Raw genomic sequence first — 287,438 nt, forward strand, 5'->3', positions numbered from 1 at the left:
CGAGGTCCATAAGTCCTGAGTGTGGGCTGTGGAGCCGGACCCCGCGTTAGAACCCCGACTCGACCGACCACTTCCTGGCTGTGTGGCCTTGGGCAACGCATCGCCCTCTGCACTTCAGTTTCATCTCTCACAGGAGGACTAGAATGGCGGTGGCCTCGCCGGCTTGGATGGAATGACACAATATGCAGAAAGTGCTTGCAACAGTGTCTGACTCAAAGTGCCCGGTGAACTTGGGCTATCGCTGCTACAGTGTCTGTGAGCAGCGCCCCTTCCCTCCCTGCGCCCGTTCCCCCATCTGTGCAGTGGAAATGATCAGCACTGACGAGCTGATCAGATGAGATGACCCAAGAGAACCACTTCACACAGTACCTGGCAATGAGTGCGTGCTCAGCACATCCTCAGCCATTATCCCAAAGCCCTTCTAAAATGCTCATGCTCTGGAAAAACTGCCTGGTAAGTTAGCGAGAAGAGAGGCAAAGCCAAGCCGTTAACAGTTTAGAGCAAGGGCAGCCAGCAGCGCCCAGAGCCTGTAAGCGCCTGGGTGGGTGGCACATGATGGGCACAGGGACGCAGAACCGTGGATGGGCTGGAAAGCAGCTTGTTCTGATGCAGAGGCTGGGAGCTGGCAGCAGGGGATTCTGGGAGTGAAAGCAGCTGGAGGATGTCAGTGGAGGGGCTGGGGGACTGGCTCGGGGAGGGACACTGCCAAGGCCGGGGGCAGGCTGCAGTGTGGCAGTCCGGAAGCTGGACTGTGGGTGGGCAGGGCAGGGTTCCAATCTGGCCATGAGCCGGCAGAGTCCCTGCCCCTCTGATCCACATTTTCCTCATCTGTGAAGTGGGCCAATGATGCATTCAATGACTCAAAGAACACATATGCGCTGCATGCCCGGTACCCAGTAGGTGCTCGGTAGCAGGGCTGCTATGACAACTTGGAAGCCTGGTCAGGTGAGGGAAGAAGCTGGTAAAAGACCCACTGACTGCACCTGAGACAGCCCAGGCCGGCAGCAAGGGCAGGACCCCTGAGCATCCCTCCGGGGCTCCTCCTGCTGGCTGAGTAGACCCTAGCAGTTTCCCTGGGGTCCTAAGCTGGGAAACAGATTTCCAGCCGAGTGCTGGGCCTGGCCTCGGTGCCAGTGGGCACTGGAGAGGGTGAGGTTGTCCTAGGCGCCTTCTGTATCCCATGCCCTACAAACTACTTCTTCCTGACATGCCTTGAGCCTGTCCTCAGCCAGCTGGCATCAGGATCCACCCCAGGCCAGACACTGTGGCCTCCGCCACAGGAGCCCTGTTGGGGCACACAGTCTGATTCTGTCCTCTAGCGGGATTCACTCTGCACACTTTCACTAGTAACAACAATGGTTCTGCATTAACTGTGTGCCAGGCACCGAACTAAGCTCTTACTTGCAGCGAAAATGAACGACCCTGTGAGGTGGGTTAATCATAATAAATCGTTTGGGCCGTAACTGGTTTGGCTCAAGTGGATAGAGTGTCGGCCTGTGGACTGAAAGGTCCCAGGTTCGATTCCAGTCAAGGGCATGTACCTTGGTTGTGGGCACATCCCCAGTGGAGGGGTGTGCAGGAGGCAGCTGATCGATGTTCCTCTCTCATCGATGTTTCTAGCTCTCTATCCCTCTCCCTTCCTCTCTGTAAAAATTCAATAAAATATATATTTTTTAAAATCGTTTGGGAGGAGCTGTAGAAATTTAAAATAACCTGAGAAGGGAATAGGTGTTGATATAAATGGGTCCTACATTCATTACTAACCTAGGTGGTGTGTACTTGGGAAAAGACTTCATCCCCATTCTACAGAGGAGAAAACTGAGGCTTGGATAGGTCGAGCGACTCACCCCAAATCACCCAACTATAAGGCAGCCCAGGGCTGTGGAGTCCATGTTTTTAATTACCTATGAAGCTGGTACAATTAATATTCCCATTTTTCAGATGAGGAACCTGAGGATTACGGCACAAGGCCGATAAGTGGTAGGATTTGAACTGGGGATGTGACCGGTCTAGAAAGGTGTTTAAGCCATTACAGAGTGGGAAACTGAGGCTGAGGGCCGCTGGGACCCTCCTGGGCACACACAGCTGGGAGTGGCGCCAGGCTGAGGTTCGAGCCTGAGCTTCTGGAAAGGGAAACAAGTCTGAGAGGAAATGAATGACCACGAACGCCTCCCGCCCCCACCCAGACAGGAAGGAAAGGACAATGCCCCAGCCTGAAGGAGGGGCTTCTCACCCCGCAACCCCCAGACACAGGGCCCTGGGCTGGCAGGAGTCCTTTATCCTTTATCGTGAGGTCTCAGGGGTGGGGGCAGCTGAGCAAACAGCAGTCCCCTGGCAACGGACACAGAATGGCCATTGAGGAAAGTCCAGGCCTGGGGGGAGGGATGGGGCCGCTGTGACCAGCCCCCAAGCAGAGGAGGGAAGGGCTGCCTGCAGGGCATCCCAGCCCCAACCCTTCCAACGTGATGAGGAAGCTGTGACACTGGCCTGGGGTCACACAGCCTGTGGGCATTGCGGGCGAGGCGGCACCTGTGGGAGCCGGGTGCTGTTCCAGGCCTGAGCAGATGAGCCACAAGTTGCCTATACTTAACCCTGGAGCCCGAGCTCCTGGTGGCTCAGAGCAGCCTGAGCCCAGAGAGGCCTAGCAAGGAGCTCAAGGTCACACAGCAGGCAGAGCCTGCTGCTCTCTCCCTGCCCTGCCAGAGCTGCTCCCACTTTCCGGCTGGAGCTCCGTTTCCCACCCCACCCCTGTCTCCCAACCCCTATCTTCCAGTTGTATCGCTGGAGGCAGCACAGGGCGGATCAGATTTCCACAAGGCGTGTGGGTGCCAGGTGTGGCTGAGACAGTTGGAAGGGCAGATGGGCAGAGGGGGCAGCGGCTGCGGGAGGCTCCAGGGGATCGGACACCACAGCAGCTGTTCTGCACCTGCTCGGAGTGTATATCCTGGCTCGGTGCCGCGCCAGCACGGCCCAGGGTGAACCGGAGTGGGGGCGGTGAAGGAGTTAGAAAAGACAGACAAGAGAAGAAAGCTGGGCCTGGGTGGGACGGAGAGAGGCAGTGAGTGCCACAGGCGGTGAGCTGTCTCTTTATTTTACAGCCAGATTCCACGAGGCAAAGTAAGGGCGTGGTTACAACGTTCTCGTGAGTTTCGAATCTACTCAATTACATGCACCTCAACTCTATCAAGCCCACATCACTCAGACACGTGGGACCACGTGTTCGGACCATAGGTTCAAGCTTACAACTACAGCCTCTGGCTATAATTGTGCTGGGAGGGCTCTGCCCTCCAAGCTGGGACTTGCACGGGGCCATGAGAGGACTGTGGCCTCTCATTAATCCGAGGCTTGAACCTGTCCGAACGCTGTAGCCGCTCTCCACATGGCTCTGCCGCTGCGGCTGGCCGGTCACCCTGCTTTTGAGCCTCTTCCTCTTCCGGGCCCTCCCTTTCCCCATCTGCACACTACCCACCCGATGTGATAATGTGATGAGGTTTGCATAGCGTGGTGCCTGCTGCCACTGTGATGGTTGGGTTATTATTATTATTATTACCTCCTGGTGGCCTAAGAAGAAAAGGTCAGGAGGCCAGAGAACCTCTGCACGGAGGCCTGGGGGGCCACTTGACCCCTGGAGTTCACTTCTTCCTCTCAGCGCTGGCTCCCTAAAGCCCAGTTTGGGCCATCCCCTTGTCCTTGCTGAATGCCCCTCACTGCTCTCCACTGCTCCCCGCTGCATGTGGCAGCACAGTCCATCAGTCATGTGACATTAGAGTCATTCTGGCTGGAGCTGGGTCAGGGGCCCGGATTCCCCACTGGTGCTCCTCCTCTTAACCTTTCACCCCGCAAGGAGCGCTGAGGTTCCTTCTTGCACCCCCCTGGGTTCCATGGGATCTACTTTGAGAACCACTGCTCAAAGAATGTGATCAAGCCCTTAGCCCAGCATTCAAGGCCTCCATTTCAGGCACCTCCCTCAGCTTCTCATTTTGGTTTCCCATAGATGTCGCCCCAGGTGGCCTAGCACCCCCACATCCCATTCCTGACTCCCAGGCCTTCTCCGGGGTTTGGCACTGGCAAATACCTTTCAACTCCAGAGGCCTAGAAGCCCACAGTCTCCTCCCAGAAGACCTCCAAACTGTTCACAGCAGTCCCCTTTAAGGAGCGAGGCTGAAGGCACGGTGGGGTGTCTTTTATGTTTTAGTCTTCTACACATACATATACATGTGTGTGTGTGTTTGCAGTCAGCATGTAATTTAAGACATTTTTTAAATGAAAACATTTGGTTTGTGTGCTAGGAATAAAGCAGGGCCCAGAAGAGGCACAGAGAAGCCAGACAGCCCCAGGTTCGGTCCCCACGCCTGCAGCAAGACCCATCCCTCCATCTCCACAGCCACCGCCTGAGATTGTAAGCACAGGCCTCACCGGAAGAATAACAATGGCAACAGCACGGGAGCCTGGGACAGCGGCGGAGCTGTCCTCACGCTGCTCTTTAACATTGTTGGGTCCAGGACGTTCTAAGAATTTTAAAAATTAAATACCAATAAAGTCCTCTTTGCCTGGTCGTGGCCCTGCCTCCACAGCCAGATGGGCCTGTCACAGGGACCCTGCCCAGCCGCCACCCTGCCCCCTTCCCTCCGTCCTAATCTGGACTTGGCATCAGGAGGGTGGTGAGTTCAAGACACCACGTGCTCGTCCCAGGCCTCCGAGACTTCCCTTCTCTGTAAGAGTCACTGGATTTCGGGAGGGGCCCAAGAGACTTGTGGGGAAGCGTCCCTGAGCCCGAGGGCTTGGAACGCAGGCGCAGGGCCCGGGCCCGGGCCCAGGCTGAAGAGAGTGGGTGAGGGTCAGGCCCCCTGAGCTGCTCGGGTTTCTTCTGGCGTCGGGTCACTTTGCTACCCAAACAAAAGAACAGTCTTAGAAAGGAAAAAAAAAAAAACATGCTAAAAATATAATAAGATAAATAAACAAGACCAAGTTTCTTTTAAAAAAATATTGTTTTTTTTATTGATTTCAGAGAAGAAGGGAGAGGGAGAGAAAGATAGAAACATCAATGATGAGAGAGAATCATTGATTGGAACTGGCAACTTGGGCATGTGCCCTGACCAGGAATCAAACCATGACCTCCTGGTTCATAGGTCGATGCTCAACCACTGAGCCACACCAGCCAGGCCAAGACCAAGTTTCTCGGTCTAGCAAACTGTACCTCAGGAGAGCCAGAGCGAAAGGTGTGACCGACTCCACAAGAGCGGCCCGGAAGCCAGGGGAGAAGAAAGCACCACAGTCCCTCTTTTCCAGAAAGTGTGGACCCAGCAATCTCAGCCTCCTTGGCCCGATACTGATTGCCCGGCAGGTTCGGCACAGGTTGTTCAGTAGTTATCCGAGTGCTCAGAAAGGAAGTGGTGGCCAGAGATGCCAACGAGGTCACTGGGAATTAACCCTAAGCACTCTTACCTCTCTCCTGTAATCAGGGCAACTGTGCCCAACCCAGACACACCTACATATCTTTGGGGCTAACTGAGAAAATGTGGACTCACCGTGTAATAATCCTATATAATGAAGAGCTAATATGCTAAATAGACCAAACAGCAGAACAACAGTCTGGACGACATTCCAGACGAAGCCGGGGCTGCGAGGGCCAAGCCCCTTGCACGAATTTCGTGCATCGGGCCTCTAGTACTTTAATAACACAGCTGACCAACACAGAGCACTGACTATGCACCAGATGCTGTTCCAAGAACTTTGCATGCATTACCTCCGTGGTCGGCAAACTGCGGCTCGCGAGCCACATGCGGCTCTTTGGCCCCTTGAGTGTGGCTCTTCCATAAAATACTACGGCCTGGGCGAGTCTATTTTGAAGAAGTGGCGTTAGAAGAAGTTTACGTTTAAAAAATTTGGCTCTCAAAAGAAATTTCAATCGTTGTCCTGTTGATATTTGGCTCTGTTGACTAATGAGTTTGCCGACCACTGCATTAACTCCATCCTCAAGGCAAACCCTATGAGGTGGGAAGTAATCATCACCCTCATTGTAGACAGCAGGAAAAGGAAGTACAGAGCAGTTAGCTGGTGGGTGACGGAGCCAGATTTGAGCACAGCTGTGGCTCCAGAACCCACAGGTGCACAGCTGGTTTTAGAGATCCCTGCTTGATCAACAGAGGAGGATGCAGGACTGCCAATCCAGATGCCCTGCCCTCTACTCACTGGGCCAATGGGAAGCTGACCAAGGACCCTGAACCGCCTGGACTTCGCTCTAGATTCTCAGCCCCTGCTCCCTGCCCTTTGCTGGCATGGCAGTGATGGAGTCCTTCCCATCTTTGATTCCTCCCTGCACCCCCCCTCCACCCCACCCAGCTCTTTCCCATATGATCCCTTTGGGCCATTAAAGGTTTCTGTTGTTTGCAACCCAAGAGCCCTGTTTGAGGCAGAAGCTCATCACTCTCCTGCCCCCACCCATGGTTAGCCCACCATCCTGATGGGTGTGGATGGACGCAAAAAAATAAATAAATAAATCAGAATTATTGGCAGTCTCTGTTGATCAGGGCTCTGTCCTTAGTCTCGTCCCATTGATCATCGTTTTTACAGTTTGGATTTAGAACACAGAAGTCCCGCTCATGAAATTTGCAGCTGCCACAGTGCAGAATTCATGCTTTGTGCAACAGAAGCCTGACTTACAACGCTCTCAAGACTCGGCGCCTGGATGGGGGCCAACAAGATGACATTTACCCAGCATAATGTAAGGTCTTGCCTGTTTCCGAAGAACTCATTGTGCACGTACCAGATAGGGGGAGAGCTTGCCAGATAGGAGCCCATGGGAAAACACTCCCACTGCAAAGTCAGTGAGTCACCCGAATAATGTCGCTGCTGAAACACAAGTGCCTCTGGTGATGCGGGTGGCACGACTAGAGACTGAGTGTCTGGAAAACTGGAGATGACAGCACCTTTCAGCCTGGCCCTGTCGGTCCACAGAGAGAGCCTGTGTCCAGCGGTGGCCTCAACACGTCAGGAGGGACAATGGCAATTACAGTGCATTCCCATACAGAGAGCCCAGGCTGTGAGGGAACCACTGAGACTTGAGGGCGTTGCTCAGTCACCCTTGCGGAGCTAGGATCCCTGTGTGCAAAGCTGCAGGGGACTCCCAGAAAAGAATCCCTAAGGCATACTGTTAGGGGACCAGCTCTGGAAATTACGGATGTTTTCGTCAAAGCTGTTCGGGTGGCAAGTAACCAAAATCATACTGGAGATTGCTCAGCAAAAAAAAAAAAAAGAAGAAAAAAAAAGAAATTTAAGGAAACGTGTGTTTTAGGACGGCAGCGCCAGGGACTGCAGCTGGGAGCTGGAACGCTGGCAGGAACCTGGCAGGCTGGCTCTCGGCCTCTCCTCTCTGCTGGCTCTCTTGCTAACACACAGCTTTCTCTGCTTCCTGGGAACTGCACTCGCGCCCTGGCAATGCATATTCCACTGAACTACTGAGATGGGGATGGTGGGGACAAGGAGTGGGTCACCTCAGCGGATGCAGTGAGACTGGGAAAGGCCAGCACGGAGCCACCTCCTCAGACAGTCTGGGCTGAGGGAGGAGAGAATATGGCGGGCCCTAAGAAGGAAAGACAGTCCAGGGGTAGAAAATGTTCCCCAAAGACCCTCTTGGAGAGGCTAGAATCTGGGTCCCCCAATACCATGGACAAAACCTGAGTCGGTGTAGTACTGCTGCCACCATCACGGTGACACACTGGAGCCCCACCCCCTGCCAGGGACCACCCCCTGCAGGTGCAGCCCCTGCTGAGCAGGAGGCCGGACAGCCCCTGACCCAGGCCTCTCTCTCCATCATGAGCTGTACCTGGGCCTGGGCCCTTGGGGGCGCCTGGCAAAGGGCATTTGTGTCTGGGCTCTAAGCCTAAGGGACGAGGGGATGTCACAGCTCCTGCCTCTGAGCTCTTACTGCACACCAGGAGACCCCTCACAAGGCAGCCACGGTGCGCACCCCTACGTTACAGATGAGGAAACTGAGACACCAAGTAACCTGGTGCCTTGCCCCAGGTTGCAGAGCTGGTTATTGGTACAACCCAGTTTAACCCAGACCTGTGATTCTAATGCCTCGTCTCTGAGGCAGGAGCTCTGACTTAGTCTGGGGGTGAGCAGGGGGAGGCTGTAGGGGATGGGGAGGATTATTTGAGCTATATCCGAAGGTAAGCATGGGACAAGAGGGGTGGGGAACCCCATGTGCACAGGCAAAGGATGGAGGAAGGAAAAAGGGCCCTTGTGGCTGAGTTCAGGGAGCAAGGTGGGAGCAGGGGACAGTGGCAGGATGAGGCAGGAAAGGCAGGCATGATGCTTGAGCCCCTGAGGCCCCTGGAATTCATGGTGGTTGGTTGCAACCACAGACTCCTGGGTTAAGCAGAAAGGTTTTAACCCCTCCTGGCCGAGGGGTCCCTGGGCCTGGTGGACGAGGTCTGCCTAGAGGCTCTGGGAATGATGAGCTGGCCATCCAAGTAGAGTAGGAACAACCAGGTGGCTGGAGAAAGCCACATGGGGAATGGGCTGGGGGGTGCCTGAGCAGAGGGAGGGCGGGCCTGGGGAGCCAGCTACGGGGGCACCATGTCTGGGACCCGTGTCTGGGGGTGAGGGGCTGCCTCTATTAGAGGCCCAACTCAGACGGGTCCGTGAGGAGTCAATTCAGTGACCTGGGCCCTCTGGGAGTTAGAATGGGGGTGGGGCTGCCTCAAAGCCACCATTGTCACCCCCTCTCCCGCCTGACTGTCTGGGACCTAAAATAGAGCAGGAGCAGGGGATCTCGTGAGAAGGGTTTCTGGCAAAGAGATCTGGGAGGAAGGGTGTGAGTCACCACTGGGAACCCTCAAGTTTGAAGCTCCCAAAGCCCAGCTGCCCCACCCCCATCCCCAGGGAGTCTGGAATCCACTGGACGTGGAGCCCGTGGAGCCGAGGGTGTCTCAGCCCCAGCCTGTCCTGCGGGAAGGGAGCTGGCCCCAGCTCTGCCATGGAGGTGCTGGAAGCCTGGGCCAAATCTGCCCCCTCAGGACCTCAGCTTCCCAGATGTACCAGGAGGCAGGGACCTGGGCTGTGAGGGCCTGGAATTCATGGCAGGCGGTCCCAATAGAGGCCCCGAGTCAGGCAGACATGGGCAAGTCTCAGTTCCTTTCTTGTTGGCTGAGTGACCTTTGGCTGTCCCCTCATCTTGGGGCCTCAGTTTCCTGATCTGTAAAATGGACATTGAAACCAAGTCCTGCCGAAACCGGTTTGGCTCAGTGGATAGAGCGTCGGCCTGAGGACTCAAGGGTCCCAGGTTCGATTCCGGTCAAGGGCATGTACCTTGGTTGCGGGCACATCCCCGGTGGGGGGTATGCAGGAGGCAGCTGGTCGATGTTTCTCTCTCATCGATGTTTCTAGCTCTCTGTCCCTCTCCCTTCCTCTCTGTAAAAAATCAATAAAATATATTTAAAAAAAAAAAAAAAAAAGAAAGTCCTGTCCTTTCCCAGTTTCAGCCTGAACTATTCAACAAGCATCCTGACAGCTCCCGCGGCCCCTCTCCACCACCTCCACGTCCTCCCATGGCACACTTCGTGCTGCTGGGAACGTTAACCAGTGTCCCCATCTTTCAGTGCCCCGTGCTTGACACACACCGCCTCTGGCTCCCCACATCCGGGAGGGCAAAGATGGGCATCATCTCCAGCCTTCTCCATGGAAGCTCTTCACCTCAGTACTGGCCACTCCTAGAGGAAAGGGTCTTGGTTCCAGGGCACCTACTAGGATCATCCCTACCTGAGGGGCAGGGAGGTAGGGATGATCCTCCCCTTTGTGCAGGTGGGAAACAGGCTCCTCTCCAGGGGTCTGTGGGTCCTTTGCAAACTGATCCGCACTGTGCACGGGTTCTGAGCGGCGCGAGAGGCAGGCGCGGTGCGTGGGGCTGGCCTGCCCTCTGGCGGCCACGGTGCCAGCTGCAGGCCCACCTCCAGGGAGCTGAGAACGGTCTCTCCAGTCCATCTCCTCACGACTTCCCGGAGACCCCACAGCAGCTGCGCGCTCCCCGCCCCCCCGGTTGCCATGGAGACCACTTGTACACAGTTTCTTCTTTCCCTTTCCCTTTCCTCTCCCTCTACCCCTTCCCCCTGTCCCAAGTCCGGCCCGCAGCCCATCAGCGGGCCGTGGGGAGCCCGAGGGAGCTGGCCTCGGGCCCATGAACAGTAAGGCCCCAGGGAAGCTGGTCATAGGGAGAGTGAAATTCTTCCGCCGGCACCGCGGAGAGGTGAGGCCAGTGGGCCCTGCCCAGACTCTAGGCTCCTGGTTTCCCACAGCGGAACTCCAACTCCAGAATGGGCTTGAGGGTCTAAGCTCTGGTGCCAGAGAAGCCTCAAACCCCCGTTCTTTGGGCTCTGGCTTCAAAGTGAACTCCTGGTTCTGGACTCCAGCTCTAGAATGGACTCCTGGCCCCGAATCTGGTTCTAGAGAAGGCGCCAGCAGCCTGCGTCCTTGAGATTCAGCCTCAGGCTCGGGTTTTCTTTACCGGGCTCCGGAGAGAGCTTCAGGCTCTTGGCTCTGACTGCAGAGTGGTTCCTGGGTCTGGGCTCTGGCTGCAGAGTGAGGCCTGAAGCCCTGGCTCCAACCCTAGGCTCCTGGGGGAGTGTTTAGGGATGGTCCAGGGGTCTGGCGTCAAGAATGAACAGCAGGTGTTTCTTGCCCTGTGATGGGACTACTTTTGTGCTCTGTTCCAGGTCAACTTCTCCGCCTTCTCCCCGGATGGCCAGACGCTGCTCACAGCCTCTGAAGACGGCTGTGTGTATGGCTGGGAAACCCAGAGTGGGAATCTGCTGTGGAGGTTGGGTGGCCACACAGGTGGGCTCCTCAACCTGGATCGGGAGGCTAAGGCCCGCAGTGGCCTCCAATGTCTGAGCTGGGCACCCGTGCAAGACAGCCTAGGCGGGGCTGAGGCACGAGGGCAAGGAGACGGCCATGCTCCCTGGGCCCTCTGACTCTGGCAGACCTGAACTCCGACCCTACTTTTTTTTTTTTAAGTATGCTTTTATTTGATTTTAGAGAGAGGGGAGAAGGGGGAGATAGAAACATCAATGATGAGAGACTCATTGGCTGCCTCCTGCACTCCCCCTACTGGGGATCATGCTGGCATCCCAGGCATGTGCCCCAAGGGGGAATCTAACCGTGACCTCCAGCCGGATTCAGATCCTACTTTTTAAAAAGTTTACAAATATACATATTTACTGTCTTAACCATTTGTAAGTGTAGTGCTACCTACATTCATATGGTTGCGCAACTGGTCTCCAGAACTCATCTTGCAAAAGTGAAACTCTATACCCATTAAACATCCCATTCCTCCCTCCCCCAGGCCCTGTCAACCATCATTCTGCTTTCTGTCTCCAAGAATTGGACTACTCTACTTGTATAAGGGGAACCATACAGTATTCCTCTTTGTGACTGACTGGCTTACCTCTCTTAGCATAATGTCATTAAGGTTCTTTTATGTTTTACCTCCTATTTTGACTATGATTATGTAATGTCACCTCCCTGAGCCTCCATTTCCTCCTCTGTAGCATGGGATAATGGTTGCTACCCTATAGGATGAAATAATGCAAGGAAAGTACCTAGTACCCAGTAAGTACTCAGTAGATACAATTTACAATTAAGGAGACAAAGAAAAAGCTCTGGCTCATTATAGGGCACACTGATTAATGCTGTAATAGGAAAATCTGGGGGCTGGGGAGCTCAAAGGAGGCAATGAACCTATGCTGGGCTGTCAAGGAGTTTCTGGGAGGTGCCTGCATTTGATTGGTACTGACTGTGTGGGGTTGGGTGTTCCAGGAATTCCAGGTGTATGGTGTAGGCTAGAAGGAAGTGAGGTAGGCGATGAGACTGGAGAAATTGGTGGGTGTCCGAGTGGAGGGCCAGAGGTGGGAGTAGTGCCGCTCTCTGACCACGGCCACCCGCCCAGGCCCTGTGAAGTTCTGCCGCTTCTCCCCCGACGGCCGCCTCTTTGCCAGCACCTCCTATGACTGCACCATCCGCCTGTGGGACGCAGCAGAAGCCAAGTGTCTGCAGGTCTTGAAGGGTGAGTGGGCTGGTGGGGCTGCGGGCCAAGCAGCCAGGCCTGGGTTCCCTTCCGGACCTTGCTGTGTCCTGTGCCACCTTGTAGGTCACCAGCGGAGTGTGGAAACAGTCAGCTTCAGTCCAGACTCCAAGCAGCTGGCATCGGGTGGCTGGGACAAGCGGGTGATGCTCTGGGAGGTGCAGGTATATGGAGGGGTGGATGACACACACACACACCCTCCACTGCCCACACCCACACCAAGACCCCCTAGCATCTGGCTACGGCTACCTCACCCCACCCCCCGTGCCCATGAGGTTCCCCCTGCCTGGACTGCCCTCTCCTCAGGCTGGGGAAGTCTCCCGGACTCTGTGATATGCCACACATTACCCAGGCAGCCCCGAAAGAAGGGCCTGGGTCTGCCCCATCTGAGGCCCAGAACCTGGCACTGAGGCTTCTGGGCTGCCCTCCGAAGCTCAAGGCTCTCACCTTCAGTCTGGCCAGGTGCTGCGCCACTTAGCAGGGCACCGAGACTCCATCCAGAGCAGTGACTTCGCACCCAGCTCAGACTATCTGGTGAGCCACACACCGCTGCCCATGCCCCACACTGAGAGAACCACACCCACGTTCCCACTTGGGACTGAGCAGTGGTTAGAATCCTAGACCTTGACTAGATGACTTGGCTCTTCTGAGCCTGACCAGCCTAGAAACTGGGAGGGTGGACGTGGGCTAGCTGGTCCATTCTTATGGCCGCTGTCTGCAGGCCACTGGTTCCTGGGACTCTACCATTCGCATCTGGGACCTTCGGGCAGGGACCCCAGCGATCTTCCACCAGGAGCTGGAGGGTCACAGTGGCAATGTCAGCTGCCTGTGCTACTCAACATCTGGCCTGCTGGTGAGCTGGGCTGCCCTGGGTTCTGGGCTGGTCCCTTGCTGGCAGCTAGACCCTTGGAGGGTCATGGGCCATGTGGGGGCAGTGAACATGCAGACCTCAAACAGCCATCTGCTGTCTAGGCATCTGGCTCCTGGGACAAGACCATCCACATCTGGAAGCCCTCGACTAGAAGCCTGCTTGTCCAGCTCAAGGGCCATGCCACCTGGGTGAAGAGCATAGCTTTCTCCCCAGATGGGTTGCAGCTGGCCAGCGCGGGCTACTCCCCAATGGTAACCTTACCCCACCAGGCCCCTCCTCCTGGCAAACTCCTACCCCCACACTGGGCCTACTCAGCACTATCCAGGAAGGACCACAGCCCTATCTGCCCTGAACAGGAAGGTGTCAGCCATTAAGGTCTGTGTTAGCCCAAACGTAACATTTGTAGGATTCAAATAGCTTCAGGGGGGAGGAAATTGCATTGCACTGCATTTTTGCATCAGATGTTACGGCAGGGATCTTAAATATACCTCAAAAACAAAACCCAGTCCAAAGAGTAAGATGTTGGCTAGGACTCACCCCCAAGGTGATTTAAAAATTGCTTGTCGTGAGGCCTCCCTGCCTGTTTGTTTTTATTTCCAGATCAAAGTCTGGGACTGCAACACAGGAAAGTGCATTGACACCCTGAAGGTAAGGCCTGTGGCTGTGGCATCCCAAGGAGCAGGGGAAGGTGTACCAGAAGCTGGGCTCAGACAGGACTTGCATCCTCAGAGCCCGACAATGTGTTTTTGGCAGGGAGCCCTGGATGTGGCCCACGCTTGCACCTTCACCCCAGATGGGAAACTCTTACTGGTGTCTGGAGCTGTGGATTAGGCAAGTCGCCAAGTCCCCGCATGATCAACCACCCAGAGCCTCTAATGTAACATCGCCACACAAGGTCTCAAACCTCATGCCCCTGCCCCTCCCTGCCCAGGGCGCTTGGGGCCTGGCGACAGCAGTCAGGGGCGTTCCACACCACAGGCCCAAAGTAACCATAACCGAGCACCCAGCAGATCCTTGTCATGGCCCCACAACAGCCCCTCTCTCCAGCATGGTTAAGAAAACTGCAAACACAAGGCAACAGTCAGCCAGTTTGTGCTTTATTGACGCTGCGATGCTCAGGCCTTGACCGCGTACTTCCGCAGGGGGTATAGCCGCTCCTTCCGCTGCTGCTTCTTGGTCTTCAGGTTCTCTTCATGCTTGTTGAGGCGGCGGCGCATGGCGCGTGTTTTCTTGGGCCGCAGATCCAGGGGCTTGTACTTCTTGCCCTGGGTGATGGGAGAGCAGGGGGAATCTGAGGACCAGGACTTAGGGGACTGTCGCCATGGGACTGGGACAGACCACACTTCTTGCTTACTAGTTCATACAATCCCCCCAAATTCAAGGTGTGTGTGTGTGTGTGTGTGTGTGTGAATCATCCCCATTAAAAAAAAAAAAAGCCTTTTGAGTTAAGAGTCAAAAAGCAAGTGAACTTGTCAGGATCTCACGAATACTGTGGCGGAACTGGGATTTGCACCTAAATCAACCAGCTCCCTAAACAGTGTTCTTCCCACCAGCCTAATTCCTGCCATGGAGTCAACATCACATCAACCAAGTAAGGGGGGGCATGTGGCACCCAGCAAGTACTGGGTGGTCACTGTTTTCTTGGTTTAAGTTATGCAAGCTGGTGCGTATGGTGATAGGGGTGGGGGAGGGGTTGCGGCTTAAGCTGGTACTGGATAAATCTAGAATGCCTGCCAGGTACCTATGGGTGTCCCCTGTAATTATGTTCCCATTTTACAAGTCCCAGAGGGAAGCTCTGGCTTGGCCAAGGGAATTCCAGAGAGGCAAAGCCCCCTTTCCTGCCTCCCACCAAACCTGCTCCCAGACCTTTAACAGGGCCATCGTGTCTCCATCCCTGTCTCTCTGCTTCCAATGAGCAGGTCTAGGCTAAGGCAGCTCTCAGGGTCTCTTCTTTGTTATGCAAAGGTTCCTTGGGCCCTCTTTGGCTTGAGGCCCTGTGCTGGGTGCTGGCTTGGCCAGGAATCAGACCTGGTCCCTGCTCAAGGAGCTCCCAGCTCAGTGGGGGAGGAGGTTTCACCTAGCAACTGGCAATAGCCCTGAAAGCAATGAGGAAGCCAACTGAAACGGGAGAAAACTGCACAAACCCCCTTAAGAATGACAGCTCAGGCCCTTTCTGGGAACCACCAACAGCCCGGAGGAGTAGGCACAGGGCAGAGAACTGCGGAAAAGGCCAAACAGGAGATGAGGACAAGCGCTGGGGGAACTTGGAAGTATTCAAGTCTTTGTCCACCCCCATCCCTCACATCAGGGCACAAGTCAGAACGGTGTCCATTGCAAATGGACTCAGCCCTGTAGAGCTCCGCTACCCAACCGAACAGCCACTAGCCCATACTGTTTATATTACGCCAGTCCTTAGACACCATAGTCACATTAAGTGACCAACAGGCACATGTGGTCGGAGGTGACTGATGACAGAGCAGACACAGAACACGCCTGTCACCACAGAAGGTCCACTGACACAGACGGAGGCTTCACCCCCACCTCCCTGACTGAGTGGTGCCTGGCATGGGTGCATTCACTGGATTGCTCCAAGCCACCACCTCTGCCTGGTCCCCTCAGAGCCTGATGAAAGCTTCAGACCCAATCCTCAGAAAAACGTTCCCACACAGATGTGCATACACCAGGGGTGGCAGCACCCCACCCCCATCCCCACAGTTGTGTCCCTGGGAGGCTAGCTCAGACACACAGTGATGGCCTTTTTGGTAGCAAACCCTCGTTATCCAAACACTAAATTGGGAGTTGATGTGAAGCCATTTTGTAGATGTAATTAAAGCCACTAATCAACCCGTTGATTTAAATTAAGAGAGAATATCCTGGGTAATCTAGGTGGGCCTGATAAAACCAGCTGGAAGTCCTTCAAGGCAGGGCCGAGGCTCTCCCCAAGAAATGCCACCTGCGGGACAGCAGCTTCAACCTGTGTCATGAGTCCTAGCCTGCCCACAATCTTCGCCCAGCAGCCGGAGTTTGGACTCTATTTAGGCAGCCCTCACAACCACATAAGCCAATTCCTTGTAACAAAGCAAATATACATATACACGCATATACAAAGTATCCCACTGGTTTGCCTTCACTGCTTGAACCCTGGTAAGACTAATTTGAGGACAGGACTAGGAAACGGTTGTCGATATCCTAGGCTGAGGGATCAGACACCCAGGAGCACCCCACTCACCCCTCCCCAGGGCATGGTTTTGAACCTCAGCCCAATCACTCCATTATTTGTAGGTGACTCTGAGCAACTTAACCTCTTTAAGCCTTGAGGTCCTCATCCGAAAAACAAGAATGCCAGGGGCTTGGCAGTGTCTGACACACAGAACTAGTAAGACAAAACATTTAGCAGTCAGTCCTCAGACTGCACAAACTCATTCAGCTGGTGAGGCTGCACCCAAACCCAAGTGTCCAGCCGCAGTCCTCCACACTGTTCATTTCTTGACAACTGCAGCCCCGAGGAAATGCAGTCTGCATACCATATGCTGAGCAAGATGCCGGAAAGGCAAACCCATTTACAAGCTGGACGGGTCTGGAAAGCCCAACTATGCCTGGGCAAAGCTGTCCCACACACCAGCAGAAGAACCTCTTCATACTGACCGCCCTCAGCGAGGGCTGGAACTTTGCTCCCTAGAGCCAGGCAGCCCCACACATACCCCCACTCACCTTGTAGAATTTCCTGAGGTTCTCTTTCTGAGTCTGGTTAATGACGGTAAGAACACGGGCGATAGACTTGCGAACAACTCGGCTACAAAAGCAGATACAACAGTGAACACATAGTGCTCCGCAAAGCATCTCATTCAGGGCCTGACCCAGATCTCATCCATCTCCACCCAAGATGCACTTAACTCAGCCCAGGAGGAAGGTATTCTGAGGGTAAGGTCGGAGCGACTCCAGTATATGGGAATCTCAGGAGTGACTAGGGAAGGCCTGGAGTGTCCAGTGCTTTCGAGGATCTGTGAAGTGTCCACTGAGGAGGCTTAATAAGGAGCGATGGAGGGCTGATCAGGAAAGATCTTCCATCCCAGGCCATACATCCTGAGGGTTATGAAGCCGACCTAACCAATGCCCATCTTAATGAGCTGACCAGAAAGAATCATGTCACAAGCTGGGCAACCAGGGAAGCTTAAAGAGTCACAGCAGGGGCCACTTGAGAGGAAGAAATGCTACTGAGTAGAGGAGAGCCTGAAGGGAGGAACCAGCTGGGGGCAGGTGAATCTGGAGTCATGTTGGAGGATGAGGGGAGGCTCACTCAGTAGATAGCTTGGTAAACCTGGTCTTGAGGATTCGGCATGACACTTGCTTACATGTTCCCAAACTCACCCAATATCCTCCCACCACCATATGAAGATTGTTGAGGGGATTTCATAAAAGATGAAAAAAAACCCGGTGGTTAGCCAACCTGCCCATCAGATAGGATGTGGCAGAAGTGGAATTTGTGCCCAGGTTGACTGACTCTAAACCCACATTCCTTACACAAATCTTGATCCATGTAAATCACTAATTCACACTACAACTCAAGTAATGTGCAAGGCACCCACGTACCAACTGGGGGGGGGAGGGGGAGGGAATCAAGTGCTGGTGGGAGATGAAAGAAAACGTCCAGTTGGGTTTTCTTAAGTCCAGTTGGGTTTTCTGAAGGAAGCAGTAAAATGTCCCCGAAGAGGGACACCCTGTTCTTTCACCAGCCAGAGAAGCTGAACCAGGCAAAAGGACCACACGGTCAAAGGCAGGTAAAGGGGAGCGGCTCTCCCACGCGGAGGGCCGAGAGCAGGTGAGCCCGGTTAGGAGGGCGTGACATTCCAACCCACAGCTCCACTGAACGGGCACTTAAGCGGACACCTCCCTAAGCCAACTGCAAAGATCCACAAATGCTCCCCCGGCCGCCCGTCACTTACATCTTAGAAAGCTTGGAAGCTGCGCCGCCTGTCACTTTGGCCACGCGCAGCTGGGACAGCTCCACCTTCAAGTCGTCCAGCTGTTTGAGCAGCTCCTCCTTCTTCTTGCCGCGAAGGTCCCGAGCCTTAATTTTGGCCTGCGTGCAGGAAAGGGTCTGGGTCAAATGCCGGGCGCCTCCGTCTCCCCCTCCGCCGCTCACCGAGGCTTCCACCGGCCCTGCCCACCCCTCCACCTGGGTCCAGGCCAGTCCCAGGAGGGCGCGCGCCTGGCGCAAGGTATCCGAGGCCCAGGTCGGCTACGAGGCTGGGCCGCTACTCCCACTCCGCAGACAGGAAGACAGAGGCCGCCGGCAGCGCGCGCGCACCTCTCCTAGCCCAGGCCGGCAGGGGTTGGAAGGAGGCCGGCGGTGGCGGAGCTAGGCCATCCCGCACTATACCCCACAGGCCCGGCTGGCAGATGGGACCCCAGGGTTCACCCTGCACCCCCAACCCCAGTCTCCGAGCCCAACACCGCGCGGATGGCTCCCGATTCCTCAGCTCTCACCATGGCTAAACACCCCTCCGCCGCCGCCGCCTGCTCGGAGAGAAAGAGGAAGGGGCGGGGCTGACCTTTACAACTACTGCCGGGTGACGGCGGGCGCGGCCAATGGCGGCGCAGCATGTGAGTCCAGGCTCCGCCCCTTCCAGCCCCGCCCCAACGCCGCGAGTAGCCAGGTGGTACTGCCTGCCCAGCCCTGTAGTTCTCGCAGCTGTCTTCCGCCGGTCCTCGAGGTTACTTTGGTCGGCCTCATCCCGAGCCGAGTAGTTGGGGAAACTGAGGCACGGGAGAGTCAGTTTACCAGAGATGGCATAGTGAGGACTCAGATTCGTCTATTTAGTCATTTGTTCGTTCATTCAATCTTTGCAGGTCGCCCAGTTCGTACTACTCTGTTCTGGGGATGGAGGAGATGAGTTGAGGATTTTCAAAGATGAATTAAGACGGCCCCTGGCGTGGAGGAATTTAAAGGTCGAGGTGGGCGGGGAGAGGCGGGTCAACTATAAATCCTACTCCATAAACGTTCCAATGGAGGCAGCATGTGGCAGGGGAAGGAGCATTCATGGCCTTTTTTAGCGAACCTGACCCAGTTTCAGATTCTTGCTCTGTTGCCTGGTGCTAGCTGAGACTCGGCAACTACGTTCCTTTTTTTGAGTCTCAGTTTTCTCACCTGTGAAATGGGGTATTTATGAGGATTAGGAAGATAACACTTAAAACTCTTCTCTTCTCACAAGACCTGATGTGTAACAATCGATCAAAATACCATCGGTATTAATGCTCCCTCCCAGTGGAATGAACACTTGAGTTGGGCCCTAAAAGTTAAAGGGGAATTCACAAAGCAGGAAGGGACTCAGGCTTTCCAAATGGGCAGTTTCATTGTTTCCCTAACCAGCAAGCAGGAATCAATGCTCCACTGTCACTCCACTGCCATTAACAAAGACACAGGACACTTCTTAGAGTGTTAGTTAATGCCAGGTTGCCCCCTTGTTGCTGTCAGGTGTCACTTCCCGGGAGCCTTCTCCCATCCCCTTTATACCTTAGCCTTGGAATGAACTGGCACAACCTCCCCTGTGTCACAAGTTTTCTGTGCAATCCTCTCTTTAGCTCCAAACATCCTGAGTTAAAATGTTGTCTCTATAGCCTGCCTGGAAGTTCTCTGGGGGCAGAACCATGGCTGATACATGATTTCGTTTTTCTAGTCTCCAGACACAGTATGTGAGTGCTTGTTGGATGAATGAATGAGCCTTGTCCCAGACTACAATAAGAAATAATTTTACGCCCTAGCCTTTTTGGCTCAGTGGATAAAGCATCGGCCTGTGGACTGAAGGGTCTTGGGTTCGGTTCCTGTCAAGGGCACATGCCCAGGTTGTGTGCTCCATCCCCAACAGGGGGCGTGTAGGAGGCAGCCGAGCAATGATTCTCTCATCACTGATGTTTCTATCTCTCTCTCCCTCCCTCTCTGAAATCAATAAAATAAATAAAAAGTACTTTAAAAAAAAGAAAAAAGAATTTTAGGAAGTGGAAGGATATGGGGAGGAGATGGCAGACAAAGAGCAATCATGGCCTGGATTCGTCTTAAATGGAAGTCGAATAGTGCACAGGGACTTTGCTGTCTTATTTCCCAAATGGTTATAGTTCTATTAGAGCTAATGATTGCGTACATCTTTTCTGGACTTGAAGTCATCTGTGACTTCCATTCTTACATGCTGCCACATCCAATCCATCAGCAAATTCTACCTTCAAAATATATCTGACCTCTTCTCACTACTTAAAAAAAAAATCTTCACCTGAGGATGTGTTTATTGATTTTAGAGAGAGGATGGAGAAGGTGGAGAACAACATCGATGTGAGAAACATCAATCGGTTGCCTCCTATATGCGCCCAACCTGGGGTTGAACCCACAACCTAGCTATGAGCCCTGACCAGAAATTGAACCCATAACCTTTCTGTTAACGGAAGACACTCCAAGCGAGCCACACTGGCCAGAGCCCCACCACTCATTGGCACCTGTCTGGTCTGAGCCACCATGGACTGTCACCTGGATTATTGGTTGCCTCTTAAATCACCTCTCTACGTTGGCTCTTGCTCCCAGGTGTTCTCAATATAGCTGCTAAAGGGATCCTGTTCACACCTGCCACTGCTCTGCCCAGAATTTCCAGGGCTGTCCCACCTGGATTAAGACCACACCTTTCCCTCCAAGCCGTACAGCATCTCCTCCACTTCCATCTCATCTCTTCTCACTCTTGCTCCAGTATGGCCTAGCTGTTTCTGGAATACACCAAGCCTGCCCTGCCTCTGGGCCTTTGCTTGGTTCCCTCCTCCGCTTCCTTCAGGTCCCTAATCAGTGTCGCCTTCTAAGGGACATCTCTGTTGACCACTTCACCTAAGGTACTCCCTCTTGGGCACTGCATGGTTGTTGTTCTCCCTCAGCACAGTCATCTCTGACATAGGACAGTACAGATTTTTAAATTCTGCCTTCCTGGCTGGAATGGAGGCCCACAGTTATAGGAGAAACATGATTTCATTCACCAGTTTATTTGGAGGTTACTTCCTTTCTTATAAAATGGGCATTTCTGATTTAAAGTTCCTCCTGACCAGGATATTCTGGGGATGTGAATTTCCGCTGTCTTGTGGTCTGCTTGATTTCTTCCAAGGTATGGAGCTGAAAGACAAGCGTGCTTTGCCCGTTTCCAGGACACCCAGACTTTTATTCAGCACCTATTTTCCCACTGTAAGAGTCTGTATCTTTTTTTTTTTTTAATATATTTTATTGATTTTTTACAGAGAGGAAGGGAGAGGGATAGAGAGCCAGAAACATCCACGAGAGGGAAACATAAATCAGCTGCCTCCTGCACACACCCCACCGGGGATGTGCCCGCAACCAAGGTATATGCCCTTGACCGGAATCGAACCTAGGACCCCAGAGTCCGCAGGCTGACGCTCTATCCACTGAGCCAAACCAGCTAGGGCCTGTATCTTTATTTATTTATTTATTTATTTAAAATCCTCATCCGAGGATATTTTTCCATTGATTTTTAGGGAAAGTGGAAGGGAGAGGGAAAGACAGAAACACATGATTGGTTGCCTCCTGCACGTGCTCGGACCAGGGCGGGGGGTTGGGGAGGAGTCTGCAACCAAGGTACATACCCTTGACCAGAATGGAACCCAGGCACCTTTGGTCCGGAGGTGACGCTCTATCCACTGAGCCAAACCGGCTAGGGCTAAGAGTCTGTGTCTTTATCACCCAAGATTAGGTAGCATCATAGTCTGGTATATGTTTCTTCTTCAATTAGCAATAATAGCCCCTCAGATAAACCTCGTTGCCTACCATACTGCACTGCGCAAAGCTTGGCATATTTTTTGATCTGAAGACATAGTTCAATGAGAAATACTCAAAGCAATAAAACAAGTCCCATTTCATTAATTACTGGCCTTTATGAAAGAGTACTATTATATGAAAACAAAGACCCAATTTGGTTTAAGGCTAAGGCCCATTAATGGAAGCCCTCAAGCAACAGCCTAGGCACCTAATCCTGGCACTAGAGTCGTCCTTGATTGTGCCCACCCTGCACCCCAATCTTCCCCCAACTCAGACTTTGGGCTTCCTACCAGGAAATGCCTCTCCAGTCAGGTCCAACTTCTCAGCCCCTAGCGCCTCGCCCTTCTTGCTAGGATGGTGGCCACAGAGTCATCTCCCTCTCCTCACCACCACCACCACCACCCGCCCGGCCAAGGCGACTGCTACACATGCGGGGGCCGCCACACCCTCAAGTCCAAAGGTCTTCACTGTCTTATCAACAAGATACACTTTAAACGTCTTTATATTCTCCTAGTCACTTTGTACAAGGGTCACCGTGTACAAGGCCGAGGACACCGCCTCTCAGCCCAGCGTGGTGGCGTTCAAGGCTCTCCCAACCCCCATCACTCCCAGGGCATAAGAACCACTACTCATCCCTCAGCGTGAAGGTTTCTTCTCCAAGAAGCCTGCCCGCCCTTCGACAGGCACAGCCGGGTGCCTTCTCCTGCGGCTGCCGTGCTCCCTCAGTCTGGGCAGTGATGACCCCCGGAGTCCCGGGCTGTGCCCGCGCCAGCCCCTTCCAGGGCAGGAGCTCACGGAGTGCGGGAGGGAGGCCGAGGAACAAGAGCAGTCGCGGCGTCGGAGATGCTGGGTGCCCGGGGACGGGCGCCCGCTCCTCAGAGAGGAGGGCTGAGGCGCAATGAAGCTGGGAGTCTGACGGGGCGGGGGGCAGAGATCCGGTCGGCAAGGAGACGACCGCAGAGCGCTTTCAGCGGCTCCCCCAACGGCTCTGTCCCGCCTTCCACCTGCACTTCCTGTTCCGGCGTGGGCCGGAAGTGGGCGGGCGGCGGCGGCGGCTGCGCGCGGAGGAGGTGGAGGTAGTGCCCGGCGGCCGCTTCCCGCCCCCGAGCCGGTTCGGAGCGGAGTGAATCTGAGGTCGGGCCCGGAGCGGAGCCGGCCGAGCGGGCGCCGAGCCCCCCGCCATGGCCCGGAATACGCTGTCCTCGCGCTTCCGTCGGGTGGACATCGACGAGTTTGACGAGAACAAATTCGTGGACGAGCAGGAGGAGGCGGCGGCGGCGGCAGGCGAGCCAGGCCCGGACCCTAGCGAGGTGGATGGGCTCCTGCGGCAATATCCTTCCCCGGCGTGGCGTCTCGGGCTCCCCTTTGGCCCAGGCTTCCCGCTTCCCTCCTCCCGGCCCCTCAGGCTGACCCCCACTCCTCTTATCCCCGGCCCCCTCTGGTCAGTCTCCCAACTCGCTTCCCACCTGGCTCCCCCTCGGGCAAGGTTCCCTGAGTCCGAATACCCCCCACTTCCCTCTGACCCGCCCCCCCACCCCTCTCGTTCCCGGCCCCCGCCCCCGGAGTCTCCCTCGGCATCTCAGCCCCACGCGGCCCCTGGACCCTGGTGGGCCGGCTTGCTCGGCGGCTCCGGGGGTGTGCGGTACTCGCCCCCAGCCCTCAGGCTGCTCACTGCTCTGCGAGGCCTCTCCTTTATTCCCCTGGCCTACTCATCCTCTCTGGCTGTCGCTTCCTTGGACGCCCCATCACTCCATCCTTCCCTTGCAGGCAATGGGGTCATACTCGGGCTCCTCCGGCGGGAGGGGCCGAGGTGAAGCACCGCTGAGTAATTGAGCTGCCAGGGCGGCTCCTGGGCACGGTCCTCTCGGGCCTGATCGCTGCACCACGCGAAAATAGGTGGGTGGATGGCTGCGGGGAAGAAAGGTCACAGCCCTGAGGACTGAGGTTGTACACCTCTCACCCGCAAATCAATCCGACCCTGCAGCTTAACGCCACTGTTTCTGACCTGTTCTCAGCTTCCTACGAACTGAGAATTGGGTTTTGGACCTTGATGGTCTCAGCCATGTTCAACAAGTGAGTTTGGCTCTCCCCCACCCCGAATACCCCCCCCCCCCCAATAGCCTTCTTGTGCAGGAAGCAGTGGAAAAAAACTAGTAGTTTAGAGCTAAGAAAAACCGGAGAGCAGAGAGTGAAATGTAAAAGTAGAGCCCCACGACTGGGAACGACTATTTTTGTGGCCGTAGAAAACTAGCATTTAGAAAGCAAGATTAAAAATAGAGGTGGTTGTCACAGCCTGCTTGGCCCCTTAGCAGCTTGAACACAGGAAACTGACTTATTCTCAGAGGAAGGATTTTTCTTTATTCAAATGGTGTTACAGGAAGTGCTGCCCCTCCCCCGCACTTGCCAGTGCAGGGTTGGAGGCTCCTGCTGTATATAAATCAGGTTCTGGGTGTTTAATCAGTTGACTCAGCTTGGGAAGTCAGGCCCGTAGGCTGCCTTTGGGAGGAGTCCAGTGTGCCTTTAAAAGAGAAACCTTCAGACTTTCTTTGTTTGGACAGGAATGTGTTTTCGAATACAAACTTGTATTTCCTGCCCCATCAGGATCGCCTTGCTTACTCCTTTGGTGAAGTGGTGGCATGAGAAGACCCCATGAAGGAAGGTTTGATTTTGCAGTCTGGTGCAGGACCTCATTCATGGGCAGGTGGTGCCAAAAGGGCTGCAGGGTCAGGCCTGTGGCGCAGAAACGTCCACAGATGCGGAGGACAAGGTCTGCTTATCTGCTGCCTTGGTCCTGGCAGATTTAAAGGTCTTTTCTTATATGCCCTTGATCAGTAAAAGGTTTCTAGAGGCTGTTTGGAGACAGCTCAGCACATCCGGGGGATGGTAGCTTCTTCACTGCTGGTAATGTTGGGAACCTTGTTACCATGGAGAGTGTACCTCTGGGGACTGGGGAAAGGGAAGTTAGCAGGTGAGAACTGACATCCAAGAGGAACTAGTATTTACTGAGTCCTTACCATGTGCCAGGTATTGGGCTTATATCACATCATTGAATTTAAACTATGGAACAGGCTTCTAGGAGTCAGAACAGGAGAGGAGAGATAGTGGTCGGTTGATTGGAATGGGAAAGTGCTGGGAGGAGGCATGTCGTGGTGCTGTATACGGAAGCGAGTCATGGTAGGAGTTAACAGATGAAATAAAAAGAACACTAGCTGTGCATCCATACGGACCCAGCTCTATCATGCCATAGCTATGTGACCTTGAGTGGTCACATACACTCTCTGAAGCTCAGCATCCTTCTCTGTTAAAAGGAGAACCACACTGCCTTGTATGTCCCATGGGAGCATCACTGGACAACATCCCAGAAGGCCTCAGTGCAGTGCTAGGCACACAGCATGTGTCTTGAACATGAAACTTGGGTCTGTGGGTGGAATGCAGCAGGAGATTGTAAAAAGACCTTGGCTTTGGAGTCGGGCGTACTTGGGCTTGAAGGCCAGCAGGACAGCTTAGCTCTGTGACCTTGGACAGGTCACTTTCCTTCTGAGCCTCAAATTCGTTGCCTTTAAAATAAGAATGATGACTCTGGCCACAGAGTTGTTTGTGGTAATAACATGTGAAAGAAAGCACTTGGCACAGGATCGGAGACCTTGCAGGGATTTTAAAGTAGTAGTAATTCCTTTTCCTTGCTGAGCACCTTCTGGTCCTTAGGAGCAGGGATCTGTTCAGAGAAGTGGTTTTGAGGGATTTTGCACTCTCTCCTTTCCCTGAGGAAAGTTGGCCATGTTTGGAGACATTTTGATTGTCAGGAGTTGAGGGATCTAGTGGGTAGAGGCCAGGGATGGTGCTAAATATTTCCGATGCATAGGCAGACCCCACATTGATCATCTGGTCTAAAATGTCAGTAGTGCCTGGTTGCGAAACCCTGAGATAGAGGAGACGAGGGTTGGACAGGGTTCCTCAGCCTCCACAGCCTGTTCTCTGAAAGGGCCGGAGGCCAGCTTGATAAATGGTATGCCCTCACAGCACCCTATATCTCCTTACCTGCTGAAGGCCCACTGCCCATCAACGCCTAGAGTGAATGCTTGGGAGACTGGCACAACAGTGAGGTAACTCTTGAGGGTTAGTTACCCTACTCTTCCAAATGATTTTGTCTGCCAACCATGCTGAATAGTGAAGAGCACCAGCCAACGTGTCCTGTTAAGCCGTTGGGTCTCTGCTTATTGTTCTGGGACACCAAATTAGAAAAGAATTCTGAGGTGGAAGTTATCAGTGGCTGATACCAGGCTGGCCCTTGCCTGGCTGGGGAAGAGGAATTCCAAGGCTGACAGATACTGGGTCTGTGGGTGGAATGCAGCAGGCTCTGATCCATCTTCCACATTTGGGGGGTGGCCGCCTCTCAAATGTGGAAGGTGGATCACAGCCCAGCAGGGGGCTGGGAGCTTGGCAGGAGTGGCTTTGGAGTGGTGTGGGCACTGCTCAGACAAGATGGAGCCCACACTAGGGAACACAGGACAGCTTTGCTCCAGAGGCCTGTCTGTTTATACGTGAGTATCGCTGCATGGTATCCGATTGGGCAGAAGCCATTCCTTGTTCTATTTTTGAGGCTTTTTGGCTGAAGCCAATGTTTCAGATGAGGAAATGAAAGTCGGCTAATGTAATTCAGTTTAAAATAGGTGTCACCTTTGGGGACCTAACCCAGATTATAAATTTCTTTTAAGTGCTGGATATTCAGAACTCAGCAAAGAATCTGTCAGGATTGCAGCTGAGATTTGGGGAATAGGGGGCAAGGAGATCGGCTCATTTGTTGGCAAGGTTCTTATAGATTAATAAATCTCCCTCTTGGTAGCAGTTGGGACCTTACTGGCCTGGGGAAGGTCTTAGAAGATAGAAGTTTTAGCACATCTTAATAGTTTAACTGATACAAAACATTGGATTAAGAGTGAGAAGACCTTGGTTTGTGCCTTTGTTCTTCCCTTTTGAGAATGAGGTGAGATTGATGACCTCACATGGTTGTTGTTAGTATCAAGTAGGGCAGATACAGGGATGGAGCCGTGCAAGCACCTCAAGATTTTGCTGTAAGATACCACTTGAGGGCAATTGCTTTGCTGCTACCTTCCAGGGATGGGGGGAAGGTGTGTCCAAACTTGCTTTGAGCCCTAGCTGGTTTGGCTCAGGGGATAGAGCATCAGACTGTGGATTGAAGGGTCCTGGGTTTGATTCTGGTCAAGGGCACATGCCCGAGTTTCAGGCTCGATCCCCGGGAGGGGGCGTACAGGAGGCAGCCGATCAATGCTTCTCTCCCATCATTGATGTTTCTCTCTCTCCCTATCCCTTCCTCTCTGAAATCAATCAATCAATACATAAAATAAGAATCCTATTTCCTTTAAAAAACTTGCTTTGAGGGGGAAGGTTTAGGGGATGGCAGGAGTATGCAGCGTTGGCAGAGGTGTCCTCCACCCTGTGTGGCTCAGGAAGGCTACAGGCTACCCTCTGAACAGCCTGTGTGTGCCCACCTGCAAGCCGCAGTGGGAGGTGGTTGGATGGGATAAGATGCCATTTGACTTCACCCTCTTGAGCTGTTTCTGAGATGAGTTCATTAATAAAGTCATGGACATGCTGGAGCCTAGCCGTCCTTAACTGGTGGTGATGCACAGGGGACATGCTTCGGGCGTTTCATGCAGCCCTGCGGAATTCTCCCGTCAACACCAAGAATCAAGCTGTGAAGGTAAATGGGGTTGCGCTGCAGCTCTGCTGGGTGGTGGTGGGACCTGGGCTGTGGTTGTCCGTTGTCTCCAGCTGAGTGTGAGCTGCCTGGGGCTCTGGACAGTGTCTGTTCCATCTCTGCATCAGTGAGTATCTGCCAAGGGAGTGAGTTGGCACTGGCAGTGCTTCCACGGAAGCCTCCTGGTGTTCCTGACATCAAAGCTATCAGTGTTTGTAGTAAAAGCTCCCCAAAGAAACTGTTCACTCCTCCCCAGAGCCTCGTGGGGTGAGAAGTCAGCCCAGCCCTTGCTGATTAGCAGAACTATAAATTAGCTTGCCGTGTGAGACTTATCGGTGGTTAAGCTTTTATAGGCTATTGAATAGGCTTTATTTGCCTAAGGATTTTCAGTGCTTTTAAGATTTCCTGCCTTTTACAAACTAGGTGAGAAGATACAGTTGTGTTTACTGCATCTCTGAGTAACATTTCATCACTGAAGCTAAAATTTGGTCTAGGGAAAAGGGGTTTCCAAAGCTGGGATTTTGCTCTTTTGTGACTCAGGGGATAGAGCATCAGCCTGTGGACTGAAGGTGTGTACAATGGCTGCACCTCTCAAACATGGAAGGGAATGGCCCCTCTATTACTGGGGTGAGCGCAGAGGGAAACTGCAGACAGATAAACCTGTTTAAAAAAAAAAATAGATCTCCACCGCTGTGATCCTGTGGATTCTAAGGCCTTGCTGGTGTCATCAAAAGTAATGACATTTTGCCCTGACCGGTGTCCCTCAGTGGTTAGAGCATTGGCCTGTGCACTGGAGGGTCACGGGTTTGATTCTGGTCGAGGGCACATACCTGGGTTGCAGGTTTGATCCTTCACCCGGGTCAGGGTGTGTGCGAGAGATGACCAATTGATGTCTGTCTCTCCCTCGATCCCTTTCCTTCCATTCTCTAGAAATCAGTGGAAAAAAATATTCTCACTCCTCGGGTGAGGATTTAAAAACAAAAATAGTAGTGATGTAGTGATGTTTCTCCCTAGTAAAGTAGTTATTCCCCTCCCTCCCAAATAATGGAATAACTTACTGACATAAATAAGGGATACTTTGAAATTTAAGTCAGTAAAAGAATTTCTCCCCACTTATTTTTTTAACCATCCCAGACGGATTAGAAATTATGCAGTTTCAGGTGAGTTCATACTGCTTGGTTTGGTGTTTCTGTGCCAGCAGTGGGGGGCCCGGATGTGTTGGGCTGTGGCTTGGCCTCACTCTTTTCTCTTTCTTCTGTAGGAACGAGCCCAGGGTGTGGTGCTGAAAGTACTTACAAATTTTAAGAGCAGCGAGATTGAGCAGGCTGTGCAATCACTGGACAAAAATGGCATTGACTTGCTAATGAAGTACATTTATAAAGGGTTTGAGAAGCCCACAGAAAATAGCAGCGCAGTGTTACTCCAGTGGCATGAAAAGGTATGTGAACACGTTGCCCGTGCAGGCAGCCCATGGACTCGGCCCCACTCCAGGGTTCAAATCAGCAGGCTAGATGGTCCAAAACAAGCCTGGTAAGCTCTGATAGGCATTTGAGAACAAGGGGCCAAACCTGGGACATTTGATCACTTACCTCTGCCAGAAAAGCATCGGTAGGGATCCACTGTCTCTGGTAATCACAGTTGCTTTAGCTGCTGATGTATGCCAGGCAGGTCATGGGGCAGGTGACTTGGCATGGTAAGGTAGATGAGTCCCAGGTGGGACGCAGGCAGGCTTGCTGGTGGCTGGGGCTTCATAATACTTTCTGCTTTGGTGGAAGTGGAGGCGGTGGTGGTGATGGTAGGGGTGCTTGGGAATGCAGCTGTGCCCTCTGGCTAGCTCTGAGGGCTTCCTGCTCTGGCCTCAGCCTCACCAGGCCAGAGTGAGCAGAGGCAGAAACCTTCACCGTCACTTTAAGGGGCCTTCACCCACCTGCAGCAGAAAAAGCTGTGCCTGTCCTCTGCTAGGGTTGGTGTAAGAGCAGGCTTTTCGTCAAGTCTGTGTCTTGCCTATATGTCAGTGTCCCCGCACCCTGTAGAGCCACAGGAAGCACGCCCACCATCACGAGACCAGGCCTTCACTAACATCCGTCCTGAATGCCCCATTGTTTTAAGGGAGCGATCTCTTACTGAGGGGTCAGTCATTTGGCAGCCTTGGTGCTGGGCTAGGGTTGTGGCCTTCAGTCCTGCTGGTGGGTATGCTGCCTGCTCAGCACGAATGTGAGGCCCTTGGTTTAGTATGTGGGGGCAGCTGTGGTGCTTGGGGGAAGTGCGCAAGCCCTCCGCCTGGTAATAAGGCCAGGCCTTTTGGGCCCTTTAAGGCAACTTGGTGCTCAGCCTTACTGGCATTTCTAATGATGGCTCCTTGAGGTAGCTCTGATGGGCATGTGTTGGTTCAAGAGCCTAGAGCAGTGCCAGCGGGCTGGAAACAATGAGCTTGTCAAAGGGGAAATTTGGGGGGCTCTGTTGTGTGTGCTTGGTAACAATGTTCTCAAGCCCAGTTCTGCCTAAAGAGCAACTCCTGGCCCTTGGCTCCAGTACAGGGCTCTGTTACCTTCTCCTAACTGCCTGTGCTCTTTTTAGAATCCTTTTTTGGGGTCTGTGACATAGTGAACTGGGTTAGGGAGCGTATCATCCCATCTCCCCTGGCAAGCCAGGCTTCCCCTTGCCCACCTGGGTTCATGTGACACGTTTCCTTTTCCTGCCCCCACAGGCATTAGCTGTAGGAGGACTAGGCTCCATTATAAGAGTTCTTACAGCAAGAAAGACTGTTTAAAAAAAAAAGACTCATGTTACCTTGAGAAGAATTTTGGATGCACAGGCTGGTGAAGAAGGGATTGACAATGGACCATCTTCCTAGGAACTCCCAACTATTTCAGGACATGCATCCGCTGAAGTGTATTTTATTTTCAAGGTGGAGGGAGAAATTGTCTTACTGTTTCCTAAATCCTTTTGCAGGATCTGATAGTCTATGCCTTTGTCCACGAATAATGCAGAACTGACATTGTGACTGTCTGCCAGAGTGGCTGGCCAGTGTTGGTCAGGTGTCCCTGTGTGCACTGCCTGTTTAAAACGGGGGAGGGATGCTTTGGGCAGGTGCAGATCCAAGGGCTGCGGTGGAAGGGAGAGCTTGAGTTTCTGAACTGGAAACCCCCCAAGGGTTTGTACAGACATCCCATCCTCCCAGAAGGCGGGCTCTCTTGGGTTCATTGTAAAGTGCCTGCTGCATCAATAAAGCTCTTGGCTTATTAGTATATACTTTGCAGTGTGTTTCATATATGTTTAAAAAAAAAAAAAAAAGGGTAGTGAATGGGTTGGTAATGAATGAGGGGTTGATTATTCTGGAAACTCCCCAGGAAGCGAGCATGGCAATCCAGCCTCTTACACAGCAGTACCGCAAGCCTGGGCTACAGTGCTACTGGCTGCTATGGAGAGATGTTTTGCTGAATAAGTATTTATTGTTTACTCTTTTGATTTGTATGTAATTTGGAGCTTATTTAATAAAGTGCCAAACATTCAATAATTAACCTAGGCTTTAAAAAGTCTTTAGTTCGTGTGACTGCACTTGAGTCTTTTGAGAGTAGGCCTCAGACAGGCCTGGTCACCATCTCCTGTCACTGGATTTGGCTGTGTGATAGCAACATTCTTATCGTGAAGTTGACAAGTTCTCTTTAAAGGATTAAAAGCCAGAAACAGGTAGCAATCAGCCTATAAATATAAAAACCCATTTTGTTCCCTATAGCTAATAACAATGAGCCTTTTTGAAGAGCAAAGATACTTTTCTTACCTTTTTAGCACATGTGACTAGTCTACATTCTATTGAAGGTAAGGACCCCATTCATGTTCTGAAGCTCTCCCCAGTCGTGTGGGCCTTGGAGATAGATGTTGACCAAAGCACACAATCCTCCCAACTCCTGCAGAACCCCACCATGCTTGGGAGGTAGGCCTAGGCTGCTGGCTTGTTAAATTACATATATTTATTCACCCAGACCCAGTCTGGGCAGGTTCTTCCTGAAAGACAAATGCTCTGTAGCCCTTGAAGTATGAGACACAATGTACTAGATTTAGTAAGTCAAAGACATATTGGCACACCATATCAAGTAAAACCCACTGTAGCTTCTGCATTGAAGAGCTTTAATCAAAAAGTATATTGCACCACAAATGACTTTTCTACAGCAGTCTTAGAGATAATATAATCCCTATTTACAACATGGAGGGAGAGAGCCAATCCAATGCTCATATAAAGGGCCATATATATTTATATATATATTGTCTCTATCACAGAATGTTTATACAAGTAAAAGTGCATTAAATCACTTAGAATAGTTACTCCACTCTTCCTCTTAAAGCTGAAGGAAATTCAATGTGCAGGAGGCAAACCTAATCAGACTGAATCTTCTAAACAAGTCCAGACTTCATGATGGCCCCACATCTATACCTAAACCTGCTGGGAGCGTGGGTGGGGGTGGGACCAGCTCAAGGGCTGGGGAGGCCACAGAGGAGTTAGATGGACTCCCACAGCTGTGCTGTAGCTGCCTCTGGAGAGCCCTGAACTACTCGGATTTCAGGATTCTCTCCTGGAACAGCTGGTAAAGCTACCTCTTCCTCATCAAAATTACAGAAGGGACTCCTGTTTTGTGTCCCCAACACGTAAATGGAAAATAACATTCTAAACAGGATAGACATCTTCAGGTAGGGGAATGGGTCACTTGGATGGCAGAGAGCCCGAGCTGGGACAAAGGGGATGCTGCCCTTGCTTGGTATGTCTAGGTCTGTGGAAATGTAGCAGGTTAACTCTGCACATCTTGTTTTTCTGTGAGATCCATTTCATGTATTTTAACCCTAAGCGTAATTGAGAAACAGAACTTAACAGGATAACTGGTAATAAATTTTAAAGGAGCTCCAGTTACTAATTCAGTTTTTTATTTAACCAGTGAAACTTTTATCAAACTAAATCAATAAACAGTTTCCCTTTAGATTTGATATTGTGGCTTATCCAAGGCAAGCATGGTCTCTTTCTTTAGTAATACAAGTTTTTGTCAGTCACTACCAGAGCCATCTGCATGTATCAAGTCCTGTAGCCAGCTGGGGGCTGTCTGGACACCATATATGAAAGTAGTGTCATCTTAAATATTTGGGGGTAGGGTGAGGAAGAAAGACGGCAGGCCACCTCCAATGTTTTGGTCAAGGCTGGGGGGAGGGACAGCTGCTGCCTCCTTTGAATACAGCAGACTGTCCTTAACAGTAGAAAACATGTAATTAGCACTTGCTCAGTGTTAAATCCCAGAATCAAGAGCAAAGTAAATGAAACGCCACCACTGCTTCAGAGGGAAGCAGATGCCAGAGAACACTAGTGAAGTTTGAAAGGGACAGGAATCCCAACCTCCGGAATAATCTCCTCTCGATGCTCCAATTGTCCTTTGAGCACACTAACTGGGTTTCATAATACAGAAGACATTTTAGCTATAAAAAATAGTTTTAAATGGTTTGCCGGCAACCTATCCAAGACAAGTACATTTATTAAGAAGGCAATTGAGTGTATTTGGATCTTTTTATACATTTGCTTGTATTCTTCAATAAAATGAGATACTGTCAGTTGCATAGTCATTGCTCCACACTGGCTTTAGAGTATCTTAAAGATGTACACATCTGAATTTCTAGGTAGTTTGAGAAACAAGGTAAAATATTTTTGTGAAAGGGTAAAAAGCCTCTTCTAACTCATCTGAACCCAATCATGCTACCAAGGAAGGGGAATTTTTAAAAGCCACCCCCACTGAGTTCGCTGGTGGCAGAAGCAGGTGAGTCTGGCCTGCGGGCACCATTTCAAAGGGCTTTTTGTCCAGCATTGTCACTACAGAATGGATTAGTTGCCTCCTCTCTGCCAGGTGCTGATAGCTTCAGCTTTAAGTGCTAACAAAAGTTAGAAATTTAGGTGCAGGCGTGCTAGCCAGAGCTGGGATTTTAGCAGCACTAGAAATGTGGGTGGTGCCAGGACCCTCCCATTTGTGACTAGAATGACAGGATCCGCTGCCTCCTGAGGTTCTTATCAGTCTGCAGGGAAGTGGACCTTAGGTCTTGTAAACAATGTTTAGACGCTTGTACAAAATACTGCAGTTACAGTGATTAAAAACCCACCCAGACTGGTGTGTCAGTGTTCTTTTCACAGAAAGAGTGTCAGCCCACGGAGCTCCATCCTTGGGTAGTTCCATCTAGGACCATGGTATCCGAGGGTTGGAGATGGAGGGCCGGATGCTGCCTTTGGGAGCTGGCTTGGACCCAAACCATGACATCTGTTTGAAACAGAAAAGACTCCTGAGATGAGAATCAGGAATAGGTGCAGAGGGAGCGGGAAGAGCCCTTTCCCACCCCTGGGTGACCCTCCTGCCCTCCATGCATCCTAACTCCGGCTGAGACCAGAGCAGTGAAAATGGTTGTAGTGACCAGTCTGTAGGGTGGAGCCCATTCTAAGTATGGGAGGGAAACAGGAGTAAAAACTGAGTTGACAAAACAGGTGAAATTGTAGGTATCTTTTCCTTAAATTTTTTTCTATTACATAATGTATGCAGGTTCTTTTAAAATATATATTTTCTTTTTTTTTTAAGTCTGGGTGCTGGGCCAGACCTAGAGCTACTGATAAAGTGATATCAATTGCTTTGAAAAACAAGGTCTGTTGGTCAAGTACAGCAGAGACCTGTGTGCACCAAGCATGTGCTCAGTAAATACTGCCTGAGTCAAGTTCATCCAAAAGCACCTCTGAAGCTGATACTGCAGCTGTGGGCTGCTCTCACCTGCCAGTGCTGGGAACAGTAACTACATGTTCTGAAGTTGGACAGCAGGCCAGGGAACCCTACCTTATACTCCAGAGTTTCTTTGAGCATGTTCTCTTCCTCTTGTGAAAAGTTCAGCAACACTGACACAGCTTTTATGAGATGAAAGGCCTGAAACAAAGTAAGTTTTGCTGCCTTGGGTCCAAGTGATGGTGGTGGTGGTGCTGGTGGTGGGAGTTGGGGCTAAATGGCAGCATTTCTGGTTCTGTTCCTGGTGTGTGCTCCCAACAGTGAGCAAAGACCATGCAGAGGTCTGACAGCAATGACAGGTTCTCTTTCTCCCTCCATCTTTTACTTCGGGGACTGGCAAGATGACCAGGACATCCACAGCAGCTCTGCTCTGCAGAGGATGCAGGAATGCTGGGCAGATTCAGCTGCCTTGACTCTGGCCTCAGCATCCAAACCACATCCCCTCCCAGGAGCTAGTTCCCTGCTAGGTGCCCCCTTCTTGCTGCTCAATTAGCAAGTCAGTGCCGGCTGGAGAAATGACCAAGGGTCCACACTTATAGTCAAATTGGAATGTGAAAGAGAAAGGAAGACATGGACGTGGTGGGAAGCCATGCAGGACTCTGACAAATAAGCCAGGCCCCCAGGTAGAACTCAGTACCCAAATGCAATTCAGAAGCCCTGTACCTCGGATTCCCGACAGGACATGAATTTTAAAACCACGTGTTTAAGGTACTCGAAGTTGATCTCGCGGGCATCAGGCAGGTCAGCGTTATTTGTGACAGAAGGGGCCATGTTTGGCATCTCAGGGCCAGGCTTCTCCCGGACTTCGAAAAGCTCATTATCGGGTCTGATTTTCTGAAAAACCAAAGAAAAGATGCTACATTGAACTGTTCAAGACAGGTCAGAAAGTCACATGGGAGATTCACCTGACCCATGCTGGGATCACCTGCTGGTCCTCTGCCGCCCCCTCCCTCCCCACCCACCGCATACCCTCCAAGGAGGAATTGCCAGCAGCTGAAGAAAGCTCAGCTCCTCCAGGTGGGGTGGACAGTTGAGAGGAGGGAGAAAGGTCCTGGGGAAGTTCAGACATTTCCTCTGTGTTAGGACACATGCCCTGCGGTGGTGAGCACCTCAGCCAGGGCAGAGGTCCTGCTCTCCTGTTTGGGCCTGGCACTCTGCCATTCACTTGTGGTGCACCCATCACCTCACTCACTTCTCAGACAACACACAGGCTGGAGAAGGAGGGCATATGCCTGAGGTCACAGCCACTTCATAGAAGCATGTTCAAGCTGGCAGGGCCGCTGTCCCACCAGCCAAGATAGCAGAGACCCCTTGCAATCAATGGGAGGGCGGGGGAAGGGAAGCATCAAGCAGCAAGGGACCCCAGGGGACCAGAGACCAGAGAGGGAACAGGCAGCAGGGAGGGGAGGGCACTCACCAGTTCCTTCTGCAGCGTCTTTTTGAGTTCCAGCATCCTCTGCTGCATCTGCTTTATGGCCTGAGACAAATCCCCCACCCCAGCCAAAAGCCACTCAGTAAATGCACATTTCATTATCTTTAAGGGGAAGGACAACAGATCAGACAGATACTCTCGGGTCCCCATACACCTGTTATAAGTCCCTGCTTTGTCTCCTGAGAGGCTTGTGCTGTCACACCTGTACACCTGTGTATGCTGCCATGGTCTCTTTTCCTTACATGGAGCTGCCTGCACATATCTGCTGTTCTTTAAAAAATGTTTTTATTGCCGAAACCGGTTTGGCTCAGTGGATAGAGCATCGGCCTGCAGACTCAAGGGTCCCAGGTTCGATTCCGGTCAAGGGCATGTATCTTGGTTGCGGGCACATCCCCAGTAGGGGGTGTGCAAGAGGCAGCTGATCGATGTTTCTAACTCTCTATCCCTCTCTCTTCCTCTCTGTAAAAAAATCAATAAAAAAAAAATGTTTTTATTGATTTTTAGAGAGAGAGAGAGGAAGAGAGAGGGATAGAGAGATAAAATAATCAATGAGAGAGAAACATCATCCATCAGCTGCCTCCTGCACACCCTGTATTAGGGATCAAGCTCACAACCCAGCATGTGCCCCTACTGGGAACCGGTGACCTCTTAGTTCATGGGGTGATGCTCAACCACTGAGCCACACCAGCCGGGCCACATATTTGCTTCTGAAGCCTGTCAGTGGCCACCAAAGTCACCATCTACCCCTCTGCAGAGCACCCAATACCCCAGTGGGGACAGGTCAGAGGTCAGGAAAGTCCCAGGCGCTTTGCCTCAGGGCTGCTCCCAGTGCCTGCCTCCCTAAGTAGCACAGCTAGAAACCTCTGTATCTCGTCCTTCAGAATCATATGCATGTGCTATGATTTCCCAATCAGGCCACAATTCAGGGTTCTCGTCGTCATCATTGCTCTCCTGAAATACCATAATTTGAAATGCTTATTTTGAACAGTGTAAAAGGTCATGTTTTTTTCTGCATAATCCACCAACATTGGGTTTTTTATTTTTTAAAAATTTACCTTTATTATTGAAAGTATTACAGATGACCCTTTCGGTCCACATTGCCCCCCTCCACCTGCACCCTCCCCTTCAGGCCTTCACCACACTACTGTCTGTGTCCTTGAATTATGCATATAAGTTCTTTGGTTAATCTCCCCCCCACCCCCACCTTCCCTCTGAGATTCTTCAGTCTGTTCCAACCTTCTGTCTGTGGATCCATTTTGTTCATCAGTTTATTTTGTTCATTAGATTCCACATATGAGTGAGATCATGTGATACTTGGCTTATTTCACTTAGCATAATCCTCTCCAGGTCCCTCCATGCTGTCTCAAAGAGTAAGAGATCCTTCTTTTTTTTACAGCTGCACAGTATTCCATGGTGTAAATTTACTTATTTTTTTTTAGTGAGTTTAATTAGCATTATAACCTTACATGTATTTGGGGTAGGAGGAGGGCGTTAATCCTCACCTGAGGATATTTTTCCTTCTTCCTTTTTTTTTTTTAAGGAGAGAGTGGAAGGGAGGGGGAAAGACAGAGAGAGAGAGAGAAACATCGATGTAAGAGAGATTCATCGACTGGTTGCCTCCTCTACATGCCCTGACCTGGGCCAGGGATTGAGCCTGCAACCAAGGTACATGCCCTTGACTGGAATCAAATCTGAGACCCTTCAATCCTCGGGCAGGTGCTCTATCCACTGAGCCAAATTGGCCAGGGCCTTAAGTGTAATTTATTACTCATTCCATTAATCACTAGAAAGGCTGAACTGTGTTCCCAATGAAAAAACTTACTATATAAGCAGCTGTACAGGAAAAAATTTTAAATAAAAATTTCTCCAAAGTCTCACAAACTGTAACACATCACAATGAGATTTTCTTGTGGATTTCTAGTCCATGTCACTCTTGCATTGAGTAGCTACAATTTTGAATAGTACTTTTCATTTATCAGAGTTTTCACAGCTTCCTACAGTTTTCCTAATTAAACTTTCAATGTGACAGTAACTCTAGGGCAGTGGTCAGCAAACTCATTAGTCAACAGAGCCAAATATCAACAGTACAACGATTGAAATTTCTTTTGAGAGCCAAATTTTTTAAACTTAAACTTCTTCTAACGCCACTTCTTCAAAATAGACTCGCCCAGGCCGTGGTATTTTGTGGAAGAGCCACACTCAAAGGGCCAAAGAACCGCATGTGGCTCACGAGCCGCAGTTTGCCGACCACGGCTCTAGGGGATTCCCATGTCTTACTGTGGAGCTGAGTTTTCATTTTTTAATACATTTTTATCAATTTTTTTTTTAAGAGAGAAAGAGAAAGAAACATTGATTTGTAGTTCCACTTATTTGTGCATTCATTGGTTGCTTCTTGTATATGCCCTGACCAGAGACCAAACCCACAACCTTGGCATATCGGATGAAACTCTAACCAACTGAACTACCCGGCCAAAGCTGTACTATGCTTTGTTTTCTCAAGAGAGGATCCTCGAAGTCTCTCTAGAGGAAGGAAAGGATTGGGTGAGAGGATCCTGAGAGTCTTGTCAAGTACATTAAACTGCCCCCACCACACTCCACTTAATAAAATGGTAATGGGCTGTTTCAATTTGTATTCTCTTGGTTGACCATGAGACTGGACATTACTCCAAAAGTACATTTGCTATTTTATGTTACTTGATTTTCTAGGATTTTGGCTCATTCATTAATTTATCCAACAAATATTGAGTCCCTACTATGGGCTGTCCTAGAGGCTGGGGAAATAGCAATCAACAAACAAAAACATGTCTGCCCTCGGGAGGGGAAAGTGTCGAAACCAAACATAAAGGCTATCAGAAAGCATGGAGAAAAAGAGCACAGTGAGGGGCTGGCAATTCTGGTGGTGAGGGCTCACAGGGACAGCTGGGAGGCCTCACTGACAAAATGCTACCATAAAGGACGTGAAGGTAAATGGAAGAAGAATCTTCCAGAAAGAAGGTTCAGCGAGTGCAAAGGCCCTGATGGTGCTTGAGAGTCCCAGCGGGCAAAGCCAATGTGCCTGAGGGGGTGTGGGGCTAGCAGAGGGGGCCCGTGAAAAGGGTAATAGGGGCAGGGTTTTGTGGGCCACTGCAAGGACTTACTTTTATAGAGAGAAGGAAAGTCATGTCATCAGAGGGCTGGGTCAGAGGGGAGTCAGGCTAGAAGCCCAACACCATCCAGGGAAGGATGGCAGCAGTGGTGGAGTTGAGGAGCAGCTGGTAAAATATCAAGGGAGATCCAAAAGGATTTGCTAACGTTTGGATGTCGAGGGCGACACCAAGATTTTTGCCATTTACTGAGGTAGGAAAGATGGCCGTAGATGTAAGGGAGCATGGACATCTGAAGTTTGGTTTTGGATGTTTTAAGCTTCAGATGCCTTTTAGATACAAAGCAAATCAGTACAGGCATCTAGAGTTCATGGGAGCTGTCCGGGTTGAGATATGGACGTGGGAGCCGGCAGCGTGTAGTTTGGGTGAGATCACAAGGGGGTGAGTACAATTTAGAGAAAAGGTCTGATGGCTGGACCCTGGGGCACACAGTGTTTGTGCACTTTTGTGTGTCTATTTTATATTTCACAGGAAAAGATTAAATGTGAATGTGGGGGGAAGAGAGGGAGAGGAAAGAAGGGGAAAGGGAGGGACGGGGGGGGGGGAGAAGGGGGTGAAGGAGAAGGAAAATGAACACTTTTTCCCTTTGTTAAAGATCTAAAAAAAAAAAAAAAAGATACACACACAATCACACAATTTGGGGGCAGAATTTCAGGCCAGAGCATAGTCCACACATTGAACTGCGCAGGGCACTTTAAAAAACAGCCTCAAAGGAGACCTGCATTTACAGTTGCAGAGGCCTGCTGGGGAGGGTGGAGTCATGACATTGAATTAGCCTCTACCAAATACCAGGAATTTTACAGGACAGCTCACACTTCCATGTCACCCTCAAAGGCAGATCTCACTGCTATCACCTCACAGCTGTGGAAAGGAAGGCCACAGGAGAGGTGAGAACAGGGGTCCAACAGGACAAAACTGGTGACAGCAGCGGAGGCTGGGAACACCTAGATCTGCTGCTGCTCAAGCGCTGATCCTCTGGACACTGTCTCACGTGGGAGGCAGGGGAGGAGACTGGGGGTGTGAAAGGAAGACAAAAATGCAGAGGGAAACAGAAGAGGAAAACCAGGAAAGAGTATCTCCCCGGGAGGTGCCCAAGGAGCATCAGCAAATCTCTCAGAAGGGACTGAGTAGTTTCAGGCACAGGACAGGGAAGGGCAGAGATATAAAGAGCCGAGGTAAAGAGCACCCTTACCTTATTTCTCTCTAGAAGTTGCTGCTCCAAGTCCTGTTTTTCCTTCTGTAGCTGCTCTAGGTCCATGGCCCCCACCTCACCATTTGGTATCCCCTCTGCAGGCGGAAGCTGATATGCAGGCTCCCGTATAGCCCTGGACCTTGAGGTTACCTACAGGGTGGGGCAGCAAATGGAGAGCCAGGACAGGGGTCAAGCTAAGCCACAGGTCCATGGGGGAGGGAGGGAGGAGAACGGGACAGGGACCAGACTCGTTCCAAAGGTGTGGACTGCTGTGCTCTAACTGCCAAGAACCAAACAGACTACAAAGAGTCCGGCCAACGCCCTCCAGAGGGACAATCCACTTTCCACGCAGCCAGTCTGCCTGGAAGAAAAGGGCTGTAACACCTGGCCGCTGACAGGCTCCTCAAGACTCACAACCTCCAAGTCAGTTAAGCGGCCCCACCTTAAAGAAAGCTAAGGCATCCCTAAGCTAGTGAACCCAGCAAGCTTCCTTGTCTGCCCATTGCCGCCTCCTACTGGCAGACTGCAGCTTTGCTCTGTGGCTTGCTGCCACTGCACCACGGCCTGACGGGCTGGCGTGGGACTTACCTGGAGCTCGCTGACTGAGAGTGCCAACCCCTGCTCCTGGCCTGGCAGCCTCAGCAGGTCCTCCCGCCCAGCGGCGGCCTCGGGTTCCTCTGCCCTTAGGTTTCTCAGGGCCTGCAGCTCACTGCGCAGCTGGTGTGCCTGCAGCAGGGCAGCGTCATGACCTAGGCCGGGCAGAGGGGAGGCGAGCCCAGTGACTCCATGCTGCTTCATGCCTGGGCCACCTCAGGGTGGGGGTGCTGGGCAGGAACAGGGCAGGCCCCTCACCTTTCTTCAGCTGGAGAATCTCCTGCTCTTTCTGGAGAATCGCAGCCGTGCTTTCCTGCAGACTCTGCTCCTTTTCTTCTACTATGGATGTCAGGTTAGCAGCCTTGGAGAAAAAACCATGCTGAGAGAAGGCTGGCTGCAATGACCCCATCTCCTCCAAGGATTCTCTCCTTTCCACTCCCCAGGCCTCCAGAGAATCCCTTCCTGAAGTCCACAGCCTAGAACATGCCCCAAGCTCACCTCTGCTCCTAGAATCATGCACACACCAATTCTCCTTGGCAGGGCCCTGCAGATGGGCACTCGCCCTCACTGCCTCTCTGGCCTGCACTGGGCCACCCAGAGATGTGGCCATTCTGCTCAGCCTTCCAACAAGCTGGCTGTAAGCATAACTTCTAGGTCCCCTGTGCCTGTGACATGCGTGGCATTTGCTATACAGACCTCATTATGATATCCTGGAAGGTGCAATTATCCTAGAGTCGTTTCAAAGGCAACTCTGAGACTGCAAACTTACCCACGGCCTAGAGCCAACTCACTAGGAGGTCTGGGCTGATGCTGACTTTGTCTTCAAAGGAAGGTTCTTTCCACCCTCCCTTCTGAGAGCTCACTGGGATGTGGCCCAGCTCACAGAATTAGAGCCCTGTAGGTGCCTGGGCATGGCCCTTCCAGGTGATGTGTATGACAATAACTGACCATCACAAATCCAAACGGCCATCCCTGTGGGGTGGAGGTTTCTTTCTAACATTTTCCTCCCACTTTTCTAGAGACTTCCAGGGAATCACACAGCTGCCAGCATTCCTGAGACCTGGGCCACACCCTGCTCTGGACAGAGGGGGAGGTAGGCTGTGCTGCCTGGCCTGAGGTGAAGGCATGACCCTTGAGCCTACCTGTTGCTGAAACTCTTCCCTCTGCTTCCGCACCTCCTCCAGGGCTTGAGCCATTGCCACACTCACGATTTCTCTTTGGCTCCATTCTTCCTATAATTCAGAAAATGGGTCGAGGTTGAGGCCAATAACTCAGGGCCTATTTTTTTTAGCTTTTACTTCACATGAAGCCCACAGAGGGAGTATTGTCTTGCAGGGCTAGACTAACATTGTTCCTGCTTCCCAAGGTTCCCAGGCTGCCTCTCACTGCAGTGCCTTCTGTATCCCTCTGAGAACTGCCCTGGGGACAACCCAGCAGCCTCTCTGGAAACTAGCACCACATGAGCACAGCAGCCAGACCCAAGCCAAGGCTGGGGGACCTAGGATTAGAAGAGCTGGTCTTAGTGAAATTAACACAGAACACAAAGAGAGACTTGGGCTCGTGTGAATGGTGCAGTGCACCGGAACAATTCGGTTACAGAAAAAATAATAGACCATTACTGAATTTTAATAGGGCAAAATGTCACAGGTTCACCAAACCTACCCATTTTACTGGAGAGAAAACCGAGGCTCTAAGAGGTTAAGAAATCTGCTCAAGCCAGCACCTGTCTGAGCTCAGAGCCAAGCCTTTTGATGCTAGATTCCAGCACCCAGAATAACTTCTACCCCGAGCAAGGCTACCTCACTGGCCTTTCCTCAGAGTGCAGGGATTATCTCCTGACAAACACATCAGTCCTCTTCCCTGAGACATGCCATGCGCACCCATCAACCCCCAGGTGAATACTATGACTGCTCAGTTGCCCACATTACTGGTCTGAGATGTCTGCTGTTTCTACCTAGAATCAGCCCCCTTTGTTTGGATAAGAGCCTCACTGTTGCTATTCCCCACTCCCACCCAGCAATTCGGTATGGTTCTGGTAGGACTGCTAATAATGATGCCCCCACTTTGTGGCTACAAGGTAAGCATGTGATTCAGGCCAGGCCAATAGTACCTCATTCCTTTGGCCAAATCAATCTGTCCACAGATGAATCAATCAGAATCCCTTTTTATATCAGAATCCTTTTTATATTAAGGTGAAGCTGGGGAGAGGCCCTCTTGCCCCTGCGGTTGCTAAGCTGGAATGTTACCAGCTTGGAGTGGCTGTGGTGACATTTCCTGATCTGTAGGATGCAGTCTACATCATGGAGAAAAGCAAGGACAAGAGTTGGCTGACCCCCAAGGCAAGAGACAGCATGGAATAGGAGAGAAGAACCTGAGCCCCCAGATTCCAGTGAGACAAGTCTTTCTGGTTCTGTGAGCTACTCAAGTCCTCCTACAAAATTCCCTTCCCGCCGAGACCGGTTTGGCTCAGTGGATAGAGCGTCGGCCTGCGGACTCAGGGGTCCCGGGTTCGATTCCGGTCAGGGGCATGTACCTTGGTTGCGGGCACATCCCCAGTGGGGGGGTGTGCAAGAGGCAGCTGATCGGTGTTTCTCTCTCATCGATGTTTCTGACTCTCTATCCCTCTCTCTTCCTCTCTGTACAAAATCAATAAAATATATTTAAAAAAAAAATTCCCTTCCCACTCCAGCCAATACAAGTGGGTTAATGGAGGAAGAGGACAGTCTTGTGGCCAGTGGCATTCTGGATCCGACTGTGGAGTTGTCGGAATTGACCTTCTGTGAGTCCACTTCTGGTAGTCAAGGAAAATTGGTGCCTGAGCTCAAAAGGCTGATGGTAGGACCCTGAACTACCCCTCACTGGGGATGCTCCGTTGATACAGGAGGAGCAAAAGGTCTCAGGCTGGTGGAGCTGAAACCCTGGCCTGTGGGCCCAGGAGGGGAGGGGATACAAATGTCAGGCCTCCGCAGCAGCCTTTCTGGGGAAGTTCAGGAGACGCTGGGATCGCTCTGGCTAAGAGGACAGGATGCAGACTGTGCAGATTGAGCGAGAAGACAGGGAAGCAGGGCAGGGAGCAGGGACTCAGCACCATCGTGCCAGGAACTGCACTGAGCACTTTCCAGCCATGGTCATGCTTGATCCTCAGGGTGATCCTCTGGAGGTCACAGGTTTAAACAAAAAAAACCCCAAAAACTGAATTCCCCCAAGAATCAGCTAATGGAGGGCTAGGCTGGCACACAGAACTGAGTCAACATGGCTCTCAATCTGTGCTGTTGCCAACAGACACTTGTGCCTCAGGACCATGGGATTCGCGGCTGATTGGCACAGCTGGGGTTTGCTGAGGAGCCACCAGGCCACCACATGTGCAGCTCTCTGCACCTGGGAATGGCTTCCCTGAGAGGCTCAGGGAACAGTTGTTTTTAAAAATTATATATTTTATTGATTTTTTACAGAGAGGAAGGGAGAGAGATAGAGAACCAGAAACATCGATGAGAGAAAACATCGATCAGCTGCCTCCTGCACACCTCCTAATGGGGATGTGCCCGCAACCAAGGTACATGCCCCTGACCAGAATCGAACCTGGGACCTTTCAGTCGGCAGGCCAACGCTCTATCCACTGAGCCAAACTGGTTAGGGCGGGAACAGTTGTTTTGAAAAATACAAACAATTCCACATACCAGTATGTGTGCACCTAAAAAGAGTGCTTCAAAAAACTTGAAGCAAAGATTGACAGAAGTAAAAGGAGAAGAGACAAATGCATGATCACAATGGAAGATTTAGCATACCCCTCTCAGTACTAATGGAACAGGCAGACAAAATAAAAAAGTAAGAAAACAGATTTGAACAATACTAACAACTTGATCTAATTAGCACTTACAGAATATTCTCCCTAACAGTAGTAGAAATATATTCTTTTAAAATGCACTGAAATATTTACCAAGATAGACTATAGGCTGCATCTTAAAACAAGTCTAAAAAAATATCAGGATGAAATCATTTAGGGTATTACCTGACTATAATGGCATTAAACTAGAAATCCAAGACGTTGAGAAAATTCCCCAAACATCTGGAAATTAACCACACTTCTAAACAGCCCATGTGCTGGCTTTTAAGTTATTGCTCTCAGCCCACACCCACCCTTCTCTATTCTGCTTTGTGATGCTGCACCTGGGACTCTGCAAACCACTTTTTGCGCATCCAGCTGGCTCCATATTAATCTCTGCCAAGAGGGGGAAGCTGGAGGGAGACTGGAAGGCAGGAGGAGGGAGAAAAAGGCTTGCTCCTTCCTGTCAACTTCGCTTCCAACATTTGGGGCTGAAGTCATTCACTGACCTACCCCCCAACACACACACGTGCCACTGTACTGCATCCCCCAACCAGAGTCCTGAGTCAGACCTGTGGGTTCCTTGTCTTAATTCCTAAATTTAATAATTCCAACTTCTTCCCTTAATTCCCTAGTCCTGGGTTGGAAGCTGCTTCCTTCAGTTGCTACCTTTGAGATATCTTTTAACTGTTTCAGTGCTGGATTAAAAACTTTACATTAGAAAGTGAACTCTCATTCCTCTCTGCTGACTGGACCATAAGACACACTGTCGGTCAGATTTTCTGTTTCTTCTCATATACATATTTGCAATAATCATAGTTCTTCATTCTTTCTTACCTCCTCACATCCTCCGTAAGTCCATCTAGAATTTTCTTTCACCTGAAAGGTGCTCTTTAGTACTTCCTTAGGTGCAAGTCTGTTGGTGACTAATTCTTTGTTTTTGTTTTATTGGTTTTTAGTTCTACTACCAGGCTGTGTCAGTGTATAGATTTTAAAATTTATCCTGTTTGGATTGAATCGTTCTTACACCTGTACCTGTGACTTACAGCTTTCATCAGTTTGGAAAATTCTCAGCCATTAGCTCTTCAATAATGGCTCCTGACTCCTTTGTTTCATTGCCTTCCAGGCCCCAATAACACATGCTAGAACACCTCGTGTGTGTCTTTTACCACTTCTTTTCTGTATTTCATTCTGTCCTTTCTTTTCACTAATTCTCTTGTTAGTTCTAATCTATTAAACTCATTGTTTTTTTTAAAACAGCTTTATTGAAGTATAACTGACGAATAGAATATATTTAAAGTGTGCAATATGAAGAATTATGGTGAAAGCATCACCACAATAAAAATACTGAAACTATCCATCACCTCAAACGTTTCCTCATGCCCTTTTATAATTGACGGCATTCTTAGTTTCAGCTATTGCATTGTTCAGTTCTAAAATTCTAATGTGATTTATTTTCAAAATTTCTCTTTCAATAATAAAAGTTTCCAAATCTCTGCTGAAATTTTGTCTTTTATGACAAAATTTACGAGCACAGTAATGTCTGAGCCTCCTTGCAGGTCTTCCTGCTTCTGCACTTGCTTCCTTACAAACCACTCTCCACAGAGTCAGAGTTATCCTTTTAAAACAAAACTCACATCTCTGCTCTGCTCAGAGCCTCACGGCTTCCCTGCCCACTTCTCCCCTGCTGTCCCCCGCCCACCAAGCAGCACCCACACCTACCTTTATGCTGTTCTCTGAACAAAATGAGCTTTTTTCTGCCTCAGTGCCTTTCTATTTGCTATTTCTTCTGTCTGGAATATTCCTTCCCCAAACATTCACATTGCTGGCCCCTTCTCATTATTCAGAGCTTTTGTTCAAATATCACTGAAGCTGCCCAGGCCTCCATAGCTAAAACCCTCTCCTCCCTGCTCTGTCCTTCACCCTGCTTTCTTATCTTCAGAGCATTTATGACTATTTATCACTTGTTTACTGTTTCTAGTTACAAGCTCCACCAGGGGACGGGAGGGAGGGTGTGTGTTTGTCTTGCTCACTGCCACATCCCAACACCTACAATGGTGCTTACAGGTACTCAAATGTTTGCTGAAGGAATGCATAAAAAAAACTGACTCCAAAGTGCAGGCCCTCACATACAGCTCTACTGCAATAGCACCTACAGAACTTAGCAGATACTGTTCCTGAGAGCTGACCCAGTGCAGGCCCTCAGCTATGGGTGTTCTCAGAGAAGACCTTGGCCGAGGGATCCACAACATCTTTGGGTCATGACCAAGCCGGGCAAGTACTGCAGTGACCCACCATCCGCTACAGAAAGGGACGGGAGCCGGGAGGCGTATAAGAAAGTGGCAGCGTCTCTCTTTCCTCCTCATCCCGTTATGTCCAGGAAACGAAGGGGCAGCATCTGATAAAGCACCACGTTCTCAGGAGGGAAGGGTAGCAATCCAGCAGCCTGTTTCCTCATTTATGTACACGGCGCCCAATGCAAACAACCAGGCCCTGTGACCTGCTGAGGCCATGCTCTGCTCGTCTCTCTGGAAGTCACTAGCCGTGGCGCTCTGACAGTGGTTTTCCAGGCAGCTCCTGATGACACAGAGGAAGGGCTGGGCCTTGTGGTGGAGTGAAAAGTCAGACCAGCACCACCTCTCAGTAACTATGGAACTTGGGCAAATGACTTACACGTGGAGCCTCAAAGACAGCTGAAAAGTGAGGGTAATTCTTCCTCCCCCGGGGTCACTGAGAGGACTTAGTGAGGTGACAATTGCTAGCAAATGCCTAACAGAACTACCGAACAAATGCTAGCTCCACTGCTTCTCCAAGTGAAAGGCATGCCGCTCTGAGCTAAATACCTTTAGCTTCTTTAGTTCAAGTTGGTGATGTTGTAAAGAAAGTTCACACTCATTCTTGCTTTCTTTAAGGAGTGCATTTTCTTGTTCCAGATCCCTCTGCAAAGGGAGAAAAGCACAGATAAAAAGAAAAGGTCTTTACCACATTGCCCCTGGGCACAGTCCTGTCTCTTTGACAGGGACCCTTTAAAAATGCCCCCTCCCTTTTTTTGGGAGATGAGTATGGGGTGGGGCAGAACCACCAGACAAACTCCTCACAAGAAAGAGGCACTTGATTCTGAAGATCAGGAACAGGGGGAGGGGCCAGAGAAAGAAGAAGCCACGAGGGAAGAATATGAATTTCAGAAAGACTGGGAAGAAGCTGAGGGGACTGGTCAGGGAGCCCCTGTGCAGCCCAAGGAAAAGGAGAAGCCATCTGTTTGGTGATTTTGTAAAAAGCAGCCTTTTTACATGTAGTCTCCTGAGAAGGTGTCTAGTTGGAAAGATAAAAACTGCTCCCAAATGTGGTTCCCTAGTTCAGAGCGGGGCTGGCCTTCCTGTGAGCCTGGTGCTGAGCAGCACAGCCTCACTCCTTCCTTCACTCACCATCTGACGCTCGGCAGCCGTCTGGTCAGCGGCCCGAGCCGTCTCGAGGGCAGCAAGCTGGGCCTCCAGAGCGTGGACGTGCTCCGTGCACTGCTGCTGCAGAGCCAGCACCTGCCGCTGTGCACGGCTGCTCTCCTGGTTTGCGGTGGCCTGTGGGGGTACCAGAGGATAGATATTCACAGGGACAATGGGGGCCTTATTCTGTTTCTCAGTGACCCAAAGATGGGTGTCCTATACAAGCAACTCTCCTTTCTGACCTTCTCCAGCCTGGGTGCTGCCAGGGTCCCCACCTGCAGGCTCAGTGTATGGCCCCAGGCCCTGGTCTGCTCCGCTGGCATCGGGGATGGGTCTTGATGCTGGGGGGACAGCCCTGTCCTCCCTCACTGTACTCAGTGCTGCCCTCTATGGGCGACAGCTCTCCCCGGGGAGGCAGTATAACCCAGTGATGAACTGGGCTTTGATCTGAGAAGGATGCAGCCTGGTCTTTCTGAGCCTGCTTCCTCTAGAGCAAGCATGTCAAACTCGCGGCCCACAACGAATATTTTTGTGGCCCAGCCAATATAGCGGTATGTAAGAAACGTTTTAATAAAAATTCCGTAACTTAATTTTTACAACATCCTGTTATATTTAATTATTAATAACGAACTATAACATTCCCTAATGACTAATTACTATAATTGTGTTGCATTCATTTCCCTTATGCGCCTTATGTGCAGGCGCACCGTTTCTCTCCACTAATACTAGCAGCGAGTATTTTAGCAGCCGATTGCCACATCATTAGTCTTGTACTGACTTGTTGGGTGTGAGCAACAGAAAATATTTCGCTTTCGGAGAACAAGAAAAATAGGTTTATTTGTGTTACGCTAATTAATTTGTGCAGTTATTCAGTGTGTGGTAAGTTAATGTTCAAGAAAAAAATACTAATTTTTATGAAAATGTTCTATTATTTTATGTTAATGATTACTCATTTCAGCCCTTTGTATTCAGCATGTCTCTATTGAAATAAACCTATGTTTCTATGAAAATTGAAGCTTTTGTTTTTTTTGCAGCCCACATAAACTTAAACCTTGTTTATCTGGCCCATGTTAGGCTTTGAGTTTGACATGCTTGCTCTAGAGCCATGGTCAGCAAACTGCGGCTCGCAAGCCACATGCAGCTCTTTGGCTCCTTGAGTGTGGCTCTTCCACAAAACACCACAGCCTGGGCGAGTCTATTTTGAAGAAGTGGCGTTAGAAGTTTAAGTTTAAAAAATTTGGCTCTCAAAAGAAATTTCAATCATTGTACTGTTGATATTTGGCTCTGCTGACTAATGAGTTTGCCGACCACTGCTCTAGAGAATGAGGATAACTGCATACCTCTTAGGTCTGGTGCAAGGACTAAATGAAAACACGTGCAGAGTACTTAGCACAGAGCCTGGGACAGGGTAACCATGCAATGAATGCCGTTTTTATTTCTCTAGTTGCTAATTCAACACCTCTTCTGAGGCTGCGACAACTGGCCAAGCCCTCGCCATCCTCTCCCCAAAGCTTGGACCTGTTCTCCACAGCCCTGGCTGCAAGCTGAGGTTTGACTGCCAGTGGAGTTACCACCTGTAACAGTCCCACAATTGGGCTGTCAGGTGGGAATTAGCCAGTCCCTGCCTCTCTGGGTAACTCAGAGCCTCCAGCAGGCCTGACTCCTTCTACCTGCAGCTGCCCAGCTGCCCACACCCAGCACAAGTGTATATGAAGTCAGGCCCAGATACCATTCCAGAAGTTGGGGTATCTGCAAAGGCATAAGGGAAGGCATTGAGGGCCTAGACCGCAGCAGCACAATAGCTACTTACAAGCTCCTGAATCTGCGATTCCTGAGCGGCCACGGCGTCTCTGCTCTGTTTCAGCTTCTCCTCAGAGGCCTGCAGGCTCTGCTCTAGTTCTTTCACCTTAGTGGAAACACAAGCATTCTTTTTTATTGTTGTTAGTCCTCCCCTGAGGATATTTTTCCATTGATTTTTAGAGAGAGTACAAGGGAGAGGAAGAGACACAGAGAAACATCAATGCAAGAGAAACACATCGATTGGTTACCTCCCACAGGTGCCCCAACTGGGGCCAGTGAACAAGCCTGAAAGCGAGGTATATGTCCGTGACTGGAATCAAAACCAGGACCTTTCAGTCCGCAGTTGACGCTCTATCCACTGCACCAAACTGGCTAAGGCCAGAAGCATTCTTTTGCTGGTATGGCTCAGTTGGTTGGAGCATCGTCCCATGAACCGGAAGGTTGTGGTTTCGCTTCCCAGTCAGGGCCCGTACGAGAGGCAACCAATTGGTGGGTATAGCTCTCTCACATTGATGTTTCTCTCTCTTCTTCCCTCTCCAAAATAAATTTAAAAAGACAATCTAAAAAAAAAAGTTTCCTCATCTAAAAAAAAAGCTGAGAGTAACAATAAATGGCTTTAAAAACTAAATTAAATCAGAAATCAGGTACATAATTGAAAATTTTATAGGAAAAAAATACCCATACTATAAAACACTATCATCCTAATGTCTTTTCTTCCAGTCTATTTCTATGACTTTTTAAAATAACTTTGTATACAAGTCTAGAAAAACTGTATTTTTTCTCCTCACTCAAGTTTTCTTCAGTGTTTCTACATGGTCTGCAGACCTTAGATTATTTCCTCAAAGGGTGTTTTGGAATTTCCTGCACTGCTGCCTCCCGTGTTGGCACTAGGGTTGTTTCCCATTTTCCTATCCAAAATTGTACAGCAGTTACAATATTTATGCAAATGTTTAGACCTGGTTTGAATCACTTTCTTAGGACAGATTCCCAGAAGTAGGATTACTGTTATGACACAATTTTGGTTCCATTCATTCACTGAACTTCGACCAAGTCTGACTAGGATGTACCTGGCTCTGCACTAGGCTGGCGCAATGGACAGGATGATGATGTACCGCCCAGTACTTAGCTAGGCCTAACTCTCCAATGGGCCATTTTTATCTGACTCAAGCTGTCTGCCAATTTCTCTTGTTTGTGGAATAACCTCTGCCCTTGGGGAACTTTACTATTAAAACAAGCACAAGAAGGTGGCAGCTTTGTCAAGGACAAGTGCCCAATGAGAAGAGAATGTTTTTAGGTCTCATGGTTCCTCAGATACATTCACATTACATGATTTCACTAAAACTACCCTATATGAACAGTGTGAGTACTTCCACAGAGGAGACCAGTAATGTTACTTGTCCATAATCATAAATGTTATTAGTGACAGAGCCAGGACTGAAACCTAGCTTTTTAAACTCCTGGGTTCAGAAAATATCTACTCAAGTCCCAATGAGAGACACAACTCAAGAAAGATTTCAGATCCTCAAAGGTTAAACACAGAGTTACCATATGTCCGGGCAAGTCCACTCCTAGGTATATACCTCAGAGAAGTGAAAGTGTGAACCCACACACAAAAACCTCGTTGGTGAAGCTACACTAATGTTCAAGCACCATTTTCCACAACAGCCAAAAGATGGAAACAACCCAAATGTCCATTGACAAATGAATCAACAAAATGTGGTACATCCATACAATGGACTAAAAGCCTTAAAATGGCTTATTCGGCCTTAAAAAGGAATAAAATTCTGACATATGGATAAACCTTGAGGACATTATGCTAAGTGAAATAAATCAGACACTACAGGACAAATAGTGTATTATTTCACTAATGTGAGGTACCTGGATTCGAAAAATTCAGAGACAGAAAGTGGAATCATGGTTGCCAGGGGGCTGGGGAGAGGAGAGAATGGGGAATTATTGTTTCAGTGGGTACCGAGTTTCAGTCTGAGAAGATGAAAAAGATCTGGAGATAGATGGTGGTGATGGCTGCACAACAATGGGAATGTGCTTAATGCCACTGAGTGTATACCTAGAAACAGTTAAAATGATAAATTTTACCTTATGTATATTTTAACACCACAACAAAAAATGGATATATATATACAGAAATAAAACTGCCCTGGCTGGGTAGCTCAGTTGGCTAGAGCATCATCCCAATATGCCAAGGTTGCAGGTTTGATCCTCTGTCAGGGCACATACAAGAATCAACCAATGAATGCATAAATAAGTGGAAAACAAATCGATGTCTCTCTCTCTCTCTCTCTCTCTCTCTCTCTCTCTCTCTCTCTAAAAAACAAACAAAAAAACAATTAAAAATTAAGTAAATAAATAAATGGAATTATAATAAAACAAACAAAACTGTATTTAGAGAAAAATATACCTTAAAATATGTTTATGAAGAAATAAGATTTTACAAAATGAGCTAAATTGCTATGGTTTGAAAGTCTGTGTCCCCTCTCCCAAATTCATATGCTGAGATCATGAGATGGGGCCTTTGGAGGTGCTTAGGTCATAAAGATAGAGCCCTCGAGAATGGGATTAGGGCTCTCATTAAGGAGGCCCCACAGAGATCCTTTGCTCCTCCCACCACTTCACACTCCTTAAACTGGCAAAAGAAAATGCTGGGAAATGCCAATGTTGGAAAAGCCCTCAGATACAGGAATCCCCCAGCATGCTGGGGGACTAGAGCCAGGAGCAGCCCTGCTGGGAACATCCTTATCCTATTTAGTCACATTAGGTCACATGCATTCTCTCTCCTCCTTAAAGTGACAGGGATAAGGATGTTCACTGCAGTGTAATCTGTGGTGACAGGAAGAAGGCAATCTGTATGTCTATCATTCTAGTAGATAACTACAAAGTAGAGTAGGTAAGTACAGTGATGTGGACACAGAAGATGGAGCAGTTGAAGCTAACAGAAGACTATGCATAGCTATATCATTTACATAAATTAGCACACAAAACAATGCCACATGTTTTAGGAAAACCCAACAATAGAAGGATTTCTATTAACCATGTCAAAATGGTTTCCTATGGGAGGAAGAGAAATGGAGATAAAAGGGAACAAACAAGAAGACAATTTTGTGTGGAACAATGACGATAATGTGGCAAATGAGTAAAATGACTAACTCAACTCAATATAAGTAAGAGCCAAAAAACAGTCCCCTCAAAAGAAAACCTTTGACCCAAGGGGATTCTCAGCCACAACCAAGTCATCCAACCAGGTTACCACCCAGACAATGCGATCATTGGCAGTGAGGTCAATACCCGCGTCTCCAGGATGTCAATGGCCTTGGCCTGGCTGCTTCTGGCTGCCAAGAGCTGCTGCCTGGTATCCTCCAAATTCTGCTCAGCAACTGTTTTCTGTAAGTGGAAGAAGAGTAAAAGAAAATAGTCATTTCTTCATTGAATAAATATTTACTGATATCCACAACATAACTATGATTTGTGTAAGTCTCAAGGGACACAAATACCGTATTTTCCGGCGTATAAGACGACTGGGTGTATAGAAGATTTTCCTGGGTTAAAAAGTCGTCTTATACGCTGGAAAATACGGTACATTAAGATAAAATTCACATATCATCAAGTATACACAGATAAATTTGACACAGTCCTTTGACCTTGTGGCTAGGGCAAAACAATCCTAATAGATGGAATATGCTAATTGACCCTCACACCATCGCAAATATGGTGGTGCCCACAGCCAATAAGGAGGGAATATGCTAATTGACTGTCCTGCCCTCAAAGATGGTGGCGCCCACAGCCAATAAGGAGGAAATATGCTAATTGACTGCCATGCCCTCAAAGATGGAGGCGCCCACAGCCTCAAGATGGCGGAGCCCAGTCCCCTCAGCCCCGCCACCCAGGGCTGGCCCGAGGCACAGGCAAGCCTTAGATGTCGGCTGCCCAGCCACCCAGGGCCACCCAAGGCTCAGGTAACCAGGGCTGATTGAGGTTTGCGCTGCCGGCAGTGGCAGCAGCAGAGATGTGATGGGGGTGTCACCTTCTCCTGATTGCTGTGTCGCTTCCCGCCCCTGAGGGCTCCCAGACTGTGAAAGGGGCAGGCCGGGCTGAGGGACCCCCCTCCAGTGCATGAATTTTCATGCATCGGGCCTCTAGTTATATAATAGAATGCAATAGTGCCCACAAGAAGGAGTACAGAGCAGGATATGCTCATGGCCTCAGGGAAATGGGAGGCTTCAAAATTCACGGTGGCCAGGGATGGGAGGTGGGGTGTGGGTGGGGAGCAGCATCCAGACAGAGGGATGACCAATGAAGGTGGAAACAGCCTGGGACATTTGGGGAGCTACAACTTGCTGAAAGAAAAAGTGATGGTGGGCTCAAGTCAAGAAACAAGACTAGAAAGTGAGGCAAAGGGCAAGATCATGAGAGGATTTTATGCTGCAGAAAGAAGTTTGAATTTAATTCTGAAGGCAATATTTTTCAAAGTGGAGTTGTCTAAACACTGGCATTAAAACTTACTTGGGAGGTGTTAAACTTGAGGCTTTACTCCAGGCCTATTACTCCAGAAATCAGAATTTCCGATGGTAGGGCCAGAGATACATACTTTAAACAAATTCCCTAAGTAGCTATTATGCACACTAAACATTATAATAATGATGATGGCACAATAATGATTATTATACTAACTAGAGGCCCGGTGCACGATTCATGCACCGGTGGGGTCCCTCGGCTTGGCCTGCACCCTCTCGCAATCCAGGACCCCTCGGGGGATGTCGGATTGCCCGATCCCCACAGGCCAGGCCAAGGGACCCCACCGGTGCATGAATCAGTGCACGGGGCCTCTAGTATGCATATAAGATCTTTGGTTAATCTCTTCCTGCCATCTCCACTCCCCCACTTCCCTCTGAGATTCATCAGTCTGTTCCATGTTTCCATGCCTGTGCATTGAGCGTCTGCCCCCTGGTGGTCAGTGCATGTCATAGCTACGGTCAAATGGTCGAAAGGTCGCTTAGGATTTTCTCTACATAGCCTAGAGGCCCATTACACAAAATTTGTGCATGGGGAGGGTCCCTAGTGGCTGCCGGCTGCCAGCTGGGGCCTCCCTTCCTCGGCTGCCAGCGGGGGCCTTCCTTCATTCCACGCCACCCCCTGGTTGTCAGCGCACATCATAGCGAGTGATCAAACTACCGGTTGGTCGAACTCCCGAGGGGACACTTTGTATATTAGGCTTTTATATATATAGAAGATAGCTGAATTATATCAAGACCCTACTATGTTCTAAGCCTCATTCTAACCACTTCACATATTGTAACTCATTTAATCCTAATAACAACTCTATGCATTTGGTACAATGAATAACCCTATTTTACAGAGGAAAAATAAACACAAAGAGATTACATGGTTAGCTTTAAGTCACAAACCAATAAATAGAATACAGTAGGTCCTCGTGTTACATCGGAGATCCGTTACTATAGCGCGATGTAACACGATTTTCGCCGTAAGTCGGAACCCACCTACATAAGCACTCACATGGAGCACATACACAGCAGTAATGAAGTGAAACAGTAAAAAAAATTTAAAGAAAGATAAAAATTCCTGACGTTTACTTGTGGTACATAAATAATAAAAACATAAAGCACATATGTACATATGTTGAAATGACCGAACTTTTTTTTTTATAAATACTGTAAACGGGAGATGGCGATGTAACCACGAAACGACGTATGTGGAGTCCAATGTAACCCGAGGACTGCCTGTAGGTGAGATACAAACCTAGTCTGGTTCTAGAAATCAATTTACACTCTAGAACTCACATTATACTCACTGTGGATTGTAGGGGAACTGTGTAAGGTCTTTAAGTTTAGGAAGATCACTTTGGCAATAACTTTGACAGAGGGTGAAGGAGGAGAGACTGATGCTGGGTAGGCCAGTCTGGAGACTTCTAATATGGACCAGGCTATAGTGGCAGTGGAGATAGAGGTATTTAGTGGGAACTACAGAGAGAAAGTGAGGGTGTAATCTAGGCCCAAGGCCTTGGCTTTGTTACCTTTGTCATGTGAGGACAATCACTGGTAAACAAGAGGAAAAGGAGTGGAATATAGGCAATGAGCTCAGACCTGATGAGAAAGCAAGTTCATCTACATCACTGACCTGGGCAAAAGGTAAGTCTTCTCAATAGCCTCCTCTCAGCTAAGGAGAGTCCACTTGCTGCCCAAGGCAACTGTGCTGAAGCCAAAGGCAGATGGTAACAGATGGTTCCTTGGCCAATGGAAAGTGCAAAAGGGAGGAGGAGAGCAAAGCAATAAGACAAGACAGTCCAGGTGGAGTAAATCCCTAGGTGGGCTGATTGGTTGATCAGGATGCTATTTGTTCACAGGCATCTCTGAGTAAAGCTTTCCCTGAGGAAAACATGTCCCACACAGGTGACATGAGACTCTCTCTGCTGTAAGCAGGACAATCAAAAGTTGGAGAGAGTGCTCTTCTCACCAAGCTGTTTGCAAACTCTCAGGACCTGAAACTCTAGGATTTTATGAAATCGCCTTCCCCACATTGGCTGGCCCAGAGAGAGCTAATTACCTCTTTCAGGAGTTCCTGCACATGTTCTTCTCCTGATAAGTTCTGCTCCAGTCTCTTCTCTAAGGATGTGACTTTCTCCTGCAAATGTGTGATGAGTTTTTCTTTCTCCTGAGTTTCAGCAGTGACCTGCATGTGAAAGCAGAGATTACATTACACCGTAAATCCCCTCTCCCTCCCTTCTGGTCCCTTCGAGGACCATTGCGTTTCTCAGAAATTCTGTTCTCAACTGCATGCCAGAAGAATATATGGCCAGGAAATCTTCCCTGAAAATGGGACATAGAAGATACAAAATCAGAACCCAGCACCACTTTGGCATCCAGTTCAGACCTCATGCAGCAGCAAGAGGCAAATGCCTGCCCCAAGCAACCCACAACTTGGGAAGGAGCAATGTTCTTACCTCCGTGGAATCTAGCCAGGACCCTGGGAAGATGTTTCTCCTCTTTAAAATAATTCAGTTGTATTGTGATCTACTAGCTAAATGAATGCTTTTCCTCACACTTTCAACAAGTGTTTAATCCTATTAATCCACAGTCCAATAGGACCTGCATCTTTATCCCATTAGTCAAATCCAGCAGAGATAATCCCATGCAAGAAGCTTCCAGCCAGCCTACAATAACCTACAGCACTCCATGAGACTGGATGAAGCAGTGATGATGCCAATCAGCTGCCTTAAGGCCAAAGAGAGAACTTGTAAAACAAATGATAATATATACCCTGGCTCACAGCACAAGGACCACAGAGAGCTGCTGTGCATCTCATACCTTAGCCCCAACTTGGGTCCCCTCCTAGAACTTTACTTACCTTTTTGTTTTTGTTCTATTTACCTTTTGCAAATCAATGGAAAGCTGCTGAATGAATGCTTGGAGCTCTTGTTCCTTTTGCTCCAGGTCTGTGATCTTACTTTCTGCACCTGTTGTTGAAGCTGTCACAAGATCTCTTCATTGAAAGAAAGCAGACAATGAATAAATTTGGATATCTCATCTAAGAAACTCTCTTCCACAGGAAAAACACAGCTGTTTCTTTATATGTCAGGGCTACAAACATTTGCCATGTGAAGATTAGAAAAAATGGAGAAAACTCCTTAGCTCTCTCTCTGAAGCAGAAGCCCAAAGAGAAAAATTCCACCCAGATTTAAGCAAGATATTCTGTCTGTGGTTTCTCAAAAGCTTACAAACTAAAACACACTAAATTTCTCAGCAGAGTTGGAGAGGCTCTGAGCATAGGCAGGGGAAGGGAATGAGGATGTGTGTTTTTCGTTTTTTGTTGTTTTTTTAGGGGGGGCGGTCCTAAGCCCTAGGCAGATACGGACAAGCCCGTAAGCCTTTGCCAGAACTGAGATCAGAAAGTATTGCAATGAGTAATGGGGAATGGTGGGCAGGTTCTAGCCAGAGCTACACCACTTCCCATGAGCCCCACAGACCAAGCAAGAACCTCTGCTCTTCCAGCGTTGAGCAGTGTCTCTGCAATTCTTCTAGCTTCTGTCTCAAGTCTGACGACAGCTGATTGGAGGTCATCAACTCCTCCTGGGTTCGACTAAGTTCTCTGGTTCGTGCCTCCAACTCTTGCTCCATTTTCCCCAGACTTTCTTCTTTTTTTAAAAGCTGACACGGAGATAAAAGTTTCATTGAGCCACTACTGAGAAATATAACTTTAAAAAAAAATCTGAATCAATAAGCTCAAACTTGTGAGCTTCTGAGTGGCCTTATATGCCCAGTAGTGAAAAAGAAAGAAAATGAATCAGAACTTTTCCACTTTAATAAATTGAAAAATATCCTATATAATAAAAACCTAATATGCAAATTGTCCCCTCAACTGGGAATTCGATCAGGAGTTCAACCAGGGGGCGGGGCTGGGGGTGGCAGGAGGCTGGAGGAAGGGAGGCACCCTGGCTGGCAGCCAGCAGCCACTAGGGACCCTACCCATGCATGAATTTCGTGCACTGGGCCTTTAGTATAAATATAATTAATATCAAAGACTACTGGGGTATGTTTGTCAGCACTTAGAGGGTGATGACTAGCAAAATCAGAATAATGAATAATCTATTCAGCATTTAGCTACTAAAACAAAAATGCGCACCATGTGTTTTACTTTACTTAGTTCCTGCTGCTGGAACCCCTCTAATTCATCCATTTCATCTCTCCTTTGGAAAAGATTCAAACTCTGGTTCTTCATTTCCTGTAACTGAGCTGTCAGAAACCTTTTCTCCTATTTGGAAGAAGATACCAACTCAGGCAACTAAGACATTAAAATAATGTTATGTAAGCAGAATTCTTAATAAAAATCTCCTGTCAGTAGACAAGAAAACATTGATAATAGGAGTAATATGATCAATATGGCATTAATTTTTAAGTTAAAAAATAAATGTTTCAAATGACAGTTGCGAATAAGAGCAATAAGAACAACAATTACTTAACGCTTTAAAATCTTAAGTTTGATTAACAATTCCAGATATCCATTTTACATGTTTATTCCCAGTGAGAGGCTCAACTGGCTGAATAGTATTAATAACTGGAGTAAGAGATTGAATGCCCTGACAAAACTAGATGCAATTTAAGTAGAACGGATTTCAATGAGCAAGTCAACAAAAATTAGACATGACTGATTTCAACAGATTACAATTTACTAAATGACAACTTCTCAAGATGGATTCTCTTTTTTTTTGTTCCTCCCCCCTCCATTCCCCCAACCAAGATAGATTATCTTAAAGACAAACCCTGCTGTTGCAGTTTCCAATTCTTGATTGAAAAGAAATTAAAACAGTCTATAAAAATAACATTTCCAAAAATCACAGTGGCTTCAAAGACCTAGGTGTCTCTAGTTTTTCCCTGTCTAAAAAACTTTCCAATCCCTCCTTTGAATGGGGAGGGGTGAAGAGAGACAATCTCCTTAGTGAACTGAAGTAGGTTTTATTTAGTTCAGTCCTATATGGATCCCCCTTTCCCATAATTTTAAAAGACAAAAAAATAGTCCAATGAGAGTTTCAATGGCTACAATCTTAAGTTTCTTATGATGAGAAAACTTTGACCTAATCTATACCACCATGTTTAAGAAGACCATCAACACCATGCTTAGAACTTTTTTTTCTTTAAAAACTTTTTTTTCTTTTTTCTTTTTTAGAGAGCGAGAGAGAGAGGAAGGGAAAAGGAGAGAAAAAGAGAAACTCTGATGTGAAAATGAAGCATCCATTCACTGCCTCCTGCACAACCCCTACGAGGGATCAAGCCTGCAACCGGACATGTGCTCTGACCTGGAATCAAACCAGCAACCTATCAATCTAAGAAATAATTTTTCTACCATGAGGAGTAACTTAGGAGTACTCAATGAAAACAAGGAATGAATAAAGTAGCAACATATAATTCAGGCTCAGGGTGTTGACTATTGATTATTTTAAATTAAAATGTTTTTCTAATTGTAGGCTTGAAATTTCATCTTAGTATTCATGTTTGGGAGCCAGGAATGCATTACTTAAGCATCTACACAGTGTTAGAAAAGCTGTGGTGCTGGAATAATAAATTTTCTTCATCCGTGTCTAGCCAAGAGGTTCTCTTATCTGCTCAATGCTGAGCTTGGAGAAATGCACTCCTTTCACTGTCTCCTCCAAAAGTGTTCCTAATGCTACCACAGTGTCAGTTAGGATCCCAGCAGGAGACAGATGGCAGACTCAGGTTAGGTATTTTGAGAAGAGTTTAAAAGCTGTGGGCAGAGTTACAAAATCCAAAAGAGAAAATGTGCTAGTAACAGATGGACATGAAGGGACAAAGGGATGAAGAGTTTACAAGAAACCTAGAGAAAGAAACTATGTCAAGAGGGTAAACCAAAGATCCAACTAAAGCTGTGACCTTTGGCCATGGGCTACAACTAACCCGAAGGGATCCCACATGGAGAAGGTTGGGGAAATGAACACTCTGACCCCACTCTTCCTCCACACATAGTTCTCTTAGTGTTTCCCACTGGCGGAACCCAATCAGGAGCAGAAGGGCAATGGAGCCCAGCTGATGCAGGTCCCATCAGCCTTCACGTACACAGAGAAAGTTAAGAGAGGGGTGGAGAGTATACTGGGCGGGGCATGCCCACCAACAAAAGGGTAAGACATGAGTTTTTCAAGTCAATGTGTAATCATCTAGTACCCTGCTTCCAAGAGGTGTAGATATCAGTACACTGGGTACTGCAGAGTCCATTTTCTAAGCTCCGCAGAAGAGGCCCACAGTCGGAATGAAACAAAATTAAAGATGAACTAACCTTTTCAAGCTGCTCCACTTTTTGTGACCATTCCTAAGGCAAAAGAACAAAAAAAGTACAGTTTCCAGGGAAGAGTATCAATAATATCAAGATTTTCAGAAAATAAAACAACCTACCCCACCCCCAAAGCAACCCACCAAACAAACAAAATAGTGAATTAAAAAACAAACAAACACACACATGAAGTTATCTTAATATGAAGAAAGCCATACCCTAGCCAGTTTGGCTCAGTGCATAGAGCGTCGACCTGCAGAACAAAGGGTCCCGGCTTCGATTCCAGTCAAGGGCACATACCTCCATTGCAGGTTCCTCCCTGGCCAGGGCCTGGTCAGGGTGTGTGTAAGAGGCAACCAATTGATGTGTCTCTCTCACATCAATGTTTCTCTCTGTCTTTCCCTCTCTCTTCCATTCTATCTAAAAATCAATGGAAAAATATCCTCGGGTGAGGATTAAAAAAAAAAAAAAGAAAGAAAGCAAGCTAAGAGCCCTAAAAAGAAGAAAATGAACTTTTTATAAAACTCTAGAATACAAATACAAGCCTGCAGATTTTTACTAAGTAGAGCACCCAAACAAAACTATCTGTGCTGTTTGGATGCAGCTTTTCAGCTTATTCCTGAGTGGTTTTCCATGATTACTATCATAACTTCTTGGGATGAGTAGCTGGGACCAGCTGAGTTGGTAACTTTGTAATTGATGTTTAGAAATTAATTTACTAAAGGGGAAGCTCTTCAGTAGCTCCTAATAATTATTTTCCTTCTCATCTTGATTTTACCAATATGCTTTATGCATCTGGTATAAGTTCATGGAAAAGGGATTATGCCTGTTATTCACAAATCACTGAACGTGGGAAAAATATCCACTGGTATGAAAGGCCATATCCCAATGCCTACAATCAGAATCTACCAATTTTAGACTTATTTATTTTTTAAATATATTTTATTTATTTTTTTACAGAGAGGAAGGGAGAGGGACAGAAAGCCAGAAACATCGATGAGAGAGAAACATCGACCAGCTGCCTCCTGCACACCTCCTACTGGGGATGTGCCCGCAACCAAGGTACATGCCCTTGACCGGAATCGAACCTGGGACCTTTCAGTCTGCAGGCCGACGCTCTATCCACTGAGCCAAACCGGTTTTGGCTAGATTTCTTAATTTATATAAACTCATACCATTATAGTTAGCCACTAAGTACAGTATTGGTGAATGATTTTTTTTCTGGTTAGTAATGTCCTAGAAGACAAATGCAAACTTTAAAACCAACCAATCAACCAACCCACCTACTGTAGGTAAAGTATACATTTTCTGTTTTGCTTTGTTTTTTGTTAATCCTCGCCCAACAATGTGTGTGTGTGTGTGTGTGTGTATGTGTGTATATGTATATGTGTATGTTTACATATATACATATATATTTTTAAAATCTTCATCTGATAATATTTTTGCATTGATTTTTTTTAGAGGTGGGAGGGAGAAGGGGGAGAGAGAGACACACATCAATTGGTTGTCTCCCTCATGCCCCTAACTGAGGGGTATGCGGGAGGACCTAGTCTGCAACCAAGGTACGTTGCCCTTGACCAAGAAGTGAACCCGAGACTTTTCGGTGTATGGGCCAATGTTCTAGCCACTGAGCAAAACCAGCTAGGGCTATACATTATTTAAATGCAACATAATAAATTGACCCCCATCTTTAAAAAATCAGGATTATCATTATAATATCTTGATGCTTATCTTAAATTTAAAATGCCATTGCACAAAATAAACAGCATTATTTTCCTTTCTTATTGTTATTCATTCAGCATCTTTCATGGATAATTCTAATGAGATTATAGGAATTCCCTTCTGTCTAGCTAGCTGAAGCTGAAGAAATTTGGGAACAAAGATTGTAAGAACTATGTATATCATGGATGATGGCTAGCTTGATATCATCTTCTCCATTGTCAAAAGCAAGTGTTTGCATCTAGGCTTTGAGACAGGTTTTGAGAGGACAGAGATCTTTTTCCTTGTCTTGGGCTCGTTATCCGACTATGGACACACAATTTCCCTTCTCCATTTTACAAAGCTACACAGTTGCAGAATGATAACCTCACATTCTGGACATACTTCATGATTATAACTGTAAAGTTTCTTGATAATATCCAACTCTGAGGCCAAATGAAATCTCAAAAAACATACAGGTTGGGGCAAAAGTAGACCTACAGTTGTTTGTAAGGAAAATAAAACAATAATAATTAATACAAGAAACTGTTTCACGAACTCACAACTGTAAACCTACTTTTGCCTCACCCTGTATATAGCATTTCTTTTCTCCTAGGTTGTAAATATTTCTACCAGGTTTAGGTCATGATTTAAAAAAAAATCATGTCCCAAATGAAATCTTGTCGCCAGTCTTGGGCAATGACAAATATAAAATACCTGGTCCTTTCTGGCTAATGCCAAAGCCTGTTCTTCTGCCATTTTGGCTCTGTTGGCTTGGAATGTCTCATTCTGCTCTTGAAATTTCCGCATGGAAGCTGTTAACAAAGAGGCTTTATTTGAGATATGGAAACATTTCAGAAACAGCATCACAAATAACCCATGTGATTACAATTGTCACCTAACAAACAGGCCAAGGCCACATAAATGAATTATGAGACTGGGAAAAACCTGATCCATCTCCTTTCCCAGAATCGTTTGGCCTTAGTAATAGACCACCATTTTTGTTTATTTGTTTCCTGTTGTTTTTGTTTTTTGTAATAATCAAGTATATACATTTAGGAAGATGCCAAAAGGTAACTTTTAAATGGTACAATAAAAGAACACTGACTGAGTTAGGTAAGGTGCAAGAAAACACCAATGCTGTTGCTAAGTGATGGCTATTATCAATTTATAGAATTAAAAAGAAAAACAAAAATCAAAACAAAGCAACACACAAAAATATTTCACTTTAAAAAATTTTTTTTAGTATATATCAACTGAAAATAACTTTCTACTTCTGTCAGCATTTTCTTTGATTGGACCAAAGAATACCATATGATTTAGGGTAGAATAAATAAAATGTATGTTCTATTGTTGGAGGAGGAGTGATGACAGCTAGAGATTTCCCCCAGTTTCTGAACACAGCAGGAATGCAACTATGGCTAGAACCAAGTCTCCTGATTTAGATCCCAGGGCCAGGCACTAGATTTTACCAATAAACTCGTCAACTGGATGGACACAGCTTCCTTCTCCTAAGAAACATGCCCATTAGGCAACATGCCCATAAATACGAGTTGTATGTTACTAAATATCAAACAAATGTTATATCAACCTAATTAAGAAATACTAGATACTACTCATAAAACAAAGATTTGAGCTGTGACAAAGTTAAAAACTTAACCATACACAATTGTTTCATTTAAAAAAACTAAACCCTAAAAATATTGGGGGGGAAAAACAGGAAAAAAATACGTACAATCCTGGTGTTTTTCTAATGCAATTTCAAGCTTCTCTTTTATCTTCTGCAAGTTTCGGACCTGTTCAGCATAGTCTTGGGTGAGGAGGGTGACGCACATACCAGGAATGGACAAACATCAGGAAAGGAAGTTAATTAAACAAAAAAAATGAATGAAAATGATGATGACTTTTTCAGCCTGAAAACTATTCCTGGTAAGGATAGCTAGGCAGACAGCCTCCCAATAACAATGAACAAGACAGGCAAACAGGTAGTACAAACTATCCAAGGTGTAAATGGTGAATACGAATAGGCAGCTTTGTTTAGCCTTGATAAAGAACAAGCATTGGTCCTGGATCGGTCATCAGAAATGCCCTGCTATGAAAACCAGTATCATCTCATTACTTAATTTCAAATCTCAGTTTTCACTTCCCCTTCCAGTCTTAGCAGGATAGATCAAAGGGAACTCCCTCAATAGCGTACAGTCCACACAACTGAGTAACAGTGGTTAGGGTACTAGCAGACACCTTACCACAGTACTGCCTTTATAGTGAAAATGCTTCATGTTCTAGAAGTCAGCTTTCTTTCCACACAGGAACTGAGCTGCCTATGCCATTTTAAAGGTGGAAGTCAGAATTAACTACCTGAGTGACCAAAGAAGATAGTATGGTATAGTGGAAAAGTAGACAGGCTTTAGTTCAAATCCCAACTCTGTCAGTCCTTAAGCAAATGATTGATCCTAAGTATTAGTTTCTTCATTTATTAAATGATGATATTAAGAGTACCTACTTCAAAGGATGCATTAGATAATAAATCATTTTCTATGCCTTATGCACCTAGCACACAGTGCTCAATACATGGGAGCTGCTATTGTTATTCATACTGAGCTTGTTGGAAAATACCCAGGACATATGTGAGCTCAGTAAATGTCAGTTCTCTCCCCTGTCCCTTCCTTTCTAACCTAAGTCAAGCTCAGACTATTCTTCCTTCTTTTTTTTTTTTTTAAATATATTTTATTGATTTTTTACAGAGAGGAAAGGAGAGGGACAGAGAGCTAGAAACATCGATGAGAGAGAAACATCGACCAGCTGCCTCCTGCATACCCCCCACCGGGGATGTGCCCGCAACCAATGTACATGCCCTTGACCGGAATCGAACCCGGGACCCCTCAGTCTGCAGACCGACGCTCTATCCATTGAGCCAAACCGGTTTCGGCCAGACTATTCTTCCTTCTATATTAGGGAGGGTACATGTCATTTTATAGTTTCCCCACAACATTAAACAAATGTGCAGTTATTTCACCTGTGTTACTGATACTATTTACACCAGAGGGTAAGAGGACAGTAAAAACTGAGTTTAAAGCAGACTGTAATTAAGAATATGGACTCTAGCCCAGCTGGCATGGCTCAGTGGTTGAGCATCGACTTATGAACCAGATCACGATTCGGTTCACAGTCAGGGCATACGCCTGGGTTGCGGGCTCAATCCCGTTTGGGGCATGCAACAGGCAGTCAATCAATGATTCTCTCTCATCATTGATGTTTCTATCTCTCTCTCTCCTTTCCCTTCCTCTCTGAAATCAATAAAAATATATTTTTAAAAAGAGTATAGACTCTAGTATCAGGCAAATCTGGATTTGGATCCCAGCTCTACCACCCACTACTTGTATGACCTTAACCTTGCTATGTCTAATAAGGCTACAGTGAGGACAAAATGATAATAAACTAACTAGAAATTGGGAGCTACATTACGGACCTTTGATAACTGAACAAACACAGAGATGTCACATAAAATTTGGGAAATTTTGCAGTCTACTGCTTTCACTCCAATAAAATGGGCATAAGGCAAATGGACAAAAAGAAACACAGAAACCACTAACCACTTCACAGGATGAAGCTTTCAAATGTGTCCACTGGTAGAAATAAGAACTCACACTCTATCACAAACATGACCTGCTCAGGCAAAGGATATAATGGAAGTTGTGTAAATTGTAAAGTGCACACAAAAAAAACACAGCGAGAGTTACTGCTTCTATAAAGATGCTGAAGTTAGAAATACTATTGAAATGTGGCCCAGACCGGAATAACACTTACATAGGTGATATGTAGCTATAGCAAGTGGCAACAGAGCACCAAATCCCTCTGGTGTTGAAGAATCCAACATGTGTTGGTCATTCCCTGTAAATGATATCCTCTACCCCTCTCCACCAGAAAGCAAGCTATGCTAATGGCTAAAAAAGACAGTCAAATCTATTCTACATACACTTTTTTTAAAAATATATATTTTATTGATTTTTTACAGAGAGGAAGAGAGAGGGATAGAGAGTTAGAAACATCGATCAGCTGCCTCTTGCACACCCCCCACTGGGGATATGCCCGCAACTAAGGTACATGCCCTTGACCAGAATCGAACCTGGGACCCTTGAGTCCGCAAGCCGACGCTCTATCCACTGAGCCAAACCGGTTTCGGCATACATACACTTCTAATACCTTTTATATCCATGGCTAGAAACCTCAGGAGCAGAAAACCTAAGTTTTGTGTGCTTTTTAAAGTTTAAAACTCAGTTTTGAACTTACACTATTTGGTATATTAACAAAAGAAGAAACAAAGGGGGTACAAATTTCTCCTTTCTTTACTAAGAAAATCAAAATACACCAAAATAACGAAAAGATTATACTATATAGCTATTTTATAGGGAGAGAGGGACAGGGAAGGAAAATTTCCTTTGTTTGTTTTTTATGAGTTCTTAGACATACCAGAAAGTCTGGCCTCTAATTTCCGTATCTGTTCATTCCTTCTCAAAAGCTGAGACGAAAGATCTTCTCTGGAACTGCTTCCATCAGAAGCCTGTTGAGATAGACACAAGAAGTAGTATTCACACATGGGTTTCTGGAGGTGTGAGACCACAGTACTGAACCAGAGAGTGACGACTCTTATTTTAGGTTTGGTTACACTTTGTGATCACTGAAAAGCTTCTTAACTTACCGGATCCTAGCTCATCAACCTATAAAGCAGAAGCAATACTATATCCATCTACAGTACGAAGGAGATGTGAGATGCTAAACAAATAAATTATGTGTGTGTATACATGGTATTGAAATAAATGATGGTGAACAAACCCATTATGATCTTATTACACCAAGTACATAATATGAAATATATGTTTTCAGTGATTAAAAAAAAAGGAAGTCACTTTATTTTTCCAAAGCTAAAGTCCTGGGATAAAGAGGGAAAAGCTCTGTGATGATAAAGAGGGGAAGGCTGGTCTGTGAGGAAGAAACTATTACTGATATCGATAAAGTTTCAGTATCTTCATCTATAAAATGAAGAGATGTCATTCTAAAGCTCTAGAGTGAATCAAATTTTCCTCAACAGTCCACATTATCTTAAAACATTATCTTTATTATTTTGGTCATTGCTTACTGTTGTTAATAAGTAACTTGCTTTATATTTTTACCTTTGATTATAAAATTTTTAAAAACACAGACGAGTAGGGAGAATGGTTTAATGAACATTAATTTTAACAATTGCTGATGTTTTCCCATATTTGCTTCATCAATTTTTATTTTACTAAAGTACTTTAAATAACTTCATGGCCCTGGCTGGTGCTGCTCAGTGGGCTGGGCATCTCCCATGCACCAAAAGGTTGCCCGTTCATTCCCAGTCAGAGTTCAATCCTCGGTAGGGGGAGTGCGGGATGCAGCCAATCAATGTTACAATCTCACATCGATGTTTCTCTCTCTCTCTCCCCTTCCTCTCTAAAATCAATAAAAATATTTTAAGATAAATAAATAACAGGCATCATGGCATTTCATCCTAAATACTTTGATAAATATTTCTAAAATATAAGGACATGTTCCTTTATAATCACAATACCATTACCATACCTAACAAAATTAAAAATAATAATATCTAATATCTAGTAATGTTTCTCAATTTATTCCCAAAATGTATTTAAAGGTGGTTGAACAATTCACTTTAAATCATTGACCCATCTAGCCACTTGCCCATCCACCATGTATGGAGACGCAGTACAGTGTACAGTTAAGAGACAGTCTCTGCAGGCAGAAGGTCCAGGTTAAAGTCCCATCTTCACCACTTATAAAAGTATTGAACTTGGGCCAATTATTAACTTCTCTGTGCAATGGTTGCATATGTAAACTATGATAACAAACATGATGTACTTCATAGAACTGTTATGAGTAAAAAATCAATAATTGTCAAGTCCCTAAAATAGAGCCTTGCATAGTTTTAATATATATCATCTATTATTAGTAGAAGTTATGATTATTACTGTTAGTGACACATCCTATTCTCAGCATTGTGCTAATAAGCACTGGAATAGAGAGAGGTAAAACAAAGAGTCCTTACCTAAAACAGCAGCAGCTGCAGTAACTGCTATCATGAAATACTTGTTAAGAGCCAGGCACTATATTACAAAGTGTTTTATATACTGTACAGCAAAGAGTTAACATCACAGGCCTGAGACTGCCATTTTTAGCAAGGTCTGCTTGGATTTTGCATGGGTTCCCACTATTCCTGATAAGAAAGGCTCATTGTACCCTAAACTGATTATGCAAAAAAAAAAAAAAAAATGGTTTATGCTAACACCTGTTCTTCTTCCAGGAGTCTGAAATTTTGGTAAATGACTAGCCTCCCAATAAAATCCCTGGGCACTGAAATGCTAATGGGCTTCTCTGGTACACAACATTTTACCCTGTGTTACCACATTTGACTGAGAAACAAAGACAGCCTGAAATAAAATGGAAGTAAATGTATTACTAGCAAATAGAGTAGAGAGGGTAAGTTTGGGATATTTAGGAGATGGAAGCCAAATATAGGATATCCCAGAAAAATATATACACACACTTTGAATAATTATAAAGGCAATATTTATTAAAATACATTTCATTTTTAAAATTGAGCTATTAGCTGTTCAAGTGTGTATGTATTTTTTGGGGGTACACCCTGTACTTGTTAACTGCTTGGACACCAAGAAGTGAAGGAGGAAAGAGTTTAAAATGCCTCCAAGGTTTCTTGCTAGTGACTTGGGTGATGAGGAGCACATGTGGAAATGAAGTTACTGAATTCAGTTTTGTTCATTTTAGAATTTAAGATGCCAGAGGAAAAACATCTGGTTGGAGAACTATATGCAGCAGGTATAAGTGTCTGAAAATACGGCAGGATCAGAATGTATATATAGTAAGTTCAAATCAATTACTTTAGAAGTCTCAAAGCAAAGTATTTTCTGAATTCAGGCCAATTTGTATGTCTGATGCATTCGAGATGAGAGCCTTCATTTAGCATGTCAGCATGCAGGTATTTCTGCCTGCATGAAAGGCAATTCAGGTATTTCTGTCACAGAATTCAAGAGTTAAAACTACATCCTTCAGCCTGGTGATCAAATGTGCACTTATATTTCCTGTTAAATATAGGAGGCCAATGATAATTTAGATCTGGTAGTCTTATTGTTTCATCCCAATAACCTAATAGCTTCTGCCATGTAATCTGACCCAGACAGGTAGTGTAAGGAAGGAGGAAGATGAGTCATCTGACCATGGAAACAACTCAAGTGTCTATCACCAGGAGTAGACAGAGATAAACTGTCTTCAAGTGCTAGAATCTTATACAGCAGTACAAATAAGTGGACCACAGCTTCACATAACACAGATGCATTTTAGAAACATGTTGAGCGGGGGGGAGGGGGGGCAGGGAAGTCCAAGAAGACTATAGTATACAATTTTTTATAAAGCTCAAAAATAAGCAACATTAAACAACAAACTGCTTATGAATATATTCATATCTGGTAGGATATTTTAAAAAGCAGAAGAATGATAACACAACATTTAGGATAGTGGTTATCTGGAGGGGAGGGAGGGGAAGGGAACTGGGAAGGAGCATATGAATAGCTTCAACAGTATCAATAATGTTCTAGTTCTATGAATAAGTGACAGATGAACAAGCCGTCATTTTATTTTTATGCTTTATATTTTACATTTACTATATATATATATATATATATATACATATATATTTATATATTTTTTTTTTTTACATATATCAAGTACTACAAACCATTTTGGGAAAGTTATCTGACTTTAAGAGGATCCTGCCATATGCTAAAGACATACTTTTAATCCTAAGGTTTAACATTTACCTTACACAGCAGCATCCTCATTTTTTGAAAACTTTCCAACCACAAAGGTACTTTACAAATAAGGGACATACTGCAGTCATCAGTGCCATCTTTTCATCAACTTTCCCAATAAAAGAGTGTACTTTGGCTCACTCCACATGACACCTCAGAGACCTTGTTAAGCAACAATGGCTTAAAGTATATGTGTCTACAGAGACAACAGACCAAAGTATTGAGAAACGAAATGTAAAAGAAGATGCACAAGATACATAGATGGAAAAAGAGGACAAGGTAAAGAATATGGAAAGGAACTCACAGAAACCTAAGAAAAAATAAACAGAAAAACACCTCAGAATGAGAAAAATCATATAACTACAAATAATCTTTCAATTAAAAAATATACTTATTGGGCCCTGACTGGTTTGGCTCAGTGGATAGAGTGTCGGCCTGAGGACTGAAGGGTCCCAGGTTCCATTCCGGTCAAGGGCATATACCTTGGTTGTGGGCACATCCTCAATAGGGGGTGTACAAGAGGCAGCTGATTGATGTTTCTCTCCCGTCAATGTTTCTAACTCTCTATCCCTCTCCCTTCCTCTCTATAAAAAAATCAATAAAATATATTAAAAAAATATATATATATATACACACACATACACATACATACTTATTGGAACGATCCCTGAAATCTTATTTTAAATATATATTGAGATGGTAACAAATATTAAAAACTATGAAGATACTTACAAAGTCATCTCCTGAGTCAGCTCCCATAGAGGCAACAGATTCCTTGCTCACCGACCGTGGGATCCTAGTAGCACCTCCTGGCCTCTGGGAAACAGCAGACTCTTCTGCAACTTTCTTCTTTAGTTTTGCAAACATTTTGCCTTGTGGCTATGCTGTCCTGATGACCAGCTCTTAAGCCACCACAGTAGTCTTTAGGCCAGCAACCAAGAAGTCCAAGACAAGTGTCTAAAAAGTTCCAGACATCCAGGCTAGCTGCATTCCGTCTTAAATGTGAGTCACCTATGGCAACACAGAATCTATAAATCAGATCAAAGAGAACTCTAAGTTAAACAATGGAGAGATTTCACATCTGAGTTGCTATGTTAAGCTTCAGGTTTCAAAATTAAGTTTCACAATTTACCATGTATACTTAATAGAACACAATTACTAAACATTTAAAAAGCTCTCAGGCACTTCATATGCATATACAGATCAAGAAATTCAGTCTTGAGTTGGTTAAGTAATCTGCCAAAGATTGTGTGGCTAAGTGGCAGGGCTGGTATTTGAACTCAGGATTCTGACTCACAAGTCCCCACTCCCCTCCCCGCCCCCCACCCCCCCACCCCCCCACCCCCCGCCCCCCGGCCCCGTTGCCTCTAGCATACACCGCATACACCCCAACGGGAGATCAAACCCACGACCTGGAATGTGCTCTGACAGGGAATCAAACCCACATCCTATCAGTATACAGAACGAGGGTCCAACCAACCGAGCCATACCAGCCAGGGCCCTACTCTTTTCCTTCAGTACACCATGTTGGCGATGGCACATTAAAGTAAAAATTTCCAGGGTAAACATTAACATCACATAATGATTTTGAAACCTTCTCCCAATAATACTAACTACAGTTCAGTATTGTTGTTTTTAAGATGAAAACAAAAACATGTAACTCAATGTGAGGAATAGGTGTAATGGTATAATGTTCCCGGATGGTTTGCAATCAGCTATTCACCAGAACCTGGCAAAGACCAGGCAAGGCAGATAACTATATTATATAGGTATCAGATATCCTTAAACGTTTCCTGGGAATGCTTTGTGGTTCTCTTTAAGGATGATTAAAATGACCTCAAATCAGTTTCTTTTCATAATATTCAACGAGACTCAAATGCCTTTTCCTCCCAATGGTGTATAAAACACGAATACTCTGGCTCGAACCTTGACTTTTCATGTTTTGTGGAGGATATCCAAGCTCTGCTACCTACCATCTACAAATGACTTTTTACCTCTTCAGGTCATCCATTTAAGTCTGTACAATTCTTCAAAAATGTTACCTTCAGTGTCTGTAAACCACCTACTCACCTGGCTTATCTGCTAGATTTAAAACAGCTTGGAGGTCAAAGTTTTCTGTCCTGCATGAAGACAAAGATAAAATGCATTGGATATTTCTCTCCAAGTGTCAGGCCAAAACGCTAAGGGGGCTGGGCAGGTGGGAAGAGTAGGGAGGATGATTAAAGGAGAGAGAGAAAAACCTGTCACTGACACGATCCTCAGTGAGCCAGCCTCCCTCACCCAGGTCTTCTTTGTATTTGTGATTTGCCTAAGAGTTTCACTCACAGGCACAACAAAGAGCAAAACCCCTCATTGCAGTCGGTGCCTAAACAGACTTCGCACTGGGATCCCTGGGCGAAACAACTTGAATGAGATTACGATTTCCCAGGGCCAGTGTTTCTCAGTTGATTCTGAGTCACACTGTTTACTTGGAGCCCTGAGTCGCACTAAGAAAGTCGCGGGGGGGAGAAGATGGCTAAGTTGGGGAAAAGACAGCTGCTTAACGCCCAGGGAGGCAGGCGGGTACCTGCCGCAACAGTCTGGATCCCAGTCACTCAAGGCTTCTTCCAAACCTGCCTAAGCGTGGACTGTCAAGGAAGGGCGGGACCCACGTCCCTCCCATCTGACAGGAGGGAAACTGAGGCCAGAGGAGTGACTAGTAACAGGTTGCGCAGGGGGATTCCGGAACCGGCTCCGCACTCCCGGGACCGGCAGCCCGCCGGACCCCACCCTCGCCCTTCAGCACCCGGCACCGCCCCCCGCCTGGGGTCTGGGGGCAGCCCCGTCCCAGCCGCTGTGGGGGCAGACCGAGTCCACTGGGAGAGTGAGGGGCCTGCCCGGGTCTCCGGCCCCCGCCCGCGCACCTGCCGCTCTCGGGGCAGCCGGCAGAGCCCCGCCTCCGGGCCTCTCGCGAACGCCAGGCCGCGTCACCAGCGCGAACGGCCGGCCGGCAAGCGGGGCTGCGACCCGGAACCGCACTCGCGCCAGAGCCGGAAGTGACTCCGCGGGGCCCGCCCACCGCGCGCATGCGCCGGGGAGCGGTCTCCGCGGACACCGGGGCGAGCTCGGGCGGCGGTTGCGCCGGACCCGCTGGAAGGCGCGGGGCTGGGCGCTCGCTCCCTTGGGCCGGCCTGCCACGTCAGCGAGCGGCCGAGTCGCGGATGGTGACTGGGTGGCCGAAGCCTTTCTTGTTTTTTCTTTAAGGAAGCGGTGCGGGACGGGGGAAGTGGGAGGAGCCTCGTGGCAAAAGGGGAAGAACCCTATTGGTTTGGTGCGGCCGGCGTGTGGTCTGCGGGAGGGAAGGCTCGGGTCGCGGTTGCGCAGGGCCTACCGGAGCGTCTAAGCGTCCCCCCGCATCCCAGCCCCACGCACCCTCCACAGCCGCTGGTCACTGAGTAGCAGGCAACCACTCCACGTCCGTGCCTCCCTCGTTCCTCACACGGAAGCCCGTACCTGGTACCTCGCGCCCTGTGATTCGTGTTTTAACTTTTGTGCCCGTCACCTACTGCAGCTTACACGTTTTATATCGCAACCCAGGACACATATAATGCACCATTTAAAGAAAAGCTTCCAGAATCATACCCTTATTATATAGTGCAGTCTGATATGTTGCATTTCGTAAAATGCAATATACTATCCATTGTCCACTAACGGGTTTCCAACTTTGACAGATGGCGAGTCCAGAGAGGTAACACTGCCTTGTACAAAGTTACAGTGCAAATGAGGGGCCTCCGTCTGGTCTCCGGACTCCTCGAAGCCAACCAAGCCAACCATTCCACATGGAAGCTGCTCCTGCTCCTGACCCAGACCCAACACCAGCGGGAGGACCAACAGCTTCCTCTCATCCCCTGAACAATCCCTCCCTCCGCGGGTCCCAGTTCTGACCGCCAGGAGCTGGGGAGGGGAGAAAAACAAGACTAGGACGTAGAAGAAATATACAAACTAGGAGAATAAGCATTGAATCCACAACCCCAAATGAGTTTAAAATGTCTGAGGTATTATCTGAGAGAAGCAAAAAAAAAAAAAAACAAAAAAAAAAAAAACAACCCTAAGAGTTTAGAACTTATGTTGTCAACAATTCTTAAGAAAACTTTAACCAAATAATGTTTATTTTCATATTGATACACTTAATATATACGTGGATTCAAGATACAAAATTCATTTACAAGAGTTCACACAGATGAATGTTAGTCACATTCCTAGAGAACATTTATCAATGCAAAAAAAATGCTTTCAGTACACTGACAACAAAAATCAAATATTCTGTAATCTTGTTATTCAATAAACATAAAAATGACAACGTTTAACTTTCCATCCACTAGTATTTAAACGCCCTCAAGGTGGTAGGCACCATATAAAAGAAGAAAACATTGGAAAGACAGGCCTACAGAATCCACTCTGCAGAATCACAGTGTTTACTCTGGAATTCATTTAGTGAAGTAGTGAAAGGCTTGCTATTCTTTATGACAAATCACACATACAAGAGTCAAAAGTTATGAACTCAAGAAAATAAAATGTTTCAATAACCTGTCAATTTCTAAAATCAATGAAGTATTAACAACAACAGACAAAGCAGGAAAAGGCTGCTGAAAAAGAACATTACAAAAAAAATCCTTAAAAAGTATGTATGGCTTAAGCAATCTGGAAACACAACAGACAAGACTTTTACAAGACCACAAAAGTTCAAGTCAAATGATATTGACAATATAATTTTACCCCTTAGTCATTGGAAGTAAATAGCCCCTTCAAAATTTATTCTACTGATAATACATATAAAACTAATAAATTCAAATGGTTTGCTGTCTCACAGAGCTGAGTTAATGGATTTTGTTCTAAAGTATTAACCCACAATACCCAAAATTTAATACAATGAGCAACAAGACTACGTTTCAAGGATTACAGTAATTTGTGAATAGCTAGCTAGGCAACCAAATAGCTTCATTATTTGCACGACAGATTAGCAGCACTTGTATAAGAACTGTTACATGATAATTATTGTGCTTCAATCTCTTGAGGAGAGCTAATAAATATAACTCTATAATCCCTATAGTGTTACAATTCTGTAACATTTCAGCTACAGACAAGCACAATTTTTAAAAAGTATTTCACACCACTAGAAAATCCAGTAATTATGGTCTCCAAATGTAATTTCTGCTATGATTGAAACAAGTGCATTTCTGCCTAATATCCATAATACAGACAATAGGTTCACCATTATTTTCAGGAAAAACAATCAAACACAACTTATTTTTAACTCTTATTTGACTATTTTAACCTTTAGTGATGATTTGCATAAAGAAAAGATATTCAACCTTACAACAGAAACTGCTCAGAGAAAATAACGTGGCCTGAAATGACAACAATTTTTAGAGCAAAGTAAGAGATGACCTATAACTGCTTCATCAGATTCAAGGACTAATGAAACCCCTATTTGTACTGGTGCTACACACTAAAGATAACCTATTTAGATAAATTCATTTGTAAGCTCTACTATGAAAATGTTAGGACATCGTACCTGCCTTTCCTAATATCTAAGACCTTTCGACCTCAACTAGAAGAAATCTACAAAATGTAAGACTCTCTGATTGCTGAATAGCTGGTTTATTAAAAACAAACAAAAAACAATTGGAGAACTAGCCATATGGTCTAAGTGACTAAAGGAACGTATCCAGATAACTGTAAAAAGCCATGAAAACCAAGTCCTAAAATATTTTATTGAATCATTAAAAGTTATTTTTAATAAAAGATAAAGTTTTTTTAAAACCCCATTCTTTAAGAAATAGTAATAAATTTTTACTGCCCTAAAATGTTTAAAGCAATTTTCCTTGCAGATTTTAATATATTACAACACATTTTTATAACTTAGAAAAAATCAGTAACATGCAAAAGGGGGTAGGAATACAATTTTGAAAAATACTGTGGTTATTTATGGTTTGGAAATATTTACTTTAGGGTAATCATATATGATAATTTCACATTTTACAATGGTTGATCATACTATACTGATTTGATGTTTGAGAAAACTTGTGGGTCAAATTGTAATGGTTACTAATCTTAATTTTCAATCATGGACAAATGGACATTTGCAACAGCTTCAAAAGAGAAAGTATTAGTAATATAACATAAAATTTTAAATATTGTTTACTGCAGACTTATATAGGAAGGCTAGCAATAATTCCTTATCTCATTTTGAAAGTGATATAATCACTCAGTCTATTAACTTCCATTCCATAAGCCAACTGAAGAGTAACAATCTGAACCCTAAAATTACCAATGTTTCAATAAACAATACCACACCTAAAAAGATGATTGTCTTAGGATACACTGGAATTGTCCAAAATAGGAAAATATTCCCAATCTATAGTCTGTTCTGTGATCAAATTCAGGCTTTATGATTAAGTGAATGTGGAGTGCAGAATTAATATACTTCAAACTATTTAAAAATTGACCTACTGTTCAAATATGTTTTTAAAAATCACACAAAGTTAGCTTGATAATTAATTTTAGAAATAACTTTTAAAAACACACTAACGAATTTAACAAATATACTTTAAAATTAAGATATGGTGCTTCAATCAATGATTAAGAAACAGTGTTAATACAGAAATGAAATTCTTCTCAAAAGTCAATATTACACCAAATAAATGAAAAATACCAATTTTGGCTTAAGAGAACATTTCATATCTACAGATGGAAATATTTCTATGGCACCAACAAAGTTATATTAATACATTTATCTTTCCCCAATTAAAGGCATGCTCCCTACATCATCTTTTTGACAACCCTTCTCTTCAACAGGTGATTGATTCCATTCACACATCAATTATTTTTCCTTCAACAGAAGGCATGCTTAAGAAGTCTGTGTTCAAAAACTCAGTGAAGCTGGGACATCGTGTAATATTGTTTTGAAATTCTAGAGTGAGGAAGACGAATTGCCTTTAAAAAAAAAGTTGTTTTATGGGTGTGTGTTTTTTTAAGTAAAGTGGTCATAGTATCCACTATGAAGGTCTAGCAAAGAAGAGGAGGTCTAGCAAAAATACATATGAAGGATCAATGTCTAAGAGTACAGGAGAACGGGGGGAAAGGCGTGGTTTTCTATGCAATTCTTACCTTACATAACTGAAAAGTAACTGGCTTTACAACTGTAAGAGTCAGAGGTCATATTCACAATGTCATTCTCATCTACTGCATCTATTGCTGCCACTCTCCTCAAATCAATGTCCGCACCAAGCCCAAATCAGTTCTATGAATTTTAAACAGCATAGCACTTGCTCTGCATTTCTCCAACTGCAATGAATGATCTGGTGATATCAAACACTATAAATGTTTCCACCGATTTTTCAGAAATGGTACATTACCCATTTTTTATATTTATAACTTTATTTTAAATTTAAGACTGTAATTGAGCAGGGTTATGAATAGTTGACTATTTTATTAAAAATACAATGGAGAGGCAAATGTAATATTTTGAGGGTGGTAAAATTGACTCCTGACTCTAACTTCTCTCTTTAAGATAATTTAATGTTGGATCAGATAGATTTAATCTTCTGAAGAATAATCGGGTGAACAGTTGCTTTGCAGTTTATTTAATCATGCAAAAAAAAAACACCCCAAAACTCTATTTCTGTGGTGACTGTATTCAAGTGTATATTAAACGTCTTTTACCCGCTTCCATGCAAATAAACTTGCCCAGTGAAGACAGAAGTAAGTGAACATTGATATTCTGTGATATTTCATAGGTTCACAAAGTGGCAATGTACATAATCACTATCCTCTTATCTCCCCCACCTGTCATCTTTGGTAGAGGTTTGAAGGCCCAGATCTTAGAGCACACCACGCGCCTCATATTAAGAATCCTACCCTCATGTGTGAACATGTCATCAATCTACAGAACACAAGTGGTCTCACAGAGACAAATAGATACAGCTGGAGGCATTGTATTCCCTGGAAGCATTTTCTCAGATGAACGTACTCATCTTTGATATGCAGCCCCAATAAGAAATATCCATAGTCAGTAATGCCAAGACAGGACTAAAGTGATCACAGCTGCTGTAAATACACAGATTAACAACCTCCTTTTTGCAATAAATTCCACCCCACCTAAGTAAAGCCTTCCCCTAGCCTACCTAATCCCTCTTTTCTGCCTCACAGAGACATATGAGACATATGGGTGAAAAAAATTGTTGCAAAATTAAAGTCAGTATCAGGTATTAAAATGGTAACTAGGAACATATTCCTTATTTAAAGGGCATTTTCCTCTCTACTTTGAAACATGCTCAATCTTTTCCACAGCCCCTTGATTCTTAGTATAAATACTTTACGACTCAGTAATACTCAGCTATGGATTAAGAAAATAAAGGACTAATATAGCTTAAGAACCTGTAGGTGTCTCAGTTTCACATACTTAGGTTTTTCAGGTTTATGTCGCAAATTTATCATCAGTTTAAATGAAAATTGGCAGATGATTTTAAAGCTAAGAATATCCAGCTTTCTGTTAAAGATCTTCGTATCCTAATTTCAACTCCAAATTAACCCATTTTATCCAAACACAAGCCCCTCAAAATAGAGGCTCATGAATGAGATACAGCCACAACCTAATTATAGCAGCATGAACAATGCCACTATGATGTCCTCACAGAACTTAAATAAATTCAGCCCACAATGGATATGGGTATATAATATACACATACTATATCACTGCATACCAATATATTTACAAATATGTACATATATACAAAAAGTATACACAGAGATTGCATTTAGCGTCGTAAAAATATACACATGCCATTACAAATAAGAATTTCAAATAAATAAAGTCAACAAAAGAGCTCTCAATGTAAATACACTTTACACTCTCCAAACACACACACAGGAACATATTCTAGTATAAACCAAAATATCACCAGGAGACTCATACCATTGATATTAACATCAAATCTTTTACTCACTTAGGGTGGGGAGGTGGTTCTGAATCACTGGCAGTAGCCAAGTTTGCAGACCTTCATACCTTACTATATTATTTCCAGTCAGGAATGTCCTCTGTATATCAGGCTGATTACAAGTCTCCGTGGATAACTAAGTACAAGGTTTTTCAACTGAGTCCAAAGCCCTTCTAAGAGACAGAAAGTTGCTAAGTCACAAAGATCAGAGATTAAACTTAAAGAAGAATGCTACAGAAAGATCCATAACTGACATACAAAAAAGCGTATTTGTTGATTTTCCCTTTACCTCAACGAAATTCAGTTCAATCACCATCTAATACACCTAATCACTTTCAGGAAATTCTATTACAAGAACAAAACACAGGGCAGAAGCCACAAGTGAAGAAAAATAAAACCCAGCTCTTAGGTTAAAAAAAAATTTCAGTCATAACTAGATTGCACTTTGCTTTTATAATCTCAAAACATTTCAACTTGGTAAAAATATAAAGAGTACAATAAATTCTATGTGCTTTGAGAGGTTTTGAGAGCACCACTTCCTAAGAAGAAAACACAGACACACAGACACATACAATATATATATATATATACACTGGCTAAAATCAAAGACAAAATGTCTAACTTATGGACTATAAGTTATAATAATAAATAAAAATTTGCTAGGGCTGACTCATTTACTGGTTTTAATATTTGATATTAAAAATACCATAATCTTTGTGCCAAAATATAAATCTCTTATTTCTTTCTTGTTCATTATAGAAAACCTGAGCTACTAGGAATGACTGGGCTGAGAGTAGGAGATTTGAGTTCTAACACTAGCACTGTGAATAAACTAACAATTTTTTTTTTGGGGGGGGGGAAGTACCTTAGATTTCTCTTCTGTAAAACAGGGAAGAAAAGTGCTCTACCGACTTCAGAAATATATGGGAAGAGAAAGAGAAAATAATTCCATTGTGCTTACTTTTGTTTTGTGTATAACTGACTTTTTGCAGTCTTACACTTTCTGTTTTGTTTACGGTGATTCTTACGAGAGGTGAGAGACTATCAGAATCTCCAGGGGGAGTTTGTGCAATTGGAAAACAAAGAAGTGCCCTTTTCTATTGCTTTGCTTTGTTCTTAGTTCCAATATTTAAGTTTCTGTGAATTCTAAAAATAAATAAATAATAAGCTTGCTCTTTTTATATTTATAAGGGGGGGGGGGCAGTTTGCACTAAAAAAAAAAAAAAAGAGATTCTTTGCCATTGCCATCTAGAGCCCACTGGGGTGATTGTCCTTTTACGTTTCTTCTTCCTTAATTAAAGTAACACCTTAAAATGTAGAAGCTGACCCTGCCGGCATGGCTCAGTGGTTGAGCATCGACCTATGAACCAGGTCTTGGTTCGATTCCTGGTCGGGGCACAAGGCAGCCGATCAATGATTTTCTCTCATCATTGATTTTTCTCTCTCTCTCTCTCCCTTCCTCTGTAAAATCAATAGAAATACATTTTTTAAAATGTAGAAGCTAGGTAGTGGGTACAAGAGGGTTCATTAAACTCTGTTTATGTGTAAAACTTTCACAATAAAAAGTAAAACCATACACACAGAGAAGATAAATATGAATTGTTTGCACAAATGTAATCTCAGGAAGGCCTCGCCTGATCACTCATTTCTACATTGCTCTTTGCCACAAAACAAACGGAAAAATGTCTTTACCAGGCCCCGAATTTTCTTCACACTACTTATAACTTTCTAATATAAATTTACTTAGTTAGTGTATGTATTGCCTGACTCCTCTTACTAGAATGAAGCTTCATGAAGACCAGAATTTTTACGTCTACTTTGTTTGCTTCTCCAGTGCCTGCAACAAAATCCGGAGCACAGCTGTTCAATACACATGTTTTCTGAAGGCCTGAATGAAACAAGAGCTCAGCCTTTCTCAGCAGTTTTCCTCTCAAGATCACTTTGGTTCGCTTTAAAATTTTAACTACCAGTGAGGAATGACACTACTATTAGCTTAAGAAGCCAATGCCATCATCTAAACCCTAGTTGTGATTTCTAATCACAGAAGCTCTAATATTTCAGATTCTCTCTCTGAACTAGTTTCTACAACTAAGTGAGACCCAGATATTTTCTTGAATAAAAAACTAGTTAAATATGATCTTGAAAAGAAAATGTTGTGTACACTGAAATCAGGAAAATTAGTTTTCCAGGTGATGGGGGGTGGAGAAATCAGTATCTTTTGGAACCAAGAATTCAAATTATAGAACCACTGAGTTGGACAGGATCTAAGGCTAATGCTTTCATTTTATAGGTTAGAATGCTAAAAAGTAGAGACATGTAGACACCTGCTAAGGACATACAGCTAGTTATCAGGGAAGCAGGATTAGAACTCAGGACTCCTAGTTTTCAGACCAGTGTTCTTTATGCTAAACAGGTGAGGATAAAGCTCAGGATGTACAATATCATTTTAAGCATTCCTGTGTTAGGAACGTTACTGGCACAGAACTTTGGGAGAATTGAAGCAAGAGGTCAGACAACTAGGCCAGTCTATTGCTGGAGTCTAGGTGAAAACCTCGGTGACAGGAAAGCGGTGAATTTATTAAGGGGCTGAGAAAAAGGGAAAGTGGTCTTTATCTGATAATGGAAAACAACCCACTAGCAAAGGTAATCTCTATCCAGAATATCTTTTCCAAAGCTTTCTGAAATATGTTTAAAAGAACAAACAAAAATAATTAAAAAATTAATGAAACAGGAGTGGCTCGGTGGTTGAGCGTCAACCTATGAACCAGGAGGTTGCAGTTTGATTCCCAGTCAGGGCATGTGCCTGGGTTGTGGGCTGGATCCCCCGTGAGGGGCATCCAGGAGGCAGCCAATCAATGATTCTTTCTCATCATTCATGTTTCTCTCTCTCTCTCCCTTCCTCTCTGAAATCAATAAAAAAAATTTTTTTAATTAATAAAACACCACAAAGTCCCCCAAAACCAAGAACAATAACTTCAAGATATCAGATATAGTATCAGCAAATTAGAACAAGTATATGAATAGCTCAGACTCAAGTAATTCTCTATGAAAACCAAGTTAAAATATAACAATAAAATTTCCCGAGGGACATAGGAAAGAGGCACCAAAGCAATCATCTCATTTCCCCTGGGACCGCCTGCCAGAGGTAGAATGTGAGCCTGTGCACAGAAAATGAAGTAGAAGGACTTCTGATGCATGACTTTCTGAGTGGAGTCAAAAGGAAAGGGGGAGGGAGGCCAATATCATAGCTAGTACCTGTGAAATTATGAAGGGGATGATAGGGAAGAAGAACACAAAAATCTTCATATTATATACTGAGTCCTATTTAAAATAATAAAAAACTTGTGTGTGAATATAAAATATTAAGTATAAGAAGTTTTAAAAAACATCTTATTGCCAAATTGTCAATGCAAAACAACTTCCATCTTAGGTTACATAACAATTCGGTTGCCCCCAACTAAAATTAATACCATCTCTGACTCTGAAGTCTCACAAACTTTAACTCTGCAAAAAAATTACAAACTCTGTACTGTACGCCACAGACTTCAATCTAGACAGTCTTTAAACCTGATCTTATGAATGAGGAATTTACATAGAATTCCTACTGGAAATACTGTATTAAAAAGCTGACAATTTGATTTTTAAGTGAAATATTTAAAAGTTGTTCTTTTTCATTTCTAGCACTCAAAGTCTAACAAAGAAACCAAAATATGCAAACATATCTCATAAGACAGGATTCACACATTCCAAATGATATTTATCATTCTCAAGATCCCAATTAAAGCTTTAGCTTTCAGGCGCAAATCAATCTTACATAGTTTTTGAAATTCTGACAGTATTTAAGCAATTTAAATGATTTCAAGAACTGTCTCGATTATACTCTTCACCCATTTTCTACCTACTAACTTGGAATGAAAAGAAATATCATGGCAGGACTCTGTTCTAGATTTTTAGTAGTCCATGCTGGTAATTTCATCTCTGTGAACAATTACACTGTAAGGTCCAAGTTTAAGAGTTGGATTTTCCTCATTATACAAAAATAAATAATTTACTCTTCGAAGAGTGAGAACAGTGAAGATTTGAGTGTAGGATGAGATGCTGGAGGCAAGTATCCGTACCTCAAAACCAAAAAAATAAAAATCCCCAAATTAAGTGAGTTTTTTAAAAGATCTGAAAGATTGTATTTTAAAACAGTCACCCTAAATGTTTGCACAATGTTTTAGGTTTGTTTTTAAAATGGTGGTCCTAAATTAAAAAATAAAAACGAAGTAACACCACTATGTGTCTGTCATCACATTAGAAAACGGCACCATTTAAAATCTGTGGCAAATGAAAGTGTTTCGACAAGAGGGTTTTTGTTTTAATAGTCATCCAAGGTATTTTCAAAGAACACGTTTCGAACATCCAGAATGGATGCCAATTCCAAAATGTGCTTCTGGAGATGAGGGTTCTCCACCGTTTCATCCCTTGGCAGTTGTGGATATGATTCTGGGTAATTCCGTGTTTCCTAACAGGCAGAGAAAAGTCAAGTTTTATAGTTTAATGAAAGAAAATTATAAACATTAACATTATTGTTAGCATTAACAATATTAAGGAGTAACAATATGTATTTTTCTTCCATATTGGTATGATTCTTATTGGTAACATGTTTTGAACATAGAAAATTGCTGGCATGTGACCACTTTGATCTTAAAAAAATGATAACTTCATATGGTTCAACCTCATCTATTAATTTTGTGAGTTAGTTCCCAAATATTTACTGGGGCTGATCATTTCTGGGCACTGTGGAGACCATACAATTACCACTTGTTAGGGGAGAAAGCCTAGCATATTTCAACAAGTATTTCTTAAGTAAATGAATAAGAAGATTTGTAGCAGAAATTAAAATGAGAGAAAAACCACGAGAAGCACTGAGAAGGTCAAATTAATGGGCCTTTGAAATTAACAACAGGAGAGGGAGGTGTCAAAATGACTAAGATTTCAGGACTTGAGAGAAGGGTTGGGAACAACTGAAAGAGAAGTAAAAGAGAAGATGATCTGGGGATAGTAGAAAGCTTCAGGTTTTAGGTAGATTTTATTTTTTAAAATATATTTTATTGATTTTTTACAGAGGGGAAGGGAGAGGGATAGAGAGTTAGAAACATCGATGAGAGAGGAACATTGACCAGCTGCCTCCTGCACACCTCCTACTGGGGATGTGTCCACAACCAAGGTACATGCCCTTGACCGGAATCGAACCTGGAACCTTTCAGTCCACAGGCCGACGCTCTATCCACTGAGCCAAACCGGTTAGGGCAAGGTATATTTTATTTGTGGTAACAGGGTAGTAAAAATAGAGCTGCTTCCCAACCAGAATTTGAAAATTTAGGGCTGTATCTTAGAAGACAAGTTTGAACGGTATATGTATCTTAGAAGACAAGTTTGAACAGTATAATCTGCATGGAGAGAAATATTGCAGCCATAAAAATATATGAGATTTCTAAGAATATTAACAAAGAGTAAAAAAGAAAGAGTTCCTAAAAAGGGAGATGAAAGTTAAGAAAAAAAAAAAAGAACAGAAAATAATAAAAAAAGAGAAAATAATAATTCTGTAATTACATGAAAGCAAAAGAAGAGGACAATTTCAAGAATCAGGTAATTCTCACTTGGAATTTTGTCTTCATTTGGTAATTTCTATAGACCATAATTTTACCACACATTTAAAATTTTCTGAAGAAGTTGCTACTTTTCTGAAGAAGTTGCTACACAGACATGTCCTATATTCAAATGTCATTTCTATTTCTCTTATTCCTACAAGCCTCACGCATTACACATTACAAAGACCAAATTTTGTTTTACTATACTAATTATTATGAGTGCTAACGATAAAATGTTCAAAAACCCTAAAAACAACAACAAAACCTCAGGAACTACTTGGGGGACTACTGTAAGCTGAACAATTCTCTCAGCTCACACAGGGTTGGGAGATGTTTGAGTTCTGAGCAAGCATTCCCCGGAGTGGAGAGGATTTGTTGAAACGGAACATATGAAAGAGACCCCAAAAGAATCACACTTCTTAGTTTTAGGCTGAAATAAGTTGCTAACTATATGCTAACACTACTCTAAATCCACCCTAATAAGTTTTTTAAAAAAGCTATGAAGAGGTCAAACAAATTTGCAAGTAAGTTCATTCCTGCCAGAACAAAGTCTAACACTTTTTTTTTCCCCTAACACTTTATAGAAAGACAACAAAATCCAGAATTCAACATCATAAAATTCACAGTGCCTACAGTTTAGGGAAATTACTAGGCATACAAATTAGAGTATGAGACCCATAACCAGTAGGAAAAACAATAAAAATAAAACTATAAATGATAGAGAATATAGTATTAGCAGATAAGGACTTTACCTATTACATATACATTCAAGAGCACAATGAAAACATAAGTATAATGAGAGAAATGAAAAGTATAATAGCTAAAAATTTAAAAACCTCAATTAATAATGCATTTTAGTTACCTGAATACACAGAAAAAAACAAACTACTTAGAACCAAGCAGACAAAATACTTGAACACTCTTCATCACAAAGAACACAGAATAACACATGAAAAGTTGCTGAGCCTCAATAGTAATTCCAGAAATGCGAATTAAAACCACAATGAGCTACTACTTTACACCCACCTGATTCACATAAAGAATGACTGCAACAAATGTTGGCAAGGACTAGAGCAATTGCAACTCTTACACACTGCCAGTACCGTGTAAATTACTGATACAACCACTTTACAACATGCTTGGCACTATCTAGTAAAGTTGAATATAACTAAATTACCTGTTCTCACCTTCCACTATTAGGTATTCCTCAGAAAAAGTCTTATATATGTATACCAGGAAAATTATAGAAGATTTCACAATGGCATTGTTTATAGTATTTATAAACTGGAAATAACCCAAATGTCCATTATCAGTAGAATACTAGTAAGATGAGTAATTTGCGCTACATTTGTCAAACCATGAAATCCTATATAGCAGTGAAAACAAATGAATAAAAGCTATAGCCAGTCACCACCATGTCTGAATCTCAGGACTATAATAAAGAGTGCAAAAAGCAAATTGTAGAATACCTAAAACATGGATCTATCAATATTTTGTGTAGGAATACAAATACATGTGGCAAAACTTTAAAGGGAAATGAATGATAATTATAAAAATCAGGATTTTAGGTTCATTGGAGAGGAAGATAGGATTAGAGAGAACCTACAAGGGATCTCAAAAGTAAAGAAAATGTTTTACTTCTTAAATTGGGTGGTAGGTACTAAAATGTTGCTTATTTTGTCCATCTTTAATACTTTACATATTAATTTGTAAATATGATTTTGGATCTATCCAAACTCTAATACAGGTAAAATATAATACAAGATGGTTAAATACCTAAAATGGTAGGATTGGTCATTAAAATATTCTTTGCTTACCCGAAAAATCTTGTGCATCCTCATGGTGGCTGAACAAAAGACAAATCTCGTGAGAAGCAAGCGAAGAAATTCATCTCCAAAAAACTGGAGGAATGCCTGATCTGCAAAGAGGAGAAAGAGGTAGTAAAAAGGTGCTTAAAGGGAAAATAGATTTCTAAGGGGAAGGAAAGTTCAGGAAAACCTTCTCAACTTTCCTGCCTTCAACCAATACTTCTGAAAATTCAAACAATTCAAACCATTTTAAACCATTACAGTACGTTCCGTTATGTGTGCAGTTAGGTTAGTAGGGTACCTATTGAACGTGAATGGGTCAGTAGCTGGGCAATATCGCGGTTGATTTTTCGAAGATATTCTTGACACTTTTCCCACAGGCCTCTGCGCATGCTTGACAATCCAGAGACAAATAGGAAGGCCATTAGAGGATTGTTCAAAAAGAGCGTGAAGAGGCTACCTCGCTGAGATTGATCTGTAATAACAAACATGTTTTATATATTTATATAGAAAACAGTTTTGCAAAGGTAAGAGATGCATTTGAGGAACATTTTAATATACTGACAATGTATACAATTAAAGCTATATCATTAAGTCTTAATTCAACAAAGTAGATTCCTCAAGGAACTACAAAACATGTACCAGGCATATTGCTTTCTGCAGAACTAACTTTAAAGCCTAGTAAACTAAAGAGAAATAGGACATGAACATATTTCTTTGCCTTCCCCCACCCCCAACTAATAAATTTTACCCAAATATGGCAAGGACTGGATCACAGGCAGTTCCTGACAGAATTCTCCGATGAGTTCTAGGATTGCCAGTCTTTTTCACTCTGGTGAGTTGTTCTTTCTCCACGGATCCCTTAAATATCAATCTTTTTTTTTTTTTTTTTTTTTTTGGCCTGATACATTGCTGATCTCACCTACTCTTATAATCTCGGTTATCATTTATATGCCTACTGATTCCCAGTTCTCCATTTGCAGCCTAGATTGAGCTCCTTAGTTCTAGAACTGTGCTGCCTTGCAGTAGCTGCTGGACACTTAAAAAAGAATTTAAAATGTGACTGATCCAATCAGACACACTACAGTGTAAAATATACGTAGGATTTCAAAGCATCTGTACAAAAAGACATTATTAACATTCATTTCACCAGTTTCTTTCTACTTTTTTTTTTTAAATGTGGCTACTAGAAATCTTAAAATTACATAGGTGACTCCCATAATATTTCTATTGGACAGAATTGCTCTAGACCTCTATAATCAACCTAACTCTCAAAGGTAACTTTAAACTCAACATGTCAAAAATGGACAATTTTTTCCCCTTTTGGTTCTCTTATAAATCTACTTGTTATTTAGTATCATTATTTCTGCCAGCATCTCAGCTAGGAACCTGGAAGTCCATTCTGCCTCCTTCCTCTCCATCACCAAGCACCTTTTGAAGCCAGGTAACCAGTCATTGTCCTAGCTCAGCCACCACAATCTCTTTATTTCCATCAATGCTCCTGTCCAATTCACCTTACATAAGGTAAACTGAATGCTTTTTAATGTTACTGCTGTTTAAAATCTTTCAATGGCACTCCACTATCCTCCATTTGAATCATAAGAGGTTTTTCATAATTCAGACCCATGATCACAAACTCTGCCCTTTAACTAGCAGGAACTACTTCTAATTTATCTACATGTCCCATAAACTCTCTCATCGCAGAGCTCTTATCTCAGGGCTCACATGCTATTTCTCTGCTAGAATACCAATTTTCAACCATTTCCCATGCTCATTTAATTCTAAGCATCCTTCATCTCCACTTCAGACATCATTCCTGCACTTTCTTCCATCTCAAAGGCAGGTTAGGAGTTCCTCAAGTGTTGCACAGGCTTCCTCCTATGAGACACTAATAGCATCAACACTGACTGTCTGTTAGGTTGTCTATATCTTCTACCAGGCAACTGGCTCTGTGAGAAACATGACTGTGTTTGTCTGGTCCGAATGTCACCTCCAATGCCTAGCACTGTACCTGATAAATAAACGTTGAATAAATGTTTAATGAATGAAATAACTCTTGGATAAAGAAAACACTGTATGCATATAAGCCTAACCAATGGACACAGACACCAGGGGGGTGAGGGCATGAGGGGGGGGTGGGGGGGGAGCAATGGGGAGATAAGGACACATATGTAATACATTAATCAATAAAGAAAATAAATAAAAATAAAACACTGTAGACTTTAGATACCAGAGGTGCAGGAACCTAATTTGAGATTCCAAATACTTAGGTATCTGCTAGTTTTGTGTCCAGAGGGGGCATATTTAGGGATTAGAGGCCTAAGCTTTATAGCACAAAAGAGGATACTGGACTAAAAAATATTAAGGACATATATTACAACCAAGCATATCGGTAATAATGATAGTTGGCACATACTGAATACTATTTATATACTCTGAATTATTTTATGAGGCTGATGCTATTATTATCTCCATTTCATAGGAAATAAACTGAGGCACAGAATGGATAAGGAACCTCCCAAGGTCACACCTAGTAAGCGGCTGAGTTGAAATTCAAATTCAATCAGTTTGCCTCCAGAGCCTGTGTTTTTACCCTATACATAATAAAGCCCTTCAGACAAAATAATCTTGCTATTAACCCATTAGACCATGCAATTTAAACTAAAGCTGCCTCTTTTTAAAAAAATAACACATGTTATTACTGAATTTTAGAGAGAGGGATTAGGAGAGGGATAGAGAGACAGAAACAACATGGATCAGCTGCCTCCTACTGGGGATCGAGTCTGCAACCTGGGCATGTGCCCTGACCTGGTGACCTCTTGGTTCCTGGGTCAAATGCTCAACTGCTGAACTACACCCACCAGCCAGGCTAAAGCTGCCTTTTGATAGGACAAAATGATAGCAAAAAGTACTCTCAAATAACTGGAAGGGGTTACACTTCTCCAGAAATGATAAGCAACAGGCTAACAGAGTCCTCAAAGCAGGAGAATTTTACCGTTGTTTGAAGGTAAGTTCTATCCTTAGTAACTGAACTTTTGGATACAGGAACTTAGTATTTCTACATGTTTTTCCCTGTAAAATAGCAGAACTTACCTTGAAACAACGGTGAAAAGTCTCCAGCTTCTCTCAGGCATTCAAATGCTGACCATCACTTCCTGTGTCAAACTATGTCAGCAGACAAGACTTCTGGCTGGGAAGCAGCAGTGAATGCGCTCTGCCACAGAGGGACAGCAGCACTATTCACAGTCAGGGCGACAGTGAAATGGTGACCAGCACTGCTGAAACAGCAGCAAGGTTTGTTTAGTATCTCACCAGCTTAACGCCTGGGCGCCGGAACCAGACTGCATGGACTGCCAACTAAGGACACATTCGCAAAAGCCTTTCATTTCTTCTTCATCTGAGAAACGGCCACAACCCTCAACTACCTCTCTGTCACACTGAGAAGAGGTTCTTTTATTTTAAAAATACAACAAGGTAAAATGTGAATAAAAGAAGCCCTTGAAGTTGTGCTGGTTAGGGTACCCTAACTCTTAGGCAGAGGCTGAGAAGTCTTCTCGACCAGAAACCTTACAGTCCTAAACGGTGCCTAGATGTGGAGCTGGTGATACAGGACATCATGCCAGATGGAAGAGGACAAGCTCACCCAAACAAGCAGCTGCAGAACACATTTTAAAATTCATAAATCATGAGTTCCCCACGAGTAAGGGACCAAAACCACCCTTTCCTCAGGAACGTTTTGCCATTTCTTTGAGAACTGTCTCAAGGCCTAATGGTAGCACATTAAAGACGTCTGGTAGTTGGCAAGACTTCTGGGCTGATTTCAGATTGACATCTGCCACATTAAACACCATAAATCCCCATTATAGGTGGGAAAACAAAGATAAGTATTATTATAAATGTAGACACTGTTTACTTGTAACCTATGGATGTAAGAGGTAACAACGGAACATACCTTGTAAAGCTTTTGGATATGCTGTAGGAGAAAGCAAGCAGACTAGTGGCTGTCCAAATAAGTTTGTGAAATTCTGTAATATATAAGAATTAAGATGTTCATTAAAGGTTTGACCAAAGACAGTAATTTTCCGAAGCACATCATTAGTGTTCAGATTGGGCTCTTTGACTCATAAGCAGCTGCAGAAACATCAGTAACAGCTGAAGAGGCTGCCATTCATGTATAAACTATTATGCATGATAGGCTTTCTTAAAATAGTGACATTTACTAAGTGAACTATCGATTTTTAAAATAAAGGCATAAATACGGTTGCAGTGTTACAGGGAGAGGTCATCTGGCCATCCATCAAGAGGCCACCCACTGGGCAATACACATGATGAAGATGTATTCACAAGGGTGAATTTTCCAAGGTCTAACATCTGGCTCTCAGCCTCACAGGCTTGAGAACCTGACTTACTGGTCTGTGAAGCGTAGATCCATCTCTCACTGTGAATCACATTAACTGCTCACTCAGAATGATGTTAATTTACAGTGAGAATTAAACTGACACTCAAAAAATACTCTTTGCATGATTTCAGCATATCCTTTCCCTAAAGGCAGATTTACATGGGAAATCCTATATAATAAAAGGCAAATATGCAAATCGACCGGTCGCTATGATGCGCACTGACCACCAGGGGGCAGACACTCAATGCAGGAGCTGCCCCCTGCTGGTCAGTGCGCTCCTACAGGGGGAGCGCTGCTCAGCCACAAGCCAGGCTCACGGCTGGCGGAGCACAGCAGTGGGAGCCTCTCCCACCTCCGCAGCAGCGCTAAGGATGTCTGACTGATGGCCCTCTCCCCCCTAAGCTGTCAGTCGGACATCCCCTGAGGGCTCCCGGACTGTGAGAGGGCACAGGCCAAACTGAGGGCGCCCCCCCCCCCCCCACTGCCGAGTGCATGAATATCGTGCACCAGGCCTCTAGTAACATTATAAACTGGTTGGTAAAACAAGACAGAACTTAATAAACATGAACAAAACAAAAATTAAAGCACTCCTGAATCATAAAAATAAAGACTAGGACAAATGAAAAGACATGCTATGTTCTTAGACAGGAACCCATTCTAAAGCTGTCATTACACTAATTTATTAAAATGTAAACCAAACTAAAAAAAAAAAAAAAAAAAAAAAAAAAAGGTTCAGTTCCCTGCAACTGAAAAAATAAAATTCTAAAGTTCGTAAGGAAAAAGTAGACTAGTCAGGAAAACGCTGCATTCAAAAGAAGAGCTGAGAGGGAACAAGACTCATCAGATATTAAAACATACTTTAAAGCTTCAGTAATTAAAAATATGTGGCCCTGGCATAAGAGTGGGCAGAAGACCAATGGAAGAGAATGGAGAGTACAAAATTAGATCCCAAAACAACAGGGCTGAATATATACGATAAAGATGACAATTCAAATTGGTAGGAAAAACTGGATAGCCATGTAGAAAAAAAAGTTGGCTCTATACTTCAAACCACACACTTGGATAAAATATGCCAAAGATTTAAATGTAATATTAAACAATAAAAGTATTGAAAGAAAATATAAGAAAGGGTTATTTTTGTAACCTAAAAGATCTTCCTTATTATGATTATGATTAATAAACCTAGTCACAAGAAATCAAAGGCTTATATATAGTAAAATACAGCATAAACTAAATCAAAGCCAAATGATGTTCTGGGATATATATATTTGCAACTCACATTACAAAGGATTAATCTCTTTAATATAGAAATAACTTCTCCAAATCCGTAAGAAAAAGTCTGACTCAATAGAAAAATGGGTAAAAGATAACAAGAGAACAGAAAAGGGAATACAATTGGCTCAAATGTATGAAAGGTACTCAATCTATATATATAAAAGCCTAAGTGACCGTCGCAACCGAACAGATGACCGAACAGGCTGCGTGGGGTGACCAGGCCGGCAGGGGGGTTAGTGAGGGGAGACCAAACGACTGAGCAGCAGGCTATGTGGGGCGACCAGGCCGGCAGGGGCGTTAGTGAAGGACGACCACACAAATGAGCAGCAGGCTGTGTGGGACAACCAGGCCAGGCAGTGAGGAGTGATCAGGCCAGCAGGCAGAGGCGGTTAGGGGTGATCAGGCTGGCAGGGGGGGCAGTTAGGGGCGATCATGCAGGCAGGCAGGCAGGCAGGTGAGTGGTTAGAAGCCAGCATTGTGAGAGGCAATTGGACATCCCCCGAGGGGTACCAGATTGGAGAGGGTACAGGCTGGGCTAAGGGGATCCTCCCCCTCTCATGCACGAATTTCGTGCACCAGGCCTCTAGTCTTACTGATAAAAGAAAATCAAAGCTACACTAAATTACCATTTTTAATATATCAGTTTAGCAAAATTTCTAAAAGTTTGAAAATATAGTGCTCTCTTCGGCGCACATATACTAAAAGGTGAAAATATATGCTATTGAAAAAATATGGGAAAACAAATACCCATAAATAAGAGTATACATTAGTACAAATTTTTTAGGAGACAATTTGGCAGGATCTATTAAATTCAAATGCATATTCCATTAACACAGCAATCCCATAACTAGGAACTTACCCTGTCAATATACTCTCAAACCTGTAAAATAACCTGCAAGTCCTAAATTATTCCATGTAGCATTGTTACTAATAGTAAAGGACTGGAAACAACCAAATGACCAGCAATAAGAGACTGGTAGAATAAATTATGGCACAACCATACCACGGGATACTATGCAGCTACAAGAAAGAATAAGTTCAGCCCTAACCGGTTTGGCTCAGTAGATGGAGCTTCGGCCTGCGGACTGGGGGGTCCCAGGTTCGATTCCAGTCAGGGGCATGTGCCTTGGTTGCGGGCACATCCCCAGTGGGGAGTGTGCAAGAGGCAGCTGATTGATGTTTCACTCTCATCGATGTTTCTGACTCTCTGTCCCTCTCCCTTCCTCTCTGTAGAGAATCAATAGAATGTATTTAAAAAAAAAAAAAGAATAAGTTCTTTATGAATGGACATGGATAGATCTCCAACATTTCTTAGTAGTGAAAAAAAGTAAGATAGAGCAGTTGTGTATGGCACGTTACTACCATTTACTAGTATATAGCAAAGAAGACTAAAGGCTATGTATGTGTTTTGGCTTATATATGCATTTAAAATTTTTTTCTAGAAGGATAAACAAGAAACAGACAACAGTGATCACTTAAAGGGAGAGCTAGTAACTGAGTGAACTGGGTCCGGGAGGGATGAAGAGATTTCACTAATGCCTTTTTTATTTTATGACTTTGTAAATATAATATCAATACAAAAAAACTTAAACAAATAGTTAAAATAAATGAGAAATTTCTTGTAACCAAAACAAAGGGAGTAAGTTGAATGATATTAAGGCGCACCCCTCAGATAAGGCAGCGTGGGCACTCCCACCCTGCAGATGGCCTCTGCGTCCTTGGCCATGAGGCTCTTGCTCTTGGATAGTGCCAAAAGGAACACTGCCGCTACTTACGTCCCAAGGCTTCCTTTTTCTTTGCTTCCCTTGCTGATCAACTTCTCACCTGATTTTTTAAATACTGTGTAAAAGGAGTTAGGGTTAGCATAACAAACCTGACTGCTATCCTTTGAAAGGGCCTGCTTACAAGGTTTGGCCCTTGGCTGGCTTCTGGGAACTTAGATTTGGGTGAGTTCCCACCATTAGCAGAACCGACAAGAATGGCTCACTTTACCCGGACTGTGCAAACAAGACGGTCTATGCTGAACACCTGCTTTTTTTCTGGGAGATTGGCATTTGGTGTGTGGCAGGCACAGGGTGCCTACATGATCAGTCCGCAGTAAACATCCTGGGCAACAAGTCCCTCATGAGCTGCCCTGGTAGACACTTTAGCCGTGTTGCCTCAACTTGTTGCTGGGGAAGTAGGGACATCCTGTGTGACTGCACTGGGAGAAAACTCTTGGAAGTCGGAGCCTATTTTGTCTGGACTTCATCCTACGTACCTTTTTCTTTTGCTAATTTTGCTCTGTATCCCTTTACTGTACTACATACACTGTTTTGAGTATGACTATATGCTTAGACCCATGAGCCAAGAACCAGAGAACTTTAGCAATGAAAATAACCACAACCAACATATAACTCAAATGGGTTTAATAGCAAGTTAGTCAAAGCTCAAGAATTTGTAAATTGAAAGTTAGCTCAGAAGAAATTATCCAAATCTCAAATAGAGAAAAAAAAATTGGAAAATATAGAAGAGAAGTCAAGAGATGTGGAAGACAGCGAGAAATATATATATTCAAAGTTCCAGAAGGAGATGAGAGAGAAGCTGGGGTACAGCCAGTATTTGAGGAGACAATGACTGAGAATTTTCCAGCATTTATGAAAACCCCAATCTTCCCATTCAGGAAGTCTAACAAGTCACAATAGATTACGTCTAAAGAAACAAAACCTAGACCTCACAGTGTAACTACAGAATGCCAAAAACTTTCAAAGGAGCAAGAAAGAAACAGAATGTGTGGGGCTGACTGGCAGACGAGCTTTCATCATCTTGCTAGGAGAGTGATTGCCTTAATAGACTTCAGCAACCTGCAGCCATCAGTCAACGAGGATAAGGCTGTTTAGATAAATATGACTGTCTGACAAATGAGTAATTCATGTTCAGTGGCAGGGATCCAGCCTTGTCATAATTACTAAAACACTCAAAGATTGTTCTTTCAAAAAAAAAGAAGGCAGTACTAAAAGAAGTGTTCAGAATGACCACGGGATTTTTTTCACTCCCATAATACTACCTTAGTACAGACAAGGCCACTTCTACTTGCCAATTCTCTAGTGGAAATCTGAGAACCACAACGTGGGCCAGATGTTACACAGATCTTGGCATTTCAATCATTCTCCTATTCAACGAGGCTCAGACTAGCACGCAAAGCTCCTCTTTTCCAAAGTGGGAAGAGCTGGGGTTTTGGAATGACAAAAACTGCTGGATTCAGTTAGGCAGGTTAATCTCCATAGGCAAAGTTTCCTCAACTATAAGGATAATAGTACCTATCTTCACTTAAGCATTCAACATATATTTACTAAGAACCTTTTAGGTGTGAGGCCTGGGGACATAGAGATACATGTGTATACAAAGATAAACACATACACAGAGACTTGAGGGAAATCATAGCCTAATGCTGATAATCAAACCTTTACATTCCAGGCAGAATAGTTGAGTCTGCTCTGGGTAATAAAACAAGACCATGAGGACAGACCTAAAGACACATCAGAGACGAGCCAACTGACTGGTTGGTCCAACTAGACTGTCACAGGAGCAGCTCAGCATGACAAGCCCTATCCACCACCTGAGATTCTATTTTCCTAGCTCCCACTCTTAAATCTGAGCAGATAGGCAAAAATTACAGTACTCTGAGAAAAGTCTCTAATATGACATATGCAGGCAAAACAAACAGAAACACATCAGCCTGGAGGAAACAGACAGCAGGGAGAACTTTTCAAATGGTCACTGAGAGCCCTGGCTGGTGTGGCTCAGCTGGTTGGAGCATCATCCTGTGCACTCTCGAAATAGCTGGCATATAACATGAAAGATATTTTGACATTATAAAAGGTGCTATCAAATAATGTCCAGTTAAAAGTTGAGAGAAATTACTAACTTGCTAAAACACTCTCAATGCATGCTGGAGCACATACACAATACATTTGACCTGGTGCATCAACATATCCTGTCACATCTTTGAACTGTAGCGAACAATTCCTTTGACAAAGACACAGATGCTTCTTGGGAATTCTGTGAAGACACCAATGCCTGGACTCCCCTCGTTTTATAAGTTTAAATGGGATAGCTAATAAACCTTTCCTTCAGCAACCTATCACCCCTTCAAAAAGATTAAAAACAACATACACCAGATTTAAGAAAAGTGTCAGCTAGTTTTCCCCAAAATCAAAGTTGTAAACTTGACTTTTCAGGCAATATGCTGAAAAGTGTGGGGTAGGTTGGATGCTCTTGGAATTCAGACTTTAAAAAATGAAACTAAACGTAAGAATTAGATGAAAAACATATGCTTGCGGTCAGCTCCCTTGTCTACCAGACACTTCCGCTGCTCTCCTGAAATAAACCTCCCAATGCTTGCTTCTCCATCTAATTATATGAACATCCACAACAGAAATAGTTTTAATTGGCAATTTTAATATGCAGATCCAAGCATATTTCAGAACATATTGTTCACTAATGAAATATTCCAACCACATACAAAGGACTCCAAAAATTGTTTTCATTTTCCTGTAAATCACTATAGTTTGAAATCTACTATCCTACTTTAAAGTGTTTTGCTGCTGACATTCTTTATATAATCACTGCAAAACACTGCTTCAATAGCAAAATATAAAACAAAGGATTTTCAAGTTATATCCTTGTCACTTACTTCAGCATTTTACTTATTTTCACAATTTTTTAAAATAAGTGCATATAAGACAATTTATTTTGATATTCAATGGCTGTAACTGTAAAACTTGGCACTTGAACCATAGCAGCTCAAGTGTGTAGATGGGGAAAAGGTCTCAAAACTAGAAAATAAAATGTGCCCACGTACTTCTACTTCTATAAAAGAAAATCATTCTGGGTTATACAACAAAAGTAAACCTTCCACCAGAGATCTTGGGAATCTTGAATTTTTTTTCCTGCAGGAGGATTTATTATTTTCCACTGAGTGTCCATTCATGCGTTTTCTTCTTGTTTCTATTCATAGCACCAGATCCTGACTAGCATGCACAACCTCAAAAGAAAAGAAAGACTAAATACAAACTGTGTAAAATGAAATAAAATAAAGCAAAATGAGAAGGCACATGTTAAGACTGGTTACCTCGGGGTGGTGCCATAATGTCTAACATGTGCCCTGGCGCTCACAGAACTCACCTTGTATGCGACACTATTGGATGAATCCACGATGATAAACAGGGGCTTCCTCGTGAAGGGGTAGAGATCTCCAGGATGGAGGCTGGGAAACAATAATAATGACAAATAACTGAGTAACCATATCGCCAAGTCTTAGAATTTTTATTCTTCAGTTTGGTCTGCTCATGTCTCCTTTTCATAGTAGCACGAGAGAAAAACAAAGATTAAGCAAAAGACAAAAAAATCTCTGTATTAAGTTTCATTTGGAAAAAAATTCAGAGATAATTATTTCACAAGAATAGCTAAGCTAAAAAGAAGTCTATATATTTAAAGATGGACTAAACATATAATGTGAAAATCTCAGAAGTCAGCATTTAGGTACTTTAGTATTTAAAAGCCCCTTTAAAAACATATTTTGAAAACTAACATATAAAACACAACCAGATTTGTATTTCAATGAGTCTTTTAAAATCTATACCTATTTTAAAGAGTTTTAGTATTTCAAGCTATATCTTAATATATCAGAAAATAATAGGGGCTTCCCTTTATTATTCTTTATGTTTTCTCTGGATATTGTATCAGAATCAGCTGGGTGCTTCTTAAACACCTAGATTCACTGGCCCATAGAAGATCTACTGGACCCAAAGGCTAAAAGTCCAGTAACTAGTATTTGAGAGCCACTGACTAAGAAGGTCACAATTTTAGTGTGCATGCTCTTTCTAGCTTAGTGGGCAATGTGTGTGTGTGTGAACAGTACCTGAAATATAACTGATACTCAATGAATAATTTAAAATATCTACACTAATAAAAGAGAAACATGCAAATTGACCGTCACTTCGCTACGTCCACCAGCCAATCAGGAGTGAGTATGCAAACTGACCCAACAAAGATGGCAGTGGCCCCGCCCCCCAGCTGCTCCGGGCCTCTGGGCAGCACGTATGTGGAGTGGCTGGGCGGAGTTGGATGCCTGCTATGAGGGGGAGGGCCGGGGGCAGAGGGAGCTACAGGAGTGGCGTTCCGCCCAGAGCGAAGACTGAAGGCAGCGGCCAAAAGGAAGGCCTGGGTCCTGGGTGCCAGAGGAAAACTGGTGCGGACAGCCAGGGAAAGGAAGGCCTATTACACAAATCACTTCGTGCAGGGGAGGGGGCAGTGCCTCAGCCCAGCCTGCACCCTCTCCCAATCCGGGATCACTGGCTCCTAACCGCTCGCCTGCCTGTCTGCCTGATTGCCCCTAACCACTCTGCCTGCCTGGCTCATCACAGCTAATCACTCACCTGCCTGCCTGATCGCCCCTAACCACTCTGCCTGGCTCCCTGATCACCCCTAACCCTTCTGCCTGCCTGCCTGTTCGCCCCTAACCACTCTGCCTGCCTGCCTGATCACCCCTAATTACTCGCCTGCCTGTCTGATCGCCCCTAACCATTCTGCCTGCCTTCCTGATCACCCCTAACTGCCTCTGCCTCACCCCCCGCTGCCACAGCTTTGTCCAGAAGGATGTCTGGAATGATGTCTGGAAGGTCGTTCAGCTGTCCAGTCTAATTAGCATATCATGCTTTTATTATTATAGATATCAGCCCAAAATTCTAATTTCCTAGGATAGTCAAGATGGAAGTATTGCTAGAATTCAAATAAGTGTTATTAATAGTAGCCTAGGAGAACATTTCTAGTACTAGAAAAGTCCCCATTTCACTTAATATTTCATAAGAAAGAACTACAATATTTATGATAGGGAGACACTAGAATACATACCAGTGCATTTCTTTGTGGGATTGATTGCGTTTGTGGATGGCATCTCCATTTATAATATCCCGGTTACTATTAGTAAGTACCCCTCCAAAATCATAAGGACCTTTGAAAACAAAGGGAAGAATCCTAGACTTCAATCGGAGAGTAATATGATTCTGACGTTCAAAGGTATTATGTGACTCTCTCCCTGATAAAAGTGGAAGATAATTACAAAACATTTTAATTATTTTAAAATTTAACATTTTCATTTAATACAGTATTTAAATGATTTCAGCATGTGGCCTAGTTCAACATTTAAAAAAATCATTTAATTACTCATCAGTTCTTCAAACAGAATATAATGGAAACAAAACAAGAATCCACAGCACTCCATTATTCTGGGTAATAAAAGTGATGCAGATCTGGGATGCTCAAAATGATCTTTACATTTCAAGCAAAATTAAAACCTCAGGTTTAACAAAACTGTTTATGTGAGAAATTTCAGACTGAAGTCCTAATAATTTCTTAAATATAAGTGTAAGTAAGCCATTTATTGTAAAATTTAGAAAAATTGGAATAAAACTTAAAAATTCTCATTGAAAAAAATCTTTATTTTTAAGAAAATAATTAATAAATTTCAGTGTGTGAAAAAATCCATTATCACTATTATACCAATCACTGTAGTTCCAGTTTTGAAGTTAGCCTTTGCTCACTTGTTATATCAGTTAGTTAAACTCCTGTCTAAATGGCACAGCAACCGAGGGGTGTTAGGAATAATTTCTCTCAGAGGATTATTCAGTTAGTGCCTACTGCAGTCCTAATGTACCTTGAAAAAAGTAAAATGAGGTCAATATATTAAGCAGGGGCCCAGAAAATCTGACTCAACAGTAGAGAAATGGAAATAATTATTTATAAATAAAATAAACTTTATTACAAAAAATTAGTTTATGACTTCACACCACATTTAATGCTGTTATATTTTATCCCTTAAAAAAGCATTGCAATGAAAAGGCTTTGAGGTTTATTTTGTTTTGTTTTCATTTTACCACAGTAAGAGGATCTGTAGGTCATGCAAGGAAGATGGCAGGGACATGCATTGTATAAAGGAATGCAAATTTCAACAAACATGAGGAGGAAAATGTTAAGGATGTTAAGGAAAAAAAAAATTTTTTTTTGTCCAGACAGAGATTTAAATGCCTCATTTACAACCCAGTTACTCACCTATTCTGACCAATTTCATATATTCTGGACTCATTTATTCTGGACAGTTTTAAGTTTTTATTCTGAAACAGCATCCCAATATTCTATAGGTTGAATCCATAAAAACCAAATAAAGAAAGGACAGAAAACAAAATCATGACAAGGACTTGAACTTTCGCAGTTACAAAAGTGTACTGATTTCTACAAAGACTTTCAGCCACATGAAGCCGCTGACCAGATTCCCTAAAGCACTGAAGGCTCAGAAAATTTTAATGATGTGAAGTAGATCATTAGGCTTAGTTATTTCATATGTATGTGTGCTTCTGGCATATCTGATAGTGAGGCACACATATTTAGTATGTGAATTTGCTGATGATTTGCGGACTTTAATGTATAATATTTCAGCAAATAAAATAGACTGAGGTATCTATAAGATTGCCAATTCAACAAATAGACCAGGTTTCCAATTTAGAAGCCTCTCTAGAAAGCTGGAGATGGTCTGTGGGCTACGGGCCATCGTCTTGTAGAAAATAAAGAGAATTCAAGCCCGGCTCACACAGGAGCATTCCTTTATTGTACCTTCACTATCAGAACGACCTGTTGGGAAAACGCCAGTGGCTGACAGGTAAATCAGAAGCACGCTATTGGCAGGCAGCTCCTGAAATTTAAAAAATCACATATACAAAACAACAAACAGGGAAAACAACAGTTTCATTTAAAGCTCATGACACTTCAAAGGTGTGGGGAAAACAAGCACCTAATCTGACATATTACTGTCTTCTCCAAGAGAAGAGCCACTCTTGCTGGTTCCAACTTCTGTCTACATGGCCAAGATTCATTATAATCTACAATCTACAGTGACTGCCAAACGTTTTTAAGACAATCTCTGCTTTAAAATGCCCATCATTTAGAAAATGTCCTCTGGAAAACTTGAAATGGAGAAGTAAATATCCTGACTATAGGTTAAAAGACAAACTCCCATCTATGGCTTTCACTATTAAACTTTGGGAGGAATTCCCTACTCCTCATAGCTCTTTCAATGACCAAAATATTTCTCTGAGCAGGTCTGTGCAACCTGCTCCAGATTTTTAAATTCTGCACTGACTGTTATGCCTACAGTAGTTTAGTAATAAAAACCTGGAGAAAGGAAAGTAATTAAGCAATAGTCTCATTAATTAATGGCAATAAGCATTCAGAGCCTATAAGCAATTTCCATCCTAGAAATAACTATGATTAGGATACTGTAAAGGCAGTTTCAATTTCATACTTTACTTAAATTCTTGACTCAGATATTCAAAGAGCACAGTGACTCTCAGATTCCATTTAGGGCACACTTTTCCCTTAGAGTAAAAATACTGGGTCAAATATACCTTAAAAGATGCTGCTAAGAATGTGTACAGTTGGCTGAAGGTGGGTTTGTAGAGCAGGTACTTGTGGGGATTTTCTCGCCTGGTAGGCTTGTCAGCTGATTCCTGTATTTACACACAGAAAATAATATCCATACAAGCTGTATTTGACAGATGAATTATCAATGCCTATTTTTACTATCCTCTTCATCAAATATATTTTTGTTACTATTATTATGCTTATCTATATTTCCTATTCTTCATCAAGAGAGGTTTTTTCCCCCTAATGTACTTCCCCCCCATAATCTGGAAAACACAAAGCGACATCTACCACCATAGACCTACACATAGTCATATATGAGACCCAGGGACCTTTACTCATGGGACTTCGAAGTAAAGCCTGCCCTTCATGCAAGTTGCAAGTTGCTTCTGGTTCCATAATATTTCACATTAGCTAGTACATCTTTTCCTATGTCTTCTGTGCATATTATCTTTCTACCAAAGGCGGCAATAGAACTTAGAAAGTATTTCGTGAATCCATCAGGCACCTCCTAGATGAGGTCAAGGTTCTCTGAGCTCCAGGAGTGGGAGTTGGGGGGTAGTCAAAGGCTAAAAAGAGGAGATAGAGAAAGAACTTGGTGGTGCCAGAAGAGCCAACTTGGAAAGTCATCTCAGACAGGAGCAGAGCCAGCACTTGAGGGCTGCCTGGTCTCTGCTCCTGCCAGTATTGCCCTTTCACCAGCTTGGCATGTGCTGACAAGAGAGCTCTTTTTAAAAATTTATTGACTGATTGCTTTGAGAGAGAGAGAAGCATCGACCCATTGCTTCACCTATCCATTGGTTGACTCTTGCATTTGCTCTGACCAGGATCAAGCCTGTAACCCTGGTACATCAGGACAACATTCCAACCAACTGAGCCACCCTGCCAGGGCAAGGGAGCTCTTTATTCACAATCAACGCATTGTTGGATAATAGCATTCCATGCGGGGCAGAAGCAGTAAGAGTGTTACCAAAATGGCATAAGTAGGGAGAAGGTACCTGCATTCCTGGCTTATTCATCTGGGAAGCTAAATTCATTGGCTCCCTTTCCAGGGCTTGTAACATCCGGAACATGTCAACAGTTAGTTCACTGAACTTAACCTGCAAGGACAACAAACCTGACCATTGATGCAGAATGCAGACCTTGAAGTCTTTAATCATATTATAAATCTTGACATTCATGTACACTTAATGACACTGGGTATTTTCTTTTCCAGGATTTTATTATCAAAAATTTCAAAATATAGAATACTAAAAGAATTTTACAGTGACACCAATATGCTTATCAACTAGATCCTACAACATTAACATTTTTCTATATTTGCTTTATCACATATCTCTCCATCTATCTATATGCCTATCAATCCATCCATTTCCTCAAGTACTTTTAGAAACAAATAAAAGTAGTCATGTAAACAGAGACCTATTTTAGATCCTATAAAACATGCTAATTTTTGGCAAAACAGTGAGGCTGAAATATGGCCGTGGCCCATATTTTATAACCTCTTCATTACATTTTGGTACTTTACAATGTTTAAGACTGCATACTTTTTTCTACTTTGAAAAGACAACATTGTATTTAAATTAAAACGTTCTAATTTAGAAATCTGTGAATTAATGGCTATAAAAACCAGAGTTGGAAAAGTACTAGAAAAAGTTTACAATAACAAAAATGATAGGTGTAAAGAAGTATCCAAAATTAAAATGTATAACTAATGCACACACAAAAATATCCTCACTGGTGACTTTTCCAATATTCCATATTTCCAGTAAATTACATTTCCAGTACATTAAATTAATTATGCAACTATTCTGTCATGAAAAAATATTTGAAATTTGCTTTTGACAAATGTACTTAAAAATAACCCCTCCTCTGCCCAGCTGGTGTGGCTCAGTGGATTGAGCATCGTCCCATGGACCACAAGGTCCCAGGTTCGATTCCCGGTCAGGGCACATGCCCAGGCTGTGGGCTCAATCCCCAGTATGGGGTGTGCAGGAGGCAACTGATTGATGTGTTTTTCTCATTGATGTTTCTATCTCTCTCCCCTTCTCTCTTTCTCTCCATCTAAAAATCAATAAAAACATATTTAAAGCCCTAACCGGTTTGGCTCAGTGGATAGAGCATCGGCCAGCAGACTGAAGGGTCCCAGGTTCGATTCCGGTCAAGGGCATGTACCTTGGTTGTGGGCACATCCCCAGTAGGGGGTGTACAGGAGGCAGCTGATCGATGTTTCTCTCTCATCGATGTTTCTAATTCTCTATCCCTCTCCCTTCCTCTCTGTAAATAAATCAATAAAATATACTTGGGGGGGGGGGGCGGAAAGACTTTAAAAAAAACAACAACCCTCTCTCTTTTTGCCTGATTACAATATATACAGATTTGGAAAGTTGTGAAGAAGAAAATAAAAATCACCTATAATTCTGCTATTCAGAGGTAAACCTTTTATGATATTGGTGAATTTCTTCTTGGTATTTTCCCTATGCATATATGTATATTGACGTTTTAACACACGGGGTAATTCTGTTTACATACTAGCTCCATAACAAATTTCTTTTCCCTTACCATATCATGAGTATCTTCCTTTGTGATTAAAAATTCTTTCTAAAGCATTTAAATGTCTGTAACATAGTCCATAAATGGACACAGCATAATTTATTTAACCATTTCCTCACAAATGGGTGTTAGGATATTTACAAGGAAATAATAATCCTGAATAATAAAAAGCACTATTTTTCCAAGTGGATTTTCGGCATACTTCCTTCACAATTCTTTACCTGGTTATTACAATTACCAATAATGAGCGCGTCAGCCAGGGACAGCTGTCCCACAATCATGCCCTGTTCCAGCAGCGGGGCTCCTGTTTCAGTAAGGCGGTTAGATGTGATCACAATGGTATTATCATCATTCAGTACCATTACGGGGTCTGCCTGGAGAGAAGAGCCACGACAAAATGTCAGCCTAGTAAGTTATTCCTTCTTGATATACACACACAGTGAAAATGTACACCACACAGGAATTTACTTCTCCAAAACTATGACAACCTTTCTTGTCAAAAACTGACCTCAATAAAAGCTGCGACTTCTTGAAGCACCAGGTTCCATTCCACTTGATCTTCAGTATTAAAGCGGTGAGTGTAATCTTCAATTTCATCGGACAATTCCTGATTTTAATACATCAAAAAAGAAAATGGGTGTAGAAAAAAAAAAGACAGCTATGAGATACCATATTCCTGAGAGAAACTGACATAGTTAAGAAGTTTATTATCAATATACAGTCTCAATTATAACCAAAAACAAAGAATAAAAACGACATGGATTTATCTCAAAATCAAAAACTCCAGAATGACACACATCAGTAAGATCTTCAGAGATCCAGAGAGACCCATACTGAGTAGGTATGACTTTATTTTTAAATTTATTTTATTTTTAATGTTTTTATTTTAAAGAGGAAGGGAGAGGGAGAGAAAGAAACATCAATGATGAGAATCATTGATCGGCTGCCTCCTGTACGCCCCTCACTGGGGATTGAGCCCACAACCCAGGCATGTGCCCTAACTTGTGAACTGCTGGTTCATGGGTCAATGCTCAACCACTGAGCCACACCAGCCAGGCAAACAATGATTTTATTAATAGAAAACTCTTAAAGGTAAACCCCCCAATTTTTTTTTCTTTCTCTCTTTTTTCTTTTTCTTTTTTTTTTTTAAACCCCCCAATTTTTAACATTAAAAAATTAATACTGTCTAGCAGATTTTCTTTGGAGTTACTAGTATAGCGTACTGGTTTTATCTGGAAACAGTTAATAAAATCTAGGAGTGGAGGAAGACAGAGGAAGACTTGTCAAAACTAGCATGTTATACTTGAGTATCAAAAATTAAGAAGCATGCCACTGACACCTCTCCCTGAATGAATACAGAGTGCAGCCAGAATGTATGCAATCATTACAGATAGTAAATGAATCCCGAAAGCCGTTAACGCTTATCTGCCTGAGTTAATGGAGGACAGTGATGCAGATATACTAAAGGAATGGAAAAAAACCAAACTCTTTCCTAATACCTTTGTCAAACATTGTGTGCTTTTTCTTGACCTAACTTTTCAACTATCTTCTTTTAAACAAAATATTTTAACTTTTGTTTGCATTTCCCAACCATTCATGGGAAGCGTGCTGAAGGGGAAAAAGCAAGGGATTAAGATAATGGTCTCTGGTCAGTCTGTGTTGGAAATATGACAAGAATTGAAAAAAAATTTTTTTATCATTGCCCTTGGCAGAAATTACCACACTTTTAATGCTGTAATGATTTAGACATACCAAAAACTATTTAACCTCAAATCTATTTTTAAAAAACAAAATTATCCATACACTATTAGATATTCAAATATTTTAAAGTACATTTACCTTCACCAGATCCTTTACCACATCCATTTTGTTGAGAAGAAGACAAACTACTATAAATCTTGCATAGTATCGTAGCTTCTTAACTACCAACTCAGGTCTATGGTAGATAAATGGAAAATTAGTCATTAGGTTAAAAAAGAAAATATGCTGTTTCGACCCTATTCTGCAGTTATAAATATTTCTGCATATAACCTACAGTCTTAACACATTTCTTACTGATTCATTCCACAATTCATTTATTCAACAAATAACTATTGAGAACTTAGATGCATTTGGCACTATGCTAAGTGCTGGAAGCAGAGTGAAAACTCACACACAGAACTACACAGTCCCTTCTTCTCAGCTCTTACAGACAGAAAATTATTTAAAATATAGAGGAGACAGATAAATACTTAAAACACAGTGGAATAAATATAATGACAGGAGAAATAAAGGGTGCTATTTGAGCCCACAGGACTGGATCCTGGGCGGGAGTAAACTTCCCAGAGAGAGTAATGTTTGAGTTAAGGCTATATATATGGAAGAGGAGAAGATAAGAGGCAGAAAAACATGAGGTGAAAAGCATTCCAGGAAGAACAGTCTTTGTTTTGAAATCTTATCTTTTATATATTAATATCACTGAGCCATTTTTCTTGTGCTTAGTGCTTACAGGCCATATCTGTTCCTTTTCCTCTGCTTTCAAGTGCCTTTGTCCTTTGATTTTACCACATCTTTTGTAGACAGTATATGGTTAGGTCTTGCTTTTTCATCCACTGTGATAGTCTCTGCCTCGTCACGCAGGTCCTCTGGGTTTGCGTCTCCACCTTGCTTTATTTGTTTTCGGTTTGTCCCTTCCGTGTTTGTGTCCTTTATTGCTCCTCTCTTGCTTTCTTTCCAGGTAATCTGATATATTTTAGTGTACTATCCTCTATTGGCTTCTTACTCATACTCATACCTCTGCATTACTGTTCTTTTAGTGCTGCTAGGAGTAGCAATATGCATCCTCAACTTACCAAAGGCTTTTACAGTCAATACTGCACCTCTTTACACTTATCCCGTATCAAGTGAAACCTGACATTCCCAATGTCCACTTCCGGCTTTCTACATGCTACATTACAAATATAATAACCTCACAACAGTATATTTTTCGTATATGTTTGACATTTTCCATAACAAAACTTAAAAATTTTCTTAGACCCATGACTTATTTAGAAATGTGTTTACTAATTGATACGACTGCGCACTTGCCAGAGAAACTGTTTTTCCTGGTGGCTAAATGCAATAAAGTACACAGAGGTTAGGACCTCTGAGTGCTTTATCTTCTCCATGTCGAACTCTGACCAGCTGGGGTTTGCAGTTCCTAGGACAAGTGATTACGGGGTAACATCTCTCTTTACTAAACAGGATGGACCCATGGAATGAGACATTGTTGAGAGTTGTCTATAGTGACAGCAGTCACCTGGGTGGATGGCTAGAACGTCCGTTCCTCCTGGCTTTGACAGAATGCTGAGGCATTGAGAGAGTGCAGAGAGAACTTGCCCCTTTGAGAAGAGATTTCTGCCTTATAAAGCAACTGTGATATTGTGGCACACTTTCTTGTTTTAATCTACTGGCTGTTGATTTTAGGAGTTGTCACCAATCGCTACCCTGACTGGCACTCCTGCCCTATGTGAACTAAGAAACAAACAGCGTACCATCTAAACAGTCCTTCCAGAAAACAAGGTCAAGATTTGGGGTTGTCCGTTGATACTAATTTAGTGTCTTTAAGGCGAGAGATTTAGTCATCCTGGTTCCAAATAATCCTACCTCCGTTCATCTGCCCTGCTCTAGGAGGCAGCACAGGAAAACAATTGATGTGTGGTGTCTGCTCTTAGGATAGAACATGATTTCCACAAATCAAACTGTTGGGTTTTAAGCCAACGGGCCTAAGGCCAATTTTCCTCTTGGCAAATTAGAAAAGTGAATTATACAAGGTATTTTACTATTGCTTAAAATAGTTCTTTGCTGATAAAATATTACGTAGCCCTTTTGCATGTTCTTAGAGATACAATTTATCTCACCAAGAATTCAGACAAATTGTACAACATAAATGCAAAAAGGGGGTGAGGGATGTAGGAAATATATCTATAGTGAATATATGTAAAGCAAATCATAAGAAAATCTGAAGGAAAAATAACTGATGGAACTTCTGATAGAAGAATGAAGTAAGGCAGTAACACAGAGACCTCAGCATCTGCATACCTCACTTGTATCCAATCACCTCCTCTGGACGAGTCTGAACAAGACTTGCAAGGGCATGAAGGGGATTTACAAGAGTGGGGCTTTCCAAAAAATGTCACCGTAGAGCTGGAAAGCTCATGACAGCCAAGCACAAAGTGTTCTCTAGAAAGCCATGTCAAAACTGTTTTCTTTTAAAATATATTTTTATTGCTTTCAGAGTGGAAGGGAGAGGGGAGAGAGAGAGATAGAAACACCAATGATGAGAGAGAATCATTGACTGGCTGCCTTCTGCATGCCCCACACTGGGGATCGAGTCCGCAACTTGGGCATATGCCCTTGGCCAGAATCGAACCTGGGACCCTTCAGTCCGCAGGCCAATGCTCTATCCACTGAGCCAAACCAGCTAGGGCAAAACTATGTTTTCTTCTAGCACTAAGAGAATATCATCGTTTCACTTATAACAGCTGTGAGTTCTGTTGCCAGAGGTAGAGAGAACATTCCCATCTTCTAGACCTGAACTTTCTCTTCTAACAATTCTTTTTTTTTTTTTTTTTTAATATATTTTATTGATTTTTTACAGAGAGGAAGAGAGAGGGATAGACAGCTAGAAACATCGATGAGAGAGAGAAACATCGATCAGCTGCCTCCTGCACACCCCCCACTGGGGATGTGCCCGCAACCAAGGCACACGCCCTTGACCGGAATCGAACCTGGGACCTTTCAGTCCGCAGGCCGACGCTCTATCCACTGAGCCAAACCGGTTTTGGCTCTTCTAACAATTCTCGAAGCACTAACAATGAAGATCCTGCGCCAGGTCCCTGGTTTCTCCCACATTCCACACTCCTCTGGAATTAATAGCATCACCATCTACTTGGGACCCAAAGATGTCTGTAACGCCCACGAGAAGGTAATTGCCTGAAAGGGAAAGAGCTCACCTGTACACCTTCTTCTTTTCTTTTCCCACCCAAGCCCCGGCCACACTGCCAGAGGTGTAAGTGCTCAATAGATTACTGTCGGGAACTTAATGAATTGCACCAGGTTTTTTCCTTCTAACAACTGCATGGCAGTAGTGGGTTTATAAAATAAAATTCAAACAGCTTAGCGCCTTTTCGTGAGTCCTACATGACAACTATCAACAGGCTTCTGAATGTATATGAACTAAGAGACCTGACATTATCAGTTAAGCCTCACTCTGGAGTTGTTTCTTTTCAATGAAACTTGGTGTGACCCCAAGCTCTCATAAAGAAGTAATCCACCCCTCCTTTGTGCTCTGACTCCACTGGTACTGTGACATCTGTTACAACATCTACTCTAATAAAAGAGTAACATGCAAATTGACCATACCTTCACAACGCCCACCAACCAATCAGGGGTGAGTAAGCAAATTAACCCAACAAAGATGACAGGTTAATTTGCATATGCAGGCGCCAGTGGCCGGGGGTGGGATGCTTGCGTCGTCGCCATGGTGATGACACAGGTGTTCTGCACCGCCCCAGGCCTCTGGGCAGCATGGGAAAGTGGAAAGGCGGCTCTGGCCGGAGCAAAGGCCGTGCCGGCAGCCAGGGGAAGGAAGGCCCATTCTTGCACAAATCTTTGTGCATCGGGCCTCTAGTCTGTAATATTTATTGCTCTTTGGTAACCTATCTTTGCATGCTTAAGAAGGCCCGCTACATAGTAGGCATCCCATAAAACCCATGAAATGAATAAAAGTTATAAACAAATGTGTGCGCTTCTGCATAATTTGCCCACAAACTAAAAATTAAGTGTTTTACACCTCCTGTCTCTAAAAATATAGTACGTGCATACCTGTCTTCTTTATTGACTTGAGAATAGTATGATCTCTGTCTGATTGCAGAATAGAAGGAGAAAGCCTCATTCAGATAGCTGGTCTCAGATGTGCGTAAGCTATGAGAGAAAAAAATCTTTAAATTTGACAATGTCTCAAATTCTTCGTTATGATCAATACTTGTTCCATTATTCTTTCATTCCTGTACATGAGGGATGGGAATGACTGTCCTAAATTTGAATCAGCAAAGCAATATTCATATCACCCTTAAAATGTGTAAAAATAATAATAATAATGATAATTTTAAAAAAAATACCTCCCCACTGCTCCCAATCCTTTTGGATGGCAACCCAAAGCACACATTATTCTCATTCTTCTCAGGGACTCTCCAAACAGCATTTCCACCCAGAACCAGGCCTTTCATGACCTTCCTCAAATCCATACATAGTCACTTGTCCTTTGACTAATTTCTTTCATTTTTTTCTCACAGATTTCAGAAATGGATTAATCCATATTAATCTTCAAAGGATGCTGATGAATTAGGCTCTTTGTTTAGAGAACTGGGTGAAAGAGATGAAGGGACTAGTAGTTACAGAATAGTCACGGGGATGTAAAGTACAGCATAGGGAATATAGTCAATAATATTGTAGTAACTAAGTATGGTGCCAAGTGGGTACTGGAAATATCAGGGGGACACTTTGTAAAGTATACGACTGTCTAATCACTATGCTGTATACCTAAAACCAATACAATACTGAAGGAAAACTGTAATTGAAAAATTAATTAAAATATACAAAACACACCACATGTCTAGTTTTATAAATGACTTCTTAAGAAAATACTCTACCGAAGAGAGTGATTTTAATGGTGGGAATTATGGGTGCCATGCCAAAAGACAGGAAGAGGAAGGAATTTTTCTGGCCTAGTAAGTTACAAATGGTCCAAGTCTTTTTATGGCATACCTGGTATTGCTTCATGATAATAAGATTTAGTCCTAAAAGGAGTTCTCTTCTGTCCCTGACTCATGGGTGGGACTACATATAGGTAGTAGGTTTAGAGTTGTGAGTACACGGAACACAGATTTTATTCTGGCATTATTATTAATTATTGCATTATTTTCAATAAGTACAACTGTAGACCTACTTTTGCCAGCCCCTATAGATGCTGCTCTAAGGATATAATCAGAAGTATCATTATCTAATTCATGTAACTTTTTAGACATATCCTATAGGTATGAATCTTAAAATATCCTCCTGAAAACCACGTATTCAAACATAAAAGTTATGATATATCTCTGCACAGTATCAAAACTTAAGTGAAGCCATTACAAACTAGAAATTCATATACCAAAAACCAAGATCTTACTCCTTTAAGTTATAGATGAGTCTGACCAAATGAACTGTTTGGAAGGTGAGCCATTGAAGCAAATAACGTTACTTTGATTATGGAAGGTCAATTCATAATGCAGTCTTAATCAATATGATCTGAATTACTAAGGTTTTCATTTGTAACTCCTTAGTTTTCCCTCCAACCAAGTAATATACCATGCATACTTCCGCATGCTGTGTTTAAATCAGGTCAATGCTTGATTTTCCCATATACAATTCACTTACTAATAATGGTAGTATAGCTGCCCAATCTTAGAAGCAATTTCCCCTATTTGCCACCGCTTCAAGCCATACCGATTATCCAAGACTTGTCTGTTTTATATAGGAAATAAGAAAATAGAAATAAGAGACTATAAATTTCAAAAATAACCAAATCTGTAAACTTAATAGGATAAATGATACCCAATCCAGCATGAAATTTTAAATTCATGAATTCAGATTTATGAATTTTTCATGAGATTGAAACATAATCATTCAATTACATTCAAAAAGCATTTACTAAATGTCCATTTAAGTTGAAACATAAATAGAAACTTCTTTGAGCTTTGTTCATGAAAATTAGAAGCAACACCCTCAAATAGTTTTGGCCAATAAACAACACCTATTTAAAGAATGAAACCATGAATCAGCCAAGCTATACTAGGGTAGAATTCATCTGAACCATTTAACATGTAACATTTTCTTTAAAAATCCTAAGAACTTACATTTTAAAACCTTAAATAAACATTAAAAAATCAATTTGTTTTCATTTGGCTCATGAAGATAAAATATATTAAGATGTATCCAGGTAAAAAGCACAAAGGTAGTAAAAAGGTCAAAACTGTGATTAATACAAAATGGAGTTTCACTCTCCTTTAACTATAAAATTCCTTTACCGGTGCTGCTGCTGGAACTTCCAGAGTTTGGTGTAAACATCAAAAGTTCTTCCAAAATAGGATTGCCACTGCTTCTGCCCATATTGTGGCAAATCTCTGTAAGAACAAATACACGCATTTTAATTTTAAATACCTGCTATTTGGAAACGAAGTCTTGTGATGACAAACTGGATAGATCTAAAAGCGTTTGCATTCAGGCTTTTTTTTTAATGTTATAATTTTTGGAGAACAGCTCTACGAGAAGGTCCAGAGCGTGTTCTTTCCTATCTCTCCCCTACTTCTGACAGCTAATTCTTAGTGCCCCATGAGGAATCCAGTGCTCTCTTCCCTCTCAGGGGTGATCGTATTGCACTCACTTATACAATGACAGCTTCCAAATGTTAATCTCCACCTAAGAACTCCGCACTTTGAAAACACTGCTTTAGGGGCTCTAGAAGTGAAAGCGCAGGTAGTATTGTTCTCAACTATTCTACCCCTTCCCTATAGGTGAAACGACTGCTCCCTGTCTTTGGGCCTGATAGCTACTGTTCCTCCCTTAGAGACAAATACGCTACGATGCAGACACTGGGCCTGCCATGAAACGTGGGATGGTCAATGAAATATAATTGTAAGTTATCTACACCATATCCGAGAAGAAGATCTAAGAGCTATTCCATGGGTCAGCATTTTCACCTTTCCCTCTGACCTAAGACCAAAAACGGGCTGCTCCTCTGCCTGGAACACAGAGCAAGACACATTTCATATAACTTGTGGCTAACACGGGAGCTGGAAATAAGTCTCCATCGCAGTAAGGCACTATAATTTTGGAGTAGTTACCGCAGGCTTACTTAGGAAAAGCCAAGAGAGAAAATGGAACCAGGAGCGGGCTACTGCCATATCAAACACACCATATATGTGAGGCTGTCATCGGGAATGAGCAACAAGTAACTGTGACTGAAGACTGGAAAAATGATGACATATATATAACACAGCGGCAGAACTGTATTTCTGGCAATAACTTGGAAAGCAGATAACGTGACAAATGAACTTGTGGATTTATAGGAGAAAGCCAAGAGATGGTATGCTATTAGCCCTGGATGCTCTTAGTTGTACTTTACAAAATACGAGAGATGAACTCAGAAAAGAACCAGCTGCAAACACGGATGGAAAGGAAAAGAGAAAAGCCACACATTCCAGAACCGGAAATACACAACAGTTTCTAAAGCAGGAGTATAAAAAAGACAATTTGAGAAATGCTAGTTTAAGACTGTGTCGCATCCTCAGGGCAAAACCAAAAGCCTGTGAATAAACATAGGAGAGTGGCCTCAAATATATTCCTTCAGAGGGACAAAACAGATCAAGAAAAAGAATCTAAGGATTTTGCTGACTTGTGGAATTCTGACAAGCTCACGGTATTCATAATAAAGGAAACTAAATCTCGTGAGAGCTATACTGCCAAAGTAATTTGTTTTATAAGGAACAACAATCATTCATTGATTACAGTGTGATACACTTCTTATCCCAGTCTGTGACTTGTCTTCTCATTTTTACTGATATGAGTAGTTATCAAACATATCAATCTTAGTCTTTATGTTTAGTGCTTTTAATATCTTTTTAAAGCAATTCATCCATACAATAACACAGTCTTTGTAAAGATATAAAGTGTTGGCTTTCAAATTTAACTCTTCAACATAACCAAAAATAAATTATATCTGAATGATTTTTAAAAAAATATTATTTTGGCTAATATCATCAGTGTTCCCTTATGCTTGTGTCTCAGCTGTTTAATTTTTTATTCCACTGGTCTGTTTTTCTACTTCCTCATTAACATTCTGTTAATTACTACAGCTTTATAATAAGTCTGGCATGCTTCTTCTTTTTCAAGTGGCTATACTTGGTTCCTGGTACTTGCATATGAATTTTAAAATGAGCTTATCAAAGTTCTAAAACAAAAATCCTAATGGTAGAGTTTTAATGACTGACTTAATCTAAAGATCCATTTTGGAAATTAACAGTATAAAAATAACTTTTCATGTAAATAGTATCCCTTTCCATTTATGTTAAAAATATTGTCACTAAATAAATTTTATAACTTTTTCCATAAAGGTCTAATATTTCTTGGAGCCTTTAATGCAAAGTCTCATATTTTTATCACTTTGGTGAAAGATATCTCTATTTTTAAAAAAACATGTATGTTTTTATTGATTTTAGAGAAAGAAGGAAGGGAGAGGACCAATCCCTTCCACTGATGTTGCCAGATAAACTAGTATTTTTATTTTGGAATCTCTACTCCTTTCAATCAGTTCAATTGTTTATCTCTGTGTTAATATCACTTTGTCTAAGTCAATATCCCTATGATCACAACGGGCACTATTTTCAATTAAGAAAAGAAGCAGGCTATATTTCAGAATGAATCCCTATAACCCAAATGTCTACCAAAATACTTAAAATAGAGAAAACCAATGTTTAGTAGTAAAAGACTTTTAAAATATAAATTCTCTCATTTAAACCTCTTTTAACTTTCAAGTATGAAATAAATCTTTATTTATCTCACATAACTAGATAAGCTGAATGTTCTTGGTACACTATACAATTTCACAGGAATTTGAGGTAGTAGTTTAGATTGGCTGTTTTAGAGGGGAGGGCTGTATATCTTTCCAGATTTTATGCATATACAGTATTAATGTAAACGGTGTTAACTTACTATATCATTACGATTCTTTTCATGTTAACAAATATACACACATGTGCAGCACTGTGTATAATACACATACATGTCTTGGATTGGCAAAAAGAGACCACATACATACACACAGACCTGCTTTTTAAAATTTACTTGGTGAAGGAAACATAATTTCGTGGAAATGAGGTAGTTGCAGAGCAGAAGCAAATACAGCTTGTGTTTGTGTAGCTTTTCCCTTGCACCAGTGGTGTGTCATGCTGCTATTGGTGGCACATGCCCTGTAATTAGGTGAGGTGTATGTTGAAGACACTGGATGGAAGGAGGAAACCTGGCACTACATATGATTCTATCAAGTGCTAAATATTATGAAAGCCTGAGAAAATAATGTGAAATATGATCTGTACAATCAAGGAGCTTATTATTAGGTAGAGAGAAAAGACCAATATATATACAGAAAAAGAGAAAAAAAGCACATTAAACACTAAATTATACAGTACTCGGTAAAAGTAATAGAAGAGTATAGAAAAGAGATTTATTGAGGGTTTGAGTAGTGAGGAAGATAGATTTGGATATGCAAAAGAGAAAGAAGAGATCATCAGAGAGAGAGGGCTACATAAGATATTTAAGAGAAACAAAGGCAATTATAAGCTAATAAAATGTAGCACAAGTCTCGGCCAGACCTCACTCATGCAACTGTGGACAGCGAGTGGAGGATGGCCTCCCTCAAATATCCAGCAGTTGCCTGGGTGGTGGCCATGGTGGGAGGCGACATGTTTCCCATCATCCAACAGGCTAGCTTGAGTCTGTTCATCTGAGACTGGTTGTAAGGATCCGAAGAGCAGTAAAAGAAAGGGCAGTTCGAATATGCATTTTTCTTTTCAAGTCTTTGCATCAAGTCTCTATTGTACCATTGGCCAAAGCAAATCTCATGGCCAAGCCCAGAGTCAGTGTGAGAGGGGATGACTTGTGGGCATGGATATAAGGACAGGAATGAGTTTTCACAATCTATCACAGAGACCTTATGCTTCTTTCTTCCTTCTTTAATTTTGAAAATAATGTATCTCTTGGAAAACAAAGGTACTATAGCCCTAGCTGGTTTGACTCTGTGGATAGAGTGTCGGCTTGCAGACTGAAGGGTCCCGGATTCGATTACAGTCAAGGGCACATGCCCAGGTTGTGGGCTTGATCCCCAATAGGGGGCGTTCAGTTCAGGAGGCAGCCGATCAATGATTCTCTTCCATCATTGATGTTTCTCTCTCTCTCTCTCTCTCTCTCTCTCTCTCTCTCTCTCTCTCTCTCTCTCCTCCCTTCCTCTCCGAAATCAATAAAAATATATGTTTAGCCCTAGCTGGTTTGGGTTTAGCCCTAGCTTGTTTGGCTCAATGGATAGAGCCAAACCAGCTAGGGCTGAAGGGTCCCGGGTTCAATTCTGGTCAAGGGCACATGCCAGGGTTGCGGGCTCGATCCCCAGTAGGGGGACATGCAGGAGGCAGCCAATCAATGATTCTCTCTCATCAATGATATTTCCATCTCTCCTCTCCCTCTCCCTTCCTCTCTGAAATCAATAAAAATATATTTTAAAAATATATATAAAACAAGAAGTAAAAAAATACCCTATTGCTTCTCCCCTCAATTCTAGCCCCCACTGCGAATGTATTTTATATGTACATTTAATATATATGTGAGTTTTTCTATTATTTTAAATAAATGGGATCCAACTATATATAAAGTTTTATAACATGCCTTTTTTTATAATATAACATGCCTTTTTTATTTACTAATATGTCATGTTTCTTTAATGAATACAGAATTATATCAATATTTACTATGTACAATCAATATATATAAAAAGCCCATGGCCCTAATGCCGTAACAACCAAAGACTGGCACGGGTGGGCAGAGCTGTGAGTGTGGTGAGGCGGCAGGCGGGTGGGAGGGGCTGCAAGCACGGCGAGGCCACGTGGGTGGGCAGGGCCACGCGATTTTGCGTGCTGGGCTTCTAGTGTAGTATATAATGAACCACTTTAACTAATCCCTCCTGATGGACATTTATATTGCTTCCAGCTTTTCCCTGTTATAAGATGCAATAAACATCTTCATATTTAACAAACTTGAATAGTTATGTGATACTAGAGGCCCAGTGCACGAAATTTGTGCATGGGTAAGGTCCCTAGGCCTGGCAAACAATCAGGCCAATCTGCAGGGCAACTGGCAGGGCACTCAGGGGACCCCCACTGGCACCTGCCTTGGCCGGCCTGGTGCTGCCCACTCGCTGGCCCTGCCTCCTGCCACCGCCGCCTGTCGCCTCCCTCTGCAGGGCGACTGGCAGGGCGATCAGGGGGCCCCTGCTGGCACCCGTCTTGGCTGGCCTGGGGCCTATGGACAGCTCCTGCGTTGAGCGTCTGTCCCCTGGTAGTCAGTGCGACCGGTCATTCCGCCATTCAGTCGATTTGCATATTAGGCTTTTATTATATAGGCTGAGTGAGAGGTAAATTTCTGTAAGTGGAACTGATGAGTTAACAGAAGATTCACATTTCTGTACCAGATGTTAAAAAAAATGAGTAAAAAAACAAAAGGTTTTCCCAAAATTTCAGGCACACACAAGGAGAATAAGCTAGTAATTGCATTTTTTAATCCATTTCCATTATCCTTATGATAAGTAAAAACTCATTTCAGATTACAGAAATTGGTTAACTATAGATACTAGTTTCCACATTTATTGCAAGTTTTCCTCTTTTTCCTGTCTCCAGGGATCTCTAGTAAGAAGCTGCATTAGGAAGAGCTAATCAGATATTTAAAAATGGAAGTTGCTGCTAGAATCTTTAAGACTCCTATCAACTAGCTGCTGCCAAGAAGACTGCACTATTACATAAAAGCATTAGGCAGCCACATCACCTTCATGAGACCTGACAACTCCTGGGTGCATCTTTAAAGATACCGTGTAAAGTCTTTAGGCAAATTTTCAAGTTAAGCATTTGCCTGCAAGTTCCTTTAAGTTTCTAAAACTGACAAATTTAATAAACCTCAGTTATATCTTATTAAGAGAGAAAACAGAATCAGAACTCTGTGGGTTTTTTTTCAGACTACAAAACTTCAGATAGTTAATGACTGAGTTTTATGGGAAGGGAATTTTGTATAAGAGCTAAAAGCACATAAAAAGTGATCTAAAGGCTAGAACAAAGTTCCTGACAGTAAGTCATAATATACAAATATTTTATGATTTATTGGCTAAATTCTATACTATTTTCCTTAATAGAACTTAGAACATCTACCACTCCAGTCTCAAGACTTGCTATAAAGATAGCAATTTCTTTTTGGAAATAGGGTTTAAATTTTTTTAAAATTCCTAAAAGGATAAGTCCTATGATCACCCTTTTTCTAATGAGACCTCTATCATGAAAATTAATATAGAAAACCATTGTAATATGATTAGGGTCTAAATTAAGGTATTTTATGAAGAGTTTTAGACAAATTCCTCTACTATTCAGAGATTGACTCTGGTTTTAAACTCAGAATATATCATTTGGTCTTTATTACTGTCAGCAGAGATGGGAAATTAATGGTCCATAGAATTAAACGAAATGCGGCTCTGTGAATTATCCTGTAAGCTAAATGGCCTTATATTTCACTTCTTGCCAAGGCACCTGTGTCATAAATTGGCTGCTCTTATTCTTTTCCCATGGCTTTAGAGGAAATGAAAGTATGACAATGATCTCCCTTTTTTAAAATTCTCCACTCTCAACAAAAGTTAGGAAATTATGGCAGGAAAGAAGTGTAGTACAGATGATTAAACCTGACTCTCAGAGATGCTTTAAATGTAATGTTGAGATGTCAAAACTTAGGAACTTTCTCCCAAGTTTTTACAATTCAACCCTCTTTACTAAATTGAACCAGCCAAAATCATGGATGCCTACCCCGTACCTCAGAATATGAGTGTGCCTGGAGACGGGCTGTAAAGAGATAAGCAAGCATGAGGCCTATAGGGTGGGCCCTAAAACAATTGACTCGTGTTCTTATAAGAAGGAGATTAGGATGCACAGAGGGACACCAGGGGTGCCCATGCAAAGAGGGACTGCCCCATGAGAACACAGCAAGAAAAGGGCCACCTACAAGCCAAGGAGAGAGGCCTCAGCAAGAACCAAGCCTGCTGACACCTTGATCGTGAACTTCTAGCCTCCAGAACTGAGACAATACATTTCTGTTGCTTAAGCCACTCAGTTTGTGGTATTTTGTTATGACAGCCAAGTGATAAGGTGCCCCTCAAATCCTAACGTACAGGTGGGTGGGGACAAATCAACAACAGCCAAGACCTGCAGGCTATCGGCATCTGTACAGGAAGAGCCAGGAGAAACAAATGGGACATCTGATGGGCTGTGAAGAAGAGAACCCCAAAGTAGCTGACTTGAATCCACTGCACAGCACACTGGACCATTGTGAGAACAGAATCTAAAAGTGGGAGCGACTTTGCCTGAGCCAATAGCCACATGTGGCTACGGAGTGCTTGAAATGTGGCTAATCTGAACGGAAATGTATGTAAGTATAAAACACTCGGTGTACTTCCAAGACTAAGTATGGAAAAAAAAGAATGTAAAAGATCTCAATTTTCCTATATTGATTACATACTGAAATAAAATATTTTTGATACAATGGATCAAATAAAAGATATTAAAATTAACTTTTCACTTTTCTTTTTACATTTAAAAAATCTGGCTGCTAGAAAATTTTAAGTCCCATTTGTGGCACACATTAAAATTTTATTAGTCAATGCTTCTTCTCTAGATCACTCTGGTGGCAGTCTGCCTCAAAGTCAAGGGCGATTTTTTTTTTTTAAATAAGGACAATTCTTTTGAGTGGGAAGCCATATAAAATGAAAGCACACAGTACAAACCTGTACAATAGTGTAGGGTATTATTTCTGAATAACATATACCTTACTTTACCAGCTTGTGAAACTTGCCTCTGGGAAAGTATTAATGTTTTGAAAGAGAAGGAAGAGGAAGGGGAAAGAGAGGAAGGAGAGGGAGACAATGTGGCAAACTGGTAATTTCTCAGTTATCCTTTCCTCTTTAGGAGCCAGGGCTTCCGAAAAATAAGCTTTTAAAGGAAGCATTGTAGATGATTTCTTCTTTAACGTAAAATATTGGGAGCACATTTAATTCAAATAATTTCTGCCATGATTTTTATTTAAGACCATTACACTTCACGTTGGTGTACGTCTCTGTACATATATACACTCATGGGCTCCAACGCTTATTTTGGCTTGCTGTATTTGCTCCTTTGGAATCAAATAATTAGTGACTTGGAGGCCTCTGCTGTTTCAAAGCACCAAAGTCATGGATATCAGTGGTAGACACAGCTGTGTGTCTCAAATATGTCTCAAGATGCTGCCTTGTATAATCCCACCAAGTAGTCCATGCTGCTTTGTCACCATGGCAACCAGAACCCTGCAAGCACTTGGGCTTTGATCATTTTTCTGACAGTATTCAAAGCTATTTCTAACACTTCATTACTACTGTAACTACATGCAAGAGCTATTTTAAGCACAACACCATTCATTCTGCCCATTTCTCACTCTCTGGACTATGATTCCTTACACAGTAAGTGGAAAGAAGTTTATTTATCATGCACATATTATCAGAAGGTATTTTCAGGAAGAAGAAAAAAAAAAAGCTCCATTAAGACAGTCACAGCTGGGAAACTGAAAAGTCTCTGACAACTTGGATGAATGGCTTAATATAAGGTGAAAATACATATCTTTGAGAGTAAAAAGAGAATTTATTATACCCAAATAAGATATTCTATAGGAACTCTCAGGCCTTTCATGCACTGAAATGCACTTTCTCACTCTGTACATAAAGAGTTAGAGTCTAGGTGAGCGGGAACATGAGAGGTTGCCAAGGTGCTGTATGTTCTATTTCTTTACCCAATTACCAGCCACATGGATGTATTCAGTCTGTAAAAAAATACCCTTATTTATACTTCCCTACAAGTACATGACACTGCACTAACAAGTTCAATTACCAGTTTGTGAACTCAAGAAAGAAAGAGAAAACAAATAGGAAAGCTAACCAAAAGATGAGCTCAAACAATGAAAGGAATGCCGGGAAAGAAGGGCCAATGTTAAAAGCTGATGCTATTCAGCTGGATTCCCACTTCACTCCATTTCCCCAAATGCAAACACTGGTCCAGAACCACTACCAATATATTTCTTGTTCTCTATAAGCTCTTTGATCCTGTTTTCTATTCAGACCAAAACAAATATAAAAAGGGAGGGAATAAAAAAAAAACAAAAAAAACACCTTTTTAAAAAATTATTCCCAAAGAAATTGTCTCTATTTCAAAGAAATGCCCAAAACCTAGTCAATATTTGAAAGTAGAAAGGTGTTTAATTTACTGGGTATACTGGTTAATAATGCAGATTTTATAATCAAAGAAAACACGACAATTTCAAGAGAAACATCAAAAGTGCTTTATTCAAAGTAATGTCCATCGCTAGCTACACATTTCCCCCATCTTTCAGGTAATTTGTGGATACCGTCCCAATAGAACTTTTCTTGTTTTGAGGCAAACCATTCAGACCCAATTTTCCACTTCTTTGTACGTTTTGAAGTGCTGCTCAGAAAGTGCGTGTGCCATCGATCGGAACAAGTGGTCATCTGAAGGAGCAAGGTCTGGTGAATACGGCGGGTGGGTTAATACTTCCCAGGCAAGATCTTTTAACGTGTCTTTAACTGGTTTTGAAGTGTGTGATGGTTATGTTATCATGAAGCAAAATTACTTTGCCGTGACCCATTCTGGTCATTTCACAATCAAAGCGTGGTTCAAATTGATTATTTGTTTTCGGTAGTGATCAATATTAACGGTTTTGCCTAGTTTTAGAAGCTCATAATACACCACACCTTCCTGATCCCACCAAACGCAGAGCATTGTCTTCTTTCCGAAGCGATTTGGCCTTGCAGTCGATGTTGATTGTTGACCTGGATCAACCCATGATTTTGTGCATTTGGGATTCTCAAAATAAATCCACTTTTCATCGCCAGTCACAATTCGATGCAAAAAAGACTTTCTTTCGTGCCGTTGAAGCAACATTTTACTTATCACTTTTCGGTTTTCCATTTGTCTTTCGTTCAGTTGATGTGGCACCCATTTTCCTTCCTTTAAAATCTTTCCCATTGCTTGTAATCGATCGGAAATTGTTTGCTGAGCAACATTTAATCTTTCTGCAAGTTGTTTTTGAGTTTGACACGCATCTTCATCAAATAATGCTTGTAATTGTTGGTCTTCAAACTTTTTCGGTTGACCTGGACGTTTTTTGTCTTTCACATCGAAATCATCACTTTTAAAGCGTTTAAACCAGCGTTCATCGAAATCATCACTTTTAAAGCGTTTAAACCAGCGTTCACAAGTATCTTGAGATGGAGCATGTTCACCATAAGCTTCCCGAAGCTTTCAGCAGCACTTTTCTTCAAAATAAAGTAATGAATTAAAACTTCCCGCAAATGCTCTTTTTTTGGCATAAAATTCGACATTTTTAAGCGTAAAAATATCTATGATGTTAACACCTTCAGAAAATTTGACATATGAAGTTTTGAAGCTTGTTGTCAATACAACAAAATAGCATACATATCAAATCGCATATATATCAACATACGTGTAACTCCATCTATTGAAAAAAATCCGTTTTATTAACCGCTACACCTAGTATCTGCTCAAAGAGCTTTGGACCAGAACTGGGAAGTGGTGTGGAGCATGCCACCGGTGCCTCCAACCCCCTCATGGGGAACTCGGTACAGACCTGCGGGACTGATAAACAGAGGCCTTTCCCACTGCTTTCCAATCAAGGACTAATACTGAACAAAACCTTTCATTTCTATAAACAAGCACAGAAAATACACAACTCAAGTGCACCAGACTGAGAAAATCAGCACCCCCAGAGGGAAAAGGCCAAATGGGCACTAAGAGCAAACAGGACTCACCACATTTATTTAATACAGAATATTTTATTAAAAAAAAATATATCATTTAAAATATATTGTTTTTACATTTAACTACATATCATAGGCAACTTTTCATTTATATTTTCACCAAAATCCTTTCAATAGTTTTATATATACCATGTGTATATATAAAATGAATTTTCTTTAAAAGTGAAAAGAAAAAGAGCCAAAATACTAATCTCTCAGTAAATCATAGACCTGCACTGCCACTGGCCACACTTCTCTCAAACAAAAACCCCAAAACAATCAGAGAATATATATGCTTATTCACCACAGGTACATATTTTTGTAGAAATAATTAAGCTTGTTTAAACTGAAGAGGGCCCTTCACATAATACCTAGTTTTAAGAAAAGCAGTACTGCAAAAAAACACGGATATAAAATGACGAGATGAAACACGTCGGGCATATGGGAGACAAATTTGAGACATGAGAGGATGCTCAACATCATTAGTCATTAGGGAAACGCAAATCACAACTCATGTGTGGATATAAAACTGAAACTCATAGACACAGGCAGACAACAGTATGGTGATTATCAGAGGGAAGGGCATGGGGGGTAGTAAAGGGTAAAGGGGCCAAATATATGGTGATGGAAGATGATGTGACTTTGGGTAGTGGTCACAGTGCAATATACAGATCATGTATCATAGAAATTGACATTTGAAACCTATATGACCCTATTAATCAATGTCACCCTAAAAATTTTAATAAAACCCACAATGAGATACCACTTCACACCCCCTTTGATGGTTATCATACAAAAGACAGATAATAACAATTGTTGGTGATGATGTGAAGAAAATTGAACCCTCATTCACTGCTGGTGATGTAGCCTCTTTGAAAAACAGTCTTTTTTCCCCTAAGTATATACTCATGAGAACTAAAAATATATGTCCACACAAAACCGTGTACACAAATGTTCATAGTAGTATTATTCATAGCAGCCAAAAAGGGAAAATAATTCAAACATCCATCAACAGATAACTGAATAAACAAAATATAGTAAATCTGTACAATGGAATATTAATCTATAATGAAGAGTAATGACATACTGATACATGTTACTACATAGATGAACCTCAAAAAATACTTTATTTTGTGAAAGAAGCCAATCACAAAAGACCACATATTGTATGAGTCTATTTATATGAAATGTCCAAAATATGTAAATCCATAGAAACAGAAAGTTGGTTAGGGGATTAGGAACTAGGGGCAATTGAGAGTCACTGCTAATGGGTATGGGGTTTCTTTTGGGGTGATTAATGTTCTAAAATTAGATTATGGTGATAGTTGCACAATACTAAGTATAATAAACCATCCTATATAATAAAAGACTAATATGCAAATTGACCAAACAGCAGAACAACCGGTTGCTATGAAACACACTGACCAACAGGGGGCAGATGCTCAATGCAGGAGCTGTCCCCTGGTGGTCAGTGTGCTCCCACAGGGGGAGCGACACTCAGCCAGAAACCAGGGTCATGGCTGGCGAGCGCAGCAGTGGTGGTGGGAGCCTCTCCTGCCTCCGCAGCAGCACTAAGGAAGTTCGACTGATGGCTTAGGCCCTCTCCCTATGGGCTACACTTTTGTTTGAGAGAAGTGTGGTCTATGGGGAGAGGGCCTAAGCCATCAGCCGGACATCCCCTGAGGGCTCCTGGACTGCGAGAGGGTGCAGTCCAGGCTGAGGGACTCCCCCCCGCCCCGCCCCACTCCAAGTGTATGAATTTTGTGTACCGGGCCTCCTCTAGTATAATTGTAAACTCTGAATGGGTGAATTTTTAGTGTATGAACTATAGCTCTCTAAATTGGAGGGAGAGGAGAAGAAAAAGCAGGGCTGTGAGATTTAAATAGAACACAACGGTACAAAATTATTTACCCACTACACACAGGAACACATCAACAAAGACACATGTGGACAAAAGTGCATATAGCTTCTGCTGCCAGTCTGGTCAGGGCTTGCACAGCTAAAGTAAAAATAACGCTGTCTAAGACACTCTGTCATTACTGCAGTCAATGGTATTTTATCCAAAGAAAAAGAAAGAATAAAAGAAACAAGCAAATAAACAAGTGTACAAAGACTGCAACGGGAGAGAGGCCCACATTCACCTGCATTATGCATTTGTAGGCTCCTTAGCCCTCCATACCCCAATATGTAAGATCAGATGTAAATCGGGCATAATGTGGACTAATGTATATAAACCCATGGAACAACAGCTCTCCTTAACTCGAGTACAATACTAAGTTACCCTCTTTTCCTATTGTTTTTTCATCTGAGAATGAAGAAACAGTGTCAAAGAAAAAAAGCATGATCACTTCTAGTACAGGTATTTATGCAACATTCTATCCGTAACTTTCAGAAAGGTACCATACTTCAGCCATGGGGGAAAATACACAGAACTAGAGGAAAATGTAAGGTATCAGCAGTCCACTAACCTTAACCCATTGAACAGCTGCTTCGATTTATCCAGAAGATAACAAAAATCAGTGACTGTTTTCCTCTCTCCCTGTGGGATGTCATCTTCAGCACCTCCTGAGGTCATGATTTCTTGAAGAGCAAATTCAGTCCTGCAAGAAAACACATGTCCATTACCCAAGAAGGTGAAAATAAAAAGAGAAACAGACCTTAGCTATACCATCTGATAACACTTTTTTTTCCAAGATGGAGAATTCTTCTGATTACATGCAAACCATCAGATAGTTTAAATGTACGATGGTGTGGGAGACCAGATAATCTCGTATTATCGGGGGGAATGAAAATTGTTACATCCACTTGGAAAGAGAGTTTTAGAATAGTCTTTCATCCAATAAATATTATTTGAAGGACTATCACATTCCAGGTACTCCTTTACATGGTTCAGAATGAAAAAATGTTTATCTTTTTAACCTAGTTATCTATTTGTTCCCTTCTACAAATCCATTCAGAAAAATAATCCTACAAATGGAAAACATAGGTGTCATGTCTTCTTTATCCATTTATCTACTGAGGGACACCTAGGTGGCTTCCATATTTTGTCTTTTGTAAATAATGATGCAATGAACATAGGGGTGCATAAATCTTTTTGAATTAGTCTTTCGATTTCTTTGGATAAATACCCAGAAGTGGGATTGCTGGGTCATATAGTAGTTCTGTTTTTAATTTATTCTTTTTTATTTTTAAATTACAGTTGACATACAATATTGTGTTAGTTTCAAGTGTACAATTTTAATTTTTTGAGGAATCTCCATACTATTTCTCATAGTAGCCACACCAGTTTACAATCCCACAATAGGATTGTCTGGTCTCTCATCCCAATGCTTAAATCTATGGGTTCTACCTCTCTTTTAAGACTCAGGAGAGCTGGGAGTCTATATTTTTAAGAATTATTTTAACCATTTCTAATAAATTCCATTTGAAAATCAGCCTTAAGAGAACTTTTTAAAAATTAGTTTTCTTTCTCATTGTTTTTTAAAATAATGGATATGCATTTGGCCTATTTCAAATAACTGATATGTAAAAAGACTTAACTAAGGAACTAATCAGTCCTGGGGGAGGGGGGGAATCTTAGATGAAAGTGAGTTCACGCGGTCTCAGTGACCCATACCTAGGAAAGGGTGGGTCAGCCTGCTCAGCAGTCATGTAGTGCCCGGGAATAAAGAAATCATTTCTGAGTGTCTAGACTTGAACTCAATTCTAGAATGACTACAACCAGCAACCCCCTTCGGCACTATACTGTACACCAAGCATGTCAAACCCGCGGCCGGCGAGTTTGACATGCTTGCTGTACACAGTAGGAGCTTAAAAATATATTTCTAATGAACAATATGAACACTGCAGAATCTTATCCTGCCCTGTGCAAGATAAGATTGTATCAAGGCCTCTAGAAAGGTCTGTATTTCAAGGGGAGAAAAAAGGAGGAAAAGAAGAGAATAAGAGGGGGAGGAAGAGAAAAAGGAGGAGGAGGAGGAAAAAAAAAAGAAAAACCATTTTTCCCAAGACATGAATTTTAGTAGCAGCCTAATGAGCTATTCATGAATCTGTCCATTTCTTTATATCTCCACTGTCACCATCCTAATCTCAATCAGTATCATCTATCATGGAGCCTTTTAAAAAAGGTTTTAAAAATCTTAAAAAAGGAAAAAAAAGAAATGGCAGCATCTGTCTGTCTATTCTTGCTGCTATAACAAAATACCACAGACTGGATGGCTTATAGACAACAGGAATTTATTTCTCACAGCTCTGGAGGCTGGAGGCCTGAGATCAGGGTGCCGGCCTGGTGGGGTAAGGCTCTCTTCTAGCTGCACAGTTCTCGCTGTATCCTCACATACTAGAAAGGGGCTCAAGGATGTCTCAGGAACTTTTTTTTTAAATGTTTTTAATTGATTTGAGAAAGGGAGAGGGAGAGAAGCATTGACAGAAGAGAGAAACATCGATCTGCTGCCTCCTGTATGCACCCCAACCAGGGATCAAGCCCGCATTCCCGGACATGTGCCCTGACTGGGATTCCAACCAGTGACTACCTTTCAGTGCACAGGACGACGCTCAACCAACTGAGCCACACCTGCCAGGCGCCTCTGGAGCTGTTTCTAAGGCATTGATCCCATGAAGTCCCGCCCTCATGACTTGAGCACCTCCCAAAGGCCCCACCAATTACCTGTGGGGGGTAGAATTTCAACATGAGTTTTGGGTAAGGTGACCAACGTCCCGCTTTTGGCGGGACAGTCCCGATTTTTTAACAATTTGTCCCGCGTCCCGCGGCATTTTAAAAAGTCCCGATTTTTGGAAAGAATGCACGACAAGCTAGGGAACGGTGGGAGAACGGGAAGGGAATATACGGTTTTCGGCAGCCATGTGGCTATTTAGCCAGGATATGAGTTTTATATTATTTCTGTTAATTTTATAATGTTAAACTTTAATAATAACAAATAATTGTTGAGAACTGATTATCGAGAACTGCTTATCAAAGTTCGCATTGTTGATCAGTTGTTAGAATTCGACCACCATTGTTTGGACTTAATGAACAACGGCATTTTTTGGGATTGGCAACAGCGAAAACATTTTGTAACTGTCTCTCAGACGATACACATCGTACTGCGTGCTAGTAAGCTAGTTAAACAAGTGATGTCATTACAAATCAGCTATTCAGATAATTTAGGTAAGTAATTTATTTACTTATTTCATAAATACATAAATTTTCTTGAATTTAGCAGACAGTACTCGTATTATTTATACTTTATAGTGGCGGCAAAAAGTCTAGCGCCGGCCTTGAAAGTGACACTTACGACTTACGTTACGGCAAATTCATGACCTTTTAAACAACGACAGCAATCTACTAAAAAAAATTCACTCAAATGAGAAATATGCCAAAGAATAAAATAATACTATACATATTTTTTATTTATTATATTTGTAAATTGTACTTATGTTGAAATTTAAAAAATATATTACAATACCATTTTTGCGTTCTATGAAAATTTTTGTTACTCCATATAGACCAAATTTTTAATCAAGAACACCCCCCGCCCCCGGTCAATGGTGTCCCGCTTTACCAATGTTAAAATCTGGTCACCTTAGTTTTGGGGGAACACAAGTACTCAGACCACATCAGCACCCTCAAAACAAACATCCTTAAACCAAGGTGTCCAGTGGTGTGACCTTGGCAGTAATTCCAGATCTCTGAATTCCCTCGGTTCCTGCCTGTTTTCAGAACCGGATCAGTGCTGTGAGGTACTTGACAACCTTCCAATAAATTCCTTTTCTGCTTAAATTGGCTGGAATTAGGGCCTGTAATGCTCAACCAAGAACCTTTCCTGAAACAATGCCATGCCTTTTTCCTTTCTTTTTTTAAAATTACCTGTCACTCACTAAGTATAGCCTTCCAAAACTGCATATAATTTAAAAGCTGAAATTCTAAATGCCATTCACATCATCAACCTCTTGAAAACAGCCTGCAAATCGAACAATGAGTTTTACTTATTACTTTGATTAAATCCAATCTTCTACCTACTCTGAGCTTGCATCTCAGCAGCTAACCATGGCTGAAGAAACGCAATCATACTGAATGGGCTCATTTTCAATTCAGGACCTCAGAATGGGCACTCCCACCACATTCCCTTCATTCCTTCACTCTTTACCTTCCTAGAGCACTGTTTCACACCTTCTCCGCTCTCCTCAAACATCGCTCTCCTCAAACATCCCCCATCTCTGCCCCATCCTCACTTTCAGCTGATGGCAACTGTTCTATGGTTCACTGAAAAAACACAGGCAGTGAACTTACAGAAAGAGAGATTAAAAAAGCAATCCCATTTCCATCGCACCAAAAAAATTAAGATACCTAGGAATAAACTTAACTAAAGAGGTAAAAGACCTGTACTCAAAAAACTACAGGACGCTGAAAAAAGAGATAGAGAAAGACATAAACAGATGGAAGAACATACCGTGTTCATGGATTGGTAGAATCAACATCATTAAAATGTCCATACTACCCAAAGCAATCTATAGATTCAATGCACTCCCCATTAAAATACCAACAGCATATTTCACAGACCTAGAACGAATTCTCCAAAAATTCATCTGGAATAAAAAAAAGACCCCGAATAGCTGCAGCAATCCTGAGAAAAAAGAACAAAGTAGGAGGGATCTCAATACCAGATATCAAGCTGTATTACAAAGCCACTGTTCTCAAAACTGCCTGGTACTGGCACAAGAACACAAAAGAGGTAAAAACATACAATGGAGTCAAGACAGTCTCTTCAATAAATGGTGTTGAGAAAATTGGACAGATACATGCAAAAAAATGAAACTAGACAACCAACTTACACCATACACAAAAATAAACTCAAAATGGATAAAGGACTTAAACGTAAGACGGGAAACCATAAAAATATTAGAGGAATCCACAGGCAGCAAAATCAGACATATGCCGAAGCATTATCTTCACTGATACAGCTACTAGGGCAATGGAAACTAAAGAGAAAATAAACAAATGGGACTACATCAAAATAAAAAGCTCTGCACAGCAAAAGAAACCATCCACAAAACAACAAGAAAGCCCACTGCATGGGAGAACATATTTGCCAATGTTATCACCGATAAGGGTTTAATCTCCAACATTTACAGGGAACTCATACAACTTAACAAAAGGAAGATAAACAATCCAATCAAAAAATGGGTAAAGGACCTAAATAGATACTTTTCGAAAGAAGACAGAAGGAAGGCCAAGAGACATATGAAAACATGCTCAAAGTCACTAATCATCCGAGATGCAAATCAAAACGACAATGAGGTAACATCTCACACCTGTCAGAATGGCTATCATCAACAAATCAACAAACGACAAGTGTTGGCGAGGATGCAGAGAAAAAGGAACCCTCGTGCACTGCTGGTGGGAATGCAGACTGGTGCAGCCACTGTGGAGAACAGTATGGAGTTTCCTCAAAAAACTAAAAATGGAACTCCCATTTGACCCCGTGATCCCACTCCTAGGAATATATCCCAAGAAATCAGAAACACCAATCAGAAAGGATATATGCACCCCTATGTTCCTAGCAGCACAATTTACAATAGCTAAGATTTGGAAACAGCCTAAGTGCCCATAAGCAGATGAGTGGATTAAAAAACTGTGGTACATCTACACAATGGAATACTATGCTGCTGTAAAAAGGAAGGAACTCCTACCATTTGCAACAGCATGGATGGAAAGAGAGAGAGAGAGGGGCAGGCATTGATTGGTTATCAAAGCCACAACTCAGGCATGTGCCCTGACCAGGGATTGAACCAGCAACCCTTTGGTGCACAGGACGATGCTCAACCAACAGAGCCACTCCAGCTAGGCAGAAGGAATTTTTTAAAAGGAGGAAAATTTCGTGGGTTCATCCCTGTAGTTCTGCTGAATCAATGCAGAATTTATTAAAACCAGATAAATTATATCTTTTTAAAAAATATATATTTTATTGATTTTTTACAGAGAGGAAGGGAGAGGGATAGAGAGTTAGAAACATCGATGAGAGAGAAACATTGGTCAGCTGCCTCCTGCACACCTCCTACTGGGAATGCAACCAAGGTACATGCCCTTGAAAGGAATCGAACCTGGGACCTTTCAGTCCACAGGCTGATGCTCTATCCACTGAGCTAAACCAGTTAGGGCAAATTATATCTTCTTTATTCTGGTTCTTTAAACTCCTGAAGAAATTCAAAGGCCTGAAAAAGATTAATGTTATTTTATATGTATACATAACCATCAATATGTTAATGCTAAAATATAAAAAGACACTTAGAGACATATGAAAAAATCAGGACATTCGAGATTCCTAAGAAACTTGTGATTTAAGGAGGCAGAGAGAAAAGAAAGAATTGTACGAATTGTCTGTGTATTGTAATTCTCTCTACCTCTTAGGTGAAGTTTGCATTTCCAAGTAATATCCTTCGGTTATTGGTAAAATATATTCCGGATATTTCAGAAGAGTATGTTACCTGAAATAAACCTACAATTCAAAGAAGAAGAGTTTAAGGATATTTCATGAATCTCAAAGACTTAAAATAATAGTCAACAAGTAATGGAAATTTTCAATACTAACAGTATTTAAGAATATGAACATATTGAGAACATAACTAAAAAAAATAAAAATTAAAAATGACCTCTTATTGGGTGCTAAATCTGAATTGCAAGCATGAAAGAGATTTAATAAAGCAGTATAACATTTATTTTGCACAAAATGAGTACACAAAATCAAACAGAAGCCTTTAAAAGACAAACTCTTATGCATAACAAGATTGCTTTAAACTCATTTAGAGCTGTTCAATGTTAAATATCAAAAAATTAGGAAAGCTAATAATTGGCGCATTACAATTTAAAAATGCTAAAATGAGGCATGGCAGTGAGGTACAGTTGCACTGCTGGTAAATTAAGGAAGGGAGGAGGACAGATGTGGGAGATAACTTCTATGGTGGTGTTTTTCCTATTTGTGCACCACATAGGGAAATCTCCCATCTAGTTATTAAACTTTCAGTCTGTCTGAGGTAATAGCTGTTATGCCAAAAGCAATTACCCAGGCTGAAGCAGGAGATCTGAGAGTTTTGTTGTTATGTTAGCAGATGTGAGATAATTCCTGGGTTTGTGTTACATGCTCTTATCCCTTAACCAATCTACAATATCAAAACTCTCACTCCTGTTCCCATTTCTTCTCAATTGGCAAAATCACAGATTTTTTCAAAAGACACCCTTACCCTAGATATATGTGCTCTTAGCACTTGGACCCAGATCATTGTTTGATGTGGAGACTGTCCTGTACAGTGACTGTAGGAAGATCAACAGCATCCCTGCCCTCTACACACGAGATGCCACTAGCACATTCCCCAACTGTGACAATCAAAAACATCTCCAGACATTGCCAAATGTCTCCCGAGAGGCAACACCACCCTCAGATGAGGAACACTGATCTGCTGTTATCTCAAGAAGTTCACTCGCCATTTCCCCCCTTAAATAGAGGCCATTAAACATGAATTTCCTCATGTTGTGCTCCTACTTCAATTCGTCTTCTTCCTTCTACCAAAGAACAGCTGCTCCTCTCAGCCTCCACCTGCACATAGTGACCTGCCCATCAGTTATCCTCTGGCCAGGATATTTAATTTCTCTCTCGGGTTCCAAACATGCTCATTGTTTTCTTTTCCTAAACAAATCCAAACCTTTCTCCTCTCTCTCCTTCTCTATACAACTAAATCTTCATAAGGATCCATCTTATACTCGTGACCTTCACTTTTCCTCACCTCATGTAAGGCAATCTGTGAAATGAAAAAAAAATTATCTATATATATAAAAAGCTAAGCAACCATCCAACCGTCCGACCGGCTGGTAGGTATGACATGCACTGACCACCAGGGGGCAGATGCTCAACGCAGGAGCTGCCGAGCTGCAGTGACTTGGCAGCGGCGGTTCTTGGGTGCCGCACCCTGGAACCACAGAGGAGGGAGCCCAATCCCCGCAGTCCAGGCTGAGGGACCCCACCTGCTGGAGGAACCCTGCTCACTCCACAGATGCCCTTCGAGCCCTGGAGCCGCCCCAGGTGCCTCCGGCTGGGGAGGGACCACAGGAGGTTAGCTCCAGGGCATGTCCAGCCCATCCTGCCCAGTCCCGCCCCACAGGCCACCTTCTAATTCATTCCCTTTCAGTGTGCAGAATCCGAGCACCCAGCCTCTAGTATATATATACTTTTTAAAAAATTAACTTCTGAAGAAAACATTTGACCTGGTAAGCAACCCAACTTTTGATTTCCATGACACTGGTCTCCTAATTCTCTTCTGATGGCTTTCTCTGGCCATTCTCTGTTTCTTCTGCATCCGCTAAACACAAGTCATCCGTTAGGGATGATTTTCAGTCCTCTCCTAAATGAGTTGCATGGCTCCAAAAACCCCTAGAAATTCTCTGTATCTCTGACCCCATATTATATCCTGAGCTCCAGATTAAGGTTCTTTAACAGCAAGGTGGCAGAATTTTTGAATAAAAAGGTAGCAATATTAACATACACAATAATAGTAATAACCAAAAGAATGCCTTCTACATGCCAGGCAGTGAAGAAAAGTTTATAAATACTACCTCATTTAATTTACTCTTCAACAACCATCTGAAGTAAGCCCTACTATTCCAGCTGTATAAATAAGTTTACAATATCAGACAAGTCAAGTAAACTTTCTCACATAGCTAACAAATGATAAATATAGGACAGGAACTAAATTTTACTTTAAGGTCAATTTTCTTAATCAAGTGATATTATTTCATGTTACCTTTTACATTTCTCCTCAAAATTCAGTTCTCAGGGTTTCCCTGATTTTCACAGGATCTCTTAAGGTCAACAACGTACACTGTACACTCTTGGCTTCTATAGGAAGAAAGCATTATTTTTCTAAGAATCCTAGGGCTAAAAGAAAGTCAGCGTTATCTAGTTCATCGCCAAGCCTACAGGCGGAATTGTACGGAAACCATGCCAGACAGATGGGTATCTTCTATTTTTAATGACATCTGGGAAAGGAGATTCTTGCCTACTAAATTTAGATTACAAGCCAAAGGAAGGAAGCATAACTAATTCTATACTCCATATAGCTACACCTTCGCATACAGTTGGCAATATGTTTCCTAGCAGGATTATTGGAAGTAGAAATGGATACTTAAAAACTAAAGAAAAAATCAAGCCAGTCACTGGAGAGGGACTCAATAGGACTCTTCAAGCTGACCAGAGAACAAAATCATTCTAGTCCAAAGTATAAAGGAGCTGACATCACATTCTTCCTATGATACCCCATCTGGCAGAAGTAACTGGAAAAATGACAAAGGAGTTCCTAGTCAATTCCAGATCTTACTGGAGAAGAGCCATGACTGCAACTGAACTCAGTAGCATTTTGAGGTGATTACTTCTACCCTTGCCATCACTTCCTCTAGCCAGGGGTCCTCAAACTTTTTTTTTTAAAATATATTTTATTGAATTTTTACAGAGAGGAAAGGAGAGGGACAGAGAGCTAGAAACATCGATGAGAGAGAAACATCGACCAGCTGCCTCTTGCACACCCCCCACCGGGGATGTGCCCGCAACCAATGTACATGCCCTTGACCGGAATCGAACCTGGGACCCTTCAGTCCGCAGAACAACGCTCTATCCACTGAGCCAAACCGGTTTCGGCGGGTCCTCAAACTTTTTAAACAGGGGGCCAGTTCACTGTCCCTCAGACTGTTGGAGGGCCGGACTATAGTTTAAAAAAAACTATGAACAAATTCCTATGCACACTGCACATATCTTATTTTGAAGTAAAAAAACAAAACGGCAAAAACACCCGCATGTGGCCCGCGGGCCGTAGTTTGAGGACGCCTGCCTAGGCTCTAGGTTTTAGAATCCAAATACTTCACAATCCCCCTCCCCCCCACCCCCTCATCACCACCCCCAACCCCCACCAAAAGATTTCAGTCTAATTCTGCCAATCAGATGATCTTTGCCGGCGTTCAACACATTACAGGAAAAAACAAACAAAACAAAAAATTAACAAATTCGGCAAAATAAAAAGATTTGTCAGTGCACTTAACTTTAAAAAATTATTTGCACTGTTACAGCAGAAAGATAAAATCACTTTAAGATAATTAATCTTGAAGAAGTTACTGGCTAGAGCTAACACAAAAGTTTCACTGGCCTTAAGTCAAATACTTTCCCAAATTAACCATTTGAGCATACATGTTCACAAAGTTAGGAGGGCTTTAGCATGACTTCAAATAACATAATCCCTGGGTCAAATCATACTGTAAAATTAAGTTCAACCTTTTTATAATGATGTAAGGAAATCGCAGAGTAGATAATTTCTTAAATTTTGACCTCTAACATCACATTAAAATCTAGCACAAACTAGCAATAAATGAAAGTTGATAAAGCTAGAGAAATGTTTGTATGAAATTATAATAGTGTTGGTACAATTCTAAAAACCCAGGTCATGGCTTGACCATTTCCTGAAATGAGTATTCATCATAGGAAATGTCAAGGATAAGATGAAAATAATGACCTGACCCAATCAGGCAAAATCATCAAATACCTTTCTGAAAGTAATCCATGCTGTTTCCCAAAAGAAAGCATCCACTTCTATCTAAGCAATAACGAGTAGGGACATTCGTTGCCAAAACAGTTCTTTCTCCTATTTGTTTAGTGAATGATTTGACAATGAATTGGAATTAAAGAGACAAGGTTTTATTTTGTCAAATTCTAATTTTATAATCATTGTTTTAAGTAACAACTGGTTACAAGTAAAAACTGGTTACAAGCACAAAATACCTATTTTAAACATACTGTCTTCAAATTTAAATCAAAATCGTCAATGCTATCATGAATTGTATGCATTTTTAAAATCATTAATAGCAACATCCTCTGACCCAGAGTGAACCAGACTGATTTTAAGATTTCAGCATACACCAGTTACAAGGACTGCCTATAACTGAAACAACAGGGCTCTCTATTCCTTTTAAAGTTTTATCACCTTAGTCTAAAACACAACTGTGAACTTCAAGGAGCACTCAGAGGGCAAAGAGGAGACACCAATGTAGAAGCAGCTCATTAGGCTTAAATAATTCCATCACAAACTTCTCTCAATTCTGAGACCCTAAAGCTATTCTTATTTCATTTAAAGTGGCAGCACTGTTTTGTTGCCTGAACAACAGTGACCCTCAAAGGGGGGCTTACCAGTTTTTACATTTGCTGGCAGTGAATTAAAAGTTGACATACCGCCGAAACCGGTTTGGCTCAGTGGATAGAGCGTCGGCCTGCGGACTCAAGGGTCCCAGGTTCGATTCCAGTCAAGGGCATGTACCATGGTTGCGGGCACATCCCCAGTAGGGGGTGTGCAAGAGGCAGCTGATCGATGTTTCTCTCTCATCGATGTTTCTAACTCTCTATCCCTCTCTCTTCCTCTCTGTAAAAAATCAATAAAATATTTAAAAGTTGACATACCAACTGTTAGAAGCCACCTGGTGGTGAGAAAACCAAGGCCCCATTTAAGATTTCAAATAACTCACTAATTCAACAGTAATTAAGGGACAGGTTCTATTCCCCCAGGTGTTAAAATGTTCCGATTCCCTTAATGGCACTGGAGAAATTGTATTTCAACCAGACCTGCCTCATTTCCCCATATAGAAAGGAATCCAAATAGCCTTTAGAAGGGCTTCAGGTTCAAAATTCCTACAATTCTGTACAGTATCTCTTAACGTGTACAGCAGAAATGGAAAATGCTGTACTGTAAAAATAAAGAGAACCACAGATAAATACTTGGACACAATTGCTTATTTACACTTTCTGTATTTCCATTTTTGCCACAGAGAAGGAAATTATTTACTGTTTCATCCCCAAGAACTTAAAGCTCATCTCCTAATATAGTTCCAGACCTTAATCTCAGAATATAAACACTTTGGAAGAAACTATAAATACATTCATATTTATTCAGTAAGATCTTAGAAAATTTCTTATATTTTGATTAAAAAAATTTTTTTTAATCCTCACCCAAGGATATTTTTTCCATTGCTTTTTCTTTCAGAGAGAGCAGAAGAAAGTGGGAGGGAAAAAGAGAGAGAAACATCGATGTGAGGAGAAACACATCTATTGGTTGCCTCCCCCACACTCCCTGCCCAGGGCCAGAGAAGGAACCTGCATCTCAGGTATGTGCCCTTAATCAGGAATCGAACCTGTGACCCTTTGGTGTGCTAGCCAATGCTCTACCACTGAGCCACACCAGCCAGGGCTTGCTTAAATTTTTTAAAGTTTAAATTACAGAAGTACAAGTAATTCTGTCTACTCAACACAAAAGCATGATTAAAGAAATATAAGCCGGTGTGTGGTGTGGCTCAGTGAGTTGGAATGTCCCTCACTGAGGGTTCAATTCCTGGTCAGGGCACATATCTAGGTTGCAGGTCCCATCCCCAGTTGGGATGTGTATGTGAGGCAACCAATCGATGTTTCTCTCTCTCTCTCTCTCTCTCTCTCTCTCTCTCTCTCTCTCTCTCTCTCTCAAGTTAATAAACATATCCTCAGGTGCGGATTTAAATAGAATATTTACATGCACTGGAAGATTCATTTTCAATGGCCTAGCCATCCAGTAACATTTTTTAGCATCATGAGCTTTATTTCCTGCCTGACATCCTCAGGGATCTGCTTTGACAGCTCTCCTGTACAATTTCTACTACAAGACTTCTCTGGCCTCTCTTGGCACATGTAAACGGCTGCTAGGTAATATTTCTTTTGGCAAAAGACGACATACTTTATAGAAATAGACCTTTAATTGAACCCTTTCCACTCAAACTCACATTCTTCCCTAACATGTGAGGCTGAAACTGTCTACTCTAACCAGATGGACACATTTAATGGTACCGAAATGTTACATATTCACTAAACTTCCCCTGTAACAGAATTCAAGTTACAATCCCTCCTGAATAGAAATAAAGAATGGTTTTGGACCCAGTGGTGTGGCTCAGTGGTTGAGCATCGGCCTATGAACCAGGAGGTCATGGTTGATTCCCAGTTGGGGCACATGCTCGGGTTGCAGGCTCAATCCCCAGTAGGGACATGCAGGAATCAGCTGATCAATGATTCTCTCTCATTATTGATGTTTCTATCTCTCTCTCCCTCTCTCTTCCTCTGAAATCAATAAATTTTTTTAAATGGTTTTGGTAAATCATATTCTGAACTAGTTATTTTTCTTTCGGTTGCCCTAGAATTGTAGACAGATATCCATTTGACAAGGTTTTATAAAAATAGAACTGAGTGAAACCTAGAAAATGGTACTTCCAAAGTTTAAGAACTATACTTTCAATTCACCAGTCGCACCTTTCTATTCAAAACAAACACTAACCCACTACCAAAGAGGCAAAACATACATTTTAGAGACTGACAGAACCCGACTTAAGTACTGAAACAATTACTTAAGTCAAGGTCTCTTCTTTTAAAGCAGTGATGGCGAACCTATGACACGCTGACACGCGTAGCCATTTCTGATGACACATGGCCGCTGAGGCGGCCGCATGCCGAGGATGAAACATTTGCTGCTCCTGAGGATGAAACATTTTTTCCTCAAAGTGACACACTACCTTAGTTATGCTCAGTTTTTTGGCGAAGTTTGACACACCAAGCTCAAAAGGTTGCCCATCACTGTTTTAAAGTCTCAATACTAACTCCCAGCATGCTTTAATTTAATTCATGTGCCTATTTGGCTCTAAGTCTCGCTAATACTAAGTTTAATCAGAGATAGAAACTGCCTGCTGGTTTATAATCTACTAGGGAGGATAAAAGAGTATACAAATTTAAACGTATATATTATGGTGGTTTGACATAGTTTGAAAAGCACATGATTGATGTGCTTATTCATGATTAGATGGATGGCTTTGAACAGATTATTTGTCATCTTAGAAAAACAGCTGACCGCACAGCCGGCGTGGCTCAGTGGTTGAGCGGCCATCTAAGAACCAAGAGGTCACAGTTTAATTCCCAGTCAAGACACATGCCTTTTTCTCTTTTTTTAAATTTATTGGGGTGACACTGGTGAACAAAATTATACATGTTGCAGGTGCACCATTCTACAACACATGATCTGTACACTGTATTGTGTGTTCACCACCCCAAGTCAAGTGTCCGTCCATCACCGATTATCCCCACTAAACCCTCCTCCACCTCTCCCCACCCCCTGCGATCACCACAGTTGTCTGTGTCCGGGAATTTCTGCCTTTAAATCTTGTATCTGTGAGACTTGTAAGAACATGAACTGTCTAGAAACAGAATTCTTTTCATTCTTAATGGTCTTTACTTCAAAGTGAAAATGTACCAGGTTATCCAAAACAACGACTTTTATCTAATTACCTGAACCATTGGAGAGGATTATCTGATAAAATGACACTATCTCAATTACAAAAATGGGTGAAATAGAAAATAATGGATTCAAAAACATGAGGACGTTTGAAGCATTTGAAACCAGAAGACATCCACATCAAGCACTGTTTTCATGTTATGGACGGGACTTTAATAAAGCCTGATAGGAAATTATCTCCAATATTACTATTTTAGTCTGTAGCAAAAACTTTATAGAGCCAGACAAAAATTGTGTCTTGTCTTGAATGTGCCACTTCCTAGCTGTGCTACGTGACTTTCCTGAACTTCAGTTTCTCTATTTGTAAATGGGAATAATACCATCGGTCTCCAAATGAAGAACAGATATAAACCTGATCTGCTAAAAGGCACCAGCACCCAGGGAATTAAGTTACTAGTATCCTGCTTTGGTCTTCTCCTTCCATTGTCATTTACTACTCTACTTGGTGACCCACAGAAACACAAACGATTAAGAACTGATTAAAACACATAGTGAACACGTAAGAGCTACACATTATATTGCATGTAAAGTATTCACCAATACATTTAAAGGGCTTGTTAGAAAAATAAACTAGTGACAAAAGGTAATACATGAGACATTACTGATTAATCCATCAGTAAATGTCAGTCATTATCAAGAAGTCCAAGAACCAGCACCAGCCCACCCCTGGTTTTGAGATTTCTCCATCACCTTCTCCCTAATCCTTCTTCCAAAGAGGTCATTCTGGTCTTCAGCTCTTAAATGAACCCTTAAGCCCTAATTTAATCAATATGTAAAATGACAGTCATTGGCATAAAAATCTACAAAGAAAGTGGACACAGAATCTGTTTTTCTTCTCTTGTGAGACTAACAGCGCTCCTGGAGGTAGAATTACTAGTACATCTTGTTCTTACAGTGGAGGCAGTTTAATATATAGTGCGGTCTCTACTCCAAACTCTGGCAAAATGGAATACCAAGTCAGTTATCTTCTGTTGTGCAACTTAGTAGCTTAAAATAACAATCTCTTGTGAACCTTCGATCTGGGTAGGGCTTGGCAGGGGCAGTTCCCTGCTCAACATGGGCCCCCCGTGGGGCAGCATCCTGGGGATCTGGAGGATTAAGATCCACTTGGAGGATGCTGACTTGCATGGCTGGCAGGCTGATGCTGGATATCAGCTGGGAGCTCAGCTGGGGCGGAGGGCCAGGTGCTTCAGATTCTCGTTCACACAGGCCTCTCTCTTGAGCCCCTCACAGCTCTGCCTGATGGCAAGTGTGCCAAGAGAGGAAGGTGGGAGTACATGGCATTTCTGTGACCTAGCTCCAGAAGTCACATAGTGTCGCTTAAGCCATGCCCTGTTGGTGGCAACAGTTACAAAGGCCTGTGGTGAAGAGATGAGACACAGACCTCACCACTAAATGGGAGGAGTGTCAAGGTCACATTGGAAGGACAGCACGGGGAATGAAAGATGCTGTTGCAGACATCTTTGGGAAATACAATCTATCACACCAATGGAGTGGTTCTGTGCCAAAATACATCAATGTTAACTTTTTGTCAATAGTGTTTATTGGTTTGTATTAAGTAGACATTTCCTGCAAAAGCAACAAGTAAAGAGACTGGAAAACAATAACCTGGAGTTCCTCCTCCCTTGTGATTAAAATAAAGCCAATGGCCTTCACGTAATTGTCTTCAGGGCCAAAAGACAGAGAAAAAGAGAAGAAAAGACAGGTACTTTCCAGAATAAAAGAGTGATAAAATACAGAAAGTGAGTAATCTCTCACTAAAAAGTAAAAAATTTTGAGTTGGAGAAAACTTTTTATATCAGCTTATTGCCTTTATTCTAACAAACTGAGCTTTTCTCATTTACCTTTCAGGGAAGGTTAGGAAAACCTCTTATTTTTAGTAAACCTCTAAATTCTGGAATGCATAAATTTGTATTCACTCAATTCCCTATTGTTTCTGGCAGTAAAAACCCTTAAAAATGAAAAAGCATGGAACACCTTCAGGTTAACAAGGTAAGGAGAAAGCTGAGGCACCTGCACCCTGTTTCAGGGGAGGGTTTATGGGCACAGACAACAGATTACGTAATGGATGTTAGAATAAAGATGAGTCAAACCCCTGGGGCAGGCAGGGATAAAAAGAAAGAAAAGGAGTGACTAGAAACCAGCCAAAGCTCTAGGGATTTCACCAGCAGGCCATGCTACATGCTCTTTAAACACATTCTTGTACAAAGACTCCATCCTTAAGCCTACGTCCTTTTTCCACATATTAGAGCTAGAAATGACTCCAGCGATAGCGAGTCCACTGGTTTCCAACGTTTTCAAGTATAAAAGTCTCTTTTTAAGAGTAAAAAGTCGCAGGTGAAGGCATATGCTGGGGGGTAGGGGAGGCTGGGGGGAGGTCAAGGGGGGAAAAAGGAGACATATGTACTACTATTTGTAATACTTCAAGCAATAAAAAAAAAAAAGAGCAAAAAGTCTGTGGATATCCACATGACAACCATTGTGATTTTATTATCTAGTTATTGAGGGAAAAAAAATCAATAATGACAAAAGTAGCACAAATCCACTGACACTTCTACAAAATGCTATTGCTATTTTGTCACAAGGGCATTTACATGAGATGTTGGATTTAGATAAAATTCTTAGGAAATTTGGAATACATGTCAGTTATTGGTAAACATGTGAGTAAACCATATTTGAAAAGAATGAGACAGGACATTTTTCTTTTTTATTGAATTTATTGGGTGACATTGGGTAAAAAAATTATATAGGTTTCAGCTGTACAATTCTACACATCATCTGTATATTGTATTGTATGTTCACAACCCCAAGTCAAGTCTTCTTCCATCACCATGTATCCCCCCTATAGTACGCCCCTTCCCCTCTGGTAATCACCATACTGTTGTATGTGTATATGAGGTTGGGTTTCTTTGTTTTGTTTTTCTTAATCCCTTCACCTTTGAGGCAGGAATTTTTAAGGACTTCCTTTTCAGGTACGTTACAGGACCTCTGCTATGCCTATGGTTAGACTCAATAACTAATCTTTTCCAACACAGATTCTATAATTCTCTTATAAATTATTAAAAACATCCCCCTTCTTTTTAAGCTATATCTAAATGATTTAAAATTGCCTTGAGACAATACAGATGCATATTCATATTTTACATAAAAGTAAGAGTCCTCTTATTTGTTGATTATAATTTTATTATACCAGCCAGGAGTTACTTCAATAGATCAATGACTTGCTTGTCTACTCTTAGGAAGGCTAATGGCAACTATTCTAAATCTAAAATCTTTGTTTTTGATAGTGGCTCTCTAAAAATCTGCATGTGGTCACTCCGTAGGTTGCAAATTATCACAATCATTTAAAAGTTCTGACTGCTGCCCTAGCCAGTTTGACTCAATGGATAGAGCATCGGCCTGCAGACTGAAAGGTCCTGGGTTCGATTCCAGTTAAGGGCACATGCCCTGGTTTCGGGCTTAACCCCAAGTAGGGGGCGTGCAGGAGGCAGCTGATCAATGATTCTCATCACTGATGTTTCTATCACTCTCTCCTTCTTCTTTCCTCTCTGAAATAAAAATATATTAAAAAATTAAAAAAAAAAAATAAAAATTCACCCTGACCGGTTTGGCTCAGTGGATAGAGCGTCGGCCTACAGACTGAAGGGTCCCAGGTTCGGTTCCAGTCAGGGGCATGTACCTTGGTTTCGGCACATCCCCAGTGGGGGGTGTGCAGAGGGCGGCTGATCGATGTTTCTCTCTCATCCGATGTTTCTAGCTCTCTATCCCTCTCCCTTCCTCTCTGTAAAAAATCAATAAAATATATTTTTAAAAAATTAAAAATAAATAAAAATTCTGACTGCCACTCTGCAGGCATTGGGGAACCATGTGTGAGCACCTTCAACCTGGGCCCATCCAGAGAACTCCCAAGATATTGCCAAACAGGCATATACTCTCTCCTGGCCCATGGAGTGTGTGGACAGAAGATGGAAGAAAGAAACCCAGCTGCAAACAGAACACAGAGTGGTGTCTAGCCTCAGAGTGAAACGTTTCCAAAACAGCTGCCAAGTTTGTGAAAACACAAACACCTCTCCCTTCGCTCGGCCTGCGGGGAAGATGGCCATTCCAAGGCAGTCTGCACCCACAAAGAAAAGCCACAGCTGGCAATGCAGAAGCTATGACAGGTTTAAGAGCACTTTGGGAAGGCAGGGGTGAAAGACCGGCCATAAAAGAGTAGGTTATATATTAGTCAGGTTCTACTGAGAAACAGAAGCAACAGGGTATGTGTGTGTGTGTGTGTGTGTGTGTGTGTGTGTGTGTGTGTAAGTAAGGAATTGGCTCACACAATGATGGAGACTGAGAAGTGCCGAGACCTATAAGCTGGAGACCCACCGGAGCCAATAGTGGGGTTCCAGCCCGAGTCTGAAGCCTGAAAACCAGGAGGGCTGATGGTGTAAGTTCCAGTCTGGCAGCAGGTGGGCTTGAGACCCAAGACAAGCCAAGTTTCAGCTCGAACCCAAAGGCTTTAGAGACGGATGCCCCAACTCAAGCCATCAGACAGGAGGGGTTTAGTCTTTTTGTTCTTTTCAGGCCTTCAACTGATGGGATGAGGCCCACCCCCACTGGGGAGGGCAAGCTGCTTTACTGACTGAAATATTAATCTCACCCAAAACACCCTCAGACACATGCAAAATAACGTCTGACCAAATACATGTCTGAGCATCCCGTGGCCCAGTCCAGCTGAAATTAACCATCACTTCTTGCTTGACTCTGATTTGCCCATTCTTCCCAGACAGCCAAGAAGGGGTTGAAAGGAGTTTAAAACCTGGTGACAGGCCCCAGGGAGAGGAAAACGGACTCTTCACTGGGCAACTACCTTTTGGCTCTTTCCTTAATAATGAACATGAGCAGGGGACTATCTTCTAACCTGTGGGACAAAAGACCAGGGAGAGAGCAACGACTCTGAAGATAAAGAGCAGATAGAGATTTAGTTACTAGGACAGGCACACGTCACTGCCTGGAAGTAATTGTCCTTCAATGCCTTTAATACAAAGATAGCTGTTTCCCCAACACACACACACACACACACACACACACACACACACACACAGCCATCAGACACCTATCCAGGAGAAAAAGCTTACCCAGAGATTGAGCCCTTTGGGTATAATGGAACCAGTGCCAGAAGAAAGGAGACTCTCAAAAAATAACAATAATAATAATAAATCACAGGCTCATATAACTCAGCCCTTGTGAAGCCAGAATTATAAGTCAAGCCTTTGGCCAGGGCTGCAGTCAGCTCCAGGCTCAATTAATGTAGGATCCCCTTCCAAGCTCACTCGTGCTGGCCGGCCTCGCTTCCCTACCATGTGGCCCTCCCCACAGGCTGTCCGAGTGTCTTCACAAGGCCACTGGCTGCCCTCTCCCCGGGGCTGACTCACACCATGGCAGCTATAGCCTCCTCCCTCTCCACCCCCCAGCAGGCGATTCAGGAGAGAGAGTGAAAGCGCATACCCAAGCCAGAAGGCAGAGATCTGGGAAGTTAGACCTCCTCACTTCTGCTGTATTCTGTTCATCAGAAGTGAGTCGCTAAGTCCGGCCCACACTCAAGGGGAGGAGAATTAAGCTTCATCTTTTAAAGAAAGGAGAATAAAAAAAAAAATTTTTGTAAACAGATCTTTAAAACCACCACAGGGACTAAAAGAATTACTGAGGGGAAAAGTAGCAGAATAAGCTATTAATGAAGACATCAATGGATGTTTTATTCTCACTGTATTCCCCAATCCCCAAGAAGATAGCCCTTGCCTCGGGGGAGGTTTGTGTTTGTTTTCTGAAAATGTTAACTTCTTGAGGAGGTTATGCTGAGGAAAGAATGGAAGATAGTGCCGTTGAGGGCAGAAAAAATGGGGTGATTTATCTGGGAAGGAGGAGTCTTTGGGACCCACAGAAAAAGGGGGTCTGTAACTCCACTTCCCAGCAGCGTTCTAGCACAATAGCACGTCCTTGGAGGGAAATGGGCATGTATTGTACCTAGGAAGGTACAGTATGGAGTTTCCTCAAAAAAATTAAAAATGGCCCTAGCCAGTTTGGCTCAGTGGATAGAGTGTCAGCCTGCAAACTGAAGGGTCCGGGTTCAATTCCGGTCAAGGGCACATGCCCGGGTTGTGGGTTCAATCCCCAGTGTGGGGCATGCAAGAGGCAGCCGATCCATGATTCTCTCTCATCATGGATGTTTTTATCTCTCCCTCTGCCTTCCTCTCTCTGAAATCAATAAAAATATATATTTTTAAAAAATTAAAAATGGAACTTCCGTTTGACCCAGCGATCCCACTTCTGGGAAAATATTCTAAAAACCCCAAAACACCAATCAGAAAGAATATATGCACGCCTATGTTCATAGCAGTGTTATTTACAAAAGCTAAGATTTGGAAACAGCCCAAATGCCCATCTGTAGATGAATGGATAAAAAAGCTGTGGAATACTATGCAGCTATAAAAAAGAGGGATCTCTTATCCTTTGGAACAGCATGATGGACCTGGAAAATATTATGCTAAGTGAAATAAGCCAAACTGAGAGATACAAATATCACATGATCTCACTTATTTGTGGAATCTAATGAACAAAATTAATTGACCAACAAAATAAGACCCGAAACAGGGAGGCTTGGGACAGACTGACATACCTGGATGTGGGGCTGGGGGGACAAGAAGAGATAAACCAAAGAACTTGTATACTTATATACATAGCCCATGGACACAGGCAACAGGGGGGTGAAGACTTGGAGGGGTGGGTAAGGGCTGGGGGGAGGGGGGAAGGGGTGAAAATGGGAGATATCTGTAATACTGTCAACAATAAAAATATATTTTAAAAAATCAGTAACAGTAGGATATGAGATGCTTGCTTATCTCAAATTATTTTAGTTTGGTTTTTTTTTTAACGGTATTATAGTTTGACCTGAACTAGGAAGGTTCTCAAAAGATAACTCAGCCCTAACTTATGTCTATCAAAAAGAATGACTTAACAGCAACCATTCTAAAATAAAAATCACACTTTTGGCAACTGTTTTCCAAAATGTAACAGGATACATATTTTAATAATCAACAACTCTACACAACAGGCCAACTCAAAGGGATACTTACGGCTACATTTGGCAATTAATTCATTTGAAGTGCTCACCAGGAATTTATATCGTTTGATATAGAGAATTTTTTAAGGCCACAGCATGCAATTGATAGTAACAACTGTAAAAAATTTCTGGCTACAGTCATTATATCCTTTCTCTATAATTAATCTTTTTGTTCTTCAATGTATTTTTATTGATTTCAGAGAGGAAGGGAGAGATAGATACATTAATGATGAGAGAGAATCATTGATCGGCTGCCTCCTGCATGCCCCACACTGGGGATCAAATCTGCAACCTGGGCATGTGCCCTGACTAGGTATCAAACCAGTGACCTCTTGGTTCATGGGTCAACACTCAACTACTGAGCCACACCGGTTGGGCTATTGTTAGATATTTTCTATATGCCAGGCACTATACTAAGCATTTTACAACTCTGTAAGTGTTTGAACTATTATTATTTCTATTATACAGATAAGGGCTCAGAAAGGTTTAACTTGCATATGATTTCACAACTTGCATTCAAATTCAACCCAAACTATTATATCTAGGTATATGTAAAGGCTATCAGGGGAGCAACAAGATAGAGCAGAGGAAGGAGAAGGTGAGGGTGGGGAAAGTCTGCATGGAGGATGAGACATCTAAGCTACGACTTAAAGGAGGGAGTTTGCCAAGAAACAAGGAGGAAGTATTACAGAAAAAAAAAAAGAAAAAGTATAAAAAAAAATGCAGAGCAAAGAGGAAACATAAGTTCCAGGAATGGCAAAGAGAACATAGAGTTACATTCAGCAATTAATTCATCATCAAAGGTTCACCAGAAGGCTGTCATTTAATACTAGACACTTACTAGTAATAGGTCTGTTATTGAGACTTTCCATGGCCACAGTACTAAACTGTGGCTGGAGCTCTGGCTGGTTTGGCTCAATGGGTAGAACGTCGACCTGCAAACTGAAAGGTCCCAGGTTCGATTCCGGTCAAGGGCACATGCCCAGGTTGCAGGCTTGATCCCCAATAGGGGGAATGCAGGAGGCAGCTGATCAATGATTCTCTCTCATCATTGATGTTTCTATCTCTATCCATCTCCCTTCCTCTCTGAAATCAATAAAAAATATATTGAAAAATAAACAGTGGCTGGAAAGATAGGCAGAAGTGAAATCAAGGCAGTCTCTTTTTTTAGGATTAGGCTACAAGTCTGAATTATGTTCAGTAAGCAATGTAAAACAGAAAAATCTTAAGCATGAGAATTACAAGATGGACTTTGTATAGTATGGTAAATAAATTAGACTCGAGGTAGGGAACAGAGTCAGGGTACTCCAGAGTCTAGCAGTGGAGTAATAACAGTAAAACAAAGGCTGTTGAAAACAATACAAGCCATATATGTAATTTTTAATTTTCCAGTAGTCATTTAGAAAAAATAAATTTAGTAACACTTTTATTTAATCCATTATATCTAAAATATTATTTCAGCATGGAATCAATATAAAAATTAGTAATGAGAAATTTTACATTCTTTTTCTTTTTAATCCTCATCCGAGGATATTTTTCCATTGAATTTTTGAGAGAGTGGAAGAGAGAGGGTAAGACAGAGAGAAATATTGATGTGATAGAGACACATCAATTGGTTGCCTCCTGCACAAGCCCTGACCAGGGCCGGGGCCGGGGAGGAGCCTGCAACCTAGGACCATGCCCTTGACCGGAATCGAACCCAGGAACCCTTCAGTCCGCAGGCCGACGCTCTATCCACTGAGCCAAACCGGCTGGGGCTACATTCATTTTTTGTACTAACCTGAAATCTGCATGTACTTTATACTCAGAGCACACCTCATTTTGGACATGAAGTTTTCACTGGAAACATTTAATCTGCATTTAAATTTCACAAAATTTACAGATGGAGATGTAGATTCACAAACCCAAGTCACTCCAAACATACTGAAACATTTTCCAATAATGAGTCAAATTTAAATTAATTATCATTAACAGTATTAAAATTTCAGTTCCTGAGTCATGCTAGCCACGTTGCAAGTGCTCAACAGCCATATAGGCCTACCGTACTGAACTGTGTAGGCCTAACGAGTGACAAAGGAACCACGGCTGTTGGCACGTCCACAATCCGCATTTCACATCTGCTACCGTTGAAGTTTTCTGTGCACTAACACCAATAACTTACCAAGTATCCGCTATGACAGTAGTCCTGCTGGCCACGTCCTCACTACTACAGCATCCTTTCTCTAGGCCAGTGCCTATACTTGTGAAAAAGGAATCTTCTGCCCTAGCTGGTTTGGCTCAGTGGATAAAGCATTGGCCTGCGGACTGAAGGGTCCCAGGTTCGATTCCAGTCAAGGGCACATGCCCGGGTTGCGGGCTCAATCCCCAGTAGGGGGAGTGCAGGAGGCAGCCGATCAAGGATTCTCTCTCATCATTGATGTTTCTCTCTCCCTCTCCCTTCCTCTCTGAAATCAATAAAAATATATATATTTTTAAAAACACCCATCTTAAAAAAAAAAAAGAAAAAGGAATCTTCTAATGACTATACAGAACTGCTCTATAGAACCAGACATGCTGCACGCTCTAAGAAATGTTCGTGGAATGGACAGATGATCTTCTTCAGCACTCAAGGAATAACTTACTTGTCTGCAGACTACACAAGCCCTTTTTTCTATTTTCCTAGGGCTCAACTATGTGTTATTAGACTCTGTGTACAATGAAAAAAAGAAAAAGCAATAGGGAAACCTATTTTCAAGATGACGTTTATTAGGGGGATGATAGCATAATGGTTAAGAGCATAAGTTCTGGAGTCAGACTGCCTAGATGCAAATCCTGGTTCTGTCACTTAGGAGATGTGTGATCCTGGGTAAATACTTGGCCTCTCTGTTCCTCAGTTCCCTCTTCTGCAAAATAGTGAAAACGGTACGTACTTCCTTGGGGTGCTTCAAGGGTTACAGAAAATAACACATACAAAGCACACAGCATCTGGCAATAAACACGAGCTTTGAAACAGAGCTGATGGAACAGCTGAAATTATGGCTAACGTAAAAAACTAGGATTTCTCAATTATCCATGTCTCTTTCCCATATAATCTTAGACTACTCCCTCCCCCCCCCCAAAAAAAAAAAAAAAAGTCTTGCAGACAGTTATATTCGTTAAGAAAAGAGCTAAATAAAGACTTCACCTGCTGACAGTGTAGAAGTATGCAGTATGGCACAGGTGCAGTCAAGCAAATGTAAAAACACGAAACAAAACTGGAAGGCATTTTTTTACCTTACCTGCTTTTCCGTTTCCGAGGTGGTTTCTCCACTGTGCCAGTCAGTCTGCAGACCAAACAGATGAGATGACAACTCCAAGTCACACACAACAACACGTCGCCGGGCCCTACTCTGCCAGCCACGAACTCCAGGTCCCACCCTCTCGGACTAAGGGCTCGCTAAGCCCACACCTGACCTTCCAAATGCCTGTGCTGTTTCCCCTACAGAACAAGACCAGGCGGTGCTGGGACTCACTGTTCCCCTAACGTCCGCTCAGCCCAAACCCTGCTCTGCCTCCGGATCCCTCACTCCATCCTCAGCTCTTATTTGTCACAGCCCAGCTCCCCAAAACCACCCAGCACCACCTACCTACTCATTGTCTGCCTCGTCACCCCAGCAAGCCCCTCTGGCCTCCCCTTGGCCGTGCCCACCCCCTCGCGAGCCTGCACCCCCCCCTCGGGGCCCCGCCCCTCCGGGCCCCGCGCCCCCCGCATTCCTTGGCCCCTCCACGGGGCGTGCCCCCAGCCTCACCCCTCGGCGCCCCCTCCCGCCCGAGCCCCTCCCGCCTCGAGGATGCGATCGCCGCCCAGTCAGCTTCCCCCGCCACCAACCCCCAGGCAGCCTCCGAATCCCTCGAATCCCTCCAAACGAAACCCCCCGCCCTGCCAGTTTCTGCGCCCCGAATGCTTCATGGCCCCAGGCTGCTGCCCCTGGGCCGCTCCCGCCCCCATCCCCAACCCCAACCTCGACTTCCACCCAGTTCCCGCCCCACCTGGTGGCCAGGCGACTCCGCGGCTGCTGAGGCTGCCGGGCTCCTCTGACCATCCGGCTCCTGCTCCGCCGCGGGAGCAGCTGCGGCGGCCGCAGGGCTCGCTGGGGAAGCTGAGGCGGCGGAGGATGGAGTAGGCGGAGAGGCGGGAGGAGGGCCTCGCGCCTCGGCCAGACTGCCGCGGGGCCCGCCTCCTCTGCGCCTCTCCTCGGCTCCCATTGGCTAGAGCCGTAGCATGCCCGAAACCCTGGTGGTCGATTGGACGCGCGGGCCGTCACATCCCGCCACCTAGTTTGGTTGAGACTGCAGGTGGCGGTGGAGGTGCCTTAGAGACCACTAGCAGGGCAGGGGAGACTGAGCGCCACCGCGCGTCGGAAAGCAGAAACTGCACCTTCGGCCTCAGACACCTGCAGGCAGGTTCGGCTCACTGTGTCCTGCAACCCACACACCTGCTGGCGCCCCCAACACTGCACCATGCCAGGACTCAAAGCCAAGCACTGCAATCTCCCAAACTCCTCTGGCAGATGCGACAGTGAGGCAACGCTCCAAAACGAGCTTCATTTTTAACTACCCTGTAGGCCGGTCTCTACATCAGCGATTTTCAACCGGTGTGTCACAAGAATTTTTAAAACATGCAATACCTAACTAGTCAAGGGCACTGACCTCTTTTCCCTTAGATTATCAAATTTAAAAAATTATAACAGCCAACACAATAGCCATCCAGTGTGAATGAACCAAAATTATACCTATTTTTTGTCAGATCGGCAAAAAATATACTTTTTGGTGTGCCGAGTAATTTTAGTAATTACTGCGCCATGAGATGAAAAAGGTTGAAAATCACTGCTCTGTATCATGCTGAATGAAATATTCTCACAGCTCCCAGATACCCTTCATAGAGGGTCCAGCCAGAAAACTTAAGCTACCATATAAAGCATGGTTTAGATGCTCAATCCTCAGCAGAAAAGATCACAAGCTTGGGCGTAGACTTCTAAGAGAGCAAGAGTTGTGTGCATTCTTTTTAATTGCCACGAAAGAGCAATGCTGCAAACAATTGATGCCATAACTAAAAGCAATGTCTTTCATTTTAAAAGGCCTAAATAGATCCCCGAGTGTATGCTAACCATCCTGTGATACCAGATGATTTTAAGTTCTACACGTTAATCAAAATAAATTTCACTGCATTTTTGTTGACTAACTAGCACATAAGCACAATGTTAACTTTAACAAGGCCATCCTTGAAAATAAGACATAGTTCATTTAACATGTAAAATTTTTCTGTGAAGGTGGTAGCCCCTTCAGCCTCTCTAGATTCATTGTGTACACTTTCTAGTTGGTAGATCCTTGGCATCTACCAATTGAAGCTGGGAGGAGGCATAAAACTTTCTCTTCAACTACTTCCATTTCATTAGAACACATTTTCATGCACCAATGAGATAGCCTAGATTAGTACACAGGTTGAAAACAAGTCTCTCAATGATCTTCACAAATGGCAAACAAGGGTACTACAGTTTTTCACAAAACCAAATTTATGGCTGCATTTACGCAGAAATGGCTCTTTTTACATCTGATGTTAAAAAATGACCTTCCTTCTATGAAATGGTAGTAAACTGCATCATGTCCAAGTTTTAGTAATTTCTGCTTTTGTGTTTTTACTGTGTAAGAAATGCACATCTCATTCCAGGCCACATTTCATACTTCCTCTTTTAAGCCTTTCCTAATTACTGCATCCTACAGCAAACATTTCCTTCTCCAAATTTGTTGCACTAACATAAGATTTACTATGTCAGCAATTATATATTGCCTTGGGTTATTCTTACTTAGCAACAACATTGATTTTGGGCCAATGCTGTATTAGTACATACTCAATAAACAGTAGCTTTGGGCCAAGGACTGGGAGCTTTATGAGTGCTATTTTTAATCCTGTTATCAAGCCTGTATGATATTCTCTCATTTTAGACACAGAATTTCAAGATTCAGAAAATCCAACTTGCTCAGAGTCACATAGCTATAACCAATCTACTCAAAATTGCTGTAAGGGGACTTAAGATATACTCTGGTGTGCCCTACAGGGGTTACCCAACCTCCTTAAGCCTGTTTCCTCATTCGAAGGAGAAAAAAAAAAAGAGTAATATAGTCATAGAGCCATAGTAAGGGCACCACAACAAAGAGCACCACAGTATTTAAGTGTGCTCAATACAGGTTAGCTGCCTGGCATGGCTGGGATTTTTATCTAGATTTGATCACAAAGACTATATTCTTTCCACTATTCCATAATGCCTCCAAGCAGTCTTTTCTATCCTATTCCCATTTACACATAAAAGCAGATTGCTTAGAACAGTGGGTGCCAAGGGATTAAGTGGAATATACTTATGCAATAAGTATTTTTGTTGACACACAAAAAATCTTCATAAATTTCACGCATTTTTGAGTCAAGAAAATATCTGAATGACCCAAGACAGCATAAGCATGCTCTCACGAGGGTAAGACAGACACATATTCATCAACTGATTGACAAGGAAAGAGAAAACTAGTAAGAGGGGACTAAGGAACCAACCTTCCCCAAGCATCGACTGTGTTTGCATAATACTAGGGGACTTTCCAAATGCTTCTTTTTGGTGTTTTATTACTGTATATTTTCTCAGCATGACCGCACACTGTAAATATACAATTGAAAGTTGTGACAATCTCATGAAGCATGGTTCTGGCCACCAGACCCAGGGTGTAACAATGGATAATGCCTTTAAAGAATGGAACACTTAGCTCAGAGTCAAATATGGAACAAGAAAGTTTCACTTCTGTTTACTAGTCAAGCAACTAAGTGGAGGAATAAGCATTTTTAATTTAAATTGTGTTATATAAAATGCTAACTTCTTATTGGGACATACTACAAACTATGCATTAGATAAAATTTTTTGACAAACTTCCTATAATATTTTTATTAATTTACACTGAGAGAATATAGCACTCTTCATCCAAAGAACTGAAGGTGCTTTACAAACATTAGCAGTTAAAAAAACAATTACATTTAAAAATCTGGATTCTTGCTGTTAAATCTCAACTCCAGGTACACAATTTTCTGGAGGCTGATGAAAAGCAATTCTACTTCTCACAATAAAAGAGGCTCAGAAAGAGTTCAGATTTGCTTTCACAATACAGGCATTTTCCAAAACCTGCTGGGCTTACAAAGCAAAAACACACAAATCTTAATGCAATGAACAATATTTCAAACCTTATTTCAAAAGCAAAACCCAGGATTTAAGACGTCAAAATCTTCCAAAAGTTCTAGACATCCAGATGGAGTAGGAGCTGATGCAGGTTGCATATTAGATATGCTCTTGACCCAGGCTTTTTAGGATCACACCCAAATTCACACATTTAAAGTGGTGAGATATTTCAGGAAAAAGCATTAACCTATAAAAAGCTAGCCAAGAGTATATCAGGCAAGTAAGGACAGGGAGTGATTGGCAACTAAAAGGAGACAGTTCTCACTAGAGTCTAGGACAATTTATTAGAAACCAAGTATATCATAGGCAAATAAAAATAGTGATTATCCCCAATAATACAATATAAGGGATTTTACATTCAGCCTAAATACAGGGAGTAACAGATCTTTCTGCCTACAAACCTATGACCTGCAAGTATCTTCCACCATATGATTACTGTATATAGTACGTAGCCCTTATTTCGTAGAGGAATCCAAATATTCCTTTTAGGCTTACAAAACTCAATACATTCACTCTCTCTTCCCTTTACATGTCTAATAGTAAAAACTTTTTTTTTCATGCAAAAAGCCGTAATTCGGTTGAAGAGGGGAAAAAATCAGGCAGAACAGAGATGGCAGTTAAGGAATGGACAGAATATTATTGGCACATGCCCAACTAGTGACAGACAAATGCAGTATACGACTTAAAAATGTCACATTACAGGGATAACTAAAACTACATCAATCTAAGCTAGGGAGTATCAAATGGGAAGGGAGGGCTCAGAGTTACTGGTTTAACTGGTACAATTTAAAAGCAGAGGAGAGCAAACACGTAAATACAATTTATGGTAACAGGAGCCCTTGCAGGTGTGGCTCAGCATTGGAATGTCGGCCCATGCACCACAAGGGTCGCAGGTTCAATTCCTGGTCAAGGGCACATACCTGGGTTGCAGGTATGTTCCCCGCATGTGGGAGGCAATCAACCAATGTCTCTCTCTCTCTCCCTGTCTCTCTCTCTCTCTCTCTCTCTCGCATGTTTTTTTCTCTCTCCCTCCCTCCCTCCTTTCCACTCTCTCTAAAAAAATCAATGGAAGAAATATTCTCCAGTGAGGATTAACAAAAACAAACGAACAATTTATGGTAAAAGGAAAAAAATACTGCAGAGAGCTGTTTAAAGACCACATCAAGTTGTCTGCATCATTAATTTCCAGTGTTTAACAATTAGTAAAATACATAGCTACATATCCCTGTAAGATTAATAACTTTCCCCCTGAATTACACTGGGGTCAGGGCAATGACACAAAGCTACTGACCCAACAGTTCAAGTGTGTGCAGCAAATGCCGTAGTCACTTCTTTCATATAGCTATACAATTAAAAACTACACAAGTAGCTGGGTGATTGTGGAAAAAAATCAAAACAGTGTTGTGCTCATTTAATAAAAGAAAACCCTGATGAAAAATTATGTGCCAAGAAGTATAGACTATAAAGATTTTTATTGCATTTTTAGGTAACCTGGAAGTTCTTATCCTGAAGGGGAAAAGTTGATTTTCAAAACTACCTGAACAGATGCTAAAGTGCTTTATTAATTGGCTGGCTTCACAAAGATTTCCTGGAATGACAAAAATTAATTATAGTCGTAAAAGGATGCCAACTACTTCACAAAATGGTAAATTCCAACATCATTTATGACCACAGTCATAAGAGACCCTGGAACACTTGTCCTTATTAAGTGGACGGTGCATATCAAGGACTGATCACCACAATCCTTTGGATATTCAAATTACTTACACAAAGCCGACACATGGGATCACAGACCTTTACAAAAAAAGGACAATTTGTTTCTTTCCACACTTTTTAAAACCTGCTTCAGATTACAGTTCACAAATATAAGAGTCCTGACTTTTCAACCTTTCCAGTTGCAGTTTTTTAAAAAAAAGAACACTTTCTAAAAGTTAAGGTCAAGTGTTACAACAAGAAAATGATTCCTATTGAAAAGTACATAGATATTACTTAATAATACTCATGATAGATTGTAAACTGGATTGATCACATTTTACTCAAGTGGTATCAAATGAACATATCAGCATTACAAGTATTAAATGTTTTTCTATTACTATAGAGGATATAAACCAAAACATTAATTAATATGGCAGTTATGTTCTTAGGCACAGTTTAGTGATTTTTTTTTCTTAAATAAATAGTACTGAATTTCAGTTGAAGTTTTAAACTCAATAACCAAAGGGTCAAGAACTCTGACTAGGGAAAAAAAGAGTAACTTTAAGCTAACAATGTAAGCTGTTTAAAATTTCTAACACTTTTAACCTATCTGGGTTTTATTTAAGATTACTTTATTTAAAAATACAAGGAATCTGAAAAAAGATCAATACAATTATCTTAATGTACAAAATCATAAGCTGTAGCAGTTTTTAACTCAAATTTAAAAACACAACAAGGAGGGCAGCCCTTTAGACCAATTTATTTTATATCCACTTAAAATATCCAACAAAGGACAATGAAGTTTACAGCTGGGACAAGTATACATAACTCGAGGCATTTGCAGTCCATCGTGCCCACTGGATAACAACTTTGCTGCTGAAATTTCTTAAAACTTACCAAACTAAAACAAAAGGCTGAATGATACAAAAGGAGTATTTCAGTGTAGTCTGTTCTGTCAATTGGCTTTTTAAAAAAGGAAACACATCTTGTTTCCCCCAGACCAGTAAATAAGCAAGAGCTACATGCAGCAGTATGAGTATTAAGACATTTCTCAAGTCTTCTCAGATGAGTCCAAGGTGGGGATGGGATGGGGGAGAAAACTGATAGGAAAACATTGTTATAGACACCATAACAAACAATAAATTTAGATAATTTAAAATAAAAAAAGGCAAGAGGCAGCATTTCAGCAGCAAAGTGCTCAATAAAAAGTATATTATAGAGGGTAATACACAAAAGTTGGGGTAAGAAGAGGGCAGAAAATGTGACCGGTCAGCAGGATGGGCGCAGGCCTCAAAGGAAATACGGCGTCGTCGTTCTGGGAGGAATAACACGTTCTGAATCTGGAACTGCCCGGAATAACTTTGGTTCTCTTGTATTTACATCTTTGAAGACCATTATTGAAGCAATATTTCCACAACGATAGCAGTAATTAGGTGCAGACCATACTGTTACCAACTTCTCATCAAACATAAACTTATAGCCTTCGTGCACTAGTTGGTGTGCTCTGCAGATGAGTTTTAAGTTGTTGATATGAACAAACTGCAATTTAGAAAGGACTGGTTAAGTATCCAGCATATTCTTTTTATAAATACCAACCTATATATATAATAAAATAAAGTATAAATCCTGTTACTAAATACAGTTCTCATGACTGTAAAGCTAACTCTACAGTTACCCCCAATAATTTCAATGCGTTATAGGCTATAGAGTCACTTTGGCCTGAGACTATTAAAGAGTTTAGAAATCATCAGTCACATAACTAGAAGTTTCTGGAAGAAAAGCATCCTACAAGTACTATCAGATATGAAACAAAGTTCTTATGGTTTAACAATAAACATATTGTTACCATATCTGTAATTTACTGAGTGTTTAGTATGGTTCTTGCAAAAATTGAGATTTACTACCCTTTTTCAGTGTAATGAAACAGAGATTCAGACAGGATAAATAACTTGAACCTAGCTCTCTGATTCCACATTCGATTACTTTCCAATATAGCTCGTGTGTGTGTGTGTGTGTGTGTGTGTGTGTGTGTGTGTAAATAGCTGAACCTCAAAAAGTTGCCTATTCACGATATACACATATATCAAGTCATTATGTTGTACACCTAAAACTAATACAATGTTAAATGTCTATTGAATCTCAACTAAAAACATAAATATGAAAAAAAGTATTTTTTAAGTTGCCTTTCTTGTCCTTGTTTAATCTCATTACTTAATTGCAATATTTGGAAGAAAAGGAACATTTATTTTACATATGTTACCAAGTAAATGCTGAAGGAGGTGCTTTCATTATTCATCTCATTTAATTATTAAGGAAATATATACTATATGATAAACTAGATGAGAAGTTTTATATCCATAACCACCATAGTTTGAGTAAACTAGACCAGTGGTCGGCAAACCGCGGCTCGCGAGCCACATGCAGCTCTTTGGCCCCTTGAGTGTGGCTCTTCCACAAAATACCAGGGCCTGGGCAAGTCTATTTTGAAGAAGTGGCGTTAGAAGAAGTTTAAGTTTAAAATATTTGGCTCTGTTGACTAATGAGTTTGCCGACCACTGAACTAGACTATAAGTTTATTAACTACAGCCACCATAGTTCTTTGTGTAGTTCATTAGCAACCACTTTTTGGAAAATGTTGACTTTACCTCATTTGTGACCTTTGCGCCAAAAAGCCAACCTGCTCCTCGGGGACTGATAGCCCAAGTATCCACATCTTCAGGATCTGACCAAACCAGGTCACAAAATGCTCCTTTATGAGGAATTTCCTGATTCCGTTCAATGGTTCGAATTTGATCCAGTGTTTTGATATCAGGAGATAAACCACCATGAACACACAAGATCTGCTCATCTATTAACTAACAAAAAGGATAACAAAGAGTTGAACATATAATAATAAATTCAGTTATATCCAAATTCACCAACGAATCATAGTAGTATCAATAAAACTAAGATGGCAATTAGATAAAAATATGCAAAGTGTTATTGGCAAGAAATACATTGTGGCTTTAGAAAGATTCATATAAACTTACAGCTGCTACTGTGAGCATGTCAAAAACTTTGGTACAGTATCTCCAGGCATTAGCATTTCCATATTTGGTTTGGCACTCATCTATAAAAGAAACAGGAGAGTTCTCAGTAATGAAATTCTGAATCTGCCAATAAAAATAAAGAATATAGCCCTAGCCAGGTAGCTCAGTTGGTTAGAGCATCTTCCCAACATGCCAAGATTGGGGGTTTGATGCCGTCAGGACACATACAAGAATTAACCATTCATTGCATGAATAAGTGGAACAACAAATCAATGTTTTTCTCTCTCTCCCTTCCCCTCTCTCTTTAAATTAATAAAAAAAATAGCCCAGCCAGTGTGACTTGGTGGTTGAGCATTGACCTACGAACCAGAAGGTCACTGTTTGATTCCTAGTCTGGGCACATGACTGTGTTGCGGGCTCGATCCCTGGTGGGGGGCATGCAGGAAGCAGCAGATCAATGATTCTCATCACTGATGTTTCTATCTCTCTCTCCCTTTCCCTTCCTCTCTGAAATAAATACAAATATTTTTAAAAATGATAACAAAAAAAATAAAAATGTTAATAAAGAATACATCAAATACTAGGACAACAGGAATATAGCTTAAACTAGTAAGAGAGTCCAGCTTATCTTCATACTGATAGAAAATAATTCAAAATATAAAAATCTGAAACTAAAGGGTTATAAATTTATTTTCAAATCTCTCAATATCTACCTTGTGCTCAAGGAAAAATTCATATTAATAAGCTCAACAATTCTTCTGTCTACCTTCTTCAAAGAACTTCTTAACCATGTTTATTAAAACTTTCAACCATATAAAAATTTTATAAAAGCAGCTATTTTGCTTTTAAATAATTTTTAAATGTTTTTTTAATTGATTTTAGAAAGAGAGGAAGAGAGAGGGAGAAAGAGAAACATTGATGTGAGAGAGAAACATCGATGGGCTGCCTCCTGCACGTCCCCGGGCATGTGTCCTGACTAGGAACCAAAACACAGACCTTTTGGTGCACGGGCCTATTCTCAACAAACTGAGCCACACGGGCCAATGCAGCAGCTATTTTGTTTTTAATGGATGAGTTCTATTTGTTTTGTTGTTGTTTTTCTGAGTTCTATTTCTAATCCCTGATGTCCTGAGATTCTCTGGAACAAGCACACATTTTTAATATATATGTAAAAGGATATTTATATATCCTTGGGATATCATATATATGTATATTAAAGGATATTCATTCAGCTATGTGTACATCAGCAACTTAAAAATAACTCCAATATCCAATGTTAAAGGGACTGGTTAAATCAATTACAGGATATCCATATAGTATAATATAAGCAGCTATAAAAAATAACATTAATGAAGTAAAAAGGCAGGTCAAAATATTAAATGAAAAAATCAAGTATGATCCCATTTTATTGTGGTGTGTATGCACACACATATATTATACAACACAAACACACACAAATATGTAGATATAGATATAGAATAAATTCTCAAACTTGAATGTGCAGAACATTCACCTTTGACAACTTCAAGGGTCCCAACCCAAAAGTTCTGCATGGGGGCCCAGCCATCTGCATTTCTAACAAGCACCCCAGATGATTCCGGTAAGGTAAACTAAGGACAGTGCTTTGAGGCACTGATCTAAAAAGATGTACACCAAAAATTTAAGAATGGTTCTCTCTCCATGGTAAGATTTCCCATTGATTGGAGGAAGAGAGAAAGTTAAAGGGTGAGAAAGTGGAAAAAGATTATCTTTATTTTCTAAATATACTATAAAGCACATGTATGACTTGTGTGTTTTCTCCCCAAAGAGGAATGTAAAATAATGTTCAGAATCAGAGAAACAGAAGGTCTTACCATAAAATCCATAAACCTGTGTTATCTGTCTACTCTCATGATTTCCTCGCAAAAGTGTAATACGATCAGGCCATTTAGCCTTTAGTGCAAGAAGGTAAGTGAAGGTCTCCAAACTATAGTAACCTCTGTCTACAAAATCACCCTGTAAAGTAAAAGATTACAGTTATAAACAATACAATGGCAACAATATATTTTAAAAATTATACCAAAGTGCACATAAATCAGAGACACAGCCCAAAATAACAAATGAAGAGTTACACATTGAATTATTTGTAAATTGAGTTTTAACAAAAAATTCCAATGGAAGTAAACAGGCTGTTTTTACTAGTGTTTGTGTTAGTCCACGATTCAGGAGGCCTACAGATACCTGCAGTACAATTCTTCAATGATTTTTCCCTGCAAAACCGCCATTTTTCAATTCTCTATTACCCACAGTAACATGTTTCAAAAAGACAATGTGTAAATCAAAAATTTTAAATAGCCGAAACCAGTTTGGCTCAGTGTATAGAGCGTCGGCCTGCAGACTGAAAGGTCTTGGGTTCAATTCCGGTCAAGGGCATGTACTAGGGGGTATGCAGGAGGCAGCTGATCGATGTTTCTCTCTCATCAATGTTTCTAACTCTCTATCCCTCTCCCTTCCTCTCTGTAAAAAAATCAATAAAATATATTTTTTAAAAATTTTTAAATAAATTTCAAAAATATTTTAACTGAATCAGAAGAGCTACCAACTTGAATAAAATAGTTTTGTTTTCTTTTGTAAAAGCAAACACCATAATTTTAACAGTGTTCCATGTTCAGCTTTGTATTTGACAATGGCATGTGATGACATGCTATTTACACTTCCCATTAATGTTTTACTTGGGCCAGTATTAGACCAATAAGAAAACAGCTAAAAGAATAATAGGAAAGTGACCCAGAAACTTACAGAAGGAAGACACAGAAAAAGTAAAACAGTAACATTACATTCTGAAAGAAAAGTAAGCAAATATGCATCTTCATACCAAATGTGTCTGTGTGCATATTCCTCAATTCATAGATTAATAACATAAAAATGAATACTCAAAAAAATTTGGTAAAGTAACAATAAATTAAAGATTTATTCTTTAAACCAGCGGTTCTAGGATTATTTTTCTTCCCAACCATTACTGAGGGCTACAACCCATTCTTATTTATTCAGCAGTTTATTAAAGCAATTATTCTCAACTAGAGGACCCAGAAAAATGTAGAAAGGTATAGAATCACCTTTTTAGATATTTAAATAGTGATTATCACATGGTAATAAAATTATTATGTAATTTACATGTAATAAGTAAGATCTTTTCCTTTTTAAATAAGTACTTGATCTTTTTAAATAACTACTTGATGTCACTGGTTTTTACATACCATAAATATGTAGTTTGTGTCAGGAACCTGACCTCCAGTTCTGAATAGTTCACAAAGGTCATAAAACTATAAAAGAAAGGCAATATTTGTTGATTACAAATTCCTATAAAGGAGAAAAATAATAAAACTGAGAGCAAAATGTATAAAGAAGCAATTAATTATGAGGACTTCAATATTGACAATAAAAAGAAAAAAGTATAAGCAAAGTGGCCAAGCACACAGCTCCCAAGCCTTAAAAAAAAAAAAAGCATTAAAATAAAGCTCAGTTACCATTAAAGTCATTCATATATCATTAATGTTATAGGCCTCCCTCTTAAGTTTCTTTCATGTATCTATCTACTCACCTATTACTTGAGAATTTGAAATCATTTATCAGTTACATAACTTGTCAATAAGCTCACCTAACCATCCCATCACATATTCAACATCTATTTCAATGAGATAAAGATAAGTAAACCAGTGGGTAAAACTTTATTTCAAAGAATGAACTTACACGATACAGAACAGGTCAACCTACCTTCCTACAGTATACTGTTGATGTGTACCCTCAGCCCTCACAAATGTAGAGTGTCCTCTCAATAATTAGTAAAAAGGAACTGCATATTTCACCTAATTCTATTTGACTAAAAATTGGTAAATGACAAACTACACATGTGGTAACTTCAGTCTACTAGATAACCCTAATCTAATTCTTAAAGAAACTTCAGTTTTTCTGTAATAAACTATACCTACCACAACTAATAATTTCCAACATATTTATTTTTTAGACTTGAAAATAAAATCACTAATAAGTATCAAATTTCTAATGGTTAAAACTGTACAAGAATCTTAATAACAGTGAACAAAACTGACATTTAAATGTTAACTACTGAAATAAAGCATTCCACCTCCTTGTAACTGTTTCTTAAGTCTTAAGCAGCGAATTTTAACCTTAAGGAGGCAGCCAATCAATGATTCTCCCTCATCACTGATGTTTCTTTCTCTCTTTCTCTCTTTCTCTCTCTCCCCCGCCCCCCACTTCCTTTCTGAAATCAATAAAAATATTTTTTTTGTTTTGTTTTTCCATGAGATATATTTAGTTTCTGGTTTTGTCACTTTATTTTTATTTATTTAATTAAATCTTTATTGTTCAGATTATTATACTTGTTCCTCTTTTTTCCCCCCATAGCTCCCTTCCACCCTCTGCCCTTACCCTCCCCCACACTGTCTTCATCGATAGATGTATGATTTTTGTCCAGTCTCTTCCTGCATCCCCCACTCCCCTTTTCCCCCTCCAAGGATTGTCAGTCCACTCCCTTTCTATGCCCCTGATTTTATTATATTCATCAGATTATTCTGTTCATCAGATTTTTTATTCACTTGATTTTTAGATTCACTTGTTGATATGTATTTGTTGTTCATAATTTTTATCTTTACCTTTTTCTTCTTCCTCTTCTTAAAGAATACCTTTCAGCATTTCATATAATACTGGTTTGGCGGTGATGAACTCCTTTAGCTTTTTCTTATCTGTGAAGCTCTTTATCTGACCTTCAATTCTGAAAGACAGCTTTGCTGGGTAGAGTAATCTTGATTGTAGGTTCTTGCTATTCATCACTTTGACTATTTCTTGCCACTCCCATCTGGCCTGCATAGTTTCTGTTGAGAAATCAGCTGACAATCGTATGGGTGCTCCCTTGTAGGTAACTAACTGTTTTTCTCTTGCTGCTTTTCATATTCTCTCTTTGTCTTTTACTCTTGGCATTTTAATTATGATGTGTCTTGGTGTGGTCCTCTTTGGATTCCTTTTGTTTGGGGTTCTCTGCGCTTCCTGGACTTGTAAGTCTATTTCTTTCACCAGGTGGGGGGAGTTTTCTGTCATTATTTCTTCAAATAGGTTTTCAGTATCTTGCTCTCTCTCTCTTCTTCTGGCACCCCCATAATTCGGATGTTGGTACACTTGAAGTTTTCCCAGAGGCTCCTTACACTATCTTCAACTTTTTAGATTCTTTTTTCTTTTTTGCTTTCCCAGTTGGGTATTTTTTGCTTCTTAGTATTTCAAATCTTTGACTTGATTCTTGCGATCCTCTAGTCTGCTATTGGATCTCTGTATGTTATTTTTTATTTCAGTCAGTGTATGCTTAATTTCTAGTTGATCCTTTTTCATATCCTCGAGGGTCTCGCTAAATTTATCGGCCTTTTCTAGGAAATTCTTGAAAAACCTTATAACCATGGTTTTAAACTCTATATCCCGTAGTTTGCTTTCCTCCATTTCTTTCATTTGTGACCTGTTTCTTTGTCTCTGCATTTTGGCTGCTTCCCTGAATTGATAGAGTGGCTTTGTGTGCTAGGTGTCCTATAGGGCCCAGTGGCTCAGCCTCCCCAGTTACCTGAAGTGGACACTCTTGGTGCAGCCCTTTGTGGGCTGTGTGCACAGTCTTGTTGTAGTTAAGCCTTGATTGTTGTTGGTATCACTGGGAGGAATTGACCTCCATGCCAATTGGCTGTGAGGATCAACTGTGTCTACGCTGGGAGAACTTCTGTGCTGGAGACACCCTTATGAGGAAAGACTTGCTTCAGTGAGGCTTTGGTGCTCACTGAGTCTGCCCCGAGTGTGTCCCTCAGCTGCAGTTTGTTAGGTAAGTTTATATTTCAAAGGACCAGGCCATTTATATGCAAAAGCCTCTCTGCACAGCTTGGATGGGGCGGAGTCTCAGGGCGGAGCAAACAGCAATGGCTTCCCAGCAGCCCTACCTTAAGAGGCCCCTGGGTCTCAGTGTCCCTCGGTAATCTCTGCAAGCACCTCTGAGAGAAAGCCGCCCTCGCATTCCGCCCGCTGCCAGACAGTCCAGTTTCTCCCCTTATGAGTCTGGGTCCCCAGAGTCTCGCCCAGAATTGGAGTTCAGAGCAGTCGGGAGCTTGTGTCTCCCTGTGGATTGAAAAAGCCAGCCGCGTACTCAGTTGCCAGCCCTCTCCGCACGCGCCTCCGTACCTCTGCACTTTACTTCCACACGTCCTCTGAGTCTCCGTGTGCTTTTCTCTTTCCTTCTAGTGGTAGAATTTCCACTTAGCCAGCCTTCCTGTGGTTCTGGATGATGTCCGTTTTGTCTTTTAGTTGTAGTTTTGAAGTGGTCGTACGAGGCAGCAAGTTCAGGTGTTTACCTATGCCTCCATCTTGGTTTCTCAATATTTTTTTTTTTAAAGAACTTAGGAGCTAGCTGAAGTGGCTGAAGTGGCTTCCATATATATATGTATATATATATACTAGTGTTCCCGTTGCAGGAAAAATTCTGCAATAGGGTTTCCTGCTGCACTCTACCCCGCCCCGCCTCCGCTCCTCCCTTGTCCCCCGGCCGGCCTTCTCCGCCAGCCCGCCACGCTCTCCTTCCTTCTCCCCCGGCCCTGCCTCCACGCCTCCCTTCTCCTCCCCCCGGCTTGCTTGCTTCTCCGCAGCTTCGCTCCCTTCAGCATCTCTTGGCTTATTTCTAAGCTGTCGTGATATGCAAATTAGCCGCCATCTTTGTTGGGGTAATTTACATACTCGTCCTGATTGGCTGGTGGGCGTGGCTTGGCTGGTGGGCGTGGCTTGGGCATAGCGAATGTGCGGTCAATTTGCATATTTTCTATTATTAGGTAGGAGACATATATATATATATATATATATATAAATTTTTAAAATTATTTCAGAGAGGAAGAGATAGAAACATCAATGATGAGAGAAAATCATTGATTAGCTGCCTCCTACATGCCCTCTACTGGGGATTGAGCCTGCAACCTGGGCATGTGCCCTTGACCAGAACTGAACCTGGGACTCTTCAGTCCACAGGTCGACACTCTATCCACTGAGCCAAACGGGCTCGCGCTAGGGCTGATGTGGCTTTTTAAACAGGCAGCACATAGCCCAGTCAGGATTTAAAACAAGCTCTGTCTGATACTAAAGTCTACCATCTCCAGACTAGATTACACTGTTTCAATGCTTCTCAGCAGTACAGTTGTCATTCGTATCTGCAGACTCCCAGACTCTTACTGCAGACTCATCCCCATTCAACCTGCAGTATATCGAAAATATTTGGGACCAGGGGCGGGTGGACAGGGAATGTTATGTTTCTGTTGACATGTACAATGACTGTAGGCCTGAACATGTGCAGACTTTTTTTTTGGTCATTATTCCTCAAACAACTATTTACATAGCATTTACACTGTATTAGCTATTATAAGTAATCTAAATTTAAAGTATATGTGGGAATATGCATAAGTTATACGCAAATACTATGCCATTTTTGTATAAGGGACTTGAGCATCCCAGGATTTCGGTATTTGTGGGAGGTCCTGGAGCCAATCTCCTGAGAATACCAAGGGACAGCTGTATACGCTTGCCAGCATGTTTATTTATACTTATAACCCAATCCTCAACTCCAGAACTGACCCACGGGAAAGACAACTATACAAGTCCCAAAGGACATATCTTACATTTAGTTTACTCAATCAACAGACTGTTAGAAGCTCTACAAGCCCCATGTTTTTGATTAGCAATTGTTTTAAAGGGTCAAGTACAAATGAAACAATGTTCACAGTTTGGTGATTGTCTTAAATTAATATGGACTACTGGGCATCCAAATAAATTTCAAATCTCTGCTCTGTCCCTTCACAGCTGTGAGAGTTTGGGCTAATTCTTCAATCTTTTAGTCTGTTTCCTTCTCTACAAAATGATCCAATTGTATAGAACTCTTGAGAAAATTTTACATGGAATATGCTAAAAAGCACTTTATTAACCTCAAAACACAAGATAAATATTAGTAAATACTGTACATTTGATTGAAGTAATACAGAAGTACAATTTTATGATTTCAATTAATTTTCACAATCTGAAGTTGTCTCTAAGTTCCTGACCTTTGATCATGACTGTAATTCACATATTGAAAAGTTCTTGATAACCCCTCAATTTAATTTTTTAATATATTTTTATTGATTTCAGAGAGGAAGAGATAGAAATATCAATGAGAGAGAATCATTGATCCGCTGCCTCCTGCACACCCACACTGAGGATTCAAGCCCGCAACCTGGCCACGTGTCATGACCAGGAATCAAACTGTGACCTCCTAGTTCATAAATCGACCACTGAGCCATGTTAGCTGGGCAACCCCTCAACTTTTTTTCCCCAATCAATTCATATCAGTACACTAAGTTTATTTATTTTTATTTATTATTATTTTTGTTAATCCTCACCCGAGGATATTTTTCCATTGATTTTTAGAGAGAGTGGAAAGGACAGGGAGAGACAGAAAGAGAAACACTGATGTGAGAGAGACACATTGATTGGTTGCCTCCTGCACACGCCCCAGACTGGGCCAGGTATGTGCCCTTGACCAGAATTGAACCCAGGACCCTTCTTCAGTCTGTGGGCCAACGCTCTATCCACTGAGCCAAACCGGCTAGGGCAACTTTAATGTTACAATCAGAGGAAAATGTTGCTTGGTTTATTCCAGCTTTTAAGAATGTATTAAGAAACTGCTTAGCCCTAGCCGGTTTGGCTCAGTGGATAGAGCATCAGCCTGAGGACTGAAAGGTCCCGGGTTCGATTCCTGTCAAGGGCACATGCTGCATGAGGCAGCCGATCAATGATTCTATCGTTGATATTTCTATCTTTCTCTCCCTCTCCCTTCCTCTCTGAAATCAATAAAAATATATTTTTTAAAAAAAACTGCTTATATTCATATCCTTTATGTTATGTAAAATATAAATGTTTATTATAGTTTTGGAGAAAAGTTACATGGAAATATTAAGAAATTCACTCCAAGTCCTAACCAGTTTGGATCAGTGGATAAAGAGCCGGCCTGCGGACTCAAGGGTCCCAGGTTCGATTCCGGTCAAGGGTATGTACCTTGGTTGCGGGCACATTCCCAGTGGGGGGTGTGCAGGAGGCAGCTGATTGATGTTTCTCTCTCATTGACGTTTCTAACTCTCTCTCACTCTCCTTCCTCTCTGTAAAAAAATCAATAATATATTTTTACTTTTTTTTAAATTCACTCCTAAAATCTACTAACGGATCACATGTGACATAATGTGGTATCTATTTAGAAGCTGAGAACATGCAGATGTCAGATTTATTATAATCTTAACCTTCAGAGAACATATTGAAAAGCCAAAAAGAAGAGTCCTCTAATAGTCAAAGTAAGTTTTTACTCATTCAGCAGCCAGCCCTTTCTGCTCCTTTAAGTAGTCATATGTAAGACAGGAAATTGTCAGAAGACAGTAAGTCCTGTTAGCATTCATAAATACTATATTGTTCACAGTGTGTATCTGTCTTATAGCCCAAATTCCATTGTACGCATACAGCAAGATATGAGTATTCAGTTCACCTTTCATTTCCCTATTTTAAAAAAACTTTATAAACACACAGGTTTCCAACTAGACTAAACATTGACATTAAGAATCTAAAGATGACATGTGCCCTTCCTGCCTTGAAACTCTTAAAAACAAACAAAAACCCAGCAGAGGAAAAAATAAATTCTAGCAGTGACTTGCTGTGAAATCACACGCCAACAATTTTCTTTCTGAACTTTTGCTATTCTCATTCCCACCAAGGAAATTCACATCTCCTATTTACCATAATAACTATGAGCAGTCCACATTTGTGTTTTATATTTCCCCTTTTCCACAGAACAATAGTACTGCATTCTATTTACTTTGCAAGCATAATTTCAACAAACTCCATGAATAATTTGACCACTGCATTTTTCACTTAGTTAAGTCATACAGACTGAAGTAACCTAGCCAACTACCAGCTGCTGTTTTTTATTTGTTATTTGTTTATTTTTTGCAGCACAAATGGAAATACACATGTACTATGGACAATACAAAGCTAAAAATCTGCTTATGAAATTTTACCTGTCCGTGTATGTCTCCACACACTGTTACTGGTGTTGATACTGGCTGAACATTTGACTCTTCCAAGAGGAGGTCACAAACATAGTCACATAGCCGCTGTAAGGAGAAAAGATAAAATGCAACCTTTTACTACAATATTAAAACGAAGGATCACATGACAAAAAGACAAGTACTAATACTTAAATTGTTTGATAGGAAAGGAAACTGTCTTTGATGATTCTGGGACTGTTTACATTAGTTAGCTCCCACAGTTTACAACCTACTTCTTGCATTTTTTTTAACTCTAACTCAATTCCAAAGAACAAATATGCCATGTTTGGCCTGTGTTGTTTTCAATAGTCTTTCATTACCACGTTCTTTCTCATCTTGCCAAAATGAAGAGCACTACTCTTTTCAGGTTAGCTTCACAGAGTAGCAATTACTATTTAAAACAATTTTTTCTGCTACTGTACAATTTCAAAAATAAAACAATATAGTGATGTTTTAAAGTACCTATTTCAAGATCTTACCCACCTTTTTAAAAAATATATTTTTACTGATTTCAGAGAGGAAGGGAGACGGACAGCAAGATAGAAACATCAATGATGAGGGAGAATCATTGATTGGCTCCCTCCTGCATACCCCTACTGGGGATCAAGCCCACAACCTGGGTATGTGTCCTTGACTGGAATCGAACTCAGGGCCCTTCAATCCACGGGCGGACACTCTATCCAATGAGCCAAACCAGGTAGGGCTTACCCACCTTTCTTAGGTATAAATATTTGGAATATTTTTTCAGGTACACTCACCAAACCTCCTCAAAGAGAATCCCACCAGAAGTATTTGTAGAGCCCTAGCCGGTTTAGCTCAGTGGATAGAGCATCGGCCTGAGGACTAACGGGTCCCAGGTTCGATTCCGGTCAAGGGCACATGTCCAGGTTGTGGGCTCGATCCCAAGTGTGGGGCGTGCAGGAGGCAGCCGATCCATGATTCTCTCTCATCATAGATGTTTCCATCTCTCTCTCCTTCTCCCTTCCTCTCAGAAATCAATAAAAATATATATATATTTTGAAGTATTTGTAGAAGTGCTTTACTGTCATTTGTACAAGAGTGGACAGAGTTTTCTGTTTGTTGCCATGAGACCTGCATGTTGTCAGGCACTTGTCCTATCCACACTCCCTTTCAAATTTCACATCATTTAAAAAGAGTCCTAACTTCCATCAATGGAGGTGAGAGCCCATACCATGAATACAATTTAAATGTTTCCCCCCAACACATCCTCAACACAAGCTGCCAAAGAAGCTCATCTCCCACTCTTCTTTCCAGAATGCATCTCTGGGAAAGAAAAGTTCTCTGTTTCCTGCAATGTTGATCTTTCTATTTGCTTACTCTCAGGTACTGTTGGTTACTTGTAAATTTGAGGGTCCCACTGTTTATACCCCTTTAAAGATCAATTTTTAAAATGTTACCCAAATAAACCTATTATAAATTCCACCCTGAATTAAGTCAGATTGTCCTCTAAAGAGGCCTGTCCTCACCCTGCATTACACTGCCCTCCTTTCCCAAATTGCACTTTACAGTCATGACATCAATCTGTAGTATGGGACACTGTAGAAACAGTCCTCTATAGAGCCTGTCACTGTGCAGACTATAAATGAGGTACATAGGATGCTGTGATTAAACAGCTGCCTTCAAGGAGGACCCAGGGAAGGAATGTCTCTATCAAGGATAAACGTGATTCCCTAAGCTTGTTTTTATCATCTTATAGACTCTGAATTTTTTAATTGATCAGTTCCTACCTTTCGTTCACTCCCAGAAAACTCAGGGCCTAATCTCAAAGAAGTAACCTGATCATCACAGCTTTTATTTTATATATATTCTTACTTCTCGCTTCATCTTGATTTCCTATCTTTATTTTTTCTTTGTCTCATTTTTCTTACTTATCCTGAATATTTATCTTGCTATACTGAATGCATCTTTGTTAACCACTCTGTATCCTATGGGAACAAAGTGAATCATCATTTAATTAACACTTTTAAACTAATCACAGCACAGATTCATGAGGGAATCTCATAGTCACCATATTTGAATGTGCCAGAATTTGCACCAACATATGACTGGTCTCCTAGCCCATGAGGCCTCCAGAACTGAAGGAGACTGACCCATACTCCCAGTACTGATCTGAAAGTAACAGCAGACCGTAAAGAACATCACTGTGAAACCCTGCCAATCTCAAAGGCCTGGAGAAGGTAAATTACTCCGGCAGCGTCTTTAACCTGAAGGCAGGAACACTAACTCGAGTAAAGTAAAAGCTGCCTCCTATAACTGCCACGTCTACAGTCCCACCTGAGGATTTAGAGTTAAGTCTCTAAGCCAAACCCATTACCTCTCATCTCTCCAGTTCAGCATAGCTTACAAATTCCTATCAAGCAAACACAAAAATAAGAAGTCTGAAATCTCGTACAAACTTTACATATGTCAGCCAAGTATACCAGTACATACAGTGGCCCCATACAGTGGCCCCATAGAATCCAGCCTTGCCATGGGAGAAGCTCCTCCAAAGCCCTTCACACCTTTGTTTTGCTGCTTGGTGTGTAGAATGTGTGGTTATACTTACTGCTCCAAAACAGGCACTAAGGCAAGATTCTTAATCTTATCCCAAATTTAGGGTAAACTATACCCACCTCTCCGCATGGTGCCCAATTAATTCCTAATCCTTGAACAAGTAGGGGTTCATGGCCCCCATTCTTAGGAGACCCTATTTCCCTTGTCTACCTTTTCCTCAAGATACTTGTTCATGGTTCCATTCTACTTTCTGCTCCTGTCTCCCTGTTACCTCTAGTCCCTCAGATACACTGGGCTTTAAATTCTCCACCATAGCATTACTACTGATAATTCTTTATTGTGGAGAGCTTCTGTCCAGTGAATTATAGGATGTTTAGCAACATCTCTGGCTTCTACACCCACTAGATACCCACAGTTATATCCCCCCACCCCTACCCCGCAGCTGTGACAAATAAAAATGTCTCCAGACATTGCCAAACATCCTTATGAGTGCAAATCATCCCCAGTTGAGAACTACTGGTAATAGACCTTTCTCCTGAGTTTAATGCTACTAGAACAGTGCCTGGAGCACATATGGCAATCAATAAATATTTGTGAACGAACCAACCTGTGTATCCAAGTCTTCTGAACATCTCTACCTCAATGTCTTGGCTTAGCAGCATCTCAAATCCAGTATGCTCAAACCAAACTCCCTTGCATTCCTTAATCTAGTTATAGTATTAACTAAGTTATCCATGCCAGAAACTAAGAGATTACACTGAACTCTTCCCTCTCCCTCATCACCTAGACTCATTCTATCAACAGGTCCTATTATACTTCAAGTTCTCATGTCACTTGGTCTATTGTTTCTATGAGATTCCTATCCCATTCCAATTCATGGTTCACAATGTTGCCATAATATTTCTAAAACCTACTGTCACTTCCTTAAAAATCTCTCAAGGACACTCCTCTGTTTAAGGCAGTGTTTTCCATAATCCATTCAAGTACCATCATCAAGATTTTGTCATACTCCTACTACATACAACAGTGTATTCCTATAATAGTTTTCTTTGAGTCTACTTTTTTTTTTAGTTAGCCACATTTTAAACAATATCAAAAAGTCACAGAATGTTTTCCCCTAAAATATAAAAACATTTCAAAGTGTTTATCTACGTACCACCTAAAAGATGAAAATCCAAATTTATCAGCCTAGTTTGCCATGATTTTGTCCTCTGCATGTCCTCCCAGCACCACTTCCAGGCATATCAACTGCCTCAGATTCCCTGAATCGACTATGTTCTTTCTTTCAGATTAAGCTATGCCATGGCACATGGTATTTATCCTGCTTGCGTGTTCTTTCCTTCCTGTTTTGTCTACCTGAACAAACTCTGCTCATCCTCTCATTTCTCCTTGATGGTGTCAGAATTAGATGCTGCTTCTATGTTTCCTAATATCTTAGTCCTCTACTTTAGCACCTGTCACACCATGCGATGATCATGTGTTTACCTTTCCTATCTCCCTTACTACACTGAGAGCCCCTCAAAGGCAGAGACAAATATGGGATTCTACCTCTAGCACCCACATCGAACAGTACCTGACACAGGAAGCATTTAAAGAAATGTCTGTTGTTAGACAGTATACAGTTTGACTCAACAAGCATTAACTGATTGTTTATCACATACAAGGCAATGTTCTAATACTGTAGAGAATATAATAAACAAGATATGGCCCTGGCCCTCAATAAGCTTATATTCTAATGGTGGAGAAGGACACATTTGCTCAGACAAGACAGAATACTGTAAGTGGTAAAATAGAGTAAAAGTGCTATAGGGAAAAGGTTAATATAGAGAAGAAAGAATGGGGATTTTTAAAAATGTTTTGATTTTTAGAGAGAAAGGAAGGGAGAGGGATAGAGATAGAAACCCTGATGACAGAGAATTATCATCTATCGGCTGCCCCCTACTTGGGATTGAGCCTGCAACCTGGGCATGTGCCCTGACCCAGAACTAAACCAGTGATTTCTTGGTTCCTGGGTCGAAGCTCAACCACTGAGCCATGCTGGCCAGGCAAGAATGGGAATTTTTATTAGCAATTAAACTCAGGCATGTCTTCTGCTGAGTAACTCAGGTAAAAATCACTTAAACCTCATCAATTCCTGGCTTTGGTACCTACTCTGCCTATCACAAGGACTGTGTAAATGACAGAATGGACATGAAGGTGCTCAAAAGACTATAATATAAGTAGCTATGTAAATTCTAATCATTACTAATAATTCTGACTATGGAATCCAGGAACCCTGTATGGAGAAAGTGGCATCTGAGCTAAAACTCAAAAGAGGCCTGGAGGGTATTGCATAGAGGAAGCATAAGTGGTAGTTACGGACATGAACCCTGGAGCCAGACTTGCCTAGGATTGAATCCCAGCTCATCCATTTACTTACTAGCTGCATGACTTTGGAAAGTTAATCTGTCTGTGCTTCAGTTACCTGTTTGTAAAACAAGGCAAATATTAGTACCCAACCCACAGAGTATTAAATAATTTAATATATGTGATATGTACATATTAAATAGGTGACAAAAACAGACCGAACGAAGCAAAGAGGCAAGGAAGTACAGAGCATGTTGTCAGAAGACAGCAGTCCAATGTGCTTAGAATGGAAGATTGTTTTTAAAAAAGGTGATGAAGTGGAAGACATATCTAAAAAAGCAAGCTATTTGTCATCCTAAAAAGGCTATTAACTGTATCAGAAAGAGCTCTGCACAAGGAGACTTTCCAACCTAATTCATGGCTTAGTCGGACATCCTCAGACAAATCATAAACACTACAAAGCTGAGTACCCCTCAGTAAAATGAGAAGGGTATAGAATTAGATGAACTCTGATTCTCTCTCAGCTCTGCAATTCTAGGAAATGGGCTGGGGAGTTATTAGAGGTGTGCACTGTCCCATTAGATACCTGCAGCCACATGTAGCTATTGAGCACCTGAAATGAGACTGGTCTTAATTGGAACATGTCATAAATGTAAAATATACACCATATTTCATAGACATAGTATAAAAAAAGGGAAATATTACATTAGTAATTTTATATTAATTACATGTTGAAATTAGGTTAAATAGTACTAAAATTAATTTCACCTGTTTCTTTTTCACTTTTTAAAAAATGTATTTTGCGCCCTAGCCGGTTTGGCTCAGTGGATAGAGAGTCAGCCTGCAGACAGGTTCAATTCCAGTCAAGGGCACATGCCTGGGTTGTGGGCTGATCCCCAGTAGGGGGAGTGCAGGAGGCAGCCGATCAATGATTCTCTCTCATCATTGATGTTGCTATCTCTCCCTCTCCCTTCCTCTCTGCAGTCAATAAAAGTATTTAAAAAATAAAAAAATGTATTTTGCGGCTCATATTTCTAAGCTTTTTTTTTTTATTTCTACTGGTCAGCACTGTTCCAGACTATTTTCAGAATACACAAGAGACTGTGATTCTGTGGCCAAAATGACAAACAAAATGTAAGGCATTATCAAAAACAGTCTTAAAAACACTCTTCTGGTCCCTTATAAAGTCATGGTGTGTACCAAAGTCCTCTACTATGTTCAGTTTTCCTTGTATTACCTGAAGAAAGATACAATGCAAAACCAAACAACTCAAGTAAACAGAATGATCAATAAGACAGGCAATAAGGTTAGAGACAAGTATGCATGGAAAGATAAAGACTAAGATATATGATGGCAATCTATAAAATCAGACAAAGGCTGAATGAGAATTTATGAAATGCTGTTCAACAAATATCAGGAAAAAAGCAAGGGAGAATTCTTTGAAGCTTTATGGAGGCATTTCAGACAGAGGTACAACTTTGCAGAGCAAGTAGCCTTATACAAAAAAACTCAGGGATGGCTCAGATTAAACAAAAAAGTGAATTCTACAAAGATTATACTATTAATCCATAAAAGTGGTTACTGTGGAATTACACAATTCTTTTTTTAAAATATATTTTATTGATTTTTTACAGAGAGGAAGGGAGAAGGATAGAGAGTTAGAAACATCAGTGAGAGAGAAACATCGACCAGCTGCCTCCTGCACAACCCCCACTGGGGATGCGCCCGCAACCAAGGTACATGCCCTTGACTGGAATCGAACCTGGGACCCTTCAGTCTGCAGGCCGACGCTCTATCCACTGAGCCAAACCGGTTAGGGCCACAATTCTTTGTATTGCATCTCTGAGATAGACACTAGTATTCTCCCAACCCTTACCATGGTAACTGTCTTAAGTTCCTCAGTAAGAAAATTGAACACCAACTTAACATGCAATTTCTTTGCTTACATGTCCCTTCTAAGAACCATCTAAGGCAGTGGTCAGCAAACTCATTAGTCAACAGAGCCAAATATCAACAGTACAACGATTGAAATTTCTTTTGAGAGCCAAATTTTTTAAACTTAAAACTTCTTCTAACGCCACTCTTCAAAATAGACTCACCCAGGCCGTGGTATTTTGTGGAAGAGCCACACTCAAGGGGCCAAAAAGTCGCAGTTTGCCAACCACGGAAAGAGATCTAACAATCTTCAAGTTATAAAACCCATCACCCGCCTAAGTACTTAAGTTTAAATATTCAATAAACCTGATTTTTATCATTCAGTCTTCCACAACCAGATATGGAATCTGTACCTTCTATAAGCAGCTCTGAAATCTTTATTGTAGATGAGAATCACATGACCTCTTTTTAAAGAAAGGTTATACTTTGTCTACTCACTTTTATATTTCATCCTTATTCCTTCAAAACAGTTATATTAATTTGATTCAGTACTAGTGATTTGACCACTTCCAATTTAGGTATAGAGAAATCATGATTAGATCTAGAATATCCTATGCATTTATTTTATTTAGTACCTCCAACTTCTAGTCAGTCTAAAATACAGTGAGTTTCTGTCTTTTCTACCAGAACAAATCTTTTCCATATGATCATTAAGTGGCCCCAATGATTACTTTCCTTCCGCACAGAATCTTTTACTTTGGCTTTAAAGTCTCTGAAAAGATGCTCCTGGAATACTTTCTTGGCCTGCCTAATTTTAGTTTGCACTTCATGCCAAGAAGTAAAATCAAATTTAAACTTTTTTAAATATACCAAAGAGGAGCAAATTAATTTGACAAAAACATTTCCAAGACACACAAAAAAAGCCTTTGCTTAAAAGAAAAATTCATAATTTTTCCCAGTAGTTGCCCAGATTTTTAAAAAAAAAAACTTCTTAAGAAACATACATGCCAAATACAGTCCATTTTGTGTTGAAAGGGGAAATGAAATGGTTTAATAATATTTCCTTGAGTTGGGAAGGAGATCTATTTATCAAACTAAGAGGTCTAAAGAAAATCCAACTGATTATCATCCAAATCATTTTAATATCCAATTTCAAGTTAGTATCAACATATATTTTTATAATAAGCAACATTTTACTAATTATAAACACAAAGCTTAAAACAGCTTTACATATGCTAAAGAACAGAAAATTTCACCTCAATTCACTGACATGCAAAACCCCCCTTCTCTCATGGGATGAACAATGCTACCAAAAGATGTCTGGTTAGTTTTCCATGATCTGGGTCCCAATGTTGCATATATCTTTGTTTCCTTAAGAAGCCACAAAGGCAAGAAATCAAAAACACCAATCAGAAAGGATATATGCACCCCATGTTCATAGCAGCACAATTCACCACAGCTAAGATTTGGAAACAGCCCAAATGCCCATCAGCATATGAGTGGATTAGAAAACTATGGTACGTCTACACAATGGAATACTACGCTGCTATAAAAAAGAAGGAATTCTTACCATTTGCAGCAGCATGGATGGACCTGGAGAGCATTATGTTAAGTGAAATAAGCCAGGCAATGAAAGAAAAATACCACATGATCTCACTCATTTATGGAAAATAAAGAACATTATAACCTGATGAACCAAGAGATAGATACAGAGACAGTAAAGCACAGAACAGACTGTCAAATTACAGCGGGAAGGCAGGGGAGTGTTGGGGAGGGGAGGAAAGAGATCAACCAAAGGACTTGTATGCATGCATATAAGCACACCAATGGACACAAGACACTGTGGGGGTGGGATGGGGGCACGAGACAGGGGGTAGGGGAGGCTGGGGGAAGGTCAATAGGGGAAAAAAAGGAGATGTATGTACTACTACATGTAATACTTAAAACAATAAAAAAATTAATAAAAAAGAAGCCACAAAGGACTCTGATCAGAGCATGAAAGCTACATTTCTACTAATATTGGCTTTGTCCTCATTTTAAATTATCCTATTAAGGGGAAAATGCACAAGAATGACTCCTCTATAATATAGTGCACATCATTTACCTATAAGTACAAATAAGTTACATTCACAACAGCACCTTTGGCTTTCAACATTTTGCATATTTGTTGTCGTTAAATATCAACCTGTACCAAAAGAGACAGCAAAAAAAAAAAAAAAAAAACCAGTAACATCTTCCTTAAGAGAAAAAAATTCACAAAGATAAATTGCTTTAAACACAGCTGAAAGAATAAAACAATTTCAAAAACTATTGGCAGTTTACCCACTTACCACACAGCAAACAAATCAATGTTAATTGAGCAAATAAAAGAGAGTAGCACTAACTAGGCACCTAAGCCCTAGTTTCCACAAACGCACAAAAATATAAAGACTTGTCAAAAGACCTACACTCATTCCTTTAGCCACACACACACACACACACACTCTCTCTCTCTCTCTCTCTCTCTCTCTTACTGTTACTTGGACTCGGCGGCAACAAAAAACTCACCTCTTTTAGGAAACCAAGAAAATGCAATCCTGAGTTAAGAAGGGGTCATGGGGGAACAACTTTAAAGACAGAAAAGTATTTGTAATTTATTGAGGGACTGCTAAATTGTCCACTTAAATTAGCTTTGTCCCTTAAATGAGCTCAGCAGCGTCCAGGAAAACGGGATTCGCATCGGACTTAGCAGAAGCCAACACTTCTGAAGAACAATCGGGAGGAGTGGCAGGACCGGAGGGACGCCCCGACGTTCTCTCCCAGCTCGCCCACCGGGGCGCGTTCCCAAGGCCCGGACATCTGTCACACGCCGGCCACCCGCGCTCCTGTCACCACCTCCGGAGGGATGACCCCATCCCGAGGGCACGGCCACTGGGGCTCGGTTCCGACTCCGGGAGACCGGGGATGGGGTCAGAGGAGGGCAGTCTTCTTTGCACGGCTGTTAGGGTTCGGAGCCCTGCGGCGGCCCGAAGGCCAGGAGGGGCGACCCTGGGGCAGAGGCCGCGACATCCCTCAGGATCCCCGCTACGGAACCGGGACGGCACTCGGGGGACTCCGGCTCTTCCGACAACCCCCGCCCTCCGCGCGACGCCAAAAGGGACCGGGTCGCTCAGCACCGCGTCAGGCCCTCCACCGAGACGGGACGAGAGGCCGGCGGGGGTCCCGCGTCGAGAAGGGCGGGCCGGCGGGCGCCCCACTGCCGGAAGGGGCGAACCCGACCCGCAGCGCTCCCGCCCCGACCGAGCTTACCTTCAGGTCGTTCTCCGGAAGATACTTGCACAGCCGCGCTATCTCCACATACTTGTCCAAGTCTAGGGGCGCCATTTTAGGAAGAACTAGCCCCGACGACGGCGGCGGCGGCGGTAGCGGCGGCGGCAGCGGCTGAAGTAGCGGCGGCAGCGGCAGAGGCCGAAGCCGGAACTCTCCCTGCGTCACGTCCGGCCCGTGAGAGACGACGGCGCAGCGACGTAGAGCTTGACCTAGGTCTCCCCGCCGCCTGGACACGCCCCACGCCTTCTCCCGCGGAACTCCGGCGGCAGGCCCTGAGGGGTTCCTTCGGGACAATGAAACCTGCCGGGACCCATAGTTGGCTGCCGCGGGGCGGGCTGGGATTTGTAGTTTTGATACTAGATACTCCTGTTTTCCTCCTGTTTTCCTTCCGTTTTCTTTCTCCAGACTTTCACCTCTGGGGACCCAGCGAGGCTTTTCCGAGCAAAACAACGAAGTAGGTAATCCTAACCATTCCCTGGTTTCTCACTTTGACCCATTTAAGCATTCTCTCACCCGAACATCTCTAATTAAAAAAACTAGGTTAGTCTGACCCTGGCCGGGTGGCTTCAGTTGGTTGGAGCATCATCCCCTGCGCTAAAAGGTTGCGGTTCGATTGTGGTCAGGACACATACCTGGGGTGCCGGTTTAAACCCGGTGGGGGCGTGCACGGGAGGCGACCCATCGATGTCTCTCTCTCCCTTCCTCTCCTTCTATAAACAATAAAAAGCATGTCCTCCGGTGAAAATTTTTAAAAAATGCTCCAACCAACTCAAGTATCAGATAGCCAGAGTTCAAGTCTATTACTCACCATATTATTTTGGCAAAGTTATTTAACCTTTCTGTTCACCAGTTTACTCAGTTACAGTATGGAAATTGTAATAACAGTGTCTACTTCATATGGAGATGACAAGAATACCACTTACCTTATAAGCTTGTACTTCCATTTAATAGAGTTAATATGGGAAGGGCTTAAAACAATGTTATGTACAGAGTGGGTGCAATGTGTTAGTTCTGAGTATTGGGTGGACAAGAAAGGCCTTTCTGAAGAGGTAACATTTAAGACTTTAGGGGGGGAAACGTATAGGGAGAATATGCTCAGTTTCTTGTTGAAACAACTTGCAATTGAGCAAAAGATACTACTGTTGTTTGACTTTTTTTTTTTTTTTAATTACAGTCCTTTTTGGAAAGCTGTCAATTCACTTTTCATCTCTGAACCTCAGTAACTGGGAATGAATCTTACCCAAAATACCTTCTCAGAATTGGGAAGGCGGACAAATAAAGTGCTTGAAAAGAAGGTGTCATCAGCATCATTCGTTCCCTTGCTGATAAGTCAGTGAACAGGTAGGTAATGAAAGCAGATGGTATCCCCTTAGTGAAAATAGGTGGTAGTGTTCACATTGCCAAACTGGCATTAAGAAGCTCCATTCTGCAGACCCGTCTCATTCAATGAACCTCACCAGAGCAGAGAGAGGGAAGCATCCCTGAGTGTGGGCAAGGTCCTTAGAAGAGGTAATAGACACAGTGGATAGTTTTTTACAGAGCCGGTGTGCAGAGCTTGCTGACTGGAATATGCTATTAATCTTCCTTGCACAAAGCAAGAGATGTAGGCTCCTGGTTCTGCCATATACGTGAGTTAGTCATTTTAATTTCTCTGGACCTTGATTTCCATTATAAAACTAGGTCACAAAAGTTCCTTCCAGCACTTTCTGAAATGTGATTTCTAGTCTAAAAGCAAAGGTTCCACAATTAAAACTGGTTGCTCTTTCGCCCATAAACCTCTTCCAATTTTTGTTTGTGCACAACTCCAGCATGTCACCTTGAAATGGATCTAGCCAGAAGACATAGGGGATGTCAAAGCATTCTGCAGCTCTGAGCAAAAATCTCCATGTAGATGCACATGAGCATATGGCAGAGCCAACCTGGCCTTGGTTTTCTGTGCTGGAGGAAATCAGAATGACTGAATATTCCTAAACTCCTCTTAGGAAGACAGTCAATGGAGATTTTCCCATTAATATGGGCATTCACAAAGACTCCCAGGTGTTTGAAATAGGGTATTTGAACAGTGAGGAGGGCTCAGACCTCACATTCCATTTTGCCAATAAATTTCATTATGGTTCCAAGTAGCTAGAAGACTTACCAAGTTGGCTTTTCACCTGTACTATCAAATCCTCACAGCTGCTCCCTCTGGGAGGTAGGTATTACTATTTCCCATTGTAGAGAGGAGGAAACTAGGGCTTGGAGCGGGTAATGAACTTGCCAAATGTCAGGGTTAGATGGTTAGTGCTGGAGCCTGGATTTGAACCCAAGTGTGTCTTTCTTCTTCCCACTAAGCTACCATAGCTGTACTTAAGGAGCTCCTGTTGTTTTTCTCCTTGGCTGTTTCCTAGGATACAACTGGCCTCAACCCTCCTAAGTGGTTTCGAGATTCTCTAAAACATAGACATAGGTGAGCCACCTATCCATTTTGAGGAAAGCCACAGAGAACCGATGGTTATGGAGACCAGAGATAATGCAGATGAATACTTCCCATTCAGGACTGGTGTCTAGCGTTGTTTATAGCTAGGAAGAACATTACACTTCACGGAGGACCAGCTCTGCACCAGCGGCTGGGCCCCGAACCCTTTAAATACATTAGCTCATGTATTCCCCATCATAACCTTGTGACAGAAATCTTAGCTCCATCCTACAGGAGCGACACCGAGGCCGAAAAAAGTAACTTACCCAAGGATAGATACTCCCATGGATGGAGTTCCTATTCCTTGCACTTTTTACAAATGTACCTAGTTGTTTGTTCTTGTTTAACTTAACTCTCTCTCTAGTTCGATTGTGAACTCCAGGGCGCCAGGACCTTGTCTGTCTGGCTCTCCATAGTGCCTGCCATGGTTATTATACACGCTAATTCTGGAATGAGTCAGCCGTTTAAGGCGGTAAAACTTGAACTGGCCCAAAGGCTGCGCAGGGAGATTTCTCACTCGGTAAAGCATCCTTAACTCTCCCTTTCAGAAACCATTTCCTTTTTTTTTTTTTTTTCCTACCGAGAGGTCATTTATTAGGAGTCTTTTATTTATAAAAAATAAAATTAAGAAGTCAAATTAGCTTAAGAAAAAAACTTCTCGCTCACATACATGAAATGTTCAAAGAGGTAATTCTGGCTTCAGGCATGGCTGGATCCAGGCACGCTCCATCTCCTGGCCCTCTTATTTCCTGTGTTGGCTTCATTCACAGGCGGGGGCTCTTAAGCAGCTCTGGGCTTCCATCTTCATAGCTCAGCCAGAAACCATTTCTAACAGCCGCTGGAACTGAAAATATCCCAGCCCCTTGAGGATAACCCACAATCGGGTCACCCACGTGGACGTCCAACCTCCAGCATTTCTCTTGTAAATCCTGTCCAAGTAGCCCTGGCTCTCTGACTCCGCCGGCAGGTTAAGACCCCGAGAACAGCCGGCCTAATTGGTGCCCCGGAAATGAATAGTCTACATCCCAGCCCGGAGGACCCCGCCCCGCCCCCTTTAAGGGCGATCCCTGGGGGCTGGACCCTGCAAGTGGGGCGGAGGGGAGCAGTTGGCTGCCTCGCTTTTCCGGGGCCTGGGACTGAGTGACGGCCTAAGCCCCGCCCACGTTGGGGCGGAGCCACAGCTCGGGACTGGCCCAAGCCGCTGCAGGTAATGCGGTCTGGGACTGGGGGGGTCACCGGACAGGATCCTGGGGTGGGGGCGGCCTTATCCTTTTGGGGAGTGGAAGTGGGCCCGGGCCGGGTTGGAGAGGGCCTCCTCCGGCTCTGGCCTGGGCACATGGATGGAAAGGGGCCGGCCTGTTCTCTCCCGACCCTGTCTCCTATCCCCTGTCACTGCCACGCGGGGACGAGACTGGAAACCCCGCCCACACGAAGTTTATCCCACTGAGCTTTTGGGCTTTGGGGACCGCAGGCTGTGGCTTAAGGTCAAGGTTGGATTTATCCATTCATCTCCCAGAAATCTCATCCACTTTCTTCATTCACTCATCCTTCAGTTCTGCTCTATGCCGGCCCCATAGGTAGGTTTTCTGAAGGAATTCGACAGGCCCAGCCAGCTCTCTTGGAATTTAGTCTAGAATCTAGTCTAGAGACTTTTACGTAGGCAATTACATTTACGGTGATCCCTGCGGTGATGGTGGTTTAATAGATACCTTCCGAGGGAGAAGGAAGTAATTTGAGGATGTTACGTGGAAAGCAGCAAATCAGTGAAGATTTTACTGAAAAGGGTTCATTCCAACCGGGTTGTGGAGGTGACCTGGGGGTTTGCTGGTTGAAAGGAAGGAAAGGAACATTTCAGGTAAGGAAAACAGCAGGAGATGCAAGTTATGAAAGGGCTTGTCCTGAGGAACAACAAATATAGCACGAAACTGTGGAGTGAGTTTCTGGAAAAAAGTTTGAGATCAGAAAGCTTTGAATGTGATGATGAGGCTAGGATTTATTCTAGAGTTCCCTATTTGTCAGCCTTTGGAAATGTTTTATCTTTAGATAAACGTAAGCTTGACCTCTGAAAATTTATTATTATTATTATTATTATTATTTTAGAAAGAATCATTCTTTTTTTAAAATATATTTTTATTGATTTCAGAAAGGAAGGGAAAGGATGAGAGAGAATAATGGATCGGCTGGCTGCCTCCTGCACGCCTCACACTGGGGATCGAGCCCGCCACCTGGGTATGGGCCCTGACTGGGAATCGAACCCTGACCTCCTGGTTCATAGGTCGATGCTCAACCACTGAGCCATTACAGACACTGAAAACTTTAGCCAAAACACTTCTGTAATTGTGTTAAGAAAGTTGTGTTTATATTTGCCTCTCAAATATAACTTGCTATCAAAAGGTTGGCAATGCTTATTCAAATTTACCAGATCCTAGAAATTGGTACATCAACAGGAAAGGTTTTAAAGAGGGACGTGACCTAATTTTGTGTTTTAGGTAGAAGATCATCATAAATTTCTAAAAAGTGCCTTTCTTTTCTTGTATGTAGAACACCATGAAGCAGCTGCCAGCCTTGGAGCCTGGAGACAAGCCCAGGAGAGCAACATGGTCTGTAAGGAAGGATTCAGACAGAGAAAAACATAAGTTTCTGTTTCATTTATAAGTGGTTTACTAACATATTTAAACATCTATTGAAAGGGGTAGAGATAAAACTGCAGTTTCTGGTAATTAGCCTCCAACCATTTGAGGTCTTCAGAGGAAAGGTAGTGGGGCCATAATTATCAGAGCAGATGTTGATTTTATTAAAGCCCACTCACCAGGAAGAGGAAGGCCCTGACCATCTGGCATCCTCAGCTTCAGCACTGTGTCTTCCCCCCAAGCTGTGACTCATTTTTAAGATACTCAGGGAATCGGCTTTGGATTTAACTGGCTTCCCTGTTTCTTGGCTGCTTGCTCAATCAACCCTTCATTCAATAACTAACACTGGCCTGACAGGGGCAGCTGCTGTGTAGGTGCTGAACACACAAAGGTGAATAGGCTCACTGTAGTGGGCGCTAATGGACGAAGCAGGTGATGGTGATGAAATGTGATCTGTGCTGAAGCAGGGACCATAGAAGGCTGTAGAGATGGATGGGGCAGAGCTTCTGCAGGACCTTGGAAGAGAGTCCTCAATCTGGCTTCCCTGTGTCCACTCTTGCCTTCTACACCACATAAATCTGACCAGGGCATTCCCTCGTTTAAAACCCTTTTGTGCCTCCCCATTGGTCTTAAGGTCAAAACCAGAGTCCTTAAAATGGCCCACCGGGCCCTGCGTGATCTGCCCCTGCCTGTCTTTCCGACCTCAAATCCCTGTACTCATCCTTCGTTCTCTTTCTCTTCCTTAACATGCCTTGCACTGTCCCACTCAGCAACTGTGTGTGCTGGTCCCTGTACCGGGATCACTCTTTCCCTCCATCTTTTGTGCCTCTCTTTGTCCAACTAACTTCTACCCATACATCAGATTTCAGTTCAAATGGTGCTTCTTCAGGAAGCCTTCCCTGACTACCTGCCTCCCCTACCTCCTTACCGGGTAAGGTGCCCCTAGGATATGTTCTAATACTGTATACTCTGTACTCCTTTATAGTGCAATTGAAATGAAACAGATATTTGTGAGCGTATCTGTTTAATGTTTCTCTTCTCAACTAGTCTTTAAGGGCTGTGAAGGCAGGGACCTTTTGTTGTCTTATCCACCATGTGTCTGGACGGCTAAGTTACTTAACCTTAGCCAAGCCTTGGGTCCTCGGTTGTAAAACTCAAATGATGATGATAATAGTACTGTCCTCAAAGGGGTTTTGTGCAGATTAAGTGCGACTGGGGTTGTAGTGAAGTTAGCAGCATGCAGGGTACGTTGTTAGTAATTGTTCAGGTGTAATGGGATCTGTGAATCTGAACATCAAACCAGAGATCGGGGGGAAGAAACAGAGATTTTGGAAATCACTGGCGAATATACAGATAGGTGGTCATTGAAGTCATCCATACAGGTAAAATAGATCAGGTAAGCAAACATAGGCCGAAAAGACAATCCAAGGGTACTGAGGGTTAGAAGGCTGGTGGAAAAGGAGTCAGAGAAGGAAACAGAAAGAGCCCCCGGAAAAGGGGGTAGAGAACCAAAAAGCAGGGGAGTGGGGCAGCTAGGTAAGGAGAAGGTCCAAGAAGGAAGAAGGAGCCAAAGAGGTCAGATAAGACAGGGCCTCAAAAATAGCTACGGGATTGTCTTTTCCAACCAGGAAGCTTGAGGTATGATTTCTCACTCATAATTCAGAATAACTTTAAGGAGTGGAATAACTGGATCCTGTATTTGACTTTCCAAAGTCCTAGCTTTGGCTTCCATCAGCTCTTAAAATCAGTAAACTCTGGTGAATATTACTTGAGAGCAGGAAGCACCACGGTCTAGGGGCAAGAGCGCTGGGGCTGTAGGTTCCTGTGTGATTGCACATAAAGCTCTAGCCACCATTTACTGAGTCCTTCCCTGCACTGTTTCAAGACTTCATCTTACTCTTCACAGGTAAGAACTATTGCTATCATTTTACAAATAAGGGAATTTCGGTTCAGAAAGGTTAAGTGACTTCCAAAAGGTGACATCTAGAAAGCGCCTGAACTGGGACTTGAACTGGGTCCGTCTGAATTCACAAACTATGCTCAGAACTACCATCCTGTGCTCGGATACCCCACTGAACGTTTCTGGGTGTCAGTTTATCTACCAGATGGGGACAGTTACTGCCCCAGTGCATCACCATTAGGTTAATGTGAGATGAAAGTAGTAACAAAATTGGAAAGTCAAAGGTTATGTGCAAGTGGAAATGCTGCTTTGCTGGACACAGTTTTAAGTGCTCTGTGTCTGTATAAGACCCTCATTCTTAGGAATATTTCATGAGGAATAGGAAGAACACACTGCTGCATTTATTCTCTGCTCAGGCCTCCTGAATACATCCTTCCTTTGGCAGGTACACGCTGACCCCCCCTGGAGACAGCCCATGTGCTCGGGTTGGCCACAGCTGCTTGTATTTACCCCACGTTGGTGATGCCAAGAGAGGGAAGGTCTTCATTGTTGGGGGAGCAGATCCAAACAGGAGCTTCTCAGATGTGCACACCATGGACCTGGGTAAGACCAGCAGCGGCAGAGCATGTGCCTGTAGCCAGAGAGCAGGGCTTTGTGGTGCTGGCCAGGACCAGAGCATTCCTAGGAACGCCAGTTCAGAACACACAGCAGGGTTTTCCTCTAAGACAGTGGTTCTCAACCTTTCTAATGCCGCGACCCTTTAATACAGTTCCTCACGTTGTGGTGACCCCCAACCATAAAATTATTTTCGTTGCTACTTCATAACTGTAATTTTGCTACTGTTATGAATTGTAATGTAAATATCTGTGTTTTCTGATGGTCTTAGGCAACCCACAGGTTGAGAACCGCTGCTGTAGAGCCTAAGACCATCGGAAAACACAGATATTTACATTACGATTCATAACAGTAGCAAAATTACAGTTATGAAGTAGCAACGAAAATAATTTTATGGTTGGGGGTCACCACAACGTGAGGAACTGTATTAAAGGGTCGCGGCATTAGAAAGGTTGAGAACCACTGCTCTAAGAAAATGAACATTACTGAGAGGTCCCTAAGGTCTCAGCAGAGCACCCAACCAATACGGAGAAAGAGCCCTGGACATCCAGCCATTCATTTATCAACTATTTCTCTGGAAGACATTGATGACTGCACCTCCTCTTCCATCCACACATTCAATTAATCACTAAGTCCTAAATAGTTCTCTCTTCATCCATGTCTGTCCATTTCCACTACTCCTGTAGTCCAAGAGTTGTCATCTCTCCACTAGGTTACAACAGCCTCCTCTCTGGTCTCCCTGCTTCCAAGTTTAGCCCCGTCTACAGTGCATCTTCCATACTTAGCCAGAGAGTATTGTCTAAAATACAAATCTGACTGTGTCACTCCTGCATGCCAAGCCTTTCCCAACTTTATTTCATGGCTTTCCCAAATCCCCATGTGCTACACTGAGTGTCCTTTGGATTCTTGAACACATCTTGAAATTCTGGTCTCCAAACCTTTGCATGTATTATTATTCCCTCTGCTTGGAGGGCTCCTCCCTTTCTCATCACCTGGCTATTATGCATCTTTCAGATTTCCGATATTGTGATTTATAAGAAATACATATTTAGTCTTTGCCCATAGTTCTTGGCTCACAGCTCCCCAAACCCTTGGAATTTCCGGAGTATTGAGAGTCATAAAGGCGTCTTTTGTTATAGGAATGAGGTGACTTTGGGAAAGTACCTAAGGATGTGGGCTGGTCACCAGGACACCTAACCTGGTGATTAGAGGGTCGGAACTTTCAGTAATACTCTCCCCATCTCCCCATCTCCCCTCCCCACCTCCAGGGAGGAGAGAGGAGCGGGTGGTTGAATCAGTTGCTGGTGGCCAATGATTTAATCAGCCATGACTATTTAATAAAGCTTTCATAAAACCCCAGAACGACAGGGTTCAGAGAGAGAGAGCATCCGGGTGGTGATCACATGGAGATGTGGCGAGAGTGGCGCACCTAGAGAAGGCATGGAAGCACCACCTTCGTTCCCATATACCCTGCCCTGTGCATCTCTTCCATCTGGCCGTTCCTGAGTTAAATATTCTTTTACAGTAAACTGGTGATCAAGCAACATGTTTCTCTGAGTCCTGTGACCCAGTGTTTGCAAATTAATTAAACCTGAGGAGAGGGGGTCCTGGGAAACTTTGAAATATAACCCGACAGTCAGAAGTACAGGTAACAACCAGAGATGGGGGCAGGGGTGAGGGCTGAAAGTTCCAACCCTCTAATCATAGAGTTGGTTTCCTTGGCAACCAGTCTCATCCTTAGAGGCTTTTCATAAAGTCACCGCCCTAACAAACTCAGGTGTGATTGACCGGGGCTTGTTGCATAAGACACCTTTACTGATCTTACCACTTAGGAAGCTCCAAGGGTTTTAGGAGCTCTGTGCCTAGACGTGATGAAGGTCAAATATATATATTTCTGAATATAAGTCACAATGTCACGACCACCCTCTATATTTTCATAGTATCTTGTACTTTCCCATCCTTATCTCCCTTCACAGCCCTTATCTCGTGTTTTTGTTTCTCATCTGTCTTCCCCATAAGAGTATAAGCTCCTTGGAAACAAGAAACATGGCTATATTGCTCATCATTGTATCCCCAGCCACTTACAATAGCACCTGGCACAGAGTAGGTGCTTTTTTTTAAAAATATATTTTTTTTATTGACTTTTTTTTTTTTTTTTACAGAGAGGAAGGGAGAGAGATAGAGAGCTAGAAACATCGATGAGAGAGAAACATCAACCAGCTGCCTCCTGCACACCCCCTACCGGGGATGTGCCCGCAACCAATGTACATGCCCTTGACCAGAATCGAACCTGGGACCTTTCAATCCGCAGGCGGATGCTCTATCCACTGAGCCAAACCGGTTTTGGCAGAGTAGGTGCTTTATAAGTATTTGAATGGATGGATGGACTGATAAATAGTAACTACTATGTACTATACACAATGGCAGAAGAAAACTGCTGACTCATACGTTGTTTTGTTAGGTGCATGTAACATTGTTGTTATTGTTTTAATCTGAGTTGTTTACCAACCAAATGTGCAGAAGCCTGCATATAAAAATTGAAATGGTTTGGCTTATTTTGGTAATTTTGGGAGATCTGACATCTGTAGGCCTGTGTGTCTACAATGCAACAATTATTTGGAGCTGACTGCCACCTATCGATGGGGCTCTCAGGCTCCAATTTGCCACATTCCCTCCACTCCTGTGTAGGCATTTGAATTTCTACACCCTGCACCAGAATCAAAGGTAAAAGAAGTCTCTTCTAGCCCTCAAGAAGCTCACTGTCTAGTTCAGTTACATTGTTGTTGTCACCTCTTACTAGCTTTGTGACTCTGGCTAACCTGTCTAAACCAGCTGGGTTTCAGTATCCTGTAAAATTGGTTCACTTACGGTTGTAATGATCCAATAAGATAGGCCTGTGAAGGTCCTATGTAAATGGTTTATTAGCTAAAATAACTAATGGGTTAGGTATTATTATTCTGTGAACTTGTTTTAGCCAGAAATAATTCAGTTGTGAGTAACAGAAACTCTTTTAAACCAGTAAAGGGAGGAATCCAAGGGTTGGAAATACAGCCTCATCTCAGGAGAGAAAGGAAGCAGGAATTGCAGATCTGTAAAAAACAACAACAACAAAAACCTTCTACTTTCTCACTCTCTTTGGGGAGATCTTCTTTATGTAGATATTTCTTCTTCTCTCCTCCATACTTTGGCTTTCTCTGCCTCTCCACACATGGTAAAGATGGCCACCCAAATCCAGGAATTTGTTTGAATTCTGGATTCTTGGGAGGGAGTATTTGATTGGCCCATTTGGGGTCGATTGGCTACCTTTGACCCAATCAGCTAGGGCTAGAAAGTCAAGGTGTTGTAGTACAAACAGGTTCTGTGTTCAACCCCTGTGGTTGGGAAAATGGGGACAGTTTCCATAGAAAAGGGTTTGTGGATAGTCCCTGAAGTGTCTAATATAGAACTCTTTGGAGTTTGACCACATTCCCTTTAAGTGATCTGATGGTTGTTCATTTATGCTTTTGACTGTTTTCTCTTCCCTCCCCTCCCCTAAGTTTGCCAAGCAATCTAAACAGTTGGCAGTTGGCAGCCCCAATCTAGAAACTGGGTGAAATGTTTTCTAGAAACACACCAGTGGGACTTAGCCACCTCGGAGGGCCTCTTGCCTCGGTATGAGCATGCCAGCTTCGTTCCCTCTTGCACACCTCACAGCATCTGGGTGTTTGGAGGTGCCAACCAGTCAGGAAATCGAAATTGCCTACAAGTTCTGAATCCTGGTAAGTAGCCAAAGGTTGTCTTATTTACCTAAATAAATAAATAAAATTTCAGTTTATTTCCTATAGCAAATCCCATTTGGATTGTACTGAATTGTCCATTGAACTTTGCTGACCTCAGAGAAAACAGGCATTTTAACTTCTAGCAGAATCTGAAAATAGCAGAATTGCATTTTGTTTTTCTAGTAACATATTCAGTAATCAGCTTCTTAAAAGCCAAAGCTGTAAGAGACTTCAGAGAACAGCTATGCCAAGGGGCACCCCAGGTCCAGGGGAAGGGAGTCTGAGCCAGGCTAGAACCTGTTACCTAGTTCAGGGTGGTGATTGTGCTCCCCAGGGGACATTTGGCTATATCTGGAAACATTTTTGGTTATCCCAACTTGGGAAGATTGGGGGGAGTTTGCTACTGGCATCTACTGGGTAGAGATCGGAAATGCTGCTATATATCCTGTACTGTGCAGGACAGCGCCCCACAATAATGAATTATCTAGTCTAAAATGCCAACAGTGCCTGACCTAGATCCTCCTGGTATATTTTGTTGGCCAAAAAGTGCAAAGTTCCTGCTATTTTCACTGGCAGTTTTATCAGAGAGGAGGCAGTTACTGAGCAGGTGTGGCTGAACTACCCATGGGAGATGGACTTGTCTTTTGTCAGTTAAAATAGTGTTGTTGTTTTCTCTTTATGCATATCCAATATAATAAAAGCCTAATATGCAAATCGACTGAATGGCGGAACGACCGATTGCTATGACCCGCACTGACCACCAAGGGGAAGGTGCTCAATGCAGGAGATGCCCCCAGCCCGCAGGCCCCAGGCCAGCCAAGGCAGGTGCCAACGGGGGGCTCCCCTCCCCCCACCCCGATTGCCCCACAGGTTGCCCTGCAGAGGGAGGTGACTGGCGGCGGCAGTAGTGGGGTGATCAGGGGGTGGGGCTGGCCAGCCAGCGGGCGGGCACCGCCCCCCAATTGCCCCACCAGTCGCCTCGTGGGAGGCAAGTGGTGGCGGGGGGCGGGGCTGGTGAGTGGGCGGCACCAGGCCAGCCAAGACAGGTGCCAGCGGGGACCCCCAATTGCCCCGCTGGTCACCCCACAGATCGGCCCTGATCGCTGGCCAAGCCTAGGGACCCTTCCCGTGCACAAATTTCATGCACCAGGCCTTTAGTAATTTATATTCATTGTAAAACATTTGAAAAGTGTAAGTGGACAGACACTATCCATAATCCTATGACATTAAGGCTATTAACATTTTTGTGTATTTCCTTTCTGTCTTTTGTCTGCATTTTTGTAAGCCTGAGATCATATTATTTCCACAACTACACCATTGTACCTTTTTATTTTTAATTTCATAATTACTTACATAAATGATGTCCTATTAACAACAGTGCTTTGTTAACATCAGTTCTAATGGCTGCATAACACTCCATTTTATGACAATACAATAATTCTCCTGTTTTTTTAACATCTAGGTTGCTTTCAGGTTCTTGCCATTATAAATAACAGAGCAGTGAACCTCTTTGTTCAGAAGACATTGACTGTATTTCAAATTATTGTCTTATAATTGATGCCCAGAAATGAAAATTTTTAAAAAAGCAAAACATTGTGAACTTTAAGGCTTTTTTTTTTTTAAATATATATATATTTTTTATTTATTTTTTACAGAGAGGAAGAGAGAGGGGTAGAGAGTTAGAAACATTGATAAGAGGGAGACATCGATCAGCTTCTTCCTGCACACCTCCTATTGGGGATGTGCCCGCAACCAAGATACATGCCCTTGACCGGAATCGAACCTGGGACCTTTCAGTCCGTAGGCCGACGCTCCATCCACTGAGCCAAACCGGTTAGGGCGAACTTTAAGGCTTTTGATATGTGCTACCAAGTTGCTCTCCAGATTTTTTTGAACTTATCTCCAGCTGTGTTTAATATTGTCATTTTTAAACACTGCTAATTTGATTAGGCAAAAACATCTTGTTTAAATACTCATTTTGGTGATTATTAGTAACTTGGACATTTTTTCACATGACAGTCAACTCTTGACCAGTCCTTCTATCAACAATAGACTTATTTGCACAGTAGTTGGTCTTCTCTGTCACTTTGGGATATTAATAGTTTCTACCTTATTGAGTTTGGCAAGGATTTAAATTAATTCAATATCTGGCACAAGGTTGATGCTCAATAATGGTTGTTGTGGTTAATGTAGCTATAGTTTGGCAGATGGAAATCCGTCTAGAACACTGGCCTTTTGATTTTCAATGATGGCATCTGTTTAAATAAAATACACTGAGAATTTGGAATGCGTCTGTCAAAGGAGTTGATTTTCCACTAGATCCTTTTTCTCTCCTAGAAAGCATAATTTGACACGGTGCCCAAGAAATGTGAAAAATGAAAGTGAATCATTAGTTGCTTTTGTTACTACGACAAGTCTGTCAAATGGCTTAGAACTCCCTTGTGATTATTTGTGCTGCTGTTTGACTTGGCAGCAACACCATCCCAGGGCCTTCTGACCCTGGAGGTTGTGGGCCTTCTAACTCCCCCTAAGATCCCAAAACTCCCCAAGCTCTGTAGCTATAGAGACACTTTCATGTGGCTTTGGATAGAGGCTGAGACTTGTTCATGTCTGAGTCCCACACATACTACAAATGCTTCATGGGTCGCTTTGTATGTTGAGTGAAGACTTTGACAAAAGGCACAGAATTTGCCAGGCAAGAAATAACTCCTGGTGTCTTATGGTAGAACGAGTGTGGGAGTCTCTACAGATATGAGTTCAAACCCTTACTCTGCTACTGTGACCTGAGGAAAGGATTTAAGAACTTCAGTGCTCTCATCTGCAAAGTGGAGATACTTTCTGTCCACCTCCCGTGATTGAGTGGGGATAGTGGGGATGGCAGAGTGCTCAAGGCAACGATTCTGCACAAAGAAGGTGCTCAATTAATGCATTAATTTCTATAAAATTCACACATCATTCTAAAAAGAAATAAGCTTCTATACACTTACCCAGGTGATAAAACTTTATTCTCAAGCCAGAAGAGTGGAAAATACTTAAGTATTAGTGTTATCGAAACAGAATTTGAATCCCAACTCAATCATTTATTAGCCTTGTCACCGTTAAATGAGTGACTTCATCTATCTCTGCTCAATTCCCTTATCTGTAAAATGGAAAACTAATGCTTATTTAGCACTTATTATTTAGTAGGGACTAATTACTAGTAAAAACACTGAAACCATAAAAACACTTTATTTATTTTTATTTTTTTATTTTTTTATTGTCTACTTTCTTTTAATGGCCACATACATATCCTGGGAAGTTTGGCACATTTGGCTTCTAGAATCTGGTGGGAATGACTTTTGGCAGATGATGGGTTCCTCTGAATGGCATGGGCAGGAGTCAGCAGACTGGAAGAGGGTTCAAAGAGGATGTTTGAAGGCCTCCAAAAACAAGTCGACCACATTCTTACTTGTAATTGTGGCTTTTCAGTCTTGTGGATTTGGGTTTATCTGGGCAAATTCTAAGAATTGCCCCTTACCCATCCTTGACTTTGGTGGCATGAGATCATTGCCTTGACTTACACTGCCCCCCTTGGGGGTTGGGGTTTGAAAGGTGACGCTGCCCAGCCCCAGTCAGAGGCCCCTCAGTCTGGTTATTTTAGGTGCCTTCATTCTCTTTGGACCAGAAACCAGGATTTGGACCACGCCAGAAGTGACTACCCCCGCACCATCCCCAAGAACATTCCACACATCATCGGCAGCCATTGGAAACCAGCTGTATGTTTTTGGGGGCGGAGAGAGAGGCACCCAGCCCGTGCAAGATGTGAAGCTTCATGTGTTTGACGCAAGTATGGACGGGTGGGCAACACAGGGCTGCCACTTACCTGGTCCACAGCTTACCTGGTGTGGGAAGCAGAGGTTAGAAAATGACATCCACTCCCTAGCTGGTTTGGCCTGCGGACTGAAAGGTCCTGGGTTCGATTCCAGTCAAGGGCACATGCCTGGGTTGCGGGCTCGACCCCCAGTGGGGGTTGTGCAGGAGGCAGCAGATCAATGATTCTCTCATCTTTGATGTTTCTGTCTCTCTTTCCCCTCTCCCTTCCTCTCTGAAATCAATAAAAATGTATTAAAAAGAAAATGACATCCTGGCCCTAGCCAGTTTGGTTCAGTGGATAAAGCGTCGGCCTGCAGACCAAAGGGTCCCGGGTTCGATTCCTGGTCAAGGGCACGTACTCGGTTGCAGGCTCCTCCCCAGCCCAGGCCCTGGTTGGGGCACGTGCAGGAGGCAACCAATTGATGTGTTTCTCTCACATTGATATTTCTCTGTTTTTCCCTCTCTTCCACTCTCTCTAAAAATCAATGGAGGCCTAACCGGTTTGGCTCAGTGGAAAGGTCCCAGGTTTGATTCTGGTCAAGGGCGTGTACTTTGGTTGTGGGTACTGCCCCAGTAGGGGGCGTGCAGGAGGCAGCTGATCAGTGTTTCTAACTCTCTATCCCTTTCCCTTCCTCTCTGTAAAAAATCAATAAAATATATTTTTAAAAATAATAATAAAAAATAAAAATCAATGGAAAATACCCTCAGGTGAGAATTTAAAAAAAAAGAAAAGAAAAGAAAATGACATCCTGGCTGAGTAGTCTCACTTCTAGACTTCTTCAGTATAACCCTTAGCTGATACCTTCTTCCCACAGCAAAATTTGCTTTTAAAAAGGTATAAATGGTCAATTTAAAAAATTGGAACAGTATAGTTTATAAAATAAAAAGATAAAAGTTCCTCCATTAGCCTTTCTTTTTCACTCCCCAGACAGAGGTAAACCCTGTTGGCAGTTCCTAATTTCTCCTTCCAGACTTCCCCTATGCATTTGTAAATCATGTATATAAGTATATATGAGCATGTGTGAATTTTGAAAATATTAAAAACACACACATGGAATCAAATTATAAATACTGTTCTGCAGCTTCATTTGCAGGGGCATGGGTAGATCTTAGTGGTTGAAAGCATGAACTTTGAAGCCACATGATCTGGACTCAACCAGATAGAGGTCTTTTTAAATTGAAACCTAGGAATGATTTCCTAATGCCCCATTGAAAGGGCAGGCATGTCAGGTAGTGAACTCTCCAGCCCTAGAAGTAGCCAAGCAGAGGCTGCACGGCTGTGGAGAGAGGGAGGCCTGGATTGGGTTGATGGGTCAGAGTGAATGACTCCAAGGTCACTTTCTGCTTGGAGGATCTCTGCTTTCTGGGTGTATTTCTTGTGTTCTTGCTTCATAGCTTTGTCATCTGATATCAATGAATTTACTTTTCTAGACACTCTGACCTGGTCACAGCCAGAGACACTTGGAAAACCTCCATCCCCCCGGCATGGTCATGTGATGGTGGCAGCAGGGACAAAGCTCTTCATCCATGGAGGCTTGGCAGGGGACAGATTCTATGATGATCTTCATTGCATTGATATAAGTAAGTAGGGTGGAGGGCATGGGAGCTTGTCTGCTTAAAATTAAATAAAATGTGCCTTGAGGGGGGTTGGGGGGTAATGGGGGGAATAAGGACACATATGTAATACCTTAATCAATAAAGAAATTTAAAAATAAATAAATAAATAAAATGTGCTTTGCTAGAATATAGCCTTAATCCTAGCTGTGGGTAACTTGTTCAGCCAGCAGAATCTTCACTAGTCTATCAAATGTGGCCTGAATACTATTACTAATAAATAACAATAAAAGCAATCACATCTGAGCTTTTGCTATGTACCTAGCTATTAATTATCTCATCCTTCCAACAATCCTGTTCTTTCATTAAAATTCCTTATACTTTTGTGTTCCCCAACTGGATTTCTTTCAGGCATTAGCCATTAACCCCAGGCCCATGAGAGGCACCGACAACTTCTAGTGTGTCTGGAGGCGGGTGACCAGAACTGTCATGCTAATTAGTTAAAAACACTGGGAAGAGAAATGTTAGGGAGAACATGAAAATTGTCTTAAAGTGTCTGAAGGGCTGACGTGCCCTAGAAACCCTGGACTCCTTCTGGGTCCTTCTTTCAGACTGTGAGCTCCTTAGAACAGAGACTTGATCTCTTTTGTTCCCCATTGTATTTGTAGCACTTAGCTCAACGTCTGGGTGGTAAGTGCTTATCTGTAAAAGCGGCGGTCGCCAACCTTTCGGACCTCACGGACCACCAGTGGTCCGCGGATCACCAGTTGGCGACCGCTGTTAAAGGCTAGATGGACGAACACATGAACATGTTCGGGTTGGACCAGACTACAAGAATTGGAACAGTGCACAGAAGGCATGAGAACTGCTGTGCAGTGTATCCATCTACCTTGCCAAACAATGGGTTCACTGGTTTGGTGACATCTGAGGCCAGGTGACACTGGCTGGGATTCCTGCATTGACTAGAATTTTGTCAGAACTGGGTGATTCTCCCTTCCAACTCTGGACCGGTGTCTTGTATTGACAGATGAAAAATATCCTCACAGAAGTGTTTCTTGCAGGCTGTCAAAAGAGGTTTAAATGCTTACTTTTTAAAAAGGAAGTCCTTCTCTCTTGTGCGGAGAAACTACTTCCTGGCTCTTTTTCCCACTTTCCTAACCAGGTGGATCTCTAACCCTAAAATCCAGTGATTCCCAGCCTCATTTAAATGCTTTTTTGAGCCCTAGCCGGCTTGGCTCAGTGGATAGAGCGTTGGCCTGCAGACTAAAGGGTCTCAGGTTCGATTCTGGCCAAGGGCACATGCCCAGGTTGTGGGCTCGATCCCCAGTGTGGGGTGTGCAGGAGGCAGCCGATCAATGATTCTCTATCATCATTGATGTTTCTATCTCTCTCTCCTTCTCCCTTCCTCTCTGAAATCAATAAAGAAATATATTTTTAAAAAATAAATAAATAAATGCTTTTTTGAAAAGATGCAGAAACAGGTTGGAAGGCAAAGTTACAGTATAGAGAACATAGGGTTTGGAGTCTGACCCAAGTACAATTCTAGCTCTGCCACTTGCTAGCTGTGGGATCTCTGACAAGTCTCTTTCCCTCTCTAATCCTGTTTTGTTATCTGTAAGAAAGAGGGTAGGCAAAAGCAATAGCAATTTCATAGGGCCGTTATGAGAATTAAGCAAGCAAGATATTTAAAGTGTCTAGCTAGTACTTGGCAAAGTTGCTTTCTAAGGAACTGTTAGTATTTAAAGCATGCACGCACATGTAACCTCACCTACTTCTGGGCTCCCAGATAGCTAAAGGTGATAGTCACCAAAGGTGACCTCAGTGTGCTCTGAAGACCACCTACATCGGAATCATCTGGAATGCTCATTAAAACTATAGATTAAGTCCCCTTCCTGGAGACCCAAACCAGACTTCAAACTCCCCCCAAGTAATATGTATGCACACTAACCTTGCTGTATTGCCTCTCAGAGCTCCTAGGCAGTGACGTTCAGCGACTGGTTTGTGAACTATAGGAATCTGTTAAGTTTGAAAGCAGGTCCCAGGCTATGGAGTGCCCACTTTCTTTCTCTTGGCAGGTGATATGAAGTGGCAGAAACTAAATCCCACGGGGGCAGCTCCCACAGGCTGTGCTGCCCACTCAGCTGTGGCTGTGGGGAAACACCTGTATGTCTTTGGAGGGATGACTCCCACAGGAGCACTGGACACAATGTACCAATATCACACAGGTAAGTAGGTGTACCCTGGGGTCTTTATAAAATTTTTCATGGGTTGAATTTTTAGACAGAGAGGAAGGGGGAGACAGAGAGAGGAGGAAACACGTGACCTGACCAGGGATGGAACCCACAACTTTGGCATATCAGGATGATGCTCTAACCAACTGAGCAATGTGGCCAGAGCCATGGGTCTTTATAAACAAATGTGACTATTTTTTTTAAAAGGACCACAGTGCTTTGGTTTCTGTTTGGTCCCTCCACACCTAAATCCAAGGGAATGAAAACCAAACTTTTAGGGAATGACTTCATCAAAGCAGTAACACTACCATTAGTTTTTGTTGTTCATTTCTTTTTTTTTGTCCCTAACAGAGAAGCAGCATTGGACCTTACTTAAATTTGATACTTCTCTACCCCGTGGACGATTGGACCATTGCATGTGTGTCATTCCATGGCCAGTGAAGTGCACTTCTGAGGAAGATCCAGATCCTGTCACTCTGAACTGTGATGCTGAGAAAGGGAACTCCACTGACAAAGGAGTGACCCAAGATGGCGACTCACATGAGGAAAGTCAGACTGACTCACTGCTCTGTTTTGTGTTTGGTGGGATGAATACCGAAGGGGAAATCTACGATGACTGTATTGTGACTGTAGTTGACTAATAAAACCCACTGTTTTTGATACTTTTAAATGTCAGTTACTCTCAGAAAAGTGAAACCTGTTTTATAACTCCAAAATATTCTGACTTTATAACCCTCTTGCTCTTATCTACTTTGGTAGGTGAGGAAATGAACCGGACAGCCCAGTGCAAAAACCTGTTACATAAAGGTTTTACCAGCAATACAACCTAGGTGAGATTGGTTGCTAAATGTTGAAGAAATCATGATTGTTAGGTACAACACAAACTGTATAAATCAGAGAATGGACAATTACAGATTGTTTTTAATATTCAGTAGCTGTTCTCAGAAAGGTGCAGACCATTGGCATTTGGTAGTGAGAGCCATTGGGGTCAGGAAAGAAGACTGGTCCGCCTTTCCCAACTACCCACTAAACCCACTGTACACAGCACTGCCGTGTTTGTCTTCAACTTGGCCTGAAGACAAGTATTACTCCAGGCCTATCCAAATGCTTCTGGGCGTTGCAGCCAAGGTTCTGGCCTCAGAGTAACACAATTGTGCTGTCAGGTCCCAGTTCTGCCAGTTAGCAAATTAACCTTTTGGCCAGTTGCCCATCTAAAAACAGTTATCCTTGGGTCTTATTGGATATATCATGTTAGTGCCAAATAGCCTGCCCTTTATTGATCACACTACTTATTCAGGACCATCCCTTTCCTTGGAAAGCCAATCCAAGTAATCTTTTTTTTTTTTAAATATATTTTATTGATTTGTACAGAGAGGAAGGGAGAGGGATAGAGAGCCAGAAACATCGATGAGAGAAACATCGATCAGCTGCCTCCTGCACACCCCGCACTGGGGACGTGCCCGCAACCAAGGTACATGCCCCTGACCGGAATCGAACCCGAGACCTCTCAGTCCACAGGCCAACGCTCTATCCACTGAGCCAAACCGGTTTCGGCGTATCCAAGTAATCTTGATGACATAAATGACTGCCTTTGATCCACAATTGCAGTGGAGCTGAATGTGCTTTCAAGGTCACCGTCCTAGCTCCCACTCCAGTAGCACTTGGTAGTGAGAAATTTCAGATGGGGATTCTGACATAGTGAAATTCAAAATATAAAGCCAAAAAAATAAAAAAATAATAAAAAGGCACCAGAAAGGTTAAGTTTTATAAAGCTAAGGGGAAATAGGACATTTCAAACATGTTCAAGAAAACACCACTCTTGGGCATTGTGAAATGACCCTTGCCTAAGTGAGGATATGGGTGAATTAAATTGAAGTTAGGCAAGTTCCCAATGTTACCTCAAACCCCAACCCCCGCACCCCCACAAGAATCTAAACCTAAAATAAATGATTGACCCAATTAGAAAACTTAGCACAAAAATTAGACCAGTGTAAATAACAAACATTTATTGGTGTCACTTATGGTAGAAAATAAAGTTCCTACACCAGATGCACATGACCCAATTGTTAAATAGAACATTTTCACGGTGAACACACGCCCTAAACAGCTTTTTATTCACTTTTTACGGCAGCCAATTTCTCCTCTCCCCCGACCCCAAGACATGTGAGCAACTGCTAATGAAAAGCAGTAAACAGCCACTTGGGCTATAGCATTTTCAACTCCACTCTGAGGTGAAGATTCCAATTACATTTGAGACTTAAGTTCTCTCAATTTTCTCCTAACGAAAGTTCCTGAGTCCAGTATTTACAATATTACAGCACTAGCAGAGTAGTGTCTACAACTCATCCCTGTCTACTGGTTCCTCTTCCTCAGTTGGGGGAGGGCCTGAACTTCCATAGAGTTTGCTGATAATTGGCTGAACAATTTCTTCTAGTTCTTTCTTTTTAGCTTTGAAATCTTCAATGTCAGCATCTTGGTGACTTTCCAGCCATTCAATCTTTTCCTCTACAGCTTTTTCCATGGTCTCCTTATCTTCAGAGGAAAGTTTACCTCCCAGCTTTTCTTTATCTCCAATTTGATTCTTTAGAGAATAGGCATAACTTTCCAATTCATTTCTAGTATCAATGCGCTCCTTGAGCTTTTTGTCCTCCTCAGCAAACTTCTCTGCATCATTAACCATCCTTTCAATTTCTTCAGGTGTCAGGCGATTTTGATCATTGGTAATTGTGATCTTATTTTTGTTGCCTGTACCTTTGTCTTCAGCTGTCACTCGGAGAATGCCATTCACATCTATCTCAAAGGTGACTTCAATCTGTGGGACCCCACGAGGAGCAGGAGGAATTCCAGTCAGATCGAAAGTTCCCAGGAGATGATTGTCTTTTGTCAGGGGGCGTTCACCTAGAAGTTACACATAAAAATCTTGTTAATGACCAACATTAGTACATGTGGATCCCTGCATTTCAGTCTGTCAGAGCCTACAGTGAAAAGGGCATTCTTTTCAAGCCACAAGTGGGTCACTGGTCTATAAGAAGCAACAAATGGACTAAGTGAATTAAGTTCCTACTAACTCTTTTATATATACATACATATATATGTATATGTACATATATATATTTATTTACATATACAGACAGTCCTCGAGTTACGTCGGACTTGACATACGTTGTTTCGTGGTACGTCGTTTCGTGGTTACATTGCCATCTCCCATTTATTTATATATAAAAAAAGTTCAGTCATTTCGACGAATGTACATGTGCTTTATGTTTTTTATTATTATTTACCACAAGTAAAGATCAGGAATTGTTATCTTTTAAAATTTTTTTTACTGTTTCACTTCATTACTGCTGTGTATGTGCTCCATGTAAGTGATGTAGGTGGGTTCCAACTTACGGCGAAAATCACATTATGTCGCGCCATAGGAACGGATCTCCGACGTAATCCGAGGACCTACTGTGTGTGTGTATATATGTATGTGTCTATATATATGTATCCACATACATATATATGTATACACATACACACAGTATATATGTCTGTATGTATATTTATTTATTTCAGAGAAGAAGGGAGAGGGAGAGAGAGATAGAAACTTCAATGATGGGAGATAATCATTGATCAGCTGCCTCCTGCACACCCCACACTGGGTTGCGCGCATGTGCCCTGACTGGGAATGGAACCGTGGCATCCTGGTTCATAGGACAACACTCAACCACTGAGGCATGCCGTCCAGGCGTTCCTACTAACTTTTAATTGAATTTCATCGGCTTTACATGAACCCTTTTCTTGTTCTTATAATTTAGAGCTAACTCAGAAATTGTTTTAATGGGCAGTAGTGCTAGGAAGCTAGATAAGAACTGGATTTTAATGCTCACTATACCAAACTCAACATTAGTTAGGGACCCCCATCTGAAAACAGATATTTCTTTCCCTAGTCTTTTCAATTCAATAGAGTATATTAAAAGCAAGAAGTCATGTTGTTCACACACATACCATGGTATTAACAAATATAAGCAATTACCTTCATAAACCTTGATTGTAACAGTTGGCTGATTATCAGAGGCTGTAGAAAAGATCTGTGACTTCTTGGTGGGCACCACAGTGTTCCTTGGAATCAGTTTAGTCATGACACCTCCCACAGTTTCAATACCAAGCGTAAGGGGACATACGTCAAGCAGTACCAGATCACCTGCAAAGGTAATGATAGAGTTAATTTCTAATTAAAGAGTCACAGAATTACTACTAAGCAGTCTCCCCATGACCATTATAACTTTATCTTCTCCGTCTTTCTACTTGGTTAGGTTCTATACAAAACTATTTTAGAAGCAGTTAAGTAAATATAGTTGCTAAGGATCTTAAAACTGCACCAGGTCTTGTCCCCACTGTACCCTTCACTAGCTATGTGACCTTGTTGCTATATTTTATTGCTTTCTAAAGCAACAGCTAATTATATTCTTCCCATCAAGCTGCTGAAGGCACTGTGGAAGATGCTTACAACATTGACCTACCTGTATCTTGATCACCAGAGAGTACACCAGCCTGGACAGCAGCACCATACGCTACAGCCTCATCTGGGTTTATGCCACGGGATGGCTCCTTGCCATTGAAGAACTCTTTAACCAGTTGTTGAATCTTTGGGATTCGAGTAGAGCCACCAACAAGAACAATTTCATCAATATCAGACTTCTTCAAATCAGAATCTTCCAGCACTTTCTGGACAGGCTTCATGGTAGAGCGGAACAGGTCCTAGAATAAAAGACAATAATTATTATGATGATGCCTGTTATACTGACTTATTGTCTACATTTCTAGATGCCTTGTCTCAATCTTGCTAGATCTCATCAGCAATGCAAAAACAAGGAGCATACCATGTTCAGCTCTTCAAATTTGGCCCGAGTCAGGGTCTCAGAGAAGTCTTCTCCTTCAAAGAAGGACTCGATTTCAATTCTTGCTTGGTGTTGAGAAGACAGGGCCCGTTTGGCCTTTTCGACCTCACGCCGGAGTTTCTGCACAGCTCTGTTGTCTTTCCTAACATCTTTGCCAGTCTTCTTTTTGTAGAGCTTGATGAAGTGTTCCATGACACGCTGGTCAAAATCTTCTCCACCCAGATGAGTATCCCCATTAGTGGCCACAACTTCGAAGACACCATTATCAATGGTGAGAAGAGACACATCGAAGGTTCCACCACCCAGGTCAAACACCAGGATGTTCTTCTCCCCTTCCCTTTTATCTAGGCCATAAGCGATAGCAGCGGCTGTTCTGTTAGGAGAATTTTAAAAAAAGTTCAGATAAGTTTACAATTTCTCTATTTAGCAACTATACCCTCCCTTTGAATTTAACACTTACGGCTCATTGATGATCCTCATAACATTCAATCCAGCAATAGTTCCAGCATCTTTGGTTGCCTGGCGTTGGGCATCATTGAAATAGGCTGGTACAGTAACAACTGCATGGGTAACCTAAAAAAAAAATAACACAAGGTAATTGTCTTTTATCTCATGGCCTTACCCTTATTTAAATTACAGCCAAATCATCACTTTAGTTTTTAAGCTAGTTTATTTTTAAGATGGGCATAATATATATAGTTTTATACCCAGGTAAAGTCCCTAGCATTTTGTTTGGCCTACAGTAAAGAAAGTATGCACATAATTAAAACTGATATACATGAATGTCATTCAGATTCAAATTATAAAAACAATGAAGGCATTTATACAACACAATCAAGAACAATAATAAAAAAAATACTTAACATGGTCTAGAGAAACTTACCTTCTTTCCCAAATAAGCCTCAGCGGTTTCCTTCATTTTAGTGAGAACCATGGCAGATATTTCTTCAGGAGCAAAAGTCTTTGTTTGCCCACCTCCAATATCAACTTGAATGTATGGTTTAGTTTTCTTTTCAACCACCTATTTTAAAGAATGATTATTATTGCAGACACAGAAGCAACACTTCAAACTTTAAAAAAACGGGGTTGTCAAAAAAAAAAGGGGAGGGGGAATTTTGTCTGAGAGGCACTTCCTCCCCTTACAGTTTGATTTACTTTGAGCCCCTGGAGCTAAATACTGACCAACAATACTTCTCTTAAATCTTGAACTACTGTGGACAGAGTAGTTATGTCTGAAGTGTGTCGGTAAATTTTGTAACATACCAGAATTATTAAAATAAATATTATTACATGTACCATGTCTCTATCCTTTTTTGTCTTCAAAACTGTTTTTCCGTAACTTCTCAATCTTAAATACTCCCATCACCACCACCCACTTCCTATCCGGTGAAAAAACCCGGCCGAACCTTGAAAGGCAAGAACTTGATGTCCTGCTGCACAGACGGGTCGTTCCATGTGCGGCCGATGAGCCGCTTGGCATCGAAGACCGTGTTCTCGGGGTTGGAGGTGAGCTGGTTCTTGGCTGCATCGCCGATCAGACGCTCCCCTTCAGGAGTGAAGGCCACATAAGACGGAGTGATGCGGTTGCCCTGATCGTTGGCGATGATCTCCACGCGGCCGTTCTTAAACACCCCGACGCTGGCGGAAAAAAAAAACGAACGGAAAGAATCAGCTCAGCCATTCTCTCCGCAGCCCAAGGGGGCAAGCCCCATTCTCCTTTCCACAAACCCCACTTACCAGGAGTAGGTGGTCCCCAGATCGATGCCGACCACCGTGCCTACGTCCTCCTTCTTGTCCTCCTCCTCGGCCCGCGCTGCGCCGAGCAGCAGCAGCACCGCAGCCACCAGGGAGAGCTTCATCTTGCCTTCGCTGTCGGTCAGCAGGCAGACAGGGCGTCGCAAGCAATCCAGGCACAGGCCCAAGCCAGGAAACGCACCAAGGTTACCGATCTGAGGGAGACACAGGGCCCGGGGTCAGGAGGAGCCGTGGACAAGACGAAGGGCGGGTCTGGAAAAGCAGGCCGCGGCGCTTACCTCTCTACCTCTCGCACTCACGAAACCCCAAAAACCAGTAAGCGTGTAATGACTCGGACAGTATCTACCGCGCGGTCCCCCGACTCCGTTTATATACCCTCCCCCCAGCCCCGTCGTGGAGGCCGCCGATTGGTCAAGGCTCTGCTAGTTGGAGCCCGCTGATTGGTCCAGGCCATCAAGCTGGCCGCCACCGATTCGAAGCAGCTTCCTACGCAACTGACGTCACCGCTACGCCCCCAGGGCGGACTCATTGGCTGCTGATCACGCCCAACCACCACCAATGGGAGTCAACATCCGCTCCCGTGATCTGGGCCCATTGGTTCAGCCGCTGTCCGTTCCTCGTGGCGACCTCTCACCCGGAGGCCGTTTCTACCGGTCACCGCTGCGGTCCCGCCTCCACGCTGGGCCCGCGGGGGCCGGAGCCGGCCTGGGGCCTGATTTCCCCCGAGACAGTGGGGGCTTCAGTCCTCTGCTTTTCCGAAGCCCGCCTGCCTCTCCTCTGTCCCTCTTCCCGAAGCAGGAAGCGGCTCTTTCTCTTCCCGGCCTCCATCCTGTCCCATGCAGCAAGGTCTCAGCGTAGGTGCTGTGATCACCCGAAAACGAATTTCTCTGCGCTTTACAGCCACTACCGGTACTTGTACTAGGGGTGTACGAGCCTCTTGCTGCTCACCGGCCGGCGGCCCTCGAGCCGGGACCTGCTCATCGCCCGGCCCGAATCGTGGCTCCTCCTAGTCAATATGTCGCCCCTGCTTCCCCTGCAGCTATCTTTGTCTAAACCAGGCCTCTCCACATTGCCCTGCCCCAGGGTAAGTCACAGGACAGGCCGGGCCAAAGGAGTTATCTCCTATCCCCGAATCCCCTCCCCACTGTGACCACCCGCTCCCCGAAGAGCTTCTGATGCCATCCCTCCCACAAGCGTCATTTTTCATACCCCTCTCTTTCCCCTTCCCCGTCCATCGTTTCCCTTTGTGGCTCACAAGACCTTCCTTATCCTTTATTATAGATAGCTTTCTACCTTCACTCTTTTTGTCTGATTGTGCTTTTGGTACATAAAGACTTCTTTTTTTGAAATATTTTTTACTTATTTCAGAGAGGAAGGAGAGGAAGAGAGAGAGAGAAACATCAATGAGAGAGAATCATTGATCGGCTGTCTGCTACACGCCCCCTACTGGGGGTCGGGCCCACAACCCGGCCATGTGCCCTTGACCCCAATAGAACCTGGGACTCTTCAGTCCGCAGGATCAAGCTCTATCCAATGAGTCAAACCAGCTAGGGCCACAAAGACTTCTCCATGGTGCCTTAATCTTGTATAGCATTCTGCAGCAGAAAATGATATAGGGTACTATTTACTTGAGGTTTACTATGTACCAATCCCCGTGTCATTCAGTCTTTACAGTTCAGCATTTGGCATTTCCCATTTTCTAGGTGAGAACATTGAGACAGAAAGAGATTAACTAGCTTAAAAGTCATAGAGCTGGTGAGGGATGGAGTTAGGATTTCCCCCCTTTTTTATTGAATTTATTGGGGTGACATTGGTTAATAACATTATGTAGGTTCCAGGTGTACAATTCTATAATACATCATCAGCATATTGTGTTCACTACCCTGTCAAGTTCCTTCCATCGCCATTTATTACCCTCATCCCTTTACCCTCTTGTACCTCTCCCACCCCCCTTTCCCTGTTGGTAATCACCACACTATGGCTGTGTCTATGAGGGGATGGGATTAGGATCCAAATCAGCATGACACCATAGCCAGTGCTCTTAGCAATTTTTTAAAATTAGTGAATACATTCCCCACTAAATGTATTTTTGAGATTCATGGGTATGGACAGTACTGTGTCCACATAGCATTGAAACATCTTACACACAGTTCACTAAGATGCTGAGTGTAGGAGTCAGTACTCAGGAATTTTCCTCTATGCTCTTCAAAGGTTATACTGGTGACTCAGACTTCATTCTTACTATTAAAGTTGCATCAGCCATGTCTTTGAACAGGGCTTGTAATACAACAGTAACACGGACCCTTCCTTAGGTTGCATCAGTCTAGTATCAAGATAGAAATCACCATTCAGCACCGGCCCAGTGGCTCAGTTGGTTGGAGTGTCGACCTGTACACTAAAAGGCTGCTGTTTCTATTCCCAGTCAGGGCACATACTCAGGTTTTTGCATTCCATCCCCAGTCAGGGCAAGTATGGAAACAAGCAATTGATCATTCCATGTATCAATGTTTTCTCTTTCTCCCTTCCACTTCCTCTCCCTCTAATAATAAAAAAAATCTCAATAAAAAAGAAATCTCTAGCCACATTACAGCTTCATATCAATTTGAGCAAATTTCCTGTATACAGGGTGGGGCAAAAGTAGGTTTACAGTTCTTTGTACAGAAAATAATAGAATAATAAATAATAATATAAGAATAAACATTCTCGTACTCACAACTGTAAACATACTTTTACCAAACCCTGTATATCACAGTTCACTTCTATTAAAAACAAAGATTTCAATTTCAGCTTCACCTTTGATTGATGGAGTAACCTTTTGCAACTCTCTCTAAGATTTAGAAAAGTGATACCTGGCTAACTTCTGAGGGGAATTGAGCATATTGGTGGTTGTAATATCTTTTTAAAGCCAATAAATTAGGTATATGTTATATTCCAAAGTGTGGTCATATGTGGATTGAATAGGGAAATGTACAGGTAAATCTAGTTTGCTAAATGTTAAATGCTGATAATAGTTATCAGTGCCAATTTATCAATATTTTAGTAAGTGCTAGACACTAAGCTATTTGCTTTATGTATATTTTGTTTTAATTCTTATAAAAACATTTTTAACCCCTACTTTAGAGCTAAAGAATCTGAAGCTTCAAGAGGTAAAGACATTTTCCCAGAAAATCACACAGCTGAGAAGATAATGGAGCCAGAATTTGAGACTGACAGTTTGATGTTTAATTTCTGTAGTCTAGGTTGTCATCCTGAGCTTCGGGTTTGTAAGATTTTGTTTTAGGATATAGAGTAGTTATATAGTTTGCAAACATTTTAATAAGGGGTCAGAGACAAATGTAGAGTTTATCCAGTAATTTAAACCACGTTGCTTCACTTGTGTTCCCAGAGGTAAGAAAATAAATTTCCATTTCCCATCTGATCTCAGAAAGCTAAGCAATTAGGACTGATTAGGATTGGATGTCATTTCACTTCTAAATCTTCCTTTCTGAAAGGGAATGAAGGCAGAGAGGTAAAGGAAAAGTCCTAAATAATTGATAAGTTGAATGTTTAGACCCTGATAATTGAGGATTTTTCACATGCTTTTTAAAAAATATATTTTATTGATTTTTTACAGAGAGGAAGGGAGAGGGAGAGAGAGTTAGAAACATTGATATGAGAGAGAAACATCAATCAGCTGCCTCCTGCACACCCCCCACTGGGGATGTGCCCACAACCAAGGTACATGCCCTTGACTGGAATCGAACCTGGGACCCTTCAGCCCGCAGGCTGACACTCTATCCACTGAGCCAAACCAGTCAGGGCTTCACATGCTTCTGTGGAGAGAATATTCAACTTAAGAGGTAGGGCACATTAACTTGGGGGGAAAAACAACCTTCCAGAGCCTCAGTTTCTTCACCAATTGAATTTCAGGGATTTCTGTCCTGCCTGTCTTAGTGGCTTGTTGCAAGGATCAAATGAAAAAGTACTTGGAAAGTTGTAGAATAGTGATAATATACAATCATGTAAATGTACACTGAGAAGAAATTTCAGAAGCTCTTCACGAACACCACCTCCTTACTGGAAATATTGGGGGGGGGAGGGAACACTTTGTAAAGTATATGATTATCTAACTGTACACCTGAAACTAATACAAAACAATATTGAAAGTAAACTGTAATTTAAAAATGTAAAAACTCTGCCTCTTAAGAGCCAATTTTAAAGAGTTCTTTCAATGAGAAATAACAACTTTGGTGATAAGTTGAATTTGACAAAGATTTTTGGAAATGCTGCTGCATCTAATTACTCTCTTAATTGGCCACATAAATGTCTTTTATTAAAAGACTGAGAATAATTTCTCAACCTTCATTAAACAACACTGAAGTAAAACAAAAGTATCCCCCTACACCTGAGCTGGGAGCAGTACTAGGGAAAAATCATGTCATTTTTTTTTCTTTTGAAAGTGTAATATGCTATGCAATAATTAAAAGATAATTTTTAATTAATAGATAACCTTCACCTCCCTTCCCCTACACACACACAAATGAAAAGTAAACAATGCATTTTTTGTTATACACACACACACACACACACACACACCTTACACACAGTTCATATATATACTAGAGGTGTGGTGCACAAAGTCGTGCACGGGTGGGGTCCAGCCAGCCCGCCTCAATGGGGGCAGATTGGGGCTGGGCTGGCCAGGGGGAGAGGCTGCAGGTGGTTGGCAGGCTGGCCCCACCCCTGATCAGGCGGGTTGGCCAGCCGCAGTGGGTGTCATAGCGACTGGTCATTCCAGTTGTTCCTGCATTCCGGTCGCTGGCTTTTTATAGACATATATATAGATATAGATATAGATATAGATATAGATATAGATATAGATAGACATAGACATAGACATAGACATAGATATAGATATAGACATAGACATAGATATAGACATAGACATAGACATAGACATAGATATAGATATTTTTTGGGGGGTGGCAGGGTGGAAGAGGATATGCTATGTCAGAAAATGTGATAGAGAGGAAAGACCATAGAGTTTAGAAGCATAAAACTATGAGCTCCAGTCACTTAATCTCTCATACTATTTACTAATCTGCACAATGGATATAATTCTGCCTCCTCACAAGATGGTTGTTATGTTTAAGGTATTTGATTAATTGTAAAGCATTTTAACTTTATACATAAATTTCTTTTGAAGTAAAATAATCTTAAGTATAAAGAACTATATGGAATTTGAGTAATAATACTTGCTATGTATATCTATATATCTTAAATCTCTATATTTTAAAAATAGGAAATATATGCACATGGTATAAAATTCAAAGAGTACAATATGCAATGAAAATAAATCTGCCTGCCACCCATTCCCTAGCCCTGTTTTTGTACACTGACAAAGGTAACCACTGTCAATACTTGCTTGTATAGCTTTCTAGAGATGTTTAATTCATATACAATGTGAGTGTGTGTTTCTCACATTGATGTCTCTCTCCCTCTCTCTAAAAATCAATTTTAAAAGTTTTCATGAATTTAGCATTTAAAAACTTATCAGAAATAAATAATTTTGCCTTAGCTGGTTTGGTTCAGTAGATAGAGTGTTGGCCTGCAGACTGAAGGGTCCTGGGTTCGATTCCAATCAAGGGCACATGCCAGGGTTGCGGGCTCAATACCCAGTAGAGGGCGTGCAGGAGGCAGCAGGTCAATGATTCTCTTTCATCCATGTTTCTATCTCTCCCTTTCCCTTCCTCTCTGAAATCAATAAAAATATATTTTTAAAAAAGGGGTGCCCAATCTACCATTTAATAAATAAATAAATAATGTCCGTCTTAAAAAATTATAATCATGATATATCAGTATGATAAAACATATAGCCATTAAAATTGTTGATATCTATGTTTTTCTCTTTTTGACTTGATTGAAAAAAAATTATACAGGTTTTAGGTATACAATTCTTTTTTTTTTTAATTTCTTTATTGATTAAGGTGTCGCATATTTGTCCTCATCCCCCCATTCCCATCCCACACCCCTCCCCACGGATGCCCCCACCCCCCTGTTGTCCTTAACCATTGGTTAGGCTCGTATGCATGCACACAAGTCCTTTGGTTGATCTCTCCCCCCTCCCCTCCCTCTAAGGCCCGATAGTCCGATCGATGCCTCCTTGTTTCTGGTTCTGTTCTTGTTCATCAGTCTATGTTGTTCATCATTTCCCCTAGATGAGTGAGATCGTGTCACTAGAAATATACTTATAAGAACTGAATGTGAGACGAGCAATAATAGTTATGCTGACAGGCAAATGAATCAGTCTGTAGTGAGTTTCTTTCTGGACCAACAGTTCTTTTGAGACCCAATTTCAATGTCCACCAGTTCCTTATGTGTACATGTCGGCACTGACCCTTCAGCTCTGGATGGTGGACAAATGGTGGTAATGCAGGTCCGACTCCCTCTGGTTTGGTCTCGGCCGGACCCAGGGGCACGGCTTCACCCGGACCCAGGGACGCGTGGCCTCACCCGGACCCGGGACCCAGCTTCACCCAGACCCAGGGGCGCATGGCCTCACCCGGACCCAGGGGTGCGTGGCCTCTCCCAGACCCAGGGGCGCATGGCCTCACCCGGGCCCGGGACCCAGCCTGGTATACAATTCTTCAGTACATTATCTGCATATTATATTGTGTGTTTACGACCCTAAATCAATTCTTCCATAATATCTATGTTTTTCAGAGTAAATTGTATGTTACTTTTTGGTCTACATTTTCTTATTATTAAAAAAATCTCTTTATCAGGAACTTACCAAGTTTGAAAAACGTTAAGAACTTTAAAATTAATACAAAAGAACAACAACAACAAAAGAAAAACATTGTCAGTGAAAAATATGTAAGATACAATTTCATTAAACATTATAATTAATCATGGGTTAAATTAAAATACAGGTAATGCACCAAAGTTATATGGTGACAGCTCCTATCAATCTGGACATCACTGGTACTGGTAGAAAAGTAAGGTTTATAATAGATTTCAATGGGCTGAAGTGTGAGTTGCATGATTTATGACCCTGTTCTACAGGAACCACTTTCCTCATTTTCATTTTCAGTATTCTCAAGTTGTCCTCAGCATAGCCAAAAATTAAAATTCATTGGCAAATGTTATAAAACTGTATGACTACATGAATATAGTCCTCTGACCTTGAAAGGGTCCCCAAACAAGTGAGGGGCCCTAAATTATAAGCTCCATCAGCTTTATAGTAAAGTGACCTCTGAGTACTAACTACTATTTCTGAGCCTGCCAGTTGGGGCCAGTACAGGACAACCAAGGGCCCAGAAGACTCGAATGTGTAACTGGAGTCTTGTCCTTTACTTTTCAATTGGGTTATTCCAAAGTGCAAAAAAATATGAGGGAATACTTCTGCTTCCACATATGTCTTCCTGGATTGTTTTTTTTTTATAGACTCTAGAGCTTTAGAAAACTTTTTCCCATTAAAAAATAACATATAGCCCTTGCCTGTAAGGCTCAGTTGGTGGAGCACTGTCCCGTGCATGGAAGGGTTGCTGGTTTGATTCCTAGTCAGAGCACATACCTGGGTTGCAGGCTCAATCCCTAGTAGGGGGTGTGCAGGAGGCAGCCGATCAATGATTCTCTCTCAACATTGATGTTTCTATCTCTCCCTCTCCCTTCCTCTCTCTGAAATCAATTAAAAAAAAACAAACACATTAAAGTATTTCTTTTAAAAAGTTATTGCCGGAAATAATTTTTTTAAAAGATGGGATTCTCGCCGAAACCGGTTTGGCTCAGTGGATAGAGTGTCAGCCTGCGGACTGAAAGGTCCCAGGTTCGATTCCGGTCAAGGGCATGTACCTTGGTTGCAGGCACATCCCCAGTAGGGGGTGTGCAAGAGGCAGCTGATCGATGTTTCTCAGTCATGGATGTTTCTAACTCTCTATCTCTCTCCCTTCCTCTCTGTAAAAAAAAAAAAAAAAAAAAAAATCAATAAAATATATATAAAAAAAAGATGGGATTCTCTATCCTCAGTGAGTATTATTTATTGATTTTGAGTCTCTTTTAACCTTGAGTTCTTTTTCTCAAGTGGAAAAGGTGTTGGGAATAATAATACATACTCATATTCCATAAGAATTACTGTTGTAGTGACCCATTGTTTGATGTCTGGGCATGTATTACTTAGGTGTTCTGGATGCAAAAAAAAGACACAAAAACAACAACAAAAATTGAAAACTGCTGATCAAGTTCTTCATTTGTAGATGACAGCATAGGGCTCAGAACAATTAAATGACCATCCCAGTGCTCTTTTTACTTACCACTCCCAGTGCAGATTCTTCAGGACCCCAGAAAGTTTTTGCCACTTTTGGGGTCCTTTCTTTTCCTCCCTGGCCAGTGTGCTCCAGCCCATTTAGAGTATTCAGTATTGAGAGCAAACTGTGAACATGTTCATTTGCGCATTTTGCTTAGGCTGGGTTCTTTCTTCACAATCCTCACGTGCCCTTTTCCTTCTTTTATTTTTTTTTTATTTTTTTATTTTTAAATATATATTTTATTGATTTTTTACAGAGAGGAAGGGAGAGGGATAGAGAGCTAGAAACATCGATGAGAGAGAAACATCAACCAGCCGCCTCCTGCACACCCGCCACCGGGGATGTGCCCGCAACCAATGTACATGCCCTTGACCGGAACCGAACCCGGGACCTTTCAGTCCGCAGGCCGACGCTCCATCCACTGAGCCAAACCGGTTTCGGCCCTTCTTTTATTTTTTTTCCCCTTTTCCTTCTTGAAATCCCACCATCCAGTGTCACTTCCTTCTAGGATCATGGCCTCTCAACTTAATGAAGCCTTTGCTGGAATCTCAGCACTTTTTACCTTAGTTTACTATTACTATCCTTAACCTGCGTGAGCTATCCTTTGACCTTGGAGTGCAAACTGTGTCCTGTTGCTTTTTTTCATTCCCGTGGTGCTTTGAGCAATGCTTTATAATAGCTGGTAAATACTCTTTGTTCAAATTGAATTCTTGAATCAGATTAATGGCATTATGAGAACAATAATACCTGACCAGCTATTGTGGTAAAAAAAAATAAGGCAATAAATATGAAGCAAATTTTGACAGTTTTTAAAGGTAATACGTCAAGGAGAATGACTAAATGGAAAGTAGTCTGGGAGCTTATTCACATTTGAAATAGTTCGAAAAATGATAATTACTTTATTTTTTGCCTGGAGACTCAGAGTGTTGGGAGATATAATCATTGCTTTCAACTTTTTGAAAGGCTGTCAAGTGGGAAACATTCTATATTGCTCCAAGCAGCATAACTACTAGCAGTGGGAGGCAGTACAAGGTAAGCTGATGATTTCAGTTCAGCAGGTGGCAGAACGTTCTAACCCTTAGAGCTGTCCGACAATGGGGCGGGCTGCCTGACTTAAAGGCAGTGAATTCCCTGACATTTGAACTGTGGAAATAGAAATTGGGTGACCGTCTGGCTGGAATGTGGAAGAGAGAGAATTCCTGCCCGGGCGGGAGATGGACCAAAGACCTTTAAGGTGTCTTCAACTCTCAGGTTTCTATGATCAGTTCAATTGAATATCTGAATTGTTTTTGTAAATAAACAAAAAAATATTAAATAGATAAATTGTCAATCAACTTAACAACTGTATGGTCAAGTCTACAATAAGTAAAATTTGATAAAACGAGGAGTGAGAAATAAGGTTTAAAAGTCCAGATACTACTAAAGGGGGAGGGAGTTTGTGTTTGGAATGGTGTGTCCCAGGCAAGTGACGGTTGCGCTCTGAATTGTTTCACTTTTCGCTAATACTTGCGGATTTCTCAGCAGTACCGTAAGCGGAAGCGAGAGCCCGTGTTGGGTGAAGAACAAATTTCCCGGAAGGCGTTTGGCCGCACCGCGGTTGTCCAGGTAGCCGACTGGGCAGGCTAGAGCGGAAGGGGCGCCGCTGGCCGCCCGCGGGAACTACCAGTCCCAGGGGTCCCCGCGGCTCCGCGCACGCGCGATGGCCTGGCGGCAGCGCCACCGCAGGACGCAGGGAAGCCTGCTAGCGAGTGGCGGCGACGGCGGCGGCGGTGGCAGTTCGCGGAGAGGGTGACTGCTCCGAGGCCGGGTGGCGATCGGGCGGAGACCTCGGTTCCTTTCTTCGCATGATCCTCTTGGTGAGTGTCCGTCCTCAGTTAACCCGCGCCGAGTGCACGACTCCCTGTCTAGTGACCGGGCTGCTCCGGCCTTGGGCCGCAGCCTGCGCCTGACGGCCGGGCCGAGGGGTTCAGCTGACCCCTGGGCCCTTCCCTCCAGTGTCAAGGGAAGTGGGGGTGGGGAGAGTCACTGTTAGGCCGAGGGGAGAGGTGCTGCGGCGTGCCGGGGCCAGGGCGGGCTGGGGCGGGGAGGGGAGGGTCGCGTGGGGGATGGGATGCGAGGCGGAGCAGGTAGGGAACCGGGTATGGGAGGCGAGAGTGAGATGGAATGTCTTCTGAGTGCCGCTGGTGAAGACGTCGTGCTTCGGGGACTCTTGACAAGCGGGACTCACCCATCTGGCGGGCAGCCCAATTGCCAAAAACACACACTATACTAGGTATCTTTCCATTTGCTGTTGGAGGTATGGGAGTGAGGGGCTGTCGGTTGCTTTCATCTCCTTTCCTTCAATTTCACCTTTTACTGACTGGCAGAATTCAAATGGGTGCGCTGGCGAGGCAAACCGTAGAAATAAACAGGGCTCTGTGAATAAGTCTGCATAAAAACAGGGAAGTGTGATGATTTGTTCAGATTAGAGCTAGGTCAAAGGAGATTTCAGTGTTTTTATTTTTAAATTGGTGACAAAAATCAGTTTGAGCAAAGATTTGAGCTAGAAAGGCTTTTTAACCTGAGATTCACTGGTTGGTTGGTGACTAGAACTGACGGGGGTCTGGGGTGGGGTGGGGGGAGGAGGTGAGGGAGGGTCCTTGAGCTAGAATGAGGATAACTGTAATTTATTATTTCCTGCAATTATGAATGTAGGTAATAAACCACAGTAGAATTAACAATGTCTGGGCTTTTGTCACAATAAAAATTATAGATATTATTGTATAAAGCTTACAAATGTTGCAGATATCTCAAAATATCACTTATGCTTATAATTTCTTCAAATTTATGGTATTGCTAGACTCACTGTTAGATCTTGTTATTTTATGTGATGATAAAACTGCACATATATTACTATATCAGGGTTTATATGTATTCCTGAAATAGAAATACATTTTTTGGGATATATAAATCTGCCTGGAAGAATATTTGAATCATTGAATGAGAAAGAAGACAAGCAGATAGGATGATAAATGTAGGTGAAAGAGGGAATTTTGTAATGAGGGAAGTAAAAGAAAAGACTTGGTTGGCTGAGACCAGAGTAATAGTTTTGAAAGATAGAATAGACCACAGATATTTCATTCAGGGTTCTGGGGAATCAGCAGAATAATCTGAGGAAGAAAGGGTATTGAATGCTTTGGCTTTGAAATGTTCGTATTATTGCATCTCCTAGTTCCAAGTGATGAAGTTCTCCAAGCTCTTGTGTAAGCCTGTGATAGGAAGTTTTAGTGTGTGCTGGTTTCCTTTAAATCATATGAATAGTGTGGCTTTTTAAAGAATTGTGTCCTTAAGTGAAAAGCCTCATGATCTCTCTTCAGATATATTTTCCTATTGCTATTACCTTCTTTTTATATTTGATAGAAAGTAAATGTGCAGAATTTAGAATTGGAGAGTTGGTAAGTCATTTATTTTGAAATTCCATTTAACATTTTTGCAGTTCTTCTTCATTTTGGCATCAGACTTCTCCCTGACATGTCACTAAACATTTTTTTTCACAATATGTGTGACTTGAAATGTGCACCTGTTTGTAAAGCACCTGTCAACATCTGGTGTGAGACCTTCCCCCACCCCCCAAGTAATAGCCATGATGGAAAACCACTGCAGCAAACTTTTTCTGGAAAAAATCCAGGGGGAGTGGCGTGGTATGGAAAGATGAGGAAGAGTATTTTATGAAGCAAATGTTGGTTCTGGAATAGTTTATGTTGAACACGCCATATTACAAATCACTGCCTTGGGAGGTTTTGCCTGGTGCTTTCTGTGTCCTTACACTGTCCTCTTGTCATTCTTTGTCTCCTGTCCCTACATTTTATTTATAGCATCTCTCTATCTGGTAACATATAATTTGTATATCTATTTAGTATTTTAGTCTTTGTCTCCCCATTCAAATGTCAGCTCTGTGAGAATAGGAACTTTGTCTTCACCACTGAGCTGGAATAGTGGCTGGCACATAATACGTACTCAGTAAATATTTGCTGAGTCAGTAAATGAATAAGTTAATTTATAATGCTAGGTTTTTTATTTCTAGGAATCAAACATATCCATTTCACATACATATGTACATATATGTATGTATACATTTTAATCCTCACCTGAGGATATTTTTCCATTGATTTTAGAGAGAGTGGAAGAGAGAGGGAAAGACAGAGAGAAACATTGATGTGAGAGAAACACATTGATTGGTTGCCTTCTGCACACGCCCTGACCAGGGCTGGGGCCAGGGAGGAGCCTGCAATCGAGGTGCATGCCTTTGACTGGAATCGAACCCGGGACCCTTTGGTCTGCAGGCCGACGCTCTATCCACTGAGCCAAACTGGCTAGGACTAAATATATTTTTTTATTAATTTCATGCCAGAGAGGAAGGGAGAGGGAGAGAGAGAGATTGAAACATCAGTGATGAGAGAGAATCCTGTATACCCCCTCCTGAAACATCAACAACGTGGCTTTCATTCAATAATGGAGCTCGAAACCCGCAACCCAGCATGTTCCTGGACCTGAAATTGAACCATGACATCCTGCTTCATAGGTTGACACTCAACCACTGAGCCATGCTGGCCGGGCTAAAACATACCCATTTTTAAAATTTTGTAAATAGTATTACGTATGTATGCTGGATTGAATTTGAACTTTTTTATTTTATATCTGTATTATTTAATATAATTAATTAATTAAAATAATTAATTGATTAAAAAAAGATTTTTAAAATACATTTTTAGAGAGAGGAAGGGAGAGAGAAAGAGAAACATCCAGGTGAAAGCAGAACATTAATCTCTGCCTCCTACACACTCCCTACTGGGGATGGAGCCCACAAACCTGGGCATGAGCCCGACTGGAACGGAACCAGCAAACTTTCAGTGCACAGGACGATGCCCAACTGAGCCACACAGGCCATGGCTTTGTTTTGGGGAAACATCAAAGATGAGAGAGAATCATTGACCACCTGCCTCCTGCATGTCCCACACTGGAGATCGAGCCTGCAACCCGAGCATGTGCCCTGACTTGGGAGTTGAACTGTGACCTCTTGGTTCATAAGTCAGTGCTCAACCACTGAGCAATGCTGGCCAGGCCAGTTTTTGTTTTTGACCCAGGATTCAATTAAGGATCTTGTATTTAGTTGCCTGCTTGTATATAAAATACTTTTTCAGTTTCTTTTGGGTCTCTTATGATAGTAAGCATCCAGACCAGTTTTTTTGTAAGATGCCCCTTAGTTTGATTCGTCTGATCTTCATGATCAGATCCGTGTTAAACATTTGGGGCTGGAATGCTACATAGGTGATTTCAGGTCTCTTTTAATGTATCACACACACAGTGAAATTGCTCACGTGGAATCTGAAGTCAATGTACTGGAGAAGAACCAGAGAGCAAACAAATCTAGTTTTGAATTCCTTCTCTGCTGCATAATAGCTGAATGATTAGGCAGTAAGTTATGTGACTTTTCTAAACCTGGTTTCTCATCTGTAAAATGGAGGTGACAAATACTTATCACATAGGATTAAATCTAGTAATATGTGGGAAACTGCAACAACATGGCTTTCATTCAATAATTGCTAGTTATCTTTTGGCGTTCCAGCTCTCAGACGACTTTCACTCTTTTCCACTCACTTTGGCACCACATCCCTGACTTTGAAACAAACCCTGCTCCTCTGGTGCCTTCTGGCCACTATCACAATGCCATCACTTCCCACTTCGCTCAGCTGGCGCCACTGAGTTTATGAGCTGGCACACAGCGCTTACCACCTTACAAGGGTGATGCAGCCGATAATGTCATCCTGGAAATTGCAGCAATATATATTAACTTCATTCTTGGTTCAGTTCACACTACAACATTTATCACTCTTTAAATGTGCTTCAGTTTAAATTAGTTTTATTTGGAAAAATTACCCCTAATATTTGTAGAAAATTGAAGAGGGAAAGTGGATATATCCTAATAGTAAGACATTTCATTTGATGTTTAAATTTTTTTAGGAGTGAGTGTACTGGGAAGAGTTGGTTACATTATACTAGGATTCTCTAAGGTAAAGTATGATTTTTAAATATTATTATTATTTTGGTAAAAGCTTGATATAGGTGGAATCCTTCTTACTTGTTTAGGAAAGACCAGTACTTGAAAAAAATTTTCTCAAATGGTGAAAAAATTTTTTTTCCTCCCCTTAAACTTTCTGGTTTTTCACCACACATGTTTTCTTCCCTGGAGTTAATGTTTTCTTAGGCAAGAAGGATTTCAGTATTTTTTTTACATTTGAACTGCCTAGCTTGTGTCTGCATAGAATTATTTGTGGTTTAGCTCTTTAAGTAATCCTAATCAAAATGTTTTCATTTGTAAAAGAATTGGAAACCCCTAATTTCTGTACCATGTATATATTTTTAGAAGAAGCTTTAGGTACAAAGCTGTTTGATTTTTGTTTTTTAAAATTATAGGTAATTAAAATTTCCTTCTTTATGCATACCTCTGGTTTTTCAGAATGTTTTACTATGTATTCAGACTTTGTAAAAACATTTTCAGAAGGGCAGTATTTCATTGTTCCTAAGCTGAAACCATGTGTTGAACTCTGCAATGCAGTGGTCAAAGGAAGTGGTGAATATCTGTTGACACTTCAAGTTCTCTTATTTAATATGTATGAATGAGTGGTTGAGCAAATGTTTAAAAAAAAATGACAGGTTTTTTTAGGGATCTCTCTAATGTCTTTTTTTTTTTTTTTAAGTTTGAATATGAAACTTCAACGTGTATACCTTTTTTGTAAGCCATTTTTTACATGTAAGGCTTTAAGCATACTGTTGTACCGTGAAAACAGGCAAGATGTCTGTCTGCTCATTAATCTAAGATGACTGTCCTGAAGGTGCTTGCTTGGTCTTGCTCCCAGGCAACGCTGGTACACCCACGCCGCAGACTAGTGGAAGGCATGTTGTCAAACGTGTTCAGTTCTTCTTCCTTATTAATTTGTTTTCAGTATATTTTCTGTGAGTCTTTAAAAGGATTAAATTGTTCTTTTTCTATTAGAGACAAAAAAATTAGTCGAGGGATATTAGCCTTATTTTAGGGTCAGAGTCGAATTATCTTCCCAAGCAATCTTAATTTTATGCAAATACATGTATTTTGAAAGTTTAAAAAAATATATATATTTTATTGATTTTTTACAGAGAGGAAGAGAGAGGGATAGAGAGTTAGAAACATGGATGAGAGAGAAACATCGATCAGCTGCCTCTTGCACACCCCCTACTGGGGATGTGCCCACAACCAAGGTACATGCCCTGGACCGGAATTGAACCTGGGACCCTTGAGTCCTCAGACCCACGCTCTATCCACTGAGCCAAACCGGTTTCGGCCCCTACTGGGAATGTGCCCGCAACCAAGGTACATGCCCTTGACCGGAATTGAACCTGGGACCTTTCAGTCCGCAGGCCGACGCTCTATCCACTGAGCCAAACCGGTTTCGGCTATTTTGAAAGTTTTTAGAACGTATGCTAAATTAATCTATTTTCAACCCACTTTGAACTGCTTTCACTTTCTAATATAGGACTGTGACCCATCTCTTGAGTTTACTTCCATTATTTATAAATCCTGACTACTTCTCAAAAATGCATCAGGTCTAAAAGTCATAGCACTTAAAGATTTGCAAAATGTTTATAAATACTGATTTCTGTATCAGAAAAACTTAGGAAAGAATAGATTAATTCTTTTTGAACATTTATTTCATTTTTACCACCTCCTTTAGAACCCAAGGCATCTTTTTTGTTGTTGTTGTTGTTAATTCTCACCCAAGGATAGTTTTCCATTGCTTTTTAGAAAGAGGGGAGAGGGGAGAGGGAAGAGAGAGGGAGAGAGAGGGAGGGGGAGAGAAACATCGATGTGAGAGAGACACATCAATTGGTTGCCTCCTGCACATGCCCCGTCCAGGACCAAGGATAGAGCCTGTAACCTAGGTGCATGCCCTTGACCGGAATTGAACCTGCCGATGCTCTATCCACTGAGCCAGATCGGCTAGGGCAAACCCAAGGAATCTTTGATTCCTTTAAAACAAAATGCCTTTTAATATCTCACTATTCAAGGTTGTGATGGGCTAACTTGGATTCTGATGGAAAGTGACTTACTAAGCCTCTCTATGAGTAAGTTTCTGTTCCATCATTTCAAAACATCATAATAATAGTAATGATAATAATAGGTAACACCAAGTTATTTTTTTCCTAGGTATTATATAAATTACTTAAAATTGCACATTCCATAATTCTATGGAGGTTTTTTTTTTTTTTTGTTTTTTTAAATAGTATGTTGGCCCTGTGTACCAAAAGGTGGTGGGTTCAATTCCCGGTCTGGGCATAAACCCAGGTTGCAGGCTTGATCCCCAGTCAGGGCATGAGCGGGAGGCAACCAATTGATGTTTCTCTCTCACATCAATGTTTCTCTATCTCTTTCTTTCTCTCTCATTCCCTTCCTCTCTATAAAATAAAAATATTTTAACTAATATATTTTGTGTGTGTTCCAGAAAGTTCCTTTTAGGTTAACACAGTCAGTGGTAGTAATCTTGTTTGAAATTTGATAATAGCCCTAGCCAGGTCTGCTCAGTGGTTAGAGCATCGGCCGTGGGACTGAGGGGTCTTGGGTTCGATTCCATTCAAGGGTACACACCTAGGTTGCAGACTCCATTCCCAGCAAGGTTGGGGCTTGTGCAGGAGGCAACCAGTTGATGTGTCTTTCTCACATCGATGTTTCTCTCTCTCTGTCTCTCCCCCTTCCTTCCATTCTCTCTCTTAAAAAAAAAAAAATCAATGGAATAAATATTCTCGAGTAAGGATTAACCAAAAAAGAAAGAAAGAAATTTGATAACAAATATTTTAAATTTTATGAACCACCATTCTTGGAAATGTGATGACAGCCTGCTGTTTACATGCTTCTCTTAATTTTGAGGGTGGACTCTTGTGTTTTGAAACAGGCTTTACCAGTACTACAGCTCAGCAAAAATGTAGCCGAAGCTTCCTCAAAGCATGTGGGTGGTGACGCTTCCTCTCAGAAGTTTGCAGAGGGTTCTAAGGGTTTTAGATTTTTCTTCAGTTATTTGGTATATCTTGACCTCCACATGTACTGGTATATATGTTTTAATGAGTTGTCACTAGAGATTATTGACCAGGAGGAAATTAGATTGGTGGTATTTAATTTTAGACTAATAAAAATAATGGACATTTACTGTATCTAAATGTGAAACTTCCTGATACGCACTCATTTCTGGATTGGGCAGATTTTTTTTTGTTTTGTTTGTTTGTTAATCCTCACCCAAGTATATTTTTCCATTGCTTTTTAGATAGAATAGGAGGGAGGGAGGAAGGGAGAGAGAGAGAGACAGACAGACAGACAGACAGACAGAGACAGAGAGAAACATAGATGTGAGATACATCGATCTCACAACATTGGTTGCCTCCCTCGATTGCAGCCAGAGAACGAACCTGCAGCCCAAGTATGTGTCCTTGACTGGGAATCGAACCTTTGATGCACGGGCTGACGTTCTAACCACTGAATAACACTGGCCAGAGTTGGGCAGATATTTTTGTATCATTTATTACCTCTGGGAAATAAAGGGATATCATTTTAATGCCTTTGCAGTTTTGCTTATTCATGTGTAGCTTGTTATTGGTGAACTATGTCTAGAAATTTTGGTTGCATTTGAAAAATTTCACATCTTAAATATATTATTTTCAGCCCTAGCTGGTTTGGCTCAGTGGATAGAGCATCAGCGTGCAGACTAGAGGGTCCTGGGTTCAACTCCAGTCAAGGGCACATGCCCAGGTTGTGGGCTCGATCGATCCCCAGTGGGGGGCATGCAGGAGGCAGCAGATCAGTGATTCTCTTTCATCATAGATGTTTCTATCTCTCTCCCTCTCCCTTCCTCTCTGAAATCAATAAACATATATTAAAAAATATTATATATATTATTTTCAGAGCATTTGTATAGTCTTGAGTGTTTAAGTAATTGCACTAGCAGATCTTTCAGTGGGGAAGAGCTTAGTACCAAGTTCTTATATATTTTTTTAAATTACTAAAGTAATAAGTGTCCTTTGTTTAAAAAACAATTAAAGACAATGCAAAAATGAAAGTTTTTCTTCCTCATAAATACTATATGCTTTGGGTTTTTCTTTCATCCCCCAAATTATACTTAATGCTTCTGATTCTAAGTGCTTTACATATATTAACCCACTAAACCCTCACAACTCTATGAATATGCCCTATGAAATAGGTTCTATTTTATATCCATTTACAAATGAAGAAACTGAGGCGTGGACAGGTAACTAGTCAAAGGTTGCACACCGAGTTAGCAGCAGCACTGAGATTTGAGCCCAGGTAGTTTTGCTTTACGGTGTGTGTTTTAGCCTGTGGGATCTTACCATGCATAATGTTGTGTGGTTTGTTTTTTTCACTTAATGATACATGCTAGACATCTTTCCATGTACCACTACCTCCTTCTTAATAATTATGTAGTATTCTGGGATAGAGGCGAACCGTACGTTAGTGTCTTTCAAATTTAATCTTCTTTAATATTTTCAATCCCATTAGTAATTATTTCAAGTAATATTTTGAAAATTTCAAGATTTTTGAATTGCAGTAGTGAGGATATATTAGTATTTGTTAAGTAATGCATACTAACTGTCCAGATGTTTTGCTATTCTCTCAGTTGAGTTGTGTAGTGAAACCTGGCTTACCTCATAGCTATTTGTTTTGTGTGGATTTATTATTTTTGTGGTTAGCCTGAGTAACTCTGGAAATTCAGTGGTGTGTTGGGGATAGAATTAACATCTGTTTGGATTTTATTTATTTACTTTTGTTAGGGTCTGGAGTTTTGGTGTTATACCAAGAAGTCCGTAGTATTAGTTTGAAATTTGAGTACTATCTGACTTGATATGACTTGCATCCTCCAAGTAGCCTGCCTTTCAATTCCCTGTATTTGTGCCAAGAACAGTTGTTACTATGTCCATTCTTCCTTCTACAGCGCTTTACTCTTGTTTCAAATATAACAGCTAAAGATACTAAAGTATCTCTTGTTTCCATTTTTAACCACATTGATATGCTTTTCTTTATTGTGAGGAAATATTTTTTGGTTCATTAATAACTATTTTAAATATGTTCATTGGAAAGTTAGTAGATGTTTTCAACTTAAATTCAGTTACTGTTTCTTAGTCATTTGGAACTGAGTTAGCAGCAGCTTGGTTGATAGCTAACTGGAGCATTGCTCTTCATCAGTCAGTCACTTATTAATTATTTATCAACTGAAACATTTATTCAGCACCTGCTAAATGCTAGTCCCTCTGCTAAGTAATGGGGATACCAAGAGGACTCTGTCCCTACTTCAGGGAACTTGGAGATTTGTTGAGATAACTTTTTGTTGCAAACAGTGTAAAATACAATGATAGAGATGAGCCCAAATCTGAGTTAAGAGCAGTGGTCCTCAAACTTTTTAAACAGGGGGCCAGTTCACTGTCCCTCAGACTGTTGGAGGGCCGGACTATAGTTTAAAAAAAACTGTGAACAAATTCCTATGCACACTGCACATATCTTATTTTGAAGTAAAAAAACAAAACGCAAAAACACCCGCATGTGGCCCTGCGGGCCGTAGTTTGAGGACGCCTGGTTAAGAGTAAAGGCTCCTCGGTTTGAGCTGGGCCCAGATGACTGAGTGGGATTTAACTGGCCAATGAAAAGAGAGACAAAGGATTCTAAATGGAGTATAGATAGAAATCTGGTCTGTGAAAACCACTAGAAATTATCATTAGAATGCCATGAGAATGTGGGCCCTTCAAGGGCAGACCTCACTTAGCACATAGTAGCTGTTTAATAAACATTTGTTGAAAGGAATGTGTTAAGTAACGTTTCCTGTGCTTGTCCATATTTTTGTAAGAGATGAACTCATTTTTAATACCTGGCAGTTTTTAGATCATGTGGCTTAACAAAACATTGTAAAATGAGTAAGAAACAGCTCCTGGCCCTAGCTGGCTTGGCTCAATGGATAGAGCATTGGCCTGTGGACTGGAGGGTCCCAGGTTCAGTTCCAGTCAAGGGCACATGCCAGGGTTGCGGGCTCAATCCCCAGTAGGCGGCATGCAGAAGGCAGCCAATCAATGATTCTCTCTCATCACTGATATTTCGATCTCTCTCTCTCTGAAATCAATTAAAAATAATATATTAAAAAAAAAAAAAAGAAACAGCTCCTTCGTTGAGATATGTCTTGTAAGGGAAAATACATGCAGACAAACCCTTGTAATTAAACATGATTATTTAGGGACTCTTTTCCCCTCCCCATGTGGGAGTCTGTGCTTGTTTCTCAATAAATTTCCACCCTTTGCTAAAAAAATAAAATAAACAAGATTATTTATGATTATGAAATATATTTGCAAGGGGTACCCACCTCTTCTATGGATTGGCTAGATCCCTGAAAAGTGGTAGATAATATAAATTTTCAAATTAAACTTATTCGATTGATAAAATACAGGGGCTAACATTGTAGTAGGTCATTTAAAAATGGCAGTCATGTCCTTTTTGTCCTAAGGACATTAATATGAATTTTATATAAGTACTATGAGGAAAGTGCCTATATAATGAATGAAAAAGTTACAAGGTAAAAGTTCTGTCAAGGGGCAGCCATCAGTGTATACAAATGTTTCCTATGCTTAATCTCTGAGTAACATCATGATTTTTCCCAAATCTGCATACTACCTGTACTATTACTAATTTAATGACTTCTTTTATGGATATACTTTAAAAATATTTTGGCCTGGCCAGTGTGGCTCACTGGTTGAGCATCGACCTATGAATCATTGATGTTTCTATCTTTCTCTCCCTCTCCTTTCCTCTCTAAAATCAATACAAATATTTAAACATATATATTTTGAAGGAAGCTTTATGTTACTACCAGAATGAAAGACTAACATTTCTTACCCTAAGTAAAATGCAACTTAAACATAATAAAAACAAATCAATGTTATAAAACCTAGCTAGCTGCTGTTCGCAGAGGGTAGTGAAGTTGAGGCCTGCCATCCTTTAATTAAAAGGAGCGATTAGGAAGTGTTAGGGAAGAGTTGAAGACAGATCCAGCACCTTGCTTAGATTTTCTCCATGATGTAAACAGAAGGACCAAAGAGACTCAGTGAAGTAACTTTCCCTCTTAGTGATTCCATGTTGTTTAGTGTCATGGGGAGAAAGGGATGCACTCTGTTGGCCAGTGATTCCCCCAGAACTTGACAGAGGGAAGAGATTTGGAGGCTGGGCCTTAAAGGATAAATCTGGAAGCATACGGGCCTCTTAGACCTGTATAATAGCATCTGCAAATATTAAAGATTAGGAAATGATATGGCAGCAATATCTGATTTGGGAGGAGAGGAAGTGGAGAAATGTTAGGAGATGAGATAGATGTAAAAAGAAGGATTTAAGGGATTAATCCCTGGTAACTTTTTCTAAACTTTCACACATGCTTACTTCGTAGAATTTGAGGGAATTTACATTATTTATTTAGCCCTGAAGTCCAACTAATCCTGACTTTGTCAGTTAGTTTGAAACTTTCAAAGAAAGGGGGGTTGTCCAGATACTGACATATATTAATAGTTGTTGAAAGAGGGGGGTAATTAGAAGTGACCTTGACCACAAATAAAAGCTGGGTGAGCCCGATACACCTGGATTCTACGCTCAGCTTTGCCAGTTGTTAATTTGACCTTGGGCACATTATTATTATTAATTTTTTTTTGGGGGGGCACATTATTTAATTTCCTCCGTTTCCTCATCTGTGAAATGTGTATAAGAATGCCTACCTTACCGTTCTCTCTCCCTTTCTCTCTGAAATCTGTAAAAATATATTTTAGCCCAGCTGGTGTGGCTCAGTGGATAAGCATTGACCTATGAACCAGGAGGTCAGGGTTCGATTCCTGGTTAGGGCGCATGCCTGGTTGTGGGCTCGATCCCCAGTAGGGAGCCTGCAGGAGGCAGCTGATCAGTGATTCTCAACGTATATGTTTCTATCTCTCTCTCCCTTTCCCTTCCTCTCTGAAATAAAAAAATTAAAAAATATATATATATTTAAAAGTTATTGTTGGACTTACTAGAATAATAAAGAGATGATTAGTTTGTTTACTTGAAGTCTAGCTGATACTTAGAATTTAGAACTATTAGATGCATATCATTAACTTAGAATGTCTTTACTAGGTGTACCGGTTAATAATGGTGGATTTTGTAATCAAAGAAAACACGATAATTTCAAGAGAAACATCAAAAGTGCTTTATTCAAAGTAATGTCCATCTCTAGCTACACATTTCCTCCATCTTTCAGGTAATTTGTGGATACCGTCCCAATAGAACTTTTCTTGTTTAGAGGCAAACCATTCAGAGACCCAGTTTTCCACTTCTTTGTACGTTTTGAAGTGCTGCTCAGAAAGTGCGTGTGCCATCGATCAGAACAAGTGGTAATCTGAAGGAGCAAAGTCTGGTGAATACAGTGGATGGGTTAATACTTCCCAAGCAAGATCTTTTAACGTGTCTTTAACTGGTTTTGAAGTGTGTGATGGTGTGTCATCATGAAGCAAAATTACTTTGCCGTGTCTTCTGGAACATTCTGGTTGTTTCACAGTCAAAGCATGGTTCAAATAGATTATTTGTTTTCGGTAGTGATCAGTATTAACGTTTTCACCTGGTTTTAGAAGCTCATACATAATACACCACACCTTCCTGATCCCACCAAACGCAGAGCATTGTCTTCTTTCTGAAGCGATTTGGCCTTGCAGTCGATGTTGATGGTTGACCTGGATCAACCCATGATTTTGTGCATTTGAGATTCTCAAAATAAATCCACTTTTCATCACCAGTCACAATTCGATGCAAAAAAGACTTTCTTTCATGCCGTTAAAAGCAACATTTTACTGATGACTTTTCGGTTTTCCATTTGTCTTTCGTTCAGTTGATGTGGCACCCATTTTCCTTCCTTTAAAATCTTTCCCATTGCTTGTAAACGATCGGAAATTGTTTGCTGAGCAACATTTAATCTTTCTGCAAGTTGTTTTTGGGTTTAACACGCATCTTCATCCAATAATGCTTGTAATTGTTGGTCTTTGAACTTTTTCGGTTGACCTGGACATTCTTTGTCTTTCACATCGAAATCATCACTTTCAAAGCTTTTAAACCAGCATTCACAAGTATCTTGAGATGGAGCATGTTCACCATAAGCTTCCCGAAGTATTCAGCAGCACTTTTCTTCAAAATAATGAATTAAAACTTCCCGCAAATGCTCTTTTTATGGCACGAAATTCGACATTTTTAAGCTTAAAAATATCTATGATAACACCTTCAGCAAATTTGACATATGAAGTTTTTTTTAAATTTAAAAAATATATATTTATTGATTTAAGAGAGGAAGGGAGAAGGAGAGAGAGAAACATCAATGATGAGAGAGAATCATCAATCGGCTGCCTCTAGAGTCCTTCTCTTGAGTCACAAGAGTTTGTTCAGGCACAGTTGCTAACATTTATAATGTGTATCCTCCTTGGAACTTTTCATGCTTTTCTAATTCACACATTTCACCTTATCAGGCTGTGCTTCCTTTCTGTGCTCTGTGTTAGAGTAGGCATGTTTGCTTATCAGGAGTTGGCAAACCCTTTCTGTAAAGGGCCAGATAGTAAATATTTTAGGCTTTGTGGGCCATATGGACTCTGGCACCTGTTCAACTCTGCCACTGTAGCATGAAAGCAGTTTTAGATAATGTATAAACAAGTGGGCATGACTCTGTTCCAATAAAACTTTATGTATACAGACTGGCAGCCAGCTGAATTCGGCCCATGGGCCTTAGTTTGCCATTGTGGAAGGATTTAGAAACCCAGTGCACTTTGCTCTTTCAACTGAAATCTCCCCATTAAAATCTTGTCAATTTGGGCTCTCAGTGATAAGTGTTCATAACATGAGTTCAAAAGCTTAAGATCTGATTTAACTTGCATGGGTATAATCAACTTTATTTTGTAGAAATGTGATAAGCGGAACTGAATTTAATGTTCTGTATTTTAAAAGTCTAATTTTTGACCACTCCAAAAAGAAATGATCTAGCTTGGGAAATGTTTGCAAATTTCAGGATACAAATTCTTGTTGTGATTGACCTGGACAGAAATACAGATCAGGCGAAATTAAGACCTGGTGGTCCAGGGTAGATTTTGATGGAGTTGGCTGTAGGGGTCGATGGAAGGGAGAGAGATCTTGCCAAATACATGAGAAGTTTTCTGGGGTTTCCATTTTTTAATCCTGCTGTTGGAAGCCTGGAGAATTAATCAAGGGGTGATCTTAATTGAGCACACAGCCTCACTTCTGACTCCTGCAGATGATTTAGTATATTCTGGCATTTGGGAGGGTTTGGGAAGGTTTTTATCAAAGTGCTTTGAAAATACTAACCTGTCAGCATAGGATAGGTTGAAGAGAGAAGAATTAGGCAGAGAAACACATTAGGAAATTTTTTTCAATTGTCTGGATTCCTGTGACTAGGGAGCCCTGACCAATGTGGCTCAGTGGGTTGGGTATTGTCACGTGCACCAGGAGGTTGTGGTTTGATTTCTGGTTAAGGGACATTCCTGGGTGGTGGGGGCTTGTAGGAAGCAGCCAATCAATGTTTCTCTCTCATGTCGATATTTCTCTCTCTTTCCCTTTGCCTTCCTCTCTCTATATAAAAAAATAAAAATCAATGAAAACTTTTTTTTTAACCCTTTGCACTCGCTTGCTTTTTTCTCGATTCCTTTATTCTACTAGGGATTTAATTTTTTTAAATACCCCAGATTTTACAAAGCGCGGCAGTAGAATAAAAAACTGGAGTTTCTTTTCATACAAACTTATTTATTTGGATTTTTTAATATTTCAAATTATTGACACATTCAAAGAGTAATTTTAATCTCGACATCCAAGTGCAAAAGGTTACGTATTGTTTTGGAGGGGAGGCCACTATCTGTTATTTGACAGCGTTCTGACCTGCTTATAAAAAGAAAAGCAATAAAGCTTATAATTTTTGGACTTGATTAAAGAAAAAGTCCTTAGCAAATTTGTCTGGACAGTGCTTGCTTTGGCAGCACATATACTAAAATTGGAATAATACAGAGAAGATTAGCATGGCCCCCTGAGCAAGGACGACACGCAAATTTGTGAAGCGTTCCATATTTTTTTTAAAATGTCTCTACAAAAATGTCTTTGAAGACATTGAGGCTATTGAAGGGTTTGGAAGGTGAGTTCTGGTTTAGATTAGGTGGAACTTTCAAGTGTTAATTTTTTAACTGCAGCAACATTTGAAGGTTTTAATTTCTGAATTGCATAAAGTGGTTCATGTTTTGCTGTCATTGGAAACATTTGATGTATCCTCTCTTCTTGAACAGTATTTTGGTTGTAATTAGACTGTGAGCTCCTTGAGATTAGGGGACCTGGCGAGTGCCTACAGTGCCAAGTCCAGCAAAAACTCAATCATGTTTTTTGTTGAATTAAATTGTATTAAAGCAGCAAGAAGGGCACCATTTGAGAAGTTCTAAAATACTTTTTCCTGTTTTCTCATTATGAAAAATTTAGGATACACAGAAACAGTTGAAGGATAGCACAGTGATCACCATATACCCACCACCCAGATTCAACAGTTGTTTAAGTTTTACTTTTGATATTTTTTCTGAATCATGTACAAGAAATTGCAGAAATTGTAACACTTCCTCATACTTGTGTGTGCATCTCCTAAAAATAAGATCTTTTCCTGTGTAACCACAGGATTTCTGAGTCATTCTTGTAGAGATCAGGGTAATAGTGTACTAACTCTGTCACCTCTGTGTGGCCTTGCACAAGTTATTTGATATTTCTGACCTCAGTTTCCTAAGCTGCAAGTACCTATCTCAGGAGGGATATTATAAAGGTTAAGTGTGTGATATTAGAACCATAGCAGGCACAGTTTTAAGTTTATAAAGCATTTTCTCATATAAATTCTCAATTGTGGTGAAGAACACCACACCCACCATTGTTCCCAGAGTGGGAAACTTCTCCCTCACCTTCCCCATATGTAGGTGTCAACAAATCTCATAATTTCTACCTCCTAACATCTCCCAATTTTGTCCTGTTCTTTCCATTGATACTGCAACAATTCTTGTGTATCAACAATTTCTTTTTTTTTTTAAATATATTTTATTGATTTTTTTACAGAGAGGAATAGAGAGTTAGAAACATTGATGAGAGAGAAACATCGATCAGCTGCCTCCTGCACAACCCCCACTGGGGATGTGCCCGCAACCTAGGTACATGCCCCCGACCGGAATCGAACCCGGGACCCTTCAGTCCGCAGGCCGACGCTCTATCCACTGAGCCAAACCGGTCTCGGCTGTATCAACAATTTCTTAATCTGTCTTCATCTAGTTCCATTTCCCCAGACTCATCCCCACCTCCTCACCCTTTTCTTTCTTTTTTATTTTGAGAGAGAAAGATACGCTTCGATTTGTTGTTCCACTTATTATGCATTCATTGGTTGATTCTTGTATGTGCTCTGACCAGGGTTTGAATCTGCAACCTTGGCGTATTGGGACGATGCTCTAACCAGTTAAATTACCCAGCTAGGTCTCTTCATCCTTTTCCTTACTGCCAGAGTTTATGTTCTCAAATACAAATTTAATCATATTAACTCCCTTTAAAACTCTTTTCCCAGCACCTACAGTGCCAAGTCCAAATCTCTTAACTCTAGCTATGTATCTTCTGTCTCTGTAGCCTTATCTCTCATTATACACTTCCTCCCCTTCTCCCACCTCACTCTTAACACACACACAAACACATGTGCCCCCAAAGTAGTATGCCCCACTTTGTTCTCTAAATATATTCTGTGTTACATACCTCTGTGCTTTTGCTAATTGGCTTCCTCTGTTTGGAATTCTGCCCCCACCTACCATCCTCTTTATGGCTGGCAGAACTTGACTTTTAAGACTAGGTGCAGGTATTTAACTCCTCAGTCGTTCCTTCTCTCTTGTCCCTACTCTACATTGTAGTCTTATAAGTAGTAGTAGTCTATAAGTAGTAGCATAATACTCATAATATTTTCGGGCAGCCATTTACTGCATGTCTGTCTCAGTGTAGTAGATTGAAAAGTCCTTGAAGGCACACACTAGTTTTTATCCTTTTTCGGATCCCTAGTATCTAATATGTTGCTTGTACCAGACACAAAACAAATGTAGGTATCATGTCCACGTTTTGTGGATGAAAAAAAAATTGAGGTTCAGAGAATATGCATTATGTACCCAATGTAGCAGAACTAATTAATGAAGCATACAGCTCTTTAAGGGCCCATTTCAGTACTGCTTTCATTAATTATACTACTTCAAATAATTACAACATTTGATGAGTGATTCTGTGCTTAGTCTATGGACTTAGAGCCCCCTAGAGGATCTTAGAGTTCCCACATGGAAGTCTACAAAGTCATATGCATTTTCTGTAGACTGAGTTAGTAAGGTTATATACGTGTATGTATGCATGTCACCAATTTTTGGAATGTACACAGATGTCCTTGTGACTAATAGTGAATTGTCTTGGTGAAGTAGACATACTTATATCTTTTCAGAAGAAAGTAGGAGGGGGCTTTAACCATATAGAAGAGTTGGAATAACATCTTTGCATAGTTTACTAGGGAATTGATAAGGTACAAGAAAGTAGTTTTTGAAAGCAATTAAATTCAGATTGATGGTAATATCAGAAATTTTCCAAGTCATCAGTAGTTCATTAAAATAAAAGAAAGTAAAAAATTTTCTGAAGCCAAACATAATTAAAAGTTGTTAAATCTATTTCTTTAAATAAGGTGGTTTTAAATATATTTTCAGCTGGTGCCATAATGTTTAAATTTTTTGACTTAGCACCAAAATATTTTATATATATGGATACGTTTTCATTGGATCTCTAAATACATTGAAAGTTCTGTGGTCCAGGTTGTCTTCTCTTTTCAGATCTAAATTCACTACACATTGTATTTTATCACTTCCAAATAGGTCCATTAAGAGCACTTAAGAATCTGACTGGCTGGAACCACTCTCCACCCCCCCCCCCCAGCTTTATTGAGATGTAATTGAAATATAATGTATATTTAAGGCATATAATGTGATACAAGTATGTATTGTAAAATGTTGACCATAGTAAGGTTTAGTCAACACATCCTTCACCTCACATAATATCATTTTCCTGTTGTGTTGTTATGGTGAGAACATTAAAGCTTTATTCTCATAGCAACTTATGAGTATACAATCATCGTGCTTAATTCTTAATGAGAAGTGTTTCTCTAACTTAATGACTGCCTGCTGTCTGGACACAGTGTTGTATTCTGCTCCCTAGGCCACAGGCACTTCTACTGTTGATATAAAGCATTTGTGGTCTGGCAGGCATTCTAGGTTTAAGGGCATAGCTTAAATAATAATGCTTTAAAATATGTGTGCTATTTTAGCTACTAGGTAAACAAGAATTGTGTGATGGCATTCATTCCTTTGGCAAATATTTATTCACATCCTGCTGTGAACCAGGCCCTCTCCTCAGCCCTGAAATTACAGAAATGAGTGAACAAAACCGACAAGCCGTGGCTCTGGTGGCCCTACCTTTTGGTGGGGGAGCCATGCTCTAAGCATGATGAGCATGCAAGTGGGAATCTGTGATAGAATTCTAGATAGGGGCCAGTGCTTTAGAAGAGGCCGGGAGAAGGAATAGGAAGTGGTATTTTCTAGTTTAGAAAGAGTTCTTTGAGAAGGCCTTCTTAAAGAGACATTTGAGCAGAGAGGCCTGCATGAAGTAAAGGCCTGATGCAGTAACCTTGCAAAGACAGCAGGAGGAATAGCCTTCCAGACAGAGGGATCAGCAAATGCTGAGGCTTTGAGGACTTTCTAGGAGGGGAATAGAGTGATCTGATGGAGTTTAAAGGCGCCACGGAGAGAACAGACTAGTAAGAAAGGAAGCAGGAGATCAGTGAGGAAGTAGTGCTTATGGAGCTTCAGGTGAGAGATGATGATGGAGTGGTGAGAAGTAGTCAAATTTGAGATGTATTTTGAAGAGTCAACAGAACATGGTGATTGACTGCAGTGAGAAAGAGCTGTCAAGAAAATTCCAGTGTTAGTAAATAGGGACTGGACTTGAAGGATATACACAAGGTTTTTGCAGTGGCTATCTCTGAGCAGTGACCTTGTTAGGAACTTTTCTTTTTTTTTTTTTTAATATATTTCTTTATTGATTTCAGAGAGGAAGGAAGAGGTAGAGAGAGATAGAAACATCAATGATGAGAATCATTGATCGGCTGCCTCCTGCAACACGCCCTACTGGGGATCGAGCCCGCAACCCAGGCATGTGCCCTTGGCCAGAATCGAACCTGGGACCCTTCAGTCCGCAGGCTGACGCTCTATCCACTGAGCCAAACTGGCCAGGACGAGCTTTTTTTTTTTTTTTTTTTTCTTATCTGTATTTATCAATTTTTCTTTACTGAACCCATAATGCTTCTGTAATAAAGTAAATATAGAGATTACTTTAAAATTAGAGTTAACCATGCTACTAAATATAGCTTAATTCTTTTTGTTTTAAGATTTTTTATTGATTTTTAGAGGAAGGGAGAGGGAGAGGGAGAAACATTGATGTAAGAGTGGAACATAGATCAGCTGCCTCCTGCACCCCCCCTACCGGTCATCAAGCCGGAAACCCAGGCATGTGCCCTGACCAGGAATCAAACCAGCAACCTTTCGGTGCACAGGATGACACCCAGCCAACTGAGCCACACCAGCCAGGGCATGTAGCTTAATTCTTAATGTCTTCTATCCCTTTTGATTTGGTAAACAATTTTAGTAACATAACATTTTAAAATTTGTCTTTTTAGTCTTAGTGATCAGCCTTTGTACCTTTTCCACATTTGAAGATGGTGAAGTTAGATATTCATACTCTGGCCCATCACCTCAAGCAGGAACGCTTATACGTGAACTCTGAGAAACAGCTCATTCAGAGGCTCAATGCAGATGTACTTAAGACAGCTGAAAAGTTGTATCGTACAGCATGGATTGCTAAGCAACAGAGAATTAATTTGGATCGACTTATCATAACCAGGTAAATAAAAGATTTTGAGGTCTTAACTTTTATAAACCATTATGGTTCTGTGTTAACTGCTAACTGTAAATAAATGAATCTATTTCCAACAAAGTGCTTGCTTTAAGATAGTTTAACTCAACATTAAGGTGAGTCTGCTTATTTTGTTTATTTTAAATCACTTAACACTGTTATGGAGAATTATAACTTAAGTATTAGTATTTTATACAACACCAATTAATTTTGAATCTTTATACATATACATTTTATCAGTGTAGACAGTAAGTTATCTTTGTTCTGCTTTTCTTCTAACATAATTTAAGATGTAAATTTCCATGTTTTGCTATTGTATATCTGCTTTTCAGTTTTAGAAACCTTGTTTTTCATTGTGCTAATACCTCATGTTCTGTTGTTCCGAGAAGCAGTTTTCAGCTCTAAGAATAGTGGTACTGAAGCATAATGTTGAGGAAAGAAGCCAGGCCCAGAAGAGTATATACTCTGTGTGCTTCCATTTATGTGAAGTTCAAAATGAGGCAGAACTAATCTTTGATGAAAGAAATCAGAACAATGGTTATTTCTTGGTACTTTTCATTGAGCCTGATTTAATATGAGGAATTTGTTTTTGTTTTTCCTTCCTTCCTTCCTTCCTTCCTTCCTTCCTTCCTTCCTTCCTTCCTTCCTTCCTTCTTTCCTTCCTTCCTTCCTTCCTTCCTTCCTTCCACATTCAGGTGCTGATGGTCTGAAAGATTTTAGCAATGAGTGATTTCGTTGGGACTGTAATCAACTCACATTCCATGTTTCATATAGTATGTGTGTGATATTATCATTGTTGTTAATTTTATGTTTTGCTTGTCTGCTCATTTTTCAGTGCTGAAGCTTCCCCTGCTGAATGTTGCCAACATGCCAAGATTTTGGAAGATACACAGTTTGTTGATGGATATAAGCAATTGGGATTTCAGGAGACTGCTTATGGAGAATTCTTGAGTCGATTAAGGGAAAATCCTCGTCTTATTGCCTCCTCTCTGGTTGCTGGAGAGAAACTTAATCAGGAGAACACACAAAGTGTTATATACACAGTTTTTACCTCCCTCTATGGCAATTGCATTATGCAAGAAGATGAAAGCTACCTCCTTCAGGTTTTGAGATACTTGATTGAATTTGAACTTAAAGAAAGTGACAACCCCAGGCGACTTTTGAGGAGAGGAACTTGTGCCTTCAGCATCTTATTTAAACTTTTTTCTGAAGGACTGTTTTCTGCCAAACTTTTCCTCACAGCTACTTTACATGAGCCAATCATGCAACTGCTTGTGGAAGATGAAGATCATCTGGAAACAGATCCAAATAAACTAATTGAGAGGTTCTCCCCATCTCAACAGGAAAAACTCTTTGGAGAGAAAGGCTCAGATAGATTCAGGCAAAAGGTTCAAGAGATGGTGGATTCCAATGAGGCCAAGCTAGTGACTTTGGTGAACAAGTTTATTGGTTATCTCAAACAGAACACATACTGCTTTCCACACAGTTTGAGGTGGATCGTGTCACAGATGTACAAAACGCTCTCCTGTGTAGATAGACTGGAAGTTGGGGAGGTCAGGGCAATGTGCACTGATCTCCTGTTGGCCTGCTTCATTTGCCCTGCAGTTGTCAATCCAGAACAGTACGGAATAATTTCTGATGCTCCTATTAATGAGGTGGCAAGATTCAATCTGATGCAGGTATGCTTTGTTATTATTAATATGGCATTCAATTTAAAATCAATTGATTAGGCAGTGGGGGTGGGAACAGAAAATGTGATGACAACTACCATTCATAGATTCCTACCATTCTCTTTCTTTACACTGTCCTAAATACTTGCTTCTTAGACATAAAAGCAGTCATATTGGGATTTAAAAATATTCTTGTCATAAAACATTCTGTGTTAGTTTTTAACTGGAGTCCTCATACACGTGAATGATTGCATTTTCTAGAGCAAGCACATTGTCCTCTTCCCATGATTTCAAAATCCAGAATGTTTGAAAACCGAATCTTTTTACTTCATTTGTTAGCAAAACCCAGCCTGAACTAACAGGCTACTTATAATTGTTTGTTATTCCACTTAGTGCTAATGAATACTCATGTTTTTCTGCTGAAATATTAACATGTTTGATTATAGGATGCTACCCTAAAAACTGGACATGCTACATATATGTACTAACCAACCTTTCTAAAGTCTCCAAAGTTTGAAATATGAAACTCAGAAAGAGGATTTTTGGACCTGTATTAACACTCTTCCCCCCCCTAATTATCTGAAGTACTGAAATCATATTATTATTTCTTAAGCAAATCTTTTATTCATGTCTTATCACTCAGAAATACTGTGAAGAAGAAAGACTGAGTTTATTTGGAATAGAATCTATCTTTGGATGAGTGGTGTGTTTTTTTAAATGATAAGTTTTTTTTATGATCAGTTCTGTCATATCAGGATATTGAGCAATTAACTATATAGAAATCCCTGAAATAAAATTAAAAATTTGCTTTCATCTGTGAAATACTAAATTTATTCTTATGATAATGTAGTTGTAGTTTTTATTTTTGTCATTCTAACAGAGATGGCATCACATATTTTCAAAATGAGTAATAATGGGGAGATTGTCCTAGATATTAAGAAGATGATGCTATATGATGTTAACTTTCAGCAACGTGTCTTTAAAGAGAATGGGTTAACAGTTCACTTTTGGCAGTAAGGAACTTGCTCTGTGAAGTTTACTTTCCAAACAGCATATGTTTTGTAGAAATTGTTTGCGTTTAAATTTAGAAAAGAAAATATCTACCTGGAGTACTTTACGAACTATGTAGAATAAAGTACTCAACAGTAACTTGAATAGTTTGAGTCAGCTTTTACAAATTAATTTTTTAAAGTTTCTGAGCATATGAAAAGTACACCATCAGAAACAGATGTTGTGTTTTTATTTCCTAATGTCGATATAATATGTTAACGAAAAATTAAAGCAAAATCTTCTACTTATTCTGTATAACTCTAAATATAGTAAAACCTGGTGTTGACAGGATGCACAGTGGGACCCTGTTTTGTACGTCTGGTCAGGTGGTATGAGCATTATTATGCACTAGCATGGAGTGGAAGTGCTTTCATAGAGAGAGGACTTTGTGTCTATAACCTGTGTCTCCCCACCACTGCTTTGGGTTGCAGGTTGGCCGCCTGTTGCAGCAGTTAGCAATGACTGGCTCTGAAGAGGGGGATCCCCGGACAAAGGGCAGTCTTGGAAAATTTGACAAAGTAAGAGTGAATACTATGTCATGTGAAATACTGTTTATAGAAAATTCTGCCAAAGTATTAGCAAACCTAACTTTTCCCTTTCTTAAATCTCGTCCTTAGGTGTTGTATAAATTAGTCTTTCATTGACTCTTGGTGTGTCATAATGTTGGATCAGCAGCACTTAACGGAAAATGTCACTAAAGATGACTAATTCTCACTTATAGAAGTGTCGAGGAGATGCCATTGTAATGAGAACCAAGGAGCTATTAAGATTATTTTATTTCTTGCCCTAGTCGGTTTGGCTCAGTGGATAGAGCGTTGGCCTGCAGACTGAAAGGTCTCGGGTTCGATTCCGGTCAAGGGTACATGCCCGGATTGTGGGCTTGATTCCCAGTAGGGGGTTTGCAGGAGGCAGCCAATCAATGATTCTCTCTCATCATTGATGTTTCTCTCTTCCTTTCTGAAGTCAATAAAAAAAAAAAAATAAAAAATATTATTTTATTTTAGGAAGTTTAATTTTTTTAAATTGTCACTTAATCACTATAATTTTAATTGTATTTCATAAATTAATATTTATGGTATTGTTCAATTTAAATAAAATTTTAATTATATTTGAGTAGGCTACATTCAACCTATTATAAAATTCAAAAGTTATACAGTGAAATATCCCTTCCACCTTTGATCGCTAGCCTTAATTTCCTCTCCAAAAGTTTATTGACATGTCTTTTGTGTATGCTTCAACAGTTCTATATGTATACCAGCAAATTCCTTCATATATTTTCCCAGTCACCCATCTTTCCTTTCACAAATGGTAAGATAGTGTGTAATCTTCTGTATCATGTTTGTTTCTTGTACCAGAGTATCTTGGAGATTATTCTGTATCAATTCATAGGGAATTTAATTTTTTAAATGTTAGGTTTAATATCATTTTTAAGAAGAAAACCTTTTTGCATGCTTGACCACCTTCATCAGAAATTTGTTCCCTTATTTTAAAGGGAAGGTCTTTCACTGTGATCTCTTCCTGTTTTAACAGAGCTGTGTTGCTGCTTTCCTTGATGTTGTGATTGGGGGCCGAGCAGTGGAAACCCCTCCAATGTCCTCTGTTAATCTTCTGGAAGGATTGAGCAGAACTGTGGTTTATATAACCTACAGTCAGCTTATTACTCTGGTAATGGCTTTATTCTTTAATAGGATTTTCTCAGAAGTCATTTATCTAAGCCTGGGCAGAGTCATAGATGAGTACATTGTGTCAGAAATATATATCGTGTATGAAAAATTGATTTCAGTAGCTGATGTCCTTTTATTTTTGCCAGGTGAATTTTATGAAGAGTGTGATGTCTGGAGACCAGCTCAGAGAAGATAGAATGGCTCTTGACAATTTATTGGCAAACCTCCCCCAGGCAAAGCCGGGGAAAAGCAGCAGTTTGGAAATGACTCCCTACAATACTCCTCAGTTGTCTCCGGCAACCACTCCAGCAAATAAAAAGAACCGATTGCCTATAGGTAAAGAGACTTTCTCATATTGGACTTCGCCTTAAATGTAATACTTCTTTGTTAGCCTTTGTTATTTCTCAGTGCTTCGAAATATAGTTTTAAGTAATTTGGAAACATCTTTCTCCATGTTTACTGATAGTAATTCAGTTTTTTACAATTGCACTAGATTAATTAAGGTTTAGCAGTAGGCTTTTGCTTTATCTAGATGTACTTTTCATAATTAATTGAAATCATGCCACGTATGGTATACTTTGTATTTTAGTGTCTTATCTTGGAAAATTTTGAAAGTGACAGTTGTTATAACCAGTCATTATTTAAATTATGTAGCCCCACCGAAACTGGTTTGGCTCAGTGGATAGAGCATCGGCCTGCGGACTGAAGGGTCCCGGGTTCGATTCCGGTCGGGGGCATGTACCTTGGTTGCGGGCACATCCCCAGTGGGGGTGTGCAGGAGGCAGCTGATCAATGTTTCTCTCTCATCGATGTTTCTAGCTCTCTATCCCTCTCCCTTCCTCTCTGTAAAAAAATCAATAAAATATATTTTAAATAAATAAATAAATAAATAAATAAATTATGTAGCCCCATCCTTTCTACAAAGTTCTGAATAATATAATAAAATAATATTAGAAGTTTCTATCAGTAAAGTTGAAACTACATAAGTACTATTTTTTTCATTATTGTTATTAATAATCAGTCTTGCCCTAGCTGGTTTGGCTCAGTGGATAGAGCATTGGCCTGAGGATTAAAGGGTCCTGGCTTCAATTCTGGTCAAGGGCACATGTAGGGGGCGTGTAGGAGGCAACCGATCAATGATTCTCTTTCATCATTGATGTTTCTCTCTCTCTCTCCCTCTCCCTTCTTCTCTGAAATCAATAAAAATATATTTAAAAAGTAATAATAAGTCTTTTATCAGCTGAGCAATCTTTTATATTTTAATAAAATAAAGCAAAAGTCCTATTTTATTTAGTTGTTTATTCATTTATTTAAAAATTAGGCTTACGTTTTATTCACTTAGTAAACATCTATTATCTAGATATGCACCAAAAATTTAATTGAGCGTATATTGAGTACCAACACTGGGTAAGCACTTTATAAATGTGTTTCATTTAATCTCCATGCAAAAATCCACGCTAAAGAGTAGGTATTACAATCACTGTCCTGCAGGTGGGGCACTGTGTTAGTCACTGGGGATATAAAGACCTGAGGACATGCCCGTACTTTAAGTTAGCTGCCCTAGTCTAGTTGGGGAAAACAAAAAGAGACATTGCCCTTCAGTGTACTGTGTTTGATGGAGATGAGCACAGAGGATTACCGGACACCTAGAGAAGGTGACCCTGGAGCAGGTGAAGCCTGCACTTTCTCTTGAAGGACAAAAGGGTGTTCCACAAAGTAAACAAGATGGAAAAAGTGTTTAGGCTGAGGGCATGCAGTAGTTTAGCACCTTTTTTTTTTCATGATAATGAGGAGCTCAGCTATAGTTACTAAAGTTTACACATTTGGAAGAATGAGCTGATGTGTTAACTATCAGTTTCTTAAAATTAATCTACCTTACATTTAATATAATATGGAATAATATCATCAACAGGAATGTGACATCATATTATTCAAGTGTTTGGCTTTCATCATTCCAAAATGTAAATTTTCAGAATTAAAAATAGAAAAAACAAGTTTGACACTCAATGATTTTTAATGTTGTAGGCTATTTTTACTATTGTAGCATGAAGAAATGAGTGATTTTTGGTATATTAGATATTTTTTCTCCATATTCACTGCTATACATTAGTTCTTCCGCTTCCTAACTTCCAGAAGTATTATTAAATATGGGTAGAATGGAAAGTAAATTTCAGTTTTTCCAGGAGTATTTTGTATAGTCATGTGACTTGGTCATTGAATTTATTCCCTATTTTTAAAAATGTGTCCATTATTCAGAGGGTTGATTTTCTTTCTGTTTAATGCTTTCGCAACCCAGGACAACAGTTAGCAGCCATCACTGCCTGGGATTCCTCAGCCACCAACCTTACAGCTCATATTACTCTAGTAACCCCATTTGGTGGGTAATAGGCTGTTCTTACTCTTCTTGTGTAGCTTTTATTTAAGAAATAATTTATAAAAGTGTGCTCCATGTGCATGTTGCTTTTGCTTTGTGTTACATGAATTTTGGTCACTTGCATTTTTATAAATTATGAGGTTTGTTACTAAAAATTCATGAAGTTCGTGAAGCTGAATTTAAGTTCACAATTCAGTAGAAGATAGTGAGGTGAACCTAACTTTTGAAAGTTGACGTGTGCCCTAAAATTTTGAAAGTAAGAGTGATTAATCAACACATCTACAACATTGTGGAGAGAAGACGATTGTCTATATTTCTGTCTTTAAGTAGGTCAGCTTTCACTCAAAGTGAAGTTGAAAGACTTGTTACTATAAAGTGCTTTGCTTTATGTCTATACTTTTGATTATTTTGCACTGAAGTAGACTTTCTAGTTAGTATTCTGGTTGCATTGAATTTTATTGACCTCTGAAAGAAAATAGAAACTTACCACAGAAGACTACAACTCACAGAGAAATTATTATCAACTACCCAAATCTTTCTGAAGTTCTTGTAAGATCTATAGGATGAATTATTTTAGGAAAAAGTATTAGGTAGGGGAAAACACCCCCAAATAATTAGATTCTGTATTAATTTAGAATGTTTCCAGTAAGCAGAAAGGAAACTTGTATTCAAACATAGAGGAATCGCTCCTCTATCTTTGGGAAGAGGTTAATACATTTCAGGAAAACAATGTGTTTTCAAAAACGGATTCTGGTTTTTCAATAGTTACCTAATTAATTATTAATGTACATTACTTTATATGGCTATCAGATTTCTATATGAAATTTTCTAATGCTTTTGAGTTATTAGTATGGGAGACCTGTGGCAGTTAAATCATTTTATAGGAGAAATAATTGAAAGTGTCTTGAACAGATAAGAAATAAGGTAGGTAATGCTTTTCTTGTCACCCCAAGTCTTAAATTGATGGGGACATGTTTGCTGTTCTGCAGGTGTGGTCATCTGTATGTCACTCCCTGTCAGGTGAACATGGGTCATTGTTTCTGATGATCAGTTTTAAAGGAGAATATGTATTAGTCATCAATAGAGTAACTGGGAAGATACAGGGGTTTTTTTCTTACACATATTTCCACCATTCCTTTTTTGTGTGTGCATGTGCAGATGTTCTACATTAATAAAAACATTTTTGTATTTAGTGTGCCATTTTCTTCATTTTATCTTTTTCTCTAAATTGGCAAATTGAACTTCTTTTATTAGCAACTCGGAGCAGAAGCCGCACCAATGTGCTAATGGACTTGCATATGGACCATGAAGGATCATCTCAAGAAACCATCCAGGAGGTGCAGCCTGAGGAAGTGCTGGTCATTTCCTTAGGGACCGGTTCCCAGCTTACTCCAGGGATGATGTCAGAAAATGAGGTATGAGTGTATTGTTCCATTTCACTTATAGCCACCAGTGTTTAGAAATGTGGATTCTATTCTTCTAATTAATGGCCCCTTGCTTCCATCAATCAGTATGCGTTAAATGAATATTTTTCATTATCATCAGTGGGCATACCATGACGCACCATCTAGTGCTAAACTTCCTGTGCATAGTGCTGGAGGCCCTGCGCGTTGGTACATTTATGTCACTGTAGTCGGTGACCAGGCCACACCTAAAGGAATTTTCCTGATAGTAGAAGAGCCAGGGAGCCAGGAAATTGTGGTGTGGAAATCGAAGAGACTTTTCCAGTGACTTGTAGGAAGTGATTTATGTTTATTTTCTATCTAATGATATTCCAGTGGTATTCCTGCTTTAAAGAGCCAAACATTCTTTGGCTAGTTAGGAAGAAATGGAAGAGATAACTGTGGGAAAAAAACTAAAAGTGTAAAATATTTTGAAGAAATGGGATTGGGGGTATGGGAATCATTTTTAAGATGTTTGTAAACAAGAGCTTGGGACAGGGGCAAAGGGAAAGAAGAAATCTTGCCTCTCTAAAGGTAGAAGCCCCTCCTCACATATTGCCATGTATTACATTCAAAAGTGAGTGCTTACTATTCAAGAAAACTAGTCCTGGCCTGGGAATGAGGGACCAGTTACAGGGTTGTTAAAGTGATGGTGGTCGTTGGCTATGTTTGGAATTGTGACATCACTCATAGGAAAGAGAACTGTCAAAGCCCCAAACTCTGTCCCTACACACACACACACACACACACACACAAGAATGAGCTACAAAAACTGTCAGGATCAACGTTTTAGGAAGCCTGGAATGTAATAAAAAACATAACAACCACGGGAATTTGCTTAATAAGGAAAAAACCAAACAGCTGAATGTCACTCAGCGAATTCTGTGCACTTACCTTACTATGTGACTTTTCCCCAACCCTCAGTTTAGTGGCAGCCTTGAAGACCGCAGTTTGTATTCCCACGCAGGGAAGTGATCCCTTCTTTTAGCTAATTCATACCCCTCTCTGGGCCTGTTCAGACTCTGGCACCGTAGAGTGATGGAAGGGCAGAGGTTCAGTTCGTCTCACGGACTCTTACACTTTTCTTCTAGCGGTACTTCAAGCTTGGTCAGAACCTGGTAGATTGGTTTTAAATAAAAAACAATTTAAGGTTAAAAATAACTTAAATATGCATTTGCTGTAGTTTGTTTTCTTTCAGTTGTGACAAACCAATGGCATTTTATTTTTTCAGGTCCTAAACATGCAACTTTCGGATGGAGGACAAGGAGATGTCCCTGTCGATGAAAACAAACTCCACGGTAAACCTGATAAAACCTTGCGCTTTTCCCTCTGCAGTGATAATCTGGAAGGAATATCTGAAGGTGAAGGGTTACTTCATTCAAGGAGTTGTGTGATTCAAGTAATGTTTTGTTTTGTGTTCTTTAAAGGAGCCTTATAAATTATAATTATACCATCTGTGCCCCTGACTGAGGAGGCTAATGAAGTTTTCCTCTAATGATCTTGAACAGTTGGCTATAAGATTCTTTCTTGAATAAAATTAAGATTGCAAGAAAAAAAATGTTAGAAAAAGATTGCTAGAGATCTATGGTCATAAAAAATGGAGAAGGTCTGAGTCTTCACTGAGACTTGAATAATACCAAGTTTTGTTTCTCTGACGCTGATACATACCAAAGCGAGTAGAGCTCCTTTAGAGGGATGCGATGCATGTCTGAATGGAAAGAATGGACTCACTAGTGTTTCAGGATGCTGTGTGTACTTCTAACGTTCTGCATATTCACACACTCACACCTTTTATGAAGCAGAAGATAAAATGAAAATAGGAATAAAAAAGAAATTTAAAGGCAAGATTAGGAAGTAAGACTATGTCATTCCATATGCTAGGATCAACTTTTTGTTTTTTTGTTAATCTTCACCTGAGGACATTTTTCCACCCATTGATTCTTAGAGAGAGTGGAAGGGAGAGGGAGAGACACAGAGAGAAGCATCCATTGGTTGCCTCCTGCATGCACCCCGCCCGGGGCCCGGGGATCGAGCCTGGATCAAGCCTGCAGCCGAGGTGGTGCCCCTGACTGGAATCAAATCCGAGATCCTTCAGTCTGGGGGCCAACGCTCTAACCACTGAGAAAACCGGCCAGGGCAAGAGCAACTTTTTTAATGAATAAGTTCAACTTTACTAACATTTTAAAAGAAGCATAAAATATAGTAACTTTTTCTTTCCTCTAATTTTTCAAAGCATAAGTAACAGTTTCATTCTAGAAAATGCTGAAAAGAAATGGAATCATTGTAATCTCATCATTCTGTTAATAACAGTTAACATTTTGGTTCATTTGTAGCAAGATTAAGATTGTGCTGTTTTGTAACCTTTTTTTGTTTAACAATATAACAGTAACATTTCCCTTGATGATTTAACATTCTTAAATAACGTGGTGTTTAATGACTGTTTTCTTTCATAGTTTATTTAAACATTATTCTATGATTAAAGATGTAGATTGCTTCTGCTTTCCACTTATAAGAAGCCCTGAAACAAGCAACCTTAGATGAGTTTTTGAACTGTTCCTTAGGATAATTCTCTAGAGGCAGAATTACTGGCCTAAAGGGCATATATATATTTTTAAGGTATAAATGCACTACTAAAAGCACTTTAGTCTTTATCTTTAGTGCCTTATCAAGGCACGAAAAATTGCATTTCCACTTACAGTAGAAACATTTCTCTAGGTCCTTCCAATCGCTCCAATTCAGTGTCCTCTCTTGACCTGGAAGGAGAGTCTGTGTCGGAACTGGGAGCAGGACCTTCAGGGAGCAATGGGGCGGACGCTCTGCAGCTACTGGAGCATGAGCAAGGTAAGCTGGAGTGGAACATCGCTGCTCAAGCGGCAAGACCTCTCCTGATTGCAAGGTGAATGATGTGCTGCCATGTAAGTTGGCTGTTGCAGTAAGAATACATTTGATTATATAATGAGCATTAAACTTGCACTGACTCATAGTTCCTTCAGTTCTTAAAGATATGGTTAGTTGGTAAGTGAATTCTTTAGACTTAAATTACATAGAATAACCAAAATGAATTGCTTGAATTCTGTAATATTAAAATTTTCAGAGATATAAAACCTGAGGGCTCAAGGTATCTGGAATAGGGAGAGAATGGTACACAAATGATTAGAAGTATCATAAGAGTGCTATGGCAGTTCTGAGTGCGAGACACAGTGGTTGAAAGTGTAGGAAAAGCTTATTGGAAGAAAATATTAGCCTTAAAGCCTGGCTGGCATTGCACAGGCACAAACTGGAGATCAGGCATTCTAGGTGAAGGCATAGTATAAGCAAGCCAGGGAGGTGGCAAACCAAGTCCTTATTCAGGAACTCCCAAGGAGGGGACTGGTATGAGGTAAGGATTGAACAACAGCTGGGTCCCTGTTGTGCTTTAGGGAGATTAATTTGAAAAGGGCCTTTGGATTTATTTAAAGATCCCTGGTGTCCTTCCGGGGAGTGTGGAGGGCACATGCCCTCAACTGGGTTTGAGACTGATTCTTAGACTTCAGTATGTATAAAAATTACCTGGGGAGTTTTTTAAAAAGCCATTTTCCATGTCTCATTTCTAGAAATCCTGATTCAGTCCATTTTAGAGAGGAAAAGAGCATTACCAGTTGGGGTATGTGTGGCTTGAATAAAAGCAATGGTATATTTTACTGGTAATTTGTCATTGTATCAATTAGGATTAAATTTTCTACAAATAACAGAGGAAGAAAACCAAAATAATATTAGTTTACAACAGAAAGTTTTGAAAGACTGTCACTTGCTTAACAGGCCCTCTAGGTCATTCGGATATAGGGGCTTGGCAGCGTACATGTTGTGAACACTAGATTTAAGACATGAATTGTAGACTGCTTCTAATTAGTCAAGGGAAGAGAGAAAACTAGTCTAATGAAAAATATTTTTTTTTAGTATAGGTTTATCAGGAATTATTGCCACAATGTTATGTAGCATACCACCTCAAAATTTAGTGACTTAAAACAATAAACATTTATTTTTCTGTCAAGTCAATGGGTCAGCTGGGGGGTGGTTCTGCTTTGGACTGGGCTCACTCATGCATCTGCAGTCACCAGTGGCGAGTAGGGAGCTCTGCCAATCTGCGCTGGGGGTCAGGGGGAGCTGGCTGGTCTAGTCTGACCTTTGCATTGCTCCAGTGTGGCCTCTCATCCTCCAGCTGGTAGCTTAAGTGTGTTCTCATGAGAGAAGCAGGGTGAGAGAGAGAGCAGAAGTTTATGATGTTGCTTGAGGCCTAGCCTCACCACTGATGACACATTTCCTCCAGACCCTTTTGACCAATGCAAGTAGCAAGGCCTCTGCAGATTCAGAGAGAGGGGAATATATCCCGATTCTTAATGAAAGTCACATTACAGAGGTTGAGGATACAATAGTATCGATGGCCCCAGTTAATCTACCAGAGGGGGAATACATATGCTGGGCTCAGTTCACAGAGGGAAAGCCTACATGTGTGGGGGAATAATTCAGTGTTTTTTGGTACTATGTACCCCATGTTAATTATAAAATATGTAAAATGAAGTTCGAAGACATAAAGTTCTTCAAATTTGATTAAGAAATCATAGCTGTGCTACCGTTTTTTAAGTGCTTACTTTTGTTTCTGATAGCCACCACACAGGATAATCTTGACGATAAGCTGAGGAAGTTTGAAATCCGTGACATGATGGGACTGACGGATGACAGGGACATATCAGAAACAGTGAGTGAGACCTGGAGCACAGATGTCTTGGGAAGTGATTTTGACCCTAACATTGACGAAGATCGTTTGCAAGAAATTGCAGGTAATTGTTATTGAATGTCTCTGGAATACGGCTGTTTAGTTATTCACGTCCGCCACCCTTCATGGGAGGGAACTTCAGTGCTCTGACAAACGTGGTGTGTGTGTTAGCCCTAACTGGGAAACTGAGACAGCTGCATATAGCCAGGCATTCGTGTATTTTTTCTTTACTTAAATATAGGTATGTTTTTTTTTTCTGTCTACATTTAACTTCACCCCCAACCCCCAAAAGAGAAAAACCAGTCTTTTGAATTAGCTTCTCGTCTAGTCTTGTTTGTAGGGCATAGTATATGTCCTTAGTCTATAATTAGGACGTTCTTTAGAGACTAAACGCCTACCTTAAAGTGAAAATTTGGACAGATTATAGCCATAAAATCTTTCGGAATAATATGATACTAGAGTCTAAAAATTGAGTTTACTTCTGGAAGGATTAATACAGTTCCAAAAAGTAACTAGTTTTTTTTAAGTATATTTTTATTGATTTCAGAGAAGGGAGAGAGAGAGATAGAAACATCAATGATGAGAATCATTGATCGGCTGCCTCCTGTACGCCCCCCACTGGGGATTGAGCCCACAACCTGGGCATGTGTGCCCTTGACCCGAATCGAACCTGGTACCCTTTAGTCCGCAGGCTGACACTCTATCCACTGAGCCAAACTGGCGAGGGCGGAAAAGTAACTAGTTTTGTCTTTTTTTACATCAAGTTTATTGGTGTGCAGTTTACAAACATTAAAATTCACCCTTCTGTGAGTTCTGAAAGATTCATACGGTCTTGTCACCACTTTCTTCATTTTTTTTTTTAATATATTTTATTGATTTTCACAGGGAGGAAGGGAGAGGGACAGAGAGCTAGAAACGTCGATGAGAGAGAAACATCGACCAGCTGCCTCCTGCACACCCCCCACTGGGGATGTGCCCGCAACCGAGGCACACGCCCCTGACCGGAATCAAACCCGGGACCCTCCAGTCTGCAGGCCGACGCTCCATCCACTGAGCCAAACCGGTTTCGGCTACTTTCTTCATTTTTTAAAAAATCATTTCAAACAAGTACAAGAGAGAATAGTGTTATAAACTTTGTGTACCCATCACTCAGCTCCGACAGTTACTCATACACATGGCTAGTTTGTTTCATCTCTTCTCCCACCCACTGCCCTTTATCCCCTCCCCCATTATGTTCAAACATTATATTTATAATTATAATTATGTCATGGGGGTAGGGGCATGGTGGAGGGGGTTAATGGGGGGGAAAGGGGACATTTATAACACTTTCAACAATAAAAATAAATTTTTAAAAATTATCTGCCAGCCAGGGCAGAACTTGAGTATTTTTAACACAGGTGTACAGTAATGTTTAATCCTGTATGTATTTTTAAGTAGTGTAAATAGATTTCTTAATTGGTTTCTATATTACGTTGTTCCAGATGCTAAGTATTTAGTATTTTTTTCTGGCAGTAAGCTGTATTTCAGCAATAAGCTGTATTTGCAGTTAAACAGGTACTATAGAGGTAGTGTGTTTTCCTGCAAATACATTTTATTGCTCTGAATATGTGGCTAATGTGCCAGAAGAGAACATACTTCGGCCAGTGTAACTTGATGTGGTTAAATGTCTCTGAGTGGTTTTAATCCTTGTAGGACTATAAATTTGAGAGAGCTATTAGGAACACACATAAAATCTGCTGAAAAACCAAGGTGAAAGCTAGTTGAAATGACTTGATTCAACAATGTGTTTTCTCTACGGAGAGTTCAAGGTGCACAGGAGGCAAAGGATGAAAAAGAGCTCGAGTCACTGTGACCACAGTGGGAAATGTGCGTTTTTAGTGGTGTTATTGATTGAAATTGCTCTTACCTTGGCTCCTTTCTTGTGGCTAGAGTAGAGAGGTTTTGTGAGGGTTAGTGTTTGGCTTTTCTCCGTTATCATTGCTCTCCATCAGGACCTTTGTTAACCCTTTGCTCCCCACTGGTTATACAGGTGCAGCAGCAGAGAACATGTTAGGCAGTTTACTGTGCCTGCCAGGGTCAGGGTCAGTGCTTCTTGACCCCTGCACTGGTTCTACCATATCAGAGACAACAAGCGAAGCTTGGAGTGTAGAGGTTTTGCCAAGTGACTCAGGTTAGTATGCTGTCATTTGCATTTTGATTTGCACAGACGTTTTAAATGTAAGGTATTCTAATTTCTGTATTATGGACATTTTGTCAGATTTACATTTGACAAGTATGAGGCAATGCAATTGCTAAGAATTTCACATGGGAAATTAGTATAAGGCATTTTCTTTCATCAAGAAAAAATGCAGTTTTGAATGGCCTGGGCTAAGATGGCAGGTGCTTTCTGACTGTTCAGTTCTTTTGGAAGCAACTGTTAGTAACTCATCAGAGTTCTGTGTGGATTGAGTCCAGCCTCTCCCATGAACTCAACACAAAATAGGAACCCTGAGTGGTTGGATACCTGGTAAGCATGTTTAGATTTACATGGGGAGAACTTGACCCTTTAAAAGATATCGAATGTATTTTTGAAATGTGCTGAAATTCAGACTCTGGAGTACTGCAAATTATTTTGTGCAGAATTATTATAAATGTATATGAAGTGTTTTGTACTTCGTTTTTTCTTATGTATTGCATTTCTACTCCCCCCCCCCCGATTATGAAGATAAATCTTTGCCTTCAACTAAATGTCAACTACCAGAATGCAAATATAAATAACTATGTCTGAATTACATTCTGTCTGATCTGCTTGGCTCAAGAATAATAAAGTGATCCTATATGTGTTGAATAACGTTAACATACTCAGACATGCTAACCTTACATAAGGATGTAGTGAGGATTGGCTCACTACCTGTTGAGCATCCATAGGAGTTGTTTTTTAGAAAGTGGTTGATTTAATGCTAGGTTATTTCATATTCTCTTGTTTAGTTGACTTGCTAACCAAGAACACATACTATGAGATTAGTGACCTGGAAGAAGTTTTCATTTTTGCACAACTAACTGGCCTAGATTGGGGCTGAAAATAACAACCTTGACTTTCTTAACACTTGATCTACTAACTTTGCTAACTGGCCCAGACTTAGAAATCTATTTACACTGGTTTCATTCATGCCCTGGTAGCTTTCATCATCTGGGTCACAAGCTAAAACTGGCATGCTAACAATCACTAATGTGACACCTCACGTCTTCTGTTTAGAGGCCCCAGATCTAAAGCAGGAGGAGCGTCTGCAGGAATTGGAGAGCTGTTCGGGACTGGGTAGCACATCTGATGATACGGATGTCAGGGAGGTCAGTTCCCGCCCCAGCACACCAGGCCTCAGTGTTGTGTCGGGTATGTCTGTCTTGTTTTAAGGAATAAGGATCTCAAGGTGTGTTCCCACATCTCCATTTACAAAGTTGATAGCAAAGAAATAGGTTTTATTTAAGAGCTGAGTAATTTTTAGGAAACAAAATTATTTTTATGGGCCCTTAAATCTGAGAATTTAATGTGTAGCTTTATAGAGCCTGTTGAAGTAACTGGCAAACAGTCTGGATGTGTCCCCTCTACTGCTCTGTCTGTTCTTGGTAGCTCCGTTACTGTGTTTAGATAGCACATGGTAATTCTGGTTATGTTGCCAAGTCCAGGCAAATGTATTTAAGCAATAACTCACATGTTTAGAAGTAGGGCAGAAAAATTTGAGAATATTTATATTTCTCCAAATCTCATATACTTTTTGTGTGGTTATTTTATTCTTCTTGCTGTTTATTTTTTGCTTTCTTTTTTAAAGGCATAAGTGCAACCTCTGAGGATATTCCCAATAAGATTGAAGACCTGAGATCTGAGTGCAGCTCTGACTTTGGGGGTAAAGATTCTGTCACTAGTCCAGACATGGATGAAGTAACTCATGGTAAGAAGGGAAAATGAGATGACTTTTTAAACAGTCACATTCATGGTGAAACTGGCAATCTCACGCATTGCTGGTGATGATATCAATTGTTATAACACTTTGGGGCATAATTTGGCAATACGTATGTAAGGCCTTAAAAGTTCACATACCAGATTTGGTCCACGTTAGGAATCAGTCATAAGGAAATAGTTCCATGTATGGAGAATGTCTTATGCACAGAGGTGTTCTTCATAACATTAATATTTGCAAATAATTTAGAAATAACCTAATCATTAAAAACCAGAATGGCTAAATGAATTTTGATATAACCACTTATTAGAATTTATGTAGTTATTTTTACATTGGGGATCGAGCCCGAAACCCAGGCATGTACCCTGACTGGGAATCGAATCGTGACCTCCTGGTTTATAGGTCAATGCTCAACCACTGACCCATCCAGCCAGGAAGTAGTATTCATATTAATATGAGTTATTTAATAAATTGTCATATGCTGAGAGCAGTATTAGAATTTCAAATTTTCCAACTTTTTATTTCCTACTCCTTCTGTAGGTAGTGTTGCCCCTCTTTGTATAGGCAGAAGCTGAGGCTCAGGGAAGTTGTGACATTCTGAAAATTTTGAAGATTTACATCTGCCTCTGTGATCTTTGCATTAACTATGATATAATTTGGCTATCAAAAGTAGCAGGCAGATAGATGATAGACCACTTAAATGTAATTAAAACCCATATATGTAGAAAAAACATAAAATGAATTTGGAGTAATCAGAATTTGATCTTTATTAGATTCTTCTTTTTTCCTTATATGCCACTCAAGCTCTAATTGATGAAAAAAGTTTGAAGAGTGTGGAAAATGTCAAAACCATTTTCACTGTTGAAACTCTCATTGAGTCCTGAGTTCTGACTCGGTCTCACTGTTTTGTCTGTTTTAGGCGCCCACCACCTGACCTCTCCCCCTTCTCAATCAGAGTCTCTGCTCGCCATGTTTGACCCACTGTCTTCACATGAAGGTAAACTAGTCAAGTGAACTTTTAAAAAATTGAGATGTAATTGACATATAGTATTATATTCGTTTCAAGGGTACAACATAATGATTCAATATTTGTAAATATTGTGAAATGATCATCAAGTGAGCTTTTTGACTCTTGTCTTATCAGAGTCAGAAGTAGGCAACCAAAGCCCATTGTTAATAATGCCTTGGTTAGATCAGTTGTGTTTCAGTTGCAAACTTTTCCCCCTGTGTTCCAGGGGCTTCTGCTGTGGTAAGGCCAAAAGTTCACTATGCCAGGCCTTCGCATCCACCACCAGATCCTCCGATCCTGGAAGGAGCTGTGGGAGGAAATGAGGCCAGGCTGCCAAATTTTGGTTCCCATGGTTTAACTCCAGCCGAAATGGAGGCATTCAAGCAGCGGCATTCTTACCCCGAGAGATTAGTTCGCAGCAGGAGCTCTGACATAGTATCTTCCGTCCGGAGACCCATGAGTGACCCCAGCTGGAACCGCCGCCCAGGGAATGAAGAGCGAGAGCTCCCTCCAGCTGCAGCCATTGGTGCTACCTCTTTGGTGGCTGCACCTCATTCGTCATCTTCATCCCCGAGTAAGGACTCCTCACGAGGAGAGGTATGGGACACAGGCCACGGAGAATTTGCTGATGTGGTCAGCTTTAATGTCTGTCTGCCTAATTCTCTTAATATCTGAAGTTAACATGGATTATATACATCTAGGGTTAAGAATGGACAGTAGTCATCATTAACACTTTAAGCGCCCAGCCTGTTTTGTCTTCCGGACGGAAAGTATAGTGTCAGTCACCGGTGACTGACTGGGCGCTTAACGTGTTAAAGATGATTTGTCAAGTATATCCACAACCTTATCCATAGGAAACCTCTAGTACTTTGTTTTTGTAGTGTTGTATCTTGCATTTTTATGATACTTCTAACTTTTTCCAAATAATTTTATATCAAATTTAATTTAAACCTCTAATTTCTTTCTGAGATGGTTAGCTATTATTTTTTTCAATGAGGCATTATTTTTTATTTTGTTCTTCATCAAAGTTTTAATTTACTTACTTATTCATTATATTGATGGTCCCATGGTTCTCTGTTTTAGTCAGTGGGTTTGTTACTGTCATTATTTTTGTCCCCGATTTGTTCAGTGGGAGCCCCTTCAAGCTGTCAGAGGTTCTTTTGATATGCTGCCATCATTCTTTGAGTATTTCTTTCCTTTTGGCACAAAATGTTATAAGCTTTTATTGTACTGTGTCTGTCCTAGTCCTGGATCAGCCGTTTCTCCAAGGAACCCTTGTTCCTTTTAGTAGAAAATGGTTTTTAGAAACGGAGATCTGGATACTAGGTGTGCTCTTTGCTGTAGGAGTGTTGCTACTCCCAGGACCTCATAGTAGACAAAGCCATGGGGAGAGAGTGTGTGTGAATATACATGTGCATACACACATTCACATGTGTATTTATTTTTATATGTATCTTTCCCTTTATATGTAGAGAACTATGAACGTACACCTATATATTTCATTCTTTTCTAAAAATAATAGTTTATTTCATCTTTCTCCCTTCCCATATTTGTAACTCCCTTCTGCAATAGAAACCCGTTTTCATTATTCTTCATGCATATACTTACTTGATCAATCCTCATGTATGTAGTCAATATCCCATCCCCACTGCTAAACCGTCGCCCACGGATGCCCTCATCTGTCTCCTTGGGTTCTGACACCTCATCTACAAGGATGCCCTTAGAGAAAATATTTTTAGTTCCAGTTTTGTAGGTGAAGAAACAGATATTAAATGATTTGTTTAAGGTACATGATTGACTACTGATACGTGGTCTTAATGATAACTGAACATAACTGATGATCAAAACATGAACTTTGAAGTTGGTCAGAATCTAGGCTTGAGTCCCAGCTGTGCCACACACAGGCTGTATAACTTTGGAGAAGATGAGTAATAACCTTTTTTAGCCTCATATTTCTCATCTACAGAAAGGACTTAATAATAGTATTTATATCCTAAGGCTACTGTGAGGTTTAAATGAGATAACATATATCCTTACACTCAGTGTTTGGCACACAGTACAGACTGGGTTTTATTACTTAACTAGAGGCCCGGTGCACGAAATTCATGCATTTACAGGGGTCCCTCAGCCCGGCCTGTGCCCTCTCACAGTCCAGGAGCCCTGGGGGATGTCCAACTGCTGGCTTAGGCAGTCAGACATCTTTAGCGCTGCTACAGAGGCAGGAGAGGCTTCTGCCACTGCTGCTGCGCTTGCCAGCCATGAGCCCAGCTCAGGGCTTCTGGCTGAGCGGCACTCCCCCTGTGGGAGCGCACTGACCACCAGGGGGCAGCTCCTGCATTGAGCGTCTGCCCCCTGGTGGTCAGTGTGCGTCATAGTGACTGGTTGTTCCACTGTTTGGTCGATTTGCATATTAGCCTTTTATTATATAGGATACTACTGCTACCATCTCTATTACCCTTCTAGACTTGATTTGCATTGCACTTACTCCTAAGACTGTATTAAGTGCCTACTCTGTGCTAGGCTCCATTATAGGCTCTGAGTTGACTCACTGATGAGATAGTGCCTGCCCTCAAGCAGATCCTAGTCTGGTTTAAAGGTATACTTCCATGTTCCCGAAGCTTCCTCTACAGCAATAAGAACAGTTTTGCTTTTAAGACAAACCTGAGGGGTATTTGTATTTCATAGACTAACTGAAATCCTTTTCGTAGTAATTTGCCTGCTGCCCAACTCCAAATAAATCATCAAACTTTTCCTACAGACTGAAGAACGCAAAGATAGCGATGATGAGAAATCAGACAGGAACAGACCTTGGTGGAGAAAGCGTTTTGTTTCTGCCATGCCTAAAGGTAATTTTATAAAATATTAGAATGCCATATTAGCAACCAGAAGCAAAGCCCCGAAATCTCTCTCCGAGCCCGCATCTCAGCTCTTCTCTCCCTAAGGTTTGCTGGGCTTGTTTCCAGCTGTTTTTGCGCAGGTGGATGCTAAGGCAGAGCTTTAGCTTATTCTTTGCAGGAAGTGGTAGTGGTTTCATAAATGGAAGTCATGCAAGCGGTTGTTTAAATATCATGTACCCTGATGTTAGACATGTAGGACTTTTGACATATGTATTGCCAGTAATTATTGCAGGAAAAAAGGGATGCTATCAGTAATTAAACTGAAAATTTGAAATTCATCCTTTACATTCCTGGAATAAATTTAAGTTTTTAATGTTTATGTGCTTTGAGATTGTTTATACCCTGAACATTAGTGTTTATTTTGGAAGGCAGTTGTATAAAATTGTTTGCTTCTTTTGTGAATAGCCTGGCATCATACTAGTAGACATTGAGATTTGAGTTTGCAAAAGTATCTCTTCCTGAAAGGAGAGATCATCCAGGATTGGAGTTAGGGACTTCTTCTGAAGGCCTCTTCTCAGCCCTGCGGCGCTCGGGTGCTGCACCGCCTTCGCCGTACTCCAGCCACTTGAGGACGAGGAGAGCATGGCTCAGAGTTTTGAATGTGTTGTTTCTGAGCGGAGGTTAAGAGGCAGTGGTTTTGATTTAGTCCCAATAGATTCCCGTTAAATCATTCTTCCTGTGGCCAATGACTCTGAACGCTTCTTTAAGAATCTTCAATGCTATTTTAAGAACGATTATCAATTGACACTTGGGATTTCTTAGCTTTTAAACTTTTCACCTTCCTTTCACTTAGAAATGTTGGCACACCAGTTAACTCCAGAATGACTGCTGTCTGCCGAGTAGTGCAGTATGTTGTATGTCACACTACTGACTTTATTTAATTTCCAGCTCCCATACCATTTAGAAAGAAAGAAAAACAAGAAAAAGACAAAGATGATCTGGGGCCTGACAGATTCTCAACACTCACAGGTTTGTAGACCCATGGACTTCCTGGCTCCTTCATTCCCAGAGCACATATTTCATAACACTTTTTCTTGGGTGCCATAAGCGTTGCCTTTTTAGAAGAGTGTGTCTGTGTGTGTACAGTGGGGAGTATGTTCTTCATAGCTCTGTGGTTTCCAGTTGGCGGCCACAGTGAATCTGTGTGCTCTTCCTGTAGACCGCCATCACCATCATCATCCTCATTATCATAACCTCCATTTCTGGTGAGGCCCCTGGTCCTGGGCCTCTAGACACACCCTACAATTCGACATCTTAGTGGGATGATGCCACGTAGTGCCTTTTAGGAAAGTGTGGTGATGGTTTTAGCTCTGTGCATGCCATATCTTTGGATCATTGATTGAATAATTTTCGCTAACGTTGATCATGGAACTCTAAATTTATTTTTATCTGTAGCTCTTGATTATTCAGGATCATAGTGAAATTCTGTTTTACCTAATCATTTCCTTTTTTCATAATAAGGTGTTTGTTCAAACAATATAATAAATTTATAAACTTTACCAATTTTTACAGCTTGAATCAGTTTACCATTGCTCTCTAACCCAAGGAAAATACAACTAGGGGTTGGGTTCTTACCTTATTCAGCATTTGTATTTTTACAGCTTGTTCTTGGCACATTATGATTGAGCACCATGAAAGGAAAGAGTGTGAAAAGTAGTGTTAAGGACTCAGCCTTGAATTTGATAGCTGTGTACTGTAAATTATATACAGGGAAATTCATTTCTCACCTCTTTTTTTCTTATCTTGATTTGACATTACATTCTAAGTTAAAATGAAGAGTTTTATTTAGAAATGGGATAGGTTTCAAAAGAACATCCTCCTCAAAGCTCAGCATAGTACAGGTAGAATCCCATTGTAATGCATGATATTCTAATGTCTAGTTCTGTTAAATTTAGATGTAATTCCTTGGCCTAGCACACATCCCTGCTTTGATGCATGACTTTCCTGGATAAAGGGTTTTGAACAGCAGGCCCTGTGCTTCCAGGCCACCGTCCCTGCTGAGAGCAGTCAAGCCCCTCTTATTCAGTCAGCCAATACTTGTTGAACATCTGACTCATGCTGGACACTGTGCTAAGTGGCGTGGGTAGTAAGTCAATTCACACATGACCCCTGTTCTTCAGGAACCTACTGTCTGAGACACGTTGGAAAGGCTTCTTTTTGGCAAGATACTTGTGTTTCTTGACCATTTTCCTAGTGTTAGGACACCACCAAGTTTGCAGAGTGGAATCTCTTCATGAAATCTCGTGTTTTTACAATGTTGAATTGATAATTTTGGAGAAGTTATAAATTATTTTTTACTTGACTTTGGGCAATATATTTTTCTTGGTTCTTGGTTCTTAAACTGGAAGCTAGGTAGAGTACAATAAAATTTTAAATAAAGTATTTCATTTTCTTTCTGTTCAATTCAAGCCATTTAACTTCTCCACTGGTGCAAAAACTTCTACCCAATCCTAACTAATGACCCATTGGAAATTATTAAATCTATTTTAAAATGCTATGGAAGGAAATTTCTTAACAGTCTGCCCATAATACCACCATGCTAACTATTCTTGTGTTTTTTTTTCATGTTCTCTCCCAGTCTTTTTTGTGTGTTTGTACATGGCTTTTCATGATTTAATCAGATTATGTATGTAACTGTATTCTTTTAACACATGTTAATTCATAAACCCTCTCCCAGTTTCTACTAGACAGTGATTATTTTTAGTAGTTGTTATTGACTCTACGATAATCTATCATCTGATTTTACTGCAGTGTGAACATTCTCTTGCTTTTGGATATTTAAATTGTACCCAACTTTTACTATGAAAATAACTGCTCACAGCTTCATATATGTAGCATTTTTTGTTTGTTTTCATTATTTTCTTTGGATAAAAATTTTAAGAATGGCATTATAGAAATAAAGTCTATAAGCAACATTATGGCTTCACTATAGTTAGCCAAATTCTGTTGTCCCTTTTTCAAAAGTCTCAACAGCACTGAAAACCAATAGCAAAAAGTACTCGCCCTCCACAAAAAGATTTTGTAACAATAAAGATTTTTCAGTTTACATTTTGAAGATCAGATTATGATGCTGATCTGGCATTCAAATGTCATTATAGCAGAAAGATTACATTACTTTGGAAATCCTCTGTTTACTACAATTTTACGGAGACAGAAATAAAAATATTATTTTCATGGAAAAAATAAAGAAGAGCCTATGAGCATAAGTACTTAGCCTCTCTATACCTCGATTTCCTTTTCTGTAAAATGGGGTGATAGTAGTACCTCCCTATGGAGTAATTGTGATGATTGGTTGAGATTGCTCATATAAGGTGCTTAGCACAGTTCCTGGCATGTGGTCAGTGCTCAATAAATGGTAGCTGCTATTAACACACACATATATAAATTCTAGTGACTTTCACGTGATTTTAGACTTTTTTAAAAATGGGATTCTACCAGAATGTGGACATTTATGGTAGCCGCCTGCTTGGCCTAGATCTATCGCAGGAGTTTGCATTTCACTCTGGAACTTTCTGTGTCCCATAGATCTATAGCAGTTCTTTGCTTTGATAACTGTTCATTACCTTGACTACAGGAAAACATTGCAATGTGCTGATTTTGCCGACAGGATGGCAGTCCTGTCAGTAAACAGTGCTGTGCTGTGATTGTGATAAGCTTTTTCTCTGTGCACCCCAGGTACAATTCCAGCACTCCCCAGCAATGTCTAGGTTCTCTGGGAGTGCCTCTGACTCCATTGCATGCACAAAAGTGCTCTGTTCCAGCAGCTGCACTGTCATGGTGAGATCCAGTGAGATAGCATATGAAAATCGGAAGTTTTCAAATCTGGTGTAGAGAGAGAAATCCAGGAAGACTGGAGGAAGGCAATTTTTATTATTACTTAAAAGGCTTTAATTCTCAGTTTGAATACTTCTTTGTTCCTTCAGCATGGAGATGTCTGAGTAAATGAAGTCTGCATATAAAATTGCATTGTGGGAAGTTCTGTTAGCATGAGTTGCTAATACCAATGGTTTGAGTGTAAGCACTTTAGAAACCCATCATCCATTCAGTCCGCACTGAACTTTTTGACACTGTCATGTGGAATTCTGGCGATGATGAGAAAGTGGATTTAATTCTCCCAATTCCGTGCTTTGGCAAGGCTCTCAGACCCAGAAATGGGAGGAGTAGGCAGCTGCATGGTGCCTCTTAACACTGAGATATGTGCTCTTTTTAAGTCTTACCTCCTAATCGGCCTTTGGGATTATGCTCCTGGTGTCGTACTAACATCAGAGTTGGTACAAACCGAAGGGAGCTAATTCTCTCACTCTCCTTTCCCTGCAGATGATCCCAGCCCTAGACTCAGTGCACAAGTTCAGGCCGCTGAGGACATTCTGGACAAATACAGGAACGCCATTAAGCGAACCAGCCCCAGTGAAGGAGCAATGGGCCACTATGACAATGCAGGTGATAACCGTGGTAAAGATTTGAATAGTAACCTTTGTATCACAGTGATAAAGATGATCTGAATTAATAGTGCTACTTTTGAATTGCTGTCTGAAAAATATGATATAATTCTTAAAATAAATGCAGAGGAACCAGAAGTATATAAAGCATAACTTGTACGCTGCTTGTATGTGCACTGGGAGAAGAGACACTAAGGGGGAGTCTGGAGAGAGGTGAACTTAGCACAGCTTTTGTTTTGAAAAGTTTTTAAATAACAGAAATGTTGAAAAAGTAGTACAATGCAGGTCCACATTCCCTCTGCCCAGACTTATCAGTTGTTAACCTTTTCCCACATTTCTCTCTCTCTAGTTTTTCCTAAAGCATTTGAAATTATCTCCTAAGAATAAAGATTTTTTTCCTATACAAGCACAGTATCTTTATTACACTAAGGAACTTTTTATTCCTTTTGATTTTATATATGCATATCTTATCTAAATTGATCCGTTAAAAACATAAAAACAAGTGTGGAACCACAGATCTGTCCTGGCTGCATTTGTGAGTTCACCCCCAACTCAGTCCTAGGCAGAGGGAGAAGCCCTGGGGAGCCATGGCTGGCCAAGGGGTTTGCAGCTGTCTTCTATGGGAGGATTCCGTGTCCATAAAATGAGGGGTTATGTAAAACGATTTTTGAGACCCCTTTTAGTTCTGTGGCTCAGTGATTCCGATTATGGAGTAGTAATATTTTTTAAAAATATGTTTTTATTTATTTTTTTGAGAGAGAGGAAGGGAGAGGGAAAGAGAGAGAAACATAGATATGAGAGAGAAACATCATTTGATTACCTCCTGCACACACCCCTACAGGGGAACTGATCGAACCCAAAACTGGGGCATATGTCCTGACCAGGAATCAAACTGGCAACCTTTTGGTGCATAGGATGACAACCAACTGAGCCACACCAGCCAAGCCCAGATTGTTGTTGTTGTTATTATTATTATTATTACTATTATTATTACTACTATTACTACTAGAGGTTTGGTGTATGAATTCATGCACCAGTGGGGTCCCTCGGCCTGGCCTGTGGGATCAGGCCAAAACCGGCTCTCTGACATCCCCCGAGGGGTCCCAGATTGCTAGAGGGCGCAGGCCAAGCTGAGGGACCCCATTGGTGCACGATTGGGGCTGGGGAGGGACGTGGGAGGTTGGCCAGCTGGGGAGGGACCGCAGGAGGGCTCCAGGGCGTGTCCAGCCTGTCTCACTCAGTCCCGATCTGCTGGACCTTAGCAGCAAGCTAACTTACTGGTTGGAGCATCTGCCCCCTGGTGGTCATAGTGACTGGTCGACTGGTCGATTGTCTGCCCTCTGTGGTCAGTGCACACAATAGCGAGTGGTTGAGCGGCCTTAGCATATCACTAGTATATTATGCTTTGATTGGTTGAATAGCCGACCAGACGACCAGACACTTAGCATATTAGGCTTTTATTATATAGGATTATTATTATTAAATAAAGACTTTCATTGTTTTCAATTAGGATTGGTATAAGAAGTAAAATCATTCTCTTCTCAGAAAGTGGTCTCTTGATATATTATCATTGCTATAAATATCTTGTTGTGTAAAGCACAATGCTAATTTATCACTGAGTTGCTCAGAATAACTTCTGGTGCCAGAACATTTCAGATTAAGCTGCTTATTATCCTTTTGGGGGTGGGCTTTGTTTAGAGGTTATGGGTGACGGGGAAAGTGCACACGATTCTCCTCGAGATGAAGCACTGCAAAACATCTCCGCCGACGACCTCCCAGACTCCGCGAGCCAAGCGGCCCACCCTCAGGACTCGGCCTACTCCTACAGGTATTCCTTCTACAGGATTAAGGACTTCGGGGTTGGACTTTTCATCACCATTACAGTCACTTCAGTCATGTGATTCATTGTGTCACTTAATAAAGGCATAAAGCAGAAAGATAAGAATGAAATGGCTATTTCCTGAGAAGACTTGGCTTCCTGTGTGGATGTCCTATAGCAAAGGCTTGAGTTCAGGGATAAAGGAAAACCTCGTGTGCTCACAGGCACCACATAAGCCATTAAAATGAAACAGGTGGCAGAGCCTCTGCCCATGTAAAGCTCCCAGCCCTGTGAGAAATGCAGGGGGGATGAGGGGGGCGTGGGAGCTGGGATCAGCCATCCCATAGACCTGAGGAGCCCTCAGTTTGTCGTCCTCCTCACTCAGATGTCACAGTCACTAATACACGGCCAGTGTTGTTTCACATTTATTCCCCCCAATTAGTTTAAAGAAGACCCTAATACATCATTTTATTTATAAACATGAAGCTTTGTAATTTTTTTCCTACAGTAAAATTGGAGGGAGTGGCAGACAATTTTTATGTTTCAGCCATGACTTTACCATTATATATTTTATGAGACTGCAGAGTGGGTGAATATTACATTTGGTAGGCTTAATCTGTAAGTTACTCATTTTATAGGAAGCAAGCCAATAGGGAAAGACTCGGAGCTGCCAGGTGGGTGGACAGTGGGGATCCTGCAGGAGGAGCAGACTTGGCCTGTTCGCTGAGGGGTTTCAGTTCCTTTCTTTGGATGGCAGCTTCGGACATTCTGAGAAGCTCTGGTCCATGCCCTGCGGGGTCAGAAAGGGCCACAGCCACCAGCAGAGGAGAGCATGCTGGTGGCATCTCTTGGGGTGAACAGAGAGCTGCACTGCTGGAGGGCAACACCTTACTGCGGGGCGCTCTACCCTCGGTGGTGGCCGGCGCCGCAGTAGTTGGAAGTTGAAAGGAGCAGTTTTTGGCTCCAGCCACAGAGCAGTAAGAAAGGGCTTCCTGCCAGGTTGTGAGCTGTCTAGTGGCAGGATCAACACTTGTCGAGAGCTGTAGTAGACGCATTCTGAGTTTGAGGCGTGTCTCCCAGATACGCCTTTCTGACTCTCATAGCACATCTTGCCCAGAACACTTTTACGTCCTTGCTCCTCGGGTCACTAGAAAGCCTGTTCCTTTAAGTGAGGTGTCAGTAAGTTTAAAATCTCCTTTGATTATGACCACTTACAACATTTGATTCCTGAGATAGCATATTAATTTACATAGCAAATGTTCATAAAATGTGATCCTATCTGGAAATAGAAATTAATGAATTTTCAACTCCTTTTTTCAGAGATGCAAAAAAGAAACTGAGGCTTGCTCTTTGCTCTGCGGACTCTGTTGCTTTCCCAGTGCTAAGCCATTCAACAAGGAATGGTTTACCAGACCACACAGACCCAGAAGGTATGTTTGCTATATGACCATTTATTTTTTCTTGTATTTGAAGGTTGAACCATATGAAATTGCCAGCATTCAACTGTATTTAAGCTTTATAGCAATTCCATATGGTTTAACTTAATAGATTTATATTAGGATCAGTAACGACACTCGATTACTGCTGGTTCATTAAATGTTCAATATTTGAGAGTGGCAGTTCAGCTTAGTTCTACTGACACGTTGCTAAAGCAGAATCAACATCCCAAAGGCTGAGGGATGACATACCCCTTAGGTAAGCACGAGGATTTTCTCAGCAATAACAGAATTCTTGTTTGTTTTTGTTTTGTTTAGAGAATGAAATTGTATGCTTCTTAAAAGTTCAAATAGCCGAAGCAATTAATTTACAAGATAAGAACTTAATGGCTCAACTGCAGGAAACTATGCGTTGTGTGTGCCGCTTTGATAACAGGACTTGCAGGAAACTGCTGGCCTCTATCGCCGAGGACTACAGGTACCATGCAGCTTTCGCTCTAGACCTTGTTTCAGCAGCGAGTATTATCTTCTCGGTCCTTACATGGAAGTGCCTGGCTCTGTCCACTGGACGTAGATTCCTGAGGCACACATTTGGCTGTTTAGTCTGCAGTGTAGTGATGAATGAGCAGCTCTTACAAACAGAAGGACCCTCTTCTTCAGCATTGCACAGAGGAGCTTTAGCAGAGGCGGGGCCTGGGGGAACGAGGGCATCCTTTCCCCTTTGTCGGGGTGAGAGGGAGGACAGCTTCCCTGGACCAGGGAGGCAGGAGCAGGCCCAGGAATGTGCTCCCTTTGTCCCTGGCCAGCCCCTTGCTAACAGTTGAGGAGAAACACGTAATTTAGACGCTTAGGAAGCGAAGAGGGCTTTGAGGCTGAGGGCACGGGTGCTCTAAGATGGTGACATTTAGACTGTCTGCCAATAATTGGTGGCATGTTTAATGACCTAGTGGTATAGTAACCTGTATTTTGTTCTTATTTCAGTTTTCCCTAGCAATCAATTTCCTGTTAGGTGCGAGGCCCTACCAGTGAGTTAGGTAGCTGAGTGCTCAGCCCAGGAGATGCTGTTCTTCACAGACATGCAGCTCTGTTCTCGAGCTGGCGGCATAATTCGTCTTCCAGACTGTTGTCTGCAGCCTGACATGCTAACGTGTAAAATCAAAACCTATGAAGTAATGCTTGTTGGTTTTTTTAAAGAAAAATTAGGACTCTTAGTTTCCAAAGAGAGCGTGCACTGTATATATCTGGTGTCCTGCAAAGCATGTTTCCTTTCAGGAAAAGGGCCCCCTACATTGCTTATCTCACCCGCTGTCGACAAGGACTGCAGACCACGCAGGCTCACCTGGAAAGGCTGCTGCAGAGGGTGCTGCGGGACAAGGAGGTGGCCAATCGATACTTCACCACCGTCTGTGTGAGGTTGCTGCTTGAGAGCAAAGAAAAGAAGATCAGGGAGTTCATCCAAGGTAACTGGACACGTTAAATTGAGCATCTCTTCGGCCACAGCATTGGGAAGATTTGGACATTTTTGTTTTGCTAGTTTGTTTGAATACCTACATGTCTAAGAGCAGCAGTTCCTTAAGTTCCCAGTTATTTTATGGTCTCTTAATAAATAAATTTTATTTTTATTGGTTTGAATATCTATAGTTTATTTAAAAATGGATACAATTGGTAAAGTTTTGGATCCACACAATTTTTTCTCAATTTTTAAACCTAAGCATATAATTTTTATAACACACTCCTTATTCTTAAACTTTTATATCTTACCTTTCTCCTGACTTTAATGATTTGGCCACATATTCTCCTAAAATAAATCATGCCCAGACACTTTTGGCTTTAAGAGCACAGTATCTGCATAACTAGTGATTAAAGTTATTTCTACAATTTCCTTCTTAAAATTATTCAGATAGTGTATGTTTAAAATTATTATTTTGCATTGGAGACTTTCAGAAACTCACAGCAGCTGATGATAAAACTGCTCAGGTAGAAGATTTCCTGCAGTTCCTCTATGGCGCGATGGCCCAGGACGTCATCTGGCAAAATGCGAGCGAGGAGCAGCTTCAGGACGCTCAGCTGGCCATCGAGCGAAGCGTGATGAATCGCATTTTCAAGCTCGCTTTCTACCCCAATCAGGATGGGGACATACTCCGTGACCAGTGAGTGCTGTCGGGTAGTGCCTCTGTTGGACCACGTAGGGGGATGTCAGCTAGCCCATTCGTTAAGGAGCTATACGTAAGAGCGGAATCTAATGGAGAACTGCATGTTGTTACATTGTCCACCCGTCAGGATACAGTAGTGAAAAGAACGCTGTCCCCTGTTTTCGGGGATGTGGGGACTCGGGCTGAAGGGTACACAACATTGGGCTGGCCTTTCTGGAAGGCACTGCTGTTTGCCTGGATTTAGCATTTTTGTTTTTCCTCTTCTGCATTTTCTTTCTTTTTTTTTTTTTTTTAGAATGGATCTCTTGTCCATTTAAAAAAAATTTTTTTTAATTGATTTCAGAGAGGAAAAGAGAGGAAGAGTTAGAAACATCAAAGATGAGAAAGAATCATTGATCGGAGCTGCCTCCTACACATCCCCTACTGGGGATCGAGCCCACAACCTGGGCATGTGCCCTGACCGGGAACGGAACCGGGTCTCTTCGCTCATGGGTCTATGCTAAACCACGGAGCCACACCGGCCGGACCTCCCCTGCATTCTCTTGAGCAGGGGTCCTCAAACTACGGCCCGCGGGCCACATGCGGCCCGCCGAGGACATGTATCCGGCCCGCCAGGTGTTTTTGCCGCTGCTGCCTGTCCTGCTTAGCAGCCGACTCGTCCCAGGCCCGCAGTGCGCATGTGTGGAATGTGCGCCGCACTCTCCAACTCCCCTCCAACGGTCTGAGGGACAGTGAACTGGCCCCCTGTTTAAAAAGTTTGAGGACCCCTGCGAGTCTTGAGCATTGCTTTGCAACCCGTTTCTCCCTCAAGCCCGTTGAGGTGCCCACTGTGCTCCCTAGCTGTAGCAGTGACTGAATGCGCCAGGGACTCTCAAGGGTCCTGTAATAGCATCTCAGGGGGGTCATAGGTGGTTTTTGTAAGTTTTTATTTTTTCATGGAAGTTTTAAGATATTGCATGTATATTTGGGAGCATTCACTTTCCTCTGAATGGTTTAGGATCGTCCCAGCCTGCCTCTCACTCGTTCGTAGTCTCAGAGGCTGTTAGCCCACCCCGAGCCCCTGTCCTTAATACACCAAGTGGGACCTGTTTTCTCTCCAGAGCACCAGTCTTTGGCTTCCAGCGTGGGGTAAGGAATAGGGACATTCCAACTGTGTTGGCTGCAAAGAGCACTTTGAAGCAGGGGGTGCCTGCCTTCTCCTCCCCGGCATCTCTGCAGGTGTTACAGAGGGAGAGCTCACGTCCTCTGGAAAGAACACCAGCAGTGGGAATGCTGGTTTAATTAAACCTTCGCCTGTTTAAGCCGAATTACTCTCCCCTGTGAAATGAGAGATTGTGTGTTGAGTCCCTTCTCCATCTAAGCATCGTTGGCTTCTGGCTTTTGATCCTCTCATGACAGCCTGTTTGCTAGTTAGTGTAGCCTGGTTGCTAATTAGTGTGTCAGGCAGTTTGTGGGCTGAACGCTCCTCTCTTCCTTGAATGCTGTCTAGTCTGGGCAAGAAGGACTTCTGACTGCATCTCCTCACTCACTCAGCATTTCTGAGCAGATCCTGTTAAAAATGTGACTTTTTAACAAGACAATACCTACAGCTAAGATAGGGTCTCAACGGTAGTTGTAATCTATATCTAGAACTAAGTCTAAAACAGTTCAAATGTTTTAAAGAATCACTGTGTGCCTTACTTTCTGACATGTATTTACATATTTGTTTTGCGGGGTTTCCAGGGTTCTTCATGAACATATCCAGAGATTGTCGAAAGTGGTGACTGCCAACCACAGAGCGCTTCAGATCCCGGAGGTAACGCAGGGTTACAGCACGGGAGGCGTTGGCAATTAGATCTGCACTCTGTACCGTGTGCATGTTGCCAGTTTTTCAAGGAAACACAATATAATAAAATATGTAACACTGTTTGCGTTAGAGGAACTTCAGTCTAACTGAAGTTCTTGAAGATCCTCTGGGGATTAAAATTCCTGGCGAGGAAGGGACCTGGGTGGAGGAGAGGGCGAGCCAGGCCTCCGGGCTGCAGAAACCGCTGCTCCGGGGGATTAGTTGCACCTGAATATGACGCCAACTTACCTTTTAGTTATTGGTGATAGAGTTTTTACCTGCCATACATACAGTTCTTACAAAACAAGGAAATTTCATGTATGTGAGCTTTCTGGTTGTTTCATGAAAATCTCCACTAATGGAGCATTGATTAGCATAAAATTTTTAATTGTCTTTGATTTGTTTGAATCCTTGTATTTCTAAAACTACTGCAGCAAAGACACATTAATTTATAAATTGCTTTCTTTTAAAAGTAGCTTGTTTGTGCTTTTGGAATCAGCTGCTACAGTAGAGAAGCTCCATCCTAGCTATTTAAGAAAGATGGAAATTGTATGAATTCTAGGTTCTGTGTTACTGGATGCCATTTCCTCCACGAGAGAATATCTAAGTTTTTTTTACTTTAAAATGCAAAGCAAATTATTTAAAAATTAAGCTTCAATCTTCAGTGGAAGGTGAAGGAACTGATCTTGTTTTACCGAAGAAGGGGAAAGGCAGCACGCGCCCCCTGCCTCCTGCCCGGCGGGTGCTGTGGCGGGTGCCGTGGCGGGTGCTGTGGCGGGTGCCGTGGCGGGTGCTGTGGAGGGTGCCGTGGCGGGTGCTGTGGTCGCTGTCTGTGGTCGCGGGCAGATGAAAGACCTGCCTGCCTGTCTGTGGTCTCCCTTAGGTTTATCTTCGGGAGGCGCCGTGGCCATCTGCGCAGTCAGAGATCAGAACCATCAGCGCTTACAAGACCCCGCGGGACAAGGTGCAGTGCATCCTGAGGATGTGCTCCACCATCATGAACCTGCTGAGCCTGGCCAACGAGGACTCTGTCCCCGGGGCGGACGACTTCGTCCCTGTGCTGGTGTTTGTGCTGATAAAGGTGGGCCCTCCCCACTGGTGGTGAGACGGGTTCCTCTGGCATCGAGCACGTTGGGGCACGCGTGTCCCAGGGTGTTAGACACGTGGCTCTTCCCAGGCCTCGAGCTCTGTGTGTCCAGAAAGAAAGTGTCTAGCGTCAGGGGTTGTTCTGTCCAGAAGTCAGGGTTTTCAGGAGAAAGGGCGGGAGGATCAGATTCCTAGAAGAGCGTTTTGAAGCAGGGCCCAAAGTCCTTGGTTGGGGCTCAGTGTATAACTACGAGTGAAAGAAAAATTGTGCTTTTACATCTCCTTTCACCCTGGTTCTTCATAGTACTTGTCACATAAACTACTAAATTTGCCAATCATCTCTCTCCTCCTTTGGCCTCTTATTTTGTAATTGTACCATATTATTTCAAAAAGCCCTGCCAGCCCCAGCTAGTGTGGCTCAGTGGATAGAGCATCAGCCTGTGGACTGAAGGGTCCCGGCTTTGATTCCAGGCAAGGGCACATACCTCAGGTGCAAGCTTTATCCTTGGCCGGCATGTGGGTCAACCAAGCAATGTGTCTCTCTCACATTGATGTTTCTCTCTGTCTCTCTCCCTCTCCCACTTTCTCTAAAAATCAATGGAAAAATATCCTCAGGTGAGGATTAACAACAACCAAAAACCCTGACATATTTTGTCCTTAAAATGGAAATTTCATCATCTAAACGATAACATTGAATAGTTATTTTGAACGTTTTGGGGGAACCATGTGGTTTGGGTGCATCACTCATGTGTTCCAGTCAGCTTGCCCATCTGTTGATGTCTAAGGTATGCCTGGCACCTCTCTCACGCATTCTTAATGCGTCCAGTATTTCTGCAGCCTCAGCTCCGAGTCAGAAACCCCAGGGTCAGCGTGTGTGGCCTTCCTAACCCTCCCGTGGGCCCTGCTCTTCCCTGTTCCGCTGTGACTACCGGTGTCAGCTGGCTTTAAGGAACAGGCCTTGGCTCATTTCCTAACCGCCTCACACCCCTGGGTCCTTTCTCGCCATGTGAAGGTGGAAAGCAGGTGTCCTGTGTTACCTCTTGCAGCAGGGGGCTTGTTATCTTTTTAGTGTTTTCTTTCTCAGCTGCTTCTACCTGCACTTACCACCCAGCTATCACTCAGTTTGCCTGCAGCGTTTATTTCCCTCCGAACACTCTGGAAGCCTGGGATACTGAGTAGGTCCACTGGTGGTTCAGCCTCCTCAGGGGCCAGTGGGGCTCAGTGACCTGCAAGCAAGAAAGCTCTGGGCAGTTCAGCTCGGATTAGGACCCACTCGCCCCTGCAGTGCGCTGTTGCTGCTCACAGTGGCGAGGCTTCACAGAATAGTTCCAGAAAGGGAACTCGGGGTTGCTTTCAGAAGGACTGGTGTCTCTTTCAGAGACAAACACTTGAGAATATTAAAAGATTTTTGCAGAGCTGTACGTCTGACCAGTTGACTCTATTATTTCTCATTTCTCTAGGCAAACCCACCCTGTTTGCTGTCCACTGTCCAGTATATCAGTAGCTTCTATGCCAGCTGTCTGTCCGGAGAGGAGTCCTACTGGTGGATGCAGTTCACAGCAGCGGTGGAATTCATTAAAACTATCGATGACCGAAAGTGACCAGGACCCAGGCCAGCCAGGCAGCAGACTGTTCGGCCGGCAGACCGACCTCTGGGAAAACGTGCCAGCTGCTCTGCGGGCGGGAGCTTGTTTTGTATGATATTGTACAGCATCCAGACATTTTAAAACGATCTTTACTAAACAGGTTAATGCGCTAACAAGCAGGTTCTCTTTCCTTCCGCTCTTCCTTTCTGAATTGCATAGTGTCCTTTCTTGTCCCCGGGTAGAGAATAGTACTGCAAAAAGGGACCACGTTTTTCAGGTATTTGAAATACTAAGACCTCCTAGGAACAAAGCAGAACCTCCTAGAACATTTTTAGATCTCCGTTCCCGGATACTCATGTTTTCCTTTTATTGAACAAAAAAGAACATACACGCCTTTCAGGATGCTGTGTGACCCTCTAGGGGTCCAGTGGAGGGAATGGGCGCTGCCCTGAGGATTAAAGGTGACATCGTGGCATTATCTATAAATACACTCACCTACATTGAAAGCTAAGAAGGAAATGTAAATATAATATATATTTATATTTGATGTAATATGGACATCTTCAGATTCTAATAAACAAGGAATATTGCTGATAGTAGATTGTGATGTACCCTCTTGTGAAATGGTTTCCTTGACAAAACTTAAGCTGAGCTTAAAATCAGAAAACAAAAAATATGCAGAAATATTTATTAAAGTGTAATACAGTTTATTGAACTTCCTAGGTGTGGGGTTTGATGCCCAGGGCTGCCTTTGGTGAGAGGTATCCGTCATGAGTACGTCACCCAGACATTTCTCCCTGCACATGTCCGAGCTCAGGAGGAGAGATCTCTAACCGCCATACACTGCATCCAAAGGAGCAGTTGTGGCTAATACTTCACTGTGGTACTTCTCATCTGAAATATGAAACATAGCATAGAAACCCCCAATGGAACTCCTTACCACCCTTTCATTGCCATATATTTTTGATGATTCACATTGAATGCACAGACCAGGAATTCAATGAATGTCATTTTTTAAAACAACTAATTTGTATTGTCTGCTCTAGTGATCCAAGCTTTATTAGTGATAAGCTATTTTAATCAACCATACAATTCTTACAGAAATAATCTATTTTGGCTGGTTTCTGTGCCTTTATTCCCTCTTCTGAAGAAAAATATGTGTTTTGAGATTTTGTTTTGATTGTATATTGATAATTAATCAGGAGTTGGTTTTGGTGTCTGAGAAATTGGCCAAGGAGGCACATCAAAGCTTTAAGCACAATTCTTGTAGCTGGTCACCACCGACTGGCTTCACTTTGTACGTTTCTAATCACGTTTAGCTTCTTTTATAACAAACTCGGTCCCATACCTTGAGCTCGTTACTGACAGTGCTTCCAGGCGTTTTGGAGCCGATGGATACAGAGGTTGTCTTCTCCCTCCCTCCCAGATCTCCGAAGGAAGCTGGGTTTTCTTTATGTCTCCGCCTCTTCTCATTCATTTATTTTAAAACACCAAATAACAAGTTGCATAGGAGTGTGGGATGTGGTTTCTGCCTTTTGGGGAGAGCTCAGAATTAAACCAGTACTACAACGTGTCCTCTGGAGTGTTAGGTCGTGTGCTTCCTGGGCTGTGATGCTCAAACTTGCCCAGGAACGAGAAGTCAAATCCCATCGTAAATACTTTACAAGACAGACTGTCAAACACAATTTCTAAGACCTAGAGGGAGTCCATTTTCTTCAGCATTTGATTCAATAAATGTTAAGTCAACAGAAAACTTGGAATAGTTGAACATCATTGTTACGGGATTTAACTCAGCAGTCAATGAGAGACTTTCCCTCCGTGGTTGCTAAATCTGTTCCATGTTATCACCATGGAAATAAACATGAAGATGTGGACACTGTGCAGGGCTCTTTTCTGTGGAGCAGAAGGTGTTGAGTTTGGGGTGCAGGGCTACTCTGAGGCAGGAGAGGGGCCTCTAAGGGCGTCGTATTTTGTGTTCAGGTCCTGCTTCTGGAGAAAGTTAAGAAATGGAAACACAGATTGAAGATCGTCTTGTAAAATTCTCCTTTTTAAACCTGGTAAACACTCCGCTCCAGGTCAAATCGCAGTCACAATGATTGCTTTCTCTTTCTTTTACAAACCTGCTTAGGAAAGCCTTTTTTATACAGGCAATTACATCGCCGCGGTGAGAGGAGGAGGCTTTGTGAGGGACTGACACTAGATACGATGCGTGGCTTTTCCTGGAAGCCGTTGTATAACGAGGACTTTCAGTGGACGTGTATTTGAGGTGCATGAGCAATAGGACAAACGCACCGCCCCACCCCGGCCCCAACAGCACGGAGCCCAGCTCTTGCCATCAGAATCCTGCCAACTGCGAGTGTCTGACCGGTTCCCTGTTGCCTGCCCTGGGAATTCCGGTTTGGGCCAAGTGGGTGTTTTAAATGAGGGGGCATTTAAGAACTTTCTCTGATGTGGGTGGGAGTGGTGAGGAAAGTAGGACCCTCTCAGAATTGAGTGGATGGCAGAGGCGTGATCCGATGTGGAGTCAGCGTCCTCCGCCTGCCTCGCCATCCTGCTTTGCTTCTTTTTTTAAACTATATTTTTATTGATTTTAGAGAGGAAGGGAGAGGGGAGAGAGAGATAGAAACATCAATGATGAGAGAGAATCATTGGCTGGCTGCCTGAAACCCTGGCATGTGCCCTTGACCAGAATCGAACGCAGGACCCTTCAGTCTGCAGGCTGATGCGCTATCCACTGAGCCAAACCAGCCAGGGCTGCTTTACTTCTTCAAGGAGAAGCATTTGCCCTCCTTCGGTCCTTTTACGTCTGGTGGGCTTATTCTGTATGCGGTAGCCATACTTTAGAGGGAAATGGGAAGCAGTTTTGAAGTGGAAAGTAGATCACTAGTGGAGATATTTGAGGTATTGTGAACGCCAATCAACTGAGGGATGTAGCTCACGTGCAGTGAGACTGTGGAGGTGGCCCGAAGGACCGGGGGTGTTTGGAACCCCTAATAGAAGAGGCTGCCACTGCGCTGACTTGGGGCACTTGAGTCTCTGGCCAGTGAACGCAACTTTAGGCACTTAGCTGCCTTCCAACTTCTTGAATGAACTTGAACCGTGACTGGTAGGAGTTCCTGGAGTGGCACCCCCCTCCGACATCAGCCCGCAGAGGCGGCACTGAAGGGCAGCGCTGGCTGCCCCTCCGGCCGCCCGGGACACACGGACAACCTGCGAGCACAGAGATCACTCGACCCATTAACTAAGGCTCCCTGTGAGCCCAGGTCCTATGCTGTGGGCACGAGCTGCGGCAAGGGGATGTCTGCAGCTCTCCCCGCTGGTTTGGATGCTGCGATCCTTAGGGCCCCGCCTCTCGTGGTCTTCCCTGCCCCCAACCCCTGGGGCGCCCGAACCTCGGGAAGAACCTCCACTTCCACAGCACTTTTCCCACCTCCATTAGCACCACGGCTCCTGACTGGTTTCCATGCCGACCGGCTCTGTCTCCCAGGTGCACATACAACTAACCAAGTCCCATCAGATCCCTCTTCTGCCTAAAATCTTCTTTTCTAGTTTGGTTCCTACTTGCTTTTCAGCCTATGCCTTTGTGCCTTCTTCCTCTCCAGCCCCTCAGAACCCTCCTTTGTACCCCAGGGAAGCCATGCTTTGCCACCTCTAGGCCTTTGCCTGCCCCTAACCGCTCCTCGCCTCCCCAGCCCCCCCATCCTTCCCTCCTTTTCCAATGAGGCCTCATCCCAGGACCTCTCTACAAAGCAGTCGCCTCCCTGGAGCCCATGCTCTCCTTGGGGACTGCCGGGCCCCAGATGGCATGTGTCCGGGACGACTGCAGGTGGGGATGGATGAGGGGCAGGCAGTAGTGCACCTGTCCCCTGTGGGGATGTCACTCTGTTCCTCTCAAATTGGACCCCTGCCGGGGTAGGGGCTCTCCCTCCTTCCTCGCGGCCTGTGGCCGGGCTGCTCCTCACGTTCCCCGGAAGACACTGGGCCGGGGAGCTCTGAACCAGGTAGCCAGGTGGTGGAGGCTCCACACAGCCCAGCCCTGCCGCCAGGGTGTGGGCCTGGGCCCCCTCCAGCACCCCTCTCTCCAGGCGCTGAGCAGCTGGGCCACCCCCTGCCCTGAACCGTGCATCCCGGGGAGGGAGAGGCCTGGTCCCCGAGGTCATCCCTCCCAGGCCCGGCACCTGGCACCCGGCCTCCTGGAGGGTCAGGCTGGGGGCCCAGAACGCCCAGTTCTCAGACTCCAGCTGGTCCTCAAGCCTGGAGACCCCAGGACACTTGGGGCCTCGGCGGCTCCTGCTGCGCTCCCTGGCCCGCTGTGGGGTCCTCAGATCGGGGCTGCAGGCTGCCCTGGGTGGGTAGGGGACCAGGGCCAGGGTCAGGCCTTTCCTCTCCCATTTCCAGGCCCTTCAGAGGGTAAGCCAGTGTCACCTCTCCGGCTCCCCCACCCCCTCCCCCCAGGCATAGGCAGGGAGGAGGCTCTCAGCCCGGCTGCACCCAAATCTCTCCGAGTGGTTGTCACCTCACCCCACTATCCCGCCCCCCTCTTCCGCAGGCACGGGGTTTAATCCTACCTTGTGACGTCAGGATTATCACCCCTATTTATTTATTAACTTAGGTGGGGTCTCCACCCCGGGTCCTCTGGGGACACCAGTGCCATGTTCTGAAGGAAATTCTGGGATTTGAACCCACTGCAGCATGCCTGCCTTGGGGAGCTCTTCCCTGAGGCACCCCAAAGGGATTGTGGGGCGGTGAGCGGGCTGTGGCTGGAATCTGGAATTTGCTGTTGCCTGGGTGGAGGTCGGGCTGGCCCGCTTCCCTGCAGGCCTGCTTCGCTGTTCCTTGGGTGACATCTTGTGGCCAAGACAGGTACAAACCACGGTGGAGAAGGCCGCCGGTGAAGGCCGCCCTGAGAGAGGGGTCAGGATGCCCAGGAGGGAGAGGGGCTCCTGGGCACAGAAGTACCCACCAGCCTGTCACTGACCTCTTTACCAGGTCAGCTCTAGATGGACCCCCAACTCGTCCATGTGCCCTAGACCCACACACACACCGGGTTCCTCTCGGCCCGCCTGCGATGTAGCAGGTAATAACCACTATTCTCTCCATACAAAGCTTTTCTTAAATATTTTAAAAATATATTATTTATGGATTTCAGAGAGGAAGGGAGAAGGAGAGATAGAAACATCAATGATGAGAGAGAATCATTGATTGGCTGCCTCCTGCACGCCCCCCACTGGGGATGGAGCCCACAACCCGGGCATGTGCCCTTGACCTGAATGGAACCCAGGGCCCTTCAGTCCACAGGCTGATGCTCTACCCACTGAGCCAAACCGGCCAGGGCCCTGTAAAGCTTTTCTATAGCAGCCCAATGACAGTGAGCCCTGAGTCACACAGCCAGTGAGTAACCAAGACCGGGCACTGACCTTCTCTAACGTAGGAAACTGTGCTGAGGGCCGTGGGAGCCACTGCACCCCATTGTCTAGGGAGGTGCCACCCAGGGTAACAGTCACAATACACCTTGAGAGCTGGGGCCACTCCCATGTGCAGGCACAGAGCCGAGTGCTTTGCACACATTGCCTCCCAGGCTCCTCCTCTGAGGCTCAGAGAGGTGAAGCGGTTTATCCAAAGCCACACGGAAAACACGTGGCAGAACCAGGATCCGAGCCAGGCCTAGGCCATCAGGACTCCTCCTTTGTAGTTGCCATGGGACCCTGTGTGCCCCCCGCAAAAGAGCAGCCCCGCAGGATTGTGGGGGCATCACGGGACAGAAGGAGCCTTGCAGACGGTGGGGGACCCGGCCGTGCTGGTTCGTTATTGTCCTGATCCTGGAGGGCAGGGCCGGACGCCGGTGGCCTCCCCAGTGCCCCAGGCACCTGGCACACACTGGGCATCAGCAGATCAGACCGAACTTGAGTCTCTGGAGCAGGAGAAGCCCACTCCCCCCCCCCTCCTGCCCGCCCCCCCCCCCCCCAGGCCCACTGCCTAGTGTCAAGGCCGCGGCAAGGACAGGCGGACCGTCTCCGCCTGCGATTCCCCTCGTGCAGACGGAGGGTGACCTTCCCTTCCTCCCTTGTAACGGGCTGGCACCTGGCCTCCCACGGGGGGGCGGGGGGGGAGCCGGGGGGCGAGGGCCCGGGCGCTGGAGCTCCCCCCGGACCCCGCGAGGAAGCAGCCGGGCGGGCGGAGCAGGTGAGAGCCGCCTCCTCCCGGCGCACAGGTTGAGCCCGTGATGAAGACGGATGCGAGCCCTTCGCGGGGAAGCGCGGAGGCGATCCCGCCGCTCCCCGGGCCGCCGGACCCCCCGCCAGCTCGGGGCCGGGAAACGTCAGGACGCGGGGCCCGGGGCCGCCGGTGAGCGCGGGGACCGGCAGCGCCGACGACCGGACAAAAGGCCCCGGCGCCCGTCCGCCCGGCGGGGACGCGGGCTCACTCCGCGGCCGCGGGCAGGGACCGGGCAGCCCCCGCACACGGAGGACAGCCCGCCCCGAGGAAGGCAGCGGGGGCGGGGGGGGGGGAGCAGGCCGAAACCCCCCATTTCTCTCCATGCGTCCACCGCGACGCCGCACGTGACCCCTCGGGCCGGAAGAGCGGTTCGCAGCGCGAGTTACTGTTGTCGAGGAGATGGCAGGGGGCGCGTTTAACTCGCTTCAGGTGCTCCAGACGCAGCCGCGCCGCGGATACGCTAATTACAAATCATGCCTATTTATGCATCAAACGGGGCCTGGGGGAGACTCAGGGAGGCAGCGCCGTCTCCTCTCCATTCAATTTGCGGGCTGTGATTAAGCGGAGCTCAGCAGCCCGGCTCCGGAGCGGGCTCGCACCCGCCCTCTCCCGGCGCAGGCTGACCTCTTCTCCAGGGGCCCTGTCGTCCTTCTCCAGACCGGCAGGTGCTCACCCGCTCCTTGGGACTTCGGGCAAGTCCCTTCAGCAGCCCACGCCTCAGTTTCCGCATCTGTAAAGTGGGTTCATGCAGCCCTGGCTGTCAGGGTTCCTGAGGGGAATGAGGTGGTTGATGGATGCTGGGTGGCTGGTCCAGGATCCGGCCAGTAGCCGTGTCGTGAAGGCTTGTCCCCGCCCTCCTCCGATGCACGTGTGCACCCATGGACTGTCGCTAAGACAGGGGCCCAGGGGCCCCCGGACAGCCCTTGACAAGGAAAAGCTTAGTCCTCTGCCGCCCTGGGGGCCGGGCACAGCCCTGGCACACAGAGGCCGCGTGCCTAGCGCAGGGTGGGGCAGGCCTGCTGTCTCCTACCCATGACCCTGGGAGCCCAGGTCCCCTCTCGGATACGGTGAGCACCGCCTCAGTGTGCCCAGGACTGAGGGGTTAACTGGGATGTTGGATTTCCAGGACTAAAACCAGGACAGCTCCAGGCAAACTGGGACAGTTAGTCGCGCTGCAATCAGAGCCCCATGAAACCCTCCTTCTCCAAGTTCCCTCAGATAAACTAAAAATAGAACTACCTTCACCTTGGATCCTCCAAACGTCTGGGAGGCTCAAGGGTTATTTATTATCATCAATAAATTATAAGGACCAAACAGCCAACATTTGCTTAGCATTTTCCAAATCACAAAGGGCTTTTCATTTACAGGATGAGTGTCTTGGGGCTCCCCCGCCCCATTTATTCAGCACCCGGGGCTGAGCCCCAGAGCCGATGTGGGAAATAGTTCCTCGTTCCCTGGGAGGCCACAGAGCTGGCTGCTCCTGGCGCGCTGCGGCCCTCAGCTCTGTGCCTGGCTTCTGTCCCCCCTCCTGCCTCAGCTAGAGGCTCTGATGTCTAGAAAGGGTCCTTCACCAGGAAATAATAATATAGTAGCTTGAACCATATAAAAAAAATCACCCTTTTTGTAGATTCTAAACTGTTGAACAGCAGCAATTTCATATGGTTCACCTTAATCTAGGAATGGTGACGTTCAGGCCACGATGCAACGTGGGACAACTTAAATCTCTCTGAGCCTCAGTTTCTCCTCTGAAAAATGGGGATCTTAATAGTTGCTATGTATGGTACTGGTGTTGCTGTTGGAACTATATGAGAGCATCCACGTATGGCATTTCAGCAGTGCCTAGATGGCACACAGTAGGTGCTCTCTGAATTCGAGCGTTCACTTCCGGCTTGCATCTGTGCTTGTCCTTCATCGTTCCGAGTTGCCTGTGGTCAGCCACACAGCGGGCGTTCGACAACTGTGGGTTGAATGAAGGAGGGGGAGTAAATGTATCTGCCTCCCGCTGGCGCTCCCCAATGACCTTGAACTCAGGCTGCTTTCCTTCTGCGCCATCCGAGGGGCTCTTCCTGGGCCCCCCTTTCCGGAGGCTTGGAGGCCTCTTGGTAAAGCGCCCCGGTTTCCGTGGCTCCCGCGGGGGGCCTGATGGGTTTCAAGACATGTATCCATCCCCCCTGTGGTTTCTAAAACATACAAATCATTCTGGCTGCACTTCTGTGTTTCATTACTAGGAATGCACATTTGAAAACAACAGAGGGTGAGGTTTAAAAGCAACATGCAATTTTTATTACATATATCTCCAAATCTGCCATTAGGCCCGTCCCCGTGGTGTTATTGACCTTGATTCTCTCTCATTTGCATCCTGCATTTTTCATCCTTTGGAATATGGTGTTTTGGGACTTCTCCATCATTAAGTGGATTTACAGCAATTTCCCTGTGTGTTTTCTCCAAGGGATTCTGTTATGAGATGCACATTAAATCTCCATTAATACCTCATTATCCGACTGATAAGATTACCATGATAATGAGGCAGAAATTCTAATTGTTTCACTTCTTATTGTGCCTTCCACTTAATCCTTTACTCTACCTGGAAGTCGGTCATGAGCTGGCGAGCACCAGGCTGAAAGAGGCTTTCGGGAAGGAGGCCTGGAGGCTGGGATCGCTGTGATCAGCGGTGATTGGGGGAAGGACGGAGGCGGGACAGTGTTTCAGTGAATTTCCTGGGCAAAGAGTTTGGGGCGGAAAGCCATCTGGGGCGAGCTTAGTTGGATTTATGGAACTCCTCTGCTTCAGTCCAGTGCACACTCACACACGTGCACATGGACACACACATGCACATACATGCACACATAGACATGTACGTGTCCATGTGCACACACATGCATAACCACTCACACGTGTGCACATAAGACACACACACACAGGCCTGCACCCCAGTTCCAGACAGCCCAGCCTCTTGACCTCCTACCCTATTCTCCTACCTGGACCCCCTTCCAGACCTGTCTAGCTCTGGGGCCAGGACCCTGCCTTCCAGGTTGAGGAGCTGGTTCCATCAGTAGCAATGAGCTGGAAGACACAGGGTGGGGGGGAGGGGCACAGAGAGGGGACGAGAGGCCTCTTCAAGGGACAGTCTGTGCAGGACCCTCTGTGAGGGGAGTCCCCCCAGGCCCCCAGCCCCCCGCCCTGGGCATGACCAGGCCCCAGGGGTGCTTGCTGCTTCAGCTCAGCTCCCTCCATCTGTTGGGGAGGGGCCCCCCCTCCCCCTCAGTCATGCTCAGAGCGCACTGAGCTTTGCGTGTCACCAGGAAATCCCTCTTGGCCTTGACCCTCCTCTCTGCGTGGAGGGCAGGCTCCCAGCCTCCCGGGAGCCCCGCCCTGAGGCAGAAAGAGCTTTTGGGAGCCTCTGCAGGGATCTGGGGGTCACAGGGGGACTGGCTGCCCGTGCGGAGGTCTGTGGCAGGAGACACAGCGCATCTGAGGGTGCTGAGGCCGGGGGAGGGGGGGAGGGGGGAGATGGGGTGCTCGGTGGGCCCAGGTATTATAAAGGTGGTCTACCAGCATCGTCTTTCTAGTTGCCGTGGGTTCCGTGGCAAACTAGCGCTGGTTCCAGTTCGCTCTGTGTCTCTGTGATGGATTCCTAGGGCTGAGGGGACGAAGGCCAGGACCTGGCTGGCTCCAGCAGCAGGAGGGCCTTGCTCAGGGCGGGCGGCTGGATGTCCGAACCAAGGTGCCTCAGCGTCACGTCCTGCTGAGCGTCCAGGTGCAAGCCTCGCCTCTTAGCTTCTGGCTGCGTCCGTGTGCTCCTGGCCGGCAGGGCCTCACTGTCTCCCCTGCCCGCTGCCGGCTTCTCCCTGGCGGCTCTCCTCTTCTCAGGACGCCAGTCCGACTGCAGGAGGCCTGCCCTAGACGGCACCTTAACTAGATGGTCCCGTGAAGACCCACTAGGCCCACTCCTCCCCGTGCAGACCCACTAGGCCCACTCCTCCCCGTGCAGACCCACTAGGCCCACTCCTCCCCGCGAAGACCCACTAGGCCCACTCCTCCCCGCGAAGACCCACTAGGCCCACTCCTCCCCGTGAAGACCCACTAGGCCCACTCCTCCCCGTGCAGACCCACTAGGCCCACTCCTCCCCGCGAAGACCCACTAGGCCCACTCCTCCCCGTGAAGACCCACTAGGCCCACCCCTCCCCGTGAAGACCCACTAGGCCCACTCCTCCCCGTGAAGACCCACTCCTCCCCGTGAAGACCCACTAGGCCCACTCCTCCCCATGCAGACCCACTAGGCCCACTCCTCCCCATGCAGACCCACTAGGCCCACTCGTCCCCGTGAAGACCCACTAGGCCCACTCCTCCCCGTGAAGACCCACTAGGCCCACTCCTCCCCGTGAAGACCCACTAGGCCCACTCCTCCCCGTGAAGACCCACTAGGCCCACTCCTCCCCGTGAAGACCCACTAGGCCCACTCCTCCCCGTGCAGACCCACTAGGCCCACTCCTCCCCGTGAAGACCCACTAGGCCCACTCCTCCCCGTGAAGACCCACTAGGCCCACTCCTCCCCGTGCAGACCCACTAGGCCCACTCCTCCCCGTGAAGACCCACTAGGCCCACTCCTCCCCGTGAAGACCCACTAGGCCCACTCCTCCCCGGCAGAGCCCGGCCCTCCACCCCCACCTCCTGTGGCGCCTCAGACACGCTCCTCACCCGTGTGCGGGATGCCGTCCTGCAGCACCCAGGGCTCTGTGCTCGCTGGGCACAGCAGTGGCTACCCGGTCGTCTCCCTCCACAGCCCCTGACTTCAGGGTCTGAAGGCGGCCATTTCAGTGCCTGCTTCCTGGTTGCCTGCGCGGGCCACCGTGGCCCCTTCACTCACGATGACAGTGTCCTCACCGCCTCCACGTCTCCTCCCGCCGGAGCCCAGTGCCAGGTGCTCACCCCTGAGGGTCTGCGCCCAGAGGCGCGGCCACAATGCCAGTCTCGGGCAGGGCTAGCCAGGAGGCAGAGCCGCGTGGGCGATGGAGATGGATTCATCACAGGGGGGCCTGGCACAACTGTGGCCGGGGCGGGGAAGTGAGGGCCAGAGGGGACCTGGGGGGCCAGAGGAAGGGCCCCCGCTGGGCCCCGGAGCCGCGCCTCTGTGTTCTCAGTCCGGCAGTGGGCCGACCAGGGAGCTGGCCGATCTATGCCTGGGGCACTCAGGGTCCGCCTGTCTCCCATCGAACGACCGTGACCTTCAGCGAGTAAAGGTCACTGCTTCACTTCCATTCTCCAAACCTTACATCCCGGAACCATACAGGAAGGCATTCTGGGAAACGTATTTTGGCATCCCCTCCCTACCTGACTCTCCCCTCCTCCTCCCAGGCTGGCTTCTCCCCTCCCAGCACCTCCCCCAGGCCTGCCTCCCCCCACAGACCGTGAGCTCTGAGATGCCGGGCTGGGTCTGCCCTATTCATCACAGGGTGACCAGCACCTGGCACAAACTTGGAACAGAGCAGCGCCCAATGTGTTCGGCAAACGGATGAATGGAAGCATGGATGACGCCTGCTTGGTGCCAGACCTAGTGCTGGGTGCGGGGAACACGGAGAGGAAGTCAGACAGAGAAGAGGTGAGCTGCTGTCCGTTATCCTCGGCAGGGCCTGGCTGTATCGGGCTGGAGGAGGGGGGCAGAGGGGAGCTGCGCCACGAGGGACTGTAACACGTGTGGTGAATGTGCTCAGGGCTCTCGGATGAGCCCAGTAAGAAAGTTGCTAGGAGCTCGGAGGAAGTAAGGCCGCTGCCAGCCAGGGATTCACGGAGGACTTCCTGCAGGAGGTCCCATGGCGGGAGGATTGAAACAGGTGCAGTTTGGGCGGGGCAGGTGCGTTTTGAACAGAGGGAATGGCTCGGGCACACAATGGCTTGGGCACACACTTGAAAGGGTGAGTTTTTTATTTCGCCCACACTGTAGGCTGTGGGCTTGCCCAGGTTTTGCCTTCTAGCATGATTCCTACTGTTAAGGAGGATGGTCTTGTTCAGGTTAAGAAATGATTATTAGTCTTGAAAACAATTGAAGTGAAATGTCCTTCGATAGGTGATTAGATAACGATGTACATATACACAATGGAATACTACTCAGCCATAAGAAAAGATTAAACTGCCATTTTTTGTTGTTGGTTTAAGTATGGTTTTTTAAAAAATTGATTTTAGAGTGAGAGAGGAAGGGAGAGGGATAGAGAGATAAAAACATCGATGTGAGTGAAACGGATCAGCTGCCTCCTGCACGCCCCCTACTGGGTATTGAGCCGGAAAACTGGGCCTGTGCCCTGACTCGGAATTGGACCAGGGACCCCTTGGTTCGTGGCTCAACCACTGAGCAGCACTGCCAAGAGTGACAACATGGATGGGCCCTGAGAGTATCACGCTAAGCAAAACAGATCAGAAAAATCGAGAACCATATGCTTCCCCCCATATGTGGGATACACAACTGAAACTCATAGACACAGACAACAGTATGGTGGCTACCAGAGGGAGGGGGCAGGGGCAGTGAAGGGTAAAGGGAGCCAAGCATATGGTGACGGAGGATGATTTGACTTTGGGTGGTGGGCGGACAATGCAGTATGCAGGTCATGTATCATAGAAACGCACCCCTGAAACCTACATGGTCCTATTAACCAGTCTCACCCCAATAAATGTACAAGAGGAACCTGTGCTCGTAAAAAGAAATAATCAGTCTTCATGGTGTAACAGGAGGTGCAAGCAGGAACCTAGTTCCTGAGTTCACTCCTGCCTCCAGGCGCAGCCCCTCGGTCCACTCTCCACCCGGCGGGCAGAGTGGTACCTCTAAATTCCTCCGTGGCCCAGCCGGTGTGGCTCAGTGGTTGAGCATCGACCTATGAACCAGGAGGTCACGGTTCAATTCCTGATCAGGGCACACGCCCGGGTTGGGGGCTCATCCCCAGTGTGGGACATGCAGGAGGCAGCCAATCAACGATTCTCTCATCATTGATGTTTCTCTCTCTTTCTCCCTCCCCCTTCCTCTCTGAAATCAATAAAAATATATTTAAACAACAACAACAACAACAACAACAACAAAAATTCCTCCATGGCTCCCCATTGCCCTTGGGACGCAGTCGAGCCTCCTTAATACGACTGCATGTTCCTCTCTTCTTTCTCAACCCGGGGCCTCCCCACACGCTGCTCCCGCTGCACACACTCTTCACCCCTCGAACGCTGCCTCTTCAGAGCAACCTCTTCTGCCTCTGGCCTAGGGCAGGGGCCCCCTAATCTCCCCAACTTCCCACTCACCAGGCCTTGTTGGGTCAGAGACCCCCAGTTATCCCTGTACACCGCTGAATCCTGCTCAGCAGCTGAGCTGGCCTGCCTGGGCAGTCCCTGCAGCGGGCTGGACGCCCTGTGGGGCCTCACACCGTGGGGGAGGGGCAGCGACTGCCCGTACGGCTCAGGCGGGGCTGCCTCTCAGGGCCACGCCTTCCCTCCAGGTCACTCCTGACCTAGGGATTTCCTTAGCTCTGCTTTGGGAACAGTTCTCCTGTGACAGGTGCAGTCTGGAGCCTGGCTGGTGGGGATGGTCGCCATCACAGGCTCCCATCCTGTGTCCGTCACAAGGGGCAGCAGGGAAGGCTCCGTGCCCTGCCTTCCAGAGCCTGCCGGTGGGCCCGCAGCCGCGCACGTGGCCTTTCGGAGGGCAGTGGGCAGTGTTCATCAAAGGCCTTAAACATTACCATGCCCTTTGACCCAGCAATCCCACAACTAGAAATTACCCCTAGAAAGAACTTGGCACATGCACAAGGATGTTCATGGGGTGTGACCCGGCAATAAGTAACCCACACAGTCACGCACTCCTGAGTCATCGCTTCCCTTCCTCTTTCCTGGGCTCACCCCCAGATCCCGGCTGCTTCTGGGGCAGTGGTCGGCAAACTCATTTAGTCAACAGAGCCAAATATCAACAGTACAATGATTGAAATTTCTTTTGAGAGTCAAATTTTTAAAAAATATATATATTTTATTGATTTTTTACAGAGAGAAAGAGAGAGGGATAGAGAGTTAGAAACATCGATGAGAGAGAAACATCGATCAGCTGCCTCTTGCACAACCCCTACTGGGGATGTGCCCGCAACCAAGGTACATGCCCTTGACTGGAATCGAACCTGGGACCTTTCAGTCCGCAGGCCGACGCTCTATCCACTGAGCCAAACCGGTTTCAGCGAGAGCCAAATTTTTTAAACTTAAACTTCTTCTAACGCCACTTCTTCAAAATAGACTTGCCCAGGCCGTGGTATTTCGTGGAAGAGCCACACGCAAGGGGCCAAAGAGCCGCATGTGGCTCGCGAGCCGCAGTTTGCCCACCACGGTTCTGGGGGAACCCCCACAAGGCAACAATTACCTGGAAAAGGTACACATAGAAAAACGACAAATGAAAATTTATTTAGTGCTTTTTCTTGGGAATGAGTTTGAGAACCAGAAATTTTCCTTTTTATTCGATCCATGTCCGAATTATTTACATCTTAAACAATTCTTCATTATAATTTTTAAAAGTCTAAAAATTTTCCATAAAAGCCGAGTCCAGTCTCATTACGCCCAAGGCTGGGCCGAATGAGTTAATCTCTGAGAATGTGAGCCTCAGACTTTTTGTACAATTTTGTACATGAAATCGACCACTTAACTATTTTGAAGCATACAGTTAAGTGGCATCAAGTACACTCCCATTGTCCTACAACCATCACCACCTCCATCTCCAGAACTTTCCATCCTCCCACGCTGACCCTCTGTCCCCATAAACACTAACGCCCATTCCCTCTCGCAGCCCCTGTCAGCCACAGTCCTCCTCCCGCCTCCACGAATGTGGCCACTCCAAGTGCCTGATGGAAGGGGAACCGTACAGTATTTACATTTTTGTTTCTGGCTTATTTCACCGAATGTGATGGTCCCATACTGGTCCCTGCCATGCTCCCTGGCCCGAGACCTGCACCCGCTCTGCCCAGGTGTGGCCGGTGGACACGGCTATGGGACGTGGCACGCAGACGCGGCAGGAGGGAGGACGTGGCTGGCCTGGTGCGGCCGCCCAGACACTTTGTTCCGGACCAGCTCACGGTGCCTCCCCTTCCCCAGTTCCGAGCAGAATTGCTGGGCGAGGGTTAATCAACATTCAGTCATGTTTCCGAGTTTAAATGGAGCATTTGTTTAATTATGTGTAAGTAGCAATACATTGTGGCCATTATCTAAATCACTATTTTATTTCCTGGATGTGGCTCCATAATGCAGGGTTTCTGCTCCAGCCCAGCATCATTAACAGAGAAGAGTTAATGAATATAAAAGCGTAAAGGCTAATTACACTTTAATTTACAATCATAGTCTCATTTTGGGACCACATGAAATCTGTTTTGAAAACAATTAAAAAAAAAAAAGAACACCCGCTCTTGCCCTGGTAAGTGGAGGGACCCTGGCCAGGAGCCCCGTGCTGCCTGCCCGTCGTGGCTGAATGGCATTGGCTGGCACCGGTGCCCTCCCTGGTGCTGTGACTGGGAGAACGGTGAGGCCAAGTTCAGCGCCCTGTGACTCTGTCTTCTGTTTCCAGCAATTTTCCTCGTGCCTTCGGTGTCTGCTGTGGCTGCCGGGGAGAGTGGGGGCTGCACACACTGTTCTGAGTGGCCTCACACCAAGCCAGGCCCGTTGGAGTCACTTAGTGTTTTTAATTTTTTTAAATATGTTTTTATTGATTTTAGAGGGAGAGGAAACATTGATGTGTCCTCCCATTACCGAGGACGGAACCCACCGCCTGGGCACGTGCCCTGACCTGGAATCGAACCAGTGGCCTTTCGGTACATGGGACGACGCTCAACCCGCTGAGCCGCACGGGCCAGGGCTACGTCGTGTTTTCAAAAGCGGCGGCGACAGAAGTTGGTGGGGGCGATGCTGACATTGACTAAGTTCCTACTGTGTGCCAGGCACCATGCAAGGTACTTTTACATTATTACTTACTCCTTGAAATGGCTTATTAACAGCAATTAGACTCCCTGAAATTTGACCTCTGGAATCATTGCTCAGTTTCTTAGGTATAATAATGGCATGGTAGTTATATTAAAAATGTCCTTATTCTTAGGAGATGAAAAGGAGTTTGGGGATAAGGTTATGATGTCTGCCACTCCCAAAAGCCTCAGAACAAAAATTATGTCTATCTAATATAACATAACATGTGTTATATTATATATATTATATGGCTACAGAGCCAGCAACAAAGAGATAAATGGGCAAAGTACGAATCACTGTTGAACCTAGATGGAGGGTATACAAGGGTTCATTGAGCGATTTCTCAACTTTCCTGTTTTGAAAAATCTTAAAATAAAAACGGGGAAGACAAGACACGGTTCCCACTGTCTGCCACGAGCTGCTTCACCGTCTTTTCTTGTTAAGTGGACTCCTTCCTCCCAACGGAGGTCAAAGGTCCATTAACGAAGCCCAGCCTTTGTCCCTGTGGCTTTGCATTATGAATTCCTGGGTCCAGGATAATAATCAGATAAACACGTAAAAGGCAAAAAAAAAAAAAAAAAAAAGGCACAATAGCACAGAAGGATGGCCCACGGTGGGCCCAGTTGCCTCTCGTTTCAGAAACTCTCAATTCTGTCTTCCTTGTAAAGAGCCATCGTTTAAGAAAATCGCACCTGACATTGACCGCTGTACGTTAGGGGGGGAGGGGGGGTGGTTGGGTAGTAAAGGGGCCCCTCAGGGAGGGCGCTTGTCGCATTTATGTTAAAAGTAAGAGTAGGGACAGCCTATGGACACAACAATAGAAGTGGCAAATATTTATTCACAATTCAAACAGTATTTGAAGATTTCTGGATTTCTACACAGGATTTGTAGGGTCTGCCCAGCTCACGGGTCTTAGGGCGGAACTCCCCACCCGTGGAGGTGAAGGATGGGCAGCCATGTGACTCCGCCCCCTTGGCCGTAGCTGATTGGATAAGAACAGACACTTGCGTGGTGGGCCCGCCCTGCGGCAGGACTTTGCAGGCCCCTCACTTGGCCAGTGGGAGGCGCTGGTGGGAACTGGAGGGCGGGAGAAGGGAGAGACCAGGGTATTTCTCCGCCTGTGGCCGGGCCACGGGCAGCCTCCCACAGTGGCTGTATTCCCTCCGCAGCTCCAGCTCCCCCCAGCTGGGCCCTCCCTGGTTCCAGCTGCACCAAGTGGCCTCTGGACCCCCCTCTCCTCCCTTTGTGCCCCCCGCCCAGGGGGAAGTGGCATCCTGCTACCGTGATCTGGTCGCTGCCCCATCCCACCTGGCTTCTCAGCTCTCTGTCACCTGAGTGGTTTATTCCTGGAGCAGATCCTCCCACTTTAAATACCTTTTTCCTGGTGGGCTGCCCATTGATGCACACCTACATTCTCATTTTGCCCTCCAAACGCCCCTCTGAGGGAGGGGTTGGGACCCCCCACCTTTAGGCGAGGAAGCTGATGCTCAGAGAAGCTAAGGAGTGTGCCCCAGAGTCACACGAGTTGTCACAAAGCCCAGCGCTGCTTGAGCTCTTTTTATTATGTTTGCTGCACAGCTTTTTATCGTCACCTCTGTAGTTAGGAAAG

At 42.9% G+C, this 287,438-nt stretch overlaps 9 protein-coding genes and 1 non-coding gene across 28 annotated transcripts; 5 read left to right on the forward strand and 5 right to left on the reverse strand.

Annotated features, from left to right (window-relative positions):
• The first annotated feature begins 10,087 nt into the window (after positions 1 to 10,087).
• WDR38 (WD repeat domain 38) lies at positions 10,088 to 14,026 on the forward strand. 2 transcript variants are annotated; one of them, XM_028130831.2, is made up of 9 exons: positions 10,088 to 10,249; positions 10,716 to 10,836; positions 11,948 to 12,064; positions 12,149 to 12,246; positions 12,536 to 12,616; positions 12,804 to 12,935; positions 13,055 to 13,204; positions 13,554 to 13,601; positions 13,707 to 14,026. In XM_028130831.2, the coding sequence occupies exons 1-9, from the start codon at positions 10,181 to 10,183 to the stop codon at positions 13,782 to 13,784; spliced, it is 894 nt and encodes a 297-aa protein (XP_027986632.1). In that variant the 5' UTR covers positions 10,088 to 10,180; the 3' UTR covers positions 13,785 to 14,026. The 2 variants fall into 2 exon arrangements, with proteins under 2 accessions (XP_027986632.1, XP_027986633.1); XM_028130832.2 differs by having other exon boundaries at positions 12,149 to 12,225.
• Positions 14,027 to 14,029: 3 nt separating this feature from the next.
• Positions 14,030 to 18,572, reverse strand: RPL35 (ribosomal protein L35). Its single transcript, XM_008155283.3, has 4 exons — positions 18,441 to 18,572; positions 17,897 to 18,033; positions 16,665 to 16,746; positions 14,030 to 14,218 (listed from the first exon to the last, which is right to left on the reverse strand). The coding sequence occupies exons 1-4, from the start codon at positions 18,555 to 18,557 to the stop codon at positions 14,069 to 14,071; spliced, it is 486 nt and encodes a 161-aa protein (XP_008153505.2). The 5' UTR covers positions 18,558 to 18,572; the 3' UTR covers positions 14,030 to 14,068.
• A 4,213-nt stretch (positions 18,573 to 22,785) lies between these two features.
• ARPC5L (actin related protein 2/3 complex subunit 5 like) lies at positions 22,786 to 38,327 on the forward strand. 2 transcript variants are annotated; one of them, XM_054727519.1, is made up of 4 exons: positions 22,786 to 23,080; positions 27,400 to 27,472; positions 28,731 to 28,907; positions 38,104 to 38,327. In XM_054727519.1, the coding sequence occupies exons 1-4, from the start codon at positions 22,932 to 22,934 to the stop codon at positions 38,134 to 38,136; spliced, it is 432 nt and encodes a 143-aa protein (XP_054583494.1). In that variant the 5' UTR covers positions 22,786 to 22,931; the 3' UTR covers positions 38,137 to 38,327. The 2 variants fall into 2 exon arrangements, with proteins under 2 accessions (XP_054583494.1, XP_008153506.1); XM_008155284.3 differs by lacking the exon at positions 38,104 to 38,327 and adding an exon at positions 30,177 to 30,717 and having other exon boundaries at positions 22,792 to 23,080.
• Positions 31,581 to 73,072, reverse strand: GOLGA1 (golgin A1). 4 transcript variants are annotated; one of them, XM_028130802.2, is made up of 23 exons: positions 72,957 to 73,072; positions 72,124 to 72,173; positions 70,786 to 71,064; positions 66,662 to 66,752; positions 63,927 to 64,001; positions 62,909 to 63,006; positions 60,500 to 60,532; positions 58,337 to 58,465; positions 57,692 to 57,861; positions 57,085 to 57,196; positions 56,261 to 56,386; positions 52,988 to 53,083; positions 49,695 to 49,790; positions 47,870 to 48,019; positions 47,288 to 47,383; positions 41,764 to 41,853; positions 40,880 to 40,982; positions 40,616 to 40,776; positions 40,028 to 40,177; positions 35,678 to 35,737; positions 34,924 to 35,094; positions 34,315 to 34,401; positions 31,581 to 33,753 (listed from the first exon to the last, which is right to left on the reverse strand). In XM_028130802.2, exons 3-23 carry the CDS (start codon positions 70,918 to 70,920, stop codon positions 33,673 to 33,675), a joined length of 2,310 nt encoding a protein of 769 aa, XP_027986603.1. In that variant the 5' UTR covers positions 70,921 to 71,064; positions 72,124 to 72,173; positions 72,957 to 73,072; the 3' UTR covers positions 31,581 to 33,672. The 4 variants fall into 4 exon arrangements, with proteins under 4 accessions (XP_027986603.1, XP_027986601.1, XP_054583492.1 ...); XM_028130800.2 differs by having other exon boundaries at positions 70,786 to 71,081; XM_054727517.1 differs by lacking the exon at positions 72,957 to 73,072 and adding an exon at positions 72,620 to 72,946 and having other exon boundaries at positions 70,786 to 71,081.
• A 10,297-nt stretch (positions 73,073 to 83,369) lies between these two features.
• On the reverse strand, positions 83,370 to 150,582 carry SCAI (suppressor of cancer cell invasion). 4 transcript variants are annotated; one of them, XM_054727400.1, is made up of 20 exons: positions 150,367 to 150,387; positions 149,616 to 149,660; positions 133,662 to 133,756; positions 131,271 to 131,365; positions 125,339 to 125,470; positions 112,246 to 112,341; positions 111,596 to 111,682; positions 110,003 to 110,101; positions 105,998 to 106,094; positions 104,667 to 104,765; positions 104,380 to 104,532; positions 102,604 to 102,705; positions 101,590 to 101,691; positions 100,799 to 100,877; positions 99,044 to 99,143; positions 97,316 to 97,397; positions 90,428 to 90,500; positions 86,777 to 86,950; positions 86,485 to 86,585; positions 83,370 to 83,538 (listed from the first exon to the last, which is right to left on the reverse strand). In XM_054727400.1, exons 4-20 carry the CDS (start codon positions 131,288 to 131,290, stop codon positions 83,392 to 83,394), a joined length of 1,743 nt encoding a protein of 580 aa, XP_054583375.1. In that variant the 5' UTR covers positions 131,291 to 131,365; positions 133,662 to 133,756; positions 149,616 to 149,660; positions 150,367 to 150,387; the 3' UTR covers positions 83,370 to 83,391. The 4 variants fall into 4 exon arrangements, with proteins under 4 accessions (XP_054583375.1, XP_027986609.1, XP_008153509.1 ...); XM_028130808.2 differs by lacking the exons at positions 131,271 to 131,365; positions 133,662 to 133,756 and having other exon boundaries at positions 149,611 to 149,660; positions 150,367 to 150,582; XM_008155287.3 differs by lacking the exons at positions 131,271 to 131,365; positions 133,662 to 133,756 and having other exon boundaries at positions 150,367 to 150,497.
• A 2,702-nt stretch (positions 150,583 to 153,284) lies between these two features.
• On the reverse strand, positions 153,285 to 178,719 carry PPP6C (protein phosphatase 6 catalytic subunit). 4 transcript variants are annotated; one of them, XM_054727309.1, is made up of 9 exons: positions 178,398 to 178,719; positions 178,171 to 178,203; positions 177,724 to 177,752; positions 168,412 to 168,507; positions 161,548 to 161,613; positions 160,165 to 160,306; positions 158,312 to 158,391; positions 157,928 to 158,137; positions 153,285 to 156,821 (listed from the first exon to the last, which is right to left on the reverse strand). In XM_054727309.1, exons 1-9 carry the CDS (start codon positions 178,537 to 178,539, stop codon positions 156,573 to 156,575), a joined length of 1,047 nt encoding a protein of 348 aa, XP_054583284.1. In that variant the 5' UTR covers positions 178,540 to 178,719; the 3' UTR covers positions 153,285 to 156,572. The 4 variants fall into 4 exon arrangements, with proteins under 4 accessions (XP_054583284.1, XP_054583283.1, XP_008153511.1 ...); XM_054727308.1 differs by lacking the exons at positions 177,724 to 177,752; positions 178,171 to 178,203 and adding an exon at positions 173,375 to 173,419 and having other exon boundaries at positions 156,027 to 156,821; positions 178,465 to 178,500; XM_008155289.3 differs by lacking the exons at positions 177,724 to 177,752; positions 178,171 to 178,203 and having other exon boundaries at positions 156,027 to 156,821; positions 178,465 to 178,706.
• Positions 178,720 to 179,714: 995 nt separating this feature from the next.
• On the forward strand, positions 179,715 to 198,142 carry RABEPK (Rab9 effector protein with kelch motifs). 5 transcript variants are annotated; one of them, XM_054727302.1, is made up of 8 exons: positions 179,715 to 179,826; positions 183,482 to 183,540; positions 185,916 to 186,073; positions 189,691 to 189,843; positions 193,508 to 193,669; positions 195,127 to 195,276; positions 197,325 to 197,474; positions 197,832 to 198,142. In XM_054727302.1, exons 2-8 carry the CDS (start codon positions 183,488 to 183,490, stop codon positions 198,119 to 198,121), a joined length of 1,116 nt encoding a protein of 371 aa, XP_054583277.1. In that variant the 5' UTR covers positions 179,715 to 179,826; positions 183,482 to 183,487; the 3' UTR covers positions 198,122 to 198,142. The 5 variants fall into 5 exon arrangements, with proteins under 5 accessions (XP_054583277.1, XP_054583282.1, XP_054583281.1 ...); XM_054727306.1 differs by lacking the exon at positions 179,715 to 179,826 and adding an exon at positions 180,913 to 180,931; XM_054727303.1 differs by lacking the exon at positions 179,715 to 179,826 and adding an exon at positions 182,073 to 182,147.
• Positions 198,143 to 199,464: 1,322 nt separating this feature from the next.
• On the reverse strand, positions 199,465 to 204,472 carry HSPA5 (heat shock protein family A (Hsp70) member 5). The gene is made up of 9 exons (XM_028130834.2): positions 204,397 to 204,472; positions 204,101 to 204,312; positions 203,770 to 204,001; positions 203,247 to 203,384; positions 202,824 to 202,936; positions 202,346 to 202,736; positions 201,986 to 202,223; positions 201,499 to 201,666; positions 199,465 to 200,378 (listed from the first exon to the last, which is right to left on the reverse strand). Exons 2-9 carry the CDS (start codon positions 204,220 to 204,222, stop codon positions 199,816 to 199,818), a joined length of 1,965 nt encoding a protein of 654 aa, XP_027986635.2. The 5' UTR covers positions 204,223 to 204,312; positions 204,397 to 204,472; the 3' UTR covers positions 199,465 to 199,815.
• A 9,690-nt stretch (positions 204,473 to 214,162) lies between these two features.
• On the forward strand, positions 214,163 to 271,524 carry GAPVD1 (GTPase activating protein and VPS9 domains 1). 4 transcript variants are annotated; one of them, XM_054726906.1, is made up of 27 exons: positions 214,163 to 214,259; positions 218,404 to 218,453; positions 234,279 to 234,502; positions 235,350 to 236,193; positions 237,666 to 237,752; positions 238,765 to 238,899; positions 239,045 to 239,234; positions 242,527 to 242,687; positions 243,946 to 244,075; positions 245,430 to 245,555; positions 247,358 to 247,531; positions 249,497 to 249,637; positions 250,703 to 250,837; positions 251,274 to 251,393; positions 252,322 to 252,399; positions 252,638 to 253,008; positions 255,170 to 255,257; positions 256,197 to 256,277; positions 259,626 to 259,760; positions 261,446 to 261,575; positions 262,887 to 262,996; positions 263,321 to 263,480; positions 264,275 to 264,462; positions 264,939 to 265,152; positions 266,878 to 266,950; positions 267,864 to 268,061; positions 269,527 to 271,524. In XM_054726906.1, the coding sequence occupies exons 3-27, from the start codon at positions 234,318 to 234,320 to the stop codon at positions 269,665 to 269,667; spliced, it is 4,395 nt and encodes a 1,464-aa protein (XP_054582881.1). In that variant the 5' UTR covers positions 214,163 to 214,259; positions 218,404 to 218,453; positions 234,279 to 234,317; the 3' UTR covers positions 269,668 to 271,524. The 4 variants fall into 4 exon arrangements, with proteins under 4 accessions (XP_054582881.1, XP_027986646.1, XP_008153518.1 ...); XM_028130845.2 differs by lacking the exon at positions 218,404 to 218,453 and having other exon boundaries at positions 243,946 to 244,012; XM_008155296.2 differs by lacking the exon at positions 218,404 to 218,453 and having other exon boundaries at positions 243,946 to 244,012; positions 259,626 to 259,748.
• On the forward strand, positions 229,485 to 229,592 carry LOC114227704 (U6 spliceosomal RNA). The gene has a single exon (XR_003613781.2). It is a non-coding gene; the product is annotated as a U6 spliceosomal RNA (small nuclear RNA).
• Positions 271,525 to 287,438: the final 15,914 nt, after the last annotated feature.

This window comes from Eptesicus fuscus, chromosome 15 (assembly GCF_027574615.1).
Source record: "Eptesicus fuscus isolate TK198812 chromosome 15, DD_ASM_mEF_20220401, whole genome shotgun sequence".
In the NCBI taxonomy this organism is placed as follows: Eukaryota; Metazoa; Chordata; class Mammalia; order Chiroptera; family Vespertilionidae; genus Eptesicus; species Eptesicus fuscus.

Coding starts and splice junctions, on each gene's coding strand:
- RABEPK (XM_054727302.1), top strand. CDS start 183,488: ATGAAGCAGCTGCCAGCCTTGGAGCCTGGAGACAAGCCCAGGAGAGCA. Junction 193,670..195,126: donor GCTTCATGTGTTTGACGCAA/GTATGGACGGGT, acceptor TTACTTTTCTAG/ACACTCTGACCTGGTCACAG. Junction 195,277..197,324: donor TCTTCATTGCATTGATATAA/GTAAGTAGGGTG, acceptor TTCTCTTGGCAG/GTGATATGAAGTGGCAGAAA.
- PPP6C (XM_054727309.1), bottom strand. CDS start 178,539: ATGGCGCCCCTAGACTTGGACAAGTATGTGGAGATAGCGCGGCTGTGC. Junction 161,614..168,411: donor GTGGAGACATACACGGACAG/GTAAAATTTCAT, acceptor TTTCTTTTATAG/TTTTATGACCTTTGTGAACT. Junction 158,392..160,164: donor ACAGGTTTATGGATTTTATG/GTAAGACCTTCT, acceptor TTTCTTTTATAG/ATGAGTGCCAAACCAAATAT.
- GOLGA1 (XM_028130802.2), bottom strand. CDS start 70,920: ATGTTTGCAAAACTAAAGAAGAAAGTTGCAGAAGAGTCTGCTGTTTCC. Junction 47,384..47,869: donor CGGCTGCCGAGCGTCAGATG/GTGAGTGAAGGA, acceptor CTCCCTTTGCAG/AGGGATCTGGAACAAGAAAA. Junction 35,095..35,677: donor AGACGCTGCAGAAGGAACTG/GTGAGTGCCCTC, acceptor TTGGTTTTTCAG/AAAATCAGACCCGATAATGA.
- WDR38 (XM_028130831.2), top strand. CDS start 10,181: ATGAACAGTAAGGCCCCAGGGAAGCTGGTCATAGGGAGAGTGAAATTC. Junction 10,250..10,715: donor TCCGCCGGCACCGCGGAGAG/GTGAGGCCAGTG, acceptor GCTCTGTTCCAG/GTCAACTTCTCCGCCTTCTC. Junction 12,065..12,148: donor GTGTCTGCAGGTCTTGAAGG/GTGAGTGGGCTG, acceptor GCCACCTTGTAG/GTCACCAGCGGAGTGTGGAA.
- RPL35 (XM_008155283.3), bottom strand. CDS start 18,557: ATGCTGCGCCGCCATTGGCCGCGCCCGCCGTCACCCGGCAGTAGTTGT. Junction 16,747..17,896: donor GCTTCCAAGCTTTCTAAGAT/GTAAGTGACGGG, acceptor CTGCTTTTGTAG/CCGAGTTGTTCGCAAGTCTA. Junction 14,219..16,664: donor ACCTCAGGAAATTCTACAAG/GTGAGTGGGGGT, acceptor CCCATCACCCAG/GGCAAGAAGTACAAGCCCCT.
- SCAI (XM_028130808.2), bottom strand. CDS start 150,582: ATGGGAGCCGAGGAGAGGCGCAGAGGAGGCGGGCCCCGCGGCAGTCTG. Junction 106,095..110,002: donor CAAGTCAATAAAGAAGACAG/GTATGCACGTAC, acceptor TATCTACCATAG/ACCTGAGTTGGTAGTTAAGA. Junction 104,533..104,666: donor AAGTCGCAGCTTTTATTGAG/GTCAGTTTTTGA, acceptor TCTTCTCTCCAG/GCAGACCCCGTAATGGTACT.
- GAPVD1 (XM_054726906.1), top strand. CDS start 234,318: ATGGTGAAGTTAGATATTCATACTCTGGCCCATCACCTCAAGCAGGAA. Junction 234,503..235,349: donor GATCGACTTATCATAACCAG/GTAAATAAAAGA, acceptor CTCATTTTTCAG/TGCTGAAGCTTCCCCTGCTG. Junction 255,258..256,196: donor TGTTTCTGCCATGCCTAAAG/GTAATTTTATAA, acceptor TTTAATTTCCAG/CTCCCATACCATTTAGAAAG.
- HSPA5 (XM_028130834.2), bottom strand. CDS start 204,222: ATGAAGCTCTCCCTGGTGGCTGCGGTGCTGCTGCTGCTCGGCGCAGCG. Junction 202,737..202,823: donor ATGAGGATCATCAATGAGCC/GTAAGTGTTAAA, acceptor TTCTCCTAACAG/AACAGCCGCTGCTATCGCTT. Junction 200,379..201,498: donor TACAATCAAGGTTTATGAAG/GTAATTGCTTAT, acceptor TGTAACTTCTAG/GTGAACGCCCCCTGACAAAA.
- ARPC5L (XM_008155284.3), top strand. CDS start 22,932: ATGGCCCGGAATACGCTGTCCTCGCGCTTCCGTCGGGTGGACATCGAC. Junction 23,081..27,399: donor GTGGATGGGCTCCTGCGGCA/ATATCCTTCCCC, acceptor GTGGTGATGCAC/AGGGGACATGCTTCGGGCGT. Junction 27,473..28,730: donor CCAAGAATCAAGCTGTGAAG/GTAAATGGGGTT, acceptor TTTCTTCTGTAG/GAACGAGCCCAGGGTGTGGT.